General features: G+C 36.8%; 2 protein-coding genes, 1 long non-coding RNA gene and 1 pseudogene across 3 annotated transcripts; 1 reads left to right on the forward strand and 3 right to left on the reverse strand.

Moving 5' to 3' along the window:
• Window positions 1-7,999: 7,999 nt before the first annotated feature.
• LOC112540510 (AN1-type zinc finger protein 2A pseudogene) lies at window positions 8,000-9,474 on the reverse strand (annotated as a pseudogene).
• A 311-nt stretch (window positions 9,475-9,785) lies between these two features.
• On the reverse strand, window positions 9,786-31,209 carry LOC148214771 (uncharacterized). Its single transcript, XR_015797515.1, has 3 exons — window positions 31,138-31,209; window positions 29,548-29,674; window positions 9,786-10,846 (listed from the first exon to the last, which is right to left on the reverse strand). It is a non-coding gene; the product is annotated as an uncharacterized LOC148214771 (long non-coding RNA).
• Window positions 31,210-61,832: 30,623 nt separating this feature from the next.
• On the reverse strand, window positions 61,833-225,475 carry LOC112542609 (uncharacterized). Its single transcript, XM_088149214.1, has 23 exons — window positions 225,380-225,475; window positions 224,543-225,293; window positions 219,430-219,541; window positions 199,190-199,287; window positions 197,593-197,765; window positions 197,374-197,500; window positions 194,769-194,812; window positions 186,698-186,801; window positions 158,885-158,997; window positions 154,657-154,799; window positions 129,219-129,340; window positions 113,775-113,835; window positions 109,496-109,648; window positions 87,740-87,827; window positions 85,343-85,468; window positions 84,999-85,256; window positions 82,870-83,098; window positions 79,292-79,475; window positions 76,821-76,912; window positions 74,954-75,246; window positions 72,731-73,019; window positions 69,750-69,845; window positions 61,833-66,646 (listed from the first exon to the last, which is right to left on the reverse strand). The coding sequence occupies exons 7-10, from the start codon at window positions 194,776-194,778 to the stop codon at window positions 154,718-154,720; spliced, it is 309 nt and encodes a 102-aa protein (XP_088005340.1). The 5' UTR covers window positions 194,779-194,812; window positions 197,374-197,500; window positions 197,593-197,765; window positions 199,190-199,287; window positions 219,430-219,541; window positions 224,543-225,293; window positions 225,380-225,475; the 3' UTR covers window positions 61,833-66,646; window positions 69,750-69,845; window positions 72,731-73,019; window positions 74,954-75,246; window positions 76,821-76,912; window positions 79,292-79,475; window positions 82,870-83,098; window positions 84,999-85,256; window positions 85,343-85,468; window positions 87,740-87,827; window positions 109,496-109,648; window positions 113,775-113,835; window positions 129,219-129,340; window positions 154,657-154,717.
• A 77-nt stretch (window positions 225,476-225,552) lies between these two features.
• Window positions 225,553-241,268, forward strand: PEX2 (peroxisomal biogenesis factor 2). The gene is made up of 2 exons (XM_007422048.4): window positions 225,553-225,689; window positions 239,407-241,268. The coding sequence occupies exon 2, from the start codon at window positions 239,424-239,426 to the stop codon at window positions 240,330-240,332; it is 909 nt and encodes a 302-aa protein (XP_007422110.1). The 5' UTR covers window positions 225,553-225,689; window positions 239,407-239,423; the 3' UTR covers window positions 240,333-241,268.
• Window positions 241,269-265,784: the final 24,516 nt, after the last annotated feature.

Consider the following 265,784-nt stretch of genomic DNA (forward strand, 5'->3'; position numbering starts at 1 on the left):
AGCCAAAGCTGATTCTTCCCCACCAAGACCCATACAGCCTCCAGGCACTAGACAAGCACCTTGACAGCATCACTTAAGTGGCCCAGGGCAGAGATGTACAGCTGAGTATTATCAGCATACTGATGGTACTTAACCCCATGCTAATGGATAACCTTACCCAGTGGTTTCATGCAGATGTTGAACAGAAGTGGGGAGATAGTTGAGAGTTGAGAGAAAAGTATTTTTCTTTCTTTTTTTTAATTGAGCTTTTCTACGGTCAATACTGATAGTCATAATTGCAGAATATAATTGCTGAATAAGTGTGATGCCAGAAACGTAGGCAGATACAAAGGCCTATTCAGGGATTCTTTTGCTAAAAAGCCACCTTCTACTGAGTCAGACCTCTTGTCCATTTAGTGTACTCCTATGGAGATGAAGAGAAGCAGCCTTGCCAGGGTTTCAGGTAGAACTTTGCTCAGCCTAGAGATTTCAGGGACTGGAGCCTGGGGCTTTTCCCAGACAAAGCAGGTGTTATATCACTAAGCCACAGACACTCCTTTTCATTTCAAAACATGAGCATACTAGCTCTTTTTCAAAGGTATCCCTATTGCCAGAAGTGGAAGAGAATTTTCTAATTCCTGGGGAGCTTTTCTATTCATTTTGGTTTCTAGCATGCCAAACACTGGAAATAGCAGTTTATCATACATACATACATACATACATACATACATACATAAAGCATATCATTGCATGGTTATTAAACTGCCTCACCACTTGGCCATTATGATGCCAGATAGGAGAAAAGTCTCCATAAAGATATCACTGCACTGAATGTTGGTTAAACAAGTGCATCCTATTTCCAACATGCATTGCTAACATAGCATTTATTTATTTATTTGACTTATATAGCCACTCATCTTATGCACCATAGCCTTGGGTGGATTAAAAAAAAAAAAGCAAATAAACAAACAGATAAAACTATTACAAAAGTTCCCAGTGCCTCCCAACAACAAAACACATACAGATCAGCAAACAGCTTTACAGGGCTCCAGTCTCACTCTACCTCAATGCTTGTGGGAAAAGCCAGCTCTTCAAGGTTTTCCAGAAAGCTAGGAAGGTAGGGAACTGCTGCATCTCATGGGAAAGGGCAGGGCCCACTACCACATAGGTACACTGTCTAGATCCTGCTAGATGGCAACATTTAAAGGAAGGGAACTGGAGTGTGCCCAACCTATCTGTAGAGGCAATAGGGAATGGCCTTGATGGACAGGTGGAAGAGCCCCTACCAAGGCTACAGTGAGGCAAGAAAGGCTTGAGTCCAGGCTAAGAAAATAACTTGAGAAAATGTTCAGGCAAGCCCCTACCTGCTTCACCCAAAGATAAAGAGAGGGGAGAAGCACATTCAGACTTGGAAGATTCTGTTACTATAGCTGTTCCAATAAAAGTAGTCCTGAACTATATAGCATTGGGGTTTTTTTTAAGAGGCCGTCCTGCCAATAGCCTGGCCCTGTGCCATTCAGGGCTTTAAAGCCAAAGGTCAGGTCACATTTCATGCCTTGTATATCCCACGTTTAATTTTTGACATAGTTATGTAGGTCTAGAGGAACATTCGCCTGAAACCTTAGTCAGTACTGATAATACTGAGTTAATGGTTGGTCTTTTCTTTTCGACGCATAACAATAAAGCATCATGTAATATAACTGTGTTGATCGAAAATTAGTGCAATCTCATCATTCTGGATGTTTTATAGCGTTTTGTTCCAACTGGATGCCTCCCCAATGTGTTGGATGACATTTTTGTCATAACCTAACCAGGTTGGAGAAGATTCGTTATAGCATATTCAGCCCAAAAAGAAAAAGGGAGTGGAGAGGGAAGAGTCAATCTAATACCTCCGTGGCATTTTGAAAAGGTTCAAGTATCAGACTCAGGATAGAAATAGTTTTGTGACATTTACTTCTTTTTGTCTACAGTAGCTAATGAAATCTTATTGTAATTCTACAAATGCCTAGGCTGGAAAAAGGAAACAGCAAACTGTGTTTTTAGAAGATGCTAAAAAAAAAAACCCCAACAACTGAACTACATCATGTTAACATATAGATCGCAAAACCCATATATAAGATCAGGGAGCTCTTCTAGCCTTCCAGAGGAGGAACAGAGCTCTGTTTCTTTACTCTGCTCATATAAATTGAATAAATGTCACTCTTGTTGAAGAGAAATGAAGAGTAATTGATTTTTCACTATATCTAAGTTCACTGTAAGTAGCTTTCAATGAACGTGGAGCTGTTTTCTGCTACTGGGCCCATACTTTTTCCAAAACAGACAGATTCTCTTAATAACAGGTCCCTAAGCTGAGCACATGGAAGCAATTAAATAGTAATTATACAACTAATTATAAAGTCTATAAAGATGCAAGCCTGCATCTAAACAATATTTTTAACTAGAGGCCATAACCAATACAATTACTTTGTTGCTGGGGGGCGGGGGGGGGGCAGGCAGGCTACTAAAGGATGAACATAGAAGGCAGGGAGCATATCACAAAATAGACACATTTTATCAGCAGAAATATAAGGCTTGTGACTCATTCAGAGGAAGAGCAAATTCATTTTGCAGCTTGAAGTGCCCTACTTGAATCTTATGCAACTCACTTCCAGTGTTTCTTTACCACCATGGGCATAGTTTGCTCCTGCATGGATAGGTCATTTTCTTTCCCATTCCTCTTTGCCATTTTCTCATTCAAGGATGGAAAGGTAGTTTGATCTTCCAAATTCTGGACCTAAGCAAAGAGGAGTGGGGAAAAAATGAGTCTTCTCAGATGCAAAGTTATGCTTGAAATTATATGTACTAAAATTGTAGATCTTTATTAGATTTCTATCCCAACTTTATTTTTGGTCAGCTTAAGGCTGTGTACATACCTAATGCCATCTCCTATTTTCCCCACAACAAACAACCCAGTAAGATGGGTTGGGCTGAGAGAAACCAGCTCCAAGTCACCAAGTCAGCTTTCATATCTAAGAGGCCTGGAACTTACAGTCTCCTGGTTTCTAGCCAACACTTTAGTTACTACACCAAACTATTTCTCAAAACAGATTCTACCATTTCATAAATACATTATAAGACGCGGAGAAGACCCTTGCAAAACTATTTGCCCTTGCTTTGATTTTGTAAAACAATAACAAATTATGTAAAGTTAGACAAATCATGCCACTTTGCCTCATGTCATTACTTACACAGACCTCAAAGTCTTAATTAGCATCCTCCTGATAGTACATTTAAAATTGCAAGTTTGGTTTGCGATGGCACACTGGGTAATTAAAAGAGGACTTACAGCCACCTCCTATGAGAGGCATTGATTTATACTTGGGAGGGAGGACCAATACAGAACTTAAAGTAGAGTTGCATTTGTTGATGATAATTTACATTTATAACTTGACATTTGTCCATAGAGTGTCAGCATTTTAGGCAATGTTTAGATACCATGTTTAACGGCAGAGTAAAATGCCAATGAGCGGTTCTCATCTTTAGTGTATAAATAGTTTATATTCTGTGACTTTGCATTTTAAGAAAATTCTGACTGGACCCATCCAACAAACTGGGGTGCAATCTCCTATTCCAGCACAACACTTTTCCTGCTCACTGTGGACAATAAAACCAGGTTCTTCTTTCATTTTATGTCCTCTACTGGGGAAGTCCGAGGCTGAAAAAGAATGGGGGATGTTGCTACTCTTGATTCCACCGTAATGGCTTTTCAGTGTTCCTGTGATTTATCTCTACTTTTGTCATGCCTTCTAATAACAAATCTCAGAGTCACTGAGTGGTAATTAAATGTTTATTTAAAATATTCAGGAGATCTCAAGAACATATGGGAACTGTAACTGCCTTGTCAAAATTACCAGAACTGCTGCCGTATTAAATTATTTATTCATTCAAGGTACAGAATTTTAACAAGGTTTCATATTGCATTTATCTTGATTGCATTAAATCAATACCACCAAGCTGAGAATCAAGCTTTATTTTTTCCCCTAATCTTTGTTAATAACAAAGCTACTTCAGCTTTTCATTGCTTCAGCAGAAGCAAAACCTCATAGTTGTAGAGAGTTGGTAATAGTTTCTGGGAATCATATTATATTTAATTCAGTTGAGTAGTAACAGTAGAAATACTAGGAATAATAGAAGCTTAAGGATTCCAACAAGGGTTTGGCCCTCGCATGTAATTTTAAAAACAAGAACACCAATGTACTTCAATAAAGAGTAGTTCAAAATGTACATGGTAGCTGGTCATTTAGAAATTAGCAACATGGTGTTTCTAAGATGGTAAAAGCTGAAGTATGGGCTGAGAAGCTCAATGGAAGAAGACAAAAAGTAATTTTTGTTATTTCTAATATAATGGGGGTTGCATTTGAAAGACTCACTCTAGATAATGGCAAGAGCTTACACTGGCTTCTCAAACCTGCTTCAGAGTGCCAAGGATTTGGGCTAAAAAGGCCCAATCTGCATAATGATGTCTGCTGCTTTACTTTCATTTCAGCAACTACTGAAGTGCTCTCACAAAACGTTTGCACTATAAGCTTTACTTGTCTTGAGCGTTCATGGCTCAGCTCACAAAAGACTATGAAACAGTCATCAGCTCCAGCAGATTTCAGTCACCAGCAACCCGAAACTTAATTGAACCACTGACCTAAGGGTGAATGGGTCTGTTTCCTATTATCAGTTCCCTGAGTCATTCAGTCACAGTGTATTTTTCTTCAGTCTACAAAAGCATCAATTGGGCAAATAGAAGAGCTATTGGCTCTCTGACGGTTCACTTTAGATGGTTACTGTTTATTTTTTAGCCTTAAGGTTCATTATGCTTTCGATCTCAATTGCCAGTACGGTCCCTAATGCTCAGGATAGGAAAGAGCATGTTCTTATTTATCTTTAAAGTAGCTCACAGTGGCTATCACACAGACCACGTGGGGTTGAAAGGTGGATGTTTGAGTCATCCTTTTATAGCAGAATGGCTAAAAGTGTGCTGGGGGTGAGAACTCTCCAAATCTCTCCTCAGCTCTAAACTTGGCAATAGCTTCAGCCCCTGCCTCACTTCCCCATGTTGTGATAATCATGGTATCATATAGGACTGTCATAAGGATTACTGAAAGGGTCAGCTACAAAGACAGGCTTTAAGGATTAGCACACATATACACACACACAACGGCCTTATTGAATCAAAGCCTCTGATCCATTCTGGTGAAAGAGGGCAATGACGTAGACTAAGAAACTGGCAATCTCGGGTTTTCATGTCTTCAGATGTGAATGAAGAACCAAACTACACGTTTCCCTTGGTCATGGTCAACAGCACAGTGCAATCTACCTGTTCAAGCCAGAAGGGGAACTTTGGCAGGAGGTGACAGGGACTAATGTCTAAGCAACACTTCACATTTTTTTCTCCTAAAAGCACCTTTTCTAGTATTAAGAAGAAGTTACCTGTCATTTCATGCATTTGCATGAATTTTGAAAATCACGCAATGTCAGTCAATTCCAATGAGCAGAATGCTGCATTTGCCAAAAACATATTGTTTTCTTCCATCATACTTCTCTTAGCAACCTTTTAATTTAACATAGATTCCTGAGTTTTGTCCATCTATTTAGATTTTTTTTAATATAATGACTGATAATGGCCACATTTATTTAAGAATCAAATCAGCAATATGATTCTGGTAAAGATGCATTGTTCTTCATAAATCCATTTATTTCCTTTAAGATGTCAATAAAGGTCATAAATAGTCATAACAAAATGCCAAAAAAAAAAAAAAAAGTCAACAAATGCCATCCTAATTTGTTCCTACAAACAGCAAATCAAATATTAACAATAGACACCCTCTACAATACATGTAGTAATGTACTGGAAACAAAACTAAGAAAATAGTCTTTTTATTCAAATCAAAGGATGAAATCTCACATTTACATCTATTTAATACAGAATTTGGATTACCATTTCCCACCTTGGTGCCTTTCATATGCTTTGTACTGCAACAAATATCCAATCCAATCCGGGTGTATTAAGTCTCATGGAAGTCCTGCATCTATTTTCAAAGTGAAATGGGTACTTAATTTAGACAGAGGATAATATTACCTTCTCTTGGCCTTCTCATTTTTTAAAAGAAGTTGAAAAGAATTAGTCAAAGCACAATTAGGCACCTAACAGATCCATCTTACATTTTATCACCATTACATTTTATTACTCTGGTTTATTGTGCTTATGCCAGAATGCACTGGGATTTTCAGTGATAGACACTCATATACAATATACAATACTATACAATGGACAGATTTTAAGTCATTTTATTTAACAATAGGAAGCAAACAGGTAAGTAAGCATATCAACCAGTATATGGAGCCAAACTTTTAAGCGGTCCTCTAGTCAAGACTCCTGAAGGTAAAATTAATCTTTGAATAAAAGAAGAGAGATGAGTTCTTCAGATCATTGTACGTATAATTAATGGAAAATGTTCTTCCATTCAATTTCTTTTGTGCACAATATCCATTTCTATTGTCTTCCTGTTAGTTTCCAAAGCACTGGTATATAATTTAAAAGAACATGAGCATCTAAGAAAGCCAATGAGTCCTCCAAAACAATTCCAAAACATAATTGAACTTTCTCATCCAATTACAACAGTGGACATTACTCTATTAACTTGAATGGAACAATAGCATCAAGCACTGTTAATAACACAATTAACAAACACTGCTTCCTCCCTATATCTTATCTTCTGCTTCAAATATTGATGGCAGAGTGAAATGAATGAAATATCCATACATATGAGATAAGATCAGGCACACAGAGCCATTCTTCTCTTGTACATATCTATTACTTAAGGGAGAATCTATCCAACATAAAAGCATAAACAATGTAATGTTGTTGACTTTATACAGTGCTAAAATGGAATAACAAGAAGCATCAAGCAGAAGCAATTTAGAAGTAATATTCAGTGATAATGCATATACATAGTTTCATGGGAAAATTCTAGTGACTATTTTCAATTTGCTAATAAGCCCCATTAACTCACTACACAAGCAGTGATAGGAAGTCTCACCATCCCAGAAGCTGTACTGTGATGTCATGTAGAAGAAGGATGTCCCAGTATGCAGCATTATGGTCTGCACTGAAGACATACTTGTACACACAGCTGGCTGTCTTTTATTTATGCCACAATGCTTTGCAACTTCCAAAAGCCCCAGAGTGCTCACATGGTGACCTGTACCACTTGAATTGGGCTACTGTTCATAGCTTAATTAGGATGCCTAAATGCAAGAAGAGTTCTCTTAACATGAACACAAATGCAAAGTTTCTTCAAATGTTGTCATTCAGTACAGCAAGATTGAGGATCTGAGAGAGAAAAGATATCATGCACAGAAACTTTGGAGATTTTACCATCACGTACATTTTCAGGAAAATTCATGCTTGTGCATGCAGATGAAATTCACAGTCAGGATAATGTAATTCACAATAACCCTTCCCAAAGTTAGGTATTGGGAAAGGATATCCAACTGACAACCTGCAATGACCTTTAAGCCTTCGTGAGGATACACAAAGGGGGATCAGTGTGGAACAGTCACAGTGTCAAAATGGTAGGTGCAACTGGGCGATTGAAGCTCCCCTCTTTTTACATGTGTGACACACACATAAAAAAGGGGTGGAGCTTTACTCACAGCACCATCTGCCATTTTGATGCTGTTGATCCCTCCCAATGGACATTACTGCATACATAGCAAATGTGTGCAAAGCTCCCATTTACATGGGATTTCCATACTAAATTAGTCCATCAAAACACAAGCTTTGGAAGAGTGGAAAAAATTATATCTGGCCTGGCATTTCTTTCTTTCTTTCTTCTTTTCTTTTTCTTTTTTTTAACAACAATAAAAGAAGGCAGTTTAATCAGCAAATATGCAAAAGTACTATCAAAAGGGTACAGTGAATTTTTAAAAGCTAAAGATGAACAGCAGTAGGCAGGCTTGAAGTAGGTTTAGATCCAGGTTGTAGACATCAACTTTTTGCTTTGTACCTGTTTTATGGAAATTGGCAGTTGGGACAAATATTCTTGGATTCCAGGGACCTCATCACAACTACACACCTGGTTTTTAAGACAGCCCAAGTGCTTCCCTGGCAGTCATGGTCCAAAGGATGCCAATGATGAAGACAGAAGTTTGGGCGACACTGGTCACAAACCAGCTGCATCATCTCTTTCTTTTTGCAGCCTGGTTGGAGCTTTTGTTGGTGAAGATTTTCTGCTTCTGCTGGGCAGAATCCTGTTTACAATCCCTATCCATATGGGCTCCCACAGCTACATCTGGCTTCTCTCTCTTTCTTACAGGAATGGGAGTGTTGCAAAGAGGACAGACTGGAACCTGCACATCTTTCTTATATACTGAAGGACACTTGTGTCGGCTGTAGGCAATGTGGTCTTTGCAGAAAAGCTCCTTACACACATCACATTTCAGAGAAAGAAAATCCAGCTGCTTGCAGGTCTTGTCATAGCAGCATTTTCTGGGCATTCCATTTTTCAGATGCCCCCAACTTCCCAGAATTAACTGGTCACCTCCGAGGAACCTCACTAGTGCTGCCGCTAGGACCTTTGAGCCAGACGGCAAGGCAGTTCCTGAGCCAAGCCCCCCAGCTGTGGAGCGACAGGCCAGAAGAGGTGCAACAGCAGCCATCTCCCCTGGCATTTCTTAATCAGAATGAAAGATGTAGTACAATACAGTATTTTGACTTTGTGAAGAGAGATATAATACCTTATTTTTATTGTAAAACCTATGGCTCAGAGCTGAGATAGAAATTTTCTAAACTATTATGGAGCCCCTGAGCAAAATGGCCATTAATATCAGGAATAATGGTAGCCAGCTATGAGTGACAGATAAACTTGACCCTTGCTTATTAAGGCTTGATTTGTATATGAATTTCTCATTTTATGGGGTGGAAGACCAATCTAGGATATGTTTTAGACTTTTCCATACAACTTAACTGTTTCTACTAAGAAGGTCATAAACATAATACTTTTCTTACCTATGGATTTTTATATTAATTTCCATTTTTACATTCCCATTCCCATTCCCATTCTATTTTTACATTCCATTTTTAATTCCCATTAACCTTTAACTGGCAATTTTGGTTTCTATTATTGCTCTGAGTGAAAAATTGAAGATATCTAGAAAATAGAATACACATTTAATCATTTTAATATTTTAGATTAAGCATCACAGGCCTTAATTAATAATAATGCTTGTAACATTCAAAGGCTTTAAATCATTCCCTAAATTATCTGATCTTGTGACTGGATTTTTTAAGATTGGAGTCAAAGGATTTTAGATTTTATATGTGTCCTTATCAGAGATAGGAAGCAAAGTAGTAAAATCAACAATTACATTTCAGGAAAGAAAATGACTATCAGTATGTTAGCAGTTGCATGAAGATTTTCCACAATATTTAATGCAGAAGCATTATTATTCCTTTACATAGACAAAAATTGATTTTGTGATGAAAGCTATTAGCAAACCAATAAAGATTTATCCTTGCATATTCAGTATCTTTTTTGTCATTCCAGCAATGTCAGTTTTCAATTCAGTAATAGGAGTCATTTAGGAGGGGTTATGCTTTTGTTCAAACTTTAAGAGATTTTTCTCTTTCTTTAATATAAAATGCAAAGACAGACATCACTATTTATCTGACATTTATAGTGCTAAGGGTAACAAATGGAGAATATGTTACCCATAGACCAGAGATGTTTAGCAAAATCTAAGTTTTATGTTTATTCAGAAATTGGTCATGCTAACAAAAGGTATGGCACAAGTAAAGGCCATCTTGCACAGCCTTTTGAGGAAGCAGTGGGGACAATTGCCCATGATGTTGTACACAGAGGGAATCCTGTTCATAAAACTATAGAGTTCATAGAGGCCAGTTAGATCATTAAATCTGTCTAATCCTCTGTTCAGTGAAAGAATCCAAATTAAAGCATCCTTGACAGATGGCTGTTCAACTTCTTCTAGAACACATCCAGCAGAGAGGAACTCATCAGGCCCCTCAATAATTGGTTCCACTGTTCAGCTTCCCATTAGGAAATTTTTCCCTACCGCAAACAGAATCTGCTTTTCTGTAACTTACATCCATAGTTCTGTAATCCATTCTCACATGACAGAAAACATTGTCACATGACAGAGAACAAGTCTTAACCTTGTTCTGTGGAACACCTTTCAGATATTTGAGTTGTGCTATTTTCTGCTCATCACTTCCAAGGTTAAGCATTTCCAGTTCCTTCAGTCACCCTTTGTAAGACTTCATTTCCATTGCCTTGACATCTCTATTGCAGTTCTTGATCACCTGCTTTAGTTTCTCTTAACCTTCCTTAGTGTGTGGTGCCCAGATCTGAACTTGGTACTCAAATATAGAATATAGCACAACTGTGACTTCATTTCTAGCATTTCTAGCAGCCCTGTCACATTGCTGGCATATATTTGGGGCGCAGTGGTGTAGGGGCTTATTGATGCTGGAGGTTGTCAGCCAGAAATGGTTGGCACTCCAGCGGTTCGAGCCTGCTCCGAGTGATGGGGATGAGCGCCCATCATTCATCCCTAGCTCCTGCCCACCTAGCAGTTCGAAAGCATACCATCTGTGAGTAGATAAATAGGTACTCCCATTTCAGTGGGAGGAACCAGCAGTGCTTTGCCCCAGGAAGCTGGAACCGGTGCTGGACCCGATTGGCAGAAAAAAAAAGAAGAAAAACACCAGGTGCTGGATGTGACTAGCGCAATGGGCGGAGAAGATCTTCGGTGGAAGAAAGCCCAGATGAGCTGACTCCCTTGCGACCGCTGCTGGCCACAATAGAGTAGGGCTGCACTGTAATTGTAATTAGAATAGGTTGTAATTGTAATTGTAATTGTTAAGCTGTATATGTTGTACACCACCCAGAGTTGCTTGTACGATATGGGCAGCTATATAAATGTGAATAATAATAACAACAACAATAACAATAATAATTGTAGTTTGTGATCAACCACAGTTCCAAGATTCTTTTTATGCAGACTATTTCCAGGTCAGATATCCTGTACCTGTGCACTAGATTTATTTTTCTTAGCAAGGAAACTCTGTTGATGTTGTTCCCCCTATGCATAATTTAATTAATTTAATTTAATTAAGGATTGATTATGCTGCTGGAACTTCCCATCAGATTTTTTTCCAGTGGTTGTCTAATTAAAAGCCAACACCTTGTCAATAAATACACCCAGAAAGTCACTGAATTTGTCAATCTAGTGCCCTGTCATGAAGTATAATCCAGTTGTAAGGCATTGCCAGACACCCAACAAACAAAAAGTTCATGGTAACAGCATAGCCATATGATCCTTTTGTCTTATCTGTTTGCCCTTTGTCAAATGTATAATTATTCCTGGGTCCACGGTCTATTTGCCTAGCCTTGGTCCAACCTTGATATAAATATATCATTCTGTGTATACACTGATTTCAGCTTTGACCCAGCCTCCATTTGTTTCCTGTGATACTTATCTAGCATTTTTGCTGTACTACAATTCTGACATCTAATACCTGTTTTGAGGTTAAAATTGTATTCTTTTCTTGATATTGCAGTGACTGTGGTACATAGTCAAGAATATCTGGCAGTTTAACACAGTAAGTCTGACTGCTGATATCAAGGATTTCCAATACTGAAAATAGGGGTTTTAATGGTTAACTAAGAAACCAATGATAGCTAGATGTTGCTTCCCAAGATTTCAGCATAATAATTATTTTCAAATCTATTTTTAATTTAATGGATACCTTCTCCAGAGCCTCTAAGAACAGCTTTATCTGGTTAAATCTCTGCAGTGCTGCCATCAAACTAGAGAAAATAATCCTAATAGTGATTCATTGTGGGAGTTCTCCAAGATTGGTTGCTTCGTTGCAGATATTTCGTTATTGTATTAGGTAATACTGTCAATACACAAGTTTGAGGGAAGTTCGTTGGTTGGTGTGGGTTTTATATCCTTTTGTCTTGCCTGCTTTGCATATGCTTGGCTGGGATAATCCTGTGGGCAGATGTTGTTTTGCATTCAACTGATGTCTTGTTTTGATAAATTATTTATCTGGCTGATAAATTGATGGCTCTGTCTCACTTTTGTGTTGTTGCTTCCTGTGTGATTGGTGCCATTAATAGCTATGAGGTGGGTTGGCTTGTTGAGAGGGTGTTGTTCTTTTTTGATAATCGTTGAGTTGTAATTAGTTTTTGGTTAGTAGGTTGATAATATGATTTGGAAACATAGACAAGGGGTGGGTGATCACTTTATTTCCTTTTTTTTTTTTTTTTTAAGGAGAAAGACTTCATGTCCACCATGGGAGAAAGAGGATATGATACCTCTTCAGGTTTAGAACTTACACGAGACAATGGCATTCCATCCAGCTATCAGGGAAGACCTGGAGGACACATTTGGAAATACAGTGGTACCTCTTGTTACGAACGCCCCTCCTTACAAATTTTTCGAGATACGACCAGCTCCGGCCCCAAAAATTTACCTTGACATGCGAACTCCGCCTCGAGATATGAACCGGATCCATGGCCATTTGCCCTGCCGCCACGCGGTCGCGGCTTCCTGTGGGCGAGATCGCGGTAGCAAGGAGACGTTCAGTGAGGCTTGTGGTGTGTTTTGTGGCGTTTGGAAGGTTTTTGTGGCATTTGGAAGGTTTTTGAGGTTTAAAAATAAAATGCATATGTTTCAGAACTGTTTAGCCATATTTACATTGAACCTTATGGGGGAAATTTACCTCGGGGTGCGACCAAATTCGGAGGGCGGATTAGCCGTATTTACATTGAACCTTATGGGGAAATTTGCCTCGTGGTGCGACCAAATTCGGAGGGCGGAACTGATTAACCATATTTACATTGAACCTTATGGGAAACTTTACCTTGACTTGAGACCAACTCAAGTTGCAACCAGAGTCACAGAACGGATTAAATTCATAACTAGAGGTACCACTGTAATGAAGTGTTGAAATCTTCTCTTCCAGGTCACAGAGAGATGGGCCTGTTGGAGTAAAAATGCAGTAAGCATTTGAAGTTTACAGTTGGTAGGATCAAAACTTTTCTGACATAGTAAGTTGGCAATGCCTTGGGGAATTACAAATTTGTGTAATTTGAATCTCTGTTTTGAATCTGAAACTGTATACAGTACCATGACTCTCAGACAGACTTGTAACAACCTCTCTTCAACTACCCCTTTGGGCTAAAATGCTGCCACTGTACCTTGGGAGTTCATAATCTAGTTATGAATTTTGGAGTATGCTATCAGTAAGCATCTTTTAATCTTGCACACCATGCCCTGCTTTCTGTGGCTTTTCTTTGGTGTTAGACCTACTGTGCTAATCAGCTAGAGTGAATTGTAGCAACAGAAATGGTAAAGTATGATAGACAGAGACATTTACTCTGGCACTTGTAGTAGCTTGAAGCTGGAACACCTTTTATTTACATTCCCCCCCCCCATTGGTCAGCTAGAAAAAGAGTATTGCTTTGCTAATGGTATTTGTTTCCTATTTCCTCATTTAAAGAACAGCAAAAGGGAAGGCATTTGCTGGTTGGCTTGAAACTGGTTAGGGTACAACTGTGGTGTGGAAACTGGTATAGAAACATCAATACAGAATGTAAGGTCCCTTGCTCGGATAAAGATTTCTACTGTCAGCCTCAGTAGATAGACCAGACTATGAAATCAACTCCACAGGAAGGGTAAAATGACTTTTACTGAGATTGGCTATAATAACAGAATCTTGCAAGTCTGATTGCATTGTACCTTATCTTCCATCTTATTGTTCAATGGATTAAGGAGGTCTCTAACTAAGTCATTTCCAAATGTTATCTGGACATTCTGGACTTTAAAAATGCCTTACTCCCTTTTGCTTAGGCAACAGCTTCTGGATATCTCCAGCAAGGTAATCTTCCTTACTCTTTATATCTATACTGTTCTTCATTCTATACAGTAACTTTTCCCATGCCAGCGTAGCATAAAATGTAGGATGGATTATATACTCAAATTAATCCTGAATATTCTGAAGTCCTGGTTTGAAACAAGGCATGAATCCACCAGAAATTGTAGAACAGTAGAACTATTCCATTGTTGTGATTGACAATAAACAACCATGGCTTCTCCTATCAATTCCTTCACAACAGAGACCCATGTGGTAGAATGATTAAGGTGGCTGGGAGCAGGGAGACCCTCAACCCCAGAAACTCACTGGGTGATTTTGGGCCAGTCACTTACTCTCTTAGGCTTGTTGTGGGGAAATATAGGAGTACTGTCTTGTGCGCCTGGATGAAAGGCAGGATGTAAATGTCATAAATAAATAAATTCCATCTCCTGATCATAGAACAATTCTATTAATAATTGGTATCTGCATTTGTTTGTTTTTCCTTTATCTCCCTCTCCTTTGCATTGTATTACAATACTTGTAGTCTTTGTACAAAGCTTTAAAATATAGATTAAATAGTATTACGAATAACACATAATATACAAATGCTGGGAAATTTAAAAAAATTAAACATTGGCCCTAGGGTATGTGCATCTGGGAAGTCCTAACATACTCAGGATGTTACTCATTTTCTTCATTAGGTTATTTGGTTCTCATGTTCGTGTAGGTTGCTTAATATTAACATTATGATTTTATGATATAGCCTGTCAACATGCTGTTTTTTGTTTTTTCTGTTTTAGTTTTTTAATAATGTATGAATTATATCGTATGCAGGAGACAGAATGAAAAAGCAGGAGCCTATATATAAAATATCCACTACACAGCTTGACATAAAAGTTGCAGAAATAAGCTGGGGAAAGTGTTCTTATGAATGCTTTAATTGTTTTTAGGGTGGGGGGGGCAAGAGAGAAGGAAATAAAGTAAGACTGAATTCTCTCTCCTCCAACAGAATCTCACTCACTTTGGTTCTTTGATCCACTGATTAACATTTGCAAGCACTACCTCACTTTTTTTGATTAAGGCAACTATTGTCACTTCGTGCTGCTTCCAGAGCCTGGCGCAAAGTTTCCAGCTGTGGATGCAGACAGATCAAAGCTTATGATGGACTCACTAGAACACAGTCTATCTGGAATACTAATAATAGTCTGAACTACTTGTAAAGAATCAAGTCATTTTTCTCCACGCTTTCAAATAATCAGGGTTTCCTTGTACATGCTATTAATTGATTCAATATGCTGGAAGGAATGTCTGAACTTTTCCCACGCCTTACATTTACCCGTTTATTATATTATAACTCTACCTCCAGAGGTTGTTTTAATTGAAATCAGGTTTATTTAAAAAAAATGGACTGATCACAATTTATTTCTGTTTCAGTGCTGTATTCTTTTTGATTCTGAATATATGGAGGGATTATTGTATTTGAAGGTCAGTTTGCGCTGAGGATTCAGTGCATTTAGCACACAAAAGAAGGAAGCTTTGTTGTACAAGATGCACAGATAATCACAGGTAGACTGGAAGATGATGACAGAAGAATGTGGCACCACCATTCAACAATCTTCTGCAGTGATTTTGCATCTGCTCAGCTACTTTTGCTATCTTGCTAGCCAGCTGAGAACTTCTACTGAAATCTCAGAAGGTTCCTATAACAAATCCAGCTTTCTAGCCTACTAAAATAATCCTTACCTTGTCCTATCCCAAATTCTTTTAAGATGATTGACAGGACATTTTCAAGGCACATAGTCCTAACTTCTGCTTGTCAAACCTGCATGTTTTGCCTACGATACTTTTACTCCTTCCGAATAGACAGTGGGTTTGGAGGTTTCACTTACAGAGGAATGCAGGCAAGATGAACATTAACCACAAACAAAGTCTGACTAGCATCATCTGTTTCTCCTAGAAAAAAAGAAAAAAAGAAGTCTGTGGAGAGGCCAGAATGTTTGCACTCCTTTTGTTTAAAGATGTGCGAGATGTATGAGGGATTTCTTCTACTTGAAAGCCGGGTGTGCCTCTAGCACTGGTTACCTCTTTCCAGAGAAGCTTTATCATCAGGCCTATTGTCAAAAAGCCATTAAGATAAAAAGCTAGTCATGGTTCTGAGAGATCTAGGCTCATGTGGTTGAGCTGGCTGAGCTGGCTCTGAGAAATATACAGTGGTACCTCGGGATACGAACTTAATCCGTTCCGTGACTCTGGTTGCAACTCGAGTTGGTCTCAAGTCGAGGTAAAGTTTCCCATAGGGTTCAATGTAAATCTGGTTAATCCGTTCCGCCCTCCGAATTTGGTCGCAACCCGAGGCAAATTTCCCCATAGGGTTCAATGTAAATCCGGTTAATCCGTTCCACCCTCCGCCCGAATTTGGTCGCAACCCGAGGCAATTTCCTCTTCAGAGCCTGACTCCCGCCAAGCCTGCTCTGCATTTTCTTTGGAGCCATGCTAACATGCACACCAAAAACCTTCACAAAACACCGCAAAACACACCACGAGCCTCACCGAACATCTCCTTGCTACCGCGACCTCGGCCACAGGAAGCCGCGACTGCGTGACAGCAGGGAAAATGGCCGCGGATCCGGTTCGTAAGTAGAGGCAAGTTCATAACCCGAGGTAAAATTTTCCTGCCGAAGCTGGTCGTAACCCGAAATGTTCGTTAGTAGAGGCGTTCGTATCCCGAGGTACCACTGTATTTACTTGTATCCTAAACTCGTCAATGTCATCACCGTATTTTTTTTAATTAACCCTATTTTGTACTCTTCTATTGGCAAATTTATTTATTTATTTGATCTATATGGCTTCCCAGCTTGCCAGTGCAACTCTGGGTGGCTTACAATGTGTTGTAAGCATAAAACCAAAGGAACTAAAACTGAAAGACAAGAAATACCCAGTACAGAAAAACAGAATAAGCAAGACCATCTACTGCATGTTCTATTCAATATTACATTTCTAAATAGGGTTATCCCACACTTTGGCCCAATGTCTAGGAGAAGAACCAGATTTCAGGGCCTTAGCCTTGGGAATGGCTAAGAGGGTTGGGGCCATTTGAACCTCGGGGAGAGTATTGTTCCATAGGGCAGGTGTTGCAACAGAGAAGGCTCATGTCCTGGGTCTTGTCAGGTGACTTTGTTTCACAGAAGGGTCCTGAAGTGTGCCTACTCTGATGGATCTCATGAGCTGAGCAGAGATGATTGGAGAAAGGCAATCCCACAAATAACCCAGTCCTAAAAGCTTTATAGGTGATAACCAGAACTTTTAATTGCACCCCGAAGCCTATAAGGAGATGACATAACTCATGAAGTAATGGTGTTACATGGATCCACCAAGCTGCATTCATAACTACTCACACCACTGCCTTTTGGACCAATTTCTGCTTCTGACTGGTTTTCAAGGACAACGCCATGCAGTAGCATTGTAGTAGTCTGAATGGAAGGTGACCAAGTCATTAATAACTATGAACAGGGCTTCTCAATTCAGGAAAGGACATAGTTGGCACACAAAATGGATTTTGTCCAAAGGCCCTCCTGGCCATGTCTGCCATTGGTTCTTTCAGCAAGAGCTGAGGCTCCAAGACAACTGCCAAGTTGCATGCCAGTTTTGTCCACTTCTACTTGTCACCCATCCAGAACAAATGGAGACTGAGGCTTCCAAATTGGGGAACATCAAAATCCACAACCACTCTGTTTTGCTTAGGTTCAGACAAAGCCTGTTCTTCCACATCCTTGCCCCACAGTTTCCAGACACTAGGACAGAATCTTAACAACATCACTTGTTTGTCCTAGGCCAAAATGGTACATAAGGTCTAATCAGGAATGAAGAGATGCCAAAGCTACATCATAGGTTTGATGTGAGGATAAAATGTATCTTGAGTTTATCTATCAGCTCTTTAGAGAAGGTTTGGATCCAAAAATGAACAATAAATAATAGTTTTGTGTTAGCAAGCTCTGTGTAGTGTTAAGATTTTTAAAATTTTCCTCTAAATGTGTGGTGGATAGCAACAGAGAGCAAGGCTATCAGGAAGAAGGGTGGGGCAAGGATGTGGAAGATCAGGCTTTGTCTGAACCCAAGCAAAACAGAGTGGTTGTGGATTTTGGTGTTCCCCAATTTGGGAGCCTCAGTCTCCACCATTTGTTCTGGATAGGTGACAAGTAGAAGTGCATTCCAGGAAGAGAAAGGAGACAAGACAACACAGTCCTCAGGGGCAGCATGGAAAGCATAAGAGCTTCAGGATAGCCACTCCCTAGAATCTCCCAGGGTATATCCACTTGTTGCAGTAGTATAGATTTAGTCTGGCAAGATTCTGTCTATAAGGTGTAAGGAAATAAAGGAACTTGATTCAACTGGACTGTTTCACCGTTGTTCTTGGGCTGGGCCTGACAAAATGACAGCATACACTTAAAATAATGACTTCCTGGAAAAAGAATCAGAATTTTATCAAAAAAATGACCAAAAAACTTTTCAGAAAATTAATATTGTTGTCAACATTGTTCAGAATATTGATAGATCACTGGTGACATCTAAAAGTTTTTAATGTAGTAAGTCCCCTAATATTATGCATAGAAACATCTTCCAGTATTAGTATGAGTAATTCAGTATATAATAAAGAGACAATATATACCTAATTAAAATTAAATCAAAATAATATCTTTACTCTTTTGAGAGTCATCTGTTATGAATATTAATGTTATATAATTGATTATGCTACACTGCAAAAGTAATTTACTTTTTCTGAAGTATCTTCAAAACATTGCTCTGTTTTATTAAACCAGATGCAATTTATTTCTAGTTTTCATAATTAACACGAAATTTTAAAAAGGGCTTAGCGTCTGACAAGACATGATCATGTGGTATACTGGCAAAGAATATAAAACCTGCCACCTTGCTGTTGACATAAATCAGTGATTGGTAGATAAGGAAAACATCACATAAATGAGATAGGTTTTTGGTTTTTTTTAGATCCCTGATTTAATAAGTTAACTATTTGCCTCTGAAGTGTTATTTCAAAGGGTAATGACAACAGTCTTCTTTTGGACTGGGAATGGGAATTAATACTAATTTTATGTTGTATTTTGTTTTAATGTTTAATATTTTAAGCTACCTAGACTCTGGCAAATAAGCAACATGCAAATCAATCAGAATGAATGAATGAATGAATGAATGAATGAATGAATGAATGAATGAATGAATGAATGTTTTGCCCTCTTCACTTCAAATGAAAGATGAGGAACTTTATGTGGAACGATAATGGAAAAAAGATTGAGGCCTTTGTTCAAATCTGTAACTAGAACACTTAATGTTATACACATATACAGTCACAGTTGATGAGACAGTGTTTGTTAGTTATTAAAATTATTATAACACAATAGTTCCAATGAGAGGGAAAAAAATAGAATCCATAAAGCTAATATTTGTATTAGACTGACCGAAGTTTAACAAAATCATATCAAGGTTTTTGTAATTTGAAGAAATCTTAATCAGACCACTTGGCGGTGGCATCAAGATGAAGGTCATGGCTGTGCCGTCAAAGCCTGTCCCAAGGTACAAGATAGCCTTGCTCTTGATATCTTTGTTTTGATTTCCCCTTGCATTTGCACCTGCAACTTGGTTATAAATAAAGAGAGAGGAGTCTCTCCAGATCACAATGGAGAACAATGAGGAAATTCTGGATACACAAAATGGGTCTTATCAGGCACAGAGTAGCATTAGGTTGCAGGTAGGGCTATTTTTTCATAAAACACTACTACACTTGATTCTTGGGACTTAGATTAGAAGAAAAATATAAATGGAGGGAGAGAGGGGTGCTTTAACCTTTTCTGCTTTGTCAAAATCATTCCTTATCTTCCTAACTGGCACCCAATATTTACAATGGGATTACTGGTAATAAAACAATTATATGGATGTGTGCAGAAGTTGTGTATTAGGTTAACAGCATTGGATTCAAAGCAGGGTTGGAAATATACGGTCCCAAAGCCACATTCAACTTTTGAGCATCAGCTTTTCTTCCTGTTTGAGTCCCCAGATGCTCATTTTGCTACCAAATTTTGGTGATATGATCAGCAAAACGCAGCAACATTGGTGTACCTAAAATCTGTATTCTACACCTTAAAATCATCTAAAGACAATTCATTGGCCAAGCCGTTCAGAATTAAAATCCTGACCTGCTATGTGTATGATGCAGCCTCAGGTACTTTGCACATCCTCATCCTGTCCCAAAATATGTACTGTGTCTCTTTTCCACCAAAAGGTTGTCCACCACTTAATTAATGTGTGCCTTCTCCCTAGGCCACTAATTAACTTAATTAATTAACCTAGTATTAACCTTTGTACCAATCTCCTTCCAACAATTTTTTGGAGAAAAATGAAGGCTACAGGAGCCAGCAATGTGACCCTGCAAAGCATGTAGACCATCAAAAATACAAATGGGGTCCTCTAAGATAATGAAACGTTGAGCAAAAATATTTACAGGTGAAGAAGGAGATTGTGTTCTTTCAGGTGTTTTGTAAGGATTCAGTGGCTGAAGATCTTTCCATCCTTTACTTCTTCGTCCACTGTTTTCAATTTAACAGAACAGTTGGAAATTCAGGCCAAGATCTGAGCTCTTACCTCTTAGTGAAAAAGTTCACTTAGTGCCCTTGAGCAAGCCATTGCCTAACGAGCCTCACAAGGCTGTTGTGATAAAAAAATATAAGGATCCTGTACCCATAACAAAGGTTTATTTACACATATATACAGACATGGACATCTTTTTTGTGACTGAGGGGTCTTTTTTTAAAAAAAATGGGGCGCTTCTGTAGGGTGTAATGGGAGAGGATGAGGATGAGATGATAGCAAGTAGAGGAAATAATGTTTATTTTTTGTGGGCAGCAGGTTTTCTATCCCAGGTATAAATTATAGAATGTTTTTTCTTACATGGAGCTGTTAACAATTTCAGGAGATCTGTGTCCCAAGAAAATATTTGACCCATATTGAAAACTATACTTTTCTAAATGTTTATACAGAATAGTTTAAAATGCTTCAACTTTTGAAGAACTGATACAAAAATTTCAAGGGGTGAAATTAAGAAAATAAGTTTAGAAATAAAATGAGAATCTCAGTGAGAAAAACTTCAATTAATATTCATATTATTTTCTTGTAAACTTTCCCAAGTCCTGGAAAACAAAATAAAAAATACTCTCTTTTTCCAAATGATAAATGTACAACCATTTGTAGAATTACTTTATGATGAGGCACTCATGAAAATTATTGAAGTTTAAAATATGACTTGTAAAGAACTACACAATTTAATAATGAAACTTTTCACTCTAGTAATTACTTACTTTAAATCACAAGCAATGTATCATCAGTACTGTGTAAAAGTAATTGTGGAATTAGTAATTCATTACTTACAGAAGCAACACTTGTAAAAACAAATAGCTTGACTTGATCATTTTGGGGAATGATATATTGTTAGAATAGTTGGCATTCTAAGAAAAGTTCTTATCAAGCAAGCCATTCAACCATCCTATGAATTAAGCCATGGGCAATCCTCATTTAAATTAATGGAAGCTGTTATATTTCCTCATTCCTTTTCTAGAAACCACAATTAGATGCTTGCCCCAAACTCTTTCTTCCACTTCTACTTGTCACAAATGATAGAAAATGGCAACGTTGTTAATTATTTTAACTTCAGAATGCATTTGTTATGATGAAATATGAAAAAGATTTGTTTTTCATAGAAATCATGATCATTAAACACCTGCACATTTCTTCCCTTGTTCTACTCCTTCACACATTAAGAGAATAAAGTTTAAAGATCCTGGTCTCAGTTTGTTACAATCTGTACGTGTCACAATTCATTAATTAGAATTGTCCCAAATAGCAATGTAAAAGAATCTGTTCATAAATCCATCTCAAAACAAATTTGGATGTTTTCTCTCAGATTATTACTGGTGTGCATGTTGAAGGGGAGGGTGTTGTGAAGAATGACAGCATCAAAATCTGGTGATCTATTTTCACCAGTCAGATATTTGACAAAACTTCTTGTCTTAGGGGGGAAAACAGTATAATAATGAAACTTAGGCACACGAACCATGGCTACATTTAAAAATAAGGTCTAAGATCTGGGGAAGCTTTATTTTAAAAGCATTGATCAGGGAAATGTATAAAACTTTCAGGATGAAAGCAGGATGATTTGCATTAAAAAAATCCTTGGGAACGTATATTAACAGGAATAGAAAACATTTATTTATTATAAGATGTGGAAAATATAAATGATCACATTAAAACAAAAACAAAATCTATAAGGAAAAAGCAGGACAAGTATATTGTCCTAATGTAGGCCTAAAATGGAGAGGACTTTTAGTAATATTTAATAATAACTGACTCTAAAATTTCTCCCACACCCCAAACACTGCTTAAATATGTTATTTAATATAAGATCAATTTGGCTCCCACATTAGCAATAGTTAGAATAGATAAACTAGAATAAATGATTACTTTCAAAATGCAGTGGAAACAAAAATCTGTGATCAGAGAAAAAACATTCATATACTTACCAAAAATTGTTTTCATTTTGCCCATGTATATCCAGACTGCAAATATATGTTTAACCAGTATCACTGTTCCATGCAGTGACAGCAAAATAGAGATGAAAAGAAAACCCCAATTTGCCTGCATGTCTTTAATAAAGCTCAAGCTTTCTATCAAATCTAATAGAACAGCACAACTTCTAATTTACATTTCACCATACCTGTAATGCATTACTAGACTTGTTTTTTGACAAAAGGTTTCCACGACAAAGTTATGCCTACTTATGAAACAAGTCTGAGAAGTTATAGATGTACATTGCCATAGACAATTGCCTACTTTTTTTTCAGTGATAGCATCAGAAATTTCAAGAAAGTTTTAAATCAAATAATTATAGATTTGATTTATCTGCATTATAGATAGATAAATACTTCTGTTGAAACATTGGATACTCATATACAATTGTAAAATTATTGATAGCAAATATTTGCTCAGGAGTAAAATAACTTGGCTTCAGTCTGCTTTGATTTCAGTGAACTCATTGTGACCAATAGCATTATTGGTTGGATGCAAAATGGGGAAGAAACCTGATTGGTTGAAATATTTATATCAATATGACAAATTTGCATGTACAGGTAAGCACTTATACATCCAGATTTGCACTTTAGGAATTCTGTAATTCCAAAAAACACATAATGACTGTGCAGCATTGAAGGCTGATAATACTAGGGGAAAATCATTTGCAAAAACGTAGGCAGGTTAATTTAAAGATTTTCATGAATACAAGTACATAAAATGATTTCATGAAGAGAAATGCTTACAGCAATTATTCTAGATTTTTACATGCTTTTTTTTAATGCTGAATTCACCATATGATAGACAAAATGGTTAAAAAAAAATTACAGTAAGGAAGACTGGAGAATTAGCACTCATTCTAGATTCACACATGTTTAGGCTTGACAACTAAACTAGGGGTGGGTGGGTGAGATGGAATCTCTTTGTTTTTCATCTGTCTTTATTGTTGTATTTTGTAAACCACTGAGTGCCATGACAGATTAGGGACTGCCTATGAATTCCATAAGTAAGCAAGCAAATGAATGAATAAGTATGTGGGTTTATGTGTGTTTAACCATTCATTCAAGAACCTATAACACTCTGCAAGCAAGCAGTTCAGATACTAGCAAATCTCTTCCATGCTATGCTGTTCCCTTGGTGTGTGTGTGTGTGTGTGTGTGTGTGTGTGTAGGGAATATGAAAGAAAAAGACAAGAGAGAGAAAAAGTGATGTCAGAAAGAAAGAGAGAGAATAGGTGGTTCCCTCCTGTTTTCCCATCTACCACCTGCTTTAGTTCTACCAACAATTTGCTTTCCCACAGATTGTGCACGCACACACACACACGCACACACACACACAGAAATGCCCCTTGAAAGTAAGAAAAGCAGCTAAATGACTTTGACAATGCCTCTTTACAAAAAATAAATGCAGGAATATAAACCCCAGCACAGACTAGGACTTTTTATCCTGAACATTTTTTCATACAGTCAATCAACTAAATAATGAATCCATAAATATCCACAGTATTTCTCAGGCTGCAGGCACCAAATGGGAATGGAAAGGAAAAGCTCCTTTATTTCTTTCTGGACACCAATTAATTCTCAGTACTTGAGCTCTCAGTGCTCAGCAGCAGCTTCACTACCTATGAAATGAAGAAGCAACGTCAGACATGAGATGTACCCCTTCCTTAATTTTCTTTTCTCACTACTGGGGTTTCAAGGTGTAATTTGCTTGCCCCTTAAAAACAAATAAAAGTTCTTGAAAATCTAATATTGTAGAAGACACAGAAATAGGATTCTAAAATATAAATGCCATGTTTCATAAAATATTGAAGAACAAAAAGTATACCATTTTATCTATTTAAATAGAGCTCATAATCACACAGCTTCACTGGGACTGGGCTACTATGAAATGCAGAAGTGATCTCTGATGAAGGATCCTTCTTGGCTGCCTTCATTGGGAGACCCCTTCCAATTTTCAATAGAATAGGAAGTATTCCCTTGTCTGCCTGTCTGTCTGTAATGTTTGTCTTTTCATTGCTGCATGTATGCTATAAATATGAGGCTTGCAGAATCAAAATGTCCCCAAACTTTGAAGAATTGTTTGATATAGATTCAGATCATTTGATTATCTAAACCTTGATTTTCTGAGTTTAGACCCTCGGTACCTCTCAAGAAACCTCAGTGGAAATCTCTCTTACAAACATCTAAGTGTTTCTTTGGAGGTTCTTAGGATAGAAACTGAAACTTTTTACCACTGACCTGCAACCTTCCAGCTCCGTAATTCCATGATTCTATGATTTTCAATCACATATACAACCTGACGGTAGATAAATTCTCTTTTCATGATCTACCAAATTCAGGCCAATTTTTAAGGGCAAGCTAGTAGGCATAAGCCTGCCCACTTAACACAGCATGCACATATTCTATGGGCATAAGCCTGGGCATCCGTGGGCAGTCAAAAATGTCAAGATGGCAGTTGTAACCATGTAACCAAAGCCCTGCCTGTTTTTACATCCCTCACACATGCACTAAACATAAAAAAGGAGTGGGGCTTTGTCACTGGCAGATTGACTTTTTTGACACAGAGACACAGAGACACACACCATGGTTAGTCCTAGGCATAGTTCAAATGAAATGACAAGGTGTGTTTTGATGATGATATTGGAGGTCAAAAAGGAAGTTGGAGCATGTAAGGAACACATGTCTAAAACCAATGCGAAACCAGATATCTGAACCAAGCTAGTATTAGCAACAGCAAAGGCTGAAAAAAGGACAGGCTTCCTCACACTGACGTTTCAACTTATTATAGTGAATTTGCTGTTAAGAGTAGCTTTGGTCACCCTTTTTATTCAGCAAACAGACACTCAGCTAAGGCACTTTTTATCTAATAAGTTGGAAGGAAAGCTACTGGTTTCCTCTCAAGTTTTTCTCCCTAAGCTTCTGGCAAAGTTTCTAAGATCTGGACAAGCCATTTACAAAAGAAAAATAATGTGTCTTTTTCTTGTTACTGCAATATGAATTTGGCAGTGCTACAACTATTTATGAGCAGAACAGATTACATATCAAATCATTGGAGGGGAAGGGACACTCTGAGTATTAGAAACACCTGTGTTTAAAAAGAAACCATACCCATAAGCAAATACAAATACTTTAGAACGTGCTTTTCATTTGTTTCTGGAAATATCAGTTTCAGCCTGATCTCTGGATGTGAGACCTACTCAGACTATAGGACCATCTAGAACAGCTTCTTGTTTTCACAAGACAGTTTGTTCCAAGGAAATCAACAAGCAGAGCAAGCAGTTTTTCAAGGAACTGATATTCAATAATATAATGACACTGAACAACAATGAGCCACGAGTTAAAGCTATGGTGGAACAGAATGATTATATGAAGCATATCAGAAGTGTCATCCACCTTTGTTATAACTATGATGTAAGTAGCAACATGCAGCATTCCATACCACCGTCTTCACACTGATGCACTAACTATATGGTAGAGGACCATGCCCAGCACTGGCCTCTTTATCAAATAAACACCTTCTTTATTACTTAAAAACTCAATAAAAGGAAAGTGGTATTCTACCTCCTGCGATCTTGTCTCCCCAATGGCTTTGCTAGTGGAGGAAAAAATAGGAAATGTAATTCAACACATCTGGAGGACATCAGGTTGGAAAAAGCTAACAGAGAACAATGGAATTTCTAGATGTGCTGAATTTTCCCCACTTACAAATACAATCAGGTCATCACCCTGCCACTCAATAATTGACAATACAGAGAACTCTATGTAGTACTAATAGCTATCTATTGTGAATTTTAATGACAGTGAATTGGCTCAGCCTGCCAAAATGGAGTTTTAGTGTCAACAGTTGGGTTCTAGAAGAGCCAGTTTAGGAACTCTCCTAGGCTAAATTGCCTTGTATGGTCAAGATGATGGAATAAGTACTTCAGAAATAATGGCCAAATAAGAGAAATTTAATTTGGTATTATGGACCTTTTCTTATGTATTTCCTAGTCTCACTCAAGCTCTATCAACAATGCCCAAATATTCCTACGATGTTGTCACGTTATGACTTCACCCTCTAGTCAACTTTACTTCCATCACTACATACCCCAAAAAGAGAAAGTGAAGCATAATTTTATAGTTATGAATGAGGAAATAGTTTAAAATTCTTCTATTTTACCAATATAAAGTTTTAAAGAACTCCAATAATGCATATCTCTCATTATTCTATCAGAAAGGAAGGAGAAAAGTTTTCCCTGTTTGGCTGATTTAAATTCTTGCTGGCTTATTTTTCAGTACACATATGGATATACTTCTCCTCCATCCAACCTTGGAAAGTTGCCAGAATGTAGGCAAGAAAACTTTCCCCCTAGACAGGACTAAAATTCATTATATGAACTTTGGGATATTCCTCCTTCTGCTACTAACATAGCTGGACACATCTTTGTTCATCTGTGATTAGTGACAGTAAGCTTTACACAGTAATAGTTTTGCTCTATATAAAACAAAATTTTGTGAAGAAATATGAGTTGATAACAAAGAACAGTGTTTTTAATTACTTTACCAAAGCATTCCCAGTTGTGCAATGCTTCAGTTTTAGTATTGCCATTTCTCTGTTGAATGACTGGTTCTGGAATAAAAGTAAAGATGTTTTTCAGAAAAGCTAGAGAAAATGGTTTATACTGAGTAGCCATTGTCTCTCTTTTTCTGTCTCTTTTTTTCTGTATATTTTATTTGGAGCTTGTTTGTTGTAAAACCAGCTTTGACTAAAGTTTTGAGATTTTCAGTCTCACACAGATCAATGGACATTATTTTACAATCTTATTTTGAGTGTGCTGGGTCCCCAGTACTCACGTGTTTCTGAAATTAATTACTAAATAAATTTAAACACAGGGAACACAAATGGTTGCTTAGAGGTAGATCTGGCTGAGCAAAAAGCAATGGAGGTTGAAAAGGGAAAAATATCTAAGGGCAATCAAGGGGAGAATATAATGATATTCCAAAAGGTATCTCTCAAATATTTCAAATATCATTTACTTTTGGAGAGGGGGGTGGATTACAACACTTTCTGTCTCCAATGCTCCCCTTACTTTATTTCATTAACTAGCCATAAAAGCTACTAAGATAACCTCAAGTATGAAAAGTGCACACCCTCCCCCCCCCCCATTTTATTCCCAATACATATTTTACAATGACCTAGCATTTTATCTAGCAATTGGTGTCGGGTGCTATTAAAATCAAACTAACTACAGTATTGGGAATGTTCATCAAGTAATTGTTATTTGGTTACAGATAAACATCCTCATCTGATCTATGTTTCCTTGGAAGTCTACTTACAGAAATTAACTTGGAAGCTTACGAGTCCAATGAACTCTCATTCTTTGATTAGTCTGTTTCAGTTCCATTGTCTCCAGAAGGATTCAAATGGCTTGCAATCAGGACAGCAGCCCCAGCCTTATCTATCTGATTGTTTGCATATAACAAAAGCCTACATTTCTATAAATATTGACCAAACACCTTTACAGCCATCTCTTCTGGAAATCATCTAGTAGAATAGCAGACTGAAAGCAGCCAATAATGGACAGCTCTGAATAATCTGGGAAATTATACACTTGTGAGATTACCTACCTGCCCCCCCAATAGAGAAATCATTTGAGAAATAAAATTAATCTCAGAGTTATAAGAACACCAAAGGCATATGTAATATGATAAGGACAAAAGAGTACAGGGTCTGGAAACGGGAATGGTTTCTGTTCAACCTATTAGTATTCTTTGGGAGAGTGAAGAAAATAGTAGATGAAAGAGAGCTGGTGGATATAATTTATTTGGACTTTCAAAAAGCCTTTGATAAAGTCTCTCACAAGAGGCTATTAAAGAAACTGAGTAGTCATGGGGTGAGAGGTGAAGTTTTGTCAAGGATTAGAAATCAGTTAAGAGGTAACAAAGATTAGGAATAAATGGTCAATTTTCAACATGGAAGGAGGTTAATAGCAGGGTGCCCCAAAGAGCCCTACTAGTGCATGCATTATTTAATATATTTATTAATGATCTTTGGAAAGAATGAACAATAAGGTGTCAAATGACACAACATTATTTATGAAACCCAAGACTGGAAAACACTGTAAAGGAAAAACAAAGGAAACAGGACAGCCGGACAGCAGGTTGGTTAATAAAACTTGATGTGGACAAATTCCAGACAAAGCATGCTGGAAGGATTAGTTTTAACAAATCAATTACATTGTTGGATTCTATAGAAACTACAAGCCTGAGTGAAAATAACTGGATATCTCTATGGAGAAGTCAGTGAAAACATCTGCAGCTGAAAGGGTTTTTAAAAAATTAAGAAAAGATGTTAAAATGTTAAGCTGTGTTACGAATGGAATGCAGGAGTATTCTGCAAACATATTCTTTTTGCTATGGATAGGATTCATTGAGCTGTACAAAATGAATAATAGGTTATTAAAAGTTAGTATGGCCAATGACTAGGAATGGACTGGATGAAGGCCAATGCTCAATCCAGTTAAAGGACAGCTGCTGTTAACCAAGCTGCCCAGATGAGTAGATTTCACCCTGAATTAGAAAGGGCTAAAGCAGCGTTTCTCAACCTTGACTGCGGCTGGCTGGGGAATTCTGAGAGTTGAAGTCCACACATCTCCAAGTGGCCAAGATTGAGAAATTAAAGAATCTGTTTTGTGGCTTGTTGCTTTTGGAGGAGGACATAACACTGTTACTAAAGAAAAAGGTGATCTGGGTAGCTCGGAGTGTGAGTTTTTTTGCTCTTTGTTTTTAATCAGCTTGCTATTGATTATTGATATATTAGCAACAACCCTATCTGGATATACTTTCTGATAACCTATCCTTTATGCAATGAGTTATATACAAGTTAACTTTTGAAAAATGACTGAAAACTTTAGCTTACCTAAAACATAGTAGTAGGCCTGCAAGCTAAGATATAATAATGTATACACTCCCAGAGGTTGCTATTCTGTTACCAGGATCTGATTCAAAGTAGAAGAACTAGTCTCAAAGCTAGTTGAAGATTACCTTTTCTTGAAGACAGCTGCAGATATACCTAAGATTATCTTCCAGAGCTTTCCACTTGATGGGTCTACAGAATAAGGTGTGGAGGAATCTTTCTCAATTGTAGAAGGTTCCCTTGAAAGAGGTTCAGCTGGGACATAGGGATAGAGCAGAGATTAGTTCAGTCAAATTTTATATTCAGTTTTATCTATCTTGTTCCTCAACCTACTTGTGAACCTGATGACCCTTATGCACAGGTAATTCACACTTTAGAATTTTCTGATGCCATTTGCAAGGCCAAAAGTGGGCATAAATATATACATATTCCAAAAACTCTGCACATACATAAAACAGTATATTAGGGAAACTTACTTTATAAGAAAAGTGCTAATAAAATTTAACTATTAGGAATAGTGTGAATGTTTACAGGCTAAAATTAATTTACGTTGGGAAGTGAAAAGGCCCAACATTGATAGATTTATTGACCCTATCCTACTGACATCTTTTAGGCTTCTGTTTTTGTTTTTGTTTTTTTCATCTTGCCATACTTATTAATTCCTCAGCTTAAAAAAAAAATACTAGTAATTTTAGATGTTAATGCTGCTGAAGAAAAAGTTGCTTATTTTAGATAAGTGATGTTGATTTTGCATTGTTCTATTCTGTATGTCTTTTAAATTGTTTCAGATTTATACTACATTAGACTTAGATTGACATGCCTTTAGTTATATATTTATGATTTTATATCTGTGTTTCTCACTGCCCAGATAACTTTAACTACTGGACATTATCAAAATGAACTGAATGAAACTATTGTAGCAAGAATTTTATTACAATGGCTAGATACTGTAGCAGCAGGAGTTTGCTACTTATTCCTCTACCATAGTCCAACAATGCCGTTTTTGAACTGATAGGAAAGCCCAGTTCTCATAATATCCGGAAGCAGCTAATACATAGAAGTATCTGCAGTTGCAGCTGGGATGGTGGTGGAATCAGGCAGCTAAGCTTTGGTATTTGAACTATAGAATAGCTCAGAAGAGGTAAGGAATGGATGCTGGGACAGGAGAGAGGATAGGCAGTTTAGAAAGAGGAGTAAGGTCCATTCCATCCGTTTCTGTGACAGAGTAGGCCTGTCAAGGCTTTCTTCTGGTCTCTTTCCCCATACTAGGGAAACATGAGAGAGAAGCAGCAGGAAAAATGCCCACAGATCTGATCCTTGCCCCTTCCAACTTCAGCTTAAATTATAACACTATACAGGGACAATAATAACCATACTCTGGACATTAGGTGGATCGAATGTCTAAACCAGTGTCTCTCAACCTTGGCAACTTGAAGATGTATGGACTTCAACTCCCAGAATTCCCCAGCCAGTATGACTGTCTAGGGAATTCTAGGAGTTAGTCCACACAGTTTCAAGTTGCCAAGGTTGAGAAACATTGTTCTAAACTATAGTCCTGACCCTCCATAAGAACAAGAGACTGTCCACTTCAGAAGTTATACAAAACGTAGTATTATTTAAGGTCAGAAAGACTGAAACAATTCAAGGATTTATAAAATATGTCTTGCTACTCCTTTTTCCATACTTATCAGTGAAAAAGCTGTTGAATAGCTCTTAACTGCTTTCATTGTCCTTAGTTCTTGACTGCTGGCATATCTGTCCATTTCAGTAATCGTTTTTTAAATCTTGGTTCAGTCCATTTCTGGAATCAAGAAAAATAAACCTGTGACTCTGCCAACTAAATGGGACCAGTTATTCCAGATTTATAAACTATTATCAAAAATAATTACATGTGAAATTATGATTGCCCACCTATGAAGGATACAATTTCCTGCTGTACTAGAAAGCTTCTTAAACCAAGAAATCAAAATTGACCTGACAAAGTGGCTTGTTTTATCTATATTTGTATTGACTATGATCCTTTTTATTAATATTCTATAAGGATCTTTCAGAACCTTATAGAATATTAATAAATCTGTAATTATGGAATAATCACTTTCAAAAAGGCTAAAAGATTTCTGAATATTGAAAGAAATAATTTGACAGCACTTTACCATTATAATTTCAAAACCAGTTCAAATCATCCAGATTTAAAAACTTGCTTAGCATTTTAGGGAAAAAAAGTCTATTTCATTTTATTTAAAATATACATATATAAAATCTGAGGCTTGAAATATACATTATGTTCACCTAACAACATTAAAACAATAATGATTAGATCCAGGAAGGCAGGATAAGAATTGCAAGGGCCATGAGTTAATGGCCTTGTATATTCTGCCTGAAACAAATATATACTTTTATAACGAAGTAAAGATAAACTCTTGAAAAAAGGACTATGTAAAAAAATAAATAAATGGTGACATAATATAGTCAACTTGTGCTAGCAGCCATTACCAGAATACAATTTCTTTGACTTTCTGTTTGGGAGGGAGGAGAAGAGATGGAAAAAAATCCTTTTTCTTCTGAGGCACATACTATAGCATGTTAATTCAGCATTAATTATAGAACATGTCAAACTGTATTTCAGTCAAAGCTCCCTGTTAGTCTCCAGAGCTTTCTTAATGACAGTAATTATAGGTCATAAAGAAGTCATCTAAAATTAACATTTCTCTCATGTCTTGATAGGAAAATGTAAATGGCTGCATAGTACAGATGTTTTGATTAGTAAAATTTACACTTCCTTTTTTGTTTCAGTGCTTGTCAAACTTTACAGTGCTAAACCTTAGGTGCTACATTTTTAATCTTTCTGATGAGATAAAGGTGTGCCTGAAATGACTATATGATTTCTTTGTATTTTACAACTGATGTGCAATTTGGAGTGTATTCTAGAAAACTAGTATAAATCAACTAGCAGTTTCCAAACTAAATTAAGATTTGATGAAGGATGAGATAACTTGGGCCAATATTGACAATAATCATTGATTTAATTATTCAATCTACTGTTTGATCATGTTGTTTGACCTCACACAGGTTTTTCCCCAAACTGGTTCTCAATCACAACTTTAAAGCAATATAACAGGGATGGACATATTACGGTTCTAGAACTATCTACAGCCTTTGGTTTAGTTTCAAAACTTGCTATACTCACTTCAGAACTTCAGTCTTGTGGGGACAGCTGCAAGCCCCTTCCCTGCCACCTTATGCTTGGGAGGCAGAGAGAAGAATATCAGAAAGAGACTGCATGTCCCTCCTCATCCATTTTTAGTTATGGCCCTGCTTACTGTTTCTTTTTGCCACATATTCTTTTTGGCCTTAATGTTGCATTTTCCCTGCAACCCTTGACATAAGAAGATTGCTTAACCTTGCCATATCATTTTAAATAGTAAGATATAAAACAATGCTAAACAGAGCTAACAAAACACAATTCAGAGTAGCAGAGGGAAAAGCAACACAATAGCTGGGTAAAAGCATCATTGTCGTCATCATCATAGTCATTTTATTTAAGTCTAGGCTGAAATTTTCATTTATATACAGGTAGTCCTCAGTTTAAGAACAAGTTCTGCTCCCAAGGTCTGTCCTTAAGTCGAATTTGTATGTAAGCTGGAACAGTATTATTGTATAATCCTGTATAAGTAGTATTGTGTAATTAACTCAAACCATTGTGTATTTAACTTGAATCTTTGTGTATTTAACTCAAATTTTGCTACAATAGGCTCCATTCTTAACTTTGGGTCATGCTTAAACCGGGCATTCTTAACCCAGGGACTACTGTATATAAAACCATTTGCATTTAACATTTGGGTGAAAGTTTCACAGGTGGAAGTATAACATTAATTTAGTTAAAAGGTGCCCAATCAGTCCAGTTTTCATTTACAATTATCTCTCCATCTGCAGCCTCCCTGACTTCTTATACTTAATTAAATCCCAATAAAAGACATTATAAAGCAACACTTTTTCAAGTCCATGACTTAGAAAACAATACCAAAGGAATTTGAAAGAAATTCTAAAGCACCTAAACAAAAATGTAGTAAAAAAACCTATTGGTAATTGGAAGACAGACTTTTGGCACAATATTTATTGTAAACAGAATGTCAGAATAGAAAAGAAAGGGGGTTTCTTTACATGGGAGAGGGATATAGAAGCAAGACCTCTAATAAAGAACCGAGTCAGCTTGCAACCTCATATGAAATAACATGTTCCTTCAAACATCGTGATTTGATTCATTTTAGGCCATTAGGAGCAGAAATCCATATCTGTGTCCAGAAATGGATGAGTAGTCAATAAAAATAGAATGTAACTAACTTTATGTACTTGAAAAAGCAAACCTAGACATTCTCCCATCTGTATTTTCTACTATCTAAAACTACTAAGCACCCACCCATAACTTATTACATATTATTCATGCATATTTACCAGAGGCACATCATATACACACACAAATACATTCAGCATAAAAGGGGTAGACAAAATCTTTTGGCAAAACACAGCAAGGAAATAGACATATAACAAAGCTGAACAGATAGGAGGGAGGGAGGGAGGGAGGGAGGGAGGGAAGGAAGGAAGGAAGGAAGGAAGGAAGGAAGGAAGGAAGGAAGGAAGGAAGGAAGGAAGGAAGGAAGGAAGGAAGGAAGGAAGGAAGGAAGGAAGGGGTGTATTCTGATGTGTCAAAATTTACTTACTTGGAAATGAGGATGGAAACAGTCTGATTTAAACCAATGCTAATATCATCAAACATCCGGGGAAATATAACAAATTAAAAGGTAATCACTTCATAGCATAAAAGGCCTACACCTTAAGTAATAATAAATCTAATACTTGACATTCATCTCCCTAGAAAATAAAATTAGATAAACTTTTGCAAAGGCATTCTGAACAGTCAATCCAGTTTATTAATAATTTCCTGTTTCATACAGGAAGCTCATATTATCTGGTGGCAGCCACAGTGGACCTCCACAGATATTTAATAAAGCTGCCATGGGTAATCCTGTCTGATTACCTATAGCCTTCCAGCTATAACACACACTGAGTTCCAGCTCCATAGAAGGACATCACACTGTCACCTGGTATGATGTTTGACAGCTTATTCTGCTACATCAAGCAGCATAAAATTACTTTTTCCAAATCCATCCCTAGTTAATAACCAAAAGCAATAATGGCATTCAGCATGCGTAATACACTGAGAAGGCAAAATGAGGCAACAGAGAGAAAAAAGATTAAAGAGAGACTATTATGAGGAGGAGATCAAAAACTAAATCTTGTAACATACAACAATGTTTCAATTATAACATCATGCAGAGAGCTCCACGTATCACTTGACAAAGCCCATCCTGCAAACCTAAGAAAACACAAGAGAAAATTCCTATTGTGTTTACACTGGATGCAGCCTTATTCTAGTTCAAACAGAAAGCACATTTCAAATTTCCCTTTTTAAATTATGCTCTGAAATTCTCTTGGGAGCAGATGCTGACTTATCTTTCATGGAAATGTCTGGTTAAGAGAAATATATTGCTTTGATCATTTTTATTTTAGCTTATTACAATTATTAACAAAAGCCTGCACCTTCCTATGTACTGAGATTACAATGTTTTGCTTATAGATCAACATTACGATCAACTACAAGAACATTTGGAAACTAGTGAGCAAACCCAGGAAACGCCCAGCACACATGTGCACACACAGACGCACAGCTGCACATGCATATAGTAAAAACTGGCATGCTTTCATGCTGCAGAGTGTCATGTTAAAATCCTGTTTTCTTTTGTTAGGGAACTGATAAGTGACCTTCATGAATGAGGTGAAAGATGCATTAAGTAAGGAACAATAAGAGATGGTAAAAATGGCTGCATTTTTTTCAGCAACCACTAAAAAAAGAGAGAAAGGAAAGGATGTATTCATGCTTAGAAATATAATAGGGACTTGCTTGCCGATTTTAGTACAATTATCATTTAATTCCTCTCACACACATCACAGCAGGAATACCATTTAGAAATTAGTTAGGTGATGAGAAAGTCCTGCAAATTCTAATGAATTCTAATTCTAATGAATGCAGTTCCAGTATCCAACTGTACTACTTTTTCATTGAATTTGGGATAATTATAGAAATTATCAAAGATTTTTATAGCATTTTACTATAACCAGCTATTCACATCAAAAATTGAATTGGGCAAACTCCAAAATGTGTACATCTGCAAATGTAAATAGCTCATTAGTTTGTGACCTTTGAATTGAGAGTTTGCAAATCAATCCTTCTTTGAATCTCTGACTCACCATGAGATATTCTTAATTTGTAATTCAGTATTTCTTCTTACATTATTTGCTATTTGGTTCTTGTGCAGTCAGTATAATAATCCTTGCTTGGATAAGGTTGATTTGTAGCCAGCCTAACTGGTTTATTTAAACTTGTCGGCAGGCAATGTATAACATAAGAACATTCAAGTTTAAGCTGCCAAAGCAAATTAAATACAGTATGGATTGTAAAGAAACCTAAATAAGTGCAATTTTATGGGAGAAGTTTGAGACCCTGAAGTTCTCAAATATGCATTTTGCTTTTCTAAATAACAATTGTTACCCCAAAATAAAAATAGTTTAACAATTTCAGCCTTACATTATGTTGAATATCATCTCATTTTTCTCTCCAAAATGGTTGATCATAAAAAATGTTTGAAAATTATGGGCTGCTGCACAGTGCAATGCATTGTCTTTTGCCAGGAGAATATCTGCTCATTGGGACTCTTCATATGAAAGTCTCTTTGTGCAAAGCAGCATTATGTCTGTTTATTTTATGAACAGAGGGAGCTGCTCCATTGAGGTAGTTGTTCCTTCCCTTCTCCATAAAAGGCATAATATACAGACAAATCTCTTTATTTCACTTAGGCATTAAAATATCAAGCAAACTGTTGAAGAAATGAGATCAACAAATTTATGATGTGGAAGGTGAGAAAAAAAGCAGAAATGAACATGCTGGAGATGGTTAAAGAGAGGTTGTCAGAGATGCTACGCTGATGGATTCCTACACGGTGTAAAGAACTGGATTAGTTGATCTCCAATGTGCCCTTCAAGCCTTAAATTCTATTATTCTATGGCAGATTTGCCTATCCCTACTAAGACTTTAGTAAAACTAAAACCATATCCCAGATTGTCCTCTGCACAAGCTATTTAGGCCTTAAGGCCAATCTTCCACTCAGGGCAGGAATCCAAATTAAAGCTTCCCCAACTGACTCTCCATATTAATATTTACAATGCTGGCACTATGATACCTTATGTCCATTTTTAATATATATCCACTTTTAAGCCTTTAAGTACAGACAGGTTTTTTTTGGGGGGGGGGAGTAAAAACATCTGAAATTTCTCCATGATCTCTATGTTGTGGTAGCAGATCCATGAAAGGTGACAAAGGAGAGCTTTCCCTCCAGCTCTGCAGAGACACATCTTCTGGGGACTCCTCATGCAGACTCTTCTGCCTAGGCTGATAGGAATGGTTCACATTGCACTCTGATGATGACTGCAGCTATGATCAGTCTGCACATCCAGCAGAAACTTGAAGCTGGGTCCAACATTGACCACTTGTCTGCCTCCAAGCATTGCTCCAACCCACAAAAGAGAACCATTATTTCTTGGGACATTTCCCGCAAAGAGAAATTCTGCTGTGAGAGAAAGAGGCATATTTGGCAGAGTCCAGGACAGAAGGAGCACATGGAATGAAGTTACATGGAAGCATTCATTGACCTCTGGGCCAGATGGAGAATCTGCTTGGGTTTTACTGGGGAGCTGTATCTTCATGCCAATGCTCCATGCCTTAGGCAAGTATGGAACACTTTCCCTAGCTCTTAATCTTAGGCAATCTTAAAAGAACCAAGATATCTTGTTCTCGTGACAGCAATGGCAGGCCAGCCAGAAGCCTCTGGGAAACAACTCTTTAGCTAAAAGTCTATGTAAGTTCTTAGGAAACCCAACTTCCATGGAATACTTCCAAAGTGGGAATAAGGCATTCTGCCTCTGAGAATTAATTGCAAAATATTTCAACTTCATTCATTCCCCCCCCCCATTCATTCATTCATTCATTCATTTGGCTGCCCAATTCAAAAAAACTCTGGTGGCTTACAACAAAATTTAAAACCAAGTTAAAAGTATCAATCTCAAAAAGAACATTTAGCAAGCAACTGAGTGATAATATTCATCTCCATAAATATCTCTGAGTCAGATTCTGGCCCAAAGCCTGCAGGAAAAGCCAGGTTTTCAGTGGCTTTTAAAAGGCCAACCGTTTCAGGGCCCTCCAATTTTTTTTGGGGGGGGGGAGCTGTTCCATAGGATAGATGTCTTAACAGAGAAAGCACACTTCCAGGTCCCCTCATTGGCATTGCTTGAAAGAAATGATATAGAGCATGCCAATTTTGTCACATCTAGCACAGGTGGTCCTAGCAATAACCAAGCCTCATGTCATGAAGGGCTTTTGAGGTAACAACTAGTACTTTGGATTGCACCCGGAAGCTTACAAGAAGCCAGTGCAGCTTGCAAAGTAGTGGTGTAACATGGCCATACTAAGGCATACCTGTAAGTACCTGTGCTTCTGCATTCTGGACCAGTTGCAGCTTCCAAGTGGTCTTCAAGGGTAACCCCATATAAAGCATATTGCAATAATCCAAACTGAGGTGACTAAGGTCTAAGTGACAGTAAATAAAGCCTCATGATCCAGGAACAGGGGCAATTGGTATACAAGATAAATTTATGTAAAGGCCCTCCTGGCCATGGCTACCACCTGCTTCTCAAGCAGGAGTTGAGACTCTAGGAGGATCCCCAAACTGTGCACCAGTTTTGCCTGGAGGAGAAAGTCCCCAGAACTAGGGGACCTAAAACCCATAACCTCTTAGTCTTACTAGATTTGAATCTAAGCCTTTCCTCCCCATCCACAGCTTCCAGACACTGAAAGAGAAGAGAACCTTGGCTTGATCATGCTTTTTAGTTATAGCATGATCAGTACATAGTTAGGTAGTTATCTGGTGAAGACATCTGTTCATGGTAGCAAGCAGTTGTGAAGTCTGATAAAAGAACACAGGTTTATTTTAAATATTTCAAGGTGATAACAAAAATGATGGTGGGCAATTTGTATTATCCCTGTCTTAGTTTACTTCATTGGTTTACATACTCAGAAGGGGCATAACCCTAAGTATGTAAACAAATTCAAGGTTGAAGTGAGTTAAGGAGTTGTTATCCCATAATAAATGATGGTGAAAATAAGTCAATATGTAGCTGACAAGCTAACTATCTGGGAGCAATCTAATCAAATTCTATTACTGATTTTCTGTGCCCCTGTTCAAGTCTCTGATTGATTAACAGAAACTGCATATGAAAAGATATGTGGGAGATTTCCTGTCTCTACAAGATTAATAGCACTACAGAAAAATAGGGTTGAACAACTCTCTAAGTCACTATACCCATACCCAATACTTCAAAGAGGCTAGGAAGGAAACAATCTAAGAACAGAACACAATATCCGCCCAATTATAGTCCCTTGGAAAGTAAAACACAATGAGTTTACCCTGAGTTATAAAAAAGGACCTTCTCACTTATGTGCCAAGGTTAATAATTTTGTTAGAACTACTCATCTGCTGGATTTCAATATTAATAAAATTCTTTCTTTGCAAACCACATTATATGATGAAACAAATTCTATTCAATTAATGTGGATATTACAAACCATTTTTGCCCGTGGTACATTTTTAGTTCAATATTAAAATTGGCTTTCCACCTGCTTTTTTTTTTTCTTTGAGTTTTTAAAAGTTCATTGACAATATTTTGGACTAAAATGTCATGATATCAGCAAAAGATCAGGCTTATGGTATAGTATGAAAATACATCAGTCAATGATTTTGTTATTTTGAATTAAGCTTTCTTTCTTCTTTTGTTATTGAGAAAACAATGCCTCATCTGAAGAATTTCATCTCTGTGCTACAACATAATAGATTACAAAGTAATGCAATATCAATCAATCAATAAAGCATGTGTATTTACTTAGCTGAAACTGCTCACAGTTTGTACTGTAGGCTTTCTGCAACTTTCAGTACATAACTATATTTGTATCATTCTCTACAGCCAGATTTCTGAAGCAGGATAATGGTGCAGTATTTTTTGTCAGTATCGTGTCTATTTGACAAACAGCACTGGTAAGTCTGGTACACTTATGAAATATTACTGTATTCTGCATTGAGACAGATAGTACCTGAAAGAGTTCCTAATAATGTAAAATAGAATTACAGCAACAAGAGAAACAACCTTCAAAACAGAGGGTTGATAGAAGAATGCTGAAGAAAGAAAAATGTAATATTTTGAAACAAATTTGAAAACTTTGAAACTATTAGACCAGATGTAACTTAGTACATACACAGTGATACATATAAACCTAGAAAACAAAGTATTCCACATTTTCTAATAGAAAAAGACTGTGATATAAGATCACAATATATGTAATTATATGATTTACACTGAAATCCTAGGTGGGATTCAGAGTGTAAAATGGCAGGTTGATCATCAGTTTCAAAGCCCTGCTTGCTTATGTCAACCAGGCAAGAGATGGAGGAGCTTATGTGGATCCCCCCCACCCAGCATGAATTCTTTTAAAGATTTTCTTAATAGTTTTAAAAGGAGAACCCAGGACATACTCCAATAAATGACAAAATCTTTGGTCCATTGAATACAAGGTCTCTTTCCTTGATGCTCACCTCTAGAACAGCTCTTTTGGAGCCTGTTGCCAGTGGATGGTATGGCCATACAACTTTTTTTTTTTTCAGTGTCAAGAAGCCATTGCACCAGATCACTACTGTGGAATTAAAAACACTGAGATGCAAGAAACTCCCAAGGTTTTAGGCTTAGACCACCAACCGCTCTCTCTGCATCCATCATGCATCCATCCAGAATTACATCGTTCATGAAACCAGGTAGCCCTCTGGACGTGAGATGTTGGAAAGATGGGATGCTAGTGTCCAGGCTAGAGGTTAATTGCTTTAAGGGGAAGTCTGAGCAGGGATTCTGCCTACCAAGCAATAGAATTCTTCTACTCTCACTTGTAGCCATCCTTGTTATTGAAGGATGCCCTTCTGTCCGTCTGCCCTGCGCTCTCTTCCTTTGGTTTCAAGCAGGATACTTCAGGTGTAATAGCATTCAGGGAGGCATGACCACCCAACCAACTAGCACCTCAGATGGCTCTACAAGGAGATAAGATTTGTCAATAAAACAATGCTGTTGTTGGGAATATAAGGACTCCTTCAATGACTATATTGACATGTAGTTTTCTTGAAGTTATCAAAGAGTTCTCAGCAGCAACCTGGAAGTGCACTGCCATTGTGTTCTTCTGGAATGTTTCTTTTGTTAACTTAAAAAAAGGAAACAGAAAATATTAAAATGGCAAAAAATACTGCAGCAAGCAAAAGTGTGCTGTTGGATTATGTAGCTGGATGCTTTGCTGATATGGTTTATAATCATTATTAATTGCTTAATAGTACATTATATGTAATTATTAATCACATATTATGTATTAATATCATTAATATTATATTAATAGTATAGTTATATAATATATAATGTATATTATTTTTGTTGTTGTTTTAGTCGTTAAGTTGTGTCCGACTCTTCGTATATTATTATATCACATAATTATTACACTATATAATTATATAATAAGTATTTAGTACCATGTAATCATGGAAAAAGGTCCCTCAGTGTTGAACCAGTCCTTACTGTGAGGTCCTTCAGTTCTGAGGTAACCCATACCCATGGGTGAACAGAGACTGACAAATTAGGTATCCTTGCTCCTACCCTCCCCCCCCCCCGCTTTCACTATAAACCAGTTTCTCCCTTCCACACCAGCCTTCTGCATAACTAGGAGAAGATTAAAGGGGAAATTTTCACCCCACCATGGGTATGGCTAAATACAAAAAGGGAAACTAAAACAAAAACTTTGGGAGTCTGTAGCTCAGCCAAACTGAGGTGGGTGATAGAAGGCAACTGGTCAATTCTAGAATTTAAACAAAAATCAACTTTATTCAAGGTATAAAAGAAGATAGGGCCCTATACACAAAACACAGGTAAAATACAAAAAATCCTAACGCAATTCTAACTATAACTAAATAACTTTCAACCTTGCCTGAGGTAGCTCCCTCCTCCAGGTCTCCAACCAACTCACAAAAAGTACAAGTTGAACCCAACTGGTTTTAGGGACTTTCCATCTTTTGCTCTGTATAGGGTTGTACCACCCAAACAGGACCTGTGTGCAATCTGGGGGTCCTTCTGGACTTGCAGGTCCTGTCTGAAGAACAGATGGCAGCTGTGGCCAGGAAGGCACTTGCACAATTATGTGTTCTGTGTCAGTTGTGTCTGTTTCTGGACCAGGGAGCCCTACTCACAATCACTCATGCTTTAATCATGTCTTTTATTGATGGATTACTGCAATATGCTATACACGGGGCTGCCCCTGAATATTTGGAAGCTTTAACTGGTTCAAAATGCAGTCGTGTGAGCAATTAGGTGTGGTCCATGATCTGTGCACATTAAACCTTTGCTCCATGAGCTGCACTGCCTGCCAGTTTGGTTCAGGTTCAATTCAAGGTGCTGGTGATGACCTATAAAGCCCAACATGACATGGGGCCAGGTCACTTGAGTGTCCGCCTCTCCCCAATTACATCTATCCATCCCATCAGGTCTGGCAGGAGGGTAATGCTCCAGGTTCCATCAGCTAAGGAGTGCTGTCTAGCGGGGCCTAGGAGAAGAGTCTTTTCTGCCATGGCACCCACCTTGTGGAACATCATCCCCCCAGATTTTAAATTGGCCCTGACCCTGCTGGCCTTTCAAAAGACCCTGAAAACATGGTTTTGCAAATGGACATGGGAACCAGGGAATGTGGCAATGTTGGCACAGGGGTTATATTAGTGTTATTGTTAGATGTGATTACCTCAGCTATGAATTTTAATGATTTGTTTATGCTTTTATATTGTTTTTTCTTGTTTTTTTAAATGGTTGCAATCTTCTTTTTTGATTGTATGTTTTTTAAAAACTTTTGTAAGCCGTCCAGAGTTATATATATGAGATGAGTGTATAAAAATGAATAATTAATTAATGAATTAATATACTGGGGGGATTTATAAGCAAAAAACAAGGATTAAACACAATTCTTCAAACTGAAGAGCAAAGATCCTCTGCAATAGAAGTATACTATAGTTATAGTAAAAGAGAAAGTTTCCTTTAATCAGACTCCTGGTGACTTTGCATCCATGTTATTTTCTTGGCAACAATGTAGAATTAGTTTGCCATCGCTAAATGCGATGGCAGTGAATAATCTAGATCAGTGTTTCTCAAGCTTGGTGGCTTTAAGATGTGTGGACTTCATTTCCCAGAATTCCCCAGCCAGGCTACACATCTTAAAGCTGCCAAGGTTGAGGAACACAGGCTAAATTCTACAGTGTACTTAGAATACATTCATGTATAGAGCGCGTTGCAATATTCCACACCAAGGGGTAAATAGCCCTCTTATGCACCGTGTTTAGAGGGAAAAAAACCAGTTTGATTCTTTGATAAGATTTTTTAAAAATATATTTTATTTTGTCATACAAAAGAAACTAGAATCTGATTCCTAAATCACAAGATACTAAAATAGTAGTCTGTTTAGTTAAATTCAGCTTCTGGAAACCAGGTGGACACATCCATGTTGTCTAGCCTACAGCTTTGGGATTTTATAATGTCAGCAGCTAGCCAGCTTTGACCATTCTTAGCTTTTGCAGGATTCATGAAAATTGTCTGGGGGTTGCCATCTTTTGTGATCTCAAGTATATTTAAAATTATTTGGGAGATCCACACTCTTCGTTGACTATTTAAGAATTTTTAAAAACCCTACTTCAAATGGAATCAGATGACTCTGGCTTATTCCAATGATGTAATATTACTGTGAAGAAAACACATGCACGCACACACACACACACACACACACACACTCACTCACACAATTTCCAAGCAAAGAGGAAGCTGTGGATGCATTTTCCTTATCAGTAATACTGCAGCAAAATGATTTCTATACAGTGGTGTCCTTAGATAATTTTGATCTTACAGGATGTTTCCCTTGATATGATGCATGCATTCCTTAGCTTTTTATGTAGTTGCGCACTTTCATTCTCTTCCCATAGTCAGTGATTTAAAATTGTGATGTTGGGGGGAAAAAGAAGAGATACAGAAAAAAAATGTTTCCATTATGACTTAAAGAGAGCCAGTGTGGGGTAGTGGTTAAAGCATCAGGCTGGAAACCGGGAGACTGTGAGTTCTAGTCCCACCTTAGGCACAAAGCCAGCTGGGTGAGCTTGGGCCAGTCACTCTCCTTCAACCCTTGGAAGGAGGCAATGGCAAACCACTTCTGAAAAACCTTGCCAAGAAAACTGCAACACTGACTCGAAGGCACGTGTGTGCACACACGCACACACACACACAAATTATGTCTTAAGAATTTTGAACAAAGAACCTGCAAACAGCAGATGGTGAATGTGTGGCACAAGACCGCAAGTTTTGAATGCCAGATGTGGGGGTGATGGGATATCCTTCCCCAAGCTGATACTCTCTACCCATTTGGGGACTACAGCAATCTATGCTCTACCTTTGGCTAAGCTGGCTGGGAATTCTGGGAAATGTAGCCTCAACATATACGAAGGGTACCAGGTTGGGGTAGGCCATAACAGGAAATAAGGACTATATGTCTTTCATTCTGCTTAAGTTTTCCTATGTTTTACTTCTGGATCAGAAAGCACTCATTGCCAATTGGTGGAACTGGCCCAAGGATTCCTACTGCTAACTTCCTGCCCCTACTTGTCATAAAGCTCAGCACTCTGTGGGCAGATGTGCCCTCTGAAACACCAGTGCAAGCTCCCTTTGCCACAGGGCACAATCCTGCTCAATCTAACAGCTTCTCTGATTTGACCCTGGCTAGAATCTCCTGTCTGCCTTCTCTGACACACTGTTCAGCTTTGAAACAATCCTGCAGCTACAGACCTATCACCTGATCCACAATTGTCAAAGCAGTCATCTGTATTTTTAAAATGTCACAGGATTACAAGTCTTGCTCTGGATTTACCAAATTAAAGGGAGGGAGAGAGAATGAGAGAGAGTCCATTAAACCTGGATACAGTTACACTGAAGGACATATAATTTAAAACAGTCATTATTATTATTATATGGATATTTTTTCCTGTGCAGTTCAATGGAAAAATATGTATTTGCATTCAGAAGGGCTTCTCACAATTGCTGTTTTAACCAGTACTATCAAAGCCTTTGTTAGGAAATGTTCAGAGAAGGCAATGATTTTTGTTTGTTTTTATATGGTTCCTCTGAACTGTATACTGTACATTTTTCTGAAAAGTTTTATGGAACAATCCAACTCTATAAGATGCCAAAGCAAGCCTAGATGAAATGGCAGGAGCTCAGCTACACCAGAGGAAACTGTCAACCCAATTGATATGCTATTAGAACGTCTCACATATACTGGCAGGACACTTAAGTAGTGTAGATGTTGTGGTGGCAGTGGGAGAAAAGTTGAAATGGGGAAAACAGTTGATAAAATGGAAGAAACACAGGAGAAAACATATTATGCCACATTTGCAACTGGCTTATAAAATTATTCTCTCTATCCAGTCTGAACATCTAGACAGAGCTTGTGGAGAGTCCTGTACCCACATGAGATACAGGGGATGTGGGCCAGGTGTTAAGCCTCCTCAGTTATAGCCCCCAATCTCCAGAATTGTCTTCTTCTAGAGGTGCATCTACCCGTGACATCACTCTTACTCTGGGAAGCCTGAAGGCATCTCTGTTTCAATGGCTCTTTGGCCCTTACAGTGATTGTAGGCAGCCACTGAACCTTTTATGGACTATTGTATTATGTTTACATTCTCATGTTGTTTGTACATGTGTTTAGAGTCCACAAAGATTGGAGCGGTATACAAAAATGTTAATAAATAATAAGTAAACACTGCGAGCATGCCCACACTAACGCAGTTTTATTCTCTGACCTTGAACAAGGAAGGGGCCATTTCAGAAACAGTTTTCTTTCAAAGATCTTCCAAGATGAGTGCGTAAAAAGAGGATGCTCAAGACGGTATGCAGTCTAAGGGCAGCTAAGAAAAATCCTGGCCTGCCTCTGTCTCATCCGGAAGTAGAAACCTAGAAAGTTCCTATTTCTAGAGTGAATATGTATGCCTACTGATGGCAGAGGAGAAACCTTAGGACCCAATTTAAGAGGAAAAAGAATAAGACTTTCTGGAATTACATGCATTACAATAAGCTGGATGGGCAAGAGAAGTGCTGGTTATAAATATGCCTCAGGGACTATGTCACACTGCTGAAACTTGACAGTCATAAATTCTTGTTCCTGATGATCTGTTTATGATCTTGATTTATGTCTTGGCTCCAGTTTTCCATAGGTCCTTGCATGTGACCTCCTGTCTTTGATCTCTGGTTGTTTATGACTTCCGTGTGTGCTCTGCTATTTCTTGACTGCAAGTGTCAATCATTTTGGACACCCCCTATGGACTCTAAGACGACGGAGAAAAAGTAAAAAACTAGCCAGCCATTGATACAGCCTTTTTTCAGGCCTAGATGTAGAAAACTGAGTGTAGGCATTTTCCCTTTTTCTGTTCTCAGCTATGAAGTGAATTGCTGGAGATTCTTGTAGTCCTTATGCATCTGTAGTGTGCTTTGTTAGGATGTTTTGATGGCTCCTCCCATTCTCCCTGGGTGGAAAGAAGATATATATGCTCTTTGCACACACATCAGAGTTCTTTCTTTTTTCTTTTTTTTGCAACATACACACACACAAATTGGGTATTGAGCTCTAAAACAGTGCTTGTTAGTTGAGCACTGCACTGCGAAAGAATTCAATTTTACCTATAGGATTACCTTGGAAGTGATAGTAGAAAGATTATTTTTAGCTGAGAACATCATTAAAGTATCTTGTATACCAGAGAATCCTATTGCATGTTCCATGAAGTGTGGTGAATATAAGTGTAGTGAAAGGTAGCGGCAAGCGGTCTCCCTGCCATCATCTCTGGTGATCTGGACATCTTCCATGCATGCTAGGGGCAGGGCTGCTCGTTTTTTTAATCTTTGCATTAGATTATATGTTTGTGCCTTTCCCTTTCTCCCTGGCTAAGGGAATAACTTCTGCCAGCATGACTACAACATATCTCCCTCTCCTCCTTTTCATCAATTGGAATCTAGATTTGAAAGACATTTCTTTTACAGCAAAGCAAAAGAATCTGACATTTAAAAGGTTTAAGGACATCCGTGTGGACAGTGCATAATAAAATACCAATATCCTAACAATACATCAAAATACATGCAAGGTAGAGTAATGATTATATTCCATGTAGGCAGCTCCTTTCATTCAAACTTTTCTAATAACTAGGCAGATCACATGACAATGATTTATACTGATACTTCTTTGTCTGATTATGACAAGTGCATATCTATTGTTTTCTCCAAAGTAACGAAAAAATTAAAATTAGCATTTCCCATCTAGGTCTTAATATCGAGACTGAATTCACCTGGATGGACCAAGTCCATCTCTGTTTTCCCCTACCCTGGCAAATAAGGAGATTCACATGATAATTTTTCCAAAGGTGAGATCACTCAGGCAAGTGATCCTAAAGCCTAGATGCTGTATGAAAGCCAACTTTTTAATATGCCAGGAAAAAAGGCTTATTAAAGAACATATTCCTCTTTCATTAATTATATCATTCATTAAACATGACTACATTTACAAGATGCAATGAGTAGCATCTAGTGGGGGCAGAGGGAATCAAAATCTGCAAGATGGTGGATATAGTGTTGTGACCAAAGTTCTGCCTTTTTGTATCTCTGGGCAACAGGCAAACGTATAACAGGTACCAGGCTTCAATGGCAATGCCATGCCTGGTATCTTACAGATTTTCACGACCATCACCCTGGAACCATTTATAGATCCATTTATATATCCCAGATACAAGATACTGTACAAACATTATGATGTGAGCATAAGGCCATTCCCCACCTTAGCACATGATGCCGTCAAAGTTTTTTAAAATCAGTAAATCTAAATGTATCTATCCTTTGCAACCTTCAAAACAGAATGCAAGGTTTCTAGGCAATTGGGTGTCCTGATCCTATTAAACTCAGATTGGTCTAGTGGTTAAGGCCCCAAGCTAGAAAGCAGGAGACTGTGAGTTCTAGGCCCGCCTTAGGCATGAAAGCCAGCTGGGTGACTTTGGGCCAGTCACTCTCTCTAAGCCCAACTCACCTCACAGTGTTGTTGTTGTGGGAAAAATAGGAGGAGGAAGACGTATTAGGTATGTTCGCCACCTTTTTATTTATAAAAATAATAAAGGCGGGATTAAAAAAAATCTAACCCCCCCCCCCCAAACACCTCCATTCAAGTAGATATCTGTACATATCTGTACATTCAGGTTCCTTTACTGGTAGTCGCACTCACTGCAATTACTTTGGAGGAAGATGAAATAACATGGAGCAGGACTAAAAGTGATTGTTTTCCAGCTTCAGTGCAGAAATGTCCTACTCACAAGTACCAAGTGAATAAGACATTAGTATCTTCTAAATCTTCAAAACAGAATGAGCACCTTAAGATGATGCTGTTGCTGAGGTCATGAGTATATGTGTGAAGCAGAAGCACACACACAGCCGGATGCTACTGTCATTGCCTCCTCCTTATGGACCATTATGAGAACATAATGCTGTATTAGATAGCTCATTGTTTGAAACAATAGGATACCCATAACAAGGGATTAGTGCATCATCAAGTACATTTTCTTGGTTAATACTGATGCAGTTTTAGTATTAATTGGGTTTTCTTTACCAAAAATAAAACATTAATTCTATTCATTTATATCCTGTGATGCTATTTTGTTCATACAATAATTCCACCAGTGTTCATTCTGGCACAAGTGTCAGATTCAATATTTTGATTCAGCTTGCCCAAAAATTGACATAAGCTCTTTCTACCAACATTTTCACAACACATTCCAACATCACTGCAAGAGTGCTGCTTCCCAAAGCTACTTATTTAACTACTATGGGAATAGACTAAGTGTAGCCCTCCAGATAATGTTTGATTGCAGATCTTATCATTCCTCATAATTGGCCATGCTAACTAGAGCAGAGGGTAGTTACAGCAAAACAGACCCTACATTGCCCATAACTAAAGTAACAGCATACACAGCATGCTATTAATAAAGCACTTTTCTTGTACTTTATCTTAGATTCTATATAATGAGTACTGTATGGTAAATCTGTTCCATATAACCAATCATTTCTCTTTGCTTCTCAGAGCCTCCTGACACAATCTGTTGAACAGAGAAGACTTAGTTGGTTCTGCTTATTCAGTACTGTTCATGCATGCCTCAGAGGCCTATCTCAGAACAGAGGATTTTGACTCATTTTCCTGGATTTCTCATCTCCAGTAGAATCCCAATGTTATTAATATCTAGTCTTTTATTAAAGTGAACCCTTTAGTAAATGGCTGGAGTTTGTTGTGATCACTGGTCTCACCTACTCCCTTTTCAAAATCACAGTCTTTTTTCTTTCAAATAAACTGGGGCTATGTTTGCTCTAAAGACAGAATTTTTTTTTTTCCGCTGACACCAGAATTTTAGTGCATTATTTGAACTTTTCATTTGATTGTTCTAGGCCTTTTTGTGCAATATTGGTCATGTTTCTTCATAAAGTTCAACCTCTGGGGAAAAAAAATCAAATCATTATTTTCAGCCAAATGCAAAAGTCATTATCAGCCCCTACAATTAAAACAACAACAACTATGTATGTATGTATGTATGTGTATATATATATTCATATTCTAGATACAAAAGGAAGAGAGAGAAACACACACACACACACACACACACACTTGTTTCCCTCTAAATTCTGTAAGGTGTGGTAAGGTGGAAAATATCAACAGCAAGACTTCTAGGGGACAGATATTCACACAGCTTGTATTCTCCTGAATAAGTTACCCTTTCCTTTTGTGGGGAGAAAGTGAAGTGCTAATATTGATCAGCTCTCCAACCTTCCATGTTCCAAATAATGGTAACCGAGCTTTGGGAGATGAGACTTCACTAGCAGAGAAATATGGTGCAATATATAAGTGCTAGCTGTATCTGCTTGCTCTTTTGCATAACTTATATGAAGGCAGGATGATAGCAAAAGATGGTATGAGAAAAATATCATTATGTTTATGTGTTTTACATAAGAAAAATATAATGTGTACTGGAAAGGGCTGATCGTATGTCAAAGTATATTCAGATCCACAGCCTGAACAGTGTTCAAACATTAATAAGTTTACAAAGAGACAGTTATTTATGTAGAGCTGCATTAACAAGGGAAGCACAATGCATTTGGTTATATTTCTTCAGATCATAAAGTTTTGATAATGTGGCTTCTGCTTTATATAAAGTTGTGAATTGAGAGCAGGTTATGAATGGACTGTACATTTGTTTGTGACATTCCTTCAACAGATGTCCCAGATGAGGAAATTCCTTATGGATTAATGATGTTGTTGTGAAGTTTTCTTAGCAAGCTTCTTCTTTCGAAGCCTTTACCAGGGAAGGTGAATCATGAGGCTGCCTGAACTAAAAGTGGAGTTATTCATGCTGTTAGATAAGGTACAGAGATAGTGATGGGCTTCTCTAATTACCCGCATCTCAGAGCAACCAATTGGAATTCATATAACTGGAACAGAGATGGGGAGAAATTTGTTCAATTTGCACTTCCCAAACTAATATGTGAACGGCAATGTAATCTTCAATATTTGTGCTTTCCCAGATTCTAAGAATGCAGTTTTCTGAGCAAAAAAGTTTGCATTCAAAGGAAAAAAAGTGCTATATTAGCATAATACTTTCATATTTTATAATCCTTGAGGAATGTGTCCTAGAATGATAATTTCTATTTCTTTCAAAACAAGAAAGTAATTCAAAAAATAAACACATTTCCAAATTTGGGATCCTTCCCTTCAGTAGACCTAAGGTAGGAGGATGTTATTAGGAAAAAAAAAATCCATAAACAAGACATATAAAAATTAATCTTCCTTTGAAAAACATATAAGAGGCCATTCTAGAACCATCAGAGAAAGGACTTTTATTCTGCAAAAAACTCCAGTAATTCTGTTGGGTGTACTCCAATTTAAAAAAAAAATTAAATGAAGATGAAAATAGCATTTCTTGGCTAGCGTGAATATTTTAAAAAGTAAGTTCAGCATCTATTCTCTTGGATCTTGGCTGGCAAATATTTTTCAGATACTTAATTTTTTATTTATTTTTTAATATGTCACTCTAGGATATTGCCCATAAAAGTGAAAAGATAAACCACTCATATCTAACAGAGTTAGAATGAACAATAATGGGAAATATGTGTAGCTCAGGGTTGGAATGTTGAGGAAACACCAAGATCCTAATCATGATAAAGTTCCAATCCCAAAGGGATATTTTTTGATCCTTGCAGTATGCATCCAGAATGGTTCTTTCTGACACCAGTTCTAGAATCAGAAATGGGTAAACTTAGGTATATGGATATGGTGAACTCACTATTTTCCTGGCTGAGGTTCAATAGTTGACATCAACCATGGAGATGCAATGTAGATGTTTGAGTTCTTCCCTTTGATTTCAACGAGTGGGAATGGTTTTAATTTTTTAATCCCACATACACACAGAGGGATGGAAAATAGGAAAACAAATGTCACACCGTGCCTCCTCACTTTTGTACTGTAGAAACAGTTCAATAAGGCAAAGGAATTCTCAGGTTTCAGTACTGCAGTGTTCCACCATCCCAGTATCATGGTTTTAGTATTATCTCCATAATTGTAAACCAGACTAATATCAAGATTGCATATTAATATTGTACAAATACAATCAGTTGAGTCCTCCCATTCAACTTCACATAATGTGTGCCTATCATCATAAACATAGAGAATAATAGAGTGGAAAGGAGTATTTTCAGCCAACCCCTTGCTCAGTACAGGAATCTAGGCTCCACTTCAACAGATCCACCACTTCTCGGAATAATTGGTTCTCCTGTCAAACTGTTCTATTTTTTTTTTTTTAATATTCAGCTGGAATCTCTGAATTAAGTCATGTGACTTAAATCCATTTTACATTTGTGTGTCTGTCCTGAACTCTGAAACAATGGAGAACAGGTCTTTACCCTCTTCTGTATGATACTCTTTCAGATACTATATCATACTGATATATATACTATATCATATAACCTCCTTAGTTTTTTTTCTTCCCAAGGTTAAACATTCCCAATTCTTTCACTCTCTTTTCTTAGGATTTAATTTTAGTCCCTTGGTAATACTCACTGCTTTTCTCTAAACCTGTTTCAGTTTGTCTGGATCTCCTTAAAGTGTGGCGCCCAATGCTAAAGTGGGTGTGATCTACATAGTATAAAGTAGGATTTCACCAGCACTATACCATTGTAGATGTAACCTAACATGACTCATATTTAATAACTACAATCACAAGATCAGACTGAGGGCATATCCACACTGCAATGTTGTATACAATCTGGACATTGAATTCATTCAAAGTAAACATATATTCCATTGTCATGTTTCTGTGAATCTCAAGGTTGTTCTGTACTTCATTCTATTCTTTCCAGTTGTCTGGTAGAACACACTGTCCTTCATTAAAGTAGGCCAAACAAAAATAGGAATTAAATAGCCCTGCTTTTTCTTCATTATACACTAGCTTTTGGTATACTGATTTTTTTCCTTCCTTTTATTTTAAACAGTTTTAATTTTTTAAGGATTTTTGTCCAACCACAGAAAATTCTGAACTTCAGCTTTTCTGATATCCTCTCTGCAGTTTCAGACTTCATGACTGTAATATTTTTAGTGACTTGTTCCTCCTTCCATCTTCTATATGTGCTCTTTTTTTCATTTTCAGATTTTTATAAAGCTTTGTAAAAATCCACTTTGGTTTAATCTGCTGTTCTCCATCTTTTTTCCTCATTAGAATTATTTTCAATTGTGCTTGTTACTGTGAATTTGTTTTTTAATGAACTTCCATCTACCTTAAGCTCCTTTTCCCATTAGTTTGTTTTTCTAATGAATCCTCCTTATCATTTTTCTGGGTTTATTAAAATCCAGTCCATTAAAATTTGATTGTTTTAAAACTCCAAAGAAAAGTATTTGACTACACACAGTTTAGTTTCCTGAAAATATAAACAATATGTTATCATGTGCCTGCTATTTCCACTTCCTTGACTACATGTCCCAATTGATTAGTATCAATTAATAGCCTAGAAGTGCTATTTTTCTGCAGCCTGCCTCTGAAGAAAAAAAAATGTTAACAAGATATGTGAGGAATTTTCTGGCAGGACTGTGCTTAGCAGAATTTCTCTCCCAACTGATGTCAGGGTAATCAAAGTCCCCTATCACTACCACTTCATGCTTCTTTGAAGGACCTTCCATTTGTTTGTGGAATGCAGCACCCACATTTTCTCTCTGATACAGAGGGTCATGGTAGACACCAACAGCAGTATTTATTGTATTTATCCCTCCACATATTTTAATCCAGATTCACTCTACAGCATTGACAAATTAAATTGGATTTCTGAGCAAGTGTAGGTACTTCAATACACAGGGCAACTCCTTCTTTTCAATTGCTTTTGCTTCTTTTGAACCAACTGCATCTTCAATTGCTCAGTTCCAATCACAGAGAGCATCCCACCAGATCTTGTAGGTATGGTGGAGATACATTTTATTTGAGTGTTTAATAGTAGCACTCCCTTTTCCTTCCACAGTGTTCAAGTTTTTATTTGAAGTCCTTCCTTCAAACCCCAAGGATTACAGTTTAAAGTCTTCTGGTCAAAATTGCCATGCTTCAGCCTATCTCACCCCAGCAGGCCATTATTCTGATAATTGAGACTATGGTTCCAGAAATCTAATCTCTTCCACCATTATTAGTTACCTAACCAGACATTCATTTGCAATATTCTTCTTTCCCATTCCAATCCTTTTATATGGATTGGAAGAGAAAACCACCCAAGATCAATGCCATCACATCCTTCCATCATCTTGAGCTTCCTTCAGCATCCATGTTCGTTCCAGTATAATTTATTCCCACATAAATTAGATGGAAGAGATATTTGTCTGTGGACTTCATAAGTCTTGCAACTTAGTCCTGAGATATCCCTGATAGTTATTTGTAGCAGATAGCTCATATCATAAATCAAGGAGTCCAAATAGCATACAGTTGATTTTTTTTAGTAGTGAGTCACCGACTATCACAGCTCTTTCCTTTGTTTGACCAAAACTGAATAGAATGGAATGATTAGTTCTAGTGATTTGGAAATTATTTGTTTATTTAGCTATTGATTTGATTTGAATTGATTTGATTTGTTAAGCCCACTTAGCTCAAGAAAGATTCTGGGCGGCTTACAAAATATCCAATATATATTTAAAGCACAATTTAAAATGTAACCAAATGTAACAGCCCGGGGAAGACAACAACAATATTAAAAAATAAAACAAAACAAAACCTTACAGGGTTCTACAACCACTCTAATCCCAGGCCTGGGAGCATCACCAGGCCTTAAGGGACTTTCAGAACTTTTGGAGAGTGGGAGCCATATGTATTTCTGGAGGATTCAGGGATTCAGCATCCTGCTTCCTGCTTGAAAGTTTCTTTTTTATTTTTAATTTGAAGATTCAAAGTCTTTGAAGACCTGAAAACTGTTTCTTAGTTCCAGTGGTGCAGAATAGTGCCTATGTCCTTGATTCTTGCTATTATTGTTGTCAACTAACCTTAATTCTTTATTTAACTATTTTCCTTATAGGGAGTTGTTTTCAATGTTAATTTCTACTGTATGATTTCCTTTATGGAAATGAATAAATCATCCTTTCTTATCAACTAGCCATTCACTACTCCAATCCTTTGACTTATTCTTCACAGACAACAAGTTTGCACTTGCTGAAAATGTAGGCCAGAATGTTTTCATGAACACATATTTCTAGTCTCCTGACCATCTTTCATGCCCTTCTCCAAAAACTGCCCAGTTTCTCTGAATCCAGCCCAAAACTGGTTACAGTATTTGACACAAACTCCAACCAAAGCAGAATAGAATGGAATGATTAGTTTCAGTCATTTGGAAATTATGTGTTCGTTGATGCATTCTAAAGATGTATTTGTTTTAATATCCCACTGCTGGCTCACATTCATTTTAAAACTGATTATTATTCCAATACATATTTTTGAAAGTACTACTACCAAGCCAATTATTCAGCAATCTGTATTTGTGCATTTGATTTTTGTTTCAATCTGTATTTGTGCATTTCATTTTTGACATTTGCAAAGTGCAAATTTGTGCAAAGTGCAAAACTATTGGATTTCATTATGTTACTTTTAGCTCATTTCTCCAAGCTATGAAGATCATTTTGTGTGAAGGAATGGAGACCTGGCCTTGGGAGTGGGGAATGAATGAATGAATGGTTAAGAAGGGACTTTCAGAAAATATTATTCAGTCCTGAGAAAGAGGAAGGCATGAGAAATAAACTCAAAATAATCACATCTGGACTTTTTTTCATTTAAGATGGGCAAACAAAAACTCTGACAGGCTTTCAAGATTCTATTCTTTTACTTTACAGTGAAAAGCATTCCTAGAATCTCTGCCATGCCTGTTTCTTGACCCTGCATACCTCAAAGGGCTGAAATTTTGAAATTTATTTCTGTCCTCAAGAATATTAGCTATCCCCTCCAATTTTGTTTGATCTGCAATCTGATAAGCATTCTTTCTACTATTTCATCCAAATACTGTACAGTGGAAATATTTAAGGTTAGACAACCCAGAAACCACTGAGAGAGATTTTTAGTATTGTTTTCAGGTATAATTTATCAATTTCATTGTCATCCCATTCAGTCTATACTTAACTATTGCTGATCAGCATGTCATGGGGTACTTTGTGAAATGCTTTGCTGAAGGTATACTATGTCTACAGCATTCCCCTAATTTACTAAAGAAGTGACTCAGTCAAAAAATTATGTAAGAGTTTGGTACGGCAATATTTGTTCCTGATAAATCCATGCTGATTTCAGATAATTACTGCATTGTTTTCAAGGTGTTTACAGAATCATATCTGTATCTAGAATCCTCCCAGATATTGATGTCAAACTGATTGGTTTGTAATTTGTGGGATCTTCCTTTCCTCCCTTTTTGAATATTCGGTATTTGTTCTCCAATTCTCTGGCACTTTACCAATTATTCAGGATTTTGCAAAGATAAGGGTATGGTCAGACTATAGCTAGTTGCTTCAGTACCCTTGGATGCAGTCTATCTGGTTCCAAAATTTTAAATTTTTTCAAAGTAAAATGATGTTCCCATTTCTCTATTTCCTTATCAGGCTCTCAGTTTAATCAAATACTTACCAATCATTTATGAGGGAAGTGTTTTCAGTATTCCCCTTTAAACTCCCCAGGCAGCTTCCACAGGTGAAAACCTGTTTGGCCTTACTATTCTCTTGCTCAGTGAGAGAACTAGAACATAGTGCAAAAAAGTCAGTACTTTTACTTCAACTAATTAAAATGTTGGTAGCAAATTTATCCACATATAATGGTGGGATTAAACATTTAAGAATCAATATATTACTTGGGATTGGACCATACATTGCTCCTTATGCTGTGGACTTATAGGACTTTCACTACCCACCCAGTGAACTTGTTCCACTTCAGAGACTGCAGCACAGTCACATGAGAACAATATGTTTGAAAGTATATATTTGTGTTAAATATAGAAGGTATAGACTAAATCATGCAGTGAATTCTTGATTTTTCTTCCCCAAAACTATCTCATCTATCCTTCTCTAATTCTGTTTGTGTGCATCTATTTGCATGAAGACCTATTATGGCCTCACACTAGATCATTGGGGAGGGAGAATGGTTTTCCAGTCTCCCATCATATGAAATAATAATAATAATAATAATAATAATAATAATAATAATGATGATGATGATGATGATGATGATGATGATGATGATGATGTTCTAATCCAAGTAATTACTTTGATGATAAGTAGATGGTTAAAAAAAGACCCTTTCCATATGGGTGGCTTTCTAAAAAAGCATAGCTTTCTGAAGTACTATCTCAAGTAAAGCAAGTTTATCTCAAATACTGTTCACACTTTCTAGAGTGTTTGGGAGATTTTTTAAGAAAAGGGGAAGGAGAACAAAGATGAATGCATGATTATGAAAGGTTCCTACTCATTTGACTCAATTTGGAAGATATGCTAAAACCTGAAACGTTACTGGCAACATTTGAAAACTTGCTCTGTGCTTTTTTTGTTGCGTAGGGAAGAATGTAGGTCCTGCCAGTGCTATCTGATGCATGGCTGCTTGGAAGGAATCTTCACTAAGTTAATTCCACAATTATAAGGAAGACTGACAGGTAACTTGATCCAAACTACCCCAAATGGCCCAGACCTAGGTTGATACTTTGTTGGCTGAACTTGTGCTGAATCCAAACACTTCCCAGCCTAGAAATATTGGAGGGGAGGGAGAGAAGGATCTCCCTTTGATCCATTACATTGAAAACCTTGGCTTTGTTTAACTTCGTGTTAGCATTATAGATGTCTCTTAAGTCTCACCGATGTAGCATCTCACTTTTCTCTGCCCCCTTTTTAAATTCTTCTACAACATATTACCCTGTTCGTTTACTATAGATGTTTGCAATAAAAATGTTCTGATGTTATTTATGTACTTGACAAAGGAAAGGAGTCTGAAATCAGTTTAATACAATGAAATTTAAACATGGTTTTATATGTTTTCTTGGGAAATTGACCAAATTCAGACCAGTGGGGAGTAAGCAGTCTTCACTGGTTTATTTGATCAGATACAAAAACAATAGTATTTTTCTGTTAAAGTGTACAGGCTGTTGTTGAAGCAGTTAAAAATACACTTTTCTTTGGATTCAGATGCTTTTGTCATGCTTCATGGAATTCATATTCCATGGTGGAGGGAGTGGGGAGGAAGACATCCCTTTAGTCCCAAAGCTTTTAGTCCTATGTGCCTTTCTTGGAATTTGTTCAGAAAGCAACTTCCAGAATCATATCATGGATATGAAAATTCATTCCTGGATACATCTGAAGAGGACTATGACTCTCCTGTTCTGCTTATGAGTTTGTTGGCTGCTGTGGGAAACAGGGTCAATGGACTTGGAAGGACTTTGATTGAATCCATTTTAGCTCTTTCAATTATCATTCCTGAACCTATTAGTAACTATGATCAATCTAAAGCTTGAATTGCTACAGGAAAAAGCAACTACCATTTTTCCCTCAACAGAAAAATATATAAATATATAACTTGGAATGCAGAGTTATTATATATGTGTATGGGAATTACTGCTCTCCATAGTAATCTCCACCCATAATAATCTCCTCAGAAAGTTGGCTGGAACTACCTGGGGTGCTCATCCTATTACTCTATGAATGACTGCCCTTGCATTGTGTTACTCAGCAGCAGAGTATGTCTGCCCCGTTTGGGGCTGGTCTGCACATTCTATACATGTGGATAGGGTGCTTAGTGATACATGTCATATTGTTACTGGATGTTTGCGCCCCACTCCACTTGATAAACTGTATATCTTGGCAGGAGTAGCCCCACCAGGTGTTAGAAGGAGTGTGGCACAAGACGTGGAATATGGAAAGGTGTTATATGATCCGGCACACCCATTATTTGGTCAAGTACCTCCCACAAAAAGACTGAAATCAAGGAGGAGCTTCTTAGATTGTGCCGAGGAGATTGCTACCACACCTCAAACAGAGTGATTAAAAAGATGGAAATCCCAAGCAAAACATCTTTACGATTGGATAGAACCACTTGAGGAGTTGCCTGGAGGTTCAGAGGAGGAGTGGATGGTTTGGAGATGTTTAAATAGACTGCACACTGGTTTGGGTAGAACTAAAGATCAAATGGAAAAATGGGGGTTTCTTCCTGAGGAAAAGGATATTTATTGTGAATGTGGCACTATTCAAACAATTATCCATCTTTTGCAGTGCCTCTTGGGACTGACATGCACATAGAATGACTTGCTGGTTGGAAATACCTTTGCCATCAACATGGCCCAGCATTGGGCAAGAATTATATACATTTATATTTTTATTAAAGTTTTTTAAAAAATTTAAATTTAGATTAATAATGATCTCCCAGTTCCTGCATTTCTGACATGAGACAAGACGAGTAATCCCTATACACATATGATATATGTGTTAATACTCTACATGAATTTCCAAGTTGGTGGGATGTGACCAATATTATGTTGGCTCACAAGGAAGTCTCTAGATTAGAGATCCTAGCTTGCTAGAATGCTTGAGGTAAAGCAGGGTTTTGGTTGCACTTTAAGCATACTGGACAAAATGGTATCAATATTCTCTATACCCTTAGCAGGGAATGCTACATGTGGCACAGGTATGACTAGGCAGGTAACCTCACATTCTCTGGATTACTAAAAAGTATTATATGAAGGCCTTGATTGACCAAATCATGATGGCAGTGAAGATCAATATCGAAGGGGCAATTTGATAAGACTTATGGCATATTGAAGATTGAGGCTTGGACTGTGAGAGATATAAAGGTAAAGTGTATGGATTAACAAATTAAATGACAGAAAGAAAAACAGTTACTGTATGTTGTGTGTTTGTGAAACAAAAAGGAAAAAAATATAATATGATTGAAGGAGGTCTGATCTTATGGAATGGAGTTAATAAACATTGAGGGAATGAAAGAGCTCACATGTATGTCAGAAAGTCTGAATTGGTGCCATCTAGGTTGTGGATGTACAGTATATTAAAAAAAAGTGGAATCCATAGGTTGGTGACAGTTACATGTTATGTTCCAGTGAGCAGTGATAATGGAAAACCCAGAGGTGGGTGTGGGGAAAAATTGTGCAACATTCTGAATCAATGCAATCCAGGGATGGGGGACTTTATCAGGTGCCATGAATGGAGGGATGAGAATGATATGAGAAGGAATAGAAAAAGTGAGACTACAGAATAAGTGAACGATAATTGTGGGTATTGATGAGTACCTGTTTAAAAAATATCTGTTTCTTTTCAATATATGGTTTAGACATAAACCTATTCATACATACATGTGGCAAGAGAAAGATAAGAAATCTAAAAGAATGATTGTTTATGTTAAAAGACTGAAAAGTGAAGAATACAAGTGTCATAAGAGGTTGTGAGTGTGGAATAGATCATTTTTGCTAGTGTCAAGAGTTGATCTTTGGGGAGAAATGGAAACAGTAAAAAAGGAGAAATTAGAGTGGAAATAGAAGGGCTGCAGCAAAAGAAAGTATGAATTCATTATGAAAAGGTAGAAGTTGCACATTATATGCACTAACTGCCTCCATCCAGAGTATCTTAAAAATGCCTCTACATATTAACTAGCTGTTTATCTTAAGATCTGATGGAAAGTCCTTAAGTCTCAGCTGTGGTGGAGTCATGGTTTATAGGGTTGAGTAAAGGAACCTTTATTATGTCCACTTCTAAATTTAGGATACTTTGCCTTGGGAGGTTCAATGACTGCAAGTGCTAGTGTATTTTATCATATAACGTCTTATTTAGATAGGCATTTGTCTTATGAAATCATCTGCTTCTGCTACATTTTGGTCTTAGCTTTGCTGTTAATTAGAAGTGACTGCAGTTTGATTAATATCTAACATATGTCACATATGCACCATGTGAAGAACTGCAGTCTACATTTTTCCATTTATTGCATGCCTGAATCCAGTGGATATAAGCCAAACATTTCTTTTAAATGACTAAAAACCTAATCTTATCACAGAGAATAATATGGATGTAATCAGAATAATAAGAATAAGAATAAGAATATCCATTTGAAGTGTTAAAAGTTCACAGAAATATGCAATAAGAATAGGCCATATTTCACAAGGTAATGCAAGCAGGATCATACAGGCCATCAGAGTGTCTTTGGTTTAGCCAGGGCTCACCATATTTCTTGATGAAACTGCTATGGACCTATGAAATTAGAGGAAAGCATACAGCATCTTATTGGAAAATTAATAAGCCTGATCAAGTGTGGTGTGTGTGTAACCCATTTCAGATTTGGAAGGTTCCTAGCATGAAACCAACTGAATTTGAAATGGAGGGTTCTGGCCTCACTGGGAGTGTTTTGGAGCTATTCCAACCATTCTAGAATTTTCAGGTTCTGGTTTGAGTTGGAAACAGGTGCTTTGATATCAAAATACAGCCTACTTCTGGTAAGGTCAGTTCAGCTGCTTTCAACTTGTAACAGATCATTCAAATGAAGAGTATGAAACTTCTCAAATTCAAAAGCTTTTGCTCATTAACAGTCTGGATGATATCTGTTTGAGTACTGTTAAGGAATTTGAATAAAACACTTGTTCTAACAAATATTGGCCTAAGTTCACCCTTTATATCAAGGATCCTGACATAGGGAATTGTTATCTTCTTAACTCTGCTTTTTTTTTTCAAAAAAGTAAACACTTTCCTAACCTACAGAATTGGATATTCTAACATCCAGATACTCTGGATATTCTAATACTGTCTCTCATCTCCTTTGTTCTGAATAAACAAACCATCTTCACAAAGAGTGAGACTAATGAACATTATAGTAAAGAAGTCGTGTCTAATCTCTAATGGCCAAACATGCTGTGGTGAAAATGAAATAATCATCACACGTATGAACATTCTGACTGCACTAGGACAGAATGTGCCCTACAAATGAATTTTGAATACAAACATAAAAGAAAATAAATATTCTCTCAGAACATATGTAAATAGGATTTGTTCCAACAAGCAAAAGGATGATTGTAATGAACATCTACTAAAAAAAGTTACACTCTAGAAAAAAAAGTGGGTGCTTTCATTTGCTGGTTGTAGCTAATTTTCTTTTAATGTATGATTTTTATATTATACAGCCTCTGGTAGTAAGTGAAATATAATTCTAATTAATTTTTCCTATGGCTGTAGACAAATCAATAACAAAATTCCCAAGGGAAAAAACATGCAACATGGTTCTCTAGGTTCCTAACAAATGCAAATAAGATGACCTTTTCCTGACAACTATGAATACTGTTTCACAAATTTACTACTAAAATTGCTGCAATCAGCAATTCATAGTGCAAATACAGAGCCAATAATAATCCTAAATAATTGTTCATCAAGGCAAAGCAGGATGTAAACTTCCACCAATTGTTGCAAACTTCAAGCAGGAATGCTTGAATGAAATGAATGAGTAATCAAATGCTAGGAATCTTTTATTATTTTCTTTATAAATTTTTACCCTAACAGTAGACACACCATTGTATTTGAGATCTCTTTTGTTTTGTATTGGAAATCTGAAAACTATCAAAACTATCAATTGATATCATGCAAAATAGTGACTCAGCAAGGTATGAACAAATGCTATGAAGATATTGCATATTCAACCTAGAGATTTATTATCAACACCAGAACAAATTCACAAGTTATTTTGTTAATAGTAGCTTGTAAACTAGCAGGAATTTCCAATGTGGTAGGGTAGACTAAGAAGTAAAGACATACCCACACATATCAAGGAAAACACAATGGCAAATCATTTCCACATTACACCAAGAAAACTACATTTTTTTCCATTAAATCATAGGAAATCAAGCATGACTCAAGGGTATCTTTCTAAAAATATCACAAATCACCAGAAAGTTTTGCCACTGGTTTGTGGACCTTATATTGCAAAGGCCCTTTCTAAGCAGTTCCTTTTAATTTAGATGATTCTTACATATGAATAATTCTTACATGTGAATAAAACAAACATTCTTACAGATGGATTAGAAAAACCTATTTTGTCTCAGTCTACAAGTTAATCATTAATTATTCAGACTCACCGTTCCACAAATGAAAAACCTCTTTTTAATTTATTTGTAGATTGATAGCCTACTTTTCCACCAAGCAGGCAAAGTAGTGCCCATAGCATAGCTTTCCTCCAATTTTTCAATCCTGACATAGATTCAATTAAGAGATAGTGACTGGCCCAAACTCTCCCGGTGAGTTTCCATGACAAAGCATGGCTGCATCTAGACTTGAATCCAAGTCTCTCCAGTCCTAGTGTAACCACTATACCACCTGACACCTTCCATTCATGAGATGGCTTTTAATCCAGCAGATCTTTTCCCACATGGAAGAAAATAAAAAATGATTGTCACTTTCCTGCTGTATATGGTCTTCTAAAAAGTTCTCCTAAGCATCTGGAGGTAATACTTTGAGGGGGGACACATAAGAGGAGGCGAGCCTTCTACTCATTAGGTATTCCAGATTCTACCCAGATAATTGTGTAAAAGTGCTCTCTATCTAACAGGAATAGAAGGGGGCAGCATATGAAAGGGCAACACAACTCTTAAAAGCCTGTTTGTGACTTATCACAGGTACCCATGATTCTCTTTTCTTCTCACTCCATACAGTACTGTGGAGTCCTTGGGGTTCTCTGAGCTTGGTTGTTTTCTTGCAAACACTTCATTACCTGGCTAGGTAACATCTTCAGTGCTAGAATGGAATGGGGTTTGCTCTCTGTTTATATATTGTGGTATGCCCTGCCAGTGTTAGTGGGGGTGTGGGTTTTTTTCACAGAGAAGAGTAAATATTCTATCAACTCCTCACTACAGTGCCTCCAGAAAATCAAAGATGTACACATAGATGAAGATGAAATTATGGTCTTATTTGATGTCACAGCACTCTTTACATCCACAAACCCAGAACTAGTGAAAGAATCCATATTAGCAGTACTACACTACACAACCAATCTAACCAAATACACCCAGATTGAAATACCCAGAATCATGGACCTCATCAACCTCTGCCTCACTACCTATTTTCAGGTTGATGGACAAATATACCAACAAATCAGAGGCACACCCATGGGATCACCACTGTCAGGACTCATAGCAGAGATTGTAATGCAACGCCTAGAAACTATAGCACTTCCACACATACAACCTAAAGTATGGATCTGGTATGTAGATGACACCTTTATCATAATAAAAAAGGAACAACTAGAGAAGACACATGAAACCATCAACAACATCTTCAAAGGAATTAAATTCACCAGAGAGGAAGAAAACAACAACACGCTACCCTTCCTGGACATCCTCATCAGCAGAGGAAACAACAGCAAACTAGAAACCCAAGTCTATTGGAAGACAACCCTGTTAGGCAGAGTGCAGATATAACCACCAGCGTTAGAGAGATTTAAAGAATGCAATGTCTTTATCTTGTTCTCCAAAGAAATCCAGCCAGAAGTTATAAAACATAACTGGTTGTTTATTGAGAAAAATAAAAACTACATAAAATACAAGTTTCATGCAAAACATAGGAAAAAAAATCACTTCTCAGATATGTGGCATGCAAGACTTATCCAATACACAAGTTTAACAAAGTCTCTAGCCAAAAAACTCTCAGAGAAGAGGTACACTATTTAGTTATTAGTTACTACTACATAACCTATAAAACTGATTACATGATGACTAAAATCCTACTAAGCAGTGAGGCATATAATCACCCACAATTTATTGACACTATCCACCTCCCCTTGGGTAACTAGCATATAGACGCCAATAGGTGGCAGTAAATAGCAGTATACGTGCAAACTAGAAAAACAAATGCTGGTGGCATGACTTTTGCAGTCAAAACTATTGTTTGGAGATAAGCGATTTGCTTTTCTTCTCATGAGAATATCCTAACAAACCCACTCTAATCAAGTACTCCATTACCACAGTAACAACCCTACCTCCCACAAGAGGTGCTGTGTAAGAACATGATTCAAATGAGCACAAATGCATTGCAGCAACCCAGAACAGTAGAAAAAGGAAACAAACCACCTATACAACATCTTCCAACAAAATGGATACCCATGCAACATTATCAAAAAGTGCCTGACCACTCAACCTAATACAACACAACCAACACAAGCTATGAAAAGGATAACACTGCCATACATCAGAAATGTCTCAGAAACTACCAACAGACTATAACAACCACATGGCATCTCTGTAGCACGCAAACCAACTAAAGCCCTCCAAAACATCTTAAGCAAACCAAAAGACCCAGTAACCCAAGAAGAAAAAATAGGAGTCATCTACAGCATACAGTGTAAGGACTGTAACAACCACTATGTAGGACAGACAAGCAGAAGGCTAGCAGAGCGCATCCATGAACACCCACTAGCAGTCAGAAGACATGATGAGAACTCCTTAAACTCACAACACATGGACAGACTTAACCATAATTTCAACTGGAAAACTGTCAGCATCTTAGACCAAGCTAAATCTAAAAATGCGAGGGAATTCTCGGAAGCTTGGTATTCAGACAAGGCAGCCATCAACAGGCACATAGAGATAAACAACATCTACACACTATGCAAAAGAGACAATAGAAAGGAAAACAAAAGATCAGAGCATCTCCTCACCAGCAATCATCACCCAGATAAGCAGAGATTAACACCAAGATTATCACCAGACATACAAGTACACTAGTAAACAATACCTTAATCAAGGAACTACAAGAGGAAAAAATAGAACAGAACAAAACCCACACTCCCACCAACACTGGCAGGGCATGCCACAATATTCTATTGTTCTATTGGTACCATACAGTACTTCTGCCACCTCCATGTGGTTGCTAATAAGTTTTCTCAGATCTTTAGTGTAACACTCTGACAGAGCTATATGAGTAATCATAAAATGATATGAGTGTGGAGTCCTTGGTGCTGAGTTTGGTTGTTTGGTTGCAGACATTTCATTACCCAACTAGGTAACATCATCAGTGCTAGTGAGTTTGCTCCCTTTTTATATACAGTAGCTTACCTGCCAGTGTTGGTAGGGGTATGGTTTTCTCCTTGGTAGTTCCTTGATTAGAATATTGTTTTCTGCTTTATTGTTTTTCTGGTGTTAATCCCTGCTTATCTGGGATTAATTTCTGTTGGAATTATATGACTAGGAGGTAGAGAAGCAAGATGAAAGGAAGCTATTAGCAGGATTTGTCGATTCCTTATAAAACATCCTGAGGCTTTCAGTTAAGCAACCATAACTTAATTTGTTTAGAATAACATGCATACATTGGTTACTGTCTTTAATCTGCTTTACCTATTAGGAGATAACCCTCCTCAGCTAACTTCTGGTTCTATTTGGCTCCTCCTTCTCTTATTCCTGGATTAAGATTACATTTCTTTCTAGGATAGAAGCAAAAATCCTCAATGCTGAGGTGTTGTTAAGGAGTTTGTGTGTTGTATATCTCAATTTATGTGTGGTCCTTAAGCCTTAGTCAGCACCACACGTAGCTCATGGCTTTGTAAAGATCTCCTTACACATGAAGTAGTGGTTAATATGTGGCATACTGATGTGAATTCCAGGTTCAAGTCATTGCTTTAGTAGGAAGTATCATTGTTAACTTTGGGGAAATCGCCATTTAATAGGCATTTTTCAGCATACAGTCAGCAATCTGGGACCAGTATGTAATATAGTTATTGTTTGACTCAAGGAAGTCCTAATAATATTTCAGGGAAAAACTGTTCTCAATTTTCATAATTATACAGTGGTATAATGCGACCGAATTGGTCGCAACCGGAAGCAAATTTCCCCATAAGGTTCAGTGTAATTACTGTTAATCCGTTCTGGCATGGAGGACAGGGAGGCGGCTATTGCTTGGAGGGAGAGTCCCCCTCCCTACGACCACGTGTCAGGGGCGGAAAATGGCTGCGGACCATGTGTCAGGGGCGGAAAAATGGCCGCAGACCACGTGTCAGGGGTGGAAAAATGGCCACGGACCATGTGTCAGGGGTGGAAAATGGCCGCAGACCACGTGTCAGGGGCGGAAAAATGGCTGCGGACCACGTGTCAGGGGCGGAAAATGGCCGCAGACCATGTGTCAGGGATGGAAAATGGCCGCAGACCACGTGTCAGGGGTGTAAAAATGGCCACAGACCATGTGTCAGGGGCGGAAAATGGCTGCGGACCATGTGTCAGGGGCGGAAAAATGGCTGTGGACCATGTCACGGGAAGGAAAATGGCTGCGTATCCTGTTCGTACCCCGAGGCGGAGTTCGCAAACCGAGGCAAAATTCTGCGGCTGGAGCTGGTCATAACCCGAAAAGTTCGTTAACAGAAGCGTTCGTAACCCGAGGTTCCACTGTATAAGGAAAAAAATCTCAATATTTTTAACTGTATAAGATATCCATTGCAATCTCTAAAACAAATATTTTCTTCAGCTACAGAAACTGACAATCAGAGGCATGTTGAAAGGTACCACTGAAATGTAATGTTTAAAGTGACAGAATGGAATACTAGTAACCATATAGGGAATAATCATATTAATGTTAAATCACTTCATCATAGTTCATTCCATTCAAATTAAATCAAATTTAGCTTTTGTTTCCAGCTTCTTTGTCCCAAACCAATTTTAGGAATGCAACCTTTAATATGCTACTTAACAAAGCTTGAACCAGAAAGCACTGGCATAATCATCCATGTTTTTGTTGATATTTTATGTGAGACAAGTATATTCTTTGGAGAGCTCAACTTTGGTTGGAAACATATTTTAAAATATATAATAAAAGTAAACTAGAACTTGTTACAAATATCATTTTCCTAATAAAATATTTTATAAAAGCAAAAGCATTTAAATAAAGGTGAACAGTTTTTTCGTTATCTATGAAAGCTGTTAGGCTATTGAGCAGGACCAGATTTTTGAAGTTTCCCCAGGACAAATTCAGTTATCTTACTGAAGCATGTTGGATCAATCATAACAAAAGAGAAATTTGACTAATGTCTATGTGATTATGACACACATGGCATACTAAACTGAACTAAACAATCTTTTCTTGATGACATCTGAAAAGATATCTCAGCTCTCTAATACTTGCTATTCTTTCATGTTCTGAATGAATCCCTATTACATCTCACTCAATATTGATCTTTAAACCATGTCTCCCAATCCGTTTCCTTGTGTGGTCACTGAACAGTATAAAAGTTCAATAGGAAGATCAGCTGCTCATCCACTTTTTTGCTAAAGCAATTTGTATTATGGATTTACTTTAGCAGTCTACAGTGGCAGTTGCTGTTTTTACTATTTAAATGCTTTGATTATCTGACCTTGCTTACTTTATCTTTTTAAGCGCTGTGTACTGGCTTTAAAAGTTGATCAATAACGGGGGATTCCTCCACCGCATTATGCAGAAATCAATCCTGATTTGGGCTATTTGTATTTTGCTCTTACAAGTCCATCTGTCTATGTTAATTTTATATTTTCTCTTTCTTTCGTAAGTAATTTGGACCTATATTTTCAAATAGATATTCCTGGGTCTCAGTGGAATACAGGGACTATATATCGAAGGAAGAACTACTTCAGGAAAGTTGTAAAATAATTCCCTAAAGGATTTTAAGATGAAACAAGAGAAGCAGCTGATTGAGATGGCCTAAACCTCGAGACTTCTGCTGCCATAGCAGATTGGATTATAAAATTCAGATGCTTCCTCTCAAGTGTTTATGCTGCATTTGATAGTACTTTAAAAAATTCTAAAATTTATTTATCTTACTGATTTTCAAAGTATTTGTTAATTTTATGAGTTAGGGTTAGAACCCGTCCTATAGCCCAGTCTGAATTCTTCAACAAAAGCTCATGTTTTAATTGTGAAGGGAGTGCTTATTGATTAGTAGAATAGACAGCCCAACTCTCTAATATTTGCACTGCCAATATAAATAATGGTTGGTGGTGGGATGGTGATGGTGGTAGAATTAAGGACCGAAGGATTAAAAGCCTCCATTATCATCTTCCCATGACCTAATTGCTATCTACTGTATAGCATCTTTTTCTGACAACTGTTCACTATATAAACTAAATCATATGATTGGTAATCAAGTCAATAACATCTGTTTTAGCCCCAGAGGTATGTGCAAAGCTAAAAACTTGCATCCAAAGGTTTGATTGATGCTTATGCATACATATGCAATTTTATATTGTATTATACTCATATAAACAGATCTTTAGTTAACCATCCTTTTCAATGCTTCACATAATTTATTTCTTGAACCATGTTGTTGCTGGCTTTGCTCTGTCATAGAACCAATTAAACGCCACAGTGTCTCCTCATTCACCCTTTTTTGCATTTTACTACCTTTTGACTCTACTTAGTGGGATGTGGATTAGTGGAAGTGCCAGTAGGAATGAGGGACCCCACAAATGGCAATTATTTTTAAAACATTATTTGCAAGGTCAATGAGAATTTTTCTGTGTTCCATGTACCTTTAAAAATTGTTTTGAACTTGTGTGCCTGTAAACATATAGAATGATTACCATAGTTACAGAATGTAAAGACCACATTTTAGACTATTATAAAGATTATATCTTAGGTGTAGCAAACCAGGGGAAAAAAACCCTCTAGGCAGAGTAGCAGTCAATGGGTGAATGGTTTTAAGAATATAGAATGTGCCCTAAATGGCACATTCACTCTCTGCTATGCTTTTAACAAAGAAGAGAGAATTTAGAATGTGTTGTGCTGCAAAAGAAGAAGATTCCAACCCAGTTCAAGAAAGTCCGAGATTACAAACACACTTAAATGAGAATCAAAGTAGTCGTTTTTAATTATTACATCTTTTCCATCAATCTGTTTGTGATTGGGGAGGTTCAGGCACTTGCAATGAAGCCCTTGGATGAGTCTCAGTGTCCCATGTATTTGGGCAGGATTTTATACATTGAACATACTGAGTGACCATGACCCAAACCATGTGTTTTTGCTTACAATCACTATTTAGAAGACAAGATAACCCATCTAATGCATGCAGATTTTGTGATGGACATTTATTGCTTGGGCCAGAGATGTTACCAGATTGTTCTCAATCATCCCAAAATAATCAAATTCTTCTCTCCCCAAGATGGGATTTAAGCTGACTTCCAAGTGAATTTTTAATCCTAAATGACACAACTAAGGTCATTAGTGCATTTTTGTGTAACAATATATTTTGTATAATGCCATCATGCTACATTACACTTCACTACATTAGAAAACTCTCAAATTATGGCAACTAATTCTTAACAACTAACACATTTTGGGGGGGGGTGGCTTTAAATTTGCCTTTATTTTGCTTTGTTTGGGTATTTTATTACTGTTCAGTTTCTTTTTATCTTTTAATTGTACATCACCTTGAATGAACTGATGAGCAGAAATGTGATCTCTAAATAATAATAGTAATAATATGACATAAGCATGAAAATGAAAGATGTTCATGCATCTTACCAATTATAAAACCCATATGTACTCTTAGGTCCATCTGTGTAACAATCAGTGATGAATTCTGCCACAGATGAAAGTACAAGCAGAAAAATTCTGATCCTGGAAATAAAATAAAGAAGGTAATGAAAAAGCCAAACATTAAAGCTAAAATTAGCTGCAAATAGAAATCTACTGTTCAGGCAGCAAATGTGATTTTCATATGTGTCGTTAGTGACATCACCCTCAAGTCCCGCTGTGCTACCTCATGGTGGAAGACAGTGTTCCCAGTAGGGGTGAAAAAAGAAAAGTGGGGGTGTTTGCCAACAATTTATGATCCCAGCACTGTCACCCAAGGCATGAAGGTCATCCATGCGTTCAGTTAAAGAGAGCAGGCACCTATATTGGGCAGCAGTGACATAAGAAGGTATTGGAGATGGATGATCACTTTAGTGACAATGGCAAAGGCTCCATTTCATATTGTGTCAGAGAAGGTAATGGTAAACCACTTCTGTATTTTACCAAGAAAACTACATAGATAGACAAGATAAAGTGGTTGACGGTATAGTGCCAATGATGGGCCACTCAGACTGAATGGCACTCAACATGCTATTGAGGAAGAGCTGAGGAGTACCAATGTTTTTTGGCTAGATTGAAGCCTTTGGACTACCTAGTTGCTGATGTTGCCATGCAGAAGAAGAAAATCCAAAGCTGCAAAGCGAGAATTATAATAGAAACATGAAATATAAGAAACATGAACAAGGGAACACTCTAGGCAATGAAGAATGAAATAAATTGACTACACATTGGCATCTTTGGCATCAGCAAATTGAAAAGAACTGGAATTGGTCAGAAGATCATACTATTTTCTACTCAGGACACAAAAAACAAAGGAAGAATGACTTGCTTAAATAGGAAGAATGTAACAAGAGCAGTAGTTGAGTATAATGCAATCAATGATCAAATAATAGCAGTTAGACTTTACAGACAACCATTTAGCATGATGATTATCCACATTTATGCTCTAACCAACCAATACAGAAGAAGAGGGAGCTGATGGGTTTTATGGTCAAGTTGAATCTGAAATCAACAGAATGTGAAAGCAAGATGTGTTGCTTGTGGTAGGAGACTGGAATGCCAACGTTGCAAATATTAAGGAGGAGAACATATTTGGACTTATAGCTTAGAAAATCGAAATGAAGCAGAAGAATGCCTTATCAGTTTCTGCCACTCCAATTATTTCTTCATTGCTAATGCAGTCTTCCAAAAATGAAGTCATCATTACCAAGTCAGAAGGCTACAGGAATTGATAAAATATCTATAGAAATATGGCAAGCAACAGAAGTAGAATCTGTAAAGGTTCTAACCAAACTTTGCTAGCAAATCTGGAGAATGACACAGTGGCCAACAGACTGGAAAAAGTCAATCTACATACCAATACCAAAAAAGGAGACTTAACAGAATGTACAAACTATCGTACAATATCCTTAATTTCACATCCCAGCAAAATAATGATTAGGATCATCCAACATAGATTAGAGCCCTGCATGGAAAGGAAGATGCCAAATGTTCAAGCTGGCTTTAGAAAAGGCCAAGGTACAAGAGGCATTATTGTTGATACATGCTGGTTAATTGCAAAAGCCAAAGAATGCCAAAGAAGGTCAATATGTGCTTCATTGATTATAGAAAGGCCTTCAATTGTGTCAACCATGGGAATCCCAGAATATCTCATTGTCCTCATGCTAAACCTATACATAAGTCAGGAAAACAGACTGGAACATGAAACAGACTGGCTCCAGGTTGGCAAAAGAATGAGATAAGGATGTATGTTCTCCCCTTATTTGTTTAATCTATACCGAGGGAAGCTGGATCAGAAGAAAATGAATGTGGCTTTAAAATTGGAGGAATAAACTTCAATAATCCATGCTATGCTGATGATACTACTCTGATAGCTGAAAATGCAAATTATCTGCAAGTTCTAGTAAAGAAAATCAAGGAGCACAGTGAAAAAAATTGAACTTCATTTAAATATAAAGACCAAATTAATGACCACAGGCACAGCAACCAATCTTAGAAATGGCAATAAAGATAATGAAGTGGAATCTTAGAATTGATGATAAAGATAAAAAGTTTCTTCTTTTTAGGATCAACTATCAACAATAAAGGAATCAGCAGTCTAGAACTACATCCCGGACTAGCACTTGGCAGAGTAGCAATGAAGGCCTTGGAAAATATATTCATATGCTGTGATACATCTATACCTACAGAGATTAGAACTATGCAGGCATTCATTCTCCCTGTAACACTTTATAGAAGCTAAAGTTGGACTTTGAAGAAACAGGATAGAAAAGGTATTGCTGCTTTTTGAATCTGATGTTGAAGAGGACTCCTGAGAATATATGCTATTGATGATGATGATGATGATGATGATGATGTGCCATCAAGTCAGTGCTGATCATTACTGACCATAGATAGATTTTCTCCAGGCTGATCTGTCTCCAACCTAGTGCTTCAAGTCTTCCATTGCCCATTGCCACTGTAATTGAGTCCACTTTGTGGCTGGCCATACTTTCTCTTTCGCTTCATTTTTCCCAGCATTCTCAAGAAATAAATTCTAAAGCTGAGTGCTATACCTGTTGTCATTAATTTAGTGTTCTTTGCATAATGTATCAAAATATGAGCCCGATAGTTCGTGCCTCAAGAGAGAACTCTGAATTGATATGTTCTATGATCCATTTCTTTGTTTTCTTGGCTATCCATGTCACTATAGGCTTTATGATATTTTCTAGAAAACATAGTCAGGCTAGATTTTTCCCCCTAATTTATTTTGATTGGTGCATTTGGTTGCCTCATTCTGATCAACAACTTTATTGCATGGGTATGTTGGGGTATATTCCATCCTCCACCTTCTAATTTATATTTGTTCATTGAAGATGCTAGGAGTTACATCTACACTGATTTAGTTCTATTAGGATTTGACTGTTTTGAAGAACTTATTTTTTACTTACCTCTTTAGCAGCTTCAATCTTTTAAAGGTTTAGACAAATAATGCAGGATAAATCTTTTAATGGTTATTAGCCATGGTAGCTAAATTAAACCTCCACGTTCAGAGACAATATCCTTGAGAAAGCCAGGTGCAGGGATCAACAAGAAATGTCCATTACCATCAAGTTTACTTGTTAGCTTCCGATTGCATCTTGATAGCCACGGAGTCCTGCAATAGATTGCTTATGGTCTTATCCAGGCATTTATTTTATTCTTGTATTATAGTGCTAATATTTAATCTTCAAGCTTTATCTAAATTTAAAATAAAAGAATTTTTCCATATTAAGTTAATTCAAAGGCAAACTTAGCCAAGTATATTGTGCATGATGTAATCTAATTGATGTAACCACATGATGTAATCCTCATTGTAAGTGAAATATAATGGGAGCAGATGCTAAAGTGAAATTTGGTGATGGAAATGTAGAAATGCAAGTGTTTATGTATATGATTTTAGAAAACATTGTTCTGTCATCATTACAATTAAGGCAGTTCCACTTGTGTTGCTGACAAGTGCTTCCATATTAACAGTTTGTAACCCAACGGACGACGAAAGCTGCCTGAAATTAATTTAACCTGCACTCTGGGACTGCCTCAGATGCTCCTGCAGGAATTCACTTTAGTTCAGCTGAATCAAAGCCAGAGATTCAGTTCTTTTTGGGTATGCTTTAATTTGTAGGCTCTTAATTGCCCCTTGGTATACATTTATTAGACACAATGTCCATTTGCACCATGCAATTTTTTTTAAAAAAAATATTTGCAGTACATAATTTTAGCAGAAGTTCACATTCTTAAAGATGTTAAAAGTGATATTTGGGATTTTCCAAGAGAGGGTTTGGCATAAAGCCATTCTTTTCATTCCATCTGCACATGATAAGAACAGCTAGAATTGATGTCTGAATTTGCTTTTTTCTCTTCCGTCAATATCCTTTTCCTCTCTGTGATATGCAAGCCTGTGAATGGGAGTTGTCAGATTTACATTTGTCACAGTTAGCTTAAAAAACAAACAAAAAACAAGCAGCTAAGTATGGGCTAAATGCCATAAATAAACAAACAAAAATAAAAACTGTTAACATGTAAGATTCTGTAAGTTTATTATAATGCTTACTAATGTAAGGATTTAAAACACTGTGAGAGGAGATAATGCTCATTGTAACTAGAAAACAATAAACACGTGCTACTTGCTGATTCAATAAAAAGATGATGGATTTCATTATAGCCATCAAATCAAAATTCTGCCTTGCCATAATAGTTCCAATGTTAAACCGAATTCTGGTTACTATGCTATAGCTATAACATATAGCTGCTGCTCGTTCTTAATTGTGGCACAGGAAATAATGTATGATCTATCCCCTTTTTTAAAAGGATAGGGAGTGGAGTTTTGAAGGTAGACTTGGATATTTAAACAAAGCAAACCAGACAAAGAACTGGCAATGTAACCCAAAGCTATATATATATGTATGTATGTATGTATATGTATATGTATATGTATGTATGTATGTATGTATGTATGTATGTATATGTATATGTATATGTATATGTATATGCATACATACATGCATACATATATACATTGCTTCTAAACTAAATTCATTGAAAATTAAACAGGCAGGGTTGTAGTGGATTGAATAATACGGCATATAAAAACCTATTAAACCAACCATACCTGTTAAATATTCAAAAGAGTTTTCCTTAAAAGGTATATTTGATATTTGAATTTCTTGCCTTTAAAATATCTGATTTAAGGGGAAAGCAGCAAATTAAGAGAAAAGTTAGAAGATGGGGTTAGATTCTGTAAACCTATTTCAGAATGATATTTTCCTTTTCTGACTGTCCCTTTGAAGTGCAGTGAATGGCAAAGCCAAACACGAGGCATTCAGCACCAGATGAATGCATCATTCTCTGACCAGCCTTGAAACAGACAAGTCCATACTGTTTTCCTCGAGTAAATGTTAAGAGAGAAGAATCCAAGTTTCATGATGCAGCAGGACAAAGCTGGGTAGTGAAAATTATGTTGCAGCAGAGTCTTGAAAATATGACTGTAAAAGTTAATCAATAAAATGTCTATTCCTGTCTATTCACTAGAGGCCCCAGCTGCATAGCTTCACACAATCGATACTACAAATTATTACGATTTCCAGGTTCCCACTGGACATTCTGAACAAATCTTTCAAGTGTAACAGGCTTACATCGTGGGGTTGTTGTAGCCTGGTTTCCTTCCTCTCCACTCCCTGCGCTTCAAATTTTCGATGTAGTTCATCAGAAAAAGTGGCAAATTAAACATCTTAAAGCCTCTGAATTTTGTGTAGCTGCTAAACTCTGGATTATTCTTGCCTTCTTTTGTGTTTTCTTGACTTTTCCTTCCAAAATACTTCTTGCACTCATATTAGACAGTCATAATGAGGTAGCCATGGAGGAGATAACTTCACACTTTCAGTTTTGAACATGTGCAAACATGTCCCAGTTTTGAAATCTTGAACAACTGCAAAAAAAAAAAAAAAAAAGCACAGAATTATCTGATCATCTCCCTAACTTTTTTATTCCCTTATTTCCTGAAGATTTACCCTCCCCACATACACACAGTTCCTTTTTCAATATTCTAGCAATGTTTACCATACTGACAGACTGCTCTTTGTGGTCTCCTGCCTTAATACAAAGATTGTTTCAAATATTGCTACTCGAGCTCCAAAATGTACTGTATTAGATCTTTCTGGGATGTTATACTGACACACACAAGGATCAATGTCTCTATTTCCTCCTTTACTTCCTAGCTTCTCTATGCTGATAGCCTATCTTTAATTTTTGCATCTCAAGAGTGGGGGACAGCCTCAACTCTCAATCCCTTACTACTGATATTTTCTCCCATTTAAGGGCTCAGTTCTCACTAGAAATATTATCATTGTCCATTTAGTAGAGGCATCCATTTGTATTCTCACGCAATGGAGACCACATTAATCTGGTCAGCTGCTCCTCTTAAAAGGGATAGATGGACCAGTCTATTTGCAGTCCCTGTCACTTCCCCGTCTGTTTATTCATAAACCTGCTCCATCCTGTTTCAACATCCATCTGTACTGTTTTTTTAAAAAAATATACCCCCACAATATTTGCATTTAAATATGAATATTTTTCTCACAAACTAGGAACTTGGTATGCAATTTTATCTTGAAGTACAGGCAAATATATTTTATTCTAAATATGTCTTTTATGCACATTTTGCTGTTTGTTTTACCTCAGTAGCATATCAGAATATTTGAAACAGTGTAAAAATCCAAGGAGAACTGCGTCCTAATCTTTGCATTAGTCTCAGAAGTGTAAACCAGGTTGGTTTGCTTCGAAGTGCAGATCAAACAAAATCCTTGCACATTTCTACTTGGTAGCAATCAATCAAATAGTGAAGCCAATGTTATCACAGCCATTGCAATTGCACATAAACATGGGGTAGGAGATACAATAGCATGCTTTTTTTTTTTCCTTTGTGGCCAGTTAAAATAGAGAAAAGGTTTTCCATCTGGATAGAACTATAGTGCAGTGTCAATCCAAATGAATTTTAACATGGATCAGCGTCTAACCAAAATGTATGTGGAAGTATGGAAGGTTTAAAATTCTTTGCAGCTTTTAGGAGGACAGTTTCAGTGGCCAGCTTACCGGCTGATTCCTTGGGCACTTTGGAAACTTTCTATATGATCTAATTTTCACCATCTCTAACAAGGTGCAAAAGCGGGGTCCTTGGCAATCCGCCATATTAATATTGCCAACAAAAGGTAGCTACTTGTCAAGTCTTTGAAGAGCTAAAATGCTACATTAATAATTAAATCTGAAGAAAAGGCTTGCAAATTTAGAAAATTTATATGCAACATGCTAGTAAAAGTTTAACAATAATCCTTTATATATTTTATTTCAATATAGTTTTGACCATCATGTATCAATATTAAAACCACATTCTTAATTACACATGGTTTTAACATTTTAGCTATATTTCTGCCTTACTTAACAGACAAATATCCATAGTTCTTAAGAAGCTAAACATCATTTTCATTCTTTGCTCATTATACTAACCTGGATTATGCAGATTCAGTTGGCATGTTTATGAAGTCTTATTCTACTCTTAACTTCTGTTCCACAGATGAAGCACAGTCTTCATAAAAGGACTGAAAAAGCCAATGTTGCAGAAAGGAATGATGGCACAACTCTTATAGCAGAACCAACTGAAGTGTTTATGCAAAAAGATGTGAAATATTGTTTGATACTTCTCCAATAATCTACATCTATCCATAAACTTTATTTTCTGTAATGAAGATGACAGATCTGTGTCACTACTTTAAAAAATAACACCATATTATGGCATTATGATCATATAACTAAATTTCCCTTTATGATATCTCCTCTCATACAAGACCACTACTACAAAGACATTCTATATCAGGAGTACTTTTAGGGCCCTAAATAACTTCCTGACCACCTTCAGGTACTTGCAAGTGCATTTTTCTATTTGGTCCTCCTTATGTCTCCATCTGTCCTTTCAGCAATTCTTTAATATTCTGGCTGAACAAACTGCAGCCCTAGAACTTCATGTAACACTTAACCCATTTTATTGTCCTCCAACCCATCAGACCACATCACCAAATTTTGGCAGCACAGTTATTCGTAATCAGAAGTACTGTTTTTCAACTTTTTTGATGAAGAAAATAAACAGAATAATAAGCATAAAGTAGTTTAACACAAGAAAAGAAGAAAGTCCCTAATTCTTGGAAAAAACAATAGGAGAAAAACCAGAAAGTTCTTGCTCTTGTCATTTGTATAGGATACAGTCCCAAACTTTGTTTCTTCTCTTCACCAACTGTTGCCCTCACACCCTAAATAGCATTACATTCATCTCCCAGCCATTGAAAGATTGCTCATCCATGATATATATACATCAATCAGCCCTGTGAAGTTACTAAATATAGAGCTTTTTATGTAATGGCACCCACCCTCTGAAATATCCTGCCAAATGAAGTTTGCCAGATAGCTGCTGATAACAGGTGTTGTTCATCTGAATGCTGTCCCAATTTGCTTTGCTATTCTTTGAAATTATTGTTGGCACACGATATTACGTGGGTGAAAGGAGACAAGATTGTAATATTTTTGAGTATGTGTGAGTGTGTGAAAGAGAGTTTACCAGTTTTTGTCTCTTTTTTGTTTTCTACTTATCAAGTGACCGCCAAGTTGCCTAGAGATGGTTTCATCAACTTTCCAGAATTTATATTTTGTTTTACAAACATTCCTTAGTCCTTCCTCACAGTCATCTCTGGGAGAATCCTAGGCACAGTTTGTCATCATCCTAGTATTTGATAGGTTCTAGTTTGTATATCTGCAGTCAGTTCCCCCATTGTATTTAAGATTGTAAGTGATGGAAACATGGTTGAGTATAGCAACGTGTATTTTCCTTTTTTTAAAATATTTTTGTATTTTATTCTTGCTTGATGACAGAGTCTTTAAATCTTATACACCAGCACTATTTATATTACTATTTCCCGCTTGGGAATCTATTTTGCTAGGATTAGCCTGTTCCTTGGGGTTCCAGGTAAATGACAAACCAGCTTGCTTGGCTTTTTATGTCATTATTTCAATGAATATGCAATACTTCTATGCAATAGCTTTAATACTACTGTGATTTGACCCAGTGTAATCAGAGATGTTTATCTTAGGGAAATATTTCACTTCTTACCACAAGTTTTAGATTAGTAAACTTCGTTGTCATCAAGGTATCAGTGATATCTTAGAACTTCTGCAGTTCACATTTACTTTGTGAGAATGCAAGCAGTCTGAGGCGCTGCTTAAACTGAATGCACAATGTAACAAGTTTGGCAGAAAGAATGCATTATTCAGAGTATTTAATGATAAAACGTAGACGAGAGAAAAACATTTTGCTGAAATGAATACCTTTCATAAGTCACTTAAAAACTGTACAATGAACCATAAACATGCCTTTGTTCATAAACAGGACAAAACTCTAAAAGTTTAAGCTTTTTTCTTAAAGAAAGAGAAAGGAAGATCTAGAATTTGAGTTCACTTTAGCAACTTCATATGTTACTCGTTACTCTGACTAGAAGCTCGAACTCTTAAGTTTGCTTTAATTTGGGAGCGTCTTGCTTTGAGGCAGCTTCTTGAACGAAAAAAGACAGAGAATAGGAGCCATATGTAACCTTCAGACCCCAAAAGAAAGAAGATGATGAGAATGCCATTGGCACATAAACAATAAAAAACACTATTTCCCCTCCACACCAGATTTTCACATTTTCTAGACGTGGGGAGAAACATTAAACGGCTGCTAGTTAACATCAGTTGGGTGATGGAAAATGGAACGTTGTTTTTGAGTGGAGTATCAGCTACTTAATACTTGCATTTAATCAATAAATTAGTCAACGACATTAACAAAACACAGCACCTGATCAAAACAAGCCCTAAACACAGAGCTAAAAGAATTAATGCTGGCTTTTGGCTACTCTTCAAGTCTTTCTGAAACATCAAAACAAACAGCAACTCACTTGTAATCACTAATTTCTTCGTGAGAATCTATAATGCATTCTCTCAGAGACTTCAGCTCTCTCTCTGCCATTTCCTACTGGTGTGGGGAAACTGTTTCTGCTCTGTGCTTGCTTAGCTACCCTTGACTTGCTTTCAAGCTGGATTCCATTAGAAGTTTTTCATCCAGGCTGGCAAATTCTTGGGCTGGAAGATAATAAAAGCAAGGCAGTTTCCAAAGAAGCCAATGATAGGCTTTTTTTGTTTATTTCTTTGTTTCACTGTACAGTTAATTCAATGCAAAACTGGATCTAGATAAGCGCTTAACAAATTTGTATTTTATAGGTCTAAATAAACCCATTATGTTTCCTGGATATTAACAGACATACAATACTTTAAAATGATTTTTTTAGATGCTCAAAATTAATTTTAAAGTTATCGATACCCCAATCTTATCCTTGCTTAATAGAAGTAAATTCCATTAAATTCAGGGAGATGAATTCTCAGGTAAATATTTATAGGGGTTTAATTTAATTTAATTTAAAAGTGGCTGACTGCTCCCAAATTCTCTACCCATGAAAACATACAATTTGTGGATTCATACTTCCTTAAAGAATGCATGATTTGTTTTATTTCAAAAATATTTTTGTCTTAATAACGATCTCTCCCTTTCCATTTTCCTGTCTGCATTCTATGCCTTACAAATAATTAAGATATAAACTGAAAACTTCTGGGTCACGATTTTTTCCCCCATTATGTAGAGTACCCCATACTATAAACAAAATCTCCTCCAAGGTCATCCAATAGATGGCACTCTTTCATTAGACCAAAGAATCTGGAGCAGTGTGTTTCAAGCTATCTCAGAAAAAATAAGCAATTTAAGACAAAGACATTTTTCCTTTGTTCTTTTGTTGACCATATTCTAAGAAATATATACATATATAGGTGTACATTTAAATATTTGTCCTTTAGCAGAGATATACAGTTGGCTGATTTGTTGTTGGTGGTGTTGTTTTAACAAAAAGCTTTAGGAAAAATACAGCCTCAGATATACAAATGTTTATTGAGTTATGTAGTCCAAGTTTAATGAGGTACAGAATTACATTTCAGAATAAACATGTATCAATGAAGAATGGTTTATTTTCAAAAGGGAAACCTATTAGTAAAGGTTGTACAAATAATTCAAATCTTAAAAAGAAAGAAAAAGCTGAGGCACCTTGCTGGAAAAGCATCAAAGGCAAAATTAAGAAGGTCACGTTTTCATAGATGGTAAAGTTTATCAAACATCATCCTTTTAATAATCCTGCTTTATTCTGGAAGAATGATGTGTAAATTAGGCTTCAATTAATTCAGAGCAAAGGGATAGGAATCATATAAAACCAATATTGTCATAACAAAAATTTGCTCACTAGTCTTTATAAATAGCTTACATATTTTAAATCAATCGTAACTGCCCTGATGAGCTGAATATAAATTAAAGTATTCAGTCAACAATTAGGAATATTTGGAACAATCAAACTGGCTCTCCTGTTCAATAAAAATGCAGTGCTAAAAGCATTTTATGCTGTAACAATTGTTTTCAAGAAACACCTAAAAATTAATATATGTTTAGGAGAGAGACTATATTAAATGCAGCACTAGATAAGAGTTTTAATGAAAATATCAATGTATTTAGTTTAGAAAGGCTATGTTTTTCAGGCTGCAGCGCAAAATTGAGAAGAAAGATTCACTGCAATTATTAAATTTTAAAAATGTAATACAATACCAGGGAGGGAGGGGGGACTATTTTAGAATCTCAGAAATACAAGCAAATCAGCTGGTAAATACCTACCCATAATATGAAGAGAGTTAGATCCTTCAGTAAAACTAAATGATTTCTTTTTTCATTCTGAAACACTGAGCTTGGCATAAGGAATATTCCATGCCATAAAATATTGTGAAAAAAAATTATTATTTCTACTAGATAGAATCTACATATTTCAGGCCAGTTTGAAGATTGCCTTTTGGGGGGGAGGGTGGCAAAATGTAAATGTTCAAGTACTTAAAATTATAAATGCAGGCCCCTGCTGCTAATCTTTATAACTCCCAAATGCAGGTGGCTTAACAAACTATTCCATTTCTTCAGAGTAGCTGATACGTCTGTGAATGCTGCTTTCTGACTTGCTGGTCCGAGATAAAGCTAATTTGAAGTACTGCCTGCTTTTTTCCCCCCCTACAGAACAAACCCATGGATATAAATATCCAGGTTTGTACATTTTCTAGGGAATTTGCCCTTTCCTACCGATAAAGCCTATTTATGTTTCCCAATTCTCTGAAGAACGTCTTCTAATTCATAGTGTGCTGGTTGAAAAGGGTTAAATTATTTTAAGTTTACCTATGCCTTGGACTTGAGCCTCTGCTGATCCCAAGCCAGAGGCGTGAGCAGCTGCATGCTTTATTTACAATCCCTTTGTCAGACTTACAACTGCCTCAGGCTATAACATAGTGTACCTAATGTTCAAACTGGCAGGTAATCTTATGTCAAACATACTTCTTTGATTTAAAGTGATCAATAGATTCTTGTAAAGAGGTAATTTCTCTGATGTTTCCACCTTGCCTTTCTTACAGGTGATTCACACAAAAGCCTGCTTATATGATGTACAAACAATAAACAGAAAGCTATAATCATGTTTTTTCAGATGTTTCCGGTGCACAACGATTTTGGATCAATACCCTGTGTAATACAATTATCTGCAATGATCTGGTTGTATTGAAAAAGAATTTGCAGCAAACCTCTAGGGGGTTTTATCCAGAAACATGTGTCTAGCAATGTTGTGAATAGTGGAAGAGAAAATTAAGGGTTTGACACAAGCTGTCCATTACGTTCCAAATGACTTCATTAATATTTTATTTGCTAAAAATCATATCTTTCAAAACTTTACTATAGGGGAGGATCTGTTATGCTAAAGGATGATAATGAGGCCGTGTCCTTTCGGTATTGACTGTTTCCTGAAAAACACCTCTTAACATAGAAGCTAGATGCCAGGCCTTTACATCCCAGGCAAAACCTATAGGAAGGAAATTATTGGCTGTGCCTGAATGAATGCTTGACAAAATGAAATGGGAAATTCTGTTTGTCTTCTGAATCTGTGGGGCTCCTATGCATGTGAGAACAGCTCTTTGTCTTCAAAAGGACTCAAGCCATCAGTTTTTGAGCCACCACCTTTCTATACTGACAGTTGAGTAACATAAAGACAATTTTAACCATCACGCCTGCTAAACATTATGTATTTGATAAGTGTGTGTATGCACACATTTTATCTGATTTATAAATTCTGCAATAAGCAAGTGTGCAAAGCACTGTAAGCTGAAATGCCTCCCCTCCCAATATATATTTTTCACACTATCCAGTGGCGTGCAGAAACAAAGGAACCACAGTTGTGTTTATTTCTGTTTGATAAAGCTGCTTTCTCCAGCTCTAAATTCCCCCTAAAGCCAGACAGGGAACCTTTTGTGTTCATTTGATTACAGCAATCTTTTGTCCATATGATTGATATTTCTATTCTATTACATAGTGCTAAATTCACGGTGCAGTAATATTACTATTTTCATATGTTATTACCTCGTCCCTTTGCATTGCTCCCCTGTACATCTTGCAGTTCCTGTTTTACCTGCTGAATCTCAGTTCCAAATCGGACGGCATTTTCTCTTCTGTTCTCTCTCTGTCTGGATACTTTCAGCTTCTTATCCATATTGTCAAAGATCTCCATCTCAGACATTTTAGCTTTGATATTGTCTATTGCCTGCAGAAGAGCTGGGTCTCTTGGAAGCTCAATTCTTTTGCATATTGCCTGTGAAAACAAAAAAACATTCTAAGAATATCTATACGGATATTTTTCTTTCAATTTGCAGCCTACTATTTCCATCAATAGGATAAAAAATGTATACCCTTTCTCATTAACAAAAAGGTCATGTTCTGACTTGTCCTATATGATCAAAAGTTCTACATACTTTATATTAGCCCCCACCCCCAAAGTTTGTGAAGGGAAAATTTTGCAATGAATGATTAATGTACCTTTTGCAACCTTCTGCAACTCATATCCAGCTATTAAGAAGGTAACTGAATTTGTAAAAAGAGATCTCAGGAGCTAAGACAAACTTCTATCATCTTAGTTTCCCCCTAATTAAAATGTTTTATTTAAATATAAAGAAATATCCCTGCATTGTAACTGTTACAAGATGCAAAGTATATAATTTCAGACTTTTGTTGTCCTTCAACTAGCAATATTCTTATTATGCTTATATATCAGCACTGCCATTTTAAAGTATCTTTAGCCTGTGAATATTCAGTTTACTTGTGAATATCGAAAGGCAAATAAATAAACAGTTCTGAGGGATTGAAAACTTCGTGAAAAAATTAATTTTCATATCACCCAGAAGAGGAAATTCACAAGCATCTGTGCTACATTGGCTTAGTGCCACACCTTGATTCTCTATCATGCTCCATCATGTTTCTTTTAATCTGAATATTTAGTACTCTTTCATGTCTTAATTACAGCAAATTGCACACAGTTGGCACCATTTCTTGAAATTAATCCCAGAGTACTTTGTTTCTGTCAAGCACACAGAAAGCCTTGGAGAATAATAGTAAATGTTATTGCAGATCTAAATTTAAATGACTGTCTATGTATTTAACTTAAGCCTTTAATTATTCGTGCTGCACTGTTTTTGGTTCATATATTAAACATTTTTCATTGAGAAGGTAAAATTGCATGAGACAGTTTAAAACCTGCAGATATGTTTGGATGTAAAGTTAACCTGACAATAATTATTTGTGTTAACGTATTTTTTCAGGTGTGTAAAAATTGGACAGTATATACTATGCTGTCAAGATTTCATTTCCCTTTTCATCATCGGTGATTATTTTCTTTAAAAAAAAAACACCAAATAGGTCAATATTATTTTTAGAAATATAACTGCTTTGTACTTGTGTGTGTGTGTGTGTGTATTCTTACACGGGGAATGTAAAATATGTATTTCTGTATCTAGCATGTTTCTGTAAAATGTGCAGGGCATGCCTGCAGACAGTCTGAGAAAATACAGGTTTTGTCATGGTAGCTTTTGGACTTGGTTTATTTAATCACTGTTAGAAGAGCTGCTTTAACCAAATGGAAATATATAGAATGGCCCCTAAGCTTCTGCCACCTGCTTCACATGTTTTTGTTTTGTTTTTTGTTTTTGCAATAGGTAAGGATATTCTATATAAAATAATGTATTTTTCCTCTCCCATCTATGTTGAACAGATAGCTTTTGTATGACTATTGCATAAAAAGCTCTCAGTCTCAGTACGTTTTTATAGAAGAAAAATGACTTCACGTTGGTCTCTGATATTGTGCACAGTCACAGTTAAAATGGGAAATGCAGTTTCTAAAATCTTTGAAATCATTTATATGGCTGTATTCATTTTTGGATGGAGGAAGATAGATGTGTGATTGTAAATGCCTACATTCTGAGTTAGTAGACAGCACCAAATGTGTAATAAAATAGTGTAGATTTTTGTTTTCTTCCTGCTTTTGGAATTCACATACATGCATGCACATGAACATACACAGAGAGAATATAGATACATTAAATGGTGCAAATCCCGGCTTCTTATCCTTTTGCTTGCACTTTAAAAAGAATTGCTGTTTTGCTCATTTTCCTCATTGTAAGAACATGGTTGATCTTTCTTACTACAAAGTTTCTTGGCACCTGCAAAGTCCATTTCAGGCTGTGGTATCTGCCATCCTAGATGACGACATCCCCTTTTCTATTTCTGGCAGAAGCTCCTGCCTTTAGATTCGGTGCTTGCAAAGGGCTTCCCCAGATTTTCTCTCAGTAAGCTGTTTGTTTTGACGACAATGTATTTTAGGTGTTCAGGTTTTTGGTCCTGTCATTTCTGGTTCTCAGACTTCCACTCGAGAAGCATTATAAGGCCTGTTCATTTTTTTTCAAATAGCTTTTTAGCATCTATAGTAAGAGAGAATGCAATTAAATTTTATTCCATCGTCACTGAAGAACGTTAATACAATTTTGGAAGTTGAACAAATCAGTACCTCTTCTGAAGTACAGTTTCCAAAAAAGCCCAGATATATGCTCTTCTGCAAGTTTCACTTCAGCAATGTAGAGCTTTGCTTCTGGAGTAGGAAATGACCCTGGAAAATCTGCCTTGCTTTTAACAGCTGTCTCGCAAAAAGAAAGGCACAGAGCCAAAGCACATGTGATACACAAGATTTGTAATTGCAAGGAGGTTTTTTCCCAACTTTAAAACAGTTACAGGATCTAGCAAATCAATGGCATTAGTGAAGAAAGTGCTTAACCCTTTTCCCTGTGTCATTTCCTCAGACTAAATGTAGATAGAGGCAGAAGAAATGCTTCTGTTTGATTGAGGCTGTTTCCAGACAAGATTATTATTGCACCAGCGCTCTAGGTACTTTGCAGATATTTGGCAGGAGAAGGTTCAGATAACATCTACTCCATGTAACTCACCTCTGTTTTCTTACCAGTTAAGAAAGAATGCTTCACAATGGGTATTGATTAATATTGCTAAGAGTTGTCAGTCTGGAGTTACTTCTAGAGTGGAAAACTTTTTCCCCACTGTAAATCTACTGGCAGCTTCAATAGCTAATTTAGGTTTTGGAAACAGTGCAAAAAGATTGGACTAAACACTCTTCTTCCAACATTGTTGCTACAATCAAATCAGAGTCTTAAAAAATGTCAATGAGAAGGAAAAAAAATCGTCTTGTGAGAGTCAGTTACAAATCACCTCTGTCCTATGAGTTCATCTAGTGCCCAACGATTTATTCTATGCATGCAGATTCTGGCAATTGCAAAGTTAAGGTTCTATTATCATCATAGAGATAGATAGATAGAGATTTGCACTAAGAAAGCGTTTCCTTTTGCAAAAATGGAGCTCACGTAGAATAATTTTTATCTACAATGTTCTTGTCATTTGTTAATATTATTCTTGTTTCTTTCAGTTCATCTTATCAGCTATCTGAATTTGGGCAACAGCCAGATAGGTCCTTTCTACCAACTGAGTTATCAGCTAACAGAGGCCAGATATCTGAATCCACATTTACAAAACTGAGACACAGATGGTGAATGTTAAACCATTAATTTGTCAGTGTGCATTTCTTGTGTTCATTTTCACTTGCATACAGTGGAATCCCACACTGGTAGACTAGGAACATATTATACTTTAGATATCATAAATGAAACACAAGGAAAGAAGCAGCTGTATTTAAAAAAAGAAAAACCACCTTTAGTTAAGAAAAGCCTTATGGACCAGACAAAAATTTGTGTAGCATCCTGATTCTCACAGTGGCCTACCACATGCCAGTCAGAAGTAGGATTTAAGCCTAACAGTCCCTGATGGCCAAACAGCCCATGAATTTGTCTAATCATTATTTAAATCTAAGTTGGTTATCATCCTTAGTTGTTCCTACAGAATGCAAGCACAAGAAGTCATTCTTATACTGTGAAAATGCAACACATGAGGACATAGTTGTCCAGGAGAAGCCACAATAATGCTGTGTGTGTCATGTAATTGCATAAATGATGCAAATTAAATAATTTGTGTACGTTGCATGATGCATGTGACATCTCTTCCCCCCTTTCCCCTCCTGCAGAGTTCTGGAGAAAAGCAACTAACTTTGCCCCCCTTTATCCTTCTTCTAGACATCCTACATACCGTACATAGTAGATGAACAACGGAATGTTCTGATTCGTCAGGATTCTCAGGGGAAACTAGATACTGAATAGAATGCATGGGATCCCCTTCACTACCAGATTATTTTATTTATTTATTTAATCTATTCTGTTTTAATTCATCCGATTCATTTAAGTCACCCTCACCTAGCTTTTGAAAATGAAAATTATATGGATGCTGCAGTTACATAGATGATTAATGACAACAATCTGGAGTTGTTTAAAAACAAATCCACTGCAAGAATGACTTTTATATTTTAAAAAGGGAAGGGATAAAAACAAAGATTATCCTTTATTCACCCCACATGTTACGGTCTTATCCAAAGATATCTTGGAAATTCAAATAGTGCAAATAAAACATTGGCTGGGGCTAGGTGCTAAAATCATATTATACCAGTATTGTAACATTTTCACTAGTTTCCACTATACTTCTGAGTCCAGTCCAAAGTGCTGGTACTAAACAAGTACCAAATGGCTGTCCATCATAGAAGACTCAATTCTGTTTAGCTTCCAAGATCAGTTAAGGTTGGCCAGGTCCTGCCACCGATGCACACATACACACACATACAACATACACATGTACATTTATTAAGATAAAGGAACAATAATTAACCAAACAATTTGTTTATTTTTCTAGGTTTTCCTGCACCAAATGTTGAGCTGGTGATAAATGGTAATAACAGCAGTGCTCTTTCACAGTGAAAAGCAAAACAGACTACAGAAAGAAAAAAAAATGCTCTTACTTGGTGTGCAAAGATTAATGGATTTTCTGCCCTCTGACAAGGTTTGTTAACAAGCCAAAGACATGTGTATGGGGAAGACTTCAAGACACTGTAAATAAAAAGATCAATGTGGAAATCAAGTTCCTTTCCAAAGATGTTAAGTTCTCTCTAAGGGCATTCTGCAAGGACCACCAATACAGTTAATTTCAGAATTTTGTTGCGGCTGGCTCTTTCACACTTTTCCCCCCTTTCCATAATATACAAGTGATGTTGCTTTTTTATGTTAAAACGTACATTGAATAATATGCTTGTGTATACCTAATAAACATAAACACAATGACTCTGAGTTTGCTCTTCTTTACTCTTCTGTGTCTTTGTACATCTGCAACCCATGTGTACAAATAGGAGCCTAGTAATTACTTAAGAATAAGTATCCCAACTGGGACACCCGCTCAGAAGCAGATCCATCGCTGTGACATGGTGTTTTATTCAGCAGAAACAAATGTAACTGTCTTACGAGGAATCAAGGAAAGGAGTGAATACCACTCTACCCTCGCTTCCTGCCTGCCAATCTGTTGCCACAGGGCAGTAGACCTGCTGCAGCATTCCAGCTGAGTGATAGAACTGCTTAGCAAGACAATATAGGATCACTCAATAAGACAATTAAAGTCAGTACATAGTCAGAAAGATAACTACATTTGTGAATAGTGCATAAATCTTTCCTGAGGTTTTTCAGTTTGTTTCTTGACTGGATCTAAGCAAATAGATGGAGTCTCATCTCCTCAACTTGATCTTCAGTGAAGTTATGGTGGCCCAAGCATTAATCTTTCCTTTGTATGCCTTCTGGAATAATTCATTATTAAGAGGGAGTCCCTAAAAGATATGTCTGATTTCTGCTCTGCATCTTCTTTGTTGGGTAAATCGATCCTACTTTATTTGCAGCATCAGCAGGAATCCTGGTCTTTTATGCCAGCCTTCTCAGCTGGGCTTTCTCAGATGTGTATTCTTCAACTTGTGGAATTTTCAGCAAAGTCCATGTTCCTAGGAGTTAAAGTTCACACATTTGAGGAGTACTCAGACTGGGAAAGGCTATTTTAAATTTGCGGCTGATATGTGTTTCTATTGAACTCACTTTTTCTTCATGTCTTAGATTATTTTTATCGTAAGACTCTTTGGAACTCCTTGCAAACTAAGGAATATGGGAAAAAAATCAATGACAAAATAGTGTCCTCTGGACTACTGTTGGGTTTTTGCTAATCCTGTCTAATTTATCCTTTGGTTAATTTTAGAAGACCATCCTGCACACATAGAGGATGTTGGCAAACCCGCAGTGGGTGTATGTAGGTATATAGATACCATTGGAGAAAAAGACAGATTTCACCTGAACAATAAAAGATTCATTTGTTGGGCTATGAGAATCAAGCAAAAGATGGACTGCCTCCTCCTTAATCTCCAAGATGCTACAAGTCTCATATTCCATTACTTCCTGCCTACTAAGAATCATCAGATACTGATTGTCTAAACTTTTCAGGTGCATTCTGACATTTTCAGATTAGTTTTTACAATCTTGTCAAGACAAAGAGCCTCTGCCTTAGCTTTTCTGAATGAGCCTCAGGATTTTTTTTCTTCCCATTTTAGTCCATCATATCTGATACCCTTCCTTCCCACCCCCTCAAATTAAAAAAAAAAATCAAAACAAAAAGTTTATAACCATCATCCAGGCTTTCCTATATATATATATACATACTAAGCACAAAAGAGCCAGACCAAAGAACTTTGCATGATTGGTAGTCAAGAAGCAACACGAATTAAAACAAAAAAAAAGTAAGTTTAAAAAGAACCAAAATAAAAAAGAAACAGAGGTTATCATAAGTTTCTGACACCCATGATAGCAATTTTAAATTTCCTGTTGTAAGAACCTGAGACATTTGGCCACTTTATACAATGCAACTTGCTGTTTCAGAAACAAACATTTAAAAAGAACTTGTTTTACATTCTTTTTATCCTTTCCCATTTGCTTTTTTGCTTCTGGCTTGTTTTGATTGTCTTGCCTTGCAAGTCATCACAAAATCCACTGATTCGTTCCAAGGCCAAAGGAGGTATGACATGCCAGGCCTGCAATGGAAGATTTCCACAGATATTGAATATTAACCATAGTTGTTCAGACTGGTGTTATGATGCTTGGCAAGAGGGCATGCCTAGTGCTTGTCTCTTCACAGAGGTCCCTCCCCCCAATCAAAAATACTGCCTTGCCTTGCCCTTAAAGCTCTACAGAGGCAAATTTACAGGTAACAATAGAGCATTTGCAGGTTTTCCTCTGTGAGCAAATAGCAGTTTCAGGCAAATAATTCAGTATCAAACTAGTTGTGACACCATCATCTGCTGCAGTGGGTATGGTCTGGATTGAAGAATAGGAAAAGTTTGATCCTTTGCCTCTTGTCCTTGATCCTATCCAAACTGAGCCCCCTACACTTATCATTTATAATGAGGGAAAACTCTCATGTCTGCTCTCTATCAAATTCAATTTTAATTTTAATTCCTATTCGGAACCCTGACTCTTTTTCTTCTTTATTCATCCTTGCTTATTGTGGCCATCAGCTCCTTATATTGGTATAAGGTTAGAATCTGTTGTCCAGTCTTTATTCTGGATATTAAAAGTATTGTAATGTCATCATAACACTCAGAACAACTCAAGTGATATTAGATTTGGGGAGAACGTTAATGAATAGTCAATTGCAGTTCTGCAATGATACAACTAGCTCATTTGTGACACTGAATAATTGAACAGGTGCTCTCTTTAGTATTACTGCAGCTAAGAGCCCCATTTTGCTGAGTCTAGATGTCTGTCTCAAATCTTCTGTTGTGATGTCAGCATTAGGCCTAGACGAGGACTGTGTAATATGCATTTGCGTCAAGCAAATCTCCCCAGCTTCGTATGGCATTGTATAGAAGCAAGTCTTTAGCTGCACACTGTATTGAGTAGAGTAGGCTGAGCTGGTGGGTTTTTCTGTATGACTGAAGTGTTCCATGTGGACCTGAAGAAAGCAAAAGAGGGGCCACCACAAAATGAGGAGGTGGTTCCAAGTAGAAAGGTAGCAAAAATGTTCTTGGATAAGCAAGGACCCTTTGGATAGTGCAGGATGGTTGAGTTGGGATCAATGGTGAAGCATAGCTTCCCTTTTATGTTTACTACCAAACTAATAGCAGAGGGGAATGAAATCAAATATCATTTACAGATATTAAAACAATGAAATAAAAAAAATGCCACCAGAAAACATCAGTTTTTACAATAATATGGACCACAAACTTTGTTATACTGAATCTTCTACTGTTATAGAGTAGTTAAGTAAGCTGTTCCACTGTAACTAAGTTTGTCGTTAATTATGACAGCACCCATCAATACTCAATATACATTTAGCTACAATAATTTTTTTCTAGGGTCAATCTGGGTAATGGCCTGAGAAAAAGTACTAGAAGAGTATTATGGGAAACAACCCAGACTGGTTGTTTCTGCAAAAGGTCTCTTCCTGAATCTATCCTTGAGAACGGCTGATAGTAAGATATCAAACATTAGTATGAAAGCCTTGCAGTAATTAGTGAGCAGCAAGATGTTTAACATATCTAATGGGGTTATAATGGTTCAATAGTTTCCTATGTCTATCCTTTTGGAAATTCTGCTAGGTTGTTGGGGGTCCTGTGTTCAGAATTGTTTGCTTAAGCTTTGCCATGACTTGTTTATAACCCAAACCCAACAGCACTTCAGAGGACTATCCACAACCTCAGCCAGTAACTGAAGGTGCTAGTCCATATTCAGGTCTCTCTTTAATAATTCCTGGTTCTATGAGCAGTTCCAGATTAGGGATGCACTAAGGAAGCTGAAAAAGTGTTTTTCTAAAAGCTTGGACTAACTGCTTCAAATTTAGTAGAATCAATGCATGGGCTTAGCTGGACCCCATAGGAATTTGCATCAGTGCCTTGGCCTCAGATAACTTTAGAGTTGCAGGGAGATATCTTGAAGGAGAAGAAGGAAGTGCTAACCAATTATCTCTTTTGAAAGAAATAAAAAGCCATTTTATTTCCCTCTAGATTGTAACACAAAACCACCAGCCCCTAGAAGAGTGAAAGACTTCAGTTCTCTTTGCTGAAGAAAGGACTGTAGATTTCAAGTGGTCTCCAGTTGTTTGTTTCTATTCTTATGGTGTCATATCTGTCATTCTTTCCAATCATGATGCCCTCCAGCTGTATTTGGAAACTGTAATTCCAATACATCTGGAGAGATGAAGTTGGATGAAGTCTGATGTATGTTTTCTTAAACCATGGTCCTATGGAATGGAATAAAGAATGCAATGAACAGTTCCTTGATAATCAATAAGGCTTTTTTCTGCTACATTTCTATTATGCATTTTTATTTTACCTCTTCAAAATTGTTGGAGGCAGAAAAAAATCTCAACTGCTCTAATGCTATCATGAGAAATAAAACAGTACAGCTGCAGCATCAGTTAAAACAGATGAGCAAAGTATTGTTAGGGCAAAAAATTGGTAAAAAAACAAATTTAAGAATCAACACGTTGGTTTGTTCACACAACACACTTAACTCAGTTACTGTCTTAACTCATTTTGGGGGTTTTCACAATTCAGTGAATCATAAATGAACCAAATGGATTGGACTCAGATAATATATTCAGCCATAAAAAAAAAAATCCAAGATTAAAATTAACCTAGTTTAATACGTTGCTTGTATGTGACTGCTAGATCTTTGATCTGATTATGCATGTTGTACAATTCCAGCCACACAGTGAAATCTGGACTCTGAGTGGGCATCAGAAAGAACATGCTATAGCAAGGATGCAAACATCTGATCTGAAGCAGGGATATTTAAAGGAGAAAAGTACTCTCTGGATTATTTTGGTGAAGGTTTGTACTTGAGCAGCTAATCTCTGAGACAGCCAGACATGACTTCAGATACTGCATTTTGAACTTGTTAAAGTATACGTACCCACTTTATTTCCGTCATCCACATAAATTTTTCCTTTTGTATCCTATCTTTTATACATGCAGAAAAGGACTGCCTTGGTTATGCTGATTGTATGTAAACCATTCTGAAAATGTTTCAGGTAGGCACAAAGTAAAAAGCAGCAGTATGCTGAAGAATTCTCTTACGTTATTTCCAACAATTGTCATAAATTGGATGAAAGAGAAACTGTGTTTCCTTTTATTCCCAATGAGAATATTCCAAAGACTCACCAGAAAAGTATCTTTTGGGAAAGACCAAAGTATAGGATTTCTGGGAGGATGTTCCATTCACTGGGTTCACCAGAGAAAAGCTACTTGGCATTTATTAATACCAAGTAAAGTACTAAATTAATATTAATATTTAAAAATATGCAGTGGTACTTGTATGACTTTTTAAAAAGTTTCTACTAGCTGATATAACGAAGCTGCTTTTTATTACATTGTTGAACTGAGTTATGTACTTTCTGAACAAATTAACATCCACAGAAGTGTACTTTGCATCCGGAAAGAATGGGCTTTTCTTCAATAGGTTGCTTAATCTTCCAGATTGGGAAGACAATTCTGCTTCATAACTCAGGATTCAGGAAGCCTAGCTGTTTCCCAAATATCATCCTCTCTAGGATTCCAAGATGTACCCAGATTGCAACTTCTTAGTCCTGCCTTTTTTGACAATGTTATTGTACTGTTCAATCTACAGGAAAATGGCCACATTAATATAGCTTAATTAGCAGAACTGCAAAATAAGGAAGACCACATCAAACAAGAAAAGTCTCCTGTGGAGCTAATAAGCATGATTTTGGAGCGGGGGTGAGGGGTGGGGGTGGGGAGATGCCAATTAAACAATTTACTACTATGTATATTTTCCTACTGTATTACCAGAAGCTGGTCATTTGGTGCTTATTCTAATAGAGCTATTTATCATGTGAATACATTAAATCTAGGAATTTTAACTTATACTTGAAGTATTACCAGGATGTTATATAAAGGGACAAGAAGTTCAGTGTATTAAAATAGTAATATCTGTGGACCTTTAAACTGAATGATTCTACTACCTTTGAAAAATGTCAACTTTTATAGTCAGTTGGGATCAAAAGGCTTTTCTCTGATTCAGCTATTCGCAAGATTTTTTCTTTACTTCTTTTAGCATGCTCTTACGTAAGGATCAACATGATAGGGTGCTCGTGTTTTTTGTGCTAAGCAGTATCATAAATGCAGTAAAGGCAGGATGGAGGCCGCCTTGGGATCTCTAGCTAAAGAGGGTCCTGGCCAGGCCTTAATACTTTAAGAAAACCCAGACCTGATGGTGATCTTCTGCAGGGCTGATGTAAGCCAATAGAGCAGCGTTTCTCAACCTCAGCAACTTTAAGATGTGCAGACTTCAACTCCCACAATTCCCCAGCCAGATATGCTGGCTGGGGAATTGTGGGAGTTGAAGTCCACACATCTTAAAGTTGCTGAGGTTGAGAAATGCTGCTATAGAGGAATCTCAGGCAACATGATGGGTGAGTGCAGATGGCAGACAGAAGCAGGATGCAGGGAGCCCAGCAACCAGATTCAGTACATACAGCCTCAGTACATACTCAGTACAATCCTAACTCTTTGCTGTCCAGATGTTTGCAGCCAAGATCTGGTAGCCCCAATCAATTGTATTGACTTTACTACTGTGTTTCATATCTTGTATTTTATCATTGTAAGCCACCGCAAATGCTTATAGAAACAGAAAAGTGGGGGGAAACTATTTTATTTTTATTAATTTGTGAAAGGATGTTTTCTGCCTCTAGGGGTACTGCCAAGAGAAAGGGTCTTTAAGTTTGTGCACTGTCTTGTTTGTGTTTGATGACATTGGAGGTTCCTATCCTTCCCTACCAGGCTGACTAGACACAAGAGAGCTAAGGGAGGGAATCAAGGGGACAGTAGTCTATGTTGTATCAATAATGCGGGCTGGAAGGCTGATTCCCTGTTTGCTGAGAAGGACAGAACAAATCTGGAGGTCTTGGAAGAAATGCCTTCTCTTTTATCTGTGTCTTAGCTCAAGAGAAACATAAAAGAAAAATGGAAAGAAAATATGATATACATTACATGCCTCTCTATATTGCTTTTCTGTTTTTTGAAGAAACAAAGCAAGACCAAAAATGACAAAAATTACAGACCTAAATAAATCAGGGAGAAAACAAAAAATAAAGGAAGAATTTTTGGAGTATACCTACTGTGCATAGATATGAATATGAATAAAATATTAAGATAAAAATACATTTTCAACATCCACAATCAATATTTCTCTTTAGAATGATAATTGTACCAACAAACGCAATTGCTTAGGAAAACACAGCTAAAGCAAGGTGACTAGATTTAAATAAATGTATTCTTCGGTATAGGGCTTTCAACACTCTTTTTTGTAGTGTTAATGTTTCAGCCAAAGCTATTTGCCATGCTTTTAAATTCTACTGATCCAGTGAAAAGGCTATTTTAGATTTCTGTTGTTTTGCAAAACTGGGTTTGTTGGTTTACAACAGGAATTGAATCAATTTCTTACACTATATTTTCCTTGACTAAAAGATAAAGAGTTCTAAATTCAGTATATGAAACTGTATTATCAGTACTATATTTTATTACTATGTCAATTATAGTGGAATTTTAATTAAGCTGATATATTGTAACAAAATCAACCACTTTCAAATTTAACATACCAAACATGGTTATTTAATGAGCAGATCAAGTTATACATGGCACATTTTAATTCTCCTAATTTAATTAAGTCAATTTAGTTTGGCATAACATTGTTTAAAAAATAAATAGTATTTCACTTAAAAAGTTGTTTTGTTTTTTGTTTTGATGGGGGGAATGTTGGAAAGAAAGAAAGAAAGAAAGAAAGAAAGAAAGAAAGAAAGAAAGAAAGAAAGAAAGAAAGAAAGAAAGAAAGAAAGAAAGAGGATACTTATTTTTTCCAGACTTCAAAATCTCTGGAAATTTTACAGCTGCAGAAATCCTTGGAGAGCATTGGTCATGATGATGCAAAGCAGATGTATGCTGAGTTCTAATTTTGACTGTGGAATAGAACTCACTAACCTTACACATCAAGTTCTGAGGACAAAATAACTTCCAATGAATCTTTATTACAGACCCTCTAGCAACTCTCATCAAAAGGTACTGAACCACCCCTACAGTTCATCATCTATGGGGTGAAGTCTACAGGCAGTTGGAAGGGCCAGTAAGCAATCATGCAGAAATCAAGGTTCAGAGCACCCAACAAGTAGAGGCAAGTGTGTAGTCTGATCAGGGAAATGACTTCAAATGTATCAAAAAGGCAGTAGAAGACCAATTTGCAAAACAGCTATTCTATTAGATCAGCCAACCCGCTCAGAGCACATGTTTTTGCTAGGCAAAACAGTTGCAGTACCTTGCTGTGACCATTGTGTCCATGTCAAGGGAGTACATGAGGAGTGGGACAACATAATTGCTCAGTCATGGCCACCATATTGATGTTTTTGACTCCCAGTCCAGATACCCTTGATGTAGGAACCATAAATCCTGGGGCTGAGGATGCCTCTGTGACACAGTCATCAATATCCTGCTCTGCTTATTTTGGTCTATATTATAAATTGGGGATTTTTTACAGGAAAATTGGGATATACATCTTTTAAATAATTAAAGGCCATATTAACAAGGTCTCCATTTAAAATTACACTATTCATTAGTTGCTAATGTCTGATGACAGAGAGCTACATGCCTAAGATTTAGGCTTTGGGTATAACTTAAGATTCCCCTTAGAAATTCAGGCATCTGATGAACTAGTGCTTGCACTTAAATGCCATCAGTGTTATATGTTTCAGAGGGTGAATATTCAATTATATTCTACTGATTGTAAAATATGAGGAGCATCATCAAAATACGACATGGCAAGGATAACTATAATAAGCTGCTGTTTGCATGCATGGTATTCCAGGATGGTAACTAGCTTTGCAAGGGAGCCAAAGGTATGATAGTGAAAAGGACAAGAAGGAGAGGACTTTCCAGGGGAATACAATATTCAGTAAATCCATCCAATATGTGTTGTTATATAGAAGGTAACAAGAAACCCACAGCAGAGGCAGCTGGTTTTGAATTATAAACATGGGCAGTGATTATAGCTACTATGGTAGTATAGTCTTCAAAGGAGTTGGAAAACTCTACTTCCAAGGGATCAAATGCAAACTGCACCAAATGGGGGATTTAGGATGTATTAGCTGGGTCAGTCAGGTGAATCACCCAGCATATGCTAAAGTAGATTATGAAGTTGTAAAGCACCCCAGTCTCTTCCAATAGCATAAACTAGTCAAGTACATAGTATGACTCCACCTACAGTATTCTTCCCAAGCCTATTTTTAAAGTTAATTTCACATTAAGGCTGATGTTTGCAAACTATGTATATCTGGCAAGATCAGTATGGCTGCCATAGTCCACATCAGCAACTTTAGCACTTAGCAAGTTTGAGTTCTGATCCTAATTGCTCTTTGATCTGAAATCCAAACGTTATTCCAGACTGCAGCACAGAAGCAAGTTCTTACAAAGACTGACAAACTATTTTATTTTATTTTATTTTATTTTATTTTATTTTATTTTATTTTATTTTATTTTATTAGTGAACCATAATTACTGCTGCCCTTTTCTAGGGCAATGGTTCCCAACTTTTTTTGTAATGCAGCCATCTTCATGGAAAGCTTTTGTTGAACACTGAACCTTACAATAAAGTAGAATTAGCTCATTTGTCTGATCTACCTGGGAAGGCTGACATCAATCTTGCAAATCGGAAAGTACAAATCTCCTGCTGTCTCATTTTTACGGCCTGATAAGTTAGGGAGGATCCTTTCTGAGTTTCTTTCTGTGCCCATTCTGCAGCTGCGGGCTCCCCCCCATCCCCTTTTATCTGATCGTTCCCTGGACAGCATCTCTTCCCTTCATCTCTCAGGGTCATTCCCACATACCATTACAGCTAGCTTGCCCTTTGAAGATACCTTTATACATCAGGAGCAAGATAATCCAAAATAATTGGATTGGATTATGTTGAATTATGCTGGTAAATTTGGGGTGAGGTTGAAGTAGCATCAGATTCATTGTTCTAGATAACTAATTATTTAAACTGATTGTTTCATTTGTTAAAATTTGCTTTGATTCTTAGAATTCATATTTTATTAATTGGGGAGACAAATAATTTGCATTTAAAACAACCACCTCAACCAAATCTTTCTTCTTATTGACATTTTGAGATCTTTTAGATTTAAAAAATAAATGAACATATTTTTTGCTATGATAAGTAACCAGAGCAGAAAGTATTACAATAATCTCTTTGAGGTCCCACTGAAGTATATAATACCTGTTTTATATGAATCTTCTGTTCATGCTCTAGTTGCTGGTTCACTTTCTCAGCATGATTTCATCAATCTTTCTGCTCTCTGCTTTTTTCCTATTTCTTTCATTAATTTTTTTTTACTACTATTCACATACTTCACTCTGTAGACATTTATATTACAGTGTATACTTACTTCATTTTCTTGAATTTTTAACAGTTAAAACTTGATTGCATTTGATATGCGGTGCATGCCAAGAAATATGTAGTGCATTTTCAGGTACTAATGAAAATATGTAGTATCAGCTTATTCCAATACACTAATATATTTGATAAATTTACAGAGTGCCATATATATCTACTCCTATATGCAGATTAACATTTTCCAAATTTTCCCTTTATTTAAAAAAACTAATATTGCTATTCCTAGTAATATTATTACCAATAATCATTGCTAATATTATTATTACCAATAATTATTGTTAATAATATTAAATAATAATATATTTATAATGCATTAATTATTGCTAATATCGCTACTATTGATGTAGTTCAGAGATTACTCAGAGTCTGTTTTGCATGCCATGACATTTGACTCAACCATTTCCTTTTTGCCTCCTTGGCATTCATGTCAGTTGCGGAGGACATTTCCAATATCAGACCAAATAGGATTGTCCACAATAAGCTTATGCTACAATAAAGGTGTCAGATAATGTTATAAAATGTTTTTGTTTTTTGGCTGCAACAGACTAACATGGCTGTTCTTTGTGAACTTGGGTTTTATAACAATTGCTATGATGTTTTATTTAAATGGGAATATTTAATGTTTTAAGTTTTATTATACAGTATGTCTCCCAAGAGAAGAATCAGATTGTGGTATAAAAATCAGAGTTTGCTTTTCTTCTAATTATCTCATTATTTTTTACTTTCAACAACGCTTTTTTTAATGGTCAAAACTGAACTGATTACTGACCATGATACACATCTTCAGTCATTCCAGAGTAGACTATGTCAGAATTCATTCTCCCTGGCAAAATGGAAGATGCCAACATTCCTACAGTACCTTCTTTAATTACCCATAGCTAAGATTATACTGAAAAGCTTATTGTTACACAACCTTTGGAGTTTGCTGCACTGAACATGCAACAGATATTAATTTGTCCTGAAAACTTTATTCCTATGAAACAAACATAGCTATATAGAGTGTAAAAGTCCGTCTGGAAACTAAGAATGGTAGGAATGGACACCAAGAATATTTTGGTTTTTTTGCTTCAAGGAACATCGTATTAGCATTTCTTTTCACAAATGAAAGTCAAAATGTATAAGCAGTATTGTTGCTTGAACCTATTTAAAATTAATCTAATTACAAAAATTTTAATTTTCCCCCTTTTGTTAAACACTGCCGATGGTGTTCAGGGAATGAAAATACAACATTTACCCTTCTAAGTATAACAAAAATGAATGAGGATCATCTAAATGTTACACAGTAAATGTTTTTAAAATATTTCATTCAAGATATTTCCTATTCTGCTACTGCTTAAAATAAGTTGATCCTGTTCACTATCTGAAAGTCTTTCTCTCTCTCTTTTAAAGGGATGAAGGAAAGAGGAGAAAAATAAATTCCTCGAAAATACTGGCTGAGTTTAATTGCACTATGGCTGGCACTGATTGTACGTGGGGGAGGGATATCAGACTGGCTGCCATTACACTCAATTTTATTGCTCTTTCCCCCTTCTCATATTATTCTTCCAAGCTGAAATGGAACACAAATCTGAGGAATTAGGGGTGTAAATCATGGTGAAATCTCATGATCTCTGAGCAGCGATGCAGTGCTATGATGCAGTGTTTCTAGGAATTTAAATTTCTGAAAAGCAGTGCGTGTGTCTGAACAGCAAAAACCAATGATCCCACTAGCTTAACTGTAGTCATCACATAGTATCAAGAGGAAGAAAAGTATATGGGTTAGATATGGAAAAAGTACCACACCTAAAGCATTTTCTAAATGACAACAACAACATCAAACAACATCAGCCTATCCCAAGTCCCTGGGAAAGACTTGATAGGTGGATAAAAATGCTAAATCCAGTCTAAACATCTGGTTGACTGTGCAACTAACGATGATGATGATGATGATGATGATGATGATGATGATGATGATGATGCATGTAAAATAGATATGATTCAAATAATGAAATATATAGATGTCCTTATAATTCAAGAAGTTTGTAAACCCATGAAGGAATTGGGTCACCAGCCACAAATCTCCAGCATATTCTTTCCTTTCATCATTAAAATCTCATAAATCTTACTTCAGAGGATGCAATCTTTTTTTAAAAAAATAGTCAATGAACTAAAAATATTGGAGATCTGTTTTTCTTTTTCTTTTCCACAATGTTATCTGGAGTGCTGATGTCATTCTGTGTCCTAAAACTTACATTAAATTATATTTTTACTAGTCTCGCTGTATATGTCTATTCCAAGTATAAGAAAGGGAGTTTTAGACTGCATTACAATTCCCTTGTTTATCTTGTCATAACAAGTCCCAGAAAACTTTATCAGTAGCAAATCTGAACATATCCTGTTTTGATACAAATGAAAGAAGATCTGGACAGATGGTATAGAATTCCTTGGAGTATTCAGAATAAAATAAATGCAATTAAGATTAATATAAACTCCATGGTTGATTTACATTTTGAGAGGCTCTTCCATGTTTATTTCATCACACTATTTTAAATGAATTGTGCAGGATATTGAATATGTTTCTTTGGCAGGGTCATCTTGAGAGGCTCTTATTATGGAAATTACAATTATCTGTTGTGAAAGGTGAATTTAACTTCCCACAATTTCAGGTTCATCATTAGGCATTTATTCTAGTTTTGGTTACTGGCTGGAGCATGGAACTTCAGAATTCAGCTCTTTTTCCAGCTCATCTTGAGATTTATCTAACCCCATTGAAATTATGGTAAATATTGTCATCCATGTTTGTGCAGGGAGTGGTTTCAATACTGCAATAACAGCACTTATTACAAGACAGACAATATGTAGTTAAGCAGTTGGACTAGGGAGATCAAGGAGATCCAGGTTCTAATCTATCCTTAGCCATCAATGCTTACCAGATGACATACCTCAGAGGGCTTGGTGGATTTTGGGGGGGAAAAAATAGGAGAGTATTATGTGTGCCGCCATGAGATCCTCCATGAAAAGGCAGGGTATTAAATAAATAAGTCTGTTTAACATTAGTGGGTAAACTGGGACTTCTCATAATTTTATTGTACTGGATCACATCCATTCTGTTTTTAAAACTTTTGTAGAATTAAGAATCACTGTGATTTATTTTGGAGTGCTTCTTGACAACTTATGCAACTCAAGCACATGTTACTCGAATGATGGAACCTTGATGCTATAACTCCTTCTGAAGTTGCACCACGGTTGGGATAATTTTGGAGGGATCAGTTGAGGCTCCTAAGCCAGTAGTGTATTTTTAGGAAGTTGAAGGAAGTGCATTAAATTGGGATTAATTATTTATACAACCTGAGAAGTAACGAGCTTAAACTTTCGGTCCTGGCTAACCAGTAGAATGGTTTTCTCAACCGCAGTAACTTTAAGATGTATGAACTTCCACTCCCAGAATTCCTCAGCCCATGCATGAATTCTGGGAATTGAAGGCCATACAACTTAAACTTGCTGAGGTTGAGAAACACTGCAGTAGAAGTTTGTTTTAAAGAATGTGAAATTAGTTCCCTTTGATCTTAAACTGAGGTTAATTTTTAAAAAAGAGTTTTTGTTCAAACACGTAAGAGAGTTGCAATTTTCTTATTATAGGAATGCAATTCAGAAATTAGAACAGTAACTCATATGGTTTCAGCTTGTCATACCATTTCCACATTATGGATTCAACAGAACTCTTTCTTGGTTATATCCCAAGTAATTGGTTGGCAGCAGACTTTCAACAAATGTAGTCAGTGTTTACAAAATTCTGTTTATGATAGAATTTCCTTTTTTTATGATGATGGTGGTGGTGGTGGTGAGTTTAATATTACATTATAATGTTAATATTACCATGAATATATTTTCTGTTAATTATATAAAATTATATGATGGATGGATGGATGGATCTTGTATAAGAATTCATTGCTGAATAAAATATTTTTCAATCTCTATAATCTTGCTGAATTATCTAAAGGCTTCCTGTAATGGCTGGAGAATCCTATGAATGTTAGCACTGACAGAAGCAAGCAGTTGCCAGAGATAAGGGAATAATGGGGAAAATATACTTTTCCTATTCCAAAGCTTCCCTATAAAGTATATCTTTATAAGTTATCCTATGAAGTATATCTTTAGACTATTAACCTGAAATAGTAATAGTGGAGCCAAAGAGGGCCTAACTGACAATTCTAGGAGATGCTCAATCAAGTCTTCAACAGAATGGATATGTGGTATGCCTGGGATTCCCAAACTGAAATGTGTGGAAACCTCTTTTGGTGCCACCTGTACTTTACCCAATTTTAAAGGGTTTAAAAAGATGAATTTCTAAATATGCCCTATAGGCTCTTTTAGAAAATAAAATAGTGCATTTGACAATCGAATGCTTTATTTTTCTTGAGCATTCATAATATATTTTCAAAATGTCAGATGTGCCCATTTTTCCCCTCCCATCAAATTGGGAGCCAGTTGCAATTGCTATAGAATATCTTTTATTTTTCTCAAGTTCTATCTCAAATTAAGATTTAAACCTCATAAAAGCAGGTAATGGAGCTATCTGTTTAAATATGGCTGGATTAGAGCAACTTGGATTTAGATTCTCTGCTCACAGTTACAGTGATGTTCAGAGCATTCAATTGTATTGGACTTTCATCAGGATAAAATGCGAGAGCATCAGATCAAGCATTCTTAATTCACTGAAGAAAGAATGGGTCATGAATTACAGCAGAAAGAACAAAAGCAAAACATTAATGTTACAAGATGTAGCTGCAATTCCATTCTTATCTGGCTGTTTAAAATATTTTTCCCAAATGAACTGTGCCTGTGTGTGCATGTGTGTGCACATGCATGCATGTATATATTTGAATTCTTTTTATTCAGATGAAATATCTATTATTTGAAGCACATTTCCACATGATAAAGTTATTGTAATAACAACCACCCTGTGGGTTATAAAGGAGGAGTGCCAACATAAATGTTCTGAGATCAGTTAAGTAAGCCATCTTGGCCTAGCTCCTGTTGATTTTGCATACTGGCATGGGTCCCATAGTAACACATGTAACTTCATTAAAATGCCACTTTTGATTTGAATGCCTTGCTTTATAAGCTAGATAGCAAAACTGGCACTCAGAGAATGAAACATTAATTAGCACTTCATACGCTGGCACATCTCACTTCTATGCTGTTTAGTGTGAAGTTGTATAGCTTAATGTAGTTAAGAAAGTTAGTTAATATGCACAATATGTATAATTTTTTAAAAGTTAGCTCATATTGAACAACATATTTCTTTAGATCCATTCCTTCCCGTGCACACAGAACCACCATAGTTCTTCATGAGATGTGAGGCCTCATGAATTCAGGCCAATGTCTGAAAAGGACTGCTGAAGGCCCCACTTGACCACATGCTCTAAGGGCATGATTGTGAAGATAGCACTATTCATGTACAAATGAATATGAGACTCAAAACAGTGAGGTATGGAACTGAGAGCATAGGACAGATGCACATAGGACATGGGAATGAGTTAATATGTTGTTTGAGGTTTCATGAAAATACTCAAAGAGATCTATCCTTCAGGTACCCATGCTGACTGAGGAATTCTGGGAATTGAAGTGCACACATCTTAAAGCTGCCAAGGTTGAGAAACACCACTTTAGACTTTTCTTAATGTTCCATTTCTTTTATGAAATGTGAGCAAATAGCTGCTCTGCTTCCTTTTCCAGGCAAGCTACATTTGGCTATTATAGGGATCTTTTCCTGTCTTTAAATACGACCCAGATGAAGGATGTGCAGCAGTCTAGTCCTTAAAGCCAACATTATCACTACTCCATTTTGATGAAACATGTGCATGACTTCTTGTTATTTAAAAAACAGCCATTAATTCATCTTGCATTTACATATTTACATATTTTGTTTATCTACAATCAATCTGCATAAGTATGATTGCAATTCTAAACTCATCTACTAATTGTAACTCTAATTCTAAACATATTTTACCAGGGAGTAAACACCACTGAACTGAGTGGGACTTTATTTTGGATTCAGAGAGTTTAGATTATGGCACTGAGTGTGCAAAATAAATAATTCTTAATTTGTATGTTTACATCCCAAGTCATACCTTACAATGATATGACTCCCGCAAACCTCATACAATAAATGCCATAATGGGAAAAGAATTGAAGCAAATATAAAGTGGAACTTTATCTGTTTTGTATCTTCTTTTCATATAATAAGGAGAAGCCACTTGAATATTGGATTCATAAATTGTGCCAACACATCTGCCTCTAATTTAGTTAAACATTGGTCTAAAGTCACAGTTTGGTACAGTAACCATTATTCTACTGTAATGATTCACTTACTACAACAATATGAGAATTAGATTCTAAGACCTAGATCAATTTTTTTAAAAAGTCAAGCTATCAGAACTACGTATTTCAGCATCTATTCAAAAATTCTAGCTATCAAAGTAATAGCAACTTGTCCATGTAGTTAGCATAATTTTCACACAGGAAAAAAACCTGTTTTTTTTAGACAAAATGCATACATATATTTTGAACAAAGTAGTCTTTTAAAATGTGGAGGGGGAAAAATATGCCTGATCTTAAGTTAAAATCTTAGATGGGAATTGTCTATGATGTGCAAATTGGGTCCTATTTAGTACAAAGATTGTAAGATGCGCATTGAGACTTCTCCAAAACTACTAGAAGAAGAAAGCAAATAATTGTTGACCCTCCATATAAAACTAAGCTGTTAATAACAAATATATTAATATGCTTAGACTGCATGAACAGATTCCTTCATAGACAGAAAATGGGGAAAAGACCAGTTAGGCAGGCTGTCTTTTCACAAATCTGGAGTTAGCTTAAGATGCTGTTTTATAGAAAGAGTTAACAGAAACCAAATCAGGTGAGAGAATATGCATCCTTAGAGAATACAATCTCAGCATATGTGGCATAAGATCATCTTCCTGTATTATTTTATAGCCAATGTCGTTATGGTTATTTTTTTATGAATATTTCATAAGATGAAATGATAATTTGATCACCCAAATTACTGTCAAAATCTGATGAGGTGCAGGAAAAATTGCACACTGAGCAGTGATTTGGGCACTTGGTGGGGAGTTCATCTGATCATTCTAACATGTGACTAGCGTAATGTATATTCATAGTTCTTGAGGATATAAGCTATTGAAAGATCACATGGGTGGGAAGGTAGATAGTCTGTCTCTGAGCAAAACAAGATTAATCTTCTGTTTGATTGCATCACTGCAGAAATGCAAGAAACAGTCTCCCTCAAACAAAACTCCAAGCATACAGAAAACCTACCACGATCCATCAAAGATTCTAGCTACCAGGTCTGACCTGCAAATATCTGAATAAGCACTAGATAGCAGAAATGAGATTTGATAATCTAGCTTTTGTAGCCCAGATCTGGTAACCTCACTTTCTTTACAATATGATACACTTATGTAACTTATTGTACATATGTATCATATTGCACATATGTACACACTTATGTATCATATTGTAAAACACATTTACAACATGATATACATGCAACACTTAACAGATTAAAACAAATGTTAGGAAAGCATTCCAACAGCTTGCTTTCCTGAAGTGCAAAGAAACACAGGGTAGTAGCATATTCATCACAATAGTTTGTAGCTTGAAAGCCTGAGATTCACAATCATGTTACTTACAAGGCTGGACTGCTGGACATCATAAAGGTGTTTTTGCCTTTTCCTCAGCAGCTCCTTCTTCCACAAGGAAAGCCATAGTGTTACTGAGAAACTTGAGTTTAGACTTATAAATATCCTTCTTTGGTTGGAAAGATGGAAAGAAGGAAGAGCATCCTGCTACTTTACTGAAAATTATATACATAGAACTATGCACAGGATTTATTATTTGACAAGTATGGATTCACAAAAATAAATAGAGAAAATGGGAAAAGACCTCTTGGAACAGAAATTTGGTATCACTTGCTATGTGTAAATATATATTATATTCTAATACCAATCAGGAATGAATGAGCTGCTGAGAAGATTTAGATGTAAAGATACCTTATGCAGCCTGAAAGGTTTCATTTTTGCCATTTTCTAAACACAGAAAAATGCATCCCTCCAATTCAGAATATTGAATGTCTTATGGAAAGTGAAAGGTCATTTGTAACTGTCCAAAGGATTGATGGAGTTGAGATACCTCCTTGACCTTCACCCTGCACTCATAAAGAACGGTCTCAGATGACAGAGCATCAGGCAAATCTTCAGAAAATGTCTTTTCTTATTTTATACTGTATAGTGGACTTGTTACCTGATCTTTTTCATAATTGTGTGTCAGGATTTAATTATTGCATGTCTTCCTTCATTAAAAGTACCCTGCCAAGTAATACTGTTAAGCTACAATTGTCAACTATTTCTTTTTTATTTCTTGCTACTGTATTCCTTCTTAGTTTTCTGGAATAATTGCTTGGATACCCACAAAAGCAACGTCAAGGTCAAATCTTACAAATGCAGAAAATTCTTTTCCAATTAATTACTCTCTGTTAAGAATACATGCTTTATAAAGCAGTGAGTTGCTTCAAAAAATCTGTAGGATAATTGTCATGTAGAACAACTAGAAACAACTTCAGTTGAGATGTTTAAAAAAATGCTAAACTTTCACAAGCTTGTGAGAAACAAGCAGTGTATTGTATATTGATCGTTGTCCCATTTTTCAATTATGTAACACTTCACTGGAAAGAAATGCAATACATATTGCCAACCATATAAGGTGAAAGTAAGGAAAAATTACTCACTGAAAATTCCTCCTGTCACAATCCCACCTCTTCTTTCTCTTGGTGGGAGCAAAAATATAACAGATAATTCCAGTACTCGGTTTTAAACAAAAATTCTCAATACATAACAGATGAAGATAAATACCCAAATATTAATAGCACATCCAATAAATAAAACAGCAGAAATTCATACTAATCCCTATTAAGAACTAACACTTTTCCACAAATGTAACATTTATTTTTTTACAGAGAGTGATCCTATTATTGCAGGGATAGAGATCAGAAGCCCCTTTCCACATCTGAAAATAGAGTTATGACTTTGAGAAGAATCTGATCTTAGATCCCCTTTTCTGACTTCAGAGAAAGTTCTGAAACTTTCAACTAAGACTGAAGCTCCAATGTTGGAAAAGAGAAAAAAGGGCAGATTGGGGAGCATGGCATGCACAGACAAGTAGAGGAAGTGGAGCCACATGATCCTAAGTCTCATCCCTCAGTCATGCCCTTGAGTCACAAAAATGTTTAGATCTGTCAGGGGTGTCCACAGAACAAGGTAGAAGAAAGTCAAGATGGCAGCTATGACAGTGCAATCAAAGCTCCTTTCATTTTCATGTGCATGTATGTGATTTTCCTGACCATTCTCTGGAGTTGCAGAGCTGGTCTAAAAGTCTTCCCTATAATTGTTCACAAAGATCCCTCCCCCCCCCCCAATAAAGGTGTGATAGAACAGAAAATAGTGCTTTTTGTCCTCTTCCATCTCGTTGGAACTAATCCAGATCTCTTTGAAAATGTCAGAACATCCACTTTGGGCAAGAAGAAGTCTGTCCTCTATTTCAAACTCTTCAATACTAAACATGTAGTATAAATAAGCATTTTGCTCAATTACTAGAGTATTTCCAATGGCAGCAATAAAAAATCAATCTATATCTACTCTTTTCAGGAATGATTTTCAAATGCCATAGATAAAAGCAAAAGGATGATGCTATGTAAAATATTTATTGAATTTTTCCTCTATATTTTTTCTGAATTCATTATTTACGGTGAAATGTTGCTACATCCCTGATACTAATCATTATGCTGATCATATTCATCATATCAGATATAGAATTCCTCAGAATACCAGTTGTTGTGGAAAAGAAAAAGCAGGATCTCTTTTCTATGTCTTCTTTGTGGTTTTTCCAAAGGCAATTGGTAGACTGCTGTAAAATCAGAATGATGATCTCCTAGGTAGACATTTGCTCTGACCTAGCATGTATGCTCTTATCATTATTATGGGACCATGGGAAGGCTTAAAATATAACTTGTTTTTCCCAAAAAATTATCTCTGCATAATTGCATACATCAATGCAGATATGCTTTATCTGATTAGTCAAAGATAATGTGAACAGTAGTTTTGAACTATACAAATAAGGTATTCATTCAGCACCAATACATACATCATGTTGTTTTGGTGAACAATACTGATTGATACATCCACAACAACAGATTGATACCTGTGTGATAGGGCAGAGTTCTTTCCTCATAAATTAGCCTGAAATCATGGAATCTAAAGAAAATCCGAAACCTGGTAGGGCTTAGATTTGTTGTAGAAATAAAAAGATTACTTTAGAAGGCAGGGCCTTTTTAAGACTGAGGCAACTGGGGCAGACTTTTCATTTGACCTCTACTCCATGTACATTTTTTTTTCCTTGTTACATCCTATGTGAATGTAATTTTCACTATACCATTTCTTATCACTTGACATCAGTAGACCAGTAATTAAGAGCATATGGGAAAACCTATAATACTGAAATAAAACTGATAAGATTTGTTGCCTTAAATGAAAAACTATTGATCCATCTGATCATTGTAAATACTATATTATACTTCACATGGGGCTTCTTCCCTGTGTAGGGCCCTTCAAAAAGGCCCTGGGGTAGATGAGTCTAGAAACAACGCATTCTAGTACAGTTCCTGGGTTGACCTAGATTTTTATTATACACATTCCTACCCTCAAATTGAATGCTTCAGAGTCAAAGTGAAGGTCAGGCCACTCCTAGATGAGCTTTGTAAAGATGTTTAGTTCATGAGTGTTCTGTTTGATTACTACTGCTGTGCAATCTTTGAAAATAATTAGCAAGAAGGTCTATGGATGTTGTGCAATGAAATTGACTTACATTAAAGGGATCAACTCGTTTAAGTTAATTCAACTCTAAACCAGCCACTTTTTTCTTTTTCAGAACTCAGGCTGGTTTAATAAATATCACAGAGCATTTCTTCATAAATGTTTTTAAACTTATACAACCCCTTATATTACCTTTATAGACAAGGCTTCCATTCTAGGATAGGGAGACACGCTTCAGCAACTAGGAACATAATAAACATGTTTCATCCTTCAGTTAGATGCAAAAGAGAGCAGGACAGAATATGATTCTTCTAGACCAGGTTTTCTAAGAGTACTTATTATTTAAACTACTTAAACTACTATACTTACTGTTTAAGGTATTTTTGTCCTGTACTCATGGCAGGTTATGTCTAAACCAGCTTAGGAAGATCCTGCCCTGACTGAGACACTTTGGCAACAGATCGCAATGTTCAGATTGCCGATGCTTTCTTTCCTGTGGGTGGGACTTAGTGGACATACATACTATATACATATACATATACATACACACACATACACATACATACATACATACATACATAAATGAACATATGTATAAAAAGATATCTATATAGAGTAAATTTAAATATAATTATACTAAGTCAAAATGCAAATATATGCAGGCACAGCCACCATTTTTTAAAAAAATTCATTCTTCCCAGCTGTAATAACGTCTATATTTTCTCTTTGCTATCAGGTAAGAGTTTTGCATCCTATGTAACAAGTACTGATTCAAATCCCAAACCAAAACATTTTTAAAATTATTATTTTCTTTCCCACACTGATTTACTGAAGACTTTTAAAGTACAGGTCTAAAAAGTGCAGGTTTCTACTGTTTTAGTGATCTTCCAGTTACTTGAGGTAAAAGGTTTGCACCCTATGAAAAAAATAAAATTATAGAACCTTGCACTTTAATAAAGCCTTCAGCTATCTGGTTGCAGGAAGAAAAATAGTATATATATATATTTTTTAAAAAATGGGTTTTGAACCAGCAGCCTCTTATATACTAGGCAAAACTCAGCCATTGGGCTAGATTAGATCTTTGAAATTAGGGCCACTGTTGCCTCATTTAAGGGAATCTTCCTTTGTTTGTGAAGCACCCAATGAACTGCTGGAGGTGGCCCATTAGAAGGTAAAATACTCCAGCCTGAACAGACAAGAGCATTCAAAGAGACATAAGAAAAAGCTCTAGTTTCAAATTGCAGCAGGAAAACACACAGGGAGGCTGAATTTGTGCTGGGAGGGAGGTAGGGAAAAGTTGATGTCATAATTTCTGTGCTGAGAAAGTAGTTGCTGTTTCATTGTGACAACAGGGCAACCGGGCAGTATGGATAAGCCCCAAGTCTTGCATTGTCCAACTTTGGACACATTTTGCAAAGACCTAGCTTTCTGGAGAAAGCTGTAATGCTGAGAAATGTGGTAGGGAAAGAGAAAAAGAGGAAGACCAGCAGCGAGGTGGATGGACTCAGTTACAGTGGCGATGAGTGCACTGTTGAAAGTCCTGAAGGGCCAGGTTAGGATTGTTATGGAGAAAAATTTATCTATGTGGTTGCTAGGAGTCAGCAATGACTTGATGGCATGTAACCAATCAATCAATCTTGTATTCAGAACATTTTTGTTTTGTTTTATGCCTTTGAGTCAGTCTTGATTCCTGGTGACTGCCTGGCCAAGTCCCTGCAGTTTTGTTGACAAGATTTTCAGAAGTGGTTTGCCATTGCTCCTTCCTACGGTTGAGAAACAGTGACTGGCCCAAGGTTGCCTTTGTGCCTAAGGCAGGACTAGAACTCCCAATCTCCCAGTTTCTAACCTGGTGCCTTAACCACTACCCTGAACTGCTGCCCATTCAGAACAATACACATGTTTTATTATAATTTCTTTTCTAGGTCAGATTAATTTGTAAGTCATTCCAATTTCCTCAAACACTCTTAAAAAATTTGACATAGATCAAAATAATTTCACCCTTAACCAAAAGCCAACAGGGTGGAACACAAAGATTATGTGAATCCTTTTTTAAAAAATTAAAACAGTCTGCAAAAAGATAAACCAATACATTTATGAACAATGCATTTCAAAGCACGGAATTCCTTTTATTTGGGAAGAATTTGGTATACTTTAAAGGTTTAGTCTTAAAAAGTGAGACAGTATATCAGTTGTGCTCAGTTTGGAAAGTTTCCTTATTCAATTGTTTGGTAGCCTACCCTTCTGTCTAACATTAAAATTTTCAGAAAAGTAAAACTTTATTTGTCAAAAATTAAGCAGTGCTATCCTTATATATTGTTATTATTGGTACCTGTTATTGTTATCCTTCTGCTGACGCCATTAATATCAGCCTTTAGGGAAAATAAAACAGCAACGAAAAGTGGAATCCAATATTGAATATAGTGCTTTGGTGTGCATTCCAGTGGGTGGGCGGATTTGATTGCAAGGTTTTAATGTACAGTTTTTCAGTAACAGTGGCCAAGTGCTTTGATTTAAAGAATACTTGAAATGTTTTGCCACTGGCAATGACATCAGTTAATAACTTTCAAAGACAGGAATAAACTCCTGAAAGGTCTGAATGCTATCAAATTTATGATTTTGAGCACTGATAGTATTATATATGTGTGTGCATGTGTATAATCAAAGTGCATTTATTTCTACTATTTGTGATAGAATGAATATATATATATATGAAATCCTTTTCAAATATTTCAGTCAACAGGCATGCCAACCCTATGCCACAACTATTTTAAGGACTGTTTAAATAGGTGCCATTATCAAACAGTAAGAGGAGACAATTCCCCATTTCATGCATTGACAGCAACAAAATTGAACTTTCCTATATAGCAGATGTTACCAATGTTTGTCCACTTTCTTTTCCCCAGATGTATCTTCAGCCATTGTTAACAGGCAGTTTCCATAATGTTAAAGCCAACAAGATTCACCTGCTCCCTATCCAACTGGTATAGTAAGCCTGAAGAAAGTCAGAGCGTATCGGCCTTCAGACTTGTTCCATGCTTCCCTTGGCACTTCTAGTCACAAAAAGCAGATTCTCACTTGATTATCCTTCAGCCATACAGACTGACTTAACTTACTAACAAGAATGTGTTATATAGCATTCGAAAAACTAATCAAGAATTAGCTCTACTTGATCTCCAGTTACTAAAAGTCTCCAACGATGATAAATCACAAGATCTGTTTTACAGATACAGCAGAACAAATTAGTGGAATATTGAAGTTAGCAAAATGGACTGCATTATTTGACACTATTTTAAGGCAACACTCACATGTGTTTAAAACTCTGTAAGTATAAAACCAGCACAGCTGGCAAAGCTTGGGATAAGACCCCCTTTCTATATTGCTTTTCTATTTGTAAGGAATAGAATTTATAAAACTATTTCAAACAGAATTCTTCACCAGTAGTTTTCATTCTCCAAACCCTCCAAACCAATTTAATCTGACCCACAATGGTCTTCACTGCTTCCAAATACAGGGAACACAGTGAGATTACCATGGGATCCCTTTAGCTGAGTCCTGGCAAAAGAAAAATACTACTCTTTCCTGATGGAAGGAAGGAAGGAAGGAAGGAAGGAAGGAAGGAAGGAAGGAAGGAAGGAAGGAAGGAAGGAAGGAAGGAAGGAAGGGAGGGAGGAAGGGAGGGAGGGAGGAAGGAAGGAAGGAAGGAAGGAAGGAAGGAAGGAAGGAAGGAAGGAAGGAAGGAAGGAAGGAAGGAAGGAAGGAAGGAAGGAAGGAAGGAAGGAAGGAAGGAAAATAAAGCACCCCATACACCTATTCTGCTACAATGGAAAGCTATAGGCAGGATGACAAGGTCCAAACTACCCTGCCACCTTTATTATCTTACAGATAAAAAGAGAACTGTAGAAACTTAAGCATTGCAGACAGGCAATAGAAAGTCTATTTTAAAATGCATGTATAGTCCAGGTATATTGTATATTCCTGAATTCTTCCTATGCACACATAGCTCGGAAAATGAGAGTGTCAGTGAAATTGACAAGAGTTCTGTCTGTTTCCTGCTTCTTTTCATGTAGAGCAGTTGACATGTTACTTTCCAGCCTCCTGGGGGTCTTCTGGCATAACTGCCTTGATATAGGAGGATTACATGGCCTAGAAGCAGGCCAGTGGGAGAGTGAATTCCCATAAATTCCAACACTGGGGCTGGGCCACAACTATGCTCTGGCTTCAGATAAGCCAGCAGTGAGAAAACAGCCAGTTCAACTCTTGAAGCAAAGCAGCAGCATCTCAATAGAGGCAATTTTGACAGTTGCAAAGTTTTCATGTAAAAGCATCCTTAACTGATCCTGAATAAATTCTGTTGTACAGTGGTATCTCAGTTCATGAACTTAATTCGTTCCACGATTCTGGTCGTGAACCAAATTGGTCTTGAACTGAATCAGATTTCCCCATAAGGTTCAATGTAAATAAGGTTAATCCATTCTGACCCCTACGAACGTGGTCGCCAACCAAATTGGTCACCAACTGAATCAAATTTTCCCATAAGGTTCAATGTAAATAAGGTTAATCCGTTCTGAACCATATGTATTTTTTTTTAAACCACAAAAATATGAAACAAAGTACAGTACAGTACAGTATGAAGAGAGAGAACACTAACCTTGCTTGAGGCGACACCAAAAAGCTTCACAGCAAGTGTCTGTCTGCAACCGCAATCTCGCCTAGAGGAAACCACAACCACGTGTCAGAGCAGGGAAGATGGCCGCAGGTCATGTTCGTCACCCGATGCGGAGTTCGCGAATGGAAGCAAACTTTTGTGAACGCTGCTGTTCGCGAACCGAATTGTTCATGAACAGAAGCGTTCGTGAACTGAGGTATTACTGTATTTATTTCATTTATTGAACATTGGCAAGAAATACTGTCTGCCAAAAATGCCCACCTTTATTGATTATAGTTATTTATAGCTAGCTTTTTAGGATACAGATCCTACCATACTGACTTCACAATATCAACAATTCTGAACACAGTTAGCACTACTACTACTACTACTACTACTGCCACTACTATTAATCCTCCTCCTCCTCCTCTTCTCTCTCTCTCTCTCCATATATATATACCCACAACCTTATGTACACCAATCACAGATATTTTAGCTAAATGATTAATAGTAAAGACTGCATAAGTGTTTTAAATTAAAGATACTTATTTTTTTTTAAAAAAATATTGTATTTGCGATATAGTTTGAGTGGTTTAAAAGGCATTTAAAAATAAATAAATAAATAAATAAATAAATAAATAAATAAATAAGATTACAAATGGCACACATTCTTTAGAGATATTGCTAGGAGAAAATTGGATGGAGAATGAGTATTCCATAATAACTCTGGATCTTCAGAATATAATAATGGTGATAAAAAGAAGGCATTGACACAACTGTATCTACTAATTGCCAGCTGGAATTATTCCTGAGTTCATTGGATCCAGCAATGGTTATTAGATAACTGTTTGGTACTTGGTTTAGGGCTACCATATAAAAGTATTCATGATCTTTAACTGATGTGAAATGTGGCTAAGATACTAACCAGTGCACAATATAGGATCACATTATACCTGGGTTAAAGACCTGACTTTATTTCCAATTTCTTTCTAGATGTAGTGTAAGGCGTTCTTTTAAGCTTCAAAGTTTAGGCCCTGATTATCTGTGGATGGGGAACCAAACTTGCCTGGGAAACAAAGTGAGAGGAAGGCCTTGTTAAAAACTGTCTCACTTTCCGAGCCCATTTATCAGGGATGCAGAAGGGGGCCTTTTGCATTCCTTCAAAGGCAAAGGCATTATGTGAAATCACCAACTTATCTCCTTTATGGAAACAACATACCATGTTTAGTTTTTTTTTTTTTTTAACAAACTGAGATTTAAATATTTTATTTTTATTTGTTCTGTTTCTGAATGTTAAATATCTATGGGTGCTCACTATTTATATTGAGCTATACATTTATATTTGTATCAATATTTGTATCAATATTTCAGTACTAATATATAAATGAATGAAGATGTGGTGAAACTAAGAATTTCTCCATTTTACAGTTTCTCCAGTTGGGGTTGACCTCATCCACCACTCTTTACTGAATGCCTGTTACAAAGCTTCATATGACATTTGGCATGTTTTACCCTCCTGAAGGTTACTGTTATGGAAATTTCATTCTGTTCTGCCAAGTAAAGGAAAAAAAAAAACAAGTTTTAGCTATTTTTTATGTCTAATGATCATCAACAAGCGAAATAACGTATTGTAATTTCTTTGTTGTGAGTTGCCCAGAGTCATTGAGAGTTGGAGAGCACACAAGTTTAATAAATTATTATGGTTGGTAGTACAGTCAGCCAGATGCTCAGACTGAATTTGGCATTTTTATCCACATATCAAGTCCTTCCCAAGGACCTGGGATAGGCAGATGTTGTTGTTTGATGGTGGAGGTGGTGATGTTGATGATGATGATGATGATGATTTAGAGATCTGAGTTTCTGAATGAAGATTTAGATTTGGACCCAGACACAAAAATGGGCTGTCTTTCAGATTGTGAAATCACAGTTCAGATTCCTACTATACAATTCTATGTGGAGGAAAAAAGATCCAGGTAAGAGTTTGATAGCTGGACAAACAGGAACTATGGAGAATGGATGCACTTCTGTATGGATCTCCACAACAAATTTATTTCCTATGTGTCTGATCCTGTGGAGCAAGCTACCTGGTCACTGATTAAGTCCATCTTGTAAGAACAAGAATCCTGCCAGTAAAAAAGGGCATTTGGTTAACAAAAAATTAGAGGAAGATGAATACTTCTTGGTTCTTAACACTCACAAGAATTAAAGCCCTACATTTTTATCAGCAGCTAATATCTGTTCATGATAAAAGGACACACTCTGCACTTTAAATCTGATCATCACTAAAAGGGCTGTATCTTATGAATTTGTGCAAACTCTCTCTAGCCTATCAACAATTTGGGACAATCTCTTTACACAAGAGGGTGAGAGAAAAACTTAGAAACTTAGAATGGAGAGAAAAGGTTAAAGGGTTCCACTTCCCATTTCATCCCATTTTTACTTCGGAAATCATCTAATTCCCAACTATCTTATCTCCATAATAACTTCACTGAGGGTTATATTTTAGCACTTATATCACCATCCATAGCTAATTACCTTCCCCTTTATCAGGAACAGGTAACCTGTGGACCATTCTTTACAGAATGAGCAAGCAGGGAAACTACAGAGTGAAAGAGACATCTATAATGGGGATTGGGGATATCTTCATCGTAATAACATAAGCTCAAACTTCATTTTAAAAAAATGCAAAGCCATCCTGACAATGAGATATAAGCCCCTTTCACATGGAGAAGAAAACTTATTGATAACAGGAGAAAAGATTTTGGAATAGCATTAATCTGTCAGATATCTTATTAGCTGTGAAACTTACCACAATGTCTGATACAGATGGCTAGTACATTCCTACTTCCTGAGGTTTAGAATACATAAGTATAATATTTTTAAACATCCAGATGGTCTATGCAGACTAGAGGCATTCATTTGTTGAAATAAAAGTTAAAAAAATTAGATAATTATTTAACTGATTGGAATAATACTTATAGCTTTTGTTTGCTAAAGAACAAATCTGATTTACAAATTGGTTTCCATGGGAGTATGATTCATTAATAAAATGAAAAACCATTACATATAGCTCAGCTTACATTATACCATGTATAGCTGAATACAACATTTCATGGAAAGAGAAATGGGTTCTTTGAGGACAGTTAAGCTGCAATTCTGTATACTCTGACCTAGGAATAAGTCCTCGTGACCTCTATCAGATTAACTTTTGACTAAATTTGTATGGGCTTGTATTGTAGGCTAACTTTTACGTGAACCTCTCTCTATATTTGATATTGTATTAAGTAAAATAGTCAGGCTCTACAGCACAAATATTTTGACTTGAATGAGTTAATGTTCTCATAGCTTTTCTAACCCGTTGTCTTTTTCTTAAACAGGTACACGACTCTCTGTAAACTTTCTCTGCTTTCAAAGACAAACATAACTAATAATTTCTGTAAAGGTCTTGAGCCCTCTGAACATCTGTTTTTAGTTTACTATAAAAACGGTGTCTCTGATCTCATGTGTTGAACTACTGTATGTTTGCCACTGTCTATTTCCTGTGAAAAAATACACTGAACAATAATAGCTTTTGTTCGTAACCTTCCAGCCACAAAAGCAGCTGAACAAATAACTTTCCTGCTTTCATTTGGAATAATTTATGCCATGTATGTGTTTGCACAGGGTCATTTGGGTTATTGGATGTTTCATCATTTAAAAATCAAATCTAGGACTAAGAACTACTGAAACCTTCAGTCTAATAGGTTCCTCATGCTAATAGCCAGTCTATTAATATAAGTTCTTTCTAAGTACTACTTCCCATTATATTTAACAACAAATTAGCATTATAGAGAGAGTACAATACTCATTACAATGGCAACAATTATGTGTGTGAGGGGATGTATAAATATCTACACACAAACACACTTATGTACATGCCTCCTCCTTCTAGTTATAGTTTCCATGAAAATTCCTTCTCTTTTCTATGCTTATTTATGCAAACAATTTTGTCTGCTCAAAGCTGTAAGAAAACATGCACAAGAATGCTTTGAACTTTAGATAAACTTCAAAGTCAAAGAATATTATTTTTATGTCATTAATATATTAAAATAGAAATACATATTCTTTCTTTATAAATCTACCAATCCTACAACATTTAATAAAAACTGATACAAAAGCACTCTTGTACAATATACCCCTGTATTTTTGTTAGAAATAAGCTTCACTGAGTTCAATAATGCTTACTCTCAAGAAAGGCCATTTGGAATTGCAGCTTTTTATAGACCAGACTAATAGACCAGAGAAATTAATGGAACTAACCTGAGTATGCATTTGAGGACCGCACCATTACATACAAATAAATAATTTAACAGCTCAATCTAATATAGTCTCATTAATTTAGTGTGTTGACCTAGTGTGTTGGGGGGGGGGAACTAATAATAAGGTTTTTTCCCCCCCTCCTTTATCTTTCTGTCAGTGAGTGAATGTAGTGCATTTAGACCAGATGTGCATAACCTGAAACCTTAGGACTGAATGGATCGTTCAAAAACTTGGGCATTGCTTTCCCAAACACAATTGGTTACCATATTGTAAAAAGGGAATATTATTAAATTCACACATGGACAATAGCCATGAGTAATATTTAATTTTAATTAAATACAAATTAAATGAAACAGTTTTGCCCTGACTTCATTCAACAGATTTGCGTGGAGTCCTTGGCACACAAGTCAAAAGACATGGGTGGTAGCAGGGGTGTCTGCAGGCTATAGTCAAAAAAGATAGAGGCTGCAGCTGCCTGATTGAAGCTCTGCCCATTTTTCATATGCACCACACATACGATGCACATAAAAAACAGATGGAAGATCAATTGCACCATCACAGCCACCATCTTGACCTTTTTGACTGCACCCTGCAGACATCCTGGTATGGTATACAGCACAGAGAATATTGTGCAGCCTAGATTTAGACAAAGTCTTAAGTCCATGGAAAACTTCAGGCATTCCTGCCTTTTCTGTACTGCAATATTGCATTCCACACGTTCATCACTAAATAATAAAAATAGTTATCCTGTCTTGATTTTCTCTTTTCCCAATACCCTAGGAGAATAACAATGGGATTCATGTCACAGATATTCCCACCAAGACAGGACTAGGAAGAGAACAGAATAACATGACACAATTACAAAACCAGTCAGATCTGGCTATGTGGTATCACTCAAAGTCATGTTTATTGTTGCTGTTGTTTTAAAGAGAGAGGAAGAGAGCACCAGATATTTGTTGCAAAAAAGAAGAATTTTTAGCATTACTGATTCCTTCTCTTCTTTGGGTGGAAAAAAGCTATGGGTCTTTACTGTTTGGGTTTTTTGGGAATAGAGAGTAATATTGTACTAGAAACCTAATAAAATGGTTGCAAATAACAACAAAGAATGCTTATGATTTAAAGAGACAAGGAAAATGCAGAACATTTTTGGATGGAAAGCAACATTTTCTTGTTTTCAATTGCATATAAAATGATTGGGATGAACTAGAAGAAAGTTGACGGGAATATTTCTATAGGAATCATAGTGATACATCAAAAACTGGAATGTAAATGAACATTATAATTGTTATATATATGGTTATTGTTTCTTTATACAAAGAGAAAGGTATCAAGAGAGGATGCAAAAACTACAGGGGTTAGTTTGCTCAATGTGTTTGGGAGATTCTGATTGAAAGGAAATGAGAGGTTACACTGATAAAGTACAGTGTGGCTTTATACCAAACAGGGGATGTGTAGAGCAGATTTTTCCTCTTAGCATATAATTGAGAAAACTATACTGTGAGAAAGATTATTGCATGTTTGTTGATTTACTGAAGGCATATGAAAAAGTGAGTAGGCTTGAATTATGGGATGTTTTACATGAATATGGACTTGAAGGTTGATTGCTGATTGGGGTAACAGCTGAATGCAATGGAAGTAAAGCATGTGTGAGAATAAATGGAATGCTTAGCAAATGGTTCCATACTGAGTAGGGAGCAAGACAAGACCATATGATGTCCCTTTGTTATTTAATGTATTTATGGATAATTGTATAAGGAATGCTTATGGTGATATTGGAGTTAAGCTGGTTGGGGATATGAATGTCTATATGTTTCTTTATGTTGGCAGTGCTGTGTTGTTGGCTAAGAACCTGACTGATTTGCAGCAATATTATATAGGATGATGCAATGAAGAGTATGGATCAGAAAATCAATATGTAAAAGACCAAGGTAGTTGTGTTTGTGTAGAGGAATATATAGTGTGTGTATACACATAGTACACCACCTTTTTTATATATAACTCAAGATAGTAAACATACCTAATTATAATATTGACAGAAATATGTGGCAGTATTAGGAAAAAATAAATTTAGCCCAGGAAGACAAGAAAGGGTGAGGAAGAAACTCAAGATTGCCCACCTGTACTCTGTTTGTGGTGGGCAAGGGAGGGAAAACAAAATGCTGCCAGGAGTTTAATATTCTGTTATTATAGTCAATATGAGTAAAATGAAGGGCTAATATTTCTTAGTGCATCTGTCCTGACCTGATTTACCTTGAAGGACTGACAGTTTGATATGGAAAACAGAAATGATGAAAAAAACAGAATAAGTAGATAAATTTGTATGCTGTGTAGAATATTTACTAGAACTAGAGAAATGAGTGGAGAACTTTTAAAATGTGCAAATGCTGCTAGAAAGGTAGTGTGTGTTGAGAAGAACCAATGCCTATTGCAAGAAGTGAAAATACCTATGTATAAGAGCATTCTTCTGACCACTTTGTTATATGGAAATGAGAGCAGGAAAACTCAGGAGAAATATGAAAGTGGAATGCAGTGGGAATGGGTTACTTAAGAACTGTGTATGTTAAAAACAAGAAGAGATAAGGTCAAGGATGAATGGATACTGAATGAATGTGAAATGAATACAAAAGTGAATGGCTACTATGAAAAAAGACATTGAGATGGTTTGGTCATAGAGAGAATGAATAAGGATTGAACTGATGAATAAATATATAAAGGAATGAGGAGAAGGGGAAGACTGAGAAATTCATGGTTGGAGATAATTGATGAGATCTTCAAAATGAGAGAGGTAAGAAGTTTAAAGAAAATGCCACAAGAGATGTACATATTTTATGGAAGCAAGGACAGCTTGCAAGGTTGGAATGATATGAAGAAGTATAGTTAATGGCCTTAACTTGTTTTAAATTTTACTTTACTTTTCTTACCTTACCTTAATTTCTTTGGCTTACTAGTTCTTACTCCTTTTCTTCAATTTCTGTATTATTTCTTACCCCTGACGGGCAGACCTTGATGGTGATAAATGCATAGATTAATTCATTATTTATTTATTAAATTTGCATGCTACCCAACTTCCAACAATTCTATTATGATAGGGAATGTAAGTTGGTTTCTTATACCTATATCTTTTTTGGTACAAAGTACCTTAATTGTAGAAATAACATATGTTATCCATTTACAATCCTCTCCCAACCCCTGCTTTCTACATAATGGTGAATCAGGTTTCTTCCTGTTTTATTTTCAGAACAAGAGTGACTTAGAGTTAATTGAAAAATCATGGCTTTCTCTTTGGATCATCTAGTGCAGTGGATTTTAACTTTCGGAGTCCACCAATTTTCAAGAGTCCATGAATTAAGATGGACAAAAAATTACAACTTTATTTTTACTAACCTCTAATGGAAAAATAGCTTTTTGTTCAATAATATATAATATATGCAGGCAACAAAGTAATTTACGGCCTCTAAACTTCAAAACTGTTGGTTAACTTCAAGAAATGTCATTATTTAAAATTATTATACCCTAAAAAAGGGTATTGTCTTGTTATTGATTTGATGGATTAATAAAGAAGCCCATTATCATGTTACATATTTGCATTTGTTAAATATTTTGATAACTATATTTGAGCTTAATTGTTTCCTTTGTAATGAAATCTACTTCTTTGTATTTTGTTTTATGGATTTAAATACATTTTTTTTTTAGAAGGGATGCATAGGTTTTGCCAAACTCTCAAAGGGGTCTTTGGCACAAAGAAATCAAGAACCTCTAGTGAGTTGGTTTACTTTTGGAAGATGGCTCCTCTTCATTGTTTTCATGCAGCAAATAGTGCATATACTAAGCAATTACACTGCTTTGGAAGTGACAATCCGTTTAGGTAAGACATGGCACTGTTGAAGAAGAAGAAAGTTTTCAACATCTACTTTCCTATGCCACATGTTATCTTGTCTTTTTTACCTAAAATATAAAAATGCATCCAATCAATTTGGATAAAACTAGTCAAAGACAAAGGACCTCTCTGGTTTCAGCTGTATATGGTATAATCTGGAGATTGGAGAAGAACAGAACATTCAGCTTATGGTTTCTTCCATCTTTGAAAGCCCATTCCTTGAGGAGGCAGCTGAGCTACAAGATGGATGGAGTAGAGATTCCAGATGGGTGATACTGCCTAAGGTCTTCAGGTAGAGTAATTATAAATATTATTAGAAAAATTTGTTTTAAATTTAATCTTTCTTGTCCCTTACTCAGAAATATTGGTGTAAAATACCTCTTCCCCACCTATATATTTGCATTTCTTCTAAAAAAAAGGGGGGAGGGGAGAAGAAGATTGTCCAGTACAGCCCTATTCCATGCCTTTTGGGATCTGAACTCACATTTGCTGGATCCTTGTTATTTAGCCATAGTCCTATGTGTTATTGTAGCTAAGGAAAGTCAGTTTTCCAATTCTATCCAAATATAAGATTTGCTTTCAATTTTCTGGCAAAATAATTGCTTCATGTTGTTGTTACCTCTTGTTGTTAAATTCTCTATTTTTAAATTGTGTAGCATTCAGCTGAAAAAAAAAAGCTTTTTTAAAAATATCATTACAATTCAGAGATTAGAGAGGTTCATAAAGGTGCAGTAACTATGGCAACGAGAAATGCTGGCAGTTTGCACTGCAAGAAAGCTGGTTCACTCACTCCAGGTTCTATCTATAGTCAAGCCTTACCTGCTCACATGTAAGACTACACTATGTCCAGAGATGTGGTGGTGCACATAAGCCTCACATTTGGCTTTATCTTTAATTGGTCTCTAATCATGGACAAGGCTATTACATTTATTCAGCTGTACTTACAGCCTCCATAGGCCTATATGCTCAATAGGCTGGCTTAAAAACAACATACATATAGGAACAAGTTTTGCATGTATGTTCATATCTTTGTATACATGAACAAGCAAACCTGCTTAACTCGTTGAGAAAGATTGACAAAGATATTATGCAGAACTGGAAAACTGTTTATGACATGGAAATCTCTTGCACTGAGATTTGGAATTCCAACCTAAGGCCACTCATGTGATGTAGAACTTCAAGCTGTGGCCTACCCCATTATACCATGGTTGTTGTGGGGAAAAGTTGGAGACAATTCTAAGTATGATGCCTTGAGCTCCCAAAGGAATAGCAGGATATAAATCTAACAAGTAATGAGTTCTGCTATTCCAGGTGACATACTCAAATCCTACACATACTACAGAAGAACTGGGGAGGGGGGGGGGGAAGAGGGATGAGCTTTTTACAGAAGCTTTTTTCATTTCTTTATAAAATACAGATCTGTTAAGATAATAGTTTTTTACGCTTCCATATAAACTGCAGTCCTGCTCTACAAATCTGAACATTTATATAGATGACTTCTCAAAAGAAGCTCGGCGTATCAGCTTAATAAAAATATACTCATTATTCTAGTTATATATGCCCAAATTCATGGATTAAAGATTTTTGTATATGTATGTACCTGATACAGTGGAATTCTGAATAATTTATATACATGTATACATACAGAGTTACCATTGATGCATAAAAGATAACACCATGGATGCAATAGTGATCATATTCTTTTTCTTATTCTTGTCAAAAAAGATATTGAGATGTCCTATTTAATATTATCATCAGCTCCATGTGGGCCAAATTTTAACTCTTTTGTTAATGTGTGGAAGTACCTAAACTTTGAGTTGTATGGCTTACGATCTCCTTTTGAGTCTGAAAGCATATTGTTACAAATATACCATTACAATACCTATTACTATTTTGGTTCCAAATGCCAGTTCTCTATAATATGTTGAAATACCTAATATATTTTCTAACTTACTGAAATCAGTTTCACTACTGCAAAATATTCCATGCCCAATAGAAGAGAGTATCTTTAGCTCAGGGTTGAACTGTAAAGTCCTTGGTGCTCTCTGCACTTGTTTGTTTGCTTGCAAATGTTTCATTACCCAACTAGGTAACATTATCAGTGCACTAGCTAGGTATTGAAATGTATGCAAGCAAACAACCAAGCTCAGAGAGCACCAAGAACTCTACATTCCATGCCATCATGTCCCTCTCTCAAACAAGACAGGAATCTTCATTGGGCACCGTATGGTGTTGGAATCCAGAAACGCACAGATTCTTTCAAAGTTAGAAGTATATTTTACTCCAACTATCCTGTGGGACTGGACACTCTGAATCCAAATATACCAAAACAAAAAACAACCAAAAAAAAAACCCTTGAAGAGTGTCTGCAACTAAAGAAAGGAAAATGTTCAATTATTGCTTCCCAGGGTTTCCGAAATAGGGGGCTTTTAGGGTAACTGCAAAAATTACCATCCAATAATTTGCACAGCGGAAACCTCTATGGGATCTCAATCCATTCTGCAAAGTGAATGAGCAGTTCTATTTACAATGAGACATTGAATTCAATCCAGGTAAAATCAGAATATCTAATGAAAAATATTGACTGAACATTAAATCTAATTTTCATACATTATAGTTGTAATACTTCAACACTGACTTTAAAGGCATTTTCAAGTGAAAACAGTAACTTAAAGAGGTCAGCCAAGCATGGAAAGATAGAGATTGCAGCTTTTCATTCCCAGCTGATATACATCAATTAATTGGAGTTAGCATTAAGTTCCCATTTAGTAGAATTTGCCATTCAGGGTTTTGAATTAATCCAATTTTGTACCCAAGGTTTAAGGACAGCAGTAAAATTATTTGCAATTTAGGGAGAAGAGTATAAAAACATACGGCTCAGAACACACTTTCTGGTAAATTGGCATAAATACATGTCAGAAATAGGTACAAGTAGCAGTAAATTTTGGTACTTGGACTATACTCTGTATTAAGTTGTTATTCAGTCATTAGGTCATGTCCGGCTCTTCATGACCATATCGCGCCAGGCCCTCCTGTCCTTCACTGCCTCCCTGAGTTTGTTCAGTTTCATGCTTATTGTTTCAGTGATGCTATCTAGCCATCTCATCCTCTGCCAGCCCCTTCTCCTTTTGCCTTCAATCTGTCCCAGCATCAGGGTCTTTTCCAAAGAGTCCTCTCTTCGCATTAGGTGACCAAAGTATCTGAGCTTGAGCTTCAGTATCAATCCTTCCAATGAGCAGTCAGGGTTGATTTCCTTTAAGATTGACTGGTCTGACCTCCTAGCAGTCCAGGGGACTCTTAAGAGTCTTCTCCAGGACCACAGTTCAAAGGCATCAATTCTTCGGCGCTCAGCCTTCTTTATGGTCCAGCTCTCACAGCCATACATTACTACTGGAAAAACCATAGCTTTGATTGTGCGGATCTTTGTCAGCAAATTGATGTCTCCGCTTTTTAATATGCTGTCTAGGTTTAAATACTAAATTGTATGTTATTACATTTCGTTATTTTATGATATCTGCTATCCAGAGAAGAATTTAACTGGGCAGTTATCAAAAAGTTAAATAATAACCAGACAAATATAAGAGTCCTTTTACACAGGAATGCAGTAAAGCTTTAAATGGGGGCATCCATGGGAAAGGGTGTCAAAAAAAGTCATGGCTGTAACTATGTGATTGAAACCCTGCCCCTTTTTATGTGTGATGCATGTAAAAAACAGGGTTTCCATTGTGCAGTTGTAGCAGCCATCTTGATTTTTTTGATCCCACTTGTGGATGCCCCTAGCAAACATGCTCCATCAGCAGACTCAGAAATGTGTGAAAATAAAATAGGAAGCAGCAGCATCTGTAACAAATAATGACATCATCCTGCAAATGCTGCAGTTATGTACTTGCATCACAACATCATGTTCTCATTTCTTCCTCCCTACTCCTAATGGATGCCCATGATAGGAAAATTCCAGACGTTTGCCTATGACTTTGTAAATATTTGTTAAAATTCTCTTTTCCCTACCTTATATGTGAGTGTAATTGTACACCCTGCTGAAAAGAATTTGCCAGAGAATAGTAGCACTTTGCCTGCCACCCCTATTCCCTTCCTGGTCTCTCTCTGCCCCCCTCCCCTATTTATATATACATTGTTCAGGTACCAGAAGATAACTCAAGAAGGAGAGCTTGAGGCAGATACATAAACATGGACCTTCTATAGATGCAATCCCCTTTTCCTCTACTCCTGCGCTAACATAAGTTAAGATTTATCAAAAACATTTAAGAATAAACTATCTAAATTCAATACATTATGACCCTCACCCCATCCATAAATTCAATAGTATTCAACAGGCCTGGTGATGTGAAGTGCTTCCAATTACAATGCTATGAATCTAAAGTTTTGCACATAAGAACTAGGGCAGTTTCCTTCATTATTTCCCCCTCCCCTCTCAGCAAGCACGCATTTGTTTCAACTCTAACATATTGTTTGTGAAATGTGCAAATGTGCTTGGATATCCTTTCCTGCCTTGAGCTTTTTTGGAAAAATCAGCATGAAATAAAAACATACATACACCAAAGAGGCACTGTCCTCATTGGGGAATACTTTAACTCCAAGCTTTGTTAATTTGTTCTCCTCTATACATTCACTGAATGCAGTGAGGGAGAAAGGGAGACAGACCACACATCCTGACACTGGCATACTCATGCAAACGGCGTGCTTGACTAGGATAAGCACAGAGGCCCCTTTCATGAACTCTGCTACATGTATGGACATTGGAAGGCATTGCCTGAAGGATCTCCAATGTCAAAGACAGGAACAACATTTGTGATCTTACTCCCCATCCATGCATTCAAATAATGCATAGAGTGAATGATCTGAAGAAGGCAAGAGTCTGGTAGGAAGGAGCGATGGATGGATGGATGGATGGATGGATGGATGGATGGATGGATGGATAGATAGATAGATAGATAGATAGATAGATAGATAGATAGATAGATAGCAGTAAGAACTGGCAAAGAGAAAGACTGATATAAAACTATTTTTGCATAATTGTGCAGGTGTGAGAATTCATACAGAATAACTTTCATCAATTCAAGTAAGCATGACTATTTATGATTTGCATTGAATTACATACTAAAATATACCTATATTTACCTTCTGAGTGATATAAAGTTTGAGTGCTTGCATTTCTAAGCATAACCCAACTAGCAATTTATCTAGCTCGCTTTCCTAATTTCACTGTCCTTCCTATATTCTGGTTTGCCTTCATAATTCATTGTAAAGAAATGGAAGTCTTAAACTAAAGTGGCACTTTGCATTATCATGATAGCTTATCAAAAAAGAGAACTGATAATTGCTTTAAAGAAGTTATAATGCATGCCACAAAACACACTGTTTAGAGTGCCCTGGGCAACTGTAAACATAGCAAACCAGGATTTTCTATTTTCTTCCTGCATTTTGTGGGAAAATTTAGAGTGTTCTGTTGTTATATTAGAATATGTTAACCTATGTAGTGCTTAGAGGGTTTTGTATGTATATGTGTTTCCCCTCTAAAGTGACAGGAAACTATGCAGCTAATTTTCAGTTAATCTAGTTGGAGGGGATTAAGGTGAAAAAATTGTTCCTCCTATTTTTCCCCATAAGCATATCCCTGTCAGGTAGATTAGATTGAGTGGGTGATTGGTCTAAAATCACCACCACAATTCCAACAACAAAATAAAGAAAATCTAACCCAATTAAATATTTGTGCATGTCATCCTGTATAACCAATGGAACACATGCTACTTTAAACTACTATAAATGTGAATATTCTAATCCTAGTGTTTACCTCTTCTGCTGATCAAGTATGATACTGCTTCTCTTAGCATACTTATGAATAGAAGGATTTTCCATTTTTATTAACAGGGATACTACTCTTTATAAGGATAAATCTGTTTCTAAGTTAATAATATATGTTACAGTTGGATGGTCCATTGCATCAGACAACAAGCTGTTTTCCTTATGCCTTTCGTTCTTTAAAAAGCTACTACTCAGAAGCCAGAGGTGCAAAAAGATACTTCTGTAAAGATGGAGGAAACCTACTTGGTCCACTGGGGATTCTGTTATCTAAGCTATTACTATGATCTGACAAAGGTGCATAGGAAGAGGCAGTGAACTGAGCAGGGTCAGCAAGAGACTTTGAGTTCAGGACCATGGAGAGCAATTCTGTGTTAAGAATGCAGATACGTTACTCCAACACAAATCTGGAGGGAGCAACTCATAGGATTTATAGCAATGCCAGATTAGATTTGCTGGAAACCTCACTCTCCAAAAGTGCTGTAGTAGCTTTAAAAATGTCAATACTCCCTTTCTCTAAGCACTCTATGAACTATTCTCTTAGATAATGAGGAGAGGAGAAATGATAAGTCTTGGAATCTGTTGCTTTCTATAAAGGTCCCTCCTTAGAGCCAACAGGCAGTAGTGTATCTTGTGGGTTGTGTGATCCTGATGTGTGATCTAAGGGGAGTGCTTCAACTCAAAATGAGTGGATTTTTCTGATATTTCTTCAGGATTCTAATCACTGGGGCTTTGGTTTCTAACTGGTCTTGGCCCTTGGCCACAACATAATCAAGTGTGGCTGGAGAATTTGGACATAGCCTGCATATAAAGGCTGGTGGGAAAGAAAAATCTGTAAAATCCTCTGCTGATTATCTACTTTGCAATTCAATTCTTTACATTTGCCAAGTACAAAACAAAATCTGATTCAAAAGGATAGAAATATTTAGGCTTTCAGATCAGGCTTTCCCAGTTTTATGTCTCTATTAGCCATGTGGGTTGTAGACAACAGAAATTGTAGTTCACATATAAGGTAGTCAAGAGGGAGCCACAGGAAGACACAGAAACACAGAAAGCCAAAATGTAAATCCAGCTTTCCAATACTATATTAATATACAGTATATCGTTTCACATACTTACAGATATCAGATAGAGATATCTAAGAGTACCAGATACATCTAAAATAAGGTGCACTAATACATTTCTGCAACACAATGCACAGGGCATTCTAATTAGCACTCTGCTTAATACTTTTAACCAGGTACCTACTATTGGGCAAATATAACATCTGTATAATACAGTCATTAAAATATTCCATAATATATATGCCTTAAGATCTGGAATGCTATTTTTTAATGCATAGCTGTCGGCAATTCTAGAAGAACACAGCTGCACAGATAGATGACTCAACCTCCATATGCTGCCCCTGCAAATGCAATAGAGTAGTTCATAAATATGAAGAGTGAACATACCATTATTCAATGTCCCTGAAGAAAATGAAAGCCTCTATTTTCCTTGCATTCATCCATTTTGCAGTATGATTTAATTTAATTTTAATGTAGGTGTTATTTTCCTTAGTAAAGGCTCCAGTATACTGAAACAATGAAACAAATGGAGATTCAATAAAATGCTTATAACCCTTTCTATCTCAATTAAAAATATCAAAAGTTCATCAGTACCTTTGTGAAATGTAAGCATCATAGGGTATTCCTGGCTTATAATTTCATTTTTAAAAAATCTGCATATTAATTCTAACAGAATGGATTAAACAAAACACAATCCCTATCTTAATTAGTCTATAGAACAAGTGTAAACAGAAACCAGGATACAAATTAAAGTCTATTCATTCAAAATATATCATGTGCACAACAGGACACCTTGAAGTCAAAAGGTCATTACTTTCCTGAAAATTACATATTCTATGCAAAAACTGATAGCATTTATTGATGGACAGTGTCATAAAGCCATCACTGTGTTTATAGACATTTAATTGAAGACAGCATAAAACGATAAACTAAGAAACATGCATGGTTGACTCCTCCAATTCAAACCATAAATCATACTGATGTTCAGACAAGTCTCCCAGACACAAATTCTGATGATAGATGAACCATTTAACTTTGATTTTTGAAAGCAATGAGCTTGCTAGCAATACCTCACACTGACTAATACCACATATGGTCATATAAGAACTCATCAAAAATCCATTTTTCTCTTGTGTGGATGCTAAAATTATCTTCTAAATGATCATTATTAAAAGTATGCAGTGTGTAACATCTTTCTAATGTGCATAGCTGGATTCATTGTTGTCCTGCTTCAGTAAGCAATGATTTTATCATTATTTCTAATCTTTCCAAGGGAAACCTTAAAAATAAATAAAAAAATATGAGGTAATCTGCAAAATTAATTTATAAAGAGAAATAAAATAAGCTTAAGAGATCAAATAAATGAAAGGGAACTCTGCTTCTCAAAACCTTTTCTGTGACACTGTTACCAAAATGCTACACAATCAGTTCTGTTTTAATGGGGCCCATGTGTTGCTTTTCTACACATATTGCCCATAAAATCAATAGCCAATGGCAAATTCACCAGTAATTACCTCTTGCTCAACATTTTACACAAAATTAAAATATGAAAATGATTCTGTACAACATATGTGGGAGGTTTCCTGGAATTAATCCCATATTATCATAGTGCAGATGTTTCATCACTTCTGAGTAACTTTGTAGTGTAGAGGCTATGTCATTATTCTACAGTCCACTTTTTAATGCTCATTTGGATGAAGTTCAGTTTTATAGTTATTTTCAGACATATTCATAAAGGAATATGTTTTACGCCACTACCTTAGAAAATGTAGTGAGGTTGAGGGAAGTAGATGAAGGGGAAGATACTGGATGAAATAGATGGAGGGGATAAGGAATATTATATTGGAATCTTGCAGGAAGTTGCCACCAAGGACAGTTTCAGTGGAGGATATTTGTTCACACTGTCACCAGAAGTCAAAAACAACTTGATAGCCTAATAAAATAATACTTTGCTTATAGATGAATCTAAATACTTCCACATCTTGATTCCCTCATTTTAAAACATACAACTTTATTTTTTAGTATACACTTATTAGTCCATAATCTATCCCTTCAGGGAGGCTTGCAATCTCAACATAAACATTAAACACTCAAAACAGAAAAAAGCTATAAATACAACCCATAAGATATTAAACCAAGTTAAACTTTTACCTACATAGCTTGCTTTGAAAATTAACTGTCAAGGCTTCCAATCATTCTGATGGGAATAAATTTCAGCTTTTATTTATTGGTGGATAAAACCTGAGTATGCAGAATATTTTAAAATAGTATTTTGCTATATTATTTTATGAATTTGGACCCAAGAGCATTTGTGAGTTACTGTACATATTTTTCTAAGTTATTCTGAATTTATACAATGGAATACATTTGCACAATTATTCCATGCTAATGGGATATTTCTGAAGTTAAAGGAAAACTTCCAGCTTTACAGGTCACTGTTAAATAACAGAAAGTCTTCATATTTATTTTATTTTTATCTTATTTAATCAAATTTGTTATAGCCACCTTAGTCCAATGGACTTCATATGTACATCTATTTTGCCTTTCTAATTTTTTAGTTACCAGGGGGGGGTTTTCTACAGAGGGTGGGGAGGGATAAAAAAAAAAAAAGGCATATTTCCCCCTGGTATATTTGAGATTCCAGGTGGTGGCTCTCTCCAGCTAGCCAGAGTAGCAAATGCCTGCAAAGGATTTTGAGCTTTAGCATTATAATTCATGGGGAAGTAGCCGTTTTTTCCCCCAGGGACTTGTTTAGCTGTGGAGCGTAATGTCAGACTTTTGGTCTTGTTAGTAAGCAGAATACATCCTTGCAGCAAGGCAGATAGTATTCGAGATTCATTAATATAACTTGATTTGTTAGGCTTACTAACAAAGCCCTCCTATTTCACCTCATTTTCCCATTCTTCTTCTTAAAAAGTGTATACACTATTTAATGCATATTTTTTTTCCCAAAAAGGGAAAAAACTAGATTTAAGAGAAACAGATTTGAATAAATCTCAAACTTCCTAGGTATCTTTACTGGTTACTCTCAATTACACTAATAAATATGAATTTATTCACTAAATTGTGCACATAATAAACTATATGAATTTGATCTTCAATTTCTTTTTAAGGATGTTTACAAATTGGCAGTTCTGCCACTCTTCTGATGTTTCTTTCATCTCCTTCTTACCAAATCAAGTTCTAGAATTTCCACCTCAGTATTGGACCCCCTTAAACTTCCTTTTTGGTATCATCCGGTTATAATAAATGAAAGTACTGTGATATTTAGATGGATGAGTTGTATAGCAGGAAGAGAAAATTACCAAACAAGGACCTAAAGCGATCCCCTGTCTTCTCATGCTTGATTTCATTCCTTAATTAGAGCCATTAATCAATAGGTATGAGATATGAGGCTTTAGAAGGGCTTGGTGACACGACACCTTGCCACCTGTCAAAATTACAGCTTTCTGTTCATGCACCATCCCTCAAACAGTTATTTTCTGCAAGCCTGGCTGCATCTCACAATCCATTATTTACTGTATAGTTCTATTTCACTGCAATGTCAAAAGATAACTCTCTGATGATAAGGAATGGTTTACATAGAATGGTTAAAACTCACAAACATACACTCAGTGATCTTGCAGTCATTAAAGCTTTAAAATGTTACACTCTTTGAGGATGATAGACTACATTTGTGAAACAATATGCTTGACATATTCCATTCCCTATAACAGGTTCTGCTAATGATTTATGCAAAATAAAATTTCTCTGAGATGAAACATTGCAATCATGAAAATATTTTTAAGTAATAATGCAAAGTTGATGATATCTTTATTGCATGTATTTTGTATTCTTTCTACACATTTCACATTTGAAAATAATTATTGGATGCATGAACTAAGGAAGTAACGTAACAGTCATAACAGTCCAGCATGAAACAAGAGGGAGGTATTAGTTCTCCAAGATATGCAGATACTAAAAATGATTCTAAAATTCTAAAAAGAGGGTAATTCACATATACACACCAGCTCGAGGAGAGATGAGCATGTTTGATGGCCACAGAATGTTGAGGGTCAGTTGGAAAAGAAAAATGGAAAAGGCTGGGTGATGTGGAATGGCTGTTGGAAAGGGTTGCAGCTGATTGGTTTCAACTCTGGAAAGAACATTTATCCCAAGAGGATATGTGTATGTTGCAGCCAACTGCTGATCACACTTACTGAATATGCATTATGCTTTGGAATAGAAGCATCACCAAGGTTGATGTTTAGTTTCTCATGTGATATTTTATGATGAGAAACTTTCTGCAAAATATCTAGCCACTGTCAAGAATCTGAAATATCTAATGATTTTAAACAGGGAGTGCTGCAGGAATTTGGTGTTTTATAGTTTTTTGTTGTTTTTAATACAGACAAAACTCTATGGAAGCATTTTATGATTACTAGACTTGTTCTACATTTCTATGTTTACAATTCCAACAGCACCATTTTACACAAGAGTAGCAGCTGGGTTTAATATATCAATCTGTATTGAAGCAGTTTTAAGAGAGAGAGCTGAAGCTTATAACTTAAAATAGGAGTGACAATTTGCAATCTTGGGGTTTGTTTTGTGACAACCAGAGTCCTCCCAGACTAAATTTACTGAAAACTGACAGCAGTTAATTACTTGCCAATCTGAAGTAGAAAATGCTAAAATAAGCATGTAAAAAAAAAAAAAAAATCTTCCAAATTCCCTCTAAAATCTTGTTTTACCCACAGGTGTGATATGACCATATCTACTGAGGCCTTGAATTTCTTCTGAACATGTTAAGTGTGGCTTGTGATCACAAAAAGGATCAAGATCAAATTTCTAAATAATTAATCAACAGGCAAAAGAATAAAGTTCTGTCATGAAATAGTAGGGAAATATAGAGGAACCCTTTCAGGTAACCTCAGATATACAATGCTTCCATAGCAGCTTCCCCCAGTCGAGGCTTTTACAAGTGCACTGGAAACATAATCCCAGCACACTTAGTACCAGTTTATAGAACTTCTACAGTGAAATACCACTGTGAAAATCCAAGCATACCTGTCAAATTGTTTTGAATTTTACTTGAGCTATCATGTTTCCTAAACGATGGGGCTGAAAAGAAAGGATTTGCAAGAAGCAGTGCTTAACTCCTCACAACTTGGCAACTCTTTGTCACAAATGGTACTTGGTCATTCTTTAATGCGATATTCTCCAGCTTAGTCCCACAACTGAGCTGGCTGTGGAAAAAGAAGCCATGTGCAAGAGGGGAGGGAGGAGAGAATGCTATAGGAAAAGGTTAAGGATTAAACATCTCCATTATTTCCCTGCTAATCCTTAGGTGTTCCCGCTTCCTAATTACCCCCAAAAGCCATATTTAATGGAGTGTTCCTTGTGTGTTCTCTAATAACATAGTTGTTCTTTTCTTTTTAAGATTAAGGGGCCTGATCCAGACTAAAGAATGAGCAACCTGAACTCACAGTACCATATTAGATGGGAACTTGTAAATTGCCTTGTTCAATCTGCTGCCAGTGCAGTAGTCTGCTGCTAGAGCAATGTTTCTCAACCTTGGCAACTTGAAGACGTGTGGACTTCAACTCCCAGAATTCCCCAGCCAGCCTTACTTAATAGTCCTTATCAAAGGGGACCAAATCCTTTGCTACCTATTCAAGGCCAGCTCCTTCTTTCATCTCAGTAGCTCTCAGGTGCTTCCCACTAGCTTGTAATATTTTGCCAGTTATTCATTTTATGATTAAATATATACTCAGGGTGGTTGTGTTGGACAGAGCATACATTAAAGCACATATTGATACAAATAGCAATTTGTCACTGTTGAAAAATGGAAATCTGAATTATTTATAAAACAGGTCCCATTCATAGTCGCACTACTACAACACCTCACCAGCTATGACACCTCACCAGTCCCATCCCCCTTCAAATATGTACGGAGGAATGATCATTTATACAACAGGTACTCTTTCCATTAATACAAACAAAATCGAAATAAAGGAGAAATATCACTTTCATAAATATTTTACACCATATTCAGAGTGGAGACTTGAAAGTTAAAAGGCCTTCAGTACTAATATTAACTTTTCTGTCCCAAACTCAAACTAGCATAATTATGCCCAATTTTGTTGCAGAAATTGTAACTTGGCCAATTACATTGGGTAAACCTTAGTTTATATTCAGAGTTTCATTCATATGAATTAAGGCTGCCATTTTAGCATTTACCTCAGAATATTTCCCACTGAAATTCTGAACAATCCTGAATTGGGGCGGGGGGGGGGGGAACAGAGTGAAGAAGCATCACAACTCCATAACTGTCAGGCCCAGCCCAAGAACAACAGTGAAACAGTCCAGTTGAGTTAAGTTCCTTTATTTATTTATACCTTATAGACAGAATCTTGCCAGACTAAAACTATACTACAGCAACTCGTGGATATATCCTGGGAGATTCTAGGAAGTGGCTATCCTGAACCTCATGCTTCCCACACTCCCCCTGAGGACTGTGTTGTCTCTTGCCTTCTTTCCCTTCCTGGCATGCACCCCCTCCTTCCTGATAGCCTTGCTCTCTGTTACTATCCACCACAATAACACAAACTCCACCCCTTACATAGTTGCATGCACTGATGTGATGCCAATATGAACAGGTGGGGCTGGATGCATGATATCATGGTGCATATTTCATCATTTTGGCATCTTAGTTAAGAAATGATATACAGTATATGACTCAATTGTGCATTTTCTTGTATTTATGCACAGAGTTTCACATAAAGATACATACTAATGCATGCATTAGAGTTTCACATAAAGATACATACAAAACTATATAGATAACCTTGAAGAAGAAATGCAAGAGCTTTATGCAAAAGCATTGACATAAATACCAATTTAGCCCTAGAAAGGAAGAAGTGGGTAAGAAAAAAACTTAAGGCTGCCCCACCTTGAGTTTCTTGGTTATAAGAGGAGAGACAGAGAAACTCTGTCAGGCATTCAAGATTTTGTTGTTATATCCTGCAGTAATAGAGTTCCTGTAGAGGACATAGGGAATGGCCTTGAAGGACAGGAGGAAGAGCCACTATCAAAGGAACAGTCAGATGAGCAGGGCTTGAGCCTGGGCCAAAAATGTAACTTGAGAAAACATCTCAGACAAGTGCCTCCCTAGTTCACATGAGGATAAAGGAAGGGAGGGGAAAACACATACAGACTTGCAAGATTCTGTTACTCTAGCTGTTATAAGAAAAGAAGTCCTGATCTATATGTCATTGGCTTCTTAGTCTGGTTTATCTTGCTGGGGTGACAAGTAGTCCAAGTGGAGTTTGTTTTCTGACTTGGCTTATCTCAAAGGGATAACAAAAAAGTTAAGAAAATGCTTTGATGGGTCATATTCCAGTGATACAAACTTTCAATCTCTCCTTCCAACTTCAGGGAAATGTACTGGTTGACAGTGTGCTTCCAGATTCAGGTTAAGGCACTATAAAGCCCTTAATGGCTTGGGGCCAGGTCACTTGCAGGACTGTCTCTTCCCAGTTGTATTTGCTCATCCTGTCAGATTTGACAGGAGAGGCATGCTCTGGTTCCCATCTATTAGGAGTGGTTTTTGGCAGGACCCATGAAGAGAGACTTTTCTGTCATGGTGCCCACCCTCTGCAACATCATTCTTCTAAAGATTAGACTTGACCTTGCTTGGCCTTGTAAGGCCTTGAAGACCTGGTTTCGTTAACAAATCTGGAGTCCCAGGTGTGTGGTTGAGCCCATATCATGTTTTTGTTCATTCTTGTGTTGGCTGCTCTTTTATCTAGGCTGTGGAATATATTATTTATTGGTTTGTTATAATGTTTTTATCTTTTCTGTAATCATTGTTAGATACCCAGAATCATGTATTTGAGATGAGCAGCCATATACATTGAATAAACAAACAAACAAACAATAAATACATATGTTTTTCCCCTTCTATTTGCCATCCATTAAATAATAGAGTGAAATGGGCTTGGAAAAATTAAATAAATAAATAAATAAATAAATAAATAAATAAATAAAAAAAACAAGAATTGAACTTAACACAGATTGTATATCTTGTACAGTATATAAAAGCAGGCTGGGGTGGTAGTGGTTTTTGCATTTTAAATAACAGGATAGTGCCAAAAAGACAAGGGGAATTAAAAAGATATCTTATGCATTAAGGATGACAACATGTATTTGACTTGTTGTTTTCTTTTACTATTCAGTAGTTATGGCTATCATCAGTGACTTACAAACTTAATTTGCTTCTATTTCTGGTTGTAGGTTGTCTACAAATTAATATAAATGCATTTACATTCTACAGCATGAACTTAATATGTACAGTATACTGATTCATAAATATAACAGTCTCCTAAAATAAAACAACAGGAACTGAATAGCTCAAGAAACCATACTGGCTCTCTTTAGCTACTTTTTTTAAAACACAGGGAGTCTATGATTTAGACACAGGTATTGAACTTAGACAATATGGAACACTGAACTAGTATTTGAGAAATGTACATTGCATATATGTTAAGAAACGTATAAATGTGAGAAAGCTAATTGCATGTTTAGAGAAAGCATATGATAAAGTGAAGAGGCTTGAGTTACCAGATATTTTGCACAAAAACAGAGCTGAATATAATGGAAGTAAAGCTGCTTAAGAATAAATTGAATGCTGAGTGAGCAAGGAATAAGACCTAGTTGTTTAATGTACTTGTGAACAAATGTATAAGGAATGCTGGTTGTGTCAACATAGGTGTGTTGGTTAAGGACATGAAAATGTGTATACTTCTGTATGCAGACAATGCTTGTTATAGGCTGAAAATCCAAATACAATTAGTCCTCATTTAGCAACTGCTTGGATAGCAACCATTCGCAAATATGATAGTAATAAATGGTAGTAAACGATAGTAAAAAAAATCATTTTCTGACCAATGCAGTTACTTATGCCCAAATTTCTGTGCCTGATAACAGCACATGCCAGAGTGAGAGTAATGCTGGCATTGCTGCATGAGAGAATTTTATCTAAATGAGACAGCAGCAATCACTGATCTTGGTAGCCTCTCTCTCTCTCTCTCTCATATTCTGTCACATGGTTCACTTAGCAACCATGTCACTTAGCGACCATTTTGCTGAAATTAATTGTGGTTGTTGAACAAGGACTACTTATATTTGCCACAAATGTTATTGTTTATTGGACCTCATACAGCCCAATCATTGGTTCAGAATGTCAACCACCATGTTAGATGACGAGGAGAGCTTTAGCCCTTCTAGATAGGCTAGACCAGGAAACCAACTGGAACTATACCTTTACTGGTATAGCAACAGTAACAAGATCTTGAAAGCCTGACTACATTTTCCTTTTCCTCCCTGTTATATCCCAGGAGGTTAAAGTGGAGCTAGTCTAAATTTCTTCCTAATGTTTTGTTTCCTGGGCTTAAAGCATCTTTGTATACATGCTGTTGAAACGTTCTCTGCATAGTTTCTCCAAGGTCATCTCTATCGCTCTTTACAAAGAGGTAGAGCTCCATATCATCTGCATATTGATGACATCTCAGCCCACATGCGCAGATGCTCTCTCCCAGCAGCTTCATGTAGATATTAAAAAGCATAGGGATAAAATGGATCCCTGAGGGACTCTCTCACCCAACTGCCATGAGGTGGAACAGTAATCTCCCAGTACCGTCTTCTAGAAATAGCCATCAAAGTAAGAGTACATTATGCCCCATATCCTAACTCAAACTGCCTATCCAGGATGCTACCAGGGTCAATGGTATTGAAAGCTGCTGTGATGTCCAAGAAGACCAACAGGGTCTTTTCCCTTATAGGTCACTCCACAGAGCAACTAAGGTGGTTTATGTTCCACAGTCAGATCAAAAGCTGAATTGAAATGGATCTGGAAAATTAGTTTCACCAAAAGAACCTTGAGTTGACTGGCCATCACCTGCTCAAGCATCAATATTGGCCAATGGCATTCAGTTGTTTTTATCCTCTGTCCAGATTTGATTTATTCAGGAGTGGTCTGATCACTGTCTCTTTTAAAGAGGCAGGAACTGCTCTTCTCTCAATAAGGCATTTACAACCTCCTGAACCAAAAAAATCCACATGGATTTGTTAAGAGCAAATCTTGCCAGACTAATTGATTTCATATTTGGCTTGGTTAACTTCTATAATAGATTGTGGGAATGATGTTGATGTAATATGACTTGACTTTAGGAAAGCGTATAAGAAAGTACCCCATGTCATGTTTATCAGCAATCCTGGCTTGGATGACATGAAAACTAAGTGGATATATAACTGTCTTAACAATAATTCTCAAAGAGGGTTCATATATGATTACTTATCAAAATGAAGAACAGTATCAAGTAAGATACTACTAGATTAGGCCTGGATATTCTACTCTTCAATATTTTTTATTAATTGTTTGGAAAAAGCAGAACAGAGAATACTTATCAAATTTGCAGATGGCATAAAATACTCTAGATAAAGTTCAAATTCAAAATAATCTTGACAAGTTGGAGAAATGCTTTACCTCCTGATCCCTTCCCTGGGAAAACAACCACATTTTTACATTTTACGAACTGCTAGCAGAGTCAGGGCCAACTGGGTCGGGGGGGGGGGTCAATATAATGTTCTAGAGGGCAGGTGCTGCAACAGAAAGGGCCCACTTCCTAGGACCTACCAGATGATACTTCCTGATAGACAGGACCTAGAGCATACTCCCTCTTTTGAAGCTAGTGGAGCCAAGCAAAAACAGTATGGTTCCCTCTCCTTCCCCACATAGACTATACTTATGCCTCTGATTTTTCCTACCCAAAGGTTGGACTTTGCATTGGTCTCTGCTAGAAATACATTTTGCTGGTTTTTGCCCAGTGTTTTAGCTTGCCATTATCTTCCTGAATAACGAAGCTATCCTTTAAGTTCTTTTTTACCCCCATCCTCATCTTTGTTTCTTTTGCAATTTTGATAATTATATTTTCCATGTCCTTATCTAAATCATTTAAAAATATATACATTATATATATATTTATATATGTATAAACACTCTATGGCAATTTCTCCACAGTTCGAAAGAGCCAAGGACATACACTTTCTGGGCATGATTGTTCAACTAGCTCTGTGTTCATCTAATGCTAGCATAATCCGCTCTTCATTTTGCCACATTATGAGAATCTTACGGGAGACTTTGCTGAAATCAAGGACAAATAAGTCCACTGCATTCTTCTGCAACTAAACTGGTCACTGTATCAAAGCAGGACTGCTGCATCAATGTGGGAGAGTGAAAAGAATATATGTGGAGAGTATGTGAATGCATGCATGAGCTGGCAGACGCAGCTCCCTAAGGCTTAATCTGGCACTGAATGCTCAACCCAGATTTAACACGTCTAATTTGGCACTTATTCTTTCATAAGAAACAGTAGAGGAGACAATCTCTGACATTGTCAGATATGTTAGGAAATGTCACTTGGCTGTCAGCACAGACATTTCTCTGGGCTAGTCACAGTAAATTAGCAAAACCTTTAAGGCTATAATGCTATCCATGCTTACCCAAAAATAAATGCCAAGGAGCTCAATGAGGCTTCCTTCAGAATAGATGTATTTATTGAATTTATATTCTGCTTTTCCTACAGGAGACTCAAGCTTCCCCTCATTTTATTCCTGTAAAATATATTGGGTTAAATTTATAAAGGGATGAGGACATGACCTGGAACATCCTGGTAGTAGTCCAACACCAAATCACTACTAGCCACTATAGAGGATTGGACTGTAAAAATTATTTGGAAGGAATGCCCAGAAATGTAAATTCACAAAGTTTATGCAGAACGAGAGGATTACCAATGTTAGTCCATAATGCTTTCATTTAGTTTCAGAGTACCTGTACTCCATTACTTGTTGCTGTCTAAAATAGTAGCTGTCTGTCACCTCTGCATGTTGTCTTCAGCCAGACCTCGTTTTAGGGGGCTCGCGCCCCAAACAAAGAGAAGGTAGGGTGCTTATAAAGCAAATAGAGAGGGAGGATGGCAATTTCTTTGCTGCAGATACTTCCTCTCAGAGGAAGTTGCTTTTTGTTTATTTTGTTGTGTTTTCTGTCATCACTTTTAATCTGACTGGTGACCTTGAAAGATATACCACAGTGTTGCAAACGTGACATCTTTACACCCAACAGGCAGATTCAATCTGCTGTTAGAATGGGATGTATAATACATCTGTGTAGCGTGGGTGACACCAAACATTTCTTAAAACTATAGGATGAAAATAATATGCTTTAATTGGGAAAAACATTTATAGTAACTAAATAAATTATATTTGTTATCAAAATTAACAACTGAATAAATTATGTAACTTTAGAACATATTGCAAAACATTTTCAGATTGCACTTTGTATAATGCAATTCAGAGAACTATACGGAAACAGATCTTTAGACAGTATTTCAGCTTTAATATGAATGGCAAATTTAAAAATATAGGGCTATGAAGACCTAGTTGATAAAACATTTGTTACGTATTTGCAAGGCAATAGCAAAATGCTGTAAGCTTCTGTGTAGAGCAAGAAATATGAAATGATATTCTGTAATATTGTTATATCCCCTTTGAGTTCTCTTAGAAAATATATGTATTACTGAATCAAATGATTGAAAATAATACCATAGTATTACTCTGCAATACAAATTCCAAGAAATTATGCAATATTTAATCACTCATAAAAATTATGACTTATTATATATAACTATTCTTTCATTTAGAGCCTTTGAAGGACTATTATCCTAAATCAGCTTTCATGAACTCAGAGAAATCCAATTCAACTGGAGTGCATCAAGTTATGCCCTAATCTGACAACCACCACGGAGGTCTGTTCAGCTGGACTCTTCCATCCCCCAATCCAGGGCCATGACCACATGGCAAAGGATCCCTGAAAGTGGGTGGAGATGGAGGAAAAGAGGGAAAATTTCTTTCTTTTTTTAAAGTAATCATTTTGATGACAGCCACCATTACCAACTGAATAGAGGCTTGTGAAACATCAGGCAGACAGACAGTTTGAAGACAGCAGGCAGAAGCAAGAGAAGGGTGGTAAGGTCCTACAGTTAGCCCCACTGTGTAAACCAGTTGTGTTAGCCCCACTGTGTAAACCAGACCAAGAAATAATCTCCATAGGAAGGCTAAAACTACTTTTATTGAGTGGCTATAGTAACAGAATCTTGCAAGTCTGATTGTGCTGTATCTCCTCCCCGCTTATCCCCGCTGGAGGATAAGTCTGCCTGAGCTGATTCCAAATGTTATCACCTTGATCTGGCTTAAAAAATATTTAGCCCTTTTGGTCTAACAAAGTTACAACATGAATTCATAGAACTTGAAGATAAAAACAAGTTAAAGAAAGCACAGCTTCTGGAATTCTTTTAATCCTTTACTAGCAGCGCCTTAGGTGGCATCTGCCATGCAGCCTGTTTATGTGCGTGTGTATTTGTGCATTTTCCTCATGAGTGCATTTCTTGTGCGTATGCTCTGATCCAGGTCATGTGACCAGACATGATAAAGGAGAGGAGCTGTCAGCAGGATTCCTGCAACTACCTGTTTGATAGGGATGCACTGGGATTTTTCCCCCCTGCAACCCAAAGCCTGATTTTCAAGGCCTATTTTCAAACACAGTTTTCCTTCTGTAGCTTCTTCCTTCATATCAGATTTGGCCCCATTCTGTTCAGATATTGGAGAATGATTCTGGAGAGGGACAGATAGTGTTCTGTTTTATTTCCAACATTCTGTTGGGTTGGAAAGAATAACAAGTTAAGTTTTAGAGCTGATGCAGTTCTACTAAGTAAACAGGCTCTGGAAAGTCTGCAAATCTTAGGCCACATGCACTAAAACTGATTTTTTTTTGGTATACATTTTTTTTTTTTTATTAACCATTGCAAAGTACCAACCATCAGGTGAGACTTACAAATGCCAAGCTGGAAACGCAGCTTCCTTTATCCTGGATTTTATAAATTTAATTCCAGCCAAACACCCCAAGTTTTTATTCCAGACACATTCACTGTCCACTTTCTCCATGTCGGTCCTAACATCTCTTACAAATCTGAAGATAGCCTTAAATCAAAAATGTGTGGGGACAATTACACTAACGGAACAACATCATTTACTGTCATCTTTCTGCCAGAAGAATGTTAACTTGCAGTTGATTAATCATCTACTATGTAAAGTCTCCTTTGAACTGAGTTAAATTCTTGGTGATTACAAGAGGACATCTCTGCTAGGTTCTTTGCAAAACATACTTTGCTGTTGTTGTCTTCTAAGTTTTTTTTTTTTTTTTAATTTAGTCTACTGATCAAGACTATGGATCTGGTATTTCCTGGTGATTTCCCATCCAAGTACTAACCAAGTCTAATAGTGGTTAGCTTTTCTGAGATCAACCTAAGCTCCCATAAGTCTGTTACATCTGTTGTGTAAATATAATTAATTTCATGAATATATATGCTATTCATACTAAAACGGATTATAAAACAATGTACATTAAAAGCTCTGTCTTGCTTCCATTTTATCATTCATACTTTCATAAAATGTATGTTTGGTTCTTAAATCTGATGGCAGAGAGATATAGAGCAGAATATAGAGAGGCTCCATGCACATATTAATGAATTTGGGAGAGTAAGATAAAACATTGCAGGACCCCGTAGTATACAGGTGAGAGTTAAGCAACAGTCCCACTATTTTCTGAATCCCACCCATAAATCAAGAAGTAGATTATTTAATAATCCGGCTGCAGCCAATCTGATAGGTAGCTCACTTTCCCATGCAGAGATTCTCAGTACCCTAACTTGATAAGGCAAGTGGTAGATGGAAGCATTAAACATTCAGCAGACATACTCAAGGATTCAGTGTTATTGTTCTGATAAGTACAACCATGGCACTTGCTACATTTGCCCCATCTAGGCTATAAAGTACCAAAGAAATTGCAGAAAAGTCTTAGAACCAGAATAATAGAGCTTACCATATATATAAAAAGCTACGTTGTTAATCTGTTTCACACACTTATGTTTTCTATGCTAAGCCCTACTTCCATCATGCTAGATGGGCAGAGATTCATAGTACTGAAGGCTTTCATCAAAATCATAAAACTGGTGTTGTGATGCAAACTGTGCCCTCACAACACATAAATAAATGGGAAGGAGCTGATGTCCCACAGCATTATGCTGCTTTCATCATTTGCGGCTCACAGATGCCTGTGAAGGTGGCTCATACCTGATTACAAATCACTTAATACTAATACTAATAGTTCTGAGACCAGAAGTGATTGACATTTCTGCTTTGACCTAGATTCTGACAAGGTGTAATGAATGAGCTCTGGGTCTCGCAATTCAGGAATCCTGCAGATCTACAGCAATAGAAAAATGAGGACTTCAGAAGACTGGCAGAACTTGATGCTCCACTAAGTCCATCCTTGTGAAATGTTGGCATGGTTTCTAAAGTGCCACTGAAGCCTTAGACTACTGGATAGATGAGGCAGAAGAGAAGCTATGAGGATTCTTCCTCAGAGTTTGAGTTTTAAGTCCATCAGAAACAGATGAGTTCTGGGTAGTTTTGAATAAAATTATTCCAGCCTAATTTTTTAAATCCAGTAAGTTATGGCATTATGTACAACAGTTCTGAAAAATGTTCTAGTCCACAAGGAAAACAATTCTGCAAAATGGAGAAGCAGCGACTTTTTTTTTAATGCCTCATAAAATAGATTGCATAAAGAACATTTATTTTCACTGAAAACATGTGCTAATTTTTTTTAGTGAGACATCCATTAAACATTGATACAGTCAACCTCTGACTGAACCTTCAACACTGTCACATATCAGGGCAGCTGAAGATTTATTATGCAATATGAAATTGGGCGTATACAGTAAACCTGATAGTAAATGACCTTTGCAGACAGAGAAGTGACTTTTGTTGCTGAATGGAAATGGGTCTGAAAAATATATAAACACATTCAACAATCAAGAAACAGGATGTTAAAATTTAAACAAAGCAAATTTTAAACTATTGTTTGTTAGAGAAATATTTGAATTTTGCTGTAGTGCAGAAGTTATATAGCAGCATTTTAGAACATAATATTAGCAAAATAATTTAACAAAGAATAAAACATTGCAAAAATGCAAAAAAAAAAATGGAGGTAAAATTTGGCAAGTCAATTGAACAGTTTAAAAACTGCCCAATTAAAAAGGCATACATGATTTATCAAATTTGTTTTTCATAAATTTATAAATACACCAAAACATCCTGTGTAACATAAAAGACTGTGAATCTCTGCAAGGTGGGACAGTATAATATCTTTGCATCTATGGCTATTAACACAAATATGGCTTTCCTGAAGAAGTCCATGGCAGATGTAGACAGCTGCAGAAGAGTTTTATCAGACAACAATGCCTGAATAAAGCTAAAATGGTACCCTCATCTGCACATTTTATGCACATGCCTATAAAAGGTAGCATTTAGTGAAATTAAAAAGAACAAATTTTGGCAATTGAATTCTACATTAAAACTTGGGGGGGGGGGAATGGTAATAGTCACTTGAGTGAATTAACTAAGTAGGAAAAGCAAATGTCGTTTCTAAACAGACTAGAACAAACAGAATAAAACTTAGTTATTTCAGTTCTGAATTCAGCTGTTTTATGCTGGAAAATAAATGAAGTAATTATTTTTAATATATAAAGATATACAAAAATGATTATAAGGTGCAATCATCTACATGGGTGAGAATACTGTATGATTATGTCTGGTACCTCTGGATATCATCATTTCTTAAAAAAACAAAGTAATTCTCTTTCTTCAGAATATCTTGTTTTTAAACACAGATATTTTAATGCTTTAATTTCTTAATTATAACTCAGACAATTAAATAATAAGCAGAGATATTCAAAGTGTTTGTTTCCCACAATAAACCAACCTGATCTACATCTCAAAGTAATGCAGAGATTGGAATATAATTACCCTTCATATTTCAGAAAGGAAAGAAGGAAGTGATTACTTTAGAAAAGCGTATTTTCTGAGAAACATTAAAAAATGAGGAAATGACTTTTTGGAGATGCAGATTTAAATAAAGAATTGCAGGTTCACAGATTAATGTATAGAATACACAGATCTGAAATAAGTTGATTAGTCTATTCCTATTCACATTCAATTCTATTAAGTCAACCCATTTTTTGGTAGTGTTTAATTTCAGGGAAGTCTGCATATGAAATTTAGAACTGGGAATAACCCACTGGGATTTTATTTGACTAAGAAATGTGCAGAATTGCCAGGCAAGACTCTCTTTACAAATGTTGAACGTGTACAAATAATTACCACACCCTGATTATTTTAATTAGGGAAGATTATTTTGAGCCCAATTAGAACAAAGAGGTGTATTTTCTATGTAGATTGTTGGTAGTTCAGTAGACATAAATATATCCTAAAATGTGATGAGTTCTGCAGACTGATTGAAAGGTTAACGTCTTTTTCCTGCATTAGATCATTCTTTTTTCTCATGTATGACTTCAGTGTTGATTTAAATACTCAGCTGGAAGACCTTCTGTTGATTGTTCTGCAGGCTAGGCAGTCTTCAGTGGACAATCAAAAAGTGCCTACTGCAGAAGAATCCCACTGGCACAGAGCCTTTGTGACTCTTAAATCTCATTTCATAGAACTTGAAAAGAAGTGCCCTGAAGCTTTAATGCAGCTCAGTCACAAAGTGGAAGTGACAAAAGACTGTGGCATAGAAAAATCAAAAGCAACATCCATGGTATTTCAGAAATGATACTGTACTTTTAGTTTAAACTCATCTTTCCCCAAACTGGGAAAAAGCCCTTACTTTTATTTGTGTTTAAAGGTGAGAAAATTGTGCATGTATATACGTTTTGCCTATTTATCTTAAATGTAGCAAGACCCTCATTTCTCTAGATATCTGGAGGGTACAGAATTTGTATTTGATACAGAAAGACATAAAACAAGATGCTATATAGCATAGGATGCTAGAGAAGGAGAAATAAAGCTGCCTGAGAATTGCTCAAAATAACATTTTAGCATGAGTTGGCTAAAGGAAAAAAAAAAATAGCTAATCCACCCCCCCACACACACACACCAGAAAAAAAATGCCAAATTGCTTCCTAAACATTTGAGGTACTCCAACCTCAAAGTTAGTGCTTTAAAAAACAAAATATTGCTTAAATATATAGTCACTCAAGGGACAATCACTCTGATGGAGCAACGTCAGTACAACCTGGGAATAAGTGATTTTGAAGATGTTCGCTCTACTCATTTTGGCTCTTTCCCAACAGTCTATAAATCCATTATTCCTCAAAGAACCTGCTTTGAAAGGATCTCTGACTGGTATAGTGAAGTTGCTGCAGCTGGTTAAAGCGTTTCTTTCACATATTCAAAAGTCCACATCTGATTTCCTGAGGAGGATGACTCCCATCTGGAAACATCTGGCTTCAACAGGAAGAATAAGGATTGAATGGTACCGAGATTAACCTTGGTAGTGACTGAAGACCTTAAAACGTGGAATGGAATGTGGAACATAAACATTTTATAGGTGATATTTTATAGTCAAAACTTGGTTTTGTGCCAATGAAGCAGTGCTTCATCTGCCTGAATATTTAATAAGAATAAAAACAAGTACTGGAGTGACATAAGCTTCTTAGAGTTTCATGCTGAAATAGTGGAGAGTTTTAAGTCTGACTATAAACATGAATAATCTATGACACTGAAAACGTGACACCAGAAAATATGACAGATACATTAAAAGAATTTGATCCTGATGTACACACTTTTTAAAAACAAAAACAAAACCAGGCAATTACTAAATGCAGAGCCAGCTGAGTGGGCCCAAACAAATCTAATCATCTCTGTTCTGCTTAGCCACGTGCCAGTGCAATAGCTACAGTTACTTGACTTGCAGCAAATAAAATATCATCTACTATTACTAGGTCTATTCAAGAGGGTACTAGGTCTATTGCTAGAGGGTACGGATGGGCTAACCAAATGGTCAGTGGGGTTAATTCCAGTGACAACAATCATAGCCTGGAGAAGCGGTCTCCCTCCTGAGCATCTCGGTTGGTGGATAGCTGCAGAAAAATAAAGGAATACTCTCAAGGGTATAGACACTTCACTGTTTTTAAGTGTACATGTAACATGCACGCACATGTGCGCGCGCACCCCCCCCATGCATTAACTCCAATTAACTCAGAAACAGTTCTGCAAACATCAGCAAAATGAAAATTTCCTATAGTATCTCTTCTTTATTGTTGTTTGCTACAGCAAACCCTGTAATGCATTTGTAATTTAAAGTGTAGATGCTGAAATCTTGCATTCTGGGGCTAACTTCTGAAAATCTAATGGGACATTATTTATTTATTTATTTAATTTATTTATTTTTCATATTTATATAGCACAGCAGAGCGACTCTGGGCGAAGTACATTACATATTAACAGTTACATTACTACATTACAACCATTACTACAATTACAGTGGTACCTCGGGTCACGAATGCTTCTGTTCACGACCAATTTGGGTCACAAACAGCACCGTTCGCAAAATTTTGCTTTTGTTCGCGAACTCCGCATCGGGTGACAAACAGGATCCGCGGCCATTTTCCCTGCTGTCACACGTGGTCGTGGCTTCCTGTAGGGAGGGGGACTCTCCCTCCAAACAATAACCGCCTCCCCACCTGCCTTCCTGTCCTCCACATCTCAAGCAAGGTTAGAGTTCTCTCAGCGTTCATAGTGTACTATACTGTACTTTGTGTCATATTTTTGTGATTTAAAAAAAAATACATATGGTTCAGAACGGATTAACCGTATTTACACTGAACCTTATAGGAAAATTTGATTCGGGTCGCGACCAAAATCGGTTGGCGACCAAATTCGTAGTGGTCAGAACGGATTAACCGTATTTACATTGAACCTTATGGGAAAATTTGATTTGGGTCGTGACCAATTTGGGTCGCGACCAGAGTCACGGAACAAATTAAGTTTGTGACCCGAGGTACCACTGTACTAAACTTGGCCAGTAGCAGTCACAGGGGAGTCGGATCATCCAGGCTTTTCTTCCTCCACCAATTATGCTGTAGTTGTTTAACCATTCAGAGAAGTTTGATTTTATTCCAGAGGCAGCATAGTTACTGGATTGTGGAAAAGATTTTAACTAGTCTACCATGTTTTTACCCTTGTAAAAGAACAGAAGAGGTAATCCAAAAGTTATTGCATCCATCTTCTAATCCAAGGGTGGAAAACCAGTCTCCAGTGTCAGGGAGTGAACAAATAAGAAATTAAACCAGGTAACAAGATACTACCATTCACCAAACAATTCTCAACTTGGCTGAGAAAATGCAATCTGTTTCCCCTGTCCCCCCCCATTTCAACAGGTATTTTAGTAAAGGTGGAAAATCTAAAGTCAAGGCAGAAAGAAGAAAAATAAAAACAAACATTTTAAACTTTTGTGGGCCCAGATTTACTTCTGCACATGCACTGGATTATTAAAGTTGTGCTGTCTGTTGTATCTTACATCTTCACACCCAGCTCCCAGCTGCTCCTGAATGTTATGGGAAAATTTTATGAGGTGACAACTGGCAGAGGTGAAAACTGTGAATACTTCCTCATGTAGTCTTTGCACCACTCCAGAAGTTGATCTACCCTTGTGTGAACTGAATGCCATTGTTCAGTAGTCGAGCCACTTTGCTTCTTGTTCAGCTGTTGTAAGTCTTGAATAGCTGAAAAGGCAATCTTTCCATGTGCAATGCTGAAGCTCACAGAGTTTATTTGCAGGACATTTTCTTACTTGACTCACAGTTCCCAGGCTCATCTCACCCCTCCAAAGGTTCAGCTGACATAGTATAATGCCAAAATGCTACAATTTTAACAGAGAATATGAATTCAGATAGATAATGCTTTCACAGATTTGGATTTCTCCCTCCTAGCAGTCACATTATTTTGCTCTGGAAATCACCAAAATGCACTAGAGTGTTTACAGCACAGGTGGAATGCCATTCTTGGTACCCACCTATTGGCCAGCTGGAAGGAAGTCTTGTTTGGCTCATGATGTTTTCACCATTTTGAGATAAGTGGCAGTGAGGATGATCAGAGCTTGGTTTCAAATCAGGGAGTGGAAACAGTGGTGGTATCATGTTCAAAAGTGCTCTGAGAAAGTGTGTTTGTGTACACACACACACACACTTACAAATAGCATAACTCTTATTTACTTTCATTTATTCTTTGTGATAAATGACAAATAGCTTGCATGTGCTGCCTCTTTGTACACATGCATCATACTTGATATTATCCAGAATTTGGCTCATGATGTCCTTTTTTTTTTTTTCCTTTAGTTCTGGATAGAGGTACTCTAGCTAGGAGGAAACTAGAGGAACTGCCAGAAACAAAACAATATTTGATTGCTATTGTCTGTGAGCCTCCATACAATAATTAAATTAAAAAGTGGTGCCTGCATAGTTCTCCTGATTTGATTTCTTTTATTAGACAGATGTGCAGACAGATCTATTTATTGGTCAAGAAATGTCTTTTTTTTTTCTTTATTGAATATTGTCCAAACTCATTAAGACTAGCAAAACCTGTCATCATTTTTAGTCTAAGCAATTGCCTTAGTTTTCTTTCACTCACTGTTGCTTTTCTAGCTTGCTAAAATTCTCAGCATAACAATTTGGCTTAAGAAATTGAAATGGTGTCATTGTTACTTGTGATCTTACCTAACATGATTTCTCTTGTAATCCTGTGCATAGACCTCATTTGAAATATCTCAAACCTTCACTTCTTTCTTAAAAATAGGAATTATTTTATCAGCTTGCTACTGAGAGATCCTTTTAACAATGTTTCATCCCTAATGAAGTATCTGACTAGTTCAATACATGGTGGGACTCAGATGACCCCCCCCTTTTTTTTTTGCACTCCTTGTTGGTAGTTAGTAGGAAACATTCTTTTGCGTAAGCTTCTGGATTTGAGTCTAATAATTCTAGGGGTTAAAAAATAAAACTACCTTCCTTTTCATATTTGATCAATAGTAAGAATAAGTATTATAGTTAGCCTTATCCCAAACCTACTGTATTTCTTTCCTTTCCCATTTTCTTTTCCCATTTCTTTCCCTTTTTCCTATCCTTACTTTAGGAAATTTAGAACTAGAGTGTCAGTCCATCTCCAAGGAGCTGGGTCTGCTAATACTCTCATTTTCATGGTTGTTTTTCCTATGCTTTTTTGTTTGCTTGCATATATGCACATTTTAAGTTCTAAGTGTAAGTTAATTTTCTATGAATTACTGAGCCAAAAATACTTATTTCTACAAGAAGCAAAAACAATAGTGCGTAGGACTCTTCTATATACACTGCACTTCAATTTAAAGGTTCTTTAAACCCTTTAGACTGGTTTTCTATTATACACACATACAAGCATGAATAATTCCTATAGGTGTTCTGAATGCTAAATCCATAATTATATACTAATTATGCTATTTTCTTTTGGGATAAGCAACATGATGTAAAACACACAAAAGGAATAAAAAATAAGAAATCAAAGAAAATAAAGACATAAGAAAAAAAAACTTGTATACCTAAATATAGTTTCCACGAATATAATTCACTATATTTTTCCATATATTTCTATCGGTGAAGCTCTTTTTATCCTCACTTCTACTACATCCTTCAATCAATTGTATCCAACTATGGTTTTCTTGGTCTTCCCCTTAACTTTTCTTCATTTATTTGTTTTATGTTTTAATCCTTATTATTTCCTTTTCATGGCCAGGGCACTGTATTTCTGTAGTACTGGTCACTCACTTTGATGTGCAATCCATGAGCATTCAGCACCCATTCAGTCTTGACACTACAGTTAGACCTCACTTAGCACTACCTCAGGCAGTGACTGTTCTAAGTTACGACGGTGATGAAAAAGTAACTTTGCAACCAATGCCTGCATTCACAACCTTCGCAGCATCACTCAGTCACGTGTTCACTATTACAGTCAGTTAGTATGCATTGTCCTGTGTCTGACCTATTTTTTTTCTCCACCCCCTCACCCCCAAGGTGGAAATATTGCCTAAATACATGATCTTTTCCTGAGCTGCTTTTCTCTGCAGTGCAGCACTGGTGCAAAAGGTGTTAACTGCAAGTTAACAAGCCCAGCTCTGTGACCTTAATTAGCCAGCTTGCAGCTACTGCCAGTAACTGACAAGACTTTAATCAGTTTTACACCTTTGGCTTTTGTTTGCCTCCTAAGCAGCTTGGGGCCTGAAGCCAGAAGCATTCTAGGCAAACAGCCAGCGCTAGCACATTCCTTTTGAGGTATATTCATCATTGTGAGCCTTACTCTCTTGTAATCCCTTCTTCTCCAAGGAATGTAAATACAAACATTAATTCCCTTCTTGCTAATTATCCCAGCACTGGGGTAAACATTCCAAATGGCAGGGGAGTGGGGAAAAAGGAAAGCACAGTCACAGTCATATGATTTTCCACTTAGTGACCACATCACTTCGCGACCAAGTTGCTAGTCCCAAATGTGGTTGCTAAACAAGGACTGTATCTCTCCTTATGTTACCACTTCTTACACAACCCATTCCCACTGCATTCAATTTATTTTTATGTATCTCCTAATGTTTTTCTTTTTACTGTTCTTGACACTATTACCAAGCCAGATAACCTTTATCCTATACTTCAGTGTTTGTTACCTAAGTGAAGATTTTTGCATTTACCTCTATTACTGCAAAATTCTGCCCATTTTCCAACTATTTATTTGTTTTCTTTTATTATTTTATCTCTTCTTTTGTATCAGATTTTAGCTTTATTATTTAATTTCCTAATTTATAGTTGGTTTGAATTGTCTGAAGGGTATTTGCAAGTTCTATTTTTCAGTTTTGCTTTCTCATGAAAATTAAAATTATTATTAAAAAATCCTTAATTTTCATGCTATCTATTCTATACTTAACTATCATGCTGATGATATATCATGGAGTACTTTGTCAAATACTTTACAGAAGTCAAGTTACAGTATGACTATAGCATTCCCATGATCTATTAAATGATAAAAATCTATTGCATGATAAAATTGAAATAAATGTTTGTTCTTTACAAATCCATGCTGACTTCTTATACTTACTCCATTATTTTCAAGATGCTTGCAAGTTGTTCTCTATATGATCATCTTTAAAATATTACCAGGTATCAGTGTCAGATACCTTGTCTGCTGTTTGCTGGACCTTTTTTCCTCCTACTTTTGAAGATAGGGACAACATTTCCTCTCTTTTAGTCAGCTGCACTTCACTAGTTATCTAGGATTTCTCAAAAATAATACAGAAGAGTTTGAGCAGACCATCAGCTAGTTCTTTTAGTATGCTAGGATGAAAGTAACTTGGTTCTGGAGATTTAAACTCATTCATAGTAAAGACCATGCTTTTATGAGTCTCAGGCTTCAATCTTGCCCCTTCATCCTACCCTTCTTGTGGGAGAACACTGAACCAAAATATGAGTAGAGTAGCTATGCCTTTTCTTTGTTCCATGTTAGAATTTTGTCTTCTTCATTTAGCATCTACTACATTGATTTTCTTCTTTCATTCTGAATATATCCAAAGAAGCTGTTTCCGTTATTCTTAGCATACTTTTCTAACATCACCTTATTTGGAATTTTCCCTTTCAGTTCTACAGATCTAGTCTACTAGTATATATTCTTCTGTAACATGGCTCTCTTTCTATTTCCCATATGGGTCCTTTCTGTTTTTACTAAAATCTGAATGTGAAATCCCATTCATTTCTTTTGCTGTCCTCGGCCCCCTTCCCCCAGCCACTATTTCTTCTCCTTGGGGGAATAATTTGTAATTATGTTTTAGTATCTCTTTGTTTAGGAATTCCTACCTATCTTGAGCTCTTCTTCAGCCATGGAATCCTACTTATCATTCCTTTGAATTCATTAAAATCTGTTTTTTTCAAGTCTAACACTTCTGAAAGTGCTATTTCTGCTAGTTCCAATCTCTTAACTAAGCCTGCCTTGTTGATTAGCAGCAAATCAAGAGAAGCTTTTGTGACGTTTTCTACCCTTTGAAAGGGATTGTTGACAGTGAAAGGAACTTCTTGGAAGGACCACACTTGGTTGATTTTGTTTCCCAAAAGGTGTCTACTTCTATTAGTTATAGTAGTAGTAATTTTATATCAAATATACAGTACATAAAGTAAAGCATAATTTGAGTTAAACTGAACTGCTGATGATTTCATGTATAATCCAAGGAATTTTCTTGGCAAGAAATGGAAGTGGTTTGCTCTGTTTTCTTACTGGTCTCTTTTGAAGCAATAGCCTAAAAAATAGAATGTGACCCAAAGGATATAAAATGAGTTCTCAACAGTCTTCCACACCTTTCAGTGTGGCATTACCTAGTAGATCATTAAAATGTGGAAGGGAAAGAAAACTCATAACTCAGTTTCAGAATGAAATTTCTGAGATCTGAACCACCTTATAATTCTCATCAATTTATATTTTATAATAATAAATATTATATTTATTAGTATTATAGTGTTAAATTGCTTTTACTGCTTTCATTTTTGAGCTGTGTATCTGCTTCTTAGTTTCTTCCAACTGAGATTCTGGCTATCTTTTAAATGATAGTTGGCTTGTAGCTGAGGTGATGATTATATATTAAAAATAAATTTTATTATTATGGCTAAAGGTCAGAAACATAAGCTACAACCAAAAACTGCATACTGCAACAACATTTTACAAAATTATGTAAAATGTTAGAATGGTTAATACATAAACTAGATTTTGCTACCATTTGAGTAATGTGAAATTTAACATCTGAAAAGAATAAAGTCAGATAAAAATTGTGTACCTGCCCAGGGTATTGTTGAAGGAGAGGTAGAATATAGATATTTTGGATATTCTTGTAAATGTCACACCATAATGCTGGGCTGTTTCAACATCCTCTCTTCCACAAGAGCAGTCATGTTCCAGTGGGGTCTTAGAATATCTTCCCTGCAGTAATGCCAAAGGGAGAATAGATATGATATGATATGATATGATATATGATATGATATTGTATTATATTATATTATTATACCAAGCCCAGAACTTCTTTCCTTTCAGCTGAAAGAAGTAGGAGGTGATGACAGATTTCTTACATTCTGAGTTTAGAAAATGATCTAACATGTGGAGGGTGCTACTATATATCGGTATTACTGGATGACTGTAAACTCAATTTTTTTTCCTTTTCTTTATTTTAACAGATATTTAAAGATACTGTCAAGAGGAAATACAGAAAAAAACAGAAAAACAAAAAGGTAATAGAAAAGAGATTTACAAGCTATATAAAATTAAATTAAAATGTCAAGGTAACATTAAATCAGTGCAGCATATTAAAGATACTTGCATTGATCTGAGATTTAAAAACTATTATCAATATCAAATCAATATTGAATAACTAAGGTAGTCAATATAAAGTTAATCATATCAGAATGAACTATTAACAAAAGTTTCTATCAAGTGTAAACATTCTATTCTCATTTAACAATTGAAGCAGAAATTAATATATTAAAACCTCAAGTTCAAGAGAAATCCAAACTTGGAATGCGGTATAGGTGCATATGCAGAATTATAATCCATAAGTGGTTTCCAAGTTCAATTCAATTCTGTGTCAGACTTATTTTTCAGGTATAAAGTTATTTTTGACATAAATGCATAGTCCTACACTTTGCCATTTTTGTAAAGAGGGAATTATGCATGATTTACAATAAAAGGCATAAAGTGTCCTGGAAACCAACCAACCTTTATTTATTTATTTATGTACTGAATGTATACAGCACAAATTTATACAGAGCCTACTTCAGTATATGTTGTAGAAATATAAGGTTTAATTACATTTAACAGAAAACAGCTAACAGGAAAAATAATATAACCTTTATTTTTTAAAAAATCTATAATAAATCATCTTCCAGAATTGTTGGGCTTTACAGTACTGCCAACAAACATGAAAGAATGATACAACCTGATTATTGCATTTCCAACAGTTTTAGAAAGTGAGATTTAATTGTCTCTAGATGTAGTCAGGAATTTATACATTTTTTTCTCCATAACTTTTTAATTAGACAACAGGTTTCAAAATGATAGATTTCTTACAAATTTCACAGTATAATACAAATCAAGGTTTCTTCCAAGTGCAAAATTATACTGAACACCTCAGGCTGCATAGGGTAAATGAGACTGGATGGAAAGGAAGGAAAGATGTTTGGTTATGCATGTTGCAAAAAATCATATTGCTATTTAAATGTCCATATGATATATATAATCTTTTCTGAGTCAATGATTGGCTCAAAATTATGAAGAAAAACTACCAAGATGAAAATAAAGAAAATAGGAAATGCATATTAATGTAAGTCAGTAGAGCATCAGAAGCTACCTTATATCAAGCTCAGTACGTCTAGGGTAATAGCAAAAAGTCTGAAAGAGGAATTGGAGGATCTCTTATGCTTCACCACTTGTAACATCTTAAAGGTTCCTTTCTCCACTCAGGGAATTCATCTCATCTAATCCACCTCTCTCAAAGCAATTATACTTTTTTCTGTGTACAGGCATTTATTTATTTTAAAATCATAATGTTATTAGCTCTGTTAAAACTCTTCCCATCTCAAGAGAAGCAGACATCAGTCCAGGCTTTTATTATTGAGCAAAATTGCTTTGTGTTCTTCAAAGTGAATTACTTTTCACTCTTATTTGGTTCCTAATAATATTGTGATATGATCCTATTAACAGCCTTCACCAACATAGTAACCCAGATATGGTGGACTAATTTCCAATTTTAGTTGTACTGGTTGGGGATAATGGGATCTGTTATCCACATCTAAGGGCACTAGATTGGAGAAGGAAGTCATTTATCATCTCATAGCTCCCTCTGATACCTTTGTAAGATTGCCTGGAAATAACACTGGTGAACAGAAATATTGGGTTATAATGACAATCTTTCTTAAATTATGGGATGGTATGACATTTTAATGGAATAGAGCAATAGAACAAGAACCACCAAAGAGCAAAGAAAGGATGCGGGGGGGAGGAGGCAGAGACACACATAGAGATATGTCTACTTCTTAGCACTAAAGTTAAAAAAAAAAAAAAGTTATTCTGTCTATGATAAATTTTGCAGCATACCCAGGTTTCTCTTACAATGCTCATAAAGATGACCACAAGAAATACTGTAATCAGATCCCCAGAGTGTGATATGCCTTTAATGTATTATAGCTAAGGTTGTGTAGTGCACCAATTTGGAATATCCCAGATTTTACTACATCATTTATCATAGAAATGGACATCTCTGCAGTAAGTCTAGGACCATTGGAATTTGGATAAAGTAAGAACCTGACTACAAGGAAACTTCTACCTTGGAATGTGCCAAAACAATGTTTATGTTTGGCACATTAAAGTGCCTACTCTGGGACTTTTGTACTTTATACTCACATTATTTTATTTTCTTGATAAGCCAATAAACAGTCTTAGTTTGTGATATAAAGATCTAATTTCTAGGAGCTTTTATCTCCTTACACAAATGTGTCATAGCAGATCCCCCTTGCCACTTCAAAAAGCGGTAAATACCATTTTGAACCAATGGCACTGATAAATGTTGCTGTGCCATCCCAATTTTCTTGACAAATTTCAGGAACAGAGCTGCAAGGTTAAGCTTTTAATATTTGGATAATATTTATTTACAGATACACAAGCAGAATATAATGGAAGCAAATAGTCTTCTTTTTCGCAAGCATCACAGTTTGTAATTCTGAAGTTTTCCAGAGAGGAAAATTACTCTTAATTCCAGCAATTTGCAAGCTGCTGCCAATTAGAGAAGGTGATTTTACCAAATAAAGTTTGGTATCACACTCAAAAGAAATAAAATTTCCATTGCTTAAAGATTATCATCCTTTGATGAAATTTCAGATAGTCATTCTAAATTATGAACCAGTCTTAAACAGGACAAAATATCCCATGTTCCCATAATCTGAACCTTCTAGCAGATACTCACCTTGGAAAGGTAACATTCACAAATGAGGTATATTTGGCATATACCGTCATTGGTGAAATATATGGCTATTTGACATGAGAAATACTTTCTATGTCAACTTTATTAAATGCACTTGTTTACAGTTACTCATATTCACAAATCAAGAAATATAAGTAATTAAAATTCAGTAAGTTTGATCCACATTTTTAACAGTACTTTTAGATACTGATCACAGGACGTAGACCCTGTTCTATACTAGTGCAGAAGATGAAATAGACACCTTTACCAGTTAGGATGTGTAAATTACAGAGGAATCTAGGATTCATTTGGATCAAACAGTATAACACATCTCAAGCTTCCAGATTTACATCCTTTATTTGGAAGACTAAATATTTTGTTTCCTAATTCAAGAATGTCTTATGAATGCAAATAGTATGTTTGTGTGCAAAGTATATTGCCAGTCCCCTTTAAAAAAAAAGCACATATTTTATTTTTAATGCTATCTCCTGCTCACAAATACATTCTGATTTGCAGTGTTATTTTGACCACATGATGAATCGGGACTATTAATGAAACCGTTACTACCATTAGACCAAGATTATATGTCAATTGAAAATGCACAGTCTGCAATCCTGCATACAGCTGGCTGCTTAAATTCTCAAAGACAACATGCCTGAAAGAGCAGAACTACATGCTGAATAAAAGTCTTCACTTATAGCAACCAATACAGATTTATTTGCATTTTAAAAAAGAATCCAGAATGAACTGTAGCTTTGTTGTATGCTAAAACTTAGAACAAGTAAACAAGAAAAACAAAAAATAAAAATGATTATGACATGTAGAAATGCCCTGCTAACTTTGAAAGCAGGAATACTGAGCATAAAAAAGTTTTTCTTTCACTACCGTCTGTCAATAGTAGAACTAATTGAAAACTTCTAGATTTAAAACAGAGCTGCATGTAGTCTCTATCTTACTCTACCTATACATCAATAGGTCATTCTCAGTTAATTAAGTGAAGGCGTAATCAGCTTAATTTATGTACTCCAAAGCAGTTAATGATATCTTAGTACAGTACCTGACGTTTGGCCTGCCCATAAAACTTGCAGGGTATTCCAAGTCTATTCTGCTGCTCTCTGACTTCAGTTCCTCATATATATTTTTTGCATATTTCTTGTCCATCTGTTCATGCTGAAAATAAATCAAAATTCCTGAAGTAAATAGCAAAAGGGAGCCTTAATTAAAATAGTAAGCTACAATAATGACATTCTTATAATGCATAAAAATCTAAATAAAACAGTAACTTGTTATGGCAAAAGATATAAATTAGCAGTAGCGAAGACATTTAGCATTGCTTATAAGGCTAAGACTAACACAGAAACAAGACTAAGAAGCTTAGAAGTTTTTAAGAAACATATCCTGAATGCTGGTTGCTAAAAAGAAACAGTAAATAAGGATTGGGCTTAATAGTTTTATAAGTGTCTGAATCCCAGAGGTTCAAAATGTGGTACCTAGATGAGTAGACCATCATTTTTCTATTGCAGCAGAAAACGCTTCCTTCTTGCCATCTCTGTAGCTTGTCTTCATTTTACTGAAGCTGCAAGTTTACACACAAAGACAAACCACAATGTCAACCAATTGGACCTCACTTAAGGAACCGAGGCGATCGATTCGTAAAGCAAAGAATGAACAGGACCCCATTTCTGAAGTACGTTGCTCAAACTGCTCTTTCATTAAAAGATGCTCTCTCTTATTGATTTTGGCTTAAGTAATGAGAAAGCTTATCCAAAAATCTTTAGCATTTGGGCTCAAGTTAAGGAAATCAATACAGTCATTTCCCATTTGAACTGCATATGTGAATTTTATGTACGAGAGACAAGACAAAGCCCAAATCAGATAAATCAATAACATTGCCAATAGAACATGAAACTGACAAATGGCATTTTTAAGCAATTAAAGTGAGCTGTAAACACAGAGAGGTTAATCAATTACAATGTTTGGCTATTAACAGTTTTTAATTTGTATAAATATTATATACTAAAGTGATTCCTGGTAAATGAGGTGATGGGTTTGGCTTTTACCCAATAATATAACATTTATTGCAAAAGGGTGTAGAGAATAGGGTCAGACCTACATTTAAATAATGTTGTACATTTTCCATAATTGAAATGGCATGTGGGAATGACCTGGGGAGACAGGGCAACAAGACACAGCCAAGGGAACGGTCAAATAAAAGGCAGCTTAGCCCACAGTAGGAATGTGGGTGGGACAAGAGACTTAGAAGAGACCCTCCCTAGTGTCTTGGGCTGTAAAGGAGATGGGGAGAGAAGTACTTTCAGACTTGCAAAATTGATGTTAGCCTTATGAGGTAGACTAAACAGAAACATGACCAGATGAACTAATTCTACTTTATTGTAAAGTTACATTAACAGAATCTTGCAGGTCTGAAAGTACTTCTCTCCCTGTCTCCTTTACAGCCCAAGAAACTAGGGAGCGTCTCTTCTGAGACTCTTGCCCCACCCACATTCCTGCTGCGGGCTCAGTTGCCTTTTATTTGACTCTTCCCTTGGCTGTGTCTCATTGCCCTGTCTCCCAAGTTCATTCCCACCTACCATTACAATAATAAAGGAACTACGTAAAATATGTTTTAATATGCAACCGAAGTATGATCAATAAAATGTAAAATTCAGGATTCAAGAAGTTATTGCACGATAAGACTGATCCTCTTTTTTTCAAGTACCATTCCTAAAGGTTTTATAAAATACAATACTATACCTTTATTCTGAACATAAATATTAATCACATTGATTTGCCAAATGTTTCCTTTCCATACGATACCAATAGAACTACGAGACACACTAAAGTCTCTCACTTTTTCTAGTTTGCTGAACTGGTTCTGAAATCTGTAATCTAATATTTGTGGAAGTCTTAATGGTTTTTGTAACTGAGTAATAAAATCTAGCTAAATGATTGTTCAATGGAAATAAAATGCTGACCTCAGCAATAGCTGGCAATTCTTCTTCTAGGAGTTGGGTGGAAAACTTTAAGACTGAAAGCCAATCTATGACTTCCTTTTTCATAGCAGGTGGGGGTCATGACATAGTGAGGCTATCAGAAAGTAAACAAAAAAAATTCAACTTTCCCCAAATCCCACGATAAAAAGATGTCACCCCTTTTAAAATTTGTTTACAAATTACAAAAAGTAAATCACTTTGAAAGATTCAAATTGTGGCAAGAGATGCAACTGGAGTTTAGTAGCCCAATGTGGATGGTTCTCTAGAGGCTATAAACAGACTCTGTGGGTCCTGTTGTGTCCAGGGGCTGGCCATCCAGATACAGATAGATACAGATGGAAAGCCTAAAAAGAAGACTCTCTTCAGTAGCTAACAGGCATGCTGACTATATTAGCATATAAAACAATCATATGCATTATACCTATAGATATTAGTGGCAAGAGATAGCAACCTTCCAATAAACTGTTTGTGGTTTCCCACGAATATCTGGTTGGCCAGTGTAGGAAGCAGAATAAACTAATGAACATATAACACTATATAGTATAAACTTAGCAATTTTGTATATATTGCTCCCATTATATAGATGTGATTTCACCAGCAAATGCAAGCATGTTTTTTGGTCACTTCGCATAGCACCAACTTCACCTGTACACATTAAGATGTAGAGCTATTTGTGATCATTGGGTTGACTCTCAAGTATCAAGGATGAATAGTCCAATCTCCTCTTCTCTAAAAGTATTTTGTTTGGGTATTGGTCCATGTATCTTTCTTGACTTTCTCTTGGCCTTTTGCCTTCCTGGCACAAGAATGACTTTCAGCAGCCAGCTTCTTCACTTTCAAGATGTTCAGTGTACTTTTCCCTACCTGAGGAACTTTACATGACTTAGAGAAACCGTAGCCTATGCAAAATTGCTTAAAATTTTGTCAATTCTTACTCAAAGGGATATTAGCAGATTCTATGGTTTTATATCATTTATCTGACACAAGCTTGCAAACAAATAGCTTAAGTAACTGTGCTCTCAAAGGAATTGTAAAGGACAAAATCACAATAGATTTATTGTTGTTGTTGTTTAGTCGTTAAGTCATGTCTGACTCTTCGTGACCCCATGAACCATATTGCGCCAGGCCTTCCTGTCCTTCACTGCCTCCCTGAGTTGGCTCAGTTACAATATACTAATTTGCATGGTATATTCTGTTGCAGAAATCAAGTACTACATATTTCAAAACATTAATTTGAAAAGCAACCCATTGAAAAGTTTTTTTAAAAAAAATCAGTCACACAGAAATATAGTTTATTAGAAAATAAATTATGTCCAAAGTCATTATGGTACATATGGATATGTGTAAGTGTGTACTGTATGGATATATGTGTTTGTATATGTATACACAAACATACATACTTATAAACAAAGAGAAAACAGGCACACAGATGCAGAAACTGAAAACTAGTAATAAAAAATCCTTTGAATTAAAAATAATACACACTGGAGGAGTCAAGACTACCTAAAATATGCATATTGCCATTAAAAATTCATATTTCTTTTGACCTGCTATAAATGGTCACTTTGCAAGCATCTAGCCTTAGAAAATGGGACTTATTCTAAGGCAAAGCCTGGAAACCTTAAGGAAAGTGTTCTTTGTTACTGTTTTAAAGTGGTAGCATTGGATGAATCAGTGACATTACCAAAGGGTTAGGGCAGTATTTCTATAAGCCTCCGTTACTATTCTGTTTCATCACCTCAGGTACATTACTGGAGTCATGTATGTAAGTGTGGAAGGAGTTGGAAATTATATTGGCAATGAGAACTTTAAGTGTTTAGCCATTTTGGTGATGACAACTCTCTGACATTTTCCTGGATTCTCTGTTTGCATTGTGGTTAAGGTGCTGGGCTAGAAACCAGGAGACTGTGAGTTCTAGGCCTCCCTTAGACATGAAAGCTGGCTGGGTCACTTCGGGTGACTCTCTCTCAGCCCAATCCACCTCACAGGGTTGTTGTTGTGGGGAAAATAAGAGTATTAGGTATGTTCACTGCCTTGAGTTATATATACAAAGGCGGGATTAAAAAAAAACATTTAAAAAATGGTACATAAGATGAAACAACACTTGCTTGGGCTGGGTAAAATAATATGTACAAAATGTGATTCTCACTTGTATGAACTTGCCAAGCATAACTTCTTATACATTGTACCAATATACAGAGAAATGACACAAAGAAATTCAGAAGAACATTCTCTTCAAATGCAATTTAAGTAGCCATTTTAAGAGCGAATTGGATCCAGGCCCCTACCCTCCGCTCTTCTGAGTAATCAAACAACCACTTAATTAGAAAGTGGCCAGGAAAGTGATGGTTCTTTGGAATGGGTGGTGGGCCAGAACCTCATTGAGCAATGCCAAAATAGAGAATCAGGGCAAATGTGCAGATTTCAGGACTTGCTTGTCACTCTGGCACCTAAAGACAGAGCATTAGGATAGACAATCACTCCAGAGTTTTTTTGCCAGCTCTGATCCTTACTCTGAGAAGCCCACAAAGAAAGGCATCAGTGTAAATGCTCTACTCTCTACAGTGCTAATGCTCTACTGTCAAGAGCTGTATTATCTGTTTTCCTGCAGAAACATGCAGCTGCATATTTGTTCTACCAAAATGGTTTATTTTAAGGGGATCTCCTGAGCATGGCATTATGGCTGAAGTGGCCATAATACAGAATAGCTGACAATTCCTTACTCTGAGGACTCTCTGAACCTATGCTGTAGAATAAGAAGAATGCAATTACTATAATAGAAATACAATATATCTTACCATACTGAAGAAGCCAGGTACATTAGTACCTTCTGCTCCATTCTTCTAGTCCTTTAACTTCACATGCTAATCATCCCTTGAAAAAGAAGACATCTTTAAGTGTAGTACTGTTTACTGAAAAATATGACACATTGCCATCCTGCCTTTCCCATATCTTACTCCTAAGAATATGTGTTATTTAGAAATGTCAATTTTTCTATTCCTTTGTAAAGTTTGATTCATGGAAATATCCTATAATAGACTTCTCTAACTTGGCATCATCTAGATCAGTGTTTCTCAACCTTGGCCGCTTTAAGCTGTGTGGACTTCAACTCCTAGAATTCCCCAGCCAGCATGGCTGGCTGGGGAATTCTGGAAGTTGAAGTCCACACAGCTTAAAGCGGCCAAGGTTGAGAAATGCTGATTTAGATGTACTGAAATTAAAATTCCTCCAATTCCTAGCCAGCACCAGATTGGGGAGGTTGTCCTGAAGATATCAGTCACACTGAAAGGAGACATTATAAACAAATTTCAGAGCTGAAACACTATACCACTATATGGTATTGCAGCAAGTACGTTATGTGTAGGTTGTCCTGATAATTCCACCTAAAAGTATTTAATCATGGGTGATAGGAAAGGAGGCCCTGTGCCTGAAATCCTGGGAGCACATGTTAGTCCTTCCAGGCTTAATGATAAACACTTTGATCCAGAAGAAAACAATATACTATTTTCAGTAGCAGGGACTGAAGTTGCTTCCTTTTGTTGACCTAAAACTGCACCTAATGGCACAAGCAAATGGGTCACTTTAGTAAATTTCTGTAGCAAAACCAAACACCACAGGGATGAACCTTCAGGAACACAGGGAGGTCATCTCTCCATCTCTCCCCTCCTTTCGCAGCTTCCTTTTACAGATAATTTGAGACCACTTGTGTTTATTCAGGGGCCAAAATTCAGTGGTTTTATTACATAGTCTAATTAAAATTCAAAACACTTTTGAATGTTTCACCCCATCCTTTCAAAAATTTGAATAATTTCAAATTAGCTTCTCCTCCCCTTTACACTTGACAAAGTACAAGAGGATACCCAGAAAGCTACTACAAGCCATTGCAATGGATGCAGTGTAAACATTATAGGAAGCATGTGGATAGATGAATTCTGCGCCAACTGCAATTTCCAAATAATGTTGAAAGGTAATCTGTGTACAGCACTTTGCAGTAGTCTATACAAGTAGTGATGAAGGCATGAGTTACCGTTGCCAGGTCCTCTCACTCCAGCTAGGCCCAAAATGGTGCACTAACCGAAGCTAGATGAAGGTTCCCTGGCCACAGCCCCTATCTATATATCCAGCAGTAGCTATGAATCCAAGAGAACACCCAGGTCATGAAATTGCTCTTTCGGGGTGAGTTATTATCACAGCAGATAATAACCATATTATTATTAACCATATCACCAACATCCCCCACCCCCATCACCAACCCTAAAAACCTACCACTTAGCCTTCCTACTCTCACATACACTAAGCTTCACCCCAAACACATCCAGAACCAGTGCACCAACTCTTGGCAAGAAACACTGACTGGCTTGCTAGCTGCTTTCCAGTCTAGCTCTCATCTACAGATCTCATTTTCTTTTATTAATGTCCTTTCTCCAAAAACACCAACCAAATCCAATATCCCTTCCCCTCCAAGACTCTCACACTAGGGCCTGGTCATTGGAGGGGACACTGCCTTCCTATTGTTCTCTCTTTCCAAGAGTGGTTTCTCACACAACTCTTCAACTGAATTCAAATGAAATTGCAGACAACACCAAAAGGACAGGAGATGCTGCATTCGAAGTAAAACCAACAACTCGGGTTGTTGCTGTTGTTCAGTTGTTAAGTCGTGTCCGACTCTTCGTGACCCCATGAACCATATCACGCCGGGCCTTCCTGTCCTTCACTGCCTCCCAGAGTTTGTTCAGTTTCATGCTCATTGCTTCAGAGATGCTATCTAACCATCTCATCCTCTGCCGTCCCCTTCTCCTTTTGCCTTCAAACTTTCCCAGCATCAGAGTCTTTTTTTAAAGAGTCCTCTCTTTGCATTAGGTGGCCAAAGTATCTGAGCTTGAGCTTCAATATCAATCCTTCCAATGAGCAGTCAGGGTTGATTTCCTTTAGGATTGACTGGTTTGATCTTCTGGCAGTACAAGGGACTCCTAACAGTCTTCTCCAGCACCACAATTCAAAGGCATCAATTCTTCGGCGCTCAGCCTCCCTTATGGTCCAGCTCTCACAGCCATACATTGCTACTGGAAAAACCATAGCTTTGATTATGTGGATCTTTGTCGGCAAGGTGATGTCTCTGCTTTTTAATATGCTGTCTAGGTTTGCCATAACTTTTCTCCCAAGGAGCAAGCGTCTTAATTTCATGGCTGCTGTCTCCGCCTGCGGTGATCTTGAGCCCAAATAAATAAAGTCTGTTACTGCTTCCATTTCTATCCCTTCTATCTGCCAGGAATTGATGGGTCCAGATGCCATGATCTTAGTTTTTTTAATGTTGAGTTTCAAGCCAGCTTTTGCACTCTCTTCTTTCACCCTCATCAAGAGGCTCTTTAGTTCTTCTTCACTTTCCGCCATTAGGGTGGTATCGTCTGCATACCTGAGGTTGTTGATATTTCTCCCTGCAATCTTAATTCCGGCTTGTGATTCTTCCAACCTGGTATTTCTCATGATGTACTCTGCATATAAGTTAAATAAGCAGGGTGACAGCATATAGCCTTGTCGTACTCCTTTCCCTATTTTGAACCAATCGGTTGTTCCATGACCAGTTCTAACTGTTGCTTCTTGGCCCGCGTACAGATTTCTCAGGAGACAGGTAAGGTGGTCTGGTACCCCCATCTCTTTAAAAATTTGCCACAGTTTGTTGTGATCCACACAATCAAAGGCTTTTGCATAGTCAATGAAGCAGAAGTCGATGTTTTTCTGGAACTCTCGTGCTTTCTCCATGATCCAGCGAATGTTGGTGATTTGATCCCTAGTTCCCCTGCCTCTTCGAAACCCAGCTTGTACATCCAGTAGTTCTCGGTTCATGTACTGCTGAAGCCTAGCTTGTAGGATTTTGAGTATAACCTTGCTAGCATGTGAAATAAGTGCAATTGTGCAGTAGTTTGAGCATTCTTTGGCTTTGCCTTTTTTGGAATTGTAACGTAAACCGACCTTTTCCAATCCCTTGGCCACTGTTGCATTTTCCAAACCTGTTGGCATATTGAATACAGCGCTTTAACAGCATCTTTTAGTATTTTAAATAGCTCAGCTGGAATACTGTTATCTCCGCTAGATTTGTTGTTAGTAATGCTTCCTATCAACCCTGATTACTCATTGGAAGGATCGATAATGAAGCTCAAGCTCAGATACTTTGGTCACCTAATGCGAAGAGAGATCTCTTTGGAGAAGACCCTGATGCTGGGAAAGATTGAAGGCAAAAGGAGAAGAGGACGGCAGAGGATGAGATGGTTAGATAGCATCACTGAAGCAATGAGCATGAAACTGAGCAAACTCAGGGAGGCAGTGAAGGACCGGAAGGCCTGGCGCAATATGGTTCATGGGGTCACAAAGAGTCGGACATGACTTAACAACTAAACAACAACAACAACAACAACAAATGCTTCCTAAGGCCCGCTTGACTTCACTCTCTAGGATGTCTGGCTCAAGGTCAGTGACCACACCAGGGTGGACATCAGGGACATTAGGATCTTTCTTGTATAGTTCTTCTGTGTATTCTTGCCACCTCTTCTTAATCTCTTCTGCTTCTGTTAGGTCCCTGCCTTTTTTGTCCTTTATCATGCCCATCTTTGCACTAAATGTTCCCTTGATATCTCCACTTTTCTTGAAGAGATCTCTAGTCTTCCCCTTTCTATTGTTTTCCTTGATTTCTTTGCGTCGTTCATTTAAGAAGGCCTTCTTATCTCTCCTTGCTATTCTTTGGAAATCTGCATTCAGTTGTTTATATCTTTCCCTTTCACCCTTGCTTTTCGCATTCTTTCTTTCCATAGCTATTTGTAAAGCCTCATCAGACAACCATTTTACTTTCTTGCATTTCTTTTTCTTTGGGATGGTTTTAGTTGCTCCTCCTGTACAATGTTATGAACCTCCATCCATAGTTCTTCAGGCACTCTCTCTAACCCCCTAAATCTATTCATCACCTTCACTGTGTACTCACAAGGAATATGATTTAAGTCATACCTGAGTGGTCTAGTGGTTTTCCCTACATTCTTCAATTTAAGCCTAAATTTTGCAATAAGAAGCTCATGATTTGAGCCACAGTCAGCTCCTGGTCTTGTTTTTGCTATCCGTATAGAGCTTCTCCATCTTTGGCTGCAAAGTACATAATCAATCTGGTTTCGGTATTGACCATCTGGTGATGTCCATGTGTAGAGTCGTCAAATGACCAGCTTGTTCTCTTGACAAAACTCTATTAGCCTTTGCCCTGCTTCATTTTGTACTCCAAGGCCAAACCTGCCTGCTATTCCGATTATTTCTTGACTTCCTACTTAAGCATTCTAATCCCCTATGATGAAAAGGACATCTTTTTTTGGTGCTAGTTCTAGAAGGTGTTGTAAGTCTTCACAGAACCAGTCAATATCAGCTTCTTCACTATCAGTGGCTGGGGCATAGATTTGGATTACTGTGTTGTTGAATGGTTTGCCTTGGATTCACACTGCCATCCAGTTACTGCCTTTCCCACTCTCTTATTAACTATGAGTGCTACTCCATTTCTTCTAAGGGTTTCTTCCCCACAGTAGTAGATATAATGGTCACCTGAATTAAATTCACCCATTCCTGTCCATTTTAATTTGCTGATTCCCAAGATGTCGATGTTCAATCTTGTCATCTCATGTTTGACCACATCCAGTTTGCCTTGATTCATAGATCTTACATTCCAGGTTCCTATGCAGTATTGTTCTTTACAGCATCTGACCTTCTTTTCACTTCCAGATACATCCACAACTGAGAGTCCTTTTGGCTTTGGCCCAGCCGCTTCACTCTTTCTGGAGCTACTTGGAATTGCCCTCTGCTGTTCCCCAGTAGCATACTGGACATCTTCCAACCTGAGGGGCTCATCTTCCGGCATCATACCTTTTAACCTTTCGACGTTGTCCATGAGGGTTTCTTGGCAAGGATACTTGAGTGGGTTGCCATTTCCTTCTCCAGTGGACCACGTTTTGTCAGAACTCTCCGCCATGACCTGTCCATCTTGGGTGGCCCTGCATGGCATAGCTCATGGCTTGAGTTACGCAAGCCCCTTCGCCACGACATGACAGTGATCCATGAAGGGACAACTCAGTTTACATGAAACAATAGAATAGAATGAATAGCACTATAGCACTTAGCACTATACATGAAATGCAGAGTAAGAATCTTGGCCAATCAAAGGGTCAAAGACTTAAGAAATGTAAAATATACTTTTATGATTTAGGAAAATTGAGTCCCCCCCAAATGGTTTTAAAAGTTTGGATATCAGACTTCCTGTGCTGGTATTGTAAGGAATGTTAGGGCTCTTTAACTCCTAAGGTTTGTTTTTGTTCAGCTATAGCTCCATTTTGCTTTCACGTTAGAGATATATTAATATCTGCAAAAAAAAGAGTAACAGTTTTACCTTGTCTTTTTGAATTTTGGGACTATGTGTTCTCTTATCTAATCTTCCAGAATCCCATAAGTTCTCCACTAGTTTTCAAAAAATTAATCAACAGTTCTCAGACCAATTCTGCCATCTTTTTAAACCCCCCAGGACATGATCTGTTTGGCTTTAAATTTGTATGGGTAGCAAGGTGGGTTCTTAATCTACCTCATCAGTCCTGTGTTGTGTACCTTTCCTTTTCTCAATCATGTTAGGAAGAGCTCTGTTTTTTGAGAGAAGATACAATAAAATAAGATTTTAAACTAGTTCATCTTCTCCTGTTATTACTTCCTGACCTTTCCCACATCATAAATCAGTGGACCCCTCTTAGTTTTTGGACCCCAAGAACCCTTCCTATATTTCACATTCTTCTCTAGCCTCATCACATTCTGAAAGTTAGCCTTTCTGACTCCATTCTTGCAGGCTTGGGCCTACACTTCTCATTATTAACCTCTGCTTCTATTTCCTAAACATCTTTTTGCTTTTCAGCTGTCAGTGAGCTCATTATTCATTCATACAGGTGTCTTCAAACTTTTCCCATTTTTTCTTATTATGGGATCATTTGTGTGTTTCCTTCCAATATTTCATTTTTTCAGAATATCCCATCCCACTTACTTATCTTTTAAGACTTGAAGCCCACTTTCCCCTAAGTTCATTAAATTCAACCTTCCTCATCTCCAAGATATGTGACTGACTGCTCTCAGCTTTATCTCCCCCAGGTATTTTAAATTCCAACATGACATGGGCATTTTCCCTCAAGATGTCTGACACCTTCAGTCCATCGACCAATTCTTCTTTGTTGGTCAGGACTAAGGCCAAGGAGCTGATTCCCTTGTTTCTTCTTCCATCTCTGAAAAATGAAATTGTCAGCAGCAGAGATAAGAAATCTGTTCTACCTCTCCCTCCTAGCTGAGTTAATTTTACAGCTGATATCAGGGTAATTGAAGTCTCCCATTACTACTATAGCCTGCCCTCTTGAACTTTGTGGGTTGATTTGAAAAGGAATAATTCACTTCTTCTGCCTGGGTAGATGCCTATAGTAAACTCCCACAACGGCATCACTTTTGTTTCTTACTCCATTTAATCTTATGCAGATCCTTTCAACAGGATTTCCATACCAAGGGTTATGAATTTTTTCACAGGCATATCACTTCTTTATATACATAGTCAGCTTCCCTTTCTGTTGAGTCTAGCATCAGCCCAACCACAATAAACTCTCTTAAAGTACTCTAATTTTGATAAATAATACACACTAGAAACTACTTAATTTTGTCTTCTCCTAATAAAACATTTTCTGTCTCCTGGCCACCTCAGTATCTAAAATAATACCTTCATGCATATAAATTAGTATCTGCATAAACGGGGAGGACTTTATGCTCTGCATGAGTTTCCAGACAGAAGCAAAGGGACTTTTTCATAGGTCTTGTTTTGTATTAAATGTATGCTGTACTTCAGTTCTTGCTGCAGCACCTAGGTGTATTTATTGATTACCATTTTAAAACATTACTGTGTCTTTATCTTGAATTCCATACAAAAAGGATTTTCTGAAGTTTCAATATGAACAACAAACAATAAATATTGTTTGTATTCATATTTTTGTAAGTTCATGCACTGCTTTAAATGCATAGAGTTTTCCACAAAAAAGAATTAGATTAGCCATTTCAGCATTGTAATGTAGCAATATTATAAAATTATTACTGAAATCAATAATGCTTTTGGTTCCATGGCTAATCTTATAGTGGAATGCTGTTTATAAAGATATTAAATAAATGGATTATTCAGATTTTTGCAATGACTTTCCAGAAAAAGGACGTTCAATAATTATCATATGGAATTGGGATAATAAATGAATGCAATCTTTATTAGCAGAAGGTAATGTACATAAAACAAATGCTCATTGAATTATACAGTATGATAATATCTACATGCCTAGTTGTGTTTGTCATTTTTTCTGCCTTTTGGCAACATCAGAATTATAACAACCTGATTTATGCACTAAATTTAATACATAATATGACAATATACCAATATGTATGGCTTATAATGTATAATTTAAACATGATTGTTATATATTTCACCCCTACTTTGGTGGCTTAACAATGATCTCTTATGCATAGAGATCTTTTTCTGTGTGTGAAATGCAGTTCCCAATATGAATGTCAGTTTGAATTAATGAATATTTTCATAAAAATATTCCAACGATGAATGTTTTAAAAACCTTGTCATAACAATCACTAAATTTGCACATGACAGCAAGCATGTGTTACTGCATTTTTATCTTAAATATTTCATGACTTTCTCTTTAAACCCAAGATTCATAACCCAAAGGACATTGTTTTCTTATAGTATATAGAATTCAAGAAACATTAGCACAGCCTTCATTTTCTGCATCAACAATATTGTTCAGAGAAACGCTAGATAAACTCTTTCATTTCTTCTACGCTATTCTATTCAAATATTTTAATTGCATCTGTAGTTATTTCTTCCTCCCAGATTCTTTAGCAGTATCTGCATAGAAATTATTACCAGAGATCTCTTTGTCCCAGGTAAAATGGAAATAATTTCTATAATGTATTATGAAGGACAATATATTAGAACTTCCTTCTTTCTCATGTGTACACACATATCTTTAAGTGCCCATAAATAATTCTGTATGATTATCATAAAAATATCCTTGGAAGCTACGTCATCATAAGCAATGATGTATGGAGTACAGATTTTCTATTTGCTGAATTTTCTATTTGCTGATAGGCAGACCTTGAAAATGCAGACTTGTGATTTCCTTCCCCACTTCCAAAAATGGTTAAATGTTCTTACTTATTTAAAAAGGAAACCAACAAACCATTGTTGGAGCAATATATTACTATGTTATAACTGAAGGTTGTCCACTGAAGGGTCACCCTCACTTGACCTTGTTTGCACAGAAAGGTAAGCTCACCATGGTAACCTTGGTCTTGTGGCTTTCTATACAGTAAATCATTTCAGCTCTCCTTGTGTAATTCTTTTATTGGCTGTGCAATTGAAATGTCATGCTTCACGAACAGAGAAGCTAGTAATTTCTTACGGATGATTAAACCACCTCTGTAATGTATGAGCATGGGTGGAACTGTATGTAACAGTCTTAGGCATGAAAATCATGGGAGGAGGAATGTACACTTACATTTTTCAGATGCTGTAATACACAATTACGTATGACCACATACTGTCTAAAGATACACACTTTCAGGACACAGCCAAGCACATCCTTTTTTAGAATCTTCACAGAGACCTGTCTGAAATAAGTAGCACTTGATTTTTTTTTCCTTTCCTTTTCAAATCTTGTTGGATATGCAAGTGTAAAAATGTCAGAGAAGGCATACAGAAGGGCCATTAGTACATTAGAAGATTGCTTTTTACCCAATCAGTTCATTTTATCTTCAGTAATAAAATTCCCACAGAAGAGATTAAAATCAAGGAATATAATTACTAAGAATATTCTAACTCCACTGTACTTTCAAATAATTTTAGTACTGATTTATTCCAAAATGTACTCAAAGAAAAAAAGATTATTTATCCCCAGTTCAGTTCCATGTTTGCTAAAATGTTTTATATATTTATTTATATCATGTTTACCTGAAAGAAAAAATGACCCTGAATTAAAATCCCCTCCTCCCTTCAATGAATAGATAGTTGACAGCTCGCTGACTTTGTCAACCTATGGTTACCAACTCTAACTGAAACCTATCCTGGAGATTCTCACCAAGTGTGAGAATATGTGCATGACATATTTGCATAATATATAAGCAGACAGGTATTTGCATAATATATAAACCTTTCAGAAGCCATATTCCAAAAATGACAAAGCCAGGACAAAAAGAAATTTAAAACTAGTAATTAAATTAATTGCCCATAAAACAAGGTATCCCATTTGCAAAATTAATTGATCCTCATCTGCATTCATACAAGCTACTCCCTCAAAGAAACATAAAACACACACACACATATTCCTCTCCCATTTTCCAACAGGGAAGGAATGAGATGGAGAGCAATGGTGGATGGGAATGCAGGGAACAGGAAAAGGCAACTGGACAGAGAAAGATAAAGCGAGAATATCTTCTTAGGTATTAAAATCCACCTGGCACCTTGTCCCTGCCAAATCACAATTTTCAGACTAACCCTCAAGCTACCCGTAATTTACAGCAGGGAAATCTGCAGCCATTTGCATTGCTGGCCCATTGTTTTGTTTTTGACAACTTATCAGTGAATTTAACAAGACCCCATGCACTACTAAGTACTGGGGGGAGGGGGACTTTGTCTTCCTACCAGGTAAATACCAGAGTTTTATCCTATGACTTAAAAAGATGTAGGAGCCCAAACAATGTCTGGAATGGTACTGATATTTGGGATTATTTGATAATCACAGTAGTCAGGAAACTAACTATATTCTGAACTCACAGTTCCATTCAGCACTGATGAAAGTTCCATTCATTTGGAGGAAATGTTAGCCTGATGTGCAAGAAAAGGAGGAAATCCAGTGCACTGAAATCCATATATTGTACACATCAGGATCTTATGAACCTTCAGACCGCTGGCTTTTCTTCAAGACTGTGAAAATTATCTCCCATCTTTGCATTTTTAAAATATATTATGTTTACTATATTTTGCTATGCAGCAATACATTCTCTTCGGTCCAGTACTGTTTATGGCAACTTTCCTCATTTACAGCAGATGGATTTCATTAAGAATGGCAGTTAGAGGTGCCAGTACTAATTTGCCCTTTTCAGAGTAGGTCAAAATATCCAAAAATCTCTATTTCTTAAATTAGATTAAATGTTCATGGAGTCACCCAATTGTCTTGGTATCATATCACCATACTGGAGCAGCTTTTCCTACTTGGATTTATTTAAAAAAATACATACTGATGTCTAATTTCTTTCATTTTATGCCAGTATCTATGAAAAATATCATAATCTGAAGTCTTTAAAATGATATATACCTATAGTTACACTTTCAAAAATAGTTATTTTAAAAATACTCTTTAGCAAGCTATTCTCTATGAGAAAGTATCTAAAGTTGCTTTTCCTTGGTTGATATGTGTGTACTATCTATTTTGGGATACAGATAAACTGACTTCTAGCATCAGAGGAGCTATGCAGGCTATGAGCTAAGGTTAATAAATTTAGGGTTTTCAAACTATTCTTCAGAATTGGGAAATGGATTTGTGATGGGATGGAATTTTAAAAAAGGGAATTTGGCTGGCTTCACGTATCACATTAAGCCATAACATGGCTTGATTTTGGCTCACACTAGTTGATAAATCATCATTTATGTTAAATGGGCACAAATTTCACTGCCTTGAGGAACACCGCAGGCTTTAGTTTTGATAGGTAAGGGGAAACCCTTGGGAATTAGTCAACTGTGTGCCAAGCCACTTCAGTTTTTGAAAAGATACATTCCTGCCCTTTGATTTGTGCCCTAACATTGACAACCTCTATAGTTTTGAAATATGCTTATTTCAGCTTGTCCCAGTTAGCAGCTAAACAACAACATATACACCGAACTAATATTTCCATATCCTGGTTATGGATACTGACTGACCACTGTGGGAAACAGGATGTTAGACTAGATAGGTTTTGGTTTGATTAAACACATTATTTCTTATGTGACAAATCCAGTCTTTCCTTTCCTGACCACTAGAAAGGAAGAACACAGAACATAATATCTCATTATATCTTCAAGACTTCCATAATGTTTTATCTTTATGGTAAAACAATGTATGTAGAAATCACCTGGAGAACAGACAACTGGGTCATCTTAATCTACTTACTGGCTACTCTGAAATAGACCAACCCCTAGGAAAAAAACATCTTTGTTACTTTTTGTTTCCTCTTTTGAATAAATAATTAAAACTATGACTTTCCATTGTGTAAATTCTAGGGCTATTCCCCTAACATTTACTTTGGCAGGTTACTCTTAAAACTTTATGTTTGTTCTGACTTTTAGATAAAATAATGTAGAATTTCTAACAATTTATGAACTCCTGTTTGCTTGATACTAATGAATAAACTATCATTGGAAGCCGCAGTTATTATTGGGGGTTTTTTGCATAATCTAGGTCTGCTCTTAAACTACCTGACAAACATAACAGAGATAAAAGTAAGCTTTGAAAAGGAAGTTACCCTTATCCATAAGCCTTAAGCATGGATTTCATGATATTTCAGTCAAGAGTGATTTCTAACATTTTAGGTTATGTAAATAGACACTATCAATAAATATACCCGAGCAGACAACAACGAAGTTGGAAGTGCAGACATTTGTTGTACAAGGATGTCTTGCCAAAATGAGTGTAGAAAAAAATAGTAAGTAATGAAGGAATATGATAAAGGGGAGAAAGTGGGTAAAATGTTCTTCTGTCTTTTTCATATTGGAACCTGGAGCTATTGATTGAAAAAGAATGGTCAGAGATAGAAGACATTGTGGAATTTATTATTACAAAGTGTAGCATGTTCACTAACTGAGGTAGCTTTCATGGAAAATCAAGAGAATAAAGCTATCAGGAGGTGCTGGTAATGATTGCCATATATCCTATATATGTCCCTCAACTCCGCTTGCTAGCAAAAGGGTGCTTTTATGGTTATATCCTCCTTGTGGTCACTGTAGGAAAAGAACACTGAGTTATGGAAGCCTTAGCTTGCTCTAATGTACTTATATTTATTTCTAAATGACTGTATTACTAATGGCTGTCAATTAGTCATTAATAGTGGTATGTACAGAGTGTTTCAAAACACTTCCAAAATGATCAAATCATCCATTATAACCAAAAATCCTAGATAAAAGAAAACATATTCATATCCTATTAAAAAATTCAGAAAATCACTGAAACCTTGGTGTTTCACTATAATCATGATTTACTAAAATATGACAACTGCAAGGATTTCTAAAATCATCTGTACTAATCTTTCCCATCTTTACACCTTCCATATGTTAAAAGTGCATCCCCTAGAATTCTTGATTATCCTGGTACTAAAGGATGTGAATTATTTTGAGTTATATACATACCAATAATTATGGGAACAACATTGCATGTTTAAGAGTGTGTTAAATGTGGCCTAAGAAATCACTATTTCAACTGTGATAAAATATCTCTAAGCTTCACCTATCTCAAAAATAAGTTAAGTAGATTAAGATTTACACTGAGGTTCAAAAGCACCATCTAAGCATGATTCTAGCCTCCTTTCCCTTTGACAGCTGATTTCACTAGTCAATTATGGTATCTTACATCTAGTGACTACATGGCTTCAACCTAATGAATATGTCTTGAGTGTAAAGGCTCTCTTTTTTTTCTGTATTATGGCTAAAACTGTATCCTATGTCTGACTTAATCTTGCAGTGACTACACTATTAAACATAGGGAAACAGTGGCCCAAGGTAGGAGCTGAGAGCTACTGGAAGTTAGAGCTGTAGATGCTCTCAAGCTACCTCCCTGACTGACTTATCTATAAGGAACAAGCAGGGAATGACACTTGATTCTTTGCCTCAAACTGAAAAATGACATGGGCCAGTGTTTTTTTGCTCCCAGCTCTTCTAAGCTAGTCCTGCTGCTTTGGAGCAGAATCCCTAATCTGAAGGTTGGCCTTTCCAGTTCTCACCAGCCTACAAGAGGTCTATACACAACTGAAACTCTCCTAACAGGCCCAAGAATTCTACAACAACAGCAACTCTTTTGTATTGTTTCCAACTGGATAATTATGAGAAAGGTAGAGGAACTAGTTGACTTCCTTATATTAATTTAAAAGAACAGTGCAAGTGAAAAAGAAAGCTACAGTAATTGCTGATTTGCTTAATGGCACCTGTAGGAACCTGTTTTATATTCTCATCAAAAGTCAATGGATGGACATTTTTGTTAAAACTTAATCTATATTTAATCTACATTTAATGGTTATTGTATATAATTATTTGAATACTAATGTTAATTATGAAAAACAGTTCTGCTTAGGTGATTGGTTCTCTTATAAAAGAAAATGTACAAGTACACAACCCCCTTAGGAAATTGTTATGCAAGTACAAGAAAAACAAAGATATAAAAGTCAGATCAGAATCATAAAAATACTACCTATATTGAATACTGCTGGAATACTACACAATACATACAATGGAATAGTTTGAGGACACACAAGAAAATAAGGGAGGAGAGTGGGCTTTTGAGTGAATATGTCCAATACTTCAAATACAGTTAAAAAGACTTTTGTGGGGGGGGGGATTCTCTTAATGAGAAAAATAATCCCTCAGATAGACAGGACCCAAATTATTTTAGAACTATAAAGATAAAATGAATATCTTAAATTGTGCCTAGAAAACAATGGGAGTGTTGTGAACTGATACTGAGCATCCACTAATGGCCTAACAGTACCAGCTGAAACTTTTGGACATTCTCAACAGTAGCCCCTTTAAAGTGTGTTGCAGCAATAGAATTATATATTTATTTCTCAAGTTCTCTGCAGATGTTATAGACCATAAGTGCTCAGCAATGTATTCTCTTCATTATTCTCCTACTTGGAGAAGTTAAGAAATCATTCCAGAGACTTGGTTCTTAACATTTCTCAAAATTAGAACAAAAGGGGAAAAAAAGTTCTGGTATATAGCTTTTTCATATACAGTAGTTGGTACAGAAACCTGATATATTTAAATATCTGGTAGTACACAAAGTTTTGATAAGTTATCCTTGGCAGAAGGATTTGTTGGTACCAGTTTTGCCTGAAAATATCACTTCTATATATTTCGAAAGACCAGAATCTTATCTTGAGTGTTAATTATATAATATCTTTGAATAAGAAGCTTGAAAGGGCCATGCGTCAAAATGGCATGTATGTTCCTGCAGACATTACATATTATTTTATGATAGAAGCACGATGAAAGGAAAAGAAAAATATCTGATTCCTTTGTCAGTTTATCCATTCATCGTCATCTCAAAGTTTTTCTTAATCTTTTTTTTTCAAAGTGAGACTGAAACAAGATTACATGTTATCTGGAGTGATTTGATAACTACATAAATTTTGATCACTAAATTGACAGTAAATGAACTTGATGAACAAAAACTAGCCTTATTAATTTATTAGCTTTAATGTAGATGGAAGACAGCATCTGATTTTCACCATCAATTTGCATTAAAAAATCTATTGATTGGAAGAATTTTGAACCACGTTGCCTGCTTGTCAGCACTGTAACTTTAAAGGACATCAAGTCCTCTCTGAGTAACTTGACTATTTGGCAGAATTATAATTTCTTCACTTTATAGACTAAACACCCCACAGTACCAGCAGACCTAGATATTCAACATTTCCTTATCCTTGAAAAATTGTCCCAGCTCTTGCTGACTGAACTAAATTGCAATTCTTTATTTGCCATTATTTTCTCAAGTTAGTTTCTTGGCCTGGGTTCAAGCCCTGCTTATCTGACTGTTAGTAGCAGCTCTTCCTCTTGTCCTTCAAGGTCCCTGTGCCCTCTACAATATGCCAAGAGTACATAATCCCAACAGGATAATCAAAGACTTGAATGTCATTTCAGGGGCCCAGCTAAAGCAAGCAGGCAGCACTGTATATTGGAGAGCAACAGTATAGGAAGATGCTGATGGTATCTTCCTAGAACCCATAAATAACAATGGCATTATTTCATATGATGTGGGAAAAGGCAACTGTAAACTGTATTTAATCAGGAAAATCACATGGATAGAATATTAAAGTGATTAACAATAAACTGCCTGATGATGGACCCCTTAAGTTGGATGGCACTCAATGTGCTACTGAGGAAGAGCCAAAGATTTTTGGAATCCTAATTGTATTTAAGATGTGGCTACATTAAAGCCTCTGGGACATCGAGTTGCTAATATTGCCATGCAGTAAAATTGAATTTAGGCATCAGTGAATTGAAATGTACTGGAATTGGACACTTTCAATCAAACAATCATATTGTTTACTACTCAAAATATGAAGAAACACGAAAAACAAAGAAGGAAGAACATTGTTTTCATAGTCAGGAAGGATACAGAAAAGACAGTACTTGGCTAGAATATAATCAATGATCAAATAATATCAATCAGACTTCATGGGTAGTCCTTTAATATGATAATTATCCAAGCTTATGCTCCAACTACTGATGCAGAAGAAAAGGAGGTTAATGAGTTTTATAGTTAAGTTCAGTCTGAAATCAAAGGAACATGGAAACAAATTATACTACTTGTGGTTGGAGTCTGGAATGCCAAAGCTGAAAACAGTGAAGGCTTGTATAGCCCAGGAAACTGAAATGAAGCTGCAGAATGACCAACCAATTTCGGCTCATCTGGTTATAACAGCAAAGACATGACCAAGGGCTGACGGTGGAAAAGATCATGAACTGTTCACGTGCAAGTTCCAATTAAAGCAAAGCAGCAGAAGAAAACCAACTGGGGGCCTGATGGGGGCTTGCATTGTTGGAATTGGCTCATGGGGTAATTGATTCTACCCACCCATCATCTTTAATTTTATAGTCTTTTTATGTATATAGTCTTTTTATATAGTTTGATTTTTTAGCTAATTTAATGTGGATATTTATATTTTTCACTGTTTTTGAGGTTTGATTTTAACTGTGAGCCACTCAGGATCACAATTATGCAAAATGACCTGGGGGAGATGGGTGGCATATAAATTTAATAAATAAAATAAAAATAATAAACTTGTTTCTGTGATACAATCTTGACCATATACCTACCATGTTCAAGGAGAACATCAGGAATTGCTTTGAAGTTCTGAACTTCTTTGACAGGGACCCAGATGAACATGACGGTGGGGAGGATAAATTGGCAAGACAGAAATATGGGTGAGAAAGAAAAAAAATGTCCTACAATAAGCCATACTATGGTTATTATAGAAACTATGAGAAATAGTTTCTATTGGACAGTTTCCTAGCAATGGTAATCACTTGGTGTGGCAAAGAATTTAATTCTACTCCACAGTGTATCATTTCTGGTGATAAATTGGCCAATGGATCAATGTACTTGGCAAGCTAAAGAGACTTTTTTTTTGATGTTTTGTCATGTTGCTGATAAATCTAGTTCCCACTCTGAGATACTTTTATATCATAGAAACAAGGGCTTTAAATACAGTATAATAGTATGTCAGATAAAGCTCAAGAAGCCAGCAGAATCAATACCTCAGCCTATGGAACCTTATACAATTGCACAGCCAATTATTCTTGCAGTGCCATTGTAAATGTAAATATTTGGGAGTGAAGAACAAAAAGTAAAAAAAATAAAGTTCCCCTTTTAGTACGAGTAGCCAATGAATTCATATGTCACTTGACATTGAAGACAATATTTGTATCTCAGCAAAACAAAACAAAAGTGAAATGTATGTAATTCAAGTAGTTGAGTCAATAAATATTGGAGGGAAGTTTAATTGCAGGCATTCAGCTTCTCACTGATTGTAAAATAGTAGAACAGTTTTTATATTGTAAAGAACTTGAGGAAGCAACAACAAGCAAAATAGGTACACTATCCTAACTATTTGGAAACAGTTGGTTTGTCCTGAAATTCTGTACAGGAACTTGTACAGACAGTGCTCCTTCAGTGGTTGGATCATCAAAATGATTTATACTGGTAATGAAAAAAGTAAAAAGTAATATTATAAAAATACACTGCTTTCTGCATCATGAAGTATTGGTTACAAAAACAGTTGTAACTGCTGGACAAAGTCATGCAAATGGCAAACTACATTAAAAGTAGGTCACTTAAACTTCATGAAGACTGAGAACAAATTGTACAAATCACCTATTCCACACAATTCCAACAGCTATGGAAAGGAAAAGTGTTCTTTTCTGAACAAACAAATGAGATGCTTGCTTTATTTACACCTGAGCAATAAAAAGAATTTTTGTGACTTCACTGGCAGAAAATTTTGGTCTGCAAGGTTATCTTACTTTGGAGATATTATATTTATAGGTAGTCCTTGACCTACAATGACAGTTGGGACTGGAATTTCCGTTGCTAAGTGATACTGTCGTAAAGCATCACTGCATCGCTCAGTGATGGCAATCCCTGCAGTCCCGGTTGCCATTGTTAACTGAATCCCACAGTCGTTAGGCGAGGCAACTCCCTGCCAGCTTCCCACAACCAAAGTTAGTGGGGAAGACAGCAGGAAGTTGCAAGGCCCAGGCAGGCAGGCAGATAAGTGGCTACTGCCAGGTGGGGGAGGGAGGGGTTGTGCTAGGGTGTGAGGGAGGTCCAGGGAGAGTGTGCAAGAGGCACCACGCACATTGACTTTCTGGGAAAGCCAACAAGGAAGGTTGCAAATGGCAATCACGTGATCGCAGGGTGCTTGCCAACCGGTTTCAAGTGCAAACAGGTTGCCAAGCACTCAGATCGTGATCACATGATCACAGGGGTGCTAGGATGGACATAACTCCAAGGACCAGTCATAACCACCATTCATTCAGCACTGTCGTAACTTTGAACGGTTGCTGAACAAATGGTTGTTAAGTCAAAGGCTACCTGTGTTTTACTGAGCTTATACGCTGCTCCAATTATAACTGACTCTGAATGGTTTATATACAGTGGCACCTCTAGTTACGAATGCCCCTCTTTACGAATTTTTCAAGATACGACCAGCTCTGGCCCCAAAAATTTACCTCTACTTGCGAACTCCGTCTCTACTTATGAACCAGATCCGTGGTCATTTTCCCTGCTGCCACACGATCGCGGCTTCCTGTGGGCAAGATTGCAGTAGCAAGGAGACGTTCGGTGAGGCTTGTGGTGTGTTTTGTGGCATTTGGAAGGTTTTTGTGGCGTTTGGAAAGTTTTTGAGGTTTAAAAATAAAATGCATATGTTTCAGAACTGTTTAGCCATATTTACATTGAACCTTATGGGGGAAATTTACCTCGGGGTGCAACCAAATTTGGAGGGCGGATTAGCCGTATTTACATTGAACCTTATGGGGAAATTTGCCTCGTGGTGCGACCAAATTTGGAGGGAGGAATGGATTAACCGTATTTACATTGAACCTTATGGGAAACTTTACCTCGACTTGAGACCAACTCGAGTTGCAACCAGAGTCACGGAACGGATTAAGTTCGTAACTAGAGGTACCACTGTACCTTATTCTATAAAATAAGGTTAAAAATATACATAGAAATGAAAGATGTAACAAACAACTCACAATTCTATGCTAGGCATGATAAACAACTCAATTCAAATAGAATACCACGTCCAAAGAAGGAATACTTCATAATACATTTGTCATCAAATCTTGATGAAAGAGCCAGGTTTTAATCACTTTTAAGTCCAGTAAAGTTGGAGCCCTATCAATCTTTGGGAGGGAAGATATTCCAAAGAAGGAGCAATTGAAAAGGCCCACTTCCAAAGTGGCATTCACTGAGTGAAAGGACCCCTCTTTTGCTTGATCTTATTGGATGGGCAGAAACAATAGGAGATCTTTGAACATTTAAATGAAGTAAACCCCAAATACAAGACAAAGCTGAAAATGTGTTACTCTCAGACAAAGTACTGTGAGTGATAAATTCAGAATTTGAAATGTGAAAGCGAGGGAGGGCAATATGGTCATGCTTCCAAATGTTGCTATAATAAATAATGAGGTCATATCAATACTGTCAAACATCTTAAAATACTGGGAAATAAAATTCAGAACTATTTTCTAAATTTATCCACTGATAACTTTTTTTGAGAAACCTTTTCACTGAACTAACATCAAATGAATCCAGATTAGCCTCATAGAACAGGAAGAATTAATGGACAAACTCAATAATCCTAATTTGAAATTAAAGCATATGGAATTGGCTCTAGAAGAATTCTGGATACAGGTGAAGAATAAATACCCTCAGACTGCAAAAAAAGCTCTGGTAATCCTCATGCAATTTTCACCATCTTACCTGTGCAAGTCAGGATTTTCTATACTCAAAAACATAAAAACAGCAAAAAGGGAGAAATTACAAGTGGCGGAGTGTGTTTGCCAGAAATCTGGCTGACATTAAAAGGCTTTGTAAATTTTATCAAGCCCAAGAATTCCACTAAGTGACAAAACGGAAATTAGATCCCAGTAAATTTGTATTTGTTAAGCTATCTCATAGGAATATAAAATTGGAAATAAAGCAAGCATGTATAATAATTAAGCAAATTTGAAAAAATTATTTACTTGCAACATCATTTATTGAACTTGTAACTGCAACAAGGTATTTTTCTAAAAATAACTCCTTTTAAGTGTATAGAATCTATTAGTCTTAGATCCTTACACATTCTGTTTTATTCAATAATCCAACTCATGGGTACGTGTGTCCTTGAAGCAACCATACTAGTGGAAAATGATACAGAATATAGCATATGTTTAGCTTCTCATCAGTGAAAACAGTTTAGAGAAATAGTTCGTTAAAAATCAATGCAATTTTCTGTGCACTATGCACATCAGTGCAATGAAGCTGTCTATAATATTGTGGTTCTTCCCTTCTTTTAAAGAAAAGCCACAAAGCCACCACACTTATGCTGTGGCTAACTGAGAAAGCAAGACTTCTTTTGACCTGAGGAGAATGGCAGGAAGCTTACTTATATCATGATTCTGTCCTTAACCTCACCAAGGTCAATAGCACATCCTAATGAAATATCAACACAGAGTCTGAGTTATCATGGACTACTAGCAGTATCTCATTGAGTCATCACACTACATTTGGATCCAATACTCAAACAGAATCTTAATCATGATAAATAGTGGCACACTGCAGTCACACAAGGCTTGAGTTAGTGACAACACAACCTTAAACATGCCTTTTCTGAAATAAGCTATTTATTTATTTATTTATTTATTTTATTTATTTATTATTAAATTTGTATGCTGCCCATCTCCCCCAACGGTGACTCTGGGCAATTAAAATCAAAAACCCATAAACAATTAAAATACCCCATAAATAATTAAAATTAATTAATCCATTAAAAATCAACTATAAAAACAAACCCTATACATAAATACTAAAAACATTCAAGATGACAGGGGGGGGCAAAATCAATTACCCCACATGCCACCTCCACTGGTGCGAGCCCCCATCCGGCCCCCAGGCCTTCTGGGATAGCCAGGATTTCATACCTTTCCTGAAGGCCATGAGAGTGGGGACACACCATACCTCGGGAGGTAGGTTGTTCCACAGAGCAGGGGCCACAGCAGAATAAGACGCATATTGTGTCTTATTGCCAGATCAGTAGACACAGAACCATCATCTCAAACTCATTACAGCAAAGTTGTGAGTCAGACTACAATTGTCTTTGAAAAGAAAAAAGGAAACTACAATTTTCTTCTCCACAAGAAGTTTAACTTTGGGTTACATGGCAAAAAGAGCAAACAAATGGCAAAAGAACAACAAAAACAGTGTAGCTCCAGATCCTTTAAACCTAACATTTAGGATAGCTTCTCCTCTATTATTCACGAAGTATAGCAGGATTGAAATCCTAAGCACATTTACTTAAGAGTATTTCCTACTGCATTCAGTAGATCTGATTTCTTAGTAATGTGAGCGTGATTGGGTCACATGGCCTACTCTTCCATACTGAGATCTTAAAATATCATTATTCCCTAAAACAGAGAAGATGCCTTAAACTCATGTGGCCAAACAGTTTAAAAAAGCACCAAAATTCTGGCAAGAAAAATAGTGGTTTACTGAGTAGAACTATGAAACGTAATACATTCAGTAAAATAAAATCAGGAATCAATAGGAATCTTACAGCTGCAGATGGGAGGACAAATCAACACAGAGTTAGACCTAAATGTATGACTGCTTCCCATTCAGAATATCAGGCTAAATACAAAGAAAATATTGTAGATGCATAAAGTACAAAGAAACCACAAATCGTTTCAATATTTATATACTGACTTTCGAGAGTTTCTTCAGTCTTTAGCTCTTGGAGAAAAAGGAGATGAAGAGATGCTACAGTTTGATTCCAAATTTGGCCAGGTTAAGGTCATTTTAACCTGTGAAGGATTCTCCATCTGTGGTGATGGATTTTCCCTTTTACACACTTGATACAGTCTATATTGGGAAATTCAAATCATTATAGTCAGTTATCAGCCTCTCTTCCCCATTTGTAAAGTCAAAACAACTGCAGTAACTATTTTAGGCTACCTGGCATTTTAAATATGCTACTGAAATTAGTGTTATTCACTAACTGTACATTTACCTTAGTCATTATTTTTTTAATTCAGAAATTTTGAAACATTAGAGTTCCTTTTAACATTAGAGTTAAAAGGAACATTGCTAAGATTAAAAACAAAACAAAATTGGAGCACATAATCCAAGATTATATAAAACAAGATTGATTTTACTACCTTTAACTGCAAATCTTTTTACTAGGCTACACAGCATTCTGAAATTAAGTGCACCAAAGAGCAGAAATCATGAGTAGTAGGAATACTTTTTAGAATAATTACATTAAAGCTAATCATGATTTGTTATTACTTTTGCTTAAGGCCAATATATTTAGCATCTTCCATGCATAAGAAATTATATTAGCTCCAGGCTTGTTTATATTGTTTTCAAAATAATTCAAGTATTTTTTTTCCCCTTACAGCATTGTTTTCTAAAACGGAGAAGGGTCCTGAATGAAATTGGCTGAAGCTGTAGTTCAGTGAATATTTTACCTATCGTACCATTTAGTGAGATTTTTTTTCATATAAACACGCATTGTTTATCTTTGACCGGCCACTTCACTTGGTATGCCAAAATCTTCCCTTTCAGAGTGACTTATAATTAATGGGGAAAGAAGTGATTCATATTATCCTTGGATGCAAGCTGTGACTTCAGATGCTCAACACAAGTCCAAAACACACTTTGATTTCTTGCAACCACAAAAGAAGAAAACTTATGTTTGGCACCATGTTTTCATGTCTGAAGTCCTAAAATTACCCACAAATATCCACAATTTTAGAGGACTCATAAATTAACTGAGTACTGCAGCCATATTGTATGCACTCTGACCATAATTCTGCAGTATTTTACTACATAATTAAGTTGCATAAATGTAACCATTTAAATAATATTATGGATAGAACATCTAAATGCTGGTTTGAAAATAGCTACTTGGAATGTCAAAGCCACATTTGTTTTTAGCTGTAATTGCATACAAACAAAATAAATGAACAAACACTTTTTTTTGCTGATCCCAGTATAAAAAGAAAGCCTGTCATGTGTTGTAAATCAAGGGTAACCACAGTGTTTGGGATTGGGTGGAGGACACATTAGAAATACATCATCAGTTGGAGAGCCAAAGTTAATTTGAGTGAAATCATATGCTTCTTGGTAGCACCACGCTGAAAAAGATGTGATGGTTGAATAAAAGGTGGCCATGTGTCCAGCTTTACAGAAAATAGCCCTCTACTGGGACTTCTGTAAAGCATGGATAAAGTACCTGTGGCTCTTGAAATCTTGCCAACCCTTATCACTGACCTTCCAGTGGGGCTGATGAGAGTTGTAGTCTACAACTACTGTAGATTCTCTGCTCCACTGTTGTAATGGATCAGAATGGTTGTTCATTCCAAATCGGTTTAAAGCTAAAAAAGAAAAAACAAAAACAAAAAAACAGAAGGCTTGAAATTATCCACCAACAGTTAAAACTTCAGCGGCAGGCACAACAGATCACTTGGTGACCTCCATGGTGTGATGTATTTAAATTGTAGTATTTATTGCTAATTTTCTTATGCAGCTATAAATCAGCGTATGTAAATTTTATGCCAAAACATCCCTTTTCTGATGATATGCAAGCAGCCACTATAGCTATACGTTTTGCTGCTACCAGCTTTACACTTACAACAAGGAAAAAGAGATTAAGGCTCAGCTTAACAACTTTTTTAAAAATGTGCCAGAACCCAACAAAGGTGCAAGGACAGACAGGACTGTAAAATATATGTTTTTATTTATAAAATTTCCAGTCTGGTTTATTGACATTTGGCCCCAAGACAGTATAAAATAAGAAAATTAAACAATAAAAGTATACAATCACCATAATAGAAGAATAAAATAATCCAGTAAAGTCCAATGGCATATTAATTATCCATTCAAAAGCAAAAATATTTATCAGAAATTGTTAAAAGCAAGCTGAACCACTTGAGAACAGGTTGCATTTCACTATGTATCTATACATTAGGCATTCAGAAAAGTTAAAGCGTTGTGTATCCTTTGCCTATCATTCCTGATTCCACCTACATGTCACTGCACTAATCTCCACACCTAGCATTGAAAATGTGTAAGACAGTCTCATTTAGTTAAACCAGTTAGAAATTCAGCAGCTAAACTGTGAATCGGAGTCTTCTTCAAGAGCAACCTAAAGCCCCATAGACAAGGCATTACACTCATTTCCAAAATGTGGACGCTCCCACTGAAAACACCATTCTCCCTAGTAATCACAAAGGAATGAGCCCATGCATATACAGATGGCTAAAAGCACTGAAACAAAATAAAAATGTCCTTGCAGATGATCATTTTATGAGCATTGGAGGAGTGATAACAGTGCTGAAGCTTAAAGTCTTCAGTGCTAACACATCATAAAGGGTATGTTATAGATGTGTCCTACCTGGACTTATCTGGATCCATGCTATAAAATGTCATGGATCAACCCATATCTTTGCCTGGGTATGTGTGTGTGCGCGTGATACATATATACACACACATACATACATGTATATATACACACATACGTACATATAGGTAGTCCTCGCTTAACAACAGTAACTGGGACCAGAATTCCCATTGCTAAGCAATGCAGTTGTAATGTCACAACTGCACAATGTCACATGACCCCCATTGCTTAGTGAGGGCAATACTGGTAATCTCTGTTGCTGGGGGAGGATCACTGGCCATGAAGCAAGGACTCCCTCACAACATCCTGCTGGCTTCCAACAAGAAAAGTCAATGGGCAAGCCAGCAGGAAGTTGCAAGTCCCAGGTGGTTTACAAGCAGGCCTATGGGCAGGTAAGTGGCTGTTGCAGTGCAGCACAACCACAGTGGGGCCCGGGGGGGGGGGGTGGCTGCTGCCAGGTGAGGGTGTGCAAGTGGCTACCGCAGGCAGGGAGGAGTCCTATGGGCACACAATCATGCACTGCAGGCTATGAGATCCTCAGAATCTTGTATTCTGTAGCCAGGATCCTCAGGAGAAAACACTGTGGGAGTGCGAGCAATTTACAGGAGCAACTTGCAACCTTCCCTGCTGGCTTTCCCGTTGACTTTGCTTTGCAGGGAAAGTTGCAAATTGTAATCACATGAACATGGAATGAAGCAACCGTCGTGTGAGCCATCGTAAATGTGAGCCGGTTGCCAAGTGCCCAGATCATGATAATGTGACCGTGGGAGTGCTGGGACGACTGGAACTTCGAGGACCAGTCATAACTACCACTCATTCAAACACCATTGTAACTTCAAACAGTTGCTGAACAAGTGGTCGTCAACCAATGCTAACTGTGTGTGTATATGTGTGTGTGTGTGTGTGTGTGTGAGAGAGAGAGAGAGAGAGAGAGAGAGAGAGAATAAATGTATGAAAATTAATTTTAGAATGAGGAAATAACAAAAGAAATTTAATAAAGGGCTTTGGTAGAGAATATCCTAAATGCAGACTTTTCAAATATATTTATTTTCTGATACAGCAAATAAATGTTTCATGGCATAAACTGATACGGTGGCCAAAATTCAGCACAGCTCAAATAAGACTTTACCTTACCAATAAAGTAAGAACCATAAAATTAGAAAAGGCTATTCTACAAGGGCTGAAGCTGTAGAGGCAGGATCCAGTGGAACCCAGGCTAAGGAGGATTGTTATATAACCCTGTTTCAGCCACCCAAGGCCATCAAAGAAACTATCATGTATTTGTTACCTTGGAAAGGCAGGAGAAAGGAACTTCAGAGTATAAATGCTGGAGCACTGCTATATAAAGGCTATGAATTCTTGCTCTGCAGTAAGCAATTTTTATGTTAAAGCTTCATTACTTTCTCTAATAAAGATTTTCAACTAGCTGAGTCATGCCTGGAAATCTTTTATCACATCCAGCCAAGAGCTAAACTATGGGTTAAGTATCTGGAAATGTATGATTTACTGCAAAGCACTGGTGTGAAGCCTGACATATTTAGGCTAAGTCCAACCTCCTGCCTAATTCAGGAATTGAAATTAAAGCATCTATGACAGACGACTCCCTAACCTCCACTTGGACACATCCAGTGAAGGGGGGCCACCATCTTTCTGGATAATTGGTTCCACTGTTGAACTGTTCTTGGTATTAAGAAGTTTTTTCTAGCATTTTAATTGGAGCCTGCCTTCCTGTAGCTTTAATTTATTATTTTGTGTCCTGCACTCTGGCACAAGAGAGATGAGGTCTTGAACTTTAACTACGTGACATCCTTTAAGTATTTGAGAAGTGCTATCACATACCCTCATCATTCTCCTCTTCTCAAGGCTAAATATTCCCATTGGCTCTATTCCTATACATAGGATTTGGTTGTTAGTTCCCTGATCATCTTGGTTGCCATTCTCTGAACCTGTTTCAGTTTCACTCAATCTTTCTTATAATATAGTACCAGTACTCAGTGTAGGACCTTACAAAGAAAAATAGATGGAATTATTACTCCTGTGATTTTGAAATGATGTGTCTGTTGATATTGTCTAAAATACAGGTAGTCCTCATTTAGTCACCACAATTGGGACTGGCAACTTGGTTGTTAAACAAAGTGGTCACTAAGTGAAACCATGACTGTGCTTATGATCTTACTTCAGCTTTCCTTTGCTTTACAGACCTGCAAATGTCATAAATGCAAGGATTGGTCATAAAGTTACTTTTTCATCACCATCATAACTGTGAACACTCAGTAAATGAGCTAAACATAAATTACCTGTAGCATTTGCCTTCTTCACAGGCACATCACACTGCTGGCCCAGTTTGCTATCAACTACTATTCTAAGATCTTTTCTGCAAGTATTATTACTAAGCCAAATATTCCTCATCCTATATTTGTACATTTGATTTTTGTTTCCTAAGTGAAGAACTCTGCTTTGTCTCTATCAAATTTCACTGTGTTACTTGCAGAATATTTCTCTTACCTGTTTTGTTTTAGATATTCACCAAGTTTTAAGGGTAACTACTTCAACTTCTTCTGTTGTAATTTTTCTCTCCCCAAGGGAACTGTTTGCAATTGGACTTTTAATATCTCTTATTTTAAGAACTCCCATTCATCTTGAGTTCTTTCTCTCTCTTTCTCTCTCTTCCTGTATTTATTAATCAGATTCAGCTTCTCCTTCTATGGAATCTTACTTATTCGTCATAGCTCTGAGTTTGTTTAAATTGGTCTGATTTTTAGAAATTAAAAATACCTGTTTGACTACACTCAGTTTCACTTGTCCTTAAAATCAAGAACTCCAGAATTTCCAAAATATTTCTGCAAATTCTAGTTCTTCAACTATGTCCTTTCTACTACTTAATAGAAATAAAAAATAAATAAAGTAAAAAATAACTGAATCTCTTGTGCCTCCTCCCATTCTATGAAGAAGAATGTTATCAGGAATTAACTGGAAGGACCAGATCTACCTCCCAATAGATGTCAGGGTAACTAACATCTCCCACTACTATGACTTCTTGCTTGTTTGAAAAATTTGCAGCTCAGGTTTGATGGTATCATCTATATCTTTTGAAATCTGCCTTTGCAAGGCATCATCCACATTTTGGGTCAGGCAACAGTGGACATCAACAGCAGTATTGCTTTTATTTGTTTCTCCATGTAATTTAAGCCATATGCTCTCTGCAGCATTGCCAATTTCATTTATTTGGATTTCTGAGTAAAAATTGGTTTTTTAAAAATAGTGTATTTTCTCCTCCTACTCTGAGCAAACTACATTTTTCAGTTGTTATATTTGGGAAATGGAAATCATCACACAAGATCTCAATTAAAGTAGTAGTAAAGTAGCTCAACCTTATCTTGTTTATTTCCCATACTCATAGTATGAGTATATAGACAATGAAGGCCATAAATTTTATGAATCAATGTAGAGAGTAAGGAATATGACCTTGACAAAGATATATAGGAGCTGTTGGTTATCCAAAGAGGCTGAAGCATTTTTTAAACTCCAGAATAGCAAGATAACATTTGGAAGTGGCTCACACAGACACTTCCCTCATTCACTGAAGTACACGAAGGAGGAGGATGTACAGCACAGACCTGCATGATTCCAATATTACAGTCAAATTCAAAAAAAGTGGCTTCAGCCTTCCTGTGGAGTTAATTTCCTGTCAGCTAATGGGGCTGACAGTCAATGTGCTTTCTGATTTTTCTCTGAGGACAAATCCTTACTTTTCATTTCTATCACATACTCTCCTAGTCAAGCTCATGCTTTGGCCGAATACCTTTCTACCAGTCCTTGTAAGGTGCAGACTATTTTGTGCCACCAGTCTACCATCTAACTATAAAAGAGTACATACATAACCTTGGAGAAGGAATGCAAAGGTGGTTATCAGCTCAGCCCTCAAAGAGAAGGGGAATGGAAAAAAAAAAACCTCAAGATTTTTCCACCTCTGTTCTCTTTGACATAAGAGGGACAGAGAGAAAATGTGTTATTATATCCTGCAACAATAGAATTCCAATGTGAATTGTTTCCTGAATCCCAAGGGCTTAAAAGTAAGTTAGACCATAGTCCTAGAAATCAAATCTCTCCCACTGACAGTACTGCATAGCCAGTCATTTCTGGTCCCCTTTCTGGTTCCCTTCCACAGATTGGAAAGATGCACAAAAATACTGCCTGAGCACCCAGGGTCATGAGCTTCCTTTTAAAATTTTTGGAGTCCAAGGTGATACAGTTGTAGCTGTTCTCTATAGTATCATTTATCCCTGTATGTGTTAGCAATAAGAGATCTCACTACTGCAAACTTAAATCCTGGAAGTTGTAATGTCATATCCCTGATCCTTGCTTCTGGCAGACAACATACTCCACAAGCCAATATGGTCAGTAGTGAGTCACCAACTCCCATTGCTTTTCTCTTGTCTTCCCATACAGCACAGTTGCATACTTTTTTTCTTTCTTTGAACTCTCATGTCATTCATCTGCATGGATTTAAAAACCATTTCTGAACTACAGAATATTTCTGTATCTCCTGTATCTCCTGCTTCCAGCTGACACTCTCATCTACTCACTCTGCTATTGTGTTTGATCCTATTCTTTATGGAAAATTGCTTCCATGATACATTTCTTTTGCAGCACCTCCTTTCTTTAAGTTGATAAATCCTTGTCCTTTCTCAGCACCTGAAGCTCATTTGCTTTTCTAAGTCTTTGATCTTTTTCTTCAAGGACTGCTATGAGCTTCATTTGCTGAAAATGTATACAGGTAGTCCTCGCTTAATGACTGCCTTGTTTAACAACTGTTCGAAGCTACAACAGTGCTGAAAAAGTAACTCTACAACCAGTCATTGTACTTACGACGGTCACAGCATCCTCATGGTCATGTGATTGAGATTCAGGCACTTCACAACCAGTGGGCTTTTATGACCATCACAGCATCCCATGGTCATCTAATGTCCATTTGCATGGTTCACAGCTGGCTTCCAATGAGCTGAGTCAATGGAGAACCCAGCAGTGAAATCGCAAGTCACTGTCATGTGATGTCTTGCTTAAACAACCAGGGGTGATTCATTAACAACCACAGCGGAAGTGAGGTCCTAAGTCCGTCATAGTCATGTGATGTCTCGCTTGATGACTGCATCGCTTAGCAAAGGAGTTGACAGTCCCAATTGTGGTCATAAAGTGAGAACTACCTGTACTAGCTTATTTGCAGGTAAAAAGACAAGCATGCCACAAGCACTGTAGGCCAAAATTCCATGCTCCTGTTCTTTCATCTTCACCTTTGCTTTTTAGAGCACCGCTATCGGAAAGGCTTTTATTTCTTTTTGTTTTGTCCTCTGCTCTTGGGTTAGTCAAATACAAATTCTTAACTTTAATTGATAATTTATTAGGGACTTAAACTCTCCTACTGAATTTCTCTAACAAATACCTGTTAGCTATCTTGTCACAGTGTAGCACACAATCTCTACAGACAGTTTCTCTCAATATCTGTTCAACTATCTTGACAAACTCTTATTAGCTTTACTTGTTCACTCACTCGGAGACTTTACTCCATGGAACCTGGCTGCTTTATATTCCTCTTACAGTCTCTGCTTACTCAGTAGGAAGCAATCACTCACACCGGGCATCACCAGTTCTTAGGACATCAGAATCTTGCAATCAGCAGCTTGTCCAGAGATTAGCTTTTTACCCCTCACAGCTGAGCACACAATCAGTCACAGTACAGTTTCTCTGATCGCTCTTTACTCTTGTTCCCTTTGAACTCACCTGGCAAAGCTCCTGTTAGCTATCCCTGTTCAGTTGCTCAACTAACTTGTTTAAAAAAAGAAAAGTTTTATTATGAAGAAGCAGAGACACTAAGCAAAGAACTTCATACAAGCCTCACTTTAATAAAACTTCTAATCAACTCCTGGTTTGTGTTGGATTAACATATAAGAATGTGATTTATACATTAAAATTAGTATATCATAAAACAATAGCCATGTTTCATGCTGAAATACTTCCATTTGAATCATAGTTACTAACAATGAATACACCCTTCATATTGCCATCATGAATACTGTATAAAATTGAGAATAAACTAAAAGTAAAATTAGAACACATCTTTATACATTACAATATGTCAAAATAACAAATGGTAGACTTGTCATTTTGAGCAACTAAATGTCCAAATGATCAGTCAGCACTCCTAATGCAAAGGGAAAAAGCAAACACACACACACACACACACACACATATATATATAACTCAAAGCCACTGGCTTTGTTGGTTATAAAGCTGCTGCTCGATTTTTCATCCTGCCATTCTACTCTATTAGCAAAGCCTAACACAATTAGGTATGAATATGCAGTAATAACATGCAGATTGTTCCTTCACAATTGCCCCAAGGCAGCCGTGTCAGCTTTTCTGCGCCTGATTCCTTTGACATCATTACAGGCTTGGCATAATTCATTGGGGGAGGGGAGAGAACCCCTCCGCCTTTCTTGCATGGGGCTAGCTAGTAAAATCATTAGTTGTTGTTAACCATTCTCTCTCAATAGGTTTGTTCACAGTGCTCCCCAGCTCCCTGCCACTCCTGCAGTTGTACATGTTTCCCTTGGGTAATGTTAGACACTACATTTGAGCCTGCCAGAACAATTAACCCTACTGTTAATTAGAATGAAATGTCAGGCGCACAGATGGTACAAGCTGGCACCCTGCCATCCCGCCAACTGCTGCTGAAAGCAGCTACCCTACTGCTGACAGCTGCTCAGCCATGTCCCAAACCAGCAGATGTCAGAACTTTCCAGCTGAGGAAAGCTTTCAAGGGGGGTGGTGGGTGGTGGTGGTGGAAACTGAGAGAGAACAGAGGCAGCTAGAAGAAAAGGGAAAAGGGGATGTCTGAATCCCAGCAGTGATTATTACAGTTTTATCATCACTGTGTTCTCTTACCTGTTGTCATACTGTATCAGTCAAGCAGAGGTTTAACAAGCAGCCTGATGCAAATTAAAAAAAAAAAAAAAAGAATGACACTAATCAGCAGAGCGAAAAGCAAACATTCTGCAAAAGCAATATTACTGGAGTATAACCAGTGAAGCTAAATATAAGTTTCGAATTATGTCGAATTGCATATTCTAATATGTCGAATTGCATACTACTTTAGGGTAATTTTGGAATAACATTTTAGGACACAACTTAAAAAAAAAAATCTTGGTAGCTTTACATGCAATATGTTTGAAAGGAATTTCTTGTCCTTTTGTGATTCTGTATACAGTCCTCCAAGCAGTCCTACAGTCCTAAATGGTATAGTGAAATCTGATAAACCTTATATATAGTATTGCTAAGCAATTATATTTGGGATTTAAGCCAGAGAAAATATTCTTCAAATTAAGCAACCAAAACAACACCATTTATTGCATCTCACAGGTGGATATATATTATATTTTTATTGTTCCAAATGTTATAGTACAAAGTGGATACAACCCAAAAGCATTCCTAACACACAAGATGATGCATTCTCATATAATTCTGCAACATCTCCAATGAAGAAATTTCAGTACATCTTTAACAAGTAATCAAACTTATTTTTGGTTATTTATTAGGCATAGCAGTCTAATGCTATGCAGAAAGTATAGACAGACTTATAATTCAATCCACTTCCTATCTGTATTCTATATGTATCATTGTATTTTATATAATCAGTTTATACATTGCATTAAGTTACAATTAATTTTAAACTTCTGTAGTGCACACAGTGCAAACATGATAAGAATTCTACATAAGCATGTCTTCCAAATAGTCGGGAAAATTCTAGTTCATACACTATACCTTGAATTCTTTGATAAAATTGCATTATATAATGTTTATAGAAAGAAACCCATACATAGTCAGCTGTATGTGGAGAAACAATACAGAACAGTTGGTTACAACAAAAATAAAGTATTTGTAGTAACTGCAATATTGTATATACATTGAGAATAAACATTAAACAAAGTAGGATTTCCTTGGAGTAAATATGGATAGGTTTGCTAATTAAAGATTAGTGTGTGCACTGCAGCATAGTTTGTTGTAGCCAACAAGCAGCTTTATAACATTTGCCATTAGACTGCTATACAACTATTTTCCATTCATGCCAAAAAAACAGATTCCAAGACCCAAACACCCACAGTTCATTTTATTCATTAGGGTAGCCTGAAGCTGAGACCATGAGGGTCATCTTGCTCTAGACCCAAAACTGTTTCTCAATTTCATTATAATACTAAACATTCTTTGATATAAAAAGAATTATCACACTATTTCAAAACTTAATTTATATAAGAGCTGTGCTGGTCCCCAAAGACATACAGTAGAGACAGAAATCACAGTAACTAAATATGTTTTGGGGGCAAAAAATCTACTGTTTCTTCATGTTAAAAAAACTGGTGGCTTCAAAATAAAGTGTAAGCCCATTGTGCTAAGTATCTGCTAAATGGAGAGAAAAGAAATTCTACATTGAATAGATTAGCAAGATATATCAGAATGATAAAATATGTCATCACTGTCTAAATGTAACACATAGTATCATAATAATTCAATAATCAAATTTCAGACTTCTGAAAAGGAAAGTTCAAGGGCAGATCAATGATCTTTTGTGAAACTAAACAGAATTGTTGCTCAGAGATAAAGAGAAATATTGTTAGGAATTAAAACATCTGAAATTTGCTATTTGAAGATTTAAAGCCATCTGTTCCTTGATGAAGGAAATGTATTTAATAATATCAAGAAAAAGTTCTTTTTAAAAGCAGTCTTATCAAGCAAAGCTATTTCAAGATTCTGTTCTAAAATAGCAAATCAATATGTCACACACAGAAACAGTGCTTCCTGACTCTATATCAATCCTATTGTGTAGGAATGGCTAAAATATACAGAACTACATGCAACATTTGGTAACATACATATGACAAGATTATCATTAATGTGACTTCCAAACCAAATATCAAAGTCTGGGAGACAAAATTGTGATAAGACACCAATATTTATTTTACAGCCATCTTGTAGGCAAACAAAGATAATCATCCAAACCCACATCTGGCTACCTGACATGCCAGCAGAAATTCCAAAGAAATGTCTGACATGACAAGACTAATGGCTGGAAGTGACCTCAATAAATGAACATAAATGACATTTCTAGGACATGGCTCATAATTTGAAACTTCTCAGGGCACCACTGAGGAAAGAATATAGGACTAGAAGAATCCAGCCAGTAACTCTGAGTTGGCCAAGAAATAGATTTTAACTCTTACATGACAAAAATACTGCTAGGGTCAATCTACACATTGTATTAATTACAACAGTATGCACTGCTGACCCTCTTTTCTTATTGTCTCCTACCTCATCTCTATCATTTCCCTACAAACACAGTCACTGCCTTTTTTCTCAATAAAAGCTGTTCATGTATATCAAACAATCCTCTAAAAACATACTGCATGTATCTGATCCACAAAAGCGTATGAAATAATAACTTCATTAATTATGCCACAACACTTATTCTTTCTGCAGTAGACTAATAGAGCTTTACCTCTGCTATCTGTTTTCAGTGACATGATCCCTTGCCACTCCATTCTCAAAATTTCTCTGTCCAAACGTGGTTAGAATCAGGGAGGCCACCCTGTTTCTGGATGGGAACTTTCTTCTTTCTTCCAATCCTGTAATAGAAAATTGGGGATTTTCAGGAACGTGGCAAGATGGGAAAGATTTGAACTCCCCATTTAATGCGTAGTAGTTCAGTTCAGCTCACCTCTATTTGAAATAAAGTTAAAAACACAAGGCTCAGTCACAGAGGATGCAATCACTGAGAAAGTTGCTTCTTTCTAGACTGCAGGATGATTTGGTCAGTGCCAATGATACCAGCATCAAGGGAAACAAGAGGCTAAGGCTCCTTCAGGATAGACAGGAATTCCTTCTGCACTTCTAAACCAGGATAGTTTCAGTTAAATGCAGTTTGTTATGCTTATCCTCCCCACTCCCCCAATTATATTGCACAGGGCAGAGCAGAATAAAGAGTTGATTTCTACCTGCTCTTTAAATGGACTTTATAAAACTGCTAAGCTACTGACAGTTTTTCTTCTTAACCTTTTCCTCATTTCTTTAACAGCAAAGTGACTGGTTAATTTTGTAAGGTAAGCCAAAGACACAGATCTTCAATATTCTAAGCATCAGAAGAACACCAGCTTCTCAGAATCCACTGTGGCTTCATGTGCTGTATTTAATAAAATTTGATCCCTCCTTAAAGAAGTATGCTGAAATGTGTATATAAAGCTTGCAATCTATCAGATTTCATCTTTCTTTGCACATGCAACAGCTTTGTAAATATGCAACTCAAATCATTAAGAGGAAAGCAGTGACACATAGCAAAAATTAGATAACACTTGCTTTCAAACAGCTTTATTCTCCTTATTTTGAAGGATGAATAGAGATATATTTTCCCTTTCCTGAACTAAGATACTTGAACCGGTGACACCTCACAAACAACTGTGGGTTGTTTCAAGCCCATATTAATCCTTGGGGCATTCAATACATTTAAATGAATCAAGGACACTGGTTATATGCCTTAGATTATAGACGTTATTATATGCATGCTGAATATATCTGAGACAAAAAAGAATCTCATTTATGTTGTCAGGGCATACAGCTTCAGGCACAAAAGAAAGTATTTTCTCTGGGACAGTAGTCAATCTACATAAACTCTCTGAAGAATAGCCTAGTTTTGCAATTCATGTTCACTATATCTAAATTGTCTCCATGACTCTAAAAGAAAATGCTGATCAAAGCACACACTTTGCAATGTGAACACAGATTACTACATACAAATACAGAAGCTAGTGCACTGTCAAAAATTGCTTCAGATATGTTGCAATTCTCATGGCAGTGCATTTAGAAGACTAAGCAAGCCATCCCCATTAATTACTCTGTGTATACCTAATACAGGTAGTCCCCAGTTTAAGAACGAGTTCCGTTCCCAAGGTCTGTCCTTAAGTCAATTTTTTATGCAACCCAAACAGTATTATTGTATAATACTATATAAGTGGTATTGTGTAATTAATTCAAATCATTGTGTATTTAACTCAAATTTTGCTACAATAGGATCCGTTCTTAACTATGGGTCGTCTGTAAACTGGTCATTCTTAACCCAGGGACTACCTGCACATGTGAACTTATTAATTATCATGACTGAGTAGTTCATTGTGCATTCATTCAAAACCAATGATTTTACTTGAATACAATACCGAAGTTTGACTCAGTAGCAAAGAGTAGCACATTTGTCGGTAATGAGAACAATAATGTATGAAAAAACCCTAAGAACACTGAATAAGAGATACAACTAAAACACTCACTTGTTCTGAAAATTCTCAAAGCAACTGAAAGCTCCAATTCAGCTCCAATCCCTTCTCCAGCAACACAGGGATAATAAGTATTAGACAAGTCAAGAAAACTGCAGTTTGAAAACAAGTATAAATAAGAATAGTTACAGTGGATGCAGTACAATTATAGTGAAGTTGAAGATAGGACCATATAGATATAAAACTCTTTGTGCATGTGTTTATAAATTTCAAGATCCCATTGGTATTAAAACTCCTCCCAATCCCCTTCTTTTTATGGAGATCCACCCAAACTTTGAATAGCTGAAGAGTATTGAGCATGGGTCTTTGATTCAGGCTCCGTTCAGTGAAGCCAAAGTACCCCAAATCCTGAAGTCTGTCCATTCTGTTCTAAAATCACAGCAAGGAAGCAAGGCTGAAACCTTACAGTGACTACTGTCTTAAGGCAGAGTTCGCCTGTGATACATTTATGGCCATCTGCAAAAGAATGAAAGCCTGACAGATACAAACAAGCACTTGCTCCTTGGCACCAATCCAATTCAGCAGGATGGGCATTACTGTCACATTGCCAAGATGATTAATCTGGCACCTTTGTAAATGAACATATTTGATAATGTATCTATACAAGTTGTATCTGCAACAAAAAGATGCTGGAAAAACTGTAAAATGATGTAAAGTTACACATTTTAAATGCTAATATTAGGTATTTGCAGAATATTTTGCATGTACACACTGAAATATAATAATTTTAGGCTTAATCTAAATAACTCTTTAGAGGAGCCTGATCTATTAAGTAAGGTTCAAAGCACCACACAACTACATATGTAAGTATGACCTTACTGTTGACCTTACAAAGCACTTACTATCTTGTTCCCCTCTAATAATGTCTCTTCCACTACAAACAATTTATTCTACCTCACGTTCATCAAGTGGCCATAAATCAACATTAGACCCTTTTTTACAGAGTTGCTGATTTTTAACTTGCACAGACTGCACTGGTGTTTGGATGCGAAATCTAATATTGGCACACATATTGATTTTAATTAGTCTAATTAGTTCATTACACCAAAAATCAAATAGACCATTCATTACCTTCCAAACTAATGGCATATGATCAAGGGTTTCATATGATGAGTTGGATCAATTATCATTCATAAAGGAACTCATTAACAAGTGTAAACACTGCCAAGCCTAATGCCACTGCAAATTATGAAGCCATGGCTTGGCCATTTGCATAAGCATACTAATTTTATATCCTGATCATTTTATTCCAAGATCTACCCTCTCTTTAATGCTCATTAAAATTATCCAATTTAAAAATGAAGCTGTTAAACCCTGGATTTAAACCCCATGGCACTGCCTGTAATCCAGAGGTTTAAATACACATATTCTTTATTAAAAGCAGAGTTTTTTTGGGGGGAAAAAAACACAACAAAAAGCAAGCTTGATCAGATTGTTTAAAGCCATGAGCAGAAAAAGAGAGGAGCTAGGAAAATGAGAGGGCTTCTTAGTTGGGAGAGTTTTAACCCCTTGGGCACCACTTGATATACTTAGCCACATTTAAATCAAGGCGCCTACTGCAGCTCTTCTGACACTTTGGGACAGAGGTCTCAAACTCATATAGTCAGAAGTGCTGCATGAATTCATTAGCCCAATGGCCACAACACTGCAGCCTTTTCATACATTGATACAAAAATCTCTATTGAGTCAAAAATTAACAAATGATATGTCTTAGAATATAAATTCATTAAAAAAAATTTAAAAAATGGTGAAACAGCTGTGAAGTAGCAATTTCATTTTGTCCACTTTGCAGCATTTTTCATTAAACAGAACACCAACATCTAGCTTTATTATAGGGCTGACATACAACTTTTTTTTCCAACTGTCCCACAAAGAGCTGCCCAAAGCTTTTTTTTTTTCTTTTCTTTTCTTACTCTTGACTGAAAAGAGTTTTTTCTCCTTTTGGGGTTCCCTCCCCCCCTTGTGTTTCCTTTCTTCCCCTTTGTTCATTCCTTCCTTCCTTCATCACGCAAAGACATATTGCTTGCATGTTCACTGCCTTTCCCACTCCTTGCCCAGCAAAGAAACCTTTGTGGCAGAGTAACCAAGCTTGGCCTCCTTCTTCTAGGCTGCTTCCTCCTTCCTGCCCTTGTGCAACCCCAGCTTCCTGGTTCATTTTCCCTGGCCAAGCCTCACCTCCTTGTTACCCCTGCTTGAGAACCTGGTGTCACCTCAGAAGCAGCACCTGCCATGGAACAGATCACAAAAGCAAGGTGGGGTTTCCAGGGAGCAGGGCTGCTGACCAGGGTCTGCTGTTGCTGGGACAGCTTTCAAGTTGGGCCAAGGCAAACCACCACGCCCATCACCAAGCAGCTCCTCTTTCTGGAGCACTTCCAATAGCCCAGATTGTGCATCTACAAGGCCTTCAATGCTCAGTCCTGCTCAACAGTATCTACAGTGCCTAGAGAGTATTGCTGTGGGCTTCAGAAAATTAATTAAGAGTGCTACATGTGGCCTACAAGGCGCAAATTTGAGACCCATGGCAAAATAATACACACACACACACACACACACACACATATTAATAAAAGCAAAAGCTAAATAAATGGTCTTCCAAATTCGTTTGTTTACACATATTCTCAAACCTCTGAAAAGAATTTTTAAATTACAAAAGCCTTAAAATAAAAACCACTGCTAGTCCCATCATGCCAGTTCTTCTGCTGCCAAAACAGCATTACCCACAAGCACGAATATGTAGGCAGGTCCAAGGTTTGCAAAAGTAAGAAAAAGATCAAAGGAAAAAATTAAGGAAAAAATATCTCCAAAATTCCTCTTCCCAAATGTGGTTGTTCCATTACCATAACTACTGTTAGAACAGCCAGAATAACATCTGGCCAAATGAAGGTAAAATGAATTGCACAAGACTCATCAAAATATTGTGTATGGTTAAAAAAATAGGGTATTATGAAGCAGTAGCAAAATTACACTACTGTATTGGATATGTCTTGGAGCAGTCTCTAGGAATTCATCTAGACATAAGACTTTAATTGTGCTCTTGCACTATCAGAAAGTCAGCCCTTTTAGAAGCTGCCTGTGATTAGAAATTATATCTTTCTTCTTTCTGTTTCATTATCTTACCTACTAGCGCCTAGAGCTGACTGCTAGCCTCCCACAGCAAGCTTCTAGAGTTGGCTGGCCAACTGCCTGATTTCTTAGTCAAAGAATTACAGATTCATAGAATAAGTATGTGATGGGTAAATATATAAGGAGAACATACATTTAATAAGTAGAACATTTAGGAACATCTGCAAGACATTTGTTTGTTTATTTATTTATTTAGATAATTGATATGGCTGCCCACCTCATTGAAGTGACTCTGGGCAGTGTACAAAAATTAAAATACGACATAGCGTGTACACTGTGTTTGATTTGCCATTAAAATTATGAGGCAGCACAGAAGTGGATGGATGGATAGACAGACAGACAGACAGATATATATATATATATATATATATATATATATGTATGTATACACATACATACATACATACATACACAGACACAGACACAGACACACACAGACACACACATTGGGCTATTTAGTGACAGTTCACATGCATATCTTTTCAGGATACAGATAAGGAAATGCAGGATCCAGATTGGTCCCTTGTAACCTCGTTGCTTCATTTTTTTTACAAGCAACTTGATCCATATGTTATAAATGTTATATATGGTATGTTATATGTTAGAAATGTTATATTTAACATATGTTATATGTTAGAAATGTTATATATATTATAGCATATGTTATAAAATAAGATTCGGACCAACATAATTACTAATACTTTTTTTTCTCAGTAAAGAAAAAATAAATGTCATCTATTGAGCTGAAACAATAGCAAAATGATTCAAGATTTTGTCCGTTGCTTGAATGAAAAAAATAGCTTTTCTTCAAAAGAGTTGGTAAAATAGCAGTCCAAGGTCAGTCAGATCACTTGCTGTTCCAGCAAATTGCTAAGAAGCTTCAAATTCTTGTGAGATTTTCTTCCATAGACCATAAGGGAAGTAAAGTAAGGGCCTAGGTTTAAAGGAATGCCTCTTAGTTAGCTTGATAATCGCTTTCAACAAAGTAGGCCAAGTCTGTTACTCATAATGGATGGCCAAAGGCATTGTTTTCTGATTTCACTGACCTCTTAACACTTTACAGACAGGAAATATAAATCTAATGATTAAGTCACTGGCTCCTGGACCATACATTAAAAGAATTCTTACTGAAAATAAAAAAACAGATAATACAGTGAATATTTCCTTGTTTTTGTTCCTGTATGAAGTTTTCCACACACCTATGCTTATGATCTTAAATTAAAAGGATACTTTTTTTTTTTAAATGGAACTCCAGCAATGCCATACATCCTTTTTTGTACAGTATTTTCCAAAGAGCAGTATCTGTGGCACATTAGATGTTTACACTGAAATATGCAAGTTGTAAAGCATTTTGTCTGCTGATTCTTAGTAGCATGCACATAGAAACAGAAAACAAGCACCTGGATTTAATATTCCTGATCCTATACTGTGACCTTGCTACTTACAAAACCATGGTTTTGCTTTTCTAATGTTTTCTATTATCCTCCACTTCTATTGCGTCTTCATTTGTACGGTGAATGCTACAGAACTGAGATTATTTGCTATGGATATCTACGTTCATCTTTTCCTTATTAAACTCTACTTTTCTGCTTTTTACTCCCTTAATGAGAAAATAGGAGTGAGCCAATCAGAAGCTATTCTCACCCCACTTCCCCCAAATCCTAACTAAAACAATAGCTTTTACACTCAGGATTAAACCCCTACCTCAGTAATGAACTTTTTAAAAAAAGTATGTGGAATCCCTATTCCTATAGTGACCAAATGATGGAAAGGATAAGTTAGTCATTAATCAAATATATTAATGAAATGGGTTCAAATCCCCAGCCGCAAAGCCCTAGAACTTTAAGAATGTAAGCATACATACCTTATTCCCCACCCCTGAACAGCTGTATCCAACAGTAACTGTTCCATTCATAATTGTACTTGTAGGCCAAAAACAGATAGTGCTGTAGATGTTTTGGATTAATTCCCATTATTTACAATATGGCCACTTGCAAGCAACTTAAAACTTAAAGCTCCAAAACACTGGGAGGGCACTAGGCTGCCCTACCTATTTACCAGTTTGTTCTTACAAAACAAACTCTGATACAAATATTTGCATAAAATTCACATAGCCATATGTGCAAGTCCTCAATAAGGAATCCTAAATCTTGGCTCTATATGGAGGTAGCAAACCTCCCATTTAGCTTTCTGAGGAGCTCCAGATTGTGCCAATGCTCAGAAGCCCAGCAATTTCACAATTTCTCCACAGCAAATATTTTAGCACTTCATTAGGAGTTATGAGTAACTAGAGAATGTCTCATAGCAGCAGGGAGATAATGAGGAACTAACAAGCATTAATGTGGCACTTTGCCCAGAGCAGAACAACTTCCCTTTTACTAGTCATCAAATGAGAGCATGCTTGCCGCATCATATGTGATTGAGGCTATCCTCCATTGGAAATTTAAATTGCTAATCATGCCTATCATCATTATTGCAATACTATAACTTATGCCATTCAGGCGCTAAAGGATCTAATTTTCTAACTTTCTCTATCAATAATACCATTTTACATCATTTGATTCATTTTTAGGACAGTAAATTCATTTTCACAGAAACTGACATTACGGGAAAGATTTTTCACACCAGAATGGATCTAGAGCAGTGGTTCTCAATCCAAGATTGAATAAAGCTTTAAAGGATTTAAAGGAGCAGAATACAACACCAAAGTGTTTCATGAAGCAATACTGCCTTCCATTCCTTGCTTCTAAGTTTTGAGATGACATAAAATGCCTCATCAAGGCAACTTCCATCATCTTTTCAAGATGATGAGGAGACTTGCATTGCCTTGTCCAAGCTGCTTCACACGAGCAAAACAGGTGCCCAAAATCTCATGAGATGTTCAGAACAGAACAGCCACAAGGTTCTTTGGTATAGATGGCTTTCTTTCACTGCCTAGCTCTTTTTTTTTCACATGCAAATCAACAGAGATGTATTTCTACCATCACATTTTCAAAATACACATTCTAAAGCATGAAATAACTAAATACACATTAACTCAATAAGAATGTTATTTTTTCTAAAAAAAAAAATGAAATAATGTAAAATCCAAAATAACAAGCGCAAAAGAAATGGAAACATTTTCCAATACACATTCTTTTTCAGCCAATGGATAGTACTAATTGTATGTACTCGAAATTACATGGTCCTTTTTAAACATGAAAAATATAAACACATTGTAAAATCATAACTTTTATTACCATTTATAACAGTAGCATTACATCATGTCACATTAAACTTCTGGCTACCACCAAAAAAGGCCACCATGTATTTAATTCTGCCTTGTATGGTAACCTCTAGAACAACTTCCCATATAGATTTCAATCTAAATTTGCTAAATAAATGACCAAGAATTCCTTTCCTCTACATGTTTCATTTCTAGTTTTTGTAGAAAATTTAAAAAGTAATAATTTGTTTCATTTTCATTCATCTCCATATTAACACTATTCACTTAAAAAAAAATCTTTGGAAAGGTGGGAAAGCCAATTTAAAGCACTTTTAATTAATTGTTTTTGTACTGTGAGTAATATGAAAGCTCTTTGTTTTGCATTACTAAAAATATCCCAAGACTATCTATTTCTTTTTAGCTCTTTCTACTTCAACAATTATTGATGCATCCCTTTAGCATGCTATACTAATGAGATTCTTGAGATAAAGCTCTCATTAAAAATTTTCTTACATAACTATTGTAAAAATTTTGCTCTCCCCCCAAAAAGACACGCCACTATCTTCTCTTTAAAATGAATGCAATTTCACAAACACTTGATGGAATTATATTCCACCTATAGTTTTTTTTTTTTAATTACATAAAGCAAGTTTTTAAAGTAGAAATTTCAGAATTAATTGCACAAACAAAGAAGCAGACTAAATATGGCTCTACATAATAGACATCAGCAAGTCCCGGCACACCTGCCAAATTCCTGAGTCCCTAAAAGCGTACAGTCATGCCTACTATAATTTTTGCCTTGGGTTACCCCTTGGTTCTGGTCTAATAATCCAACCAGCTGTGTTGAACAAGTGATTTAATTTCCCACAATGCGCCTATCATATCACTGCTCTGAAACTTTGGGGAAATGAACCAGCTGATTAAATGATTTAGCTTTGGACCCTTGTGGAAAACTCGTAGATCCAAAGGTAGCTTGGTGCTTTTCAAAGTGCTGCTGTCCACCCTACTGCTAGGGAAGTCCGTCAGGATCACAAAATTGAAGAGAAAGGCTCATTAGACCATCCATTTGCAAGAAATCATAAGACACACAATAGATTTTCCAACAACTCATATTTCATTACACCAAACGGGAAATTCTATAGTTCCATTTTAAGTCTTGAGATTCTAATTATCATCATTCTAGTTTGAAGTAAAACCTGCAGCATATCCTGAACTTAATCAGGTACTCCTCTTCATAGCAGATGTGGAAAAATAAAGTAGCTATACAATTGTTCCCTCAAGAATGATTATGATTTGGATTCTAGTTATGTTGTAACATACTATTATGTCACAACTGTCTGGATCAATGCCCACATATTTAACACATTTCTAACAGCAATACATTCCTCATATAAGCAACCCAGATAAATATGGTTTGCATTCATTAATATAATGAAGATAAAGGTAAAGAGAGAGAGAGAGATTAATGATACAATTTATCATTTCAACCATTCCAAGCTTTATTTTTCCAAAAAGAATCAGAAAACCATGTCATAAGTGATAAGGGTCTTTCCCATAGTTACCTTCATGGTCAAGGAGCACTTCCAATGCAATTACCTTCCGCATCAATATGATTTTATGTGTGTACGTGTGTGTTTTATTTCTGAAGTTCATTTTAGTAAATATATAATGTTATTTATTTTAAAGTTGTGCATCATGTAAAGTCAAGTATGTGAGATGGGCAGCCACATAAATTGAATAAATAAGTAACAATAGAAAACTAGGCCATGAATATAAGAAGCTGCCTTATACTGAATTCATAGTTTGGTCTAAACTACAATATGGTTTGCCTGGTTTTGGTTTAGGGCTGAGCAAGCCCAGTCAATTATGGTACATTAAATAAATCATGGTAGGGCAAAGCAAGACTTAACACAATGTGAGAACCAATCACTGAAGAACAGCAGAGTTTTATACAAGAATTTTTCTAGTCATACCAGGAGACGCCACAATTAAATGTGGGACATTTTGTATGTACAATTTACAGTACTGCAGAATGGTACTTACTGACAAACTAAAAGTACCTACAGCATCTGTGATGGAATGCATCTACGAGGAGGAGAGTGATGTGGGAGATCAAGGCTATCAGGAAGCAGGGGGTGCATTCCAGGAAGGGAAAGGAGACAAAAGACAACACAGTCCGCAAGGGGAGTGTGAGAAGAGTAAGAGCTTCAGGATAGCCACTCCCTAGAATCTCACAGGGTATATCCACTAGTTGCTGTAGTATAGATTTAGTTTGGCAAGATTCTGTCTATAAGGTGTAAGCAAATAAAGGGACTGGACTGTTTCATCATTGTTCTTGGGCTGGGCCTGACAGTATCATGGTTAACCCAACTTTGTAGCTCTACAATATAATCTTAGATACATCCCAATTAATGGGCAAACAATGCTATGGAAGGAGGGGGAAAGACATGCAGACTTGTGAAAGTAAAAGGTACAGGATATTGGATGGGATTTCTGGCAGTTGAAGTCCAATACATCTAAAGAAGGGGTTCCCAACCTGGGGTGCAAGATGAAATTTCAGGGTGTGTGACAATTTTATGTACTGAGTTAAAAGCTTATTTTTTAAAGTTAAATTTGTTCAGCTGCATCAGAAATTAGACTTCTTCATTTTCAAATGCAATATTACTTTTGTAGGGAGTGCGAACATTAATCAAGCATTTCCCAGAGGTGTGGGGCATAGAAAAGGTTGGGAACCACTGATCTAAAGGGCCCAGATTCAGAAAGGCTGGTCTACACTGACTAGCAATGGCTCTCTATACCTTAGGAAAATACTGAAAAATTAAAGATAGGTTGGGTTCTAGAGTGAAAATAATTTACTTGCCAAGGTTTCTGTAACCTTATCCCTTGCCCTTTCAATAAAGAAAGAAAGAACTTGTTAAAGTACTTCTCTGTGGGAATCTCAAGTGAGTTGGCCACCAAGAGTGACACTAAGGGTCAGCGCTTAATATCTAAAAAAAAAACAAAAAAAAAAAAAACCCCAGGGCTTTATACTGAATGACAGATTTCTAATTTCCATAAACTCTGCTTCTGAAGTGGAGGTGAAGAGATGTAGTTATTCAGTGGTGAAGGAAAAGCAGTCTACATATGCTCAGAAGTGCACATTATAATTTCTTATTTTGCTTAGGGTTATGTACACTTCTATTACTACCAATCTATTCCAAAGGATATTTCTATTTTCAGCAAGAACATACTGAGAAATATATCCCTCACACTACTTCCTGTATCCCCAATAAACTACTTTCTTAGTTAACTTAAGATACAGTGCTGTTCTTAAGGCGTACTTTGTATTTTTTCATACTTTTCACTAAGCAGAGAAAGCACAGCTAATTCAAATTTTGTGGAGAATGAAGCACTCAAAATAGATAGTGTCAACGTGTAAGTCTATTTAGTCAAGGAGGTATTAAAGTTCTATCAAGAAGCAAAAGGAATACCTTTTCTAAAGCAAGCTCACTTCAGACGCTCCTGAAATCCAAACAATTCTTAACAAGTAAGAAAGAAATAAACAGCTAAGGATTTTAAAAATAACTTTCACGTGGCAAATATTTATGGGCAAATAAATTACCCATGAGTATGGAGTTCCAAGGATGCTGCTATGCTTTCCAGGTATATGGCTAGCAACCAAACTTGTTGAAGGATTTCCATTAGAAGATAGTTTACAACTCATTATATTGTGTACTAAAAAGTGAAAGGTGTACCAAGCTTCTCCCCAAAATAGGACTCACAACCTATTTTGTACTTATTTTCCACATTCTGCCTTTCCACTGATTCACTCAACTTAGTTACCAAAAATAATATACAGAAAGATGTTACATTAAAAATGCATACATACATTCTAGTATGTTCACACACTATAATAAACCATAGTTTGATCAAGTCAGAAAGAAGCTAATTAGATGTGCAGACGAGCCAAGCCATTGTGACTTGTTTAACCAATTCCTGGTCTTCTCTTTTTTTTTTTTTTAGCTGCTCACACCTTTGGGACTGGCTAGAATATAGACAGAGCACAAACAAGAGGAGGAATAAACCAGGAAAACCACAAACAATGCATCCTCATTTAAACAGTGCAACAATGGCTTATTGTAACCATTAAGCAAACAAAAACTAGGGCTTCAAACTGGGATTCAATGAATTTCAGCAAACCATAGTTTTGTTATTGTTCCCATTCTAATTTTAAAAATCCCAAACCTACATTATACTTAGCACAAGGAATGAATACACAGGTGCTGGAACTGATGATTCTGAATTCCCTTCTATGACAACAACAAAGAAGCAGTTAACTGTCTTACTACCACGGCATATTGCAAAGTTGATATGCCCTCTCTGACATGTCTAATGGTCTAATAATAATTTTTAAAAATCTAGGTTTTAGGGGCTGAAGAGTAATCAGTTTGTGCAGGTTTATTATATGTGCATCAAAACCGGACAGATGTGTCCATTCTTCATTTGCAGTTTGTTGAAGAGTAGTAACTAAAAAGACTGTCTCATACAGGTTCTGAGTATCAAAAATATCCTAAAAATACTTTTTCCCGTGTTCAGAAACAGGATAAAAATAGTCACTTTTTAGCATTTAAATGACAGGAAGGCTCAGAAGCTGTAAATAAACAATTCTTTCTACAGTGATTTTCTTCTACATATACTTTGCTTTTGAAAAGTAGGACTACGGTAAAGATTTATTAAGCAGAAAGTCTAGCTTCTCTTATAGCCAAATGCATATCAGATAGTTTTACAAAGCTTTCATAATATGCAAAAAAAGCCATAATCTTCTAAAATGCATAGTAGAATTAACATTTATTCAAACATTATATGAACTATTAGTGAATACAGTGTAAATCTCCCAGGATTTGACTGAATTTACTTTTGTTCTTATTAGCACTTAAGAAGAGCAGAGAAGCAAAAGAACAGGGACTGTATATTGCTTTTTAAAATTACTTACCCCCAATTATAGCATGCTATTATTTTGTGCATCAAGAATTACCTGAAATCAGTATCCAGCAAAGAAGCAATGATAATTTAGAAAGGATGAATAAGAAAAAAAGATACCTTTTACTTATTTATTAAACTTTTTTGTCCTGCTGCAACCAAAAGGCTGTTGATCGCTTACATACAATAAATACAATACAGTTTCATCTTACATAGAATAATGTACACTATGTCTCCAAAACATCCTGCTCCAGGCAGAGTTATAGCTGATGTACCCATTGAAGGTGTTGCCTTTCTGGATTTGTTATGATAGAAGCAAAGATTTGTTATGATTCAGAAGCAAAATTCATTTATTTATTGAAACAGCTACTTAGGTCACTTGATTCTTGCCAAGCAAATTACAAAATGCTATTTTATCCTATGGAAAATTTAAATTAATATACACATAGTAAATATTTCTTACTTTTTCCTTCTTTTATAGCTATTCATTCTTTGGTATTTAAAAGCCACGTATAATGAAGGATGTGCAAAATGTTTTGAATTGAAAATAGATTGTTTAGCTTATTGGCAATATTCTAACACTGGTCCTGAAGCTCAAAACTGGGCAGTTCACTTTTGGAACACTTCAGGTAAGGTCAAAATAATTTGAAACTTTTATCACACTACAGTATGCAACTCATTTCTAATATTTTGGTTAACAAAAAAAGCTCCCTTTCATTTGTGTAAGCCCCACTCAGTAAAGAAGACTTCTTTCACAATAATCTCAATCTCAATCTCTCTCTCTCCCTCTCTCTCAATCTTTATATGTCATGAGAGCCATGGCTTGTCATGAGAGCCAGTTAAAATAGGAAAAGATTTCTGTTTTTGCAAAAGTAATTTCTGTTCTTGATGTTGACATGCAATAAGTTACATGCTCTCCAAGTTTTACATTTGGAATCAGAGATATTCCAGTGCATTAATAGATGAGTCTAAGCACAGTCCAGCAGTGAACAATATGCCACTAGCAGAAATGTATTACTTTACTAATGAGAAAATCTTCAAGCCACATGATAAGTTAAATGCATATATTATTATCATAATTGTTATATATGCTCTTTATATCTAAGCAATGAGAACTTCCAAGAGCTGCAGTGTTCACTCAATCTGCTTCCATAGAAGGAAGTTACTGGAAACAAGGTGTTTCTGTTTTATAAATCCAATTTACAGCAGACATAGGCAACTTAACTTTCTGGAATGAGGACTGTTTTAGATATTTGAACAGTTTGCCAAATGTTGCCTGCTAAAAACTAGGACAGACCCTGAATTTGATTTAATTTAATTTAAATGTAATAAGAATTAATGTGATTATTTTTCAGTCACCCTGCAGCCACCTCCATCCCTTGCCTACAGTATTCTAATGCTTTTCAGGCCTTCATGGAAACACATCACCAAATATTACTGGGTATCAGGTTTGATTTGTCAAGAAGCATTGCCATATTTATAGCTCTACTCAAATCATAGAATCAGGAATCACAGAGTGGGAAGGATCTATCTCTGCCAGCTTTTTAAATAATCAATGATTTGTCTAAGATTGGATCTACAGCAAAAAAAGTTCCAACTTCTCTTAAATTTAAGGAAGTCACCTGCTTGCATGCAGAGTGTTTTCTCCTTTGGATATAAGGTACCAGGAGGAAGAGATTTCTTCAAAGTAGAATTTCCACCAGTCAAGTTTATAAATTTCCCTTCTTTGCAGAAAATTCTGGATTTTCTATAAATGTAGCAAAAGATATATAGATGATATGCCCCATTTAGACTACGGTAACTGATACTGCAAGCCAATCCTTACTCAATAAGTCATATAAATAACTTTCCTTGTGGCTTGTGTCATAGTACCAGCAGCTTTGTCTCTAGTGATAGAACTCTGTGTGGCATCTTCTAATTGTTATTTGGATGTTGATCTCAATCTGCCTTCAATAATACTTCCCTATGATTGTTATTTGCCTGCTCTGATTGTTTTAGATCCCAGAATAAGTTGACTACTGGCAACAAATTTACTGTCTTGGAAATATGAGAAATTATTTAAATTTATATTATTTATAAATATATACAGTTAGTAGTTTTGTGGCTATGCTTTATTAATAATATTTATTATAATATTTATAATATTATAAATAATTATAACCCTAACCCTAACCCTAACTTGTATTCAAGATGCTGGAAATAAGCTTGGTTCTGAAACCCCAGAGCAAAAAATGCTTGGAATGAAAAGATATACACAAAGGAGTCACCTAGCCACATTTACCATTTTTCTCAGCAAAGCCGCAAGACAGCATCGAGCTTCTAGGCTGGAGGTAGAGCTGCTGAATGCTTTTATTTTCTTTGTTTCTGGACCTGGATAATTATTTATAATATTTATTAATTTATAATAAATATTTATAATATTTATTAATAAGGCTCAGCCTTATTCTCTCATCCATGGACTGGTGCTGGTGTGTAGAGACAAGACAACATACATATCTGTATACATTGGATCTCTGTATGATGTCCAATTTTGATAGCATGGACTCTTCTCCATGTTGTGGAACTTAGGTACATAAAGTACGTGTTTTTCCAGTGTGAGGAGAAGGTGGTTCAGGAGTTTAATGATGGGATTGAGATACAGTTTTTCATCTTATGTGTTGGGTTAACTCATGTGAGGAGGAATGTAACAACATTACTGTAGACAGTCATAAATGGCTTTAAACTGTGCCATGATTGCTGTTGTTTACTCATCAGTTATCAACTAATTCTGTTATTACAAAATGGACTCTTTTTTTTCCTGTTCCTTTGTGTTTCACTACAGTTTTTGTAACTGTTGCCTTGTTCTTTGTTTAGGGACATGTGTAGTTAATTTGTTCTAATTTCTGTTTTGTTTTCAAGATTTGGTTGTTTTTAAGCTGCGAAGTTTTCTATTGATTTTAAGGTGTAAAATGAATATTGGAACCATAACTTCAGAAATGTGACTATGGTTTCTCACTAAACCAAGAAACAAATCCTCAAGGATAGAAAAGCTAAAGAGAATATTAAACATATATATTAAAACAACTCACAATAACTGTAAATATTTAAAGCTTTCAAAATACATAAGCAAGTCTTTGAATGGAAGTATGAAATTAACATCTGAAAACCATGCAGAGATGCCAAGCTTCTTCCTTTAAAAGATTGGCTATGAAGCCGTGTAAGTTGCTTGTTCTGAATCACCTGCCATAAATTACTATTATAGATGACTAGTTTATTGATCAGGCCCCTGGTTATTGTTACACATTAAAATGCGTGGCAGGAGAAAGATCATATCGCACCTCTATTAGTATAGATGACCAAACACCATAGGTAGAAAAAACTACAACTTGGTAAATTGGCCATTTGCATTTGACTCCTGTGTCCAGCCACAGATTGTCCATATCTCCAGTTTTGAGCTGCCTCATGTTTACTCCTAGAATGAAGATGCTGATCAAGTGTTTAGGGATATAAATAGAATCATATATTCTTTGATGGTGGTTCTTTTAATATATATTTTTCATACAAGCTGGCAAGAATATCAATGGGGAATAGGGCAGTGTTAAATACTAGTACAGAATTAAGTCTTGAGGAAGTTGGACAGGCTCTATTAAAACTTTCCCCATCCTAATGTTTACAGAGGTGATGGAACTGCCACTGCTAGAATAGCCTGGTATTAAACACCAGCCAGCATAGTGACATTACAGGTAGACTTCACTTAATGACTGCCCTGTTTAGCAACTGTTCAAAGCTATGACGGAGCTGAAAAAGTAACATTACAACCAGACCATGCATTTACAACCATCTCAGTATCCCTGCAGTCATGTAATCGACATTTGGGCACTTTTCAACTGGGGGGAATTAACAACCATCACAGGGTCCTTCAGTCACATGACTGCCATTTGTTCGCTTCACAGCCAGCTTCTGACAGTCTGGAGAAGCCAGCAGTAAAATCGTGGTCATGTGATGTCTCGCTTAACGAGCCCGATGATTCACTTAACAACCAAATGGGAAGTGACATCATAAGTCTGTCACAGTCATGTGATGCTTTGCTTAGCGACTGCACTGCATAGTGACAGAGTTGCCAGTCCCAATTGTGGTTGCTAAGTGAGGTCTACTTGTAATGTTGGGTCTGGGAATCAAATGGAGTTCAAAACTATCAAGGATTCCTGGTCTAGCTTAATTTATAAAACAAATATTCCAATGTACAGAACAGTGTCAGGCAGATGGGTAGAGCAGTTGCCATTTTCATCTTCTGTAAGGCTTCTAATCTAGTATTGTCCAGGATGCTGTGGGAAATTGAATTGGAGATTCCCAGACACAACCATCTTGTGTTATCCCAAGATTCAGGACTGCAGTAGCCCATTAAGGTGAAATTCATTAGACAGCATTTTGATATACCAGGGACTCTTTTCACACACTGACTGTGCATAGCAGGTTAAACCATACTGAGATCTGTGTCAGATGGGGTCTTGGAGATACACTTGGGATTCAAAAGAGTCTTGCTTTTCAGTACTATGTAGTGAAGAAGCATTCTTTTCAAAAGAAATGTAAAACTTACATTAATTACAATTTGACATATAAATAAAATAAACAAACTATTGCTATCTACTTGTATTTAATACCTGTTGGGGTTTGATACATTTCTGAATTGTCACTTGAATATACCAACCACAAAGTAGTGCATATTACACAGAACTAAATACTTAGTCCAATAAATCATACTATATACAGTATACTCATCCCTTTACACACCTAGAACTGACTACTGCAATATATTCTACATGGGACTGCTTTCAAAGACTAACCAGGAGTTACACTGTGTACAAAATGCAGCAGCCTATCTAGTGGCAAGCGGCAGTACCATAATTACTCAAAGCCAGTGATGTGGTACTGCAGTTACTTGCCAATAGGCTTCTGAGTACAATTCAGTGCTGGGTTCAACCTATGAAGCCTTTTATGGCTTGATGCCTATCTAGCTTCAGGACCATCTTATAAAGTAGAACTGATCCATCCAGTACCTTATCCCTTTTACATAAGGTTCAGAGAGGGAAACCAAGCGACAATGTTTCCATCTTCCCTTCATCTATTTGGAACAGCCTGCCTCTGGATATCTGGATGGTGTCCCCATAACAGAAATCACTGCTTTTTTGTAGAGCTTTTAATCTATAAATGTTTTCTGGATGCCAAAGAGGGTTGATGGATATTTTTATTGGTTTTAAGTATTTGTTTTATTGTTTTTGTCTGGAGTCAGCAATATATAAATGTCATAATATTTAAAAAATAACCCTTGAAACGACTTATGTCCTAACTGGTATCCAAGCCAAGAAAAAGAATTCAGAGCTTCAAATCTATTCAAAACAGAACTGTGGGTATTGTGTGGAATCAACATTGTCGTGTATGACTTGAGCAAGATAGCAGTCTACTCTGAAAATGAATGACAGTGATGACATTCAATGATTTTAAAAGATTCGTATGGTTGACCTTGTTTAGCTCTTCTGTAATACAGGTCACTGACTACTCCTTTTAGATATACTTGCATGGTATACTTTACATTTAACAGCATTTTTATTAGTAATACAGAAAAGATCAAGAATTTGTTGCCTGAACTATTTGGCACTTTTATTGGCCTTACAACATGCTACCCTGCTAAATAAATTCTGAAGATTAGATGTCAGAACTAAACATGTAGCAACTCACAGGCCACAACAACGTAATTTTCTTTTCTTTTTTCTTTTTAATTTTACATTGCTCTGAACTGTAGGTTCCTAAGCGCCAATAGGTTGAGTTCTATCTTGAATAGGCAACATTGGCATGTGTTTTCCCAGTGTGAGTTCCTAGGCAGAATAGAAAACTTGGCTCCTTTCAGATGTTGTGGGTCACCTCACCTTAAGTGAATGTTTCTTCCCAAACATCCTGACAATTGCTACTTTTGTTCTAGAAAGTCACTCTGAGAAAGCACAAGAGTTGTATATTGTTTGTTGTTCCAAGATTTGAAGAAGCTTAGCTGATGTATTTTTCCAAAGTGCTCAGGATGCAGGTAGTGATGGGAGACATAACAATTTAGTTCTGCTACTCTACTTCAAACATGCCCCCACTAAGAAAATTCAATTAACACTAATTCTGCTTTCTTTTTTATGGTAAGGTTAAAGCATGTCCCTCAGAGCCAATTTCTATTAGTTATCCACCCTCTAATTTAGTTCTGATATTGTTTAAGGTTTGTTTGGCATTTCTATGTAGACCTTTTGTAAGCTACCCAGGGCATTGAAAAATGAGGAGGTAGGGATATAACATCTATAAATAAGTAAAATGGTTTTCTAATAAGGCATTCAAATTTTCTAAGTAGCAGTATTCAAGGAAAATTATTTTCCTTCTATATATACTATATTATGTATAAAAACCTGGGTCATATTTTTAATGTAATACACACCTTTGAAGTATTAAGAATTCAATAAAAGTTTCATTTAGTTACATCCCAGTCTCCTCCTTGACATTTCCCTCTTCTTCTAGTTCTAGTCTGCACAATCATACAAAAGAAAGAGTTCAAGGCAATGTGAGGAATACTTATCTTCCCACTTTTGTCACTGCTTGGATAATTGGTAAGAGCAGGTGAGCCCAAGGAAAATCAGTTCCTCATCAATGCCCTCAGTTTTTGTTCCTGTAAATTTTTATTTTCATCTATTGAATATATTGAATCAATGTCACTCCATTACATTAAACACGGGGGAATTACAGACTACGTTTAATAGGGGCATCCTCTCGGGGTTATATGCATGGTAAATGGGATCACCTCTTTTATTTTATCCCCTGAAGCACCTTAGGTTTCTCCTACTGAATTTCATTAATTAAGGTAGCCCCATTATATCAAACAGTTTTGTCCTTGATACTACAGAGGCAAAAAGTGGTGAGGGGAAGAATGCCATGGCCTGTAGGCCATCCACAGGGAAAGTGTTGTTTATACTCTTTTTTCCCTTGCAGCCTTTTTTGCCTCACTTAATAGTAGACCAGCCCTCACTCACTGCATTCAGTAAGAAAGAATATTAAGTGGCTGAGGAAGCCAGCAATTCTTCTCCAGCTCATATTTTAATTTCCTCCAAGGCATCCTGTTCCTTGCTAACAGCCCTGAAAAGATGCTCACCGCAAACACTTGAAGCTATATCAAAATAGGATTTTGAATCACATTTTTTTTCAAAGTAAAAATACACTAAAGTTGGTATTAATCAATGCAAACTGAGAACAATTGCTCTGGAATATTTCATTTAGAGGCTGATGAATTTCAAAAGGAGCTACACCACAACTTGTGGGTTGCCATTCGCAAAAGCAGTGATACTTTACATTGCTTAACAATGTGTGAATAATTGTCACAACCTATAAGAATTATTTTTAAAGCTCACCTTAAGAATGTATTCTACACCTAATACAGATTATGCAGTACTGCGGGTACCACAATCAGAATCATTTACTGAAAGTACAGTGGAAATTGTACCATTGTTAAGCTGCCATTCAAAGATCTTATTATACATGAAGCGAGCATCCCATCCATACATAACAGCCTTTCCTGTCAATCACACTGTAGTTCTGTACAGATCTAGCATCAGATTTGATTATTAAATTGGGAGAGGCTATAAAACATTGGTTCTGCATCAGAACGATCTGATCCAAGATGGAGCTGAAATCAAAAGCTTCTCCTCACGTATCCACTACATTGCCAACCATTTATTGAATTGCATGTTCCAAAAAGAATGTAGTAAAAAGAGTAATAAAAGGAAGAAGTCCCATATATCAGTTGAAAACAATTTGGTCGACATTCAAAGCAGCAATTAAGACAAGGAAGAAGATGTTAGGTATTAAGATCAGCAAAGCCATCCTATCCCCCAAAGTCCACAGCCTAATGAGGAATAAGCATACAAGTAGTCCTTGGGTTATGACGGCAATTGGGACCGGGATTGCTGTTGCTAAGCAATGTGGTTGTAAAGTGCAATGTCACATGACTACATCACTTAGCACCAGCAGTCCCAGGCAGACCCGCTTGCTGTCATAACCCCAAGATGCATGGGTTGTTAAGCAGGAAGAGGCAGAAGTTCCAAGTAAGGAGTGGCGGGGGGGTGCCACGGGGGGGGGATGCTGCAGGAGTTGCAGGAGGCTGGGGGAGGGCTGACACAGGCTGTGCGTGAATTGTGGGAGGCCAGAGGAGGGTCACCACAGGTTTTGCATGGTTGAGGGGGGTGCTGTGAGTAGTAGAAAAAGTGGGAACAACTTACCAGAGCAACTTGTGACCTTCCTGCCAGCTTCCCCATTGACTTTGCTTATGGGAAGCCAGCAGGAAAGGTCACAAATGGCCATCACGTGACTGCAGCTCCCTGTGATCTCGTAATTGTGAGCCAGCCACCCAAGTGCTTAGATTCCAATCACATGACTGCGGGGGTTCTACAGTGGTCAGAATCTTGAGGACTGGTCATACGTCCATTTTTTCAACGCCACCATAACTTTGAACGGTCATTGAATAAATGGATGTAAGCCAAGGACTACCTGTATTCAATAACTTAGGCAGTTCTTACATTAGAAAACTGGTGGGAGGAAAACTGGTCCTCATTTAGCGACTGCCTTATTTAGCAACTGTTCACAGTTACAATGGTGATTGAAAAGTAACTTTACAACCAATCCCCACATTTATGACCTTCACTTAACTATTGAGTTGCCAGTCCCAATTGTGGTCGCTAAACGAGGACTACTGTAGAAGGGAAAGCCTAGCTGGCTAAACTGAACAATAGCACTCTTATTACATAGGGAGAGTATACTGTATTAATGTGTTAAAAATCCTGCTTGACAAATAAAAAACAAACATCAATAAAGCCTAGCATGTTATAAAAAATAAATAAAATAAACCCATACAATCTGTATTTCTGTACTGGGTAGGGTACCATTCTACAACCTGTTGGCTTTCAGATGCTTTCAATTCCATTCTTGACTTAGGTAGAAAAAGGCTAGACCTGGGGAAAAATTCCAAGCTGAAGGTCTCCAGATGTAGTGATCTTCGCTGATCTCTGCAGAACAAAAAGGAAAGGGACTGCTCAGGCCTTACAAAAAACAGGTTCCAGAATCAGAGCAAAATGACAAAGCCTATAATGTGTAACTTACCCAAATACAGATAGTTGTTGAACATGAAACAAAACCCAGTAAAATATGTTTCTCCTCTTCTTTTCTCTTAATGAACCACAATGTTGGTCCTATGAACACTTATTTTGCTTTCACTCCATTAATTAATTAATTAACAATTAAATTTAAAGTCACCTTGGCCAAAGCAAGGCATGATTTTAATTAAAACAGGAGGATACAGATGGAAAGACAAGGAACAAGAGCCAGTTTGGTCTAGTGGTTAAGGCACCAGGCTAGAAACCAGGAGACTGTAAGTTCTAGTCCTGCCTTAGGCATGAAAGCCAGCTGGGTGACTTTGGGCCAACTCACTTTACAGGGATGTTGTTGTGCGAAAAACAGGAGGAAGGAGTATTACGTATATTCACCACCTTGAGTTTTTTATAAAAATAGTACAGGCAGGATAAAAAATCTAAAAAAAAAAAAAATCAACCACTACAGGTTGATGTTCCTTCAAGTGTTGAAAATGCACAAAAGAGAAAACACGAATGAGTCAATAATTTGGCCAGTATCCATCCTTAGCAGAATATTCTCTGCTATCCTTTTTGGGGGAAGAAAAAAAAAATCATGTGCTTTATATAATGCAGTTTATATCAGTTTTATAATTGCTAATTTGTCAGCTTAAGTACCTTTTGATACTTTTTCCCCAACATCTGCCTGTTTTATTTTAAATTTCAGATCAATTAAAAATGCCTTAATATAGACATTTAATAGGCACTATTAAAATATCTGTAAGCAAAGAAGGAATATGCTTCTCTGTATTTTGCTATGTTATACTGCACTGAAATCATTTAATGTTTAATTCATAAAACAAAAGAAAGATTAACACTTTAATTTCTGATTAAAGATCTGGAATTCTACTTTCCATGGCAGATTGGGGTACAGGGGTAAAGAGGGGAATCATTTTGCTAAAACTAAAAAAGGACTAGATGCTAGATTAAATTTAAAAAATAAGACTCATACGAGTATAACTTTGATCAAAACAGTGCACAGTAGTACACCTTTTTTACAAGGAAGTCTACTGAAAAAGCACTAAACTTACAAAAGCCATTGAAGAAGAAATCATGGGGCCTTGATAGATCACATGCTGATAACACTACTGTTGGAGTTTCAGTGGAAATCTGGTTCAGTATAATTAACAAAAGGATCTGAACTGCACAAAGACAAGAATAATTTTTACATAGAATTTTGAAAAAGGCTTCAAAGCTCTCTCACTAGCTAAAAATGATGGACAATGCAAGCAGAGTTTAGCTCAAAGAAGGTGGAGAGCAAGTTATCTGATAACTACATGTGTTTGTCAACTGCAAAGGGTAAATTACCCCAAACCTCTATTAAGTGCATCTTCGTTTCTACCCCTTCTTAAAATTTTTCGGTTATGATCCAACTCTCTTGAAGTTTGAGGAGAAAACCACAAAACCTTCAAAGAGCAGACTCCTAGTAGATGAGAAGTAAGCAGGGATATAGTAAGCATACCATAATTTATAACATCTTATGAGTAATGCCTATGGAGGTCCAAAATTTCTCTAGGTGGTCTCCATATGACTGGAGGCATATATCCCATTAAGCCAAAATATGGTAGGCTTGTTTTTGGCTTACTGTATAAAGTGAATCCAGCCATGCAGTTTGTAAACTGTGGTTTATGGATTAGTGCAGTTTATAAATTCAGCCAATTGTTACTTTCTCAAAAAAAAAAAAAAAAAAAAACCTTAAATAAACCATGGCCTGGTGCAAAGTCAGCCAATCATCTATTGTAGTCCATATTTTAGCCAGAACTAACAGTGCCACGGCTGAATCTCAGCAACCAACTCAAGATCTACTACAGCTCCTCCATGTACCCATCCCAGCAGTGACCACAGCAAACTCTGATGGCAGCAAAATGGGATGCATACGTTGATTTCATCAAATACTGCCATTACATATCTCTGTCCAATGTCTGATATAAATACTGTAACTAAGCCATGGCATTGGCATAACATCATCACATTTTGTCTCTCATCTTATTTTCCATGTGGAGTCCGATTTTCTTCCATTACAACTATTGTTTTTACTGTTTGCACACACCAAATAAATAATAAGAATATAAAAATAAAGTACAAGAAAGGTGCTACTATATACATATGTACATAGTTATGGAACTACCACAAGTGCCTACTACGGAAGAAGAGGCAATGGGAGTGACTTCCTAAAATGCCATCAACATGTTATTTTTGAGAGCAGGTATGAGATTTCATGTAACTATAATACATATCACAGTGGAAGTTTCACATATTACTTTTCTTAAATTAGAAGATAAACATCTGGATTCTTGATTACTGAACTCCAACCCAAATAAGCAGAGAAAACATACATGTAATACTATTGCACCCTCCAATGAAGAATCCAAACAAAGGCTCTTTTTTCTGTTCCCACTGAAATGTTCTAGAGGAGAAGGATGCAAGCCATAACTGACAGACTACGAAGGAGAAAGGATTTATTGAAGAAGCAGCACCTATTTCAAATTAAATGTTAAAATGCCTTGAGAATTCCATTTAATTTACAGATTAAAACATCCCATGTCTACACAAACTTATTAGTCAGTAACAAACTTGTTATTTCCATTGCTCAATATTTCTCTTCTTCTTGTGGGGAAAAAACCAAAACTTTTCCAAAGCTACATTTTCCTTTCCTGGTACCACTTCTGTTCCTTCCCCACCAGCAGAACACACCAGTGTTAAAGTTCAGATTTGACATAACATTATTGTTGCAAGATCCACTTGCCTAATTTATCACTAAAAAATAATGCGAAGTGGAGTCATGTAGGGATCATTAGAAAAGACTCCTTACAACTCCAATAGTATTTTCAGTTACAGAAGGATTGTAATTTATTATTGTAAATAAATTGCTGAATACTTGCAATTTTTAATTCCTTCTTGTCCTATTTTCTCTGCACATTGGAATTGCAGCATGTCTGCAATTATGAGATCATTAATATCCATAATATAACAGAACCTTTCAAAGTATTTCCTTACCTTTAGGAATCTATATAGCTCCATTAGCTTTAATGAGAATCATGTGCACATATCAAGGAGCAAATGGGCCAATTAGACCCAGTACAAGGTATTCAACTCATCATGAAAGTCATACTCAAAGTTATTTTTAAAAAATGCATATGAATATAAGTTCTATACCAGCACAGAACATGCCTGCCAAGTAGTAACATAATTCAAATATTGACTATTCCGGTTTTGTTGCTATTACTGCAATGGTACAGAAATGTATACTGTTTGCTAACATACAATGCATGTTGAGGCACACTGTACTAAACATCCTGGTATGTAATTCCTTGTATGTTCTTTAATAAGAGAAAATGCATGCAGTTTGAAAAAAATGTTGCTATTTACAAGACTCCTTGGTTAACAACTACTTGTTCCACAACTGTTCGAAGTTATGACGGTGCTGAACAAATGGTACTTATGAGCAATCCTTAAAGTTCCAGCCCCCCCAGCACTCGCAGTCACATGGTCACAATTCAGGTGCTTGGCAACTGGCTTGCACTTATGACAGTTGCAGTTTCCTGCAGTCACATAATTGCCATTTGCGAGCTTCCCTGCTGGCTTCCCACAAGCAGAATCAATGAGGAAGCCAGCAGGGAAGGTCACAAGTCTGTCCTGTAAGTCACTACTGTGGCTTTTTCTCCTGAGGAGCCCCAGCTACAGAGTACGAGATCTCGTACTCTGTAGCACGTGTGCCCACAGAACGTGCCTGTACTCCGTAGCGCTGGCATGCACGCCTGGCTGTGTTTGCCACCGACACACCCTCCCCCACCCAACAGAGGTCACCTCCAGCCCTGCTTGCGTCATGCCTCACAGGTCACCCATGTACTGTCCCCACCTGGCAACTGTCACCCTCAGCCCTGCCATGCTTGCGCGGCCTTACCTATCTACTGGCCTGCTTGCAAGCCGCCTGGGACTCATTTAACGACCTGAAATGCTTGCTTAATGATGGCAACAGGAGTGCCAGGACTGCCGTCACTAAGCAATGCAGTCATAAAGTGCAATGTCACAGGTCTGCATCACATAGCGACAGCAATCACAGCACTCCATTCCCAATTACCGTTAACTCAGGACTGCTTGTATACACAAACATTTTTTTTAACCCCAAAGATAAATCATATAATAAATTGTTTCAAATTCATGAAATGACCTGAACTCCAAACATTGGGGGGGGGGGGAGAATAGGGCTACATTTCAAAACTCACACAGCTGCAGAAGTGCTTCACCAGTAAGAACAAGAAAAACTGAGTTTTACCCCCTTATGTGTTCAATGAAAAAAACAAAAAATAAAGTGCGTGATTCTTTTACCTTATGAAACATCAGGATGCTAAATAAATTGCTCAGCAATTTTCATAAATTGGCTAAGAAGGAGGGGAATACACCTAAAAGGAACCAGATCCAAGCTTTCATTAGGCTAAGCTCAGGTATAGCCTTCGCTGAAATATTATTTCTTTAATAATTTTATTTAATTTTAATTAAAATATTTATTCAATTTATACGCTACTCCACTCCCAATGCCTTTGGACTGTTGGCATTGCAAAAAAGCTCTGCCGCCTTTGGAAAAAAAGGGGGGGAAAATAAGATGCGGCATTGCAAAAAACGGATGCCTTTGAAAAAACTAAAAAAAAAAAAAAAGTCATGACAATAGTCTGCCCAGAAGTTATTAGCTACGCGAAGCCTCAAAGTTCACAGGCAGTCTCCTTTCCAATATCACTTGCCGCGGGACAAACACACGCGCAGGCGCGACCATTCCCCGCTCGGGGAAGCCTCCGCTCTCCCCCGAACGGACTTCCCCCCTGACGTCTTCGGAGTCGCCCCGCCCCCGCGCTTGTTCCGAGGCCTATTTTCCTCCACTCGTACCTCACGAAGCACCACTGAGCGCCTTCCCTCCGCCGTGATTGGGCCCACGCGCCGCTCGTCAAGTAGCCGAGCCCATCGAGCGGCTTCGCCCGAGGATCCCGGTTCTCTCTTCGCAAGAGGCCTTGGAAAGATCATGAGCTTGCAGAGTCCAGCTCACGACGCGGCCGGCGAGATTCCGGGTCTCCTTGGGAAGCCATTTTTAATTCCTCCCTGGGGCGGAAGTGAGAGTTGCTCAGAGTAGCATCGTGCGAGCCCCGTAGCCCCCAACCATCCAACAGGGGTTCGCTCTTTCGAAGTCAGGTCTTATTTTGCTTTGAAAAAGAGCTCGGTTATGATCCATCCGCTCATGTTGGGAGGGGGTCTGAGGACGTAGGTAGGGTGGGCGAATGATTTACAGGAGTCCTCAAAGGTCGTGGGACCCTTGCAGAATGAGCGGCAACGCTGCAGGTTATCAGGCTGGGCTGTGCAACGGCTCAGCGCTGTAGACCATCAGTCAGCGTGACCGCTTAGGCGCGTTTGACATTTCCCTTCTTCTGCCCAAACGCTGCTTCGGGCTCCCCACAGGTGAGCTGATGTTCCTCAGGAGCAAAACTCAGCCCTTGTATCAAGCGCCTAGTGGTCCGCAGTTATTCGCAAAATAATCCCGAACTACCAGATTCTCCAGCCAGAGAAACGACCCAAGTTAAGCAGAGCGTGAACTCCTGCCTCGCTCTCTCAGCCGCAGTTAAGAGAAACTCCTGGCGCCGCTTCCCTAAGGAGAAAATGAAACATCTGCTAACGATGGGAATGGAAGCGCCTTTTCCTATCTCTATGAGCAAAACAGAGACTCAGACTTACAAAGCGGCCAGGAAGCAACCTCTCTAGGAGATGGGAGAGAGTTTAATCAGCGTTTCCTGTTTCTTCCTCACTTGTCGGCTCCCATCCGGAGCTACTGGGCGCGCACAACCATCGATGGCGATGGAGATGACGAAAGCGGAAGGAAGAGAGGAAAGACAGCTTGGCCCTTCTAGGCATCCCGGCTGGGGAACTCGGTGCTCGGTGTGAAATCCGGGTCACCTCTTCCCCGCCCCCTGGAGCCGCGAGCCTCGGAGGCCAAGGCGGCGGCGGCGCTTCCCCAGAAGCCCCTCCCTCAGGAGGAAAGCGGCAGGTCAGTCTGCGAGGGGCGGAGGGCGAACGAGCGGGGGGTGGTGAGGCTGGACGGAGACCGGCCAGGGGGTTCCCTCCGCGGGCAGACCGGCTCCGAAGCGCGAGGGGGGTGAAAAACATGTCTTTTTCCGGACAAGAGAAATGCAACAAACGGCTCTCATTTCTTGCGTCGAAGAGCTAAACCAGTTGAATTTCTGCCTGCCATGGAACTTTTCCTTCCCCCCTTCTTTCCAGTTTTTCTGTGGATGAGGTGGTTGCGTTCAGTTTTATCCTTGGACAGCCCTGCGAGTGTTTGACCCAAGATCCAAGGGTGGGCTTGGGTGGACAATGGCAAAAGTCTTAAACAAAAAGCAGATTTAGGAATGAGAACACGATTCACCCATGTGGCTTTGCAGATACTGTACATGGAGACCAGAGGTTATAGTTTCAATTGATGTGGATGATGGAGTTTATTTTATTTTTGTAACGATGTCATTACACCAACTCATATAAATTATGATTTAACAGACATTCAGGAGCAACAAGACACCCTCTCACCCCAGTTGGTCCATTAAATCAAGGCTTCGCTGTAATTGTGTTTAGATACGTTTTAGAATCTTGTAAGCTGTCTTGTAAAGGCAGTGGGTCAAAATTAGAATATTTTTAATGAATATTTATGTAGCTCCCTCATAACGTAGTTATATGGGTGGCCTATAGCATAAAATAATGTAAGTTCAAAACGTAACATGATCAAAAGACATATCTATTCAGAAGTTCAATTAAAGCGAGCAAATTTTAAATTGGGTAAAAGAGTATAACATTGAAGTCTTGAATCTGAAAAAGAAACCTCAATTCTAGTATCATATAAACCTGGCCATGTTTTAAAATCTTGGAGAAACATCTATGTGTCTAAAATTGCTGAAACACATTTGTTACAAGCACAAGAAGGGCCATCTCAGTGGCAGTTCTTAAAACTTTGGAACCTTCTGTTGACTGGCAAAAATGTTTGGCTCATAAGCTGATTTGGGAATATGTTGGATTTGATTTTAACCATTGGTTCACTTGATCTTTACTTTGTGTGATTGTTTTATTATATTTTATTATTTGTGTTATTGCCTTTACTACCAGAATTAAAAATGCTTGAAAATCATGCTGCTTCATGTTACTGGTTCAAAAAGAGATTTATTCACAAGTAGTTGAAATTATATCTTCCACTTAGACTGCAGTCTTGTACAGTACCTTCTTCCTTGGCAGTAAGCAATGCATTTTATGGTATTTACTTCTCAGTATACCTGTACAGGTAGTCCTCACTTACTGACTGCTATTGGATTGGCAATTCCATTGCTAAGTGATGCTGTTGTACAGTGAAACAGCACATGATTGTGCTCGACTTATGACGTCAGTTCTCACTGCTGTCTTTAAGCAAATCACCTGCGGTCGTTAAGCACGACGTCATGTGACCATGACTTGCAACTTCCTGCTGGCTTCCCCGTTGATTTTGTTTCTTGGAAGCTGGCTGTGAAGGTCTCAAATGGTGATCATGTGAGCGTGAGACACTGTGACCATTGTAAATGCACACTGGTTGCCAAGCACCCGAATCACAATTACTTGACTTATGGGGATGCTGTAATAGCCATAAGTTCAAGAACTGGTTGTAAATATCCTTCTTCAGCACCATCATAACTTCAAACAGTCACTGAACGAGCAGTGTTTCTCAACCTTGGCAATTTTAAGATGTGTGGATTTCAACTCCCAGGATGCTAGAAGGGGAATTCTGGGAGTTGAAGTCCACACATCTTAAAGTCGCCAAGGTTGAGAAATGCCACTGTACTGTACAGGATTGTACTATTAAGGATGTTAATTCCCCAGTCAATATCTATCATGTTATTGGTGGCCTTGCTAAGAGCCATTCACAGTTTCACAGACCACATAAACAGCTCTCTGGTTTTCATTCTAGATTTGAAGTTTGATCACAGGAAACAATCTCTGTGTAAAGACTGCTTACTAGCTCAAGCCAAGCTTGGGGATGTCTCAAATATTGTTCCCAAGTAGGACTGACCAATGCTTACCCAGTCTACTTCCTTCCAATAAACAGCAACCTACAAAATGAGAGATCATGTAAATAGATTCATTCGTCATGTGAAAGAGTCCCAGTTCAGTCACTACTTTTTCTTAAAGCTAAACAAACCACTGTTAATCTAGAGAATCTTGGTTAGGAGAGTAAAATAAAATATAAAAAAAACTATCAGAGAATGCCTTGCCAAGGTAGAATCTGCCTGGGTGGTCAAACAGCAAGACAGCACCTGCTGAACATCCCTCCACTCCCCAAGTTTTTGTGGAGGCATGCACCAGTGACAGGTGTTTTGACTTGTTTGCCCTTTATATTATGGTTTTCACTGTGTATAGTGATTGTGTTGTGCCTAAGTGGTTGGGGCAACTTAGAAATATGGTAAGTAATTAAAATAATAAATGTTTTAAAAGATTCTTTTCACTTAGGATTCTATCTTTGGTTGCTGTTTTTTAATATGATACAGCACATCACCATGGACGGGATTTGCTGATTACTAAGGCTGTGTGCAACTTGAAAGGGATGTCGCAGCTTGAAGCAGAGGTTCCCTTCGAAGCACTAGATCAGAAGGCTGTTCTGCTTCAGTCTCACCATTATAAAGAGCTGCTGCTCATACACAAAAGCCCTTCCCATTAGAATGAAGTTACTGGCTAAATCAAGTTGACCCTCTCAGTGCTTCTAGTTGATGCAAGGTGATTTGATTTTCTGAACCAAAGAACTGCCTCATACCAGTTTGAAGTGATGCTTTCAGGTGGAGCTTCACTATGTTGCACAACTCTACCAAATACTACTATATATGGTGTTGGGTAGAAATTTACAGAAAGTTCCCATAGCATTTCACTTACTGGGATACCCAGTAGGATTTGTTTTGTTAAACTCAGAGCCAGTCTTTATATTGTATGTGTGTATGTACCCATTTCATTCATTACATGGCAGAAATATCTCAGACTTCTTAAATTGGTGACTTCTTAAATTGGCAAGAAAGGACATTCTAGTTTTAAATCACATATTCAAAGTATGCCCACTGTACAGTGCTCAGGCTTGATCCAAGAGAAATTGCTATAAGGATATTAAAGCTACATTGGGAGGCACATTTAATTTCCTTTCCAAGTCCATGATACCTCCCTTAAAATACTTCGTTAAGATAAAAATGTGAATCAGCTAACAAGGGCATAGTGTGAGTCGCTTTATGCCCTGTATCCTTATTAAAAAATGGGGAAAAATCAGTATTTTATCAGTCATGGAAATTAAATTATTTTGTGCACTTTTCTAAGTATGAATAAAAATGCTGTTAAAACATTTTGATGTTCTGCTGCTACAATCAGCAGTTTTCCAAAATTACTTTTCATTTAATTTAAGCAGTACTGTAGGAATGTATCTGCTTGTTTATCTAGGATTTATAAAAAAGGATGAGGTTTTGGTAACTGATTCATTTTTACAAATTCATCAAAAATGGGGAAGATTCTTATTTACTTAAATGTTAAAGAAGTTATGTGGATTTTATTAGTGGAAGGCTAAAAGTTAACCTTTAATGCATGAAGTTCCAAACTTGGAATGTTTATTGAGAAATGTACCAATAATAGGCAGTGCTGCTGGAGACTTTAGATGAATTAAGTATCTGAAACTACTTCAGCTTCTGTTAAAGCATGTTCATAAGTCATCATACAGTACTAAATGTCACAGTGACTTATTCAGGAACTTCTTTACATATCATGCTTCCAAACAGTCTGTTATCCCTTAACATTTATCACCTGTTCTGTAAATCAGGAAAAGAAAATGATCTTCCAAAATAATTTGCAGTGGAGAGTCCTTTGAGTTAAGAGATTTTGTGATCTGTCTCTCTCCAAAGTAAACAGTGCTGTAATAATTAAAGTATACTAGTTTGCTATAAAAATAAAGCTTTCTTACAATTTGGAAGTACAATTCATAATCACTAGTCATATGGACCACACACTATTTACACTGCACAATTCTATGGGCTGCGTAGTTTGGAAAGGCATGAAATTAATGGATATTTTTTTTACTGTACACCTTAAAGATGTTAAGTTCATATCTTTGAAGATAACACTACAGTCTGTTACAAAACTGCTCTAGAGTATCCAGAACTTTTAGAAGCCATGCTTGTAGTTACTGAGCAAACTAATATTTGCTCAAGCACTCTCTTTCAGCCCTAGGAAGAATGTAATGGCCAATTATTTCTGAAAAGTGTTCCCAAGAACACTGTATAGATTTGTCCATGTATTTGTGAGGGCTCAAGACTAACTTGAAGGTACCAAAAAAAAGGGGTGTCTGTGCCATTTGGTTGATAGTGAACATATTCATTACTACATTTTCACATATTTATTAAAAACACATGAATTCTGATCAATCTTAATATATTTATTCCAAAGAACTAGATGAAATTTTGGTATGACTACTATGTTTTTAGTATCCCTAAAATTAACCACGCATTTTATACTGAAGGAAAAGTTAATATTCACTTTTAGGCTAGACTCTGTCTCTACTAACTAAAAAGGCTTACATAATTTCAAAAATTCAGGTATCACTTCGGTCCAGTTCTTATAATGTAGAAGCAGTAGGTGGTGCTGGTAAAGGCAGTCTTTATTTCTCTTTATCTGAAATGAGAAATATAAGGTAGATTTGTGGACAGCAGTGGGATTAGTATTGAAATTTCTTTGGATTCAAACCAGTTGCCATTGTTGAACCATACATATAAAAGACCAGTTGAATTAAGTCTTAAGCATCTAGAAATATTAATACCACTAATTAAAAATTGTGGACGGGGGGAGTAAAATAAAATTTGATGCTTAAAAATAGAGGAAGAGTTTATAATTTTTTTTATTTTAAAATTCACAAATGCAGTAATTATTTCAGCTGATTGCTTATATTATGTATACCAGTAGTAGGAAAACATCACCATTTCCATTCATGTCCAATTACTATGTGCTCATTTCTATAAAGTTTTGATTGTATCAACTGAAAGTGTAGAGGCAGTACCAAGTTAGTTTTCAGGTTAGCTTAGAACTATATTTTAATACCCTCAAAGAGGATGAAGAAAAGGAAAAAAAACTGTTCCAAGCATACTGGAATAGGCAACTTTGTTATGAAAAATTTAAAAACCAGAACATATAATATTTGTTTTTAGAACTAAATAGAACAAATAAGGTTCTGGTAAGGCAGAATATGCTGGAGAAGACTCTTAAGAGTCCCCTGGACTGCTAGGAGGTCAAACCAGTCAATCCTAAAGGAAATCAACCGTGACTGCTCATTGGAAGGATTGATAATGAATCTCAAGCTCAGATACTTTGGTCACCTAATGCGAAGAGAGGACTCTTTGGAAAAGACCCTGATGCTGAGAAAGATTGAAGGCAAAAGGAGAAGGGGACGGCAGAGGATGAGATGGTTAGATAGCATCACTGAAGCAATGAGCATGAAACTGAGCATGAAACTCAGGGAGGCAGTGAAGGACAGGAAGGCCTGGCGCGATATGGTTCATGGGGTCACGAAGAGTCGGACATGACTTAATGACTGAACAACAACAAGGCAGAATATCCATTTTTTAAAAAGCTGTACTTATTTAATAATAATCTTTGGATTGCTAAAATGATCTGATAGGTATACAATTAGTATTAGGTAATATTGTTGGAGAATGCATCATCATTTCCCCAATGTCTAGCAAAGTCCCAGGGTACTTTTCAGTTGGGCACAGAAGTTCTAAATTATTACAGTCTATTCAGTCCTCTGACCATGGTAACATTTCTGCGTATAGGTAGTCCTCAATTGGGACCAGCAATTCTGTCGCTAAGCGATGTGGTCATTAAACAAAATATGTGACCACAACAGACTTACAACCTCACTTCCACCACGGTCATGAAGCAAGACATAACATGATTGTGACTTGCAATTTTACTGCTGGCGTCTCCATTGACTCTGCTTGTTGGAATCCAACTGTGAAGTGTGCAAATGGCAATTATGTGACCGCAGGATGCTGCAACAGTCATAAACACCTGCCAGTTGTTAAGCGCCTAGAACTCGATCACGTGACTGTGGGGATGCTGCAGTGGTCCTAACCACAAGGCCCAGTTGCAAAGTTACTTTTTCAGTGCACTGTAACTTTGAACAGTCGCTAAACAGAGTAGTCATTAAGCGAGGACTGCCTGTATGTGTAGTTGTTTCCCATATATAGATATACATACACACATACATACATACAGAGAGAGACACATATACATTTATTCCAATGTATAAACTTTGGAGTGTAGGAACTTTTATATAAATAACTTCTAAATAAAATAAAGGTAGTTCTCACTTAACAACCATTTGTTTAATGGTGGTTCAAAGTCACAACAGCCTTGGAAAGGATGCTTTACAGTCCATAAAGCACTTCTGGTTGTCATAAAACATTGCACTGTGTCCCCCCCAGTCATGTGGCTGCATTTCAGGCGCTTGGCAACCAGCTTGCATTTACGACCAGTTGCCAAGCACCCCGTGATCACATGATTGCCATTTGCAATCTTCTCTGCTGGCTTCCCCAGAAAGTCAAAGCAGGGAAGGTTGCAAGTGGAGAGGATGGAGGGAAACCTCTCGGTGGTGTGCAGGAACAAAGCTCAAATCCTGAAGATTTGAGCTCTGTTCCTCCAGCATCACAAAGGATTTCCCCTCCATCCATGGAGGAAAGGGGAAACCTCTTAGTGGTGTACAGGAAAGGAGCTCAAATGTGAAGATTTGGGCTCTGTTCCAGACCCACAAAATGTTTGTTCTTCGTCTGTGGAGGGGAGGACAAAACTCTCAGCAGTGTGTAGGAACGGAGCTCAGATCCTGAAGATTTGGACTCCATTCCTCCAGCCCCATGAAGGATTTCCCTTCTGTCCATGGAGGGCAGGGCTGTTTGAGGGTGAAAATGCTGTCTGCCAGGAGGATTTCACCTCTGCATGGAGCTGAAATCCTCCTGACAGGCAGCACTTTCGCTCCATCTGGGAACGATGGAGATTACTTAACGACTGCAACCAGGAGTGCCTGGATTGTGGTCGCTGAGCGAAGCAGTCATGTGGGTGTTTCGCTTAACGACCACTTCACTCAACAATTGAGATTCTGGCCCCAATTGTGGTCTTTAGGCGAGGACTACCTGTATTTTCTTTTATAGAAAATGAGAACATTAATGGAATCATGTGATTTCTACTTTTACCTGCTTCTCCAAATTTAGGTACAGTTGTTACATGTTCTGAAGCATTTTTTTTTCTTTTAATTGTAGTAAAAAGCCTAAATACCCCATGTAAAAAATAATAATTTAAAAAAGTTAATATTTTCAGAGAGTCAAGCATGGAAAGTTTTATAAATGTTAAGTAGTATTATCTATGCAGAGCAGTTAGCAAATCTAAGTCTATATTGTACTTTCAAATGATAGAAGGCATTTAATTGAAGCATATAGAAATTCGAAATATAATATGAAATTAATCTTTTTGAAGGTTATTTAAGCTAATGACATGGTAATGACAAACTAATTTTATAGTGATTAAGAGATGATATGTACAGGTAGTCCCCAGTTTAAGAACGAGTTCCGTTCCCAAGGTCTGTCCTTAAGTCAAAATTGTATGTAAGCTAGAACAGTATTATTGTATAATCCTGTATATGTACTATTGTGTAATGAATTCAAACCATTGTGTATTTAACTCGAATCATTGTGTATTTAACTCAAATTTTGCTACAGTAGGCTCCATTCTTAACTATGGGTTGTCTGTAACCAGGGTGTTCTTAACCCAGAGACTACCTTTAATTCTGGTGAGGCTTTCGTTGAGGCAACATGCCTGTCTTTCTTGAGACTGAGTGTATAAAAGTACATGTGCAAAGGACTTCATGCAGACACAGGCTTCTTCACTTCACTTCAGATACTTGATTCCCTGCATTCAGTAGCCAACTAACAGCACAACCCTCAAGAACTCTACATAGTTAAATGAAAGCTTTATTGAAAACAGAAACTATATTTATGCAAAATATCAACTGCTATAGAATCTGGGAATCCAACCATGTCTGTGTCTGTGTGTATATGTGCATGCTTGTGTGTGTGCATGTATGAGCCTCAGAATTTAAATCCTAAGTCTGTTTCTCCTGCTCTTTCATGGTAATGGACTTTTTGCTGCTCTGTTTCCAGACTAGGAAGTAGAGGGTACCTACACTGACTTTATATAATGCTCTTGTCTGAGGCTGTTAGCTGTACCAGCCAATATAGTGCGATTAATATAGACGGATAGGTACAGATACAGATACAGATAGATACAGATACAGATACAAATATATAGCCAGTTTGGTGGAGTGGTTAAGGCATCAGGCTAGAAACTGGGAGACCATGAGTTCTAGCCCCACCTAGGCATAAAGCCAGCTGGGTGACCTTGGGCCAGTCACTCTCTCTCAGCCCTAGGAAGGAGTCAAGGGCAAACCACTTCTGAAAAACCTTGCCAAGAAAACTGCAGGGACTTGTCCAGGCAGTCTCTGAGAATCGGACACGATTGAACAGATTAAATATATATTTGTGTGTGTGTGTGTGTGTGTGTGTGTGTAGCTTTGATGACACTTCATTAGCAACTGAATTTGAATAGAATACTCTGGGTTCCCTGGGGAAAACAATTTTAAAAATTGAGACAGAGGAAAAATATATTTAAAAATTAACAGGTCATTCTCCAGGAAAATATCATATTTATAAATAATATTTATTACATATGTATTCCCTTTGTCCTCATGCATTCATTATGTCAGGGATGAGAAACTCTCACTTTGCAGATCTTGTTGGTCTAAAATGCCCAGCAGTCCCAGCATGAGGGATATTGGAAGTTATAGCACAGCAAGCAGCCTTTGGTTCTCCCCTCCAGCAAGTGCACAACTTTATTTAATAGTTTTTTTTTAACCCTTTCTCCCCATCTTATTGGCAGGGGGTGGGGACTAGATGGCATCCAGGTGAATTAATCACACAGGCTGAGTTCCCCTTTGAAATTCCATATCTAATGTTTATGTTAATTACACTAGAAAGAGCTTTAAAAAATCTGCAATTGCTGTCATGCTCTCATAAGCTAAGGTGACTTGGGAATAGATCATGATATAAATGAAAATAGTATTCCTAACCCCTCCAGGCTTTGGCATCCAGACCCTATAGTGCATTTCTGTAAGACAGTGCTACCAATGAGATGTGACATTGATTGGCAGCTGGAGACACATTTTACTCTGTGATGATTATTGGCTGCATATTTCAATGCTACCTTATTGATATAAATGATGTTTGGAACTAAGACTCTTGGACAATATGTTTGAATCCACTGGCTTATTATTTATAGACATTAAATTATAAATTGCTCTATGTATCACAGACACAATTAGAAAATCTCACTAGTCAAATTTAGAATACCAAGAGGATCAGCTTGGTATTTTTGTTGTTGTTGTTGTTTAAGCTTTGCATTCTGAAGATCTTTAAGGCTTGCCTACATAGGCATTGGAGTGTGTGACCCTCTGGTATGAAACATTGTTTGTTTTCTGCTAATTATCCTTTAAAGAGTAGGCGTGAGTGGCAATGTCATTGGATTGGCATAAATTAGTTTATTACAGCAGAATTGCTGGGAGGGGGGTGGGAGGAATGACACTCTGGAGATTGCTTGAACCCATACATTTCTGCTAAAGTTTACAGGCCTGTAAATTTAAATGTAGAATTTTTGTAGGCAGGATGCATTGACAGATATGCTTAATGGAAATACATCTAGTTCGGAGCCTCAGAACAGGTCAATAATAATGCTTATATTGATAGCAGCAATGTAGGAGATGTTATTTGGTATTAAAGCTAAAATCCATGTTATCCCCTTAATCATAATTACATTAATATTGACAGGCCCTTGACAATACCCACTTTAGTATTGATAGATTTCTGTCAATAATGCATTTCTAAATAAAATACATTCATTCATAATTTGTATAATACACAGTAAGCAATGTTAACACATATCAGAAAAATATACCTATTTAATTAATGATACTCAACAATTTGTTGTCTTATAATGTGTGATTGGCAGATGGGAACCTTTATTTTGGTAAAATAAAAATACTCTTAGCATTTTTAAACAAATTATCAGACATATTTTAGGCGAATGGTATGTACCGTTTTCATTCTGAGAAGGAAAGCAGTATGATTTACAAGAAGATACAAGTCAGAAACATTTAAAATAGACTATACACAAGCAGCCATGCTCTAATATTTGTCTCCCCAGTATTTTATTTTCTGACCATGATACTTAAAGCATTTTTATTTGGGATTTAACATTCTAGTCTTAGAAGGGATGATTATCTCAGTAACTTGCAAGAAAGGAGTTTCTAGATTTCTCAGATGGAGATCAGTGTAATCAAAACTACTTAGTGACACTTAGAAGGACAGGAAGTTGTGCATCAGGAAGTTTCTGGTCCTGACCTTATCTTAGTCACAAATTAACTGACTTTGAGCAAGTCTCTCTCTCTCTTTTTACTCTTAGATTCCTAAAAGTAGATGCAAAAGACTATTTAATTCTAACATTTTTTATCTTTAGACATAAGTTACAGAGCATTGGCTTTTCAGTCGCTGCATCTAAGGACTTATTCTGCATGAGCTTTTGTGTTAAGGCACCTGTGGATGGTGCAGCAGATTTGTGACGAGCTGTTTCAATTTCACCTTCCAACCTGTCATTGTAAAAAGTTTCCAGAGATAGTAACAAATTCAAAAAATAAATAATTTAAATACAGGAAAAAAAATACTCTTATGCTGATAAATAAAGCAAGTTACAGTGTGTGTGTGTGTGTGTGTGTGTGTGTGTGTGTGTATGTGTATACCTGGTACTTAATAGAGCAGTGAGGATGCCAGGCAAGGCCACTGTGTAAAGTTATGACATAGGAAGAGCTACATAGCCTAGAAACTTTCTGATTATCTATTTCATATTTTATGTAAAATACATTCTGAAAAAGAAAATCACTATTTAATCTCATAACTCTCTGGCAGTTAATATGACAGCTTTTCACAGTGAATGCAAATTTGAGTGGAGGTCCATGCTGACATTGCATTTGGGGACATTTAAGGTGGTAGCCATCTTCTCAAGACTAGAGGTGAGAAGTTCTATTCAGGAACAATGTTCATCATGTAAACACATCTTAGGGTATGTGAAGTGGGAGGGACAATAGAAGATACAAGTAGCAGTGCCTGGTACAGGTAGTCCCTGTTTAGCAACCACAGTTGGGTCTGGCAACTCGGTCATTAAGCAATGCAGTTGCAAAGTGAAACCGTGACTTTGCTTGTGATCTTATTTCAAAGCTTTCCTTTGCTTTACAGACCTGTGAAGGTCATAAATGTGAGGATTGATTGTAAAGTTAGTTTTCATCACTGTCATAACTGCAAACAGTCACTAAATGAGGCAGTTGCTAAATGAGGACTACCTATATACAGATGGTATGGTAGGCAGCAATATTAGTGAGGCCTGTCTGGTCACTGGAGCCCCGAAGTAGCTCTAGAATGCCAGGTTTTAACACTAAATCAAAAGAAAGCACTTCTTAAGGAATCTGGGCCTCAACATTATGAAACTTGCATTTTAAAAGGGACTTAAAGCAATTTAAGGTCTTGTCAATTTAATGAAATAAAAAATGAGAAACTATAGACCAGTAATGTTCTTTCTAAAACAATAAAAATGGTTTATATAAACCCAAAGCTGTTTGGCTGTTACTACTCAATCACATGAATTGAAGGTGCACCTGAAGCGCAGACCTTGGGACTGCATGTAGCCCCTAAAAACTTTGAATGACATCTTACAGATTTTTAAAATTTGATACCAAATTGTAATTAATTTACAGAAGGGGAAAATGATTAAATACTTGTCTAGAGGGCAATTATATTAACTGTATTTAATTTTATTTAAGTCTAGATATAAATGGAATGAAATAAAATTTAATTTTTATCTTGCTACTACTATTGGAGTATAGCCTTCAGCATTTCTCTCAAAGGCCACACTCAGCCTTTGGCCTTAAAAAATGTTATGGACCTCTGACCTCTAATACCTGGGGTGGGGTAATGGTGATTATGAACATGCTATCCCTCAGGGAAGCTTGCCATGATTACTAAATTTATCTTAAATTTGAACATGTGCATTATCACGTGGAAGCCAGTGTACTGTACAGTGTACTGTACAGTAGTACAGTATTATGCACATGGAAACCAGTGTATTATCAGGATCTTGGTTCATATGAAGATCAACATATGTACAATTGAACATACAGATATTTTCTGGAAAAAAACATCAGCAGTGGAATTAACCAGAGTGGTCGTATGTTGACTGTTTTAGTTTTAATAATGCATGAATATGACTACTGAAGATGCAGATTTTAATGCCTTTAATCAGTGACTACACTGATGGTACTATACTAGTACTAACAATGCTGGACTATCTTAAACTTTACTCTGAACATGATTACATTATCTGATACATAATATCTAATTTTGTTTCTTGGAAAATAATAAACCATAAAAGCAATTCACTGGTTCAGTTTCTTTTACAACCATGGAGAATTCAATAAGAACGTACTAGCAGAAAAGAAAAATGGGATACAACTACCTTAAGATGTACAATTGTTAATTAGTTAGCCCTGAGAGGCTAAGTCCAGGAACTAAGTGATAACCAGTTCTCCATCATCTACATTTCTTCTGCTGCCATTTATTGTCCCATCTTGAAATCAGATTGCAACACTGTCCTGATTCAAAGAAATTAATCCCGCATTAGCCATAGTATCACATAGGTTCTGTAATGTTATAAATCTTCATGGTATATTGAATCTAAGATTCCAAGCAATGTTAGCAGGGATTTCTCAGGGAGAGTGATAATAAATACAGCTTGTCTGCCATTTCCTTACAGGGTGTGAGGTGATAGTGTGATAGCTGCATCCTCCCCCCAAACAGCTAACAAGTCATCATTTGGAGGGGTCAACTTTGAACTGAATGTTAGTTTTAGTTAAATAAGTGAGAATTTTCCCCAGACATTGGACACTGGGCACAGAACCCGCTATATACTGTACCTGCAACATGCCTACCTTGTCTTCTGCTTGGGTGTCTTTTCAAATCATGGTGAGGTGTGTTTGTAATTACAATCCACATTAAAAAAAAAAAACAACATTAAATTTTCATATTTGATCAATGATAGGCAGTGCTGTGATATTATAATACAACATTTTTGGAACTTAAATAGCTTCTTAGAATAATGGATTATGTTATCATTTTCCTTGCAACTAAATAAACAACCTGGTCAAGTCAAATAAAGAAGTTTTTAGAATAAAATGTTCTTTTGTATGGAAGATGAGAGACATTCAGACTATCATATCATACATAACTGAATACTTAATGATTAAACAATTGTTAAGTTACACATTATGCCTTTGAATGTAAATATTATTATTAAAGAGAGGTTAGATGAGTGTCAGTTGCATATATGTGAATGAACTAGAACAGCTGAAGATCCAGATTTAAAATCTTTGCTTCCCACCTGGTGAGATTGGGATAAGTTACATTTTTTTAGCCTGATGCTCTTGACTGGTCTAGCTCATGAAGTTGTTATCAAACTGAAAGGAATAAATATTGTAAAGGAAAAAAATGTAATAGAAATCATGTTGTTGAATTTATTTTTTGTTACAGAGGGCTCCACGTTGACCATGGCATTGAGGGACAACAATGGCAAGAAAGTGACTCCTGTCCTCAGAATCAGTCAGCTGGATGCACTTGAACTGAACAAAGCCTTGGAGCAGCTAGTTTGGTCCCAGTTTACTTGCTGTTTTCATGGATTTAAACCTGGACTCTTAGCTCGCTTTGAACCAGAAATAAAAGCATCTCTGTGGCTTTTTTTGTGGAGATTCACCATCTGTTCCAAGAATGCAACAGTGGGACAGGCTCTATTGAACATTCAATACACAAATGATTTATCCCAGATACAGAAATACCAGACATTGAGCAAGCAACAGAAATTATGGTATCTTATTTGTAATGTTGGCGGGAAATGGCTGGAAGAAAGGTGTTATGATTTATTTAGCAAACGGCCATTGGAATCATTCCAAAGGACAAAATATTTTATTAACTTAATAGTCAGGCTTCTCAGACTTTGTGAGTTGCTAAACTTCCTAATTTTTCTTCAAAAGGGAAAATTTGCTACACTTACTGAACGTATTTTAGGAATCAGGTCAGTGTTTTGCCAGCCACAGGGTGTCCGTCCAATTGCGTTTGAATACATGAACCGAGAACTCTTGTGGCATGGATTTGCTGAATTTCTGGTGTTCCTTTTGCCATTTATTAACATGCAGAAACTCAAACTCAGGATTTCTTCTTGGTCTTTACCTATTAGGGAAAGTTTCAGTAATGAAAATATGTCAGAAACAAGTAACAAGGAATGTTCTGTGTGTGGGGAATGGCCTACTATGCCTCATACTATCGGCTGTTCACATGTTTTTTGTTACTATTGTATTAAAAGTTGTTTCTTATCAGATATGTACTTTACCTGTCCTAAGTGTGGCACTGAGGTGCAGGATCTCCAGCCATTAAAATATAAGCTAGAAATGAAAGAGATATAACTGACTTACTGAGGTTTTCCTCAAACCCTAACAAAATAATTATAAGAATTTGTAAAATAATTCATACATATATTTCAGTTGGGTTCCCCCCTTCCCATATAATGTTGGTCTTGTCTTTCTATAATTCTTTCCCTTTACTATATAAACTCTTTTACTATAAACAGAGGTATTCTAATGCCATCATGTATTTAAAATTTAATAAACTTTTTTTAAATAAATAAAGTAATATTTAGTGCTTTTTACCTAACTTTTGCCTTTTTTCCCAAAATGTATGCAAGATCCAGAATATCTGAGAACTAACCTTTTTTTTTAATGCATATCCTATTCTAGATCAGTGGGAGGAAGAGAAAAATCTTACAGGCTACCCAGCCAAGTTATAAAAAAATGACAACACTTCAGTTTGCAACTTTTCACTTCAGGAAATGTTTCTTTAAAAAGTAACGTTCTGAGAGAGGAAATTTTAAATCTGAAACTCCTATTCCTATTAAATTTAACTTAAATAAAATCTTAATAGCTTATGTTTATACATATTGCCTATGGATCATGGAACAAAATGCCCACACTAAATACTAACTGCCATTTAGATGATAATCGATCATCTTCTTTCCTTGATAAATTATTTGGATGAATATACATTTCTATTTTTTTTTTCTAATCATTCAGAGGAAGTATATGTTACATTGTGCCAGGAAGTTGACATTTTCTGTGTGTGTGTGTGTGTATTTGGCCCTTCTTATTGGTTGTAGCCAATATAAACTGTCCTGTGTTTTTAAGCTAAATATTCTTTTCATGTCCTTTAATTCTGCATTCTGTGAAATACCTTGTTTATTCAGTGTAACTGTCCTCACACTGGCTATTAATTTTTTACACTCCCTTGTTTCTTACTTTGAAGAATTCATCTTTATTAAAGGGCAACAGTTCTATCTTGTCTTTCATCCCAAATCTTTTATCTCTTTTATCTAGCATTTTCTTGCATGATGTTCATAATCCTGTTTTTGGTTTATTTGGATATTTTTCTTGCTTTACTTTTAGCTTGTATAGTGTACCCATTATTTACAAGAGTGTTGAATTTCCTTTGGTTTGCTAGAGGCATCACTTATTTTGTCAGCCCTACTTATCAGTGACCTATTAACTGATCTTTTGTTGAGGGCCATGGTATGTTGCAGTATTGAGCTAACAATCTATGTTTGTCTCTTTTCTATAGACTTTGTAGTTTAGATTTCCATCATTATCTCTTGGCAAGCTCTTGGCAACAGAAAGCAGGATTCTCATAAGATCTTCTTTAAGCAGATTTATTGAAAAGGAATTAGATTACAGAAATATCAACAACTGGGTACTTCCATTTTAACACCCAATTTATCTTTTAAGTTTACTGGGGTGGGGATTTATTCGTCCTTTTGCTAGCAACCATTTGATGGACAGGATAGGTGGCTAACCAGTTTCCCAATAAAGGAAGAATGTACAAATGTTCTGAGCTAGCAATATTTGGCAGACTGTTATCCTCTTTCTCAGACTCTGAGAACCCCATAACTTCTCTGTTCACCAGAATTTCCCAAAATGGCAAACCACTATTGTTCCCAATTTACATAGTAAATATTAGGGTCTTGTGTTGTTCATTTAGTTGGTTTAGAAATTTCATCAACTTTTTCAGTCAGGCAACAAAGGTAACAACATATCTAAGACAACATTTTAGTTGTAGGTGGCTGGATTGTAAAGCTGCCTGTTCAGTGTCTTCCATAAAGATATTGGCAAAGACTGGTGACCATGGTGACTCTATTGCTGTTGCAGACTTCATAGACATGTTCATAAAGTCATTAGGAATCTGGCAACTTAAAGGAAATTTTACCTTCTATAAAGTTAGCTTGCAATTAAATTTCAATTGATAGATTTCAAATTGAGCTGGAGTTGATTGAATATTCTGGACTGATCTTCACAATCACACTACTGCTAATTCAAATGCTGTGTTTTGATGAATTATGGGCAGGTGGCATAGGAGCATCAATGGCCTGCTCTTTCTGGTTGACTTGTCTTTAGTCCATTTCCAGTTCATCATAGCCCAATAGGAAAGGAAGTTTATATCTGAGTTTATTATTTGGTTTTGCTCACGCAAGATTGAATACCTTCCAGGAAGCAGATAATCTTCTATTTTCCTTATTTTCTAAAAAATACTATTTTTTCTATATATGTCATAATTCTATTTTCAGTATGTGGCATTTCACAATTCTATGTAACCAGGGTCCTAATCACAGTGAAAAGGGAATTGGTTTGGTTATTAACTGCACAAGTTTTGTTGCAGAAATAGGGATACACAGAAATGTTACTGACCCTCATCAAGTAAGTCAAACAGCATTCATAAGTTAATTTTTTTCTGCCATTCCTGTAGTGATCCTAGCCTTTTTACCAGTAGGATACGTATTGGTGTAATAATGGAGAAAACCATTTCTGAAGGGTCAATGAATCTGGAAATATGACTGCACTGGATAGCTTTTAACATCATGAACACCTTTAAAGAGGGTGGTCTGCTTACATAAGTAAACACAGTACAACAAGTGGTCACTTTTCCTACAAAGATCATATGTATTTGATTATTATGAAGCATCATTACACTCTTGAAATACAAGCACTTCTGAATCCCATAATATACTTGCCTACCCCTTCAATGTTTCTTCTAAAAGTACAAACTACAGGATCTTATATAGGAATTATTTTGTGATATTGTACCCTATCATGGTGTCAGAGGAAAATCTGGTGTCAAATGATGGCGTACACATTTTAAAACTAAAACTAACCCAGTGCCACATGACATAAACATGGGAGAGTCATTTGAAGAATATGTCATCCTCAGGCTGGGCCAGTCTATTATCTTGAAGTGATACAAGCTCTTATCCAACATGGGGGTTTGGGTGGACACCATGCAGTATGTAATCGAAGAATAGCCATCAGTGATGAGCAATCAGAAATTGCAAATTAGAACAACAATCAAGGATAGCCTTAAATACTCAGTAGGCTGCCTTTTGATTGGAAGTTGTATTATGAACTATGGCAGACTTCTAAAATCTGGTGCTCCTGAATCCCTAGCCCAGTGTTGTCCAAACGTGGCCACTTTAAGATGAGTGGACTTCAACTCCCAGAATTCCCCAGCCAGCATGGCTGGCTGGGCAATTCTCGGAGTTGAAGTCCACTCAAAGTGGCCAAGTTTGGACAACACTGCCCTAACCAGTGCAATGAACCACTTGTCTAGGAAAGTAACAGTGTCCAATTCCAGCACAGTGTGGGCAATGATTGGCTGCTTCTACCCTGACCATTGAAAAAAAGCTGGCAATAAACACACCTTTGCAGAGGTTTTCTGCCATCATCATCATCACCACCACCATCATCGTCGTCATCCAGTGCAGAGTAGTTTCAAGAGGATAACTTGACACACTGTATTATGTACACATCTTACTAAGCGAGTTAATTTTCCCAAAGCAATTGCCAAACAAGGCCTAGAGTTACAGTTTGCACTCTGACAAGAATCCATGGGGGTTTGATATTAAGCACACTGAGGGTAATTAAGTTGTTGTAATCATTAGTTTAGCAACCAGTTTGGCACAGTGCTTCAGTTTCCCCACCTTAGCCACAAGCAAGAACATGAGTTAATTTCCACTCCTATTTAAAGTTGTTCTCTTGTCTTTAGAAAAAATGCAATTATTCTAACTATTAGAGATGCAATAATACAAAGCATTTCGCAGCTACAAAAAGAAAAAAAAAAGTCTTTGCATTTCAACATCATTTTTCAATTGTGAAAAGACCTTGTGAAACTGGTGTTCAGAAATGAGGCAGAGGTGCATCTTTAATCTGGATTCTTGCGGCTGCAGAAAGCTCTTCGATATTTTTATTTCTGTTTTTTGAAGAGTTGCTAAGGAACATAATTTTATTCTTTATGAATCTTTTGGCCTCCCTTAGTCTTTTTCCAGGAGGAAAAAAAAATTCTGGAACTCAAAAAATATTAATGCCGATCTGCTCTCTACTTCGAACTGAAATGCAGTTTATCCCCCCCCCTTTTCATTCCATTCCCACCCCCACTTAACTCGATGGATGAAACACTTTAATGTCATTATAAGAGTAATGGAATTGTTTGAGTGTTGGGGAGCAGGCTTGTGATTGTCTTTGCAGTAATGCATGGCTTTGAATTTGGAATTCTATTATTTTACATCTCTGGCAGTTTAAAGTGTATTTTTTTTATAAACAGCAAACTTCACCTCATAAAAATTCATTACATAAGGGTATAAACAAGTATTTTTCCTTCCAGTCATTGGCAGTAAGTGATTCATCAGTTTTTCACAGAAAACCAATTTCATTGCAGATGTTCTGTAATTTCCATTCCTCTTCAGTTGTAGAATCATATCAACCATTCCCAATGCTAGCAGTGTAATTTTTTAAAAAACAGAATGTGTATGTGCACGCACGCACGCATGTGTGTGCTTAATCTTTTTAATAGGATTCACTAACGTTTGCTGTCTCATCAGCTTTTCAAAATAACCATAAAGTAATCATACTGCCATTCTTCCTTTCAGTAGATGATCAGTTTATTTGCTGCTCTTTCTATTCTACATTTTAATAACTGGTAGAAAAACAATAATCCACAGCCACCATGTAGAAAAGAAACATGTCCACTGTTTCTCTTGGGAAATGTCTGCTAACAGAATTCTATACATGCCCACTTAGAAGGTACTTCCTTCTAGTTCAGGGGTACCTTCTTTCAGCTAAGTGGATAGAGACTTGTTTCCAACTGTGCAGTGGATAGAGAACCGCTTGCTAATTATTATTCCTGTTGATGCTTGGGGCAGTTCGGGCAGCTCCCGTGTTTTCGTGGATTGTAAAATTCTCTGTGGGAGTGAATTGCTTTATCACAATTCACTCACAGCTGATTGCCATCTTTATTAAACTGGAGTCCTCTGTGAAGAAAGATTCATCTAAGGATACCAGTTCTTTAGAGAAACAGGGAGCCAGTAGGGATGGAACAGTTAAGGGTTTTAGATTTAGATCTGGGAAGACCCAAGTTCAAGTTTGCCCATATCCATGGGATCTCCCTGGGGGCCAGTTACTCTTTCCAGGCCCATCTTAACCTACAAAGTTGATGTTGCAGGAAAAGTTGGAGCGGGTGACTATGCCACCTTGAGCTCCTCAAGGAAAGATGGAATATTAATCTGACAAATACATTGAAATAAATAATTAAAGTATAAGGGGCAGGTGGATTATCAAAGGGAGACATTGATATGGGAACAGGGCTCAACCCTGGAAGGCTTGTTACTTTAATATCTGTCTGATTTCCTGTGCATGCAGAGAAACATCTTTAACTTCCATTTGCACAATAGAATCATTGCTATTTCCACTGTACATAGACTTATTAAAAGGACCTGGATTTAATTTATACTCTAAAACATTAAATTAATTTTTTACCTGAAGATATTAATGGAAATTCATTAGTTCTAAATGTGATTTTATTGAATGCCTAGAGGACTAAATTAACCAGAACGGAATGTGAAATTTGGTAAAAAGAAATGGATTTAGAAGTAGAACAAGGTGACAAAAGATTAACGATATAGGTGAAAAAAGTATCACAGGATATCTTGCAGTAAAAGGCAGCATAGTTTGAATGATGTAAAAACTAGGCAAATAATTATGCATAACACTGAACTTTTCTCATAGGCATAGTATGTGAGTAACCCATACAAAACTCAGCAGTGGCAGTTTCATTTGCAAGAAAAATATGAGGAAAGTGCAAAAAAGTCAAACTACTCCACCACATAAATAATTGTTAAATTATTTTACATGGGATACTTCACCTATGGGAATAGCAGTATCAGAGATATGGGTGGTAGCACTTACCTATGTGACTCTTCGGACACTACTATTGTATGTGCGTGCTTATCACTAAAGCCGAAAATACTGACAAAATTACTGTTGCAGATATTATTTTAAGTTGTCTTGTGCAAACAATGGCTGTAGTACATTAATCAAACAAATGAAAGAAACATTTACAGTGGTTGTTTTGCCTATGGCTAACACAGATTCTCTCATTTCTGGCATTATTAATTAAATCTCAATTTGGTATCAGGACCAAACGTGTGTTTTCTGTGATAACCCTCAAGTGCAAATAAATGATCCCAGATCAACCACTCAGCTGAAACTTCCATGTCTCTTGAACACTATGCATTTTAGTTACCCTGCATCATGCATGGAAAATTATGTTGTATGAAACAAAGGCAGAATTTGATTAACCCATATTAGCAGTAGGTAAAAACACAGTGGACAGATGATAAGCAGCTTACCCAAAGCTATAATCAATCATTTCCAAGGCAGCCTATGTGGATCATTAAAAAAAAATAAAAATAAAAATCCACAGTTCGGTACTATACTTACTAGGATTTAACCAAATTATCTAAAACAATCATTCTTCAGGAATCTCCAGTAGTCTTGGGTTTTTGGACACATTTAGAAACTTTTAGAATTGTTATGGGCATCCCCATAAATGGTGCATCAATCATAACAACATACAAAGTTATACAGAAGGTTGAATACAAGACAAGAGGTTGGTTGGTTGGTTGGTTGGTTGGCTGGTTTTCTTGTTTATTTACAATATTTATATTCCACCTAAGCCACAAAGATTCTGGCAGCTAACAAAATTACAGATAGTCCTCACTTAATGAACAGAATAGGGACCGGAAAATTGGTCGTTAAGCAGGGTGGTCATTAAGCGAGTCACCACATGATCGGACCTAATTTTGTGACCATTTTTATGATGGTTGTTAAGTGAATCACTATGGTCGTTAAGAGAATCATGTGGTCATTAAATGAATCCAGCTTCTCCAATGGACTTTTTTGCCAGAATTTGCTTAATGACCACATGATTCACTTAACAATCATGGTGATTTGCTTAATGACTGTCATAAAAAAGGTCACAAATCGCAATCACGTGACCAGGAGGTGTGACAGTTTGTGATGGTCGTTAGTGCGAGTACAGGTCATAAAGCACTTTTCCTGATGCTGTCATAACTTCAAACCATTGTTAAACAAATGGTTGTTAAGCGAGGACTACCTGTAAAACCAAAATTATATTGCCAAGAAAAGAAATTATGTAAACAAAATTAGCTGACTTGAAAGCCTGGTGGAACTATATGGATCTTCAGGGACAGAATATTCCAGAAGGTGGGGACGGTCACTGAAGCCTGTTGTCTACTTTGTATCTTATGCATATTTCAAAAAACAGGTCCTCTGTGTGCCCTAACTGGATAGGCAGATTCCAATCTGCTGAAGATAGCCTGTCTGATATATCCTGCACTAATAACCAGCACTCTGAATTGGGCATGGAAGCATATTGGTAATGAGTGCAGGAACTTTAGTATTGCTGTTATTCTGCATTACCATGGTTGGCCCACCAGCCCTCTAGCTGCTGCATTTTGTACCAACTGCAACTTCTAGATTACATCCAAAGGCAGCCCTGTGTTGAGTCGTTGTACGGTAATTAAGGTGTACAACTTGGTTCAAGTAGTATTGTAACTGGCATACCAAAAGGCCCCCCAGTCACAGCTTCGATAGACTCCCCCTGTCTAGAGTCCAGGAAGGCACCCAAATCTTGAACCACCTTCGGAGGGACCATAACCCCATCCTGAGTCACTACTGGGCCTGATGTTATAGACAAGTAGTAACTCTGTTTGGGTAAGATTTAATCTCAGTTTGTTTTTCCCTATCACATCCTCCAGGCACCGGTTACAAAACTTCCACGGCATCAATGTAAACTTGGTGTCATGAATATGCTGATGACACCTGGTCCTAAAATGATTGATTACGTCAGCAGTTTCATTTACCTGTTAATGGGGAAAACTGTGGAATTCCACACTGGGGTCATCATGGGTTCAAGTGTTCCCCACCCCACCCCATGATCACCCAGTAGAAATACCCAGTCAAGTTGAGTGGAATTATTATGAGATGATGCCCAAAACCCAACTCTTATAGGTGGTCCAGAAGGATACCACAATGAAAGGTCTTGTAAGATCAAGAGAGGCACACTCTGCTCATTTAGGTCCCAATCTAGGCTCACCAAAATAGCATTAAGCCTATGACTTGGCCTGGACTGTGACTGGAAAAGATCCTGATAATCTGTTTCCTCTGGAATTGTTTGTAGCTGGTTCACCATCACCAGAAATTGTAGACTGGGCAAAGGTTATCAGATATGTGTGGATCCAGAAAGGGCTGATTCAGGATAGGGCGCACTACTGCCTCCTTCAAGTCTGGTGGCATTATACCCACCCCTGGAGAAGTATTCATTATCTCCAAGATCCAACTGTTCATGATATTCCTGGCTACCCAAAGAAAGGACTGGATCAAGCTCCCATGTGGCAGAGCTCAGATTACAGAGGACCTTATCCACTTCCTTGGGTTCCACAAAGTCAAAAGAATCACAGATTGCCACCTTGCTTTCAGTCACTAGAAAACCAAATAGCTGCTTGGGATCAGTGACTGGGAAAATGCCTCAAAGGAGAACTCTTATCAAATGTTTTGGCTATCTCTCTGTTCTAGATCAATAAGGTGTGAGACTACTAGTCAGATTGTCAGGAAAATCCATAAGCCTTTCAGGAAAAGCTCTGAATCTGGGAGGTATCATCTTCTTCCTCCAGCCTGGCAAAGATTGGCTCTGCTGAATTGTACTGAAAAACATCATTTGTCACAATTTATACAGCATTTGGTAGTGCAAGAGCAGGCAATCTGTGAACAGCCTTTCTCTCAACCTTCTTGAAGGCTACTGGAGAGTATCAAGTGATGCCATGAAGACCCAAAAAATACATATGAGAATTAACTGGGGGGAATGAGAGATCTTTGATAAGTCAATTCCTCCCCCCACCCCAAAAAAAGGAAACTGAAATCAGAGCATCAGAATTTGGCACCAAAATGGCCAATTTCAGTTAGTTTGCATCTGCATGCTTGTGGATTGGTGGGGATGGGGGTGGGTGGGGGGCATTTGAGTGTCTTGCAGTGTAAATGGAATTGGTTTGGCTCCTGGTCTCATTGTCACCCTTATTTTTAACTTGAAACAAGATGTTTTATTCCTGAATTTCAGTGGCAAAAGTTTGGAGAGCTGGGAGTACACAAATGCAGCTTTCTCTACTTTTTGTTAGTGTCTTTTAATCCTGGTTAACTGAATAGCACAGCATGCAGAACGAAGGTAAAATGTGTTGGTTTGTGGTTCTTTGTGTGGAATCAACCAGGCCATTATGTGCAAATGCCTGCAAATATTTAGAATGGAAGATACTCTTTTGGCTCCCAGGATAACAGGCATGACTTTGCCATTACCACTCCTCCAGTATATATCTGAACTAGTGACCTAGAAGTGAAAGGATAATTCTCAAGTAATTTTACAACTTGCTTTGAATCAGAGTTTTGAACATCTTACTAATTACCCTTATCTAAATGCATTTGTCTCTTTTTCTAACATCACTTCAAATTCATGGCAACATTGATTAAGTACCTGATGGCCTAGCTAAGCCATTTTTTAAAAATGTCAAGCTAAACTCTGTCTTTAGCATTTGTAGTCTCCTAAATAGTAATCTAGTCCCATTTATTCTAGCTAACAGTTATGTGAACTCCATAAGGCATGAAAAAGAACAGATTTCAGTTTGACATCACCCAGTGTTGTACCTAGGGGAGAAGGGGTTTTCAAAGAATCACCAGACATTTATGTGATCTCATCCTGTCCATCTTTTTCACTTAACTCATCTAATATGCTTTTAGGATACAGTCAAACATCCTACAAATCATTCTGCATCTTATGCACCTGGAAATCAAAGGCACTGTCTGACACTCTACACTTTTGCTTACCCCATTCCTTACTTGACCACAACATGACCAGAGGTACAGCTTTCTTAGCAGAGCAACTTTTGTGATGCAGACACAAGAGTATTTCAGAGATTTGTAGGAAGTTTCATAGGACTAAAATTGTCTTCGCATATGACTGTCAACAGAATAATTATAGGCCAATTCATTCATTCATTCATTCATTCATTCATTCATTCATTCATTCATTCATTCATCAGACTTGTCCCTGCCCATCTGCCCCCAGTGCGGGACTCTGGGCAGTTTACAACAATTAAAACAAATAAATACATAATTAAAATTTATAAAAAGAGAAAAACAAATTTACCCAAAATGGAAGGAGGAGAAAAAATCCAAGAGGCCAATGGAAGCCACACTAGGCCTCTAGGGGGCTAGTCAACCCCATTTCTGACAACCTCCCTCCCCACCCCAGGCCAGATGGCAGAGCCAGGTCTTCAAATCCCTCCGAAAGGCCGGGAGTGAGGGGGCCTGTCTCACCTCTGGGGGCAAGATGTTCCAAAGGGCGGGGGCTACAGCAGAGAAGGCCCGCCTTCTGGACCCCGCTAGTCAGAGTTATTTTGCCGAGGGGGTCCGGAGCATGCCCTCTCTGTGAGATCGGGTGGGACAGGTTGAAATCGTGGGGGCGAGACAGTCCCTCAGGTAGCCTGGCCCCATGCCATGTAATCTATACTATATTTAGGCATATCTCTGTACTTTGTGACTTTTACCCACATTGTAGGCCCTGCATCTTGAAGTTTCTTTTCATACCATATGCACCTGTATATCTGCAGACTTGCTCATAATTACATTTTTAAAAAAATCTACAAATGTATCTTATTAAGTTGAAGGTGATTCAAACTATAAAATCTTGCTTGTAGAAAATAGTTACCTCAGAATTCTTTTCAACACCCCCCTAAAAAATGTTACCCACTTACAGAATCAAATAGGCCCGAGCCATTGTTTCACATTATTTTTGGTTTTTCATGAGTGACTTTAGTTTTTAAGAATTGTTATCATAGGCAATGGTAAGAATGTCTGTCACAGCCCAGCAGCTCCATCCCATATTTAGTCAAAATGGTATAAATTTGAAATGAAATTACATTTAACTAAACACAGTTAAAGATCGAGGGCCTTGCCTTATTAGGGTTACTATGTCATAAGCTTTAGATCAGCTCTGCCAAAGTTAAGTTTCCTGATCAAATCTTCTAAATAATCTTGGAAAGACAAGAGTCGGAAGTCACATTTTCAGCTAGATTTTGTATTGTTCCTCACTGGTGGGGGTTAGGGGCTGAAAATTATTTCTGAGTTCTAGCAGTACAGACTATCTTCTCACTCTCTTATTTCAGTTGTCACAGCCATCTACTGAAAATATTTTTCCTTTTGATTTTTTTTTAAATTCCTTCTAGAAAATCGCTTTCTGTATCAGCTTCTGTCGCAGCACTTCCATTGTTTGATCCATGAAACTTTCATTCTTCCAGAAGAACTGAAATACAGAAATTCACTGCTGCAGTCCTTTTGCTTTCTTCTTGAGCACAGCAATGAGTTTGCATTTGATGAATAGATATACTTAATTGTTTTCAATTAATGCTTGCAATCAATTCAGTTACAAGTGAGCTTGTTGCTTTCAAACTGACTGCTTTATATTCCTTTTACAATATCTGAAGTAGCCTCTGCTTACTCAGCAAGAAGCAATTGTTAAAGCTTCCACAATGGGCAATCTGAAACTCTTCAGAACATACCCTTCACAATCAGCATGTATTTTAGAAATGACCTTTTCACCCAGCTAAGTATGCAGTTTCTGTAGTCTTTCTCCACTCTATTTCTTTCTCCTGTTGAATTCCATTGCTAAATTCCTATTAGCTGTTTCTGTTCACTTGTTTAAAAAAGAAACAGTGCGGCAATTAGAGCAGTAGAGCTGGTACTCCGGTCATTAAACTCTTTAAAGTAAGAATAACTTCTGAGAGATTCTGAGTTTTGATTAATGTTTTACAGCTTTGCAGAGTCCCAAATGTTGTTCCAGTTTACTATCCATATCCATTTCTTCAAATCTGAAGGGGGGTTGAGTGGTGTGATGGATGCTGTGCTGAGAAACATAGTGGTTGGCCACTAAATTTTATCACCTTTGCAAATGCTGGTTATTGGAGTGCCTTGGGGAATATAAGTCTATTTTTTGCATTTTCGTATTCTGCTGCTTTTCAGAAATCAATTCATTGTTTTGTGCATGATCCTCTACCTTTTTTCAGATCCACAAGTTCTTTTATTCTTATACTTTATCAAGTCTCAGTCCATATTTCTGAGCTGTTGTATAGTCCATTAATCTCTGCATTTAGTTTGCATTTTCCCTTTCATTCCTTTTCCATCTCCATATGCCCCACTCACCACCCTGAATTAAATATCCTGTTTTCTTTCTGCTAGTTCTCTGAATTTGTCTTATACTGTCAGTTATCTTCATCGTATAAATGGCTCTGAGATTTAAAATATTGCATATTATTATTATTATTACTATTACTATAATTATTATTTAATTATAGCATATTATATCCACAATAGTCATATTATGCAAAGTTCTCAGGCTTTTCTTTAAAAAAAATGATGGAGAAGTAGCACATCATGTATCATTCCCAGGAGAGGCTAACCCTGCCAAAGAGCCACTTGAATATGTTAGTCACTCTGGAAAAGCAAGTGATCAGAAGATGGTGAACTCTGATCCTTAGTTAAAGCTTACTTTGAAACAATCTTTGAACACTGTTATTCTTAAGTTGGACAATTTCTACATTGGTTAACATTTCTTTTACACTCTTTGCTGGACTATTAAGTAATTGCTGGGCTGTCCTTTCCTAATCCTTGCTATTTCTGCCATTAAAGAACTGCAGGGAAATCTTTTTTTAAAAAAAGACATTCTTGAAGCTATCTGCTATTTTCATTCCATTTTACCAAAAAGTAAAACAAGTAATGGGGGCCTTCCTATTATAGACTATGGTCACATTTTTCATTAAATCCAATTTTGAACTGCACTGAATCTAATCTTGTGGCCATCAAAGCTCCAATTTGAGTTATATCTTGCCACCTTGAAATTCCCAATCTGAATCAGATTTTGGATAATACATACTGTACATTTCTAGAATAATGCGTATCAATTTAAGCCATGTCTGCTGTATTCAGAGGCCCTTCTAATTTTGCTGAGCAGGGCCTTAATTTCTGCCCAAATGGGACCATTGACTGATGGGAGTAACGTCTTCATTTATGATTGTTTCACCTACTGGTTTGGGCTTCTTTTTAAAAATTCAAAGCAGCTGTGAGGAAGCTACTGTTTTCAACAGAGCATCAGTTTTGGGAGGAAGACCTGGCTGGCTCCTTTTTTTATTGCTATATGACTGCTCAAAATGGATTCCCTCTATCTCCTAGCTGCTTTCTTCATTTGAAGAAAAAATATGGGCTCACAGTATGTTTTCACCAAAAATGGGAAAGCAGTTGGGAAATGATTTTAAGCAGACAAAGAGCTGGAAAAGAATTTGTTACGCATCTGTCATCCATTTTTCCTTTCCTCATTCCAGCATCTAATGCTGAATTACCTTCAAAAAGACAAACACAAACTGTTGGGTGAAAGTAACTGAGCATCATGTATAGTTTGCATTTTGAGAATAACTTAAACGTGATACTTACTGTTGTGGCTCTGCATGATTTTTAAAAAATCCTACAAATCTGTATTACCTTGGGCAGAGTGAATTAACATAGACAGAGGCTGCTATACCTTACTACATTTCTTAAGTTGCTGATAAAGCAAATTGCTGTAGAGGACCAGCTAGTAAGACAAGATAGTGCTATGACAGAAATAATATAAGGAATAATAAGGACTCAGGTGTCCATAATTAAAGCTGTATTTCAACCAAGGGGTTTCAGTTACATCATTTATCAATGTCATTACAAGCTCTTGACGAAATTACACATTTATATGCAGAATTCAGAGATACATGATTTGTTAGAATGCATGAAGAATGTTTCTATTAAAAGCAGGCAGACAATATGTTAACCTCTAGTGGTAGAAGTGCCAGCAACCTAAGATAGGAAGAAAATCTGCTTTTGTTTCCCGTTCTTTTCCCTCCCGTTTCTTCTTTCTTCCCACTTAGCAACTGATCTGATTGCTTCCAAGCACCAAGTCAAGGTGGGCCAGGAAACCTCAAAGTGACTCTCTAGAACAGTGTTTCTCAACCTTGGCAACTTGAAGATGTGTGGACTTTAACTCCCAGAATTCCCCAGTCAGCCATGTTGAAGTCTACACATCTTCAAGTTGCCAAGGTTAGAAATATTGCTTTAGAAAACCTGCTGAGTGTTGAAATCCATTTGCCTCTTGCTAGCATTTCAGGGGGAAGGTATGGGGTTTTGGGGTGACTGCTAAGTGGCAGGGTAAATATGTTAGCCCTAAATATTGGGCTCCTCCTGAATAATGTAGGATGGCATGTGAAAGGTTCCTGGATGAGGGGACGATTGCTCCAAATCTTTGGAAGCAGCGTCCATGCACTATTCCTCCCGCAGCCAACAGCCCTCTAGTCTTTCCTTCCATATGGCTTCGGATGCTTCTCTGTTACGTTCCTTGGTCTCTCAAGCAATGGCAGGTACCAGAGGAACAGAGCTATTTTTATTTTGTCAAGTTAGAAACAAATAAATAAATAAGCAAACCCTTATAACAGATTCTTTCATAACCTTTTTTTTAGGTCCACACACTTTAGTCTTCAAACCTGTATCCTGATGGAAGAAGATAGAATTATGCCCTTGTTGAAGAGGCACAAGCAACCCAGGCGAGTTGCAAAGCTTGGCATCAGCACTGGGCCAGATAGCTTCCCAGAAGAGAAGAGCCAGGGACAATCCAGGAAAGTGCCAAGGGAAGGGGAAAGTGCATTTTTGTCTCCAGCTCCGTTTCTGAGACTATCTGGGAGAGCAGCCTGTCATTCACTGGAGAATGTTTTCCCCCATCAAATACGAAAGCTGAGATGTATTTTTGTACAGTATCTCAGAACAATATTGACTTTTGATAGGGTGTGATAAAAGAAAAGGACTGCTGCTTCCAGTGCTACCTTGATTGTTCTGCTTCATCTAATCTCTTCATGTGATACTCGCATTATCAGTTTCTGCAGCTACAGAACAGACTTATAGCAAATTTGTCTTCAGCTTTATTATGAAAAGCAGAAAGGCAGTTGAAGATAAACATGCGAGGGATGAGTAATGTGGGAGTATAAATGAATAAATACCCTGAAACAATAACCAAAACAAACGTTTCTCCAAACGGCAATAAAAGTACATTAATTCACAGTTGCAAATTACTACTGCTTAGAGCAGATGTAGTTAATTACTGGTTCCTTCTTAATTATGAATTCATCATCAATTTGCACTGCAAAGCTTGCACTCTCAATAGATAAATATTTCACTTTATTTATTTGTTGCAACTGTTTAGCACAGTGTTTATCAAAAATAAAAAATAAAAGAAGCAAAGTGTATATATTTAAAAATGGTTTTTGCTTTGAGATGTACCTAGGTGAATGCAAAACTGAAAAGAAAAGAAAAAGGTTTTATTAGTGCAAGTATGGCACTCACTAATGTGCACAGGTGATAATGCAGCCTCTGGCAACCTTATCAACCTGATTGTGATACATAAACATATGCTACTATTGGGGATTTGTGGGGGAAGGGTTAAAAACATCAAGATGGTACCCACACCCATGCAATCAAAGCCTCAGTGGGGTTTTAAAATAAGGCCATAATAAATTAAAATAAAGGCAACAAAGCACAGGTTAGCTATCCCTAATTTATAACCTGTATTAGAGTGCTCAGGAATATAGCTGTAACACCAGGTGGTCATAGGTGGCAATTATACCAATTATAAATCTAAGTGCCTACAAATGTGACAGAGATAGCATAGAATATTTATTTGATAAATGCATTCCTTCAAATATATAATATGTGTCCTAGGAATATGTTTTCAGAGATGGAAAAAAGAGCCATAGCTGCCCTGTGGTGTTGGTCCCATTCCAATCCTTCCATTGCCTCCTTTATCAATGTCCTCATTGCCGCAACTTCCAAAATTTCCTAAATAGACATGTGAGTAATGTGTAGGTAACTTTTTTTTTTTTTTGAATCAGGGAAATGATTGTGTGATGGAACAATTGAAAGATATCCTGATATTTGTTTCTTTCAGAGAAGGAATGTACTTTCAGACAAGAAATGCTGGTATTAGTCTCTGCTTCCAAGAGCAAGGTAGAAGATAGAGAACATGAAAAGGGAACCCTTCAGAGGGAGGTGGCAAAGATGTCTCCATCTCTATAGACTAAACATGATCACTTTTTACATGATAGCTGGATTTGTCACCTTCATGAAACCCACAAGATTAGACATTTATTTTCATTTGGGGAACTGAAAGAAATCCAGACTCATAATCAAATTCCAGATGAACAAGAAGTGTTGTCAAATCTGGTTTGGATCATGATTAACTTGCATCCCATGGAATTCAAGTATTAATGCATCCAGCCTCTGATTTAATGACTGCATTAAAATTAAATAAATTGTACCACATTGGCCTATTGCTTAGGCAATTAGTTTAGTACCAGTTCCAAAAGAAACCAGCAGATTATGAGCTATTGTAAACCTTTCTTATGTACCACATGGAAAGTGTTTGACATTTTCCACCCCAGGATTAAAAGATAGAAGTCATCTGTCCTACGTGTGTATGATTATATTGTTGAAATAAATGCTATTTAGCAGTTCAGCAGCTTTGTTAAGTGAAGTCTATGTGCAAGTTTTATGTGTTTCTGACATGGGATATATTTTTATGAAAATAATGGCAGTAAAAGCTTGTTATTCCAATTAAGGGCAATAGAACAGAGAAGGAGATATGGTGCCTGTTTTACTTCAAAACAACCAGAGATTGTTCAAGGTATGTTTCATATCCAATATATTTATACCATCTTCTGTAAAAGAACTAACATTAATACTCTAGAGAATTACTTTAGCCAACATGCAGTGAACTGTAGAATTAAACACAGCATCTATACCATTTTGTATGATAAATCAAGTAAGGAACCCATTTCTTCCCTTGTGAATGAGGAAGGAATTATGTAATGGGTTTTGTTACTCTGAAGGTTCCCCAACTCTTCTCAGAAACATCTGAAGAGTCTTAGTATTGAACTTAAGGCTGATTTCATCTAAATTTAAAATAGACTTTTTCCAATCCTGATAATCTGAATGTGCAATCCCTTTTGCATGTCACTTTAGTACCAGCAAATAATCTTCCCAAAGAATATACTATAGCAATGTCAAACTGTTTAAGACCCATAGACCAATTGTCTAGGACTACATCAACCATGTCACCCTCTGAGGATTTGTGTGAGACTATTATATTAATTTTATGGGTGGTTGGGGGGCATAGCATGGTAGAAACCATGATGTTGTGTAAGTCACAATGACGTGTCACAAATGATAGATGTGATATCACTTGCTTGCTTCACCCCTATAAATGGGGGGGGGGGGGGCTTTGAAATTGTAGTAAACCATGAAATGAACAACAACATCTTATCAGTGATTTATTTATTTATTTATTATTTATAAGGCTGCCCAGACTCAAAGCCAAATCTGAGTGTTGCATAATTAAAACTAGTCTACCAAAAAAAGAACAGAAGAAAGAAACCAAAAAGAACATCAGATAATAAGAGAAAATTCATATCACAACCAAAACCAACAAAACACATTGAATGGATACACTACCAACCTATCCCAGGGCTTAGGGGAAAAGCCAGTTTTTTAAAGAACATCTAAGGCTGCAAGACAAGGGATGTCTACATCTCCAGGAATTCTATTCTAGAGGACAAAGGCTGCAACAGAGAAAGTATGTCTCCTAGATCCAATCAGATGACACTGCTTAATGGGATACAAAGCCTGCCTACTCTGTCATGTCTTACAGGGAGGATAGAAATTGTGGGAGAGGGGTGGTCGTTCAGATAGCAAGGCCCTATGCCATGAACAGCTTTATAGATGCTAATCGGCTTCTTGAATTGAACCTGGAAGTTCACTGGTAACTAATAAGCATGTGTAGCAGAGGTTCATGGACATACTGAGATGTGCCCATAATTGTTTGGACTGGTGGATTCTGGACCAGCTGTAGTTTCGGATGGTTTTCAAGAGCAGTTCCATGTAAAGTTCATTACAGTAAATTACATATGAGGTGACCAAGGCTGAGGAACCATGAGGAAGGACACAACTGGTCTGGGAAAGGGCACAATTGGCATATCAGATGAATCTGAGAAAAGGCCATCCTGGCCTCAAGTGCAATCCCCTTCAGAACTAAGGGTGGAAAATCACCATGACCAGAATAACCATTTGGTCTTGGCATGGCTATGTTTTGGCCAGTTCTTCCCCATGCAAACAGCCTCCAAACACTGCAATGTGACTTCAACTGCATCACTACCTATTTCTATAGAAATAGTAGGCTTCCTAAACCAAAGATATTCTGCTTCCTTTCCTGATTTATCCAGCTTGCTGGAGATTCCAAAAGTTCATCAGACTTTACTGGTGATATGGACACATTGAGGATCTCCCAATCTGTAAGCAGAGAAAAGATGGCCAGCCAGCTGAGCTCCTATGTGAGCTGCAGAAGAAATCAGCCTGCCTAGGAGTTCATGAGGGATCTCCCAAGCTGGGTGGTTCTGGTGGGGTCTGTGAGGAATCCTTCTTCAGACTGAAAGAGAACAATGATGCAGGAAAGGTCCTTTCATGCTGCTGGCTGTCCCAGCTGCATCCCAGCTGACAAGTTGTTAACAGAACCCAGCAACAGGAAAGGATATGTCCTCTTAAAGAGCTTCCCTTCTCCCCACTTTTGCCTGCAGATGAGACATGCCAGTGACGTGGGAAACTTCTTTTCATACCACTGCTTTTTCCCAACCACTTCCCAGATGACCACTGGATGAGGGAGATCAATGACAGGGAAATACATGAGATGAAGCAGCCAATGGCATGAAAGGACCAACTGTGGGAAGTACTGAAGGAGAAAGCTAAGAGAGTTGCAGGCTGGACAACACCGAAGGCACAGAGTCTGACATTCCCTCTGATGAAATAAATATTCTCTAAGACTGGGTAATTTTAGTAAGGGGTAGGAGATCTTGAAATCACTCACCTTGGAAGCACTTTGGCTAGCACTAAGAGTAGAGACTGAGAGGAGCTTGTATCTTCAGCAGTGACCTAAAGTGATTCAAGGCCACCCAAATTGCTTTTTCAAGGTGAATCAGGTGGGATCCTTGCTTCAGTGAAGTGAATCAGGTTGCCTCTATGGCCTGAATTGCTTCATTGAAATGAATCAGTATCTCATTGCACAAATCTAATTGATTTTATGATTCTAAGCATCAGTGAAATAGGGATTTTTTTTTTTTTTTTTTTAATGATGTCCCTGCTGCTTTGCCTTGAAGAGTGACTTGACATATGGGCAGTTTGCAGGTGTTTTAAAGTTCTGTTGAATACATTGAAAAGTGGTTAATAACTCTTAGGCAGTTGCTGTATTCCCCATGTTTTATCTTCATGCCCGAAATAGCTTCTTTTGCTAATTAACTGCACCCTAGACCATTGTTCATAATCAGACCAGGACCAAGAGGAAGGTAGCAATTTCATAACAAGGTAACCCACAACATAGAAAAGAAGGTATACAGAACCAATGAAACTATATATGGTAGATAAAGGCATATGATTTTCAGCCACTTCACAATGAACCTCCTGTTACATGAACATTGTATATTAATAATTAGCATGCATTTTTGTTAATCTGTATTGTTTTCTCATATGAATGTGACACATTCTGTCTATGCAGATCTTTCAGGAGTGATTCTTGGAGCACTCAAGAACTCTGTATGGTAATGCAACCATAGGTACTTTAGCTACTCATAGCATTACAAGTCTCTAGTTTTAACCATTGCCTGTTACCATCATCACCTTCATAAGAACAAGATTTTGGTGTGTTCACTAAAAAGAACGCTCTTTAAATAAATGGGAAGGGGTTATGTCTCATTAAACTGCTTCAATAATTCACTGTGGTAGATTCAATATGTCCTCCAAGCAATCATCCTTTTCCAAAGCCTATTCCTTTACATTACTTTGAATATAGCAATTTCAGCCAAGCCATTTTAATTTGTACTTTCTATCCTTGTGAGAAGCGGTTTTACATAAAATTACTTCCCATTTGAAAATAACCCATGTTTTGTCAGTTGTTCAAGCAGCCTCAACACACAGCATGCCATTTGTATTAATTAGGGCACCATGTGGATAACTATGGTTCACCAGGTAGGAACTGCTAGCTTCCTTCATTACAAAAGAATTTAGGCTGATTCCAACATGATCATGAAAAAACCCCAAGACATCAAACCTTTTCTGCATGAGACCGCAGTACCTGGCTTATATAACTACCATATATGTCCAAAATCTGGTATCTTCCAGAGGTGTTTAGATTACACCTCACAGAATGAGGGATTCTCATTCAGTGTACTTCCTGGGAAAGATGGGAGTTGTAGTCCCAACATATCTGCAGGGCTCCAGATTTTAGAAAGCAGATATATGAAGGATCTCCATGTAACCTTCATTGGCATGAATGTCTGCCCCTGCAGGAGACTCTAGATAGTGTCATCCTTATTCATAGTGATATTTTTTCAGCAAATACCACATTATACAGAAATGTTTGACCTAGTTATCAGTTGTTTAAACAATGTAAGATTATGCAAAAGCCATTTTATTCACCACCTCCCCTCTGCCAACACATTCAGTTTTCAGATTTGTATGTTTTCTAATCTACAGCTGTTTCAGAAGTTGTTAAAAACATAGGGTTAGAGTGGGTGCTGAGCCTTTGTTAGTTTTGTTGATTTTGGGTATGTTTGGTTGGTTTACTCTTCCACATGTTTTTATTGTTTGGTCTTTTTGTGAGTATTGTAAACCAACCAAAATCTTCTGGGAGTCGGGTGGCTTCCAGATCTAATCATCGTCATCATCATCATCATCATCATCATCATCATCATCAATCATCTACTGTAGGTTTTTTTTAAACAAATGACTCTCTTTTAAAAGTGAGATGATATAACTTATACCAGAAGGAATATATAAAGAGCATACAGAATGGCCTTGAAGGACAGTGGAAGATTCGCTACCAGGGCAATATGAGACAAGCATGGCTTAAGCCCATTCCAAGAAACTAACTTGAAAAAACACCTCAGACGGGCCTCTCCCTAATTCTCATGAAGATAAAGGAAGATAGGAGGGAAGCACATTCAGACTTGCAAGATTTTGTTACTATAGCTGTTTCAGTATAATTAGTTTTGACCTATATGACATTGGTTTCTTAAACTGGTCTAACCTATAGGACTGACAGATTATAGCATAATCTTAAAGTTTTTTTATTGGATTGGATTTTATTTCCATTCTTTGAGTCTAGAATTTTTCCCATTATTTTGTTTCTTGTGAGCTATCAGTCATCAGAAAACATGCCTCTGAAGAAGCTGAAACACAAAATATAGTAGAAATCCTGCCACCACCATAATCATTTTTATCCACATCTTCTTATCATGCGTAATTATATATATATATATATATATATATATATATATATATATATTGTGTACAGGAACATCTGTACTGTGTATGGGCTAGACCCCCACAAGTCCAGATGGGAGATTCCACAGAAGGTTGTGGAGAATAACAAGGCTAAGTTCCTGTGGGACTTCCAGATCCAGATAGACAGGCAGGTACTGGCCAATCAACCAGACATCGTGGTAGTAGACAAAGACCAGAAGACAGCGGTAGTGATAGATGTAGCAGTGCCAAGTGACAGCAACATCTGGAAGAAAGAGCATGAGAAGCTGGAGAAGTACCAGGGCCTGAAGCAGGAACTAGAGAGGATGTGGAAAGTCAAGGCCAAAGTGGTCCTAGTGGTGGTAGGAGCACTCGGGGCTGTGACTCCTAAGCTGGGAGAGTGGCTTCAACAGATCCCAGGAACAACATCAGAGCTCTCTGTCCAGAAGAGTGCAGTGCTAGGAACAGCTGAGATACTGCGCAGAACCCTCAAACTCCCAGGCCTCTGGTAGAGGACCCGAGATTGAGGAAGACACATACCACCCATAGGGGTGAGAGGGGAATTTATATATATAAGCTCATTGACAACTACTTCTGAACAAAACCCTCAGAGCCAGTATGATGTAGTGGATAATATTAGACTGGCACTGGGGAGACCCAGCTTTGAGTCCATCTTCAACCACAGAAGCTCACTGAGTATCTTTGGAGCAGTTACTCCCTCTCAGCCCAACCTACCTCCCATGGTAGTTGTTGGGGAAAATAGGAGAGACTGCTATGCACACAGCCTTCAGTTTCTGAATGAAATATAGGAAAAGAATCTTACAAATACCTAAATAAATAATATGGGAAAATCACAATTGATTAAATGGCTTCCTTGGATAAGACATACATACTTAAAGTGATAAATGAAATTTGCAAGCAAAATAAAGCTTCATAAAGGGATGCAATTTGTCCAATTCAATAAAAATTGGTATAGTAATGTTTTAAAATCTCCTGTAACTTTGCTATTTGGGGACAGAATATGATAAAATTCATAGTGTTAGCAATTCCTTCTGTGTGGTGCCCTCATGACAAATTTTAAACAGATTGTTTGGGAGAAACTTTCCAATGAAATTAAACTGATAAAATGAAATAAATAAAAGAGGTGTTTGTACAGAATTATAGCATTTCTTAATATGATGGTTCAAATATTGGGAGGGAGGATCTGTTGAGAGAGAGATATAATATTTTCCATAAAAAAAAAAAAAAGATAAAAGCACCCTCAAGTTGAACTTAGCTCCTGTTTGCTTCATCCATGAAGTTCTTTTGCATCATTATGGAAGTGGTTTGCCATTGCTTTCTCCCACTTTTTTTTAATGATTTCCCAGTCTAGCTAGCTGCTCTGGGATTCTCAGGCAGGCCACTATTCAAGTACTAATTACTTAGTTTCTAAATAAGCATTGGTAACAATGAGCCACATAGTAAACTATCTTCCAATCTGAAGACCTTTCCACCCCTTTGACTGGACTGAGGGCAGACTTATCAGTCAACAAATTAAGTTCCCCTTCATCACTATAATGAATGATAGGATCCCTCCTTTGCAGCACTTGGAGTTCAAGAGATCAAGATCAGGATCAAGATCAGGATCAGAACACAGCAACACAGTCAGAATAGGGCAAGTTCAAACTTATCTACTATGCCTGGGGAATCCAGGATTAGCCAAATATGATGCACACACTCAGGTATTACACTGCTCATTGTTATGGTGGAATATCAAGCATCATTCACTGATTTCTACTGCTGCTTTCCTATAATATTGTTTTATATTGCATCTAATATCACTAAATAGATGTGTAATAATACAGCCCCTTGAACTCATTCATGGCCATTGCTGTGCCTCTTGGCTGTGCAACAATTGGGAGGAAAAGGTTTGTGTGATTTGTCCTTCTAAAATAAGTCATTCATACACACACTTCTGCTTAGTGTAGGCCACATTTGAGCAGGTGTGGATGAATGACATTTCTGCCTCACAGGTAAAATCCAGCCAGTGTTTTGAATATTCAGAAACTCCTCTGATTTTAATTTGGCATTTGATTATGACCATAATAAATGCATTTATATGGGGCAGAGAGAGGATAATAAACATGTAAACTGTAGATAAGAACAGCAGCAATTATGTTCATGTTATTGTCTTCTACTTGATATTAAGTAGAAACATAGTAAGAACTTTCTTGATGGAAGCTAATCAGAAGCAGCCTGGTGATGTCTTCAATGTGGTTTCAACAAGACTTGAAAACACAGTGCATTTGATATAGGTCTATGAATGTGGTTTGGATACTTCCATTGATTTAAAATGAATAGCCCTACGGCATTTGTTCAGGCCAAAGAGTTCCTTCTACATACAATTACTAGTTTCCAATTCAGAAACTGATAGTATTAACACACAAACTCTCTTTGACTTGGGATGATAGAGGTGGCATCTTCCATATATTTCAAGTTTTCAAGTGAGGAGATAGTTTACAGGTATTAGTCTCCCTGAAGATTTTATTAAAGTGTCCAAATAGTTATATGTTGTTGTATTTTCTTTCCTGAGGAAGAAAAGTATAATATATTAATACAATAAATTAAAAGTTGTGCTAATTAATCTAATTAGGAACTTTTCCTCCCCTTTGGAGTGCCTTGTACCTAAGTAAAATATTAAATTATTCAGAATCTGTTACTACTATGGAGACATTGCTAGGTGAAATTCCAAAAAGATAGCTACTATGCAATATGAAACAGTGTTGGCTTCATTCTAGCCTTGTTGCTTCAATCAGCATTCATCATTTTTCTCTGTTCCAGAAATGTTGTAATGTCAATTTAAAACTGAAAAACATGCCAGAAGTTGACATTTTTTCTTCCTTTTTTTTTTTTAATACTCTATGAAAAGTGCTGGGCTTTTCCTAAATCATGTCTCCTGATATTACATGCAATTTCCATATGCTGGCTGAACCTTCATTCATTCCTAACATGACTACATGAATTTAATGAAGATGAGAGGAAACCCAACAATATACAAACAACACAGAAACACCTGGGTTTTTTAAAATTTAATTATTGTTTGAACAACTAAAAGGCTTAAATTATACTGTGGTATTCTAATCATACTGTGGTATTCTAATCATAACATCATTGATGGTTAAAAGATCATCTTTTAACCTCTTGTTAACAAGTATATTGGTGGATTCACACTGAAACATTTCTGCCCATACATACATTCACAGAAAGTGTTCCAGGATAGACCAGGAAATGCTCATAATACTTCTAAATAATTTGGAAACCTGTCCATCCTTAGCAATTTGGATGATAGAAAGTGAAGAAGGGACATCTGCAGCAAGCTGAGATTGCATCAAAATGATGACATGCATGCAGTGATGTCAAGTTACAAACTCTATCCTTAGGTATTTGCGTCCAGACATCTGATGCAAGTAAATAAGTCACTGTTTTTACACAATTACATGATGATGTACATGTTGCCATTTGCCCCTATTGTGTCCACCCACCTCCCACAGATGCTCATGATTTTGGGAAAACTAAATGAACTTGTCTTCTTGTAAGATGATAGTTGACAGATTAGATAGATAGATAGATAGATAGATAGATAGATAGATAGATAGATAGATAGATAGATAGATAGATAGACAGACAGACAGACAGACAGACAGACAGACAGATAGATCTGATACTTGCATGTATTTGAAATTGAGAAAATTGTGGCAATAATTTTAGCAATCTGCAAAATTGGTAAAAATGCATTAAGGTAGGATCTTTATGGAATTAGTATGGATTAAAAGTTGTTCAGGCAAACAGTCTTTTGGTTTGCCTCAGTAATAATTAGAATAAATCTACAAGTTTGCACAGGGAGGCTGCCTACAATAAGTGGCAGAAGTTAGCCAACTTTGGCTGATCTCAGAAAACTTAAGCAGGGTTGAAGCTCATTAATATTTAGGTGAGAGACCACTAGTCTCTCACAATCTATCCCAGGTCTGTAGGCTA

This window comes from Python bivittatus, unplaced genomic scaffold (assembly GCF_059951505.1).
Source record: "Python bivittatus isolate LINGU-HERP-01145 unplaced genomic scaffold, Pbiv_v1 ctg000590_np1212, whole genome shotgun sequence".
NCBI lineage: Eukaryota > Metazoa > Chordata > Lepidosauria > Squamata > Pythonidae > Python > Python bivittatus.

Excerpts from the sequence above, each read along its gene's own strand:
- LOC112542609 (XM_088149214.1), bottom strand. Across the intron at positions 158,998-186,697 it reads CTCATCAGCCCCACTGGAAG|CATGAACAGATGGACAAGAA; the intron begins GTCAGTGATAAG and ends ATTTATTTTCAG. Across the intron at positions 154,800-158,884 it reads ATGGGCAGGCCAAACGTCAG|GGAAGATATTCTAAGACCCC; the intron begins GTACTGTACTAA and ends GCATTACTGCAG.
- PEX2 (XM_007422048.4), top strand. The coding sequence starts at position 239,424 with ATGGCATTGAGGGACAACAATGGCAAGAAAGTGACTCCTGTCCTCAGA.